The 243,793-nt window shown below is 44.7% G+C and overlaps 1 protein-coding gene across 5 annotated transcripts; it reads left to right on the forward strand.

The window, feature by feature from the left end:
• The first annotated feature begins 89,680 nt into the window (after nucleotides 1-89,680).
• Nucleotides 89,681-240,631, forward strand: znf516 (zinc finger protein 516). Of its 5 annotated transcripts, none has more exons than XM_080193913.1 (6): nucleotides 89,681-89,931; nucleotides 156,555-156,641; nucleotides 160,167-162,229; nucleotides 185,043-186,596; nucleotides 226,207-226,242; nucleotides 240,325-240,631. In XM_080193913.1, exons 3-6 carry the CDS (start codon nucleotides 160,303-160,305, stop codon nucleotides 240,384-240,386), a joined length of 3,579 nt encoding a protein of 1,192 aa, XP_080050039.1. In that variant the 5' UTR covers nucleotides 89,681-89,931; nucleotides 156,555-156,641; nucleotides 160,167-160,302; the 3' UTR covers nucleotides 240,387-240,631. The 5 variants fall into 5 exon arrangements, with proteins under 5 accessions (XP_080050039.1, XP_080050035.1, XP_080050038.1 ...); XM_080193909.1 differs by lacking the exon at nucleotides 240,325-240,631 and adding an exon at nucleotides 234,585-235,520; XM_080193910.1 differs by lacking the exons at nucleotides 89,681-89,931; nucleotides 240,325-240,631 and adding exons at nucleotides 90,220-90,295; nucleotides 234,585-235,520.
• The last annotated feature ends 3,162 nt before the right edge of the window (nucleotides 240,632-243,793 follow it).

The raw sequence follows: 243,793 nt of genomic DNA on the forward strand, positions 1-243,793 counted from the left end.
GAACTACTGTTGGAGAGATCAATAAGGTTTAGGCAACCACTTCAAATTATTGAAACATCATTATCAATTCATGTATACTTAATTGCCAGTAGACATCCTGACTCACCTGTGCCTTTGCTGAATTGATGATTCATGGTTCTGGGTCTTTGAGTTGGGGGGGGTGGTAGCAGGACATGTCAACAAGCATTATGCTGACTTGCACATTTGCCCATCTTTAGTCAAGAGATGAAACAAAAAGGGATAGGCTATGTGGGGATATGTAAAAGTTGAGGTTTGTCACAAGAGGATGAGTAACTTAGAAGCAATTGGAGTAATGATAAGAACTGGAGAGTCAGGTTATCTCTGACCTGCTTGCTCTTAGACAAGACTGTATTCCCAGTTTGTTTAATGTAATTAATAACTGAAGTAAGATCAGCTACTACTACTAGAGTCCGAATCAGATGATTATTTTAAGATACTAAGACAATATACAAAACATGCGTGTGATTTTCTGACATGGAGATTTTGCTTCCCACCGGTACCAGGCATTTGTGAAATCAGTAAACCTATAACTTGCTCCATGTGTTTGAAAACCTTGCATTTGTGTTTTTTTTAATATAGTGCAATAGCATTCTAATTGTATAACATTTATAAACTGAGACATAGCTGATGAACCATTGTTATTTAGTAGACAACTGCTATATTAGCTTGCATTCTTTCTCTCCTAATAACTTCCAAGCATCTAGCCATTACCACTTAGAAGAACATGGGAGGCAGATGCATGGGAACAACAGAGCCTCCAAGTCATACACCATCTTGACTTGGAAATATATTGCCATTTTGTCATAATTGCTGTATCAAAACCCTGGCACTGCCTTCCCAATAGCACTGAATGTACCTACACCATGTGGACAGCAGTTTGAAAAAGTGGCACACCACCACTTTCTCAGGGGAAACTCAGGATGGGCAATAAATGCTGGCCTTGCCAGCAGTACTCACACATGATGAACAAAAAAGAGGGAATGTCCACACTATGGTACACAACTAATTTTCTCTAGTGATTACCAATAGAGATGCCAGTTTTCTATGCACTGTTATCATTCTTAGCCAATTGTTAATTAAGAGATACCAATCTTGATTTTAACCTGATAGCTAGTCTGTTTCTTACATTAGACATAGTCTACAGAATGACACCTTAAAAAAGAATGATGATTGGCATCAAACAAGCAGTATTTTTAAGTATTGAAAGCTGAATTTGTCAACTTAAATCTTAATAAAGGTTACTAGCAAGCATTCCAATTGTGGAGAAAAATAGTTGCCAATAGTATCAATCTATCCATGTCTAAAAAGAAAAGTCTTTTTATTCTAATTTGCATTAGTTGTTTCACAAACATATCCTCAATCCCAGACAAATTGGTAGTAAGGATGTTAACAGTGTGCCTACACGCATGCCCCATCCCAGAGCAATTGTGAGTAAGAGCAATATATTTTTTAAAAATGACCTGATTTAGTTCTCAGATTCTGTCAGGCTTGGTTGTATTAACATTCTAGCTAAGAATACTGGGTTTTAAGGATGCTAACGGAAAATAATTTCTCCTCCATTTCTGTTTGTTTCCTTTGCTCTGTTAGGTCTCTGAGTGTTTCTTTATCCTTTGCTCTCAGTCTTTCACTTTTATCTTTCTCCTAAGTTTTGTCCAATCTTACCCTGCAGCTTTCCTTTTTTATTTTGCCTTTTTTCCTTGAAATGTGAGTGGCAATAATAAGGCCAAGAAAAATAGAGAACAACATAACCACGTTGGTTGATGATGCAAAGATTAGTGGTTTTGTGGTACAAATAGGAGCATAATATTACAAAGAAACATTGGTAGATTAGGTGAGTGCATGAAATTGGATGATACATTTTAGCACAAGTATTTAAGCTCAAAACAATAGAAGTCTGAAGAGGTTTAGACACCAATGTACATCAGTGACTAAAATGTTGTAGATACAAATAATCATCCAAAAAAAGGGTAAATTAAATTTATAACTGGAGGGATACAGTATAAAGGAGAATACATTTTGCTACAGCTACAGAAAGCCCTATCAGACTATATCTGGAGTACCATTCTGGGTACCTCACCCTTGTCATATTTAGCTTTGTAAGGATTGCAATGCAGATTCACCAGCAATGTTATTGAGACTCCCCGGATTACATCATGAGAACTTTCATTAACTAGATCTGTATTTCTGTGGAATGTAGAGGTTAAGGAATCTGGATTGAAGCTTTCAGGATCTTGAACAGAATTGATGGGGTAAATAGAACTTGCGCTGGGGGAATCCAGGATGAGGGATATCATCTTAAAATCAGAGCTAGGCCTTTAGCCTGGAGAGAAGTCAGGAAAACCTTCATGCAAAAGGTAATGGAATTGTGGAATGCTCCCACAAAAAGCAATTGATGCTAACTCAATTTAAATTTGAGATATAGATTTTTGCTGGACAATAGTACGGCAGGACATGGGAGCCAATACATATGGACTGAGTTCATAGAAGCCCTACAGTGCAGAAGCAGGCCATTTGGCTCATCGAGTCTGCACCAATTACAATCCCACCCAGGCCCTGTTCCTGTAATTCTACATATTTATCCTGCTAATCCCTTGACATTAGGGTCAAATTAGCATAGCCAATCAACATAACCTGCTTATCTTTGGACTGTGAGAGGAAAGCTGGAATCGGACCCGGGTTCCTGGCGCTGTGATGCAGCAGTGCTAACCACTGTGCCACCGTGCACCCAATTATAGTTCAGCCATAAGCTCACTGAATGGCAGAGGAGGATTGAAGGACTATTCCTGCCTCAGTCTTCTGATTTTTGGACCACCTACAATTTGGATGCAAGTTCCGCAATAGCATTCAGTGGGAGAGGAGTTGTGAATGGAATTGAGCACAGGAATCATCTGCAAACCCCAACTCTTGATTATGATGATCAGGTCACTGAAGTTGGCTAAGCTGAAATGTGGATCTGTTTATTATTACCACAAGTAGTCCCATTAACATACAATGAGGTTACTGCGAGGTACTCCAGTTGTGGTATTCTCAAGCTGTGATGATTGGCTTTCGTTAACGACCACTTTAAAAATTTATATTTTTTAGGCTCTTGTATTGAACATAAGAAATAGGAGGAGGAGTAGGCCATCTAGCCCCTCAAGCCTGCCCCGCCATTCAGTAAGATCATGGCTGATCTGAAGTGGCTCAGTTCCACTTGCCCGCTTTCTCCCCATAAGCCTTAATCCCCTTGCCTACCAAAAACCTATCTACCCGCGTCTTAAATATATTTAGCGAGGTAGCCTCCACCACTTCAACGGGCAGAGAATTCCAGAGATTCACCACCCTTTCAGTGAAGAAGTTCCTCCTCAACTCCATTCTAAACTGGCCCCCCCCCCCACCTTGAGGCTGTGCCCTCTAGTCCGGCTGTCCTTTCTGAGCGGGAAGAACCTCTCAACCTCTACCCTACCCATCCCCTTCATCATCTTATACGTCTCAATAAGATCCCCCCTCATCCTTCTAAACTCCAACGAGTACAAGCCCAGTCTATTCAGCCTCTCTCCATAGTTCAACCCCCTCAACTCCGGTATCAGCCTAGTAAACCTCCTCTGCACTCCCTCCAAGGCCAAAATATTCTTGCGCAAGTGCGGCGACCAAAACTGCACACAGTACTTCAGCTGCGGCCTCAGTGCCCTGTACAGTTGCAGCAAGACCTCCCTACTTTTATATTCAATCCCCCTCGCTATGAAGGCCAGCATCCCATTTGCCTTCTTGATCACCTGCTGCACCTGCAGACTGGGTTTTTGCGACTCATGCACAAGGACCCCCAGGTCCCTCTGCACTGTAGCATGCTGCAGCTTTTTGCCCTTTAAATAATAGTCCCTCCTACTATTATTCTGCCAAAGTGAATAACCTCACACTTGTCAACATTGTATTCCATCTGCCAGGTCCTCGCCCACTCGCTTAGCCTATCTAGATCCCTCTGCAGACTTTCTACACCCTCCGCACAATTTGTCACGTGACAAAGTAACAGTTCGCCAGTTCAATAAGAAAAATGTCGAGCCTTGTTGATCTAAAAGTGAAATGCAACACTCTACAGTAACAACACTGAAAAATTATGGAGGTTAATTGAAAATTGAAATCCATCAAATAAAATGAAACCATCTTTTGTTAAAAGTCAAATAGCTATGCTCCATATTAAGTGCATAAATGATATATATAAACTATATTAAGTCAGGTCCTCGACATCCCACATTTTAATTTTAGAACCAAAGTAATACCATCTCATGATTAGTAATGCAGGAAAAATGATTTAAAAGTTCTCATTTTTATTAGTGACAGGTCCAGGAGTTCAGCAATGCAGAGCAAATGCATATCCCAAAGCAGTAGATCTATCAAACTACCCCTCACCCACTCTTTCAACTGATGTTAAACTGAGTCAGTGAAGGTTAGACACAGTTGTGACTCAGCTGAGCAGTGGGGAAGAAGTGCAAGATGTCGCATACTTGATGATAGATTTTCTTTTAGACATGACTTATACAATACTGTGACAGTGAACCAAACGGACATTGGCCAGAAATTATTTGATACATGCACAAAATGGAACTCACTATGCAGGGTGAAGATTGGGCTGTAACACCAGCAGTCGTCCTTACGTAATGAAGTGAATAAAGGGAAGAAGAGGTGGCTGGAGTGAACATGTGGGGAAGTTAGCTAATGGCATTAGGAGTAGCTCTTGACCTTTGAACATGAAATCAGGAGGCCTCCCTGCTACACATTCAGCTAAATATATTTTAATAACTTACTATGTAGGTTATGGCTTTTAAGAACATCCTGCTAAGCCTCTTGTGCAATTGAGGACTTCAAAAGAAAGCCCTTCATTTGTATTTTCAAATGCCCATTTCAAGCTTAGGCACTGCACACCGATTCTGTTTTGGCATTTACTAATTGCAGTTGGTAAATTTTCAGGTTGTAAATGCATGGTCTACTTCCTGCCTGCCATTTTGAAGGCCAGTTAGCAGTTGCAAAAATGAGTGCTCTGCTTCCAAATTTCTGATCCCTTGTCCATGGAATTACAGTGAGCTTATGGCTGAACTGTAATTGGATGCATGGTGGCACAGTGGTTAGTACTGCCGCATCACAGCACCTGGGTTCTGGGACCTGGGTTTGATTCCAGCCTCGGGTTACTGTCTGTATGGAGTTTGCATGTTCTCCCTGTGTCTGCGTGGGTTTCCTCAGGATGCTCTGGGTTTCCAGGGACAAGGAATCAGAAATTTGGATGCAGTATATGGATGTACTCCCACCATAACTTTTGAGAAGATCATACCAGCATTGCTAGAAGCCAGACTGAGGGCCGGATAAGTTGGGTTCTGGACAACCATGGAATGGTTAAGGATGCTTAAAGCCTGCATCATGGTCATTGACATAATCAGCAGAGACTCCAAAGTGGGATGGAAACAACAAATGGAGAAAGCAGAAACAGATAAGAGAGAGAAAATATTCTCTAACCTTTTTTATTCATTCGTTGGACATGGGTGTCGCTGGCTGGCCAGCATTTATTGCCCATCCCTACTTGCCTGAGGACAGTTAAGAGTCAACCACATTGCTGTGGCTCTGGAGTCACATGTAGGCCAGACCAGGTAAGAATGGCAGATTGCCTTCCCTAAAGGGCGTTAGTAAACCAGATGGATTTTCCTGTCGATCAGCAATTGTTTGTATATCAGTAGATGCTTCATTCCACATATTTTTTTCTTAAATTCACATTCCACCTGCAGGATTCAAACCTTGGTCCTCAGAACTTTAGCTGAGTTTCCAGATTAATAGTCTAGTGATAACACCACTAGGCCATTGCCTCCCTATATGCATTAGTACAGGAAATACAGTAGTTATGTAAAAAATCTGCAATGGCAACCACTATTAATATCACATTAGTGTTGCATTTATTATATCAATTAAACGTTGACAATCATATCTAATGATTAAATAGTTTGCTATCATGGCTTGTATATGAAATCAAAATTATTTCTGAACAATTGACACTTTTTCTTTCGGGAACTGAAATTTTTAATGTCCAGAATAAGGATCTAAAGGAAGTTAATTTTCACAAAATGTACTCACTGAATTATCTTTTGTGATTTGTAATATGTTGACTAATCTTTTTAAGTCAAGGCTTTTGTCTGTCTCAAGAGCCTTGGTTCAACTGCAGCCTTGGAGTGGCACACCAACAGGCCAACTTTTTAATGACTGGTCAGAAAATGTGCAGTCTCTTGCATAGTGCAGTCTTCCCACATGATTTTTACACCCATACTGTACCAAGAAGAAAATTTACACTGCATCTCTCCCCACCCCTTCCCATTTTGTCATGATAAATTCACACTCACCCTTCATTAAAATTCAAAACATGTTAAGAACAGCCTCTGTGTAAGTCACGATTCCTCATTTGAATGTCAAATCAGGATCCCAAGACCCTACTAAATGTTACAGTACCAAATGAAGACTTTATATGAAGTCTTACCAAGCTCCATTTGGCACTCATTAGCAGAGATGACATCCCTGGCTCAAGCACATTCACAGCTTGGAAGACTGAGGCATGCTTAACAATTTTTCTGTATGGCAAAGTTGCCGAAGCTGGACAATTAGTATGACGCTCAAAGCTCCACTCTGGGAAGTTTGAAAGATTGACATGAAGGCCCCAGGACAGCACGGTTGCACAGTGGCCTCACAGCACCAGGGACCCAGGTTTGATTCCAGGCTTGGGTGACTGTCTGGGTCACGTTTCCTCATTTCTGCATATGATTAAAGTTTGTTTATTATTAGTCACAAGTTGGCTTACATTAACACTGCAATGACATTACTGTGAAAATCCCTTAGTCGCCACACCTTGGCGCCTGTTCAGATACACTGAGGGAGAATTTAGCATGGCCAATGCACCTAACCTACAAGTCTATGGGCTGTGGGAGGAAACCAGAGCACACAAAGGAAACCCATGCAGACACAGGGAGAACATGCAAACTCCACACAAACAGTCTCACAAGCCGGGAATGGTGCTGTGAGGCAGCAGTGCTAACTGTGTCACCATGCTTTCTGTGGGTACTCTGGTTTCCTCCCACACTCCGAAGATGTGCAGGTTGGGGGACTATCCATATAAATTCCAACTTAGTGCCCCAAAATGTGTAGGTTAGGGGGATCAGTGGGGTAAATGTGTGGGGGTCACGGGGATAGGGCAGAGGGTGAGCCTTTTTTGGCGAAGCGGTGCAGATCTGATCGGCCAAATGGCCGCCTCCTGCAGTGCAGGGATTTTATAGATTACATGAAACCTTGATTCTTGCACTTGGGAGACACCAAAGTGACAACACAGGGAAGTGGTGACATCGCCTGTGGGCCAGCGGGCGACATCATGATGATCGGTGGCTTTGCAACAACCACCAACACCAAAAACAGCCCACAACGATACCTAACTTCACATGCTGCTCTTGTGGCAGAACCTGCTTCTTACAGATTGATAGCTTCGGTCATTAGCACAAGTGAAGTGCTCTCATTCCCAACAGATCGGATTTGCTGCATGTCCATCTCAAACACAAATGGAAGGTGCTGACAATCAAGCTCTGATTTGTTTAAAATCCATTTATGGAATGTGACTAACATTGATTTGATTTATTATTGTCACATGTATTAACATACAGTGAAAAGTGTTGTTTCTAGAGTGCAGATTGTAGTGTTACAGTCATAACCAGGGAGCAGAGAAAGATCAACTTAACGCAAGGTTAGTCCATTCAAAAGTCTGACAGCAGCAGTGAAGAAGCTGTTCTTGAGTTGGTTGGTACGTGACCTCAACTTTTGTTCCTTTTCCCGAAGGAAGAAGGTGAAAGAGAGAATGTCCACGGTGTGTAGGTCCTTAATTATGTTGGTTGCTTTGCTGAAGCAGCAGGAAGTATAGACAGAGTCAATGGATGGGAGGCTGGTTCGCGTGATGGATTAAGCTACACTCATGACCTTTTGTAGTTCCTTGCAGTCTTGGGTATAGCAGGAGCCATACCAAGCTTTGATACAACCAGAAAAAATGCTCTCCATGGTGCATCTGTAAAAGTTGGTGAGAGTCATAGCTGACATGCCAAATTTCCTTAGTCTTCTGAGAAAGTAGACAACTAACGTCGTCTAGTGCAGCATTTATTCCCCATCCCTAACTACGTTTGAGATTATATCTGATGAAAGTCTTTAAAATTATGACTGGATTGCACAGGATAGTTATGGAGAGATTGTTAGATGCAGAGAAACTGTTTCCATTTGTGGGAAGTTCCAAATTTAGGGGCTATAAGTACAGGATAATTATTAATGAAGCCAATAAATGAGGTGAAATCTCTCTAGTTAGAGTATGTAACTTGCAACCACAGAAAATGCTTGAGGCAAATAGCTTTTATGCTTTTGAAAGGAAACAAGACTAATATATGCAGTGGGGAATTGAAAGCTGTGCTGAAAGCTGAGATGAAGCAAATGGATTGGGAGGAGGTGCGAACTGTGAACATCAACACAGACATGATGTGGAGATGCCAGCATTGGGCTGGGCACAGTAAGAAGTCCAACAGGTTTATTTAGAATCACGAGCTTTCAGATCATTTCCCCTTCATCGCTCACCTGATGAAAGAGCAGTGCTCCGAAAGCTCATGATCCCAAATAAACCAGTTGGGCTTTAACCTGATGCTACAATAAAGACTAGTTAGGTTGAATCACCTATTTTTATTCTTTATATTCTATGTAAAGGTGGCAAAAAGTGGCACAGTAGTTAGCACAGGGACAGCGCCAGGGACCTGGGTTCGATTCCAGGCTTGGGTGACTGTGTGGAGTTTGCACATTCTTCCCGAGTCTGCGTAAACTTCCTTTGAGTGCTCCGGTTTCCTCCCACTGTCCAAAGATGTGCAGGTTAGGTGGATTGGCCATATTAAATTGCCCCTTAGTGTTGGGAACTAGCTAGCGTAAATACATGGGGTTATGGGGATAGGGCCTGGGTGGGATTTTGGTCAGTGCAGAGTTGATGGGCTGAATAGCCTTCTTCTTCGCTGTAGCATTATGTGGATTCTATGGAACATAAAATGCAGGAAGAAATTATTTAACAGTGATTAACGCAATATATTGATTGGTCGACCCATGTTGGACGAGGTGGGCTCGAGGAGGAGTTCTTGGAATGCTGCCGGGATAGTTTCCTGGAACAGTGTGTGTTGGAGCCGACGAGGGAGCGAGCTATCTTGGATCTGGTGCTATGTAATGAGGCGGGTAGAATTAGGGACCTTGAGGTGAAGGATCCTCTTGGAGAGAGTGATCATTGTATGGTGGAGTTTCTGTTGCAGATGGAGGAGGAGAAAGTGGGTTCCCGGACACGTGTCCTTTGTTTGAATAGAGGGGAGTATGGTAGGATGAGAGAAGAATTGGCGAATGTGGACTGGGGGAGCGCGTTGGAAGGTAGGTCTGCTGAGGAGCAGTGGAGGATCTTTAAGGAGATCTTTCTTGGTGCTCAGCAGAAATTTATTCCGATGGTTAAAAAGGACAGTAGGAAGAGAGGTAATAAGCCGTGGATAACGAAGGAGGTGAAGGAAAGTGTTAAATTAAAAGCAGAGGAATTTAGAGTAGCTAAGAGCAGTGGGCGAGAAGAGGATTGGGAAAGGTTTAAATGTCAACAAAGATTGACAAAAAAGTTGATAAAGGAGGGTAGAAGAAGCTATGAAGCTGGGCTAGCGCTTAATATAAAAAAGGATAGCAAGAGTTTTTATAAATATATAAAAAGGAAGAGGCTGGCTAGGGTGAACGTTGGTCCCTTAGCGGATGAGAAAGGGGACCTAGTGGTAGGGGATGGGGATATGGCTAAGGTCTTGAATAACTTTTTTGTTTCTGTCTTCACGGAGGAGGACGTGAATAATTTGCCGGGTGTTAGCGATGGAAAGGTGGTAGGACTGGAGGGTCTTAATGACATTACTGTTACTAGAGAGGTGGTGCGCGACAGACTGGAGGGGCTGATTGTGGACAAGTCCCCAGGACCGGATGGAATGCATCCGAGGGTTCTGAAAGAAATGGCGGAGGTGATAGTGGATGCCTTGGTGGTTATTTTCCAGACGTCGCTGGATTCCGGGGAAGTGCCGGAGGATTGGAAAACGGCTAATGTTACGCCGTTGTTTAAGAAGGGTGCCAGGCAAAAGGCGGGGAATTACAGGCCGGTTAGTTTAACGTCTGTGGTAGGTAAAATGTTAGAATCCGTCATTAAGGAGGAAATTGCGAGGCATCTTGAAGGGAATTGCTTGATAGGGCAGACGCAACACGGTTTCATTAAAGGGAAGTCGTGTCTGACAAATTTACTGGAGTTCTATGAGGATGTGTCTAGGGCGGTGGATAGAGGAGAGCCGGTGGATGTGGTCTTTCTGGATTTTCAGAAGGCGTTTGATAAGGTACCTCACAAGAGGTTACTGCAGAAGGTCAGAGGACATGGAGTTGGGGGTAGGGTGTTAGCGTGGATAGAGGATTGGTTGTCAAATAGGAGGCAGAGAGTGGGGGTCAATGGGTGCTATTCGGATTGGCGGATGGTGACTAGTGGGGTGCCCCAGGGGTCGGTGCTGGGGCCTCAGCTATTTACCATTTATATAGATGATCTGGAGGAGGGAACCGAGTGTAGGGTGTCGAAATTTGCTGATGACACCAAGATTGGGGGAAAGGCAAATTGTGCGGAGGGTGTGGAGAGTCTGCAGAAGGATCTAGATAGGCTGGGCGAATGGGCCAGGAAATGGCAAATGGAATTTAATGTTGGCAAGTGTGAGGTGGTCCACTTTGGTAGGAAGAATGGTAGGAAGGACTATTACTTACGTGGCGAAAAACTGCAGCAGGCGACGGTGCAGAGGGACCTCGGGGTCCTTGTGCATGAGTCGCAAAAACCCAGCCTGCAGGTGCAGCAGGTGGTCAGGAAGGCGAATGGGATGCTGGCCTTCATAGCGAGGGGGATTGAATATAAAAGTAGGGAGGTCTTGCTGCAGCTGTATAGGGCATTGGTGAGGCCGCAGCTGGAGTACTGTGTGCAGTTTTGGGCGCCGCACCTGCGCAAGGATATTTTGGCCTTGGAGGGAGTGCAGAGGAGGTTTACTAGGCTGATACCGGAGTTGAGGGGGTTGAGCTATGAGGAGAGGCTGAATAAACTAGGCTTGTACTCGTTAGAGTTTAGAAGAATGAGGGGAGATCTCATTGAGACGTATAAGATGATGAATGGGATGGATAGGATAGAGGTGGAAAGACTCTTCCCGCTCAAAAAAGACAGTAGGACTAGGGGGCACAGCCTCAAGATAAAGGGGGGGCGGTTCAGAACGGAGTTGAGGAGGAACTTCTTCACTCAAAGGGTGGTGAATCTCTGGAATTCTCTGCCCGTTGAAGTGGTGGAGGCTGCCTCGCTAAATATTTTTAAGAAGCGGGTTGATGGGTTTTTGATAAGAGAGGGGATTAAGGGTTATGGGGAGAGGGCGGGAAAGTGGAACTGAGCCACGACAGATCAGCCATGATCTTATTGAATGGCGGGGCAGGCTCGAGGGGCCGGATGGCCTACTCCTGCTCCTATTTCTTATGTTCTTATGTTCTTATATGCTCAAAACGCAATGATTTTGTGACAAAAGGAAAGTAAAACTCTACATCCCTCTGAAGAGACACCAAGGGCTGAAAGCAGCCTAAATATATATTTCACCAACTCAAAAATGTAAGAAGAATAAACTAACTCCATGTGACAAGAAGATAAAATGTTCACATCAGCACAGAAAAACATGCCATCAACTCAGTGCATTGCTTCTATTGTCTTGTAACATTTAATTAACTTGAACCTTCACTGTAAAAATGGATGTAATGCAAAATCCACCAGCCGTGACATTCTTTGTAGTCAATGAAACTATGTCAAGTTGTAAGAAATCTCAGGATTGCTCCAGTGATTATCTTTCAAAAGAAGTATTCTGTACAACGTGTATCAAATAGGGCAGACAGCTGGAGTATCTGATGATGCAGTGAAGTTTGTTATCTGTAGTAATTAGATGTTTTTAATGAACAAAGCATGATTAACATTGTGAGACACGAAAAAGTGGACAGCTAGTGTAAGAAAACATGCAAGACCCTGAATTACCTGTAATTCCTCGAACAATGCTAGTTGATGGAGGGCTGGAAAAACCATTTAAGCATTCAGCTTTGGAGATTCTGACAGCGTTACATATTTTCAGAGTAATTGTTAACTGTTTAAACATTTATCCAGCCCATTAATATCCTCACACTGCATGATATATCATTGGAGTTCTGTTTGCATGATGAAAAGTATGAGTATTTGACTTGAGCTGCTAATATTTTTTGTCTGGGAATTTTATCTTAATTTTTGCAGACCAGTAAAATATAAGATGAGATTGGTAGTAAGAACATAAGAAATAGGAGCAGGAGTAGGCCATCTAGCTCTTCGAGCCTGCCCAGCCATTCAATAAGATCGTCGCTGATCTGCAGTGGATCAGTTCCACTTTCCTGCTCTCTCCCCATAACCCTTAATTCCCTTGTCTGTCAAAAACCTATCTACCCGTGACTTAAATATATTTAGCGAGGTAGCCTCCACCACTTCAACAGGCAGAGAATTCCAGAGATTCACCACCCTTTGAGTGAAGAAGTTCCTCCTCAACTCCGATCTAAACTGCTTCCCACCTCCTGCCCTTATCTTGAGGCTGTGCCCTCTAGTCCTGCTGTCCTTTCTCAGCAGGAAGAATCTCTCTACCTCTACCTTATCCATCCCTTTCATTATCTTATACGTCTCTATAAGATCCCCCCTCATCCTTCTAAACTCCAACGAGTACAGACCTAGTCTATTTAGTCTCTCTTCATAGTCCAACCCCCTCATCTCTCGTATCAGCCTAGTGAACAGTTGGACTCTCTGCCAGTTTCTTTATGTTTAATGTGAGTTGATTTATTATTCATAAGAACATAAGAAATAGGAGCAGGAGTAGGCCATCTAGCCCTTCGAGCCTGCCCCGCCGTTCAATAAGATCATGGCTGATCTGACGTGGCTCAGTTCCACTTGCACGCCTTCTCCCCATAACCCTTAATCCCCTTGCCTATCAAAAACCTATCTACCCGCGTCTTAAATATATTTAGCGAGGCAGCCTCCACCACTTCAACGGGCAGAGAATTCCAGAGATTCACCACCCTTTCAGTGAAGAAGTTCCTCCTCAACTCTGCTCTAAACTGCCCCCCCTTATCTTGAGGCTGTGCCCTCTAGTCCTACTGTACTTTCTGAGCGGGAAGAGCCTCTCCACCTTTATCCTACCCATCCCATTCATCATCTTATACGTCTCAATGAGTTCTCCCCTCATTCTTCTAAACTCTAACAAGTACACGCCTAGTGTATTCAACCTCTCCTCATAGCTCAACCCCCTCAACTCCGGTATCAGCCTAGTGAACCTCCTCTGCACTCCCTCCAAGGCCAAAATATCCTTGCGTAAATGCAGCAACCAAAACTGCACACAGTATTCATATGCAATAGTATACAGTGAAAAGAATTGTTTCTTGCATGCTATAAAAAGCATACCATTCCTAAAAAGGGAAAGGAGTTAATTAGTTTATTTATTTGTCATAAGTAGGCTTACATTAATACTGCAGTGAAGTCACTGTGAAAATCCCCTAGTCACCACACTCCGGCGCCTACTTGGGTACACTGAGCGAGAATTTAGCTTGGCCAATGCACTTAATCAGCACGTCTTTCAGACTGTGGGAGGAAACTGGAGCACCCCAAGGGAACCCATGCAGACACAGGAAGAACATGCAGACTCCGTACAGACAGTGCCCAAACCAGGAATTGAACCTGGGTCCCTGGTGCTGTGAGGTGTTGTCAGACTTTTTACTCAGCTAGGATATACAGAAAGATCAACTTAATGTGAGGTACGTCCATTCAGAAGGGAATTAAGGGTTATGGGGAGAAAGCGGGAAAGTGGAACTGAGCCACTTCAGATCAGCTATGATCTTATTGAATGGCAGGGCAGGCTCAAAGGGCTTGATGGCCTACTCCTCCTAGTTCTTATGTTCTTAGAAGTCCGATGGCAACAGGGAAGAAGCTGTCCTTGAGTCGGTTGGTACGTGACCTCAGACTTTTGTATCTACTGCCTGTAAAGGGATTTTCAGTCCTCAATCCTAAGGAGACTTTTACTTCCAAACTTCGTTGCAATTGGAAAGGACATTAGGTTTAAATGTTGCAGCAGCATCATTCATGTCCTCTCCATCTGAAGGGTAAAAAACTAATATGCATTAGCGTTCCCTCTTCAAACGGTCATGAATACATAATTAGAGCTACTTCAGGCAGAATAAAAACACCTGGCACGAGAATGAACCTTAGAATATAATTGTGGCAAATTGTGGTAATAATCATTAAAGTATAGGGTCAAAAAGCTCATTACATAGAACATAGAACAGTACAGGCCCTTCGGCCCTCAATATTGTGCTGAGCTATGACCAAATCCAAGATTAAGCTATCCCACTCCCTATCATTCTGTTGTGCTCCATGTGCCTATCTAATAGCCGCTTGAAAGATCCTAAAGTGTCTGACTCCACTATCACAGCAGGCAGTGCATTCCACACCCCAACCACTTTCTGAGTAAAGAATCTACCTCGGACATCCTTCCTATATCTCCCACCATGAACCTTATAGTTATGCCCCCTAGTAACAGTTATATCCACCCGAGGAAATATTCTCCGCACATCCATTCTATCTATCCCCCTCATCATCTTATAAACCTCTATTAAGTCACCTCTCATCCTCCTCTGCTCTAAAGAGAAAAGCCCCTGCTCCCTCAACCTTTCCTCATAAGAGGAAACCAGGCAGCATCCTGGTAAATCTTCTCTGTGCTCTCTCCAGTGCTTCCACATCCTTCTTATAGTGAGGTGATCAGAACTGCACACAATATTCCAAATGTGGTCTCACCAAGATCTGGTATAGTTGCGGCATAACCCCACAGCTCTTAAACTCAAACCCCCTGTTAATAAACGCTAACATGGCATAAGCCCTCTTCACGGTTCTATCCACTTGAGTGGCAACCTTCAGAGATCTGTGGATATGGACCCCAAGATCTCTCTGTTCCTCCACATTCCTCAGAACCCTGCCGTTGACCCTGCAATCCGCATTCAAGTTTCTCCTACCAAAGTGAATCACCTCGCACTTATCAGGGTTAAACTCCATCTGCCACTTTTGAGCCCAGCTCTGCATCCTATCAATGTCTCTTTGCAGCCTACAAGAGCTCTCCACCTCATCCACTATTCCACAAATCTTGGTGTCATCAGCAAATTTACTAGTCCATCCTTCACCCCCTTCTCCCAAGTCATTGATAAAAATCACAAATAGCAGAGGACCCAGCACTGATCCCTGTGGTACACTGCTGGTAGCTGGCCTCCAGTCTGAAAATTTTTCCTCCACCACATCCTCTGTCTTCTATGAGACAGCCAGTTACTTACTCAATCCTCAAATTTCCTTCTATTCTACACCTCCTTACTTTCTTCATGTGCCTACCATGGGGAACCTTATCAAATGCCTTACTAAAATCTATGTACAACATCAACTGCTGTACCTTTGTCTACACACTTAGTTACCTCCTCAGTGAATTCAATCAAATTTGTGAGGCAGGACCTACCCCTCATGAGTCTGTGCTGACTATCCCGGATTAAACTGCATCTTTCCAAATGGCCATAAATCCTATCCCTCAGGACCCTTTCCATTAACTTACTGACCACCGAAGTAAGACTAACTTGCCTATAATTACCATGGGGATAGTAAGTAAGCAGATTAGAGAAGCCAAGAAAACAAGAGCAGGAGTAGGCCATTCAGCCCTTTGAGCATGCCCCACCATTCATTATGATCATGGCTGATGATCAAATTCAATGTCCTGATCTCCCCTCCCCTCCGTTCCCCCCCCCTCCATATCCCATATCCCCAAGAGCTATGTATTTTTTTCTTGAAATCAGACATTTTGGCCTCAACTACTTTCTACACATTCACCTCTCTCTGGTTGAAGAAATTTCTCCATACCTCAGTTCCAAAAGGTTTGCCCCTGATCCACAAAATGTGACCCCCTAGTTCTGGAATACCCCATTGCTATGATTCAAACAAAAGATTCCTGGATTAAAGAGGAAAACTGAGTGAAGGAGTTTGTCTTGTGCTTCATGGCATATTTTCCTCTGGGCTGTCACAGAGAAGATTGGGAAAAGCAAACTAGCTTCAGACTTGCAGTATAATTGGCAAGTATTTTCCATTTTCATAGTAACAGAAGGTATGTTTAACTGTAAGCTAATTCATGCTCCATTTTATCACACACTAACATGTAAGGTTGAATTCCGTTTATTTACCTCATTTGGCACAGAGAGTATCGTTTTTTACTGTCACAAGTAGGCTTAAATTAACACTGCAATGAAGTTACTGTGAAAATCCCCTAGTCGCCACACTCCGGCATCTGTTCGGCTACACTGAGGGAAAATTTAGCATGGCCAGTGCATCTAACCAGCACGTCTTTCCAATTAAAGATTTGAGAGATTGTACTTTGCACGTGTCGGAGTAAAATCTTACTATGAAAACAAATGATGGTGCATTTAGAGCTTTTGGTATGCCAATGGCTAGCACTGCTGCCCCACAGTGCCAGGGACCTCAGTTCGATCCCTGGCCTAGGTCATGTCTGTGCCGAGTCTGCACATTCTCCCCGTTACTGCGTGGGTTTTCTCCAAGTGCTGTGATTTCTTTCCACAGTCCGAAAGACGTGCTGGTTTGGTGCGTTGGTCATGCTAAATTCTCCCTCAGTGTAGCCAAACAGGCGCCGGAGTGTGGTGACTAGGGGATTTTCACAGTAACTTCATCGCAGTCTTAATGTAAGCATACTTGTGACACTAGCTCTTCTGGATTTTGTATCATATCCCAGTCAGTAATGTTTGACATTTTGGTAGAAAAAATGACTAAGTACTCTGGATGGATTCTTCCAGTCCCGCCAGCAGCAGGAAGCTTGGATAGTGGAGGAACTTGAGGCTAAAAATCAATTTCATGTATAATCATAGAGTGCAGAAGGAGGCCATTTGGCCTATCGAGTCTGCACCGACCACAATCCCACTCAGGCCTATTCCCCGTTATCCCATGCATTTACCCTAACTAGTCCCTCTGACACTAGCATGGCCAATCCACCTAACCCACACACATTTGAACTGGGGGGGGGAAACCAGAGCACTCGGAGGAAACCCACACAGATACAAGGAGAACGTGCAGACTCCACACAGACAGTGACCTGAGCTGGGATTCAAATCTAGGTCCCTGACACTGTGAGGCAGCAGTGCTAACCATTGGGCCACCGTGCTGCATTGACATCAGGATGAGTTGTTGGATTTCTGTTCCTGGGACTTTACTGAGTTTCGAGCTTCCCAGTCAGCAATGTGGTGAAGTTCTTTTGCATGCATTAGATGGGTGGTATTGTGATAGGACTGACTAATGCAACAAATTGTTTATTTTTTATTTTTATTTATTCATTCGTGGGACGTGTGCATCACTGGCTGGGCCATCATTTGTTGCCCATCCCTAGTTGCCTGAGGGCAGTTGAGAGTCAACCACATTGCTGTGGCTCTGGAGTCACATGTAGGCCAGACTGGATAAGGATGTCAGATTTCAGCAGAATCTTTTTGATGCATGATGTGGAGATGCCGGTGTTGGACTGGGGTGGGCACAGTAAGAAGTCTAACAACACCAGGTTAAAGTCCAAAAGGTTTATTTGGTACCATGAGCTTTCAGAGCGCTGCTCCTTCATCAGGTAAGTGGGAGTTGGATTCACAAACAGGGCATATATAGATACGGACTCAATTACAAGATAATACGAGTCTTTATGGGTAATCAAGTCTTTATAGGTACAGACAACGTGGAGAGAGGATTAAGCACAAGTTAAAGTGGTGTGAATTGTTTTCAGCCAGGATAGTTAGTGAGATTTTGCAAGCCCAGACAAGTCATGGGGGTTACATATAGTGTGACATGAACCCAAGATCCTGGCTTAGACGTCCTCATGTGTGAGGAACTTGGCTATCAGTTTCTGCTTGGTGATTCTGCGTTATTGTGTCTTTTTATGCAAACTCTGCCCTCAAACAGAACTCACAACCCAAATTACAGTAATGCTTCCCAATAATAACAGGATTATTCCTCCAGTAGAATGCAGTGAGTGGAGGATAGTAATGCAAAGTAAATCCATCCCAATCATCAACTGTGGTACAATTTCTCCAGGCATGACTGACAGGATAATTACCCAACCACCTCCATTCTGATGAAGATGTGGAGATGTCGACATTGGACTGGGGTGGGCACGATAAGAAGTCTCACAACACCAGGTTAAAGTCCAACAGGTTTATTTATAATCATGAGCTTTCGGAGTGTTATTCCTTCATCAGGTGAGTGGAGAGGTAGGTTTCACAGACACGGCATATATAGACAAAAACAATTGCAAGATAATAGTTGGAATGCGAGTCTTTTCACATAATTAAGTCATTACAGGTACAGACAGTGCAAGTGGAGAGAGGGACAATCACAGGTTAAAGAGGCGTGAATTGTCTCAAGTCAGGACAGTTAGTCAGATTTTGCAAGCCCAGGCCAAGTGGTGGGCATTACACATAGTGTGACATGAACCCAAGATCCTGGTTGAGGCCATTTTCATGTGTGCAGAACTTGGCTATCGGTTTCTGCTCGACAATTCTGCATTATCGTGTGTCTTGAAGGTCGTCTTGGAGAATGCTTACCCAAAGATCGGAGGCTGAATGCCTGTGACTGCTGAAGTGTTCCCTGACTGGAAGGAAACACACCTCCCTGATGAAGGAGCAGCTCTCTGAAAGCTCATGATTCTGAATAAACCTGTTGGACTTTACCCAGTGTGGTGAGACTTCTTACTGTATAAATGCAAGTTGCAATTGGATACATAGGAAAGTGAAAGTTAAAATGTATTTATTAGTCACAAGTTGATTTAGATTAACACTGCAATGAAGTTGCCGTATAAAATCCTCTAGTTGCCACACTCTGGTGCCTGTTTAGGTACATTGAGGGCGAATTTAGCATAGCCAATATACCCAACCTGCACATCTTTTGGAGTGTGAGGGAAACTGGAGCACCTGGAGGAAACCCATGCAGACATGGGGAGAACATGCAAACTTTGCACAGACAGTCACTGGGAATCTAACCCAAGGCCCTGGTGCTATCAGTTTGAATACAGGAAGTTTCACCCACCACCTGTCAGTACAGATGTCAATATGATTCTCAAAATTGGACTCTAACACAGTCAAAACATTTTGAAACACAGACCAGAAACTGTAACAAGCTGAAGTTCCACTACCAAACAGGCAGAAAAAAAAGCAAAAACTTATTCAATCATTGTAATAACAAGGCAAGTCAATCTCAAAGTGCCACAAGCACAAAAAAGGTATTCATTCGATATGCATTTTAATCTTTGCTTTCAAAAGTGTGTGGTGTCATTCCTGCACACTTGATAATTTAATCCAAGTGATTGATGGGACTACAGGAAAACCTTTTGGTGAAGTGTAACAAGGAACACCTCATGAGATGGTATTGCGATGTAGTATTTTCTCAGCCTGAAGGTCTGATTTTTAGCCCTGCTCATCAAGTGGGGGAATGGAGCCAAATCGGTAGTTAAATTGCCAGATGTGCTCATGGTCACATGCACACCTGCCAACCTGCATATTACTTGTGCTGCTCTGGGTTCATAGAAGAATCATAGAAACCCTATAGTGACGAAAGAGTCTGCACCGACCACAATGCCACTCAAGTCCTACCCACATATTTACCCGCTAATCTCCCTAACCAATGCATTTCAGGACACTGAGGAGCAATGTTTTAGCATAGCCAATCAACCTAACCCGCACATCTTTGGAGGAAACTGGAACACCTGGAGGAAACCCAAGTGTGGGACAGGCTGGCATTAACATCAGGACAGGCTGTGAGGGACCAGTGAATTGCTGGATAGTTTCTCAGACCTGCTTATTCCTCGGTCCTGCAAATGTTCACAGTCCCGCACACCAGTAAAACTCAAGAGAAAGACACTTGCATATATCATAGACTCATATGGTCAGAATTTTATTGGCCCACCCACTGCAGGAATGGAGGAAGGTGAGGGGCGGACTATGGGAAGGCCCGTTGACCTCAGACAGGATTTTATGGTTTTGGGATGAGCGAGGCCATGAAATCCCACCCAAAGAATCCCTACAGTGCAGAAGGAGGCCATTTGGCCCATCGAACCTGAACCAACAACAACCCCATCCAGGCCCTCTCCCTTAGCCCCACGTATTTACTCTGTTAGTCCCTCTGACACTAAGGAGCATTTTAGCATGGCCAATCAAACTAACTCGCAAATCTTTGGAGCGTTGGAGAAAACCGGAGCTCCTGGAGGAAACCCACGCAGACATGGGGAGAATGTGCAAACTCCACAAAGATAGTCACCAGAGGCCAGAATTGAACCTAGGTTCCTATCACTGAGGCAGCAGTGCCAACCACTGCACCGCCGTGCCTCCGAAACTATCGCTTATACTTTTCTCACCTGAACACAGAGACCGATCGTTTGTAACAGTTAGCTCCCTCTTCCAAACTGTAACATCATGTTTTCTAACACTGTTGAACTTATTTGTGTTGTTTTTTGCAGTTCCCCTGAGTGTTATTATTAAGAGTTTGCAATGGCTACCAGTAATTCAAAATCTTTACCCAAATCCATATTGTAATTGTCCTTTCATTGGGCTGTGGTCATCTTTTTCTTTACGGCATAATGTGTACTTTGCCCAGCCATAAATGTACACGGGCATAACTGAGTCATCCTAGATTTCCCTTGAAACCAATGGAAGAAGGCTTGTTAATTCTAATGTGTTGTGCACACAATGATTTCGGTCTAGTATAACGTGGTGCAGGGTCAGATAAATGTATTGACATTGAGGTCATAGAGGTTTACAGCATGGAAACAAGCCCTTCGGCCCAACTTGTCCATGATACCCACTTTTTACACTAAGCTAGTCCCAGTAGCCTGCATTTGGCCCATGTTCTTCTGTACCCATGCAACTGTTTAAATGCTTTTCAAAAGACAAAATTGTACCTGCCTCTACTACTGCACCTGGCAGCTCATTCCAGACGCTCGCCACCTTCTGAGTAAAAGAATTGTCCCTCTGGACCCTTTTGTATCCCTCCACTGTCACCTTAAACCTATTCCCTAGCTTTGGGAAAAGATGTTGATCATCTACTTTATTTATGCCCTTTATTATTTTATAGACTTCTACAAGATCAACCCTAAGCCTCTGGCTCGCCAAGGAGAAATGTCTATCCTGCATCTCCTTATGACTCATACCAGCAAGTCCCAGTAGCATCCTAGTAAATCTTCTCTGCACTCTTTCTAGTTTAATAATACCCTTTCTATAACAGGGTGACCGGACCTCTACACAGTATTCCAAGTGTGGCCTTACTAATGTCTTGTACAACTACAACAAAAAGTCCTAACTCTTGTATACAATGTTTTGACCAATGAAACCAAGCATACCGGATATCTTCTTCACTACCCTGTCCGTCCGTGATTCCACTTTCAAGGAGCTAAGAACCTGTACCCCTAAATCTCTTTATAACTCTCCCCAACACCCTACCCGTTAATTGAGTAGGTCCTGCCCTGATTCGATCTACCAAACTGCATCACCTCACATTTATCGAAATTAAACTCCATCTGCTGTTCATTGGCCCACTGACCCAATTGATCAAGGAATCTAAAGGTGGCATTACATATTCCTGATCTGAATGACCAAGACCAATTGGAGGCGAATTGCATCATTCCTACCTAGTAGGAGTTGTTTGTTTAAATCATAAAGGTTACTGACCCACACTGGGGTTTCTAGGACATCACTGTTCCCAATTTAACCAGCTCCATATGAACAGGAAGTGACACTGACACACACTACATGTGTGCATGCTACAAGACCATTGGGACCCAATGTGCACATTGACCTGAGTAGAGAAGGCTAGGATAGCATCCCCTGCAAACGAAGAAGAGGGGTTGGGGATGAGGGAGGTGGGGCTAGGAGAGGCCCCTGCAGGCGATCAACTTTACTTGTGTTTTTGGAGCCGATTAATTGGCCCCAGTAAATGAATGTTAAATTCACCCTTATCATCGGCTTTTCTGTCATATTGCACATTAAAACTTGTTGAATCATAGAATTCCTCATAGTGCTGAAGAGGCCATTTGGCCTATCGAGTCTGCACTGATTCTCTGACAAAGTATCTTAACCAGATGCTCTCCCTTGCCCTATCTATGTAATCCCACACATTACCCCACATTCCATCTAACCTACACATCTTCGGACAATAAGGGACAATTTAGCATGGTCAATCCACCTAACCTGCACACCTTTGGACACTAAAGAGCAATTTACCAAGGCCAATCCACCTTACCTGCACATCTTTAGCCACCAAGGGGAAATTTACCATGGCCAATCCATCTAACCTGCATATCTTTGGACACTAAGGGACAACTACCATGGCGAATCCACCTAAACCACACATCTTTGGACACTACGGGGCAATTTAGCATGGCCAATTCACCTAACCCACACATCTTTGGACAGGATGTGGGCAATGCAGTTCTGCCTACTCTCAAACCTGCAACGGAAACTCCTAAGTACATCACATGAGCTCAATATTGGGTTTACAACCTTAAAACAGGCAGGAGTCTCAAATCTGCACAAGTAAGCCACTATGAAGATGGCAGCCAATATAAAAACAACCCCAAATGGTTCTTATATTGATAGTTAATCCATAATTATAAGTTATACATTCAGTGTGCAATCAGCCTTTCCCCCCCATTAAATATCTCAGGTCTCAACCAGTCGAAAGCAACCATGCCAATCAGTGGAAATCATATTACGGTTATAATTTAGAGAAACAGTTTTCTCCCCAACAGGATTGGATCATAAAGACTTTTCCCGTGACTGAGCAAACATTAAGACAGGAGTAATTAATTGTTCAATGGCTTCTCTTATTAGAACAGACTCACAGCCCTGACTATCCACATTATAACCAATCTCTTTCATTTGATTCTGTCACCAGTCACTGTATCAACTATCCTAGTTATAAACCTGACAGTTAAATTGACTCAACATCACTTAATTCACTTATCTTTGCATAAGACTCGCAAATAGATCCCTCCCCCCAAGGAGATGTCAGTGCGATAAAGATGTTATATTATAGTTCTACTTTCAGGGTGACACCAGATCTCAGATTTGTGATACCACATTTTAATTTTATCTTTCTATTGCCGTGGCTTTTGAAGAAAAGTTGGGCAGCAGGGTGGCACAGTGATTAGCACTGCTGCCTTACGGCACCATGGAGCCAGGTTCGATTCCAGCCTTGTGTGACTATCTGTGTGGAGTTTGCTCATTCTCCTCGTGTCTGCATGGGTTTCCTGCAGGTGCTCCGGTTTCCTCCCACACTCCAAAGATGTGCAGGTTAGGTTGGACTGGTCATGGTAAATTGCCCCTTAGTGTGGGTTAGGGGGATTAGCGCAGTAAATACGTGGGGTTACAGGCATAGGGCTCTGTTAGAGGATTGCTGTAGACTCAATGAGCTAAATGGCCTCCTTCTGCAGAAGGAGGCCATACAGCTCATTAAGTCTCCAGCAATAGAGATTCTATGAGGAAAGCAACATTTCTTTTCCTGAAGAGTTTCCGTAATCTGGAAGTGACTTGATGGATTTTTTAATCAAATCAGTTTTAAACAAAATTATTACTGAAGGATTCGAAAAATTAAATATCAATACCAACATCAACTTGAAATTCTATAGTCACAAAACATCCCAAAGGGCTTCACAGGAGTATTATCAATCAAAATTTAAAGGCATGGTATTATGATTCCCATAGGAAGTGATAACATTTAAAAGGAGGTACAAATTTCCCAACAACCGATGGAAAACATTGCACCTCAAACTTTCAAGTTTTCAGACTTTTATTGTGACAAACCAAAGTCAACATTAACTAAACATTTTTTAGTAGGAAGCTAATGCCATTAAATTTTTAATATAACTGAAAACTCACACCAAGATTATACATTATGCCGCCACAGAATAATAGACTGGAATTTTCTGGCCATCATGCCCTGCTGCTGCTACCAGAGAGGACAGAGAATTTGGCGCTCAGCCAAATCTCTATTCACTGTGGGACAGGGAGAATCCGTGAGTGTTAGGGGCTGGAGAATCCCGCCCTTAATCTTGTGTATAATGTCCCAAGCTCCTCCTGGCTTTCACAAAATTCATTTTCACCAGAAAAATCTTCCAGTGACCTTTTAAACAAAGTCCCATTCACTCAATTTTCTCAGCATATACAAATTTACTTCTAGTCGCAAGATACCTCTGGTGACGATTTGATTTATTATTGTCATGTGTATTAGCATGCAGTGAAAAGAATTGTTTCTTGCACGCTATACAGACAAAGCATATCGTTCACAGAGAAAGAAGCAAGAGGGTACAGAATGTAGTGTTACAGTCACGGTTAGACTTGCCACCAATACCTACGTCCTGCCAATGAATTAAAAAAACGCTTGCTTATGTGCTATGTTTGGCAAATGACCCACTGATAATTACATTTGAACACGCGAATAAGGAGCATGAGAAGGCCATTCATCCCATCGAGCCTATCCCACAACTTAATAAGATCATGTCTGATCTGAAAGTAACCTCAAATCTGCATCCCGCCTACCCCAATAACCTTTCATCCCCTTAATGAACCTGCACATCTTTGTGACACTAAGGACAATTTAGCCTTTTACAGCACATTTACAGGAGAGATGATGGTCTAGTGATATTATTGTTAGATTATTAAATTAATCCAGAAACTCAGCTAATGTTCTAGGATGCAGCTTCAAATCCCACCACGACAGTTGGTGGAATTTGAATTCAATAAAAAAATCTGGAATTAAGAAACTACTGATGGCAATGAAACTTTTGTTGATTGTCAGAAAAATCCATTTGGTTCACCATTGTCCTTTAAGGAAGGAAATCTGCCAACCTTACTCGGTCTGGCCTACATGTGACTCCAGAGCCACAGCAATATGGTTGATTTTCAATTGCCTCTGACAAAGGGCAACTAGGGATGGGCAATAAATGTTGACCAACCAGCGACGCCCATGTCCCACAAATGAATAAAAAAAACTTACCAAGAATCCATTCAACTCTGCCTGAAACATATTCAAATGCTCTGCTTCCACCATCCTCTCAAGAAGAGGATTCCAGAGACCCACCATCCTCAGTGAAAAAAATTAGCCTAATCTCGGCTTTAAATGGATTCCCAGTGACCTCCCCTAGTTCTGGATTCTTTCACAAGAGGCAACATCCTCTCTATATCCACCCTGTCAATACCCCCTCGGAATGTCATGTGTTTCAATGAATTTCAAGGCACAAAACATGAATAATGTCCAAACGGATGCAAAATTGCCATATGTGGTACTCAAAACCAGCGAGGAATCAATGTCTTTGGGGGCAGAGCACAAGAAAATTGGTAAGAGTACAAATAAATTGAAATTAGGAGGTGACAATGGTTAGTACTGACAGCACCTAGGTTCAATTCTGACCTTGGCTGACTGCATGTGTTTCCTCCGGGTGCCCCGGTTTCCTCCCACAGTCTGGAGACGTGCTAGTTAGGTGGATTAGCCAGGCTGAATTGCCCTTAGAGTCACAAAGATGCGCAGGTGAAGTGGATATTGAAGTTGATGATCAGATTCGATAGGCCTGATGGGCCTTCTTCTGAACTGTAGGGATTCTATAATTCTCAAACAAACAAACCCACTTTAAAGCACATGTTGTTTGCTAAAATAATACTGCAAAAAGATTTGTATTTCTATCGCACTTTAGCAGTGGTATATCCTCAAGCATGTTGTACAAATATAGTTACGGAGAAGAGCTGCTGTTTAATTATCAGGAGTTTAGAAACTTGAAGGGAATATGCATTGTTGCCACAGTGGGGCAGCATTGAACCTCTGTATAATCTGATGTGTAAACCAATGGAACACCATTCTTCAATAATAACATTAGCATAATGTAGGTATTGTTGAGTCAACTAAGGTACAGCTGCTTTTGGTCTCCTTTCAGTATTGATGAAATGACTCAGGTCTCTTACCAACAGTGGGGGTAGTCCAGAACTCAGGGTCATAGTTTGAGGATAAGAGGTAAATCTTTTAGGACTGAGGTGAGGAGAAATTTCTTCACCCAGAGGGTGGTGAATTTGAGGAATTCGCTATCACAGAAAGTAGTTGAGATCAAAACATTGTATGATTTCAAGAAGATATTAGATATCGCTTTTGGGGATAATGAGATCAAGGGATAGGAAGGGAAGGGGGCATCAGGATATTGAATTTGATGATCAGCCATGATCAAAATGAAAGACACAGCAGGCTTGAAGGGCTGAATGGCCTACTCCTGCTTCTAGTTTCTATGTTTCCATGTCTAACAGAAGAACTAACACACCTGCGCCTGAACGATTTCAGATTCTGGGCATTTGAAATGTGAACACTGCCTCTTTAACTTACATTTGGAAGATTTGCAACACTGATAACATAATTTTTTTTACAGCTGTGTTCAAAGAAATCAAATAATTCTACGTAATTTGGGTGAATAACTGATTGTAGCGGTCCAGGTATCTGATTTTAAAAATATATACAGATGACAGAAGAACTGGTACCAACACCATGGTGATGGAAGCAAAGGTGATGAATGATTTCAAAAGGATTGTCCCTGCTTCCAGCAGCCTCCTTGACATCAGTTTCCAGGTTACCGTTCGCTGTGAAAGAATGTTATTCCTCACAACCTCCCTCCATCACTTGCCCAAATCTGTATTTCCCCTCGTTCTTCTACTGTGAGCTAATAGAATCATAGAATTCCCACAGTGCAGAAAGAGGCCATTCAGCCATTGAGTCTGCATTGACTCTCCAAAACAGCATCCTCCCCCACCCTTGTGCATTTACCCTGGCTAATCCACCTAACCTCCACATCTTTGCGACACTAAGGAGGAATTTAGCACGTTAATCCATCTAACCTACACATCTTTGTGCACGACCTTCTTGGCAATTCTGTCTATTTTGAGCCGGTGGTTTGCAGTGTCGATGGTAGCCATGATGTGGAGATGCCTGCATTAGACTGGGATGGGCACAGTAAGAAGTCTCACAACGGGGTTAACATCCAACAGTTTTATTTGGAACCATGAGCTTTCGGAGCACTGCTCCTTCATCAGGTGCTGGTGTTGTGAGACATCTTGTTGTGCACATTTTTGGACTGAGAGAGGAGACTAGAGCACCTGGAGGAAACCCACGCAGATATGGGGAGAAAGTACAGGCTCCTCACAGACAGTAAACCAAGCTGGGAATTGAGCACAAATCCCTGGCACTGTGAGGCCCATGGGAACACCCTTTCCTTGTCTACCTTATCTAAAACCTGTCATAATCCTATACACCTCCATCAAATCTCTCTTCTGTCTCCACTGCTCTGAGGAGAACCTCAAGTTCATCTCTGAAATCATTCTGGTCAGTGTCCCTCTCAGGGACCATCACATCCTCCCTACAGTGTGGTGACCAGAACCAAGTGCAGTTCCCTGCAAACATTTTCAGAAGGCACATGGGGCTTTTTGAGACTCCTACCCAGCCTAAGACTGGAAATCTCTGCCCGAGCTCAGTGCACCTTTCAAATGTTCTGCCAAATTGTCCATCCCGGCCATGAGAACTCCCATGGTGGATGGGACCAGAAGATTCACCCTGTTGTGTACTTTGGATGATTTCTCTCCTGGCTTTTTGCTCAGAGCAGTCTCCTGGATGTTGATCTTTCATTCCTGGAGATCTGGGGCGATCCCAAAAGGTTGGCAATTCCAGAGATAACCAAGGCAGGAAATCCAATATGTCTACTGAAACATAGTCATTAATATGGCAAAGAGGGCATTAGCTATGAGGGGAGGTTGGAGAAACTTGGTTTGTTCTCACTGGAATAAGGGAGGTTGAGGGGCAACCTGATGGAAATCTACAAGATTATGAGGGACATGCACAGAATGGGTAGTCAAAAGCTTTTTCCCAGGGAGCAAAAGTCAATTACTAGGGAGCACAGGTTTAAGGTGTGAGGGACAAGGTTTAAAGGAGATGTATGAGACAAGTTTTTTTTTACACAGAAGGTGGTGGGTGTCTGGAACTCGCTGCTGGGGGAGGTAGTGGAAGCAGCTACAATAGTGACTTTTAAGGGGCATCTTGACAAATACATGAATAGGATGAGAATAGAGGGATACGGTCCCCAGAAGGGTAGGGCGATTTAAATTCACACAGGCAGTATGGTCAGTGCAGGCTTGGAAGACCGAGATGCTTGTTCCTGTGCTGTAATTTTCTTTGTTCTTTGTAATACATGATAAAGCTAACTTTCGTAGCATTGCCATGGGATCATTGTATGCAGCCAGCTGCAATGCCTAAATTTCATCTTCGTAAACAGGACTTTCAAGGTGGCGAATATTCAGTTTAAAATCTAAAATAATCTATAGTTGATAGCACAAACATTTCCACAACCCTGAACCCAACTCTGATTCTCAAACTGCCATGTTGCAGGCAAAGCTAGCTGAAAAATTCCTACATTCCTTTTCAGATTGAGTTGTGTACTTTTGGAATTGCAGATAAATAAAAAGGATCCGATGGGACCTCACTGAAATAAGAAGTGAAACGCTGGGATAATACACTCTGGGTAAAGGTTGGCTGTGAGGGAGATTGGAGCAGTATAAATTAACCTACACAGGATGATGTCATATATTATGTAGAGTATTAACACAACAGTGCAACATGAAGTATATTATTCCCAGACACATGACGTTCTATCTACTTAAGCCTGGGGAAAAATAAATCAGAATTTATAATATTGTTGAAAATATATGTTTTACCACATGGAGCGGTTGAGGCAAATAGCATACATGCCTTAAGGAGAAGCCAAGTTTACTTATATACATGGGTGGGGAGGGGAATAAAAACACGGGCTGAAATTTTACCATTCCGCCTGCCACAGGAATCAGAGTCGGTGAGGGACAGAACATAGGAAGGTCTGTTGCCCTCATTTAGGATTTTATGGTTTCAGGGCGACTGAGGCCATAAAATGGGCTGCATAGTGGCACAGTGGTTAGCACTGCTGCCTTACAGTGCCAACGATTCCAGTTTGATTCCCGGCTTGGGTCACTATCTGTGCAGAGTTTGCACATTCTCCCTGTGTCTGTGTGGGTTTCCTCGGGTGCTCTGGATTTCTCCCACAGTCCAAAGATGTTAGGTGGGTTGGCCATGCTAAATTGCCCCTTAGTGTCAGGGGGACTAGCCAGGCTAAATGCATTGAGTTTAGCGGGATAGGGCCTGTGTGGGATTGTGGTCGGTGCAGACTCGATGGGTTGAATGGCCTCCTTCTGCACGGTAGGATTCAATGATTCTATGAAATTCGGCCCATGCTATTAGATGAAGACGAGTAAATAGATGCATGTAGAAATATCGACACAAACTGGCTGGGGCAAAGTGTGGAATTTTACCGTCTCCCCCGCCATGGAAATCATAGCAGGCTTGACAGGACCATGAAAAGATCCATTGACCGTGGACATGACTTTCTGGTCTTGGGGCGAACACGACTGAAAATCCCGCTCAAAGGGTTTGTCTCTTTACTGTAAATTCCATGTAATTCTATGTAAGAAAGATTGATATTTATTTTTGTTTGTTTGTTCAAGGGATGTGTGCATCACTGTCAAGACCAACAGTGGTTCCCCATCTCTAACTACCCTTGAGAGGTGGGCAGTGAGCTGCCTTCTTGAATCGCTGTTGTCTGTCTGGCATGGGTACGCCCACAATACAATGAGGGAGAGAGTTACAGGATTTTGACCCAGCAACAGTAAAGGAACAATTGATACATTTGCAAGTCAGAATGGTGTGGGGCTTGAAGGAGAAGTTGCAGGTATATATATTCCCATGCATCTGCTGCCCTTTGTCTTCTGGGTGGTATTTGTTGCATGTTTGGAGACATGACAATTGAATGTGCTGGGTTAAAAAGACATGGAGTAGAATTTTACCATCCTGCCTTCCACTGAAATTGGAGTGCGTGAGGGATGGATCATGGAAAGGTCTGTTGACCTCAGGCAGGAGTTTTCAGTTTCGGACTGAGCTGTTAAAGAAACTAACCGAGGAAACGCAATGGGCAACTTCTTCAATAACTGCAGGGGCGTTTAAAGATAAGTGACAACTGCTGGCCTTGCCTCCACCTACATCCCACAAAGAGAACAAACTAATATAGCTCCCCAAATCATCCAACAGATGGCACTCAGAGGAGATGCTATTGCAAGTTAAATTTACAGATGGCGAATTCAAAAATGGCCGCCCTTGTTGTTAGTGTGCCATGATTACCCAGATACCACCTTAGCAGCAACAGCTGGGACTGTTTTGTCTCCAGGTAGCATGAACTGGAACCATTGAAAGAGGAACCTTTATGTTGCTTACATGTACTAAAATAAGATTTCCTCACTAACAGTTAACAAAACAGACTTTGCTCACAAACAAAGCAAAAAGATAGCCAGTGTTATTTAACTCAATAATTACAGAGCTGTAAGCAATGAGGCTTCTGTTGGAGACCACAGGTTAACATATTTTTTAATATAAATGCACTGTACTGTATGAGTAACAGTCTGAACACTAGCTCATTTTATTATGCTGATTATAGATTCTGCAATCCAGATTGAAGACATTAAACATTATATTCAGATCACATGATTGTCTTATGGTGAAATGCTAGTAAATTAACTTCAATACAATCAAATTACTGGAATCTGAAACCAAAAGAGAAAATGCTGGAAAATCTCAGCAGGTCTGGCAGCATCTGTAAGGAGAGAAAAGTCCAGATGACTTCCAGCTAGGCAAGTTACAGCCTTCTGGTCTCAACATCAGATTCAACAACTTCAGATGATTAGCTGTACCCCATCTCGACCCCTTTGTTTTCATTTTATTTAATTTTAACAGTTCTCTACCTTTTTACTTTATTGTCTTTCTTTATTTTTCTTTTCCACCGCATTCTTTCTCCTTATTTTATCCCCCATTTTCTTACCTTTTCTCCCCCTTTGCTCCCCTTTTCCTCCTTTTTCTCAATTTTACCTGTCTCCCACCCATCTTCCCTCCCCCTCAATCCCCCACTCCCCCGCTCCCCACATCTTCATCTGTCACAGTTTACCCTCTGATTTCAGTTTCTTTGCCATTTGGCCATTCACACCCTTTATTCTCTCTGTGAACTGCCATTAGCAGCCTTTCCCCTGGTTTCTATGGCTATGACTCATCTTTCATTCCCTCACTCTACAGTATAAGTATCTTCCACTTTCAATGCCTTTTAGCTTTGACAAAGGGTCACTTGGACTCTCAACGTCAACGCTCTTCTAAATTAACTTCAATATTGCCCAACAACATAGGGTGGCATGGTGGCACAGGAGTTAGCACTGTTGCCTTACAGGGACCTGGGTTCAATTTCAGCCTTGGGTGACTGTCTGTGTGGAGTTTGTGCTTTATCTTCACATCTGCCTGTGTTTCCTTCGGGTGCTCTGGTTTCTTCCCACAGTCCAAAGATGTGCAGGTTAGATGGAGTGACCATGCTACATTGCCCCTTATTGTCCAAAGATGTGTAAGGGGTAAGGTGGGGGAGAGGGCCTGGGTAAGATTCTCTGTCAGAGAGTTGGTGCAGACTTGATGGGCCAAATGGCCTCATTCTGCACTATAGTAATTCAATGACACATCTGAATGAGCATAGCGATCTGGTCATAGGATCTTCAGCACTTCATCAAGCTAAGTGCTATTAGAATTCAAGAAACATTAGTCTTACAGAAACGACAGGTTAAAAGTCCACACCTGCAATGCTATGATATTAAAACACAGATCAGCATTTGTAATAGTCAGTTAAGAGGATAGTAAAACTCTGCACTCACAGGACTATCTGATTTCTAACACTTTGTAACCTGGCGTAAATCCAATGTGAATATATTGCCTCTATTCATCAGCAATGTGTTTGTATTATGAACAGTGACAGCACATTGCCAAGTCTTCTTCGACAGCACTTCCCAAAAATCTGACCTCTTCCACCTCAAAAGACAAGGGCAGTAGACACAGGGGAACACTGCCACCTCTATGTTTCCTTCCAAGTGACACACTTGGGCAGCATGATGGCACGTTGGTTAGAACTGCTGCCTCACAGTGCCAGGGATCCGGCTTCGATTCTCGACTCAAGTCACTGTCAGTGAGAAGTTTGCACGTTCTCTGTGGGTTTCCTCTGGGTGCTCCTGTTTTCTCCTACAGCCTGAAAGATGTGCTAGTTAGGTGCATTAGCCATCCTAAATTCTCCCTCAGTGTCCCCGAACAAGGTGCCAGAGTGTGGCGTCTAGGGGATTTTCTAAATTCCAAAGAGTATCGGTCTAAATTGTTCAATCTCTCTTCATACGACAAACATTTTATCTCTGGAACCAATCTAGTAAACTTCCTCTGAACTGCCTCCAATACCACTCCAATTCCTCAAAAAAAGGGACCAAAACTGTGCACAATACTCCAGATGTGGCCTCACCAATGCTTTGTATACTTGCAACAATACTTCCTTACCTTTATTTCTATTTCGTTAGCTATAAAAGCTAACATTGACATAATAAGGTTTCTGTCCAGGAAGGTTGGGAATCTCATTTAAATACATTAATATCAGGGTGACACAGTGGCGCAGTGGCTTCAATCCACGCATTCAAGAGGAAATTGGATCATTACCTTCCAAGGAATGATACATTGGGTCACAGGGAGAAGATGGGAGCAGCAGCAGGCATATTGCTCATTCGGAGAGACATAATGGGCCAAATGGTCTCCCCGTGCTGTCACGCATTTGTGATTCTATTAAGCTGCACACTTTAAAGGAAACACAGCATTGTTGGGCTGATTTTACAGAGACCGATACTCTCTGGAATTTAGAAAATCCCCTAGTTGTCACACTCTGGCACCCTGTTCGGGTACAATGAGGGAGAATTTAGCATGGCTAAATTGAAGATCCAGGCTTGTAAGAGACATGGATCAGATAAAGGGTCAGCTACCACAACACAGTCCCCAATTCTCTCATTCCTACCCACTCTTTGATGAGCAAGGGCTGCAGGATCATGGACTTGACAAGGTATTGTCAAACATAAAGAAGGTTCTAAGTCTCTCATAAGATGTTTTTAACACTATTAGACAAACAGGAAACTAAATTGCCACCTGTTCCAAACCACATTGCATTTGGTATGTGGAAAGACAGAAATGAAGTATTGATATGAACCTTCCTGCCGAGACAGTGAAAACATTTCTGGATTATTTGTGTTAAGTATGACGTTCCAGAATCCTACCCAATACACAGTTCATCTTGTAAAATAGCTACATATCAGTCACTCAGACAGAATGAAAAACAAATTCCTTCTAACCAGATGTGCAGACAACAAGAACAGTTGCGAGGAACAAATTGACTATTAACAGAATTGAGTTTAATCAGTATTAGGAATGTGCCTATTCTCTCATTACTGCCCACAGTGAGATGTCTCACAACTCCAGGTTAAAGTCCAACAGGTTTATTTGAAATCATGAACTTTCGGAGCACTGCTCCTTTGATCCCCACATCATTACTGCTCACAGGTTCATGTCAAAACTGCCTCTGATTTGATGATAATCCACAGGAAAGAAGGATTGATCTACTCTTTGAGAATGATGTTATAGAACATAGAACAGTACAGCACAGTACAGGCCCTTCGGGTCTCGATGTTGTGCTGAGCTTTGTCCAAACCCACGATCAAGCTATCCCACTCCCTATCATTCTGGTGTGCTCCATGTGCATATCCAATAACCGCTTGAAAGTTCCAAAAGTGTCCAACTCCACTATCACAGCAGGCAGTCCATTCCACACCCCAACCACTCTCTGAGTAAAGAACCTACCTCAGATATCCCTCCTATATCTCCCACGATGAACCTTATAGTTATGCCCCCTAGTAACAGCTACATCCATCTGAGGGAATAGTCTCTGAATGTCCACTCTATCTCTCCCTCTCATCATCTTACAAACCTCTATTAAGTCACCTCTCATCATCCTCCTCCACTCTAAAGAGAAAAGCCCTAACTCCCTCAACCTTTCCTCATAACACATTGGCCATTCAACCTAACTTGACATCATTGGACACTAAGGGGCGATTTAGCATTGCCAATCCACCCAACCTGCACAACATTGGACACCAAGGGGCAACCTAGAATAGCCAATCCACCCAACCTGTTGTTTCAATAGAAAGGTTTCCTAGTTACACGAGCATGCAAAATAGGAGCTGAAGTAGGCCATTCAGCCCCTCGAGCCTGCTTCGTCATTCAGTAAGATCATGACCTATCTGTTTGTGCTCCAAATTCCACATTCCCATCCACTCCCGATATCCTTTGATTCCCTTGTCAAACAAGAATCTATCTACCTCCACCTTAAATATATTTGATGGCACTGCCTCCACCACCTTCTGAGGCAGAGAGTTCCAAAGTCACACAACCCTCAGGGGGAGAAAATTTCTCCCCATCTCTGCCCTAAAAGGACAACTCCTAATTTTAAATTGTGGAATCACCCACAAAAGGGTACATCATTTTCTTATCCACCCAGTGGATGATATTTCAAAAAAGCAACATGGCAGCAAAGTGTCATAGTGGTTAGCCTCACAGGCACCCGGGTTCAATTCCCAGCTTGTCACTGTCTGTGTGGAGTTTACACATTCTCCCCATGTCTGCGAGTGTTTCCTCCAAGTGCTCCGGTTTCCTGTAGTCCAAAGATGTGTGGGTTAGGTGGATTGGCAATGGTAAATTGCCCCTTAGTTTCCAGAGGATTAGCTTGGGTAAATGTATGGGGATAGGGCATGTTTGGGATTGTAGTCGGTGCAGACTCAATGGGCTGAATGGTCTCTTTTTGCATTGTAGGATTCTATGATTCTAGTCAAGTCTGTTCAGGATCAATCAAGTCACTTGGTAGTACAGAATCTGAATATTCTTGAAAATATTGGAGACATGTTACCAAAGATTATCATCTTGCATTCAACATAAAAACAAAATAAACAAAACGAAAATAAAATTTAAAATAATTTAAAATACAAGTGAGGTATAACATATCCTTTGATAGCATGTTCTAAACCTGCAACCTCTACTACCTAAACTCACAGGGTCTCCACCGCCTGCAAGTTCCTTCCCGAGCCACTCACCATCCTGACTTGGAAATATATCAGCCGTTCCTTCACCGTTGCTGGATCAAAATCGTGGAACACCCTCCCTAACAACACTATGGGTACACTTACATCACATGGACAGCAGCGGTTCAAGAAGGCAGCTTGCCACCGCCTTCTCAAGGGCAATTAGGGATGGATAATAAATGCTGTTGTGATTGTCTGAAATTTGACACATTTGCATTTGTCCTGATGGGTGCAAGCTGAAAAGCTTCAGCAACATCTCTCTTCAGCAAGATTCAAGCAGCCCACCTCACACCTGAAAGAGCAAATTCAATACCAAGATGTGATGGGAAGCTAGTTACCTCTCCCCAGTGAACGTCTGGCCTCTTATTCCCATATTCTTACACCTGAATATGTTCTCCAGTACTTGAGGGGAACTGTGAAACACCCAGAGAGAAAGAGAGAGAGAGCAATGGCATTAAGTAACACTGGAGTTGGTTGTTGACTTCCTTTCAGCTGATAACAGAGCAATGCTCAAGATGAAATCACATGCCTGGGATGATCTTGGCACAGTGGTTAGCGCTGCTGCCTCACAGTGGCAGGAACTGGGGTTCGATTCCTGGTTTGGGCCACTGTCTGTGCAGTCTGCACATTCTCCCAAAACAGCTTTAAAAAGGGTCATCTGGTCTTGAAAGTCAGCTATTTTCTCTCCTTACAGAGGCTGCCAGACCTGTTGAGATTTCCCAGCATTTTCTCTTTTGGTTTCAGATTCCAGCATCTGCAGTAATTTGCTTTTATTCTGCACAATCTCCCCATGTCTGTGTGAGTTTCTGCTGGATGCCCTGGGTTTCCTCCCTTTATCTATTCAATCAATAATTTCAGAAATAACTCGCAAATGTTGTCAGCATTCCCAAAATAAATCTACTCTGGCTGACCTCGATTAACCCCACACTATCCTAAATACTCCATAATCAAATATGTCATATGCCTCTCTTTGTTTATCCCAATCTTTCAGGACATTTTGCCTCTGTGTTCATTCTTGTGTTACTTCCCTTGAAAAATGTGAGAGCAGGCATTTAAATGCTAAATGAAAGAGTTAAAGCTGCCAGGGTCTCCTGTGCTTGACAATGTTTAAATAATTGTGCACTTTAACATGTATATCAACATTTTTCACACAGCTCAGCAATGTCACTGGTCTAAATTTATGACTCTACAATTGAACATAAATAATGCATTAAAGCCACATCAATAGCTGACAGTGTGGTTCTGATGACTTTGCTATGGAACTCAGTAATTTTTTTTTAAGCATGCATTTCCTTTCTTTCTGCAAATGTTAGATCGAAAGGCAGCTCCCAGCCTCTTTGCGCATTTTGTTTATAGACTTTCATTTACTCAGTACAGGCAGCCACAGATTTTGTTCATGATAAAGCTGCAGCAATTCTCAATCTTTAATACAAATCACTCGCAGGATTGGAGATTGTTTCACAAGTACTGCTTGGCTCACGGTAGCTATTTGTCAGAAGCCAGGTTGATGTTTAAATAGCAACCACTGAACAGTGATCAAGATAGATTTGCTGCCTAACTTTGCTTTGGTAAGTGACCCATTTACCGTAGGCATATGGAGTTAGGCCACAGGTCGACCAACATCTAATTTTTTATTTTATTTATTCATTCATAGGATGTGGATGTTGCTGACTAGACCAGCATTTGTTGTCCGTCCCTAATTGATTTGAATTGATTTGATTTATTATTGATTTATTATTATTGTATTAGTATACAGTGAAAAGTATTGTTTATTGTGCGCTATACAGACAAAACATACCATACATAGAGAAGGAAAGGAGAGAGTGCAGAATATAGTGTTGCAATTTTAGCTAGGGTGTAGAGAAAGGTAGGTCCATTCAAAAATCTGACAGCAGCAGGGAAGGAGCTGTTCTTGACTGTTTGGTACATGACCTCAGATTTTTGTATCTTTTTCTCGATGGAAGAAGGTGGAAGAGAATGTGCAACATGCATGGGGTCCTTGATTATGCTGGCAGCTTTGCCGAGGCAGCGGGAAGTGTAGACAGAGTCAATGGATGGGAGGCTGGTTTGCGTGATGGATTGGGCTACATTCATGACCTATAGTTTCTTGTGGTCATTGCCCTTGAGAAAGTGGTGATGAACCGCCACCTTGAACGACTGCTGTCCATGAGATGCACACACAGCGCTGTTTGGAAGGGAGTTCCAAGATTTTGACCCAGCCACAGTGAAGGAACAGTAATATAGCTTCAAGTCAGGATATTGTGTGTTTTGGAACGGAACATAAAGCTGGTATTTTTCCCTGATGTCTGCAGCCCTTGTTCTTCTAGGTGGTAGAGATTGTGGGTTTGGAAGGTGCTGATTAAGGAGCCTTGGTGAGTTCCTGCAGTGCATTTTGTAGATGGTGTACACATGGTAGCCACTGTGCATCAGTGGTGGAGGGAGTGAATGTTGATATTTGTCGATTGGGTACTAATCAAGTGGAATGCTTTGCCCAGAATGGTGTTGCGTTTCTTGAATGTTGTTGGAATGCACACATCCAGGCAATTAGAGAATACTCTAATAACCTCCTGACACATTCCTTGTAGATGGTAGACAGACTTTAGGGGGTCAGAAGGTGAGTTACTCACTGCAGAAACCCCTGCCTCTGACCTGCTCTTGTAGCTGTAGTACTTATATGGCTAACCCAGTTCAATTTCTGGTCAATGATAAGCCCCCAAGATGCCGATAGCAGGGGATTCAATAATGGTAATGTCATTGAATGTCAAGGTGCAATAATTAGATTCTCTTTCTTTGGAGATGGTCATTGCCTGGGACTTGTGTGACATGAATGTTCCTTCCATGTATCAGCCTCAGCCTGGATATTGTCCAGAGTTTGCTGCATTTGGACATGGACTGCTTTAGTATCTGAGGAGTCATAAGTAATGCTGAACATTGTGCAGTCATCAGTGAACATTCCTACTTCTGACCTTATGACAAAGGGATGGTCATTGATGAAGCAGCTGAAGATGAATGTGCCTAGGACACTACCCTGAGGAACTGCTGCAATGATATCCCAGCGCTGAGATGATTGACCTCTAACAACCTCAACCATTTTTCTTTGTGCTAGGTATGATTCCTACCAGTGAAGTTCTTTCCCTCAGATACCCATTGGCCAGTTTTTTTAGGACTCCTTGATGCCACACTCAATCAATTGTGGCCTTGGTGTCAGTGGCACAGTGGTTAGTGGAAGAGAGAATGTCCAGGGTACATGGGGCCCTTAATTATGCTGGCTGCTTTGCCGAGACAGTGGGAAGTATAGACAAGTCAATGGATAGGAGGCTGGTTTGCGTGATGGACTAGGCTACATTCACGACCTTTTGTAATTCCTTGTGGTCTTGGGCAGCGCAGGAGCCATACCAAGCTGTGTTAAGGGCAGTCACTCTGACCTATCTGTTTAGCTCAGTTCTTTTGTCCATGTTTGGACTGAGACTGAAATGAGAAATTTGAAAGACAAAAGAGACTTGAAGTGTTAGGTCACCTGCTCCTGTTCTTCTTTTCTTATGTATGTTCCAGTGATTTGATTTTTGATTTGATTTGATTTATTACCGTCAGATGTATTAACATACAGTGAAAAGTATTGTTTCTTGCGCACTTTACAGACAAAGCATACCGTTCATAGAGAATGAAACAAGAGAGTGCAGAATGTAGTGTTACAATTATTGCTAGGGAGTAGAGAAAGATCAACTTAATGCTTGGTAAGTCCATTCAAAAGTCTGACAGCAACAGGGAAGAAGCTGTTCTTGAGTCTGTCAGTACATGACCTCAGACTTTTGTATCTTTCTCACGATGAAAGAGGATGGAAGAGAAAATGTCCAGGGTGCATGGGGTCCTTAATTATGCTGGCTGTTTTGCCGAGGTAGCAGGAAGTGTAGACCAGTCAATGGATAGGAGACTGGTTTGCGTGATGGATTGAGCTACATTCATGACCTTTAGTAGTTCCTTGCGGTCTTGGACAGCAGGAGTCATACCAAGCTGTAATACAACCAGAAAGAATGCTTTCTGTGGTGCATCTGTAAAAGTTGGTGAGAGTCGTAGCTGATATGCCAAATTTCCTTAGTCTTCTGAGAAAGTGGAGGCATTGATGGGCTTTCTTAACTAAAGTGTTGGCATGATGGGACCAGGACAGACTGTTGGTGATCTGGGCACCTAAAAGCTTGAAGCTCTCGGCCCTTTCTACTTTGTCCCGGGGACATGTTCTCCTTTAGGCTTCCTGAAGTTGATGACAATCTCCCTCCCTCTATGTGGAATTACAGTCAAGAATATATATCCTACCAGCCCATGGAGAGTAGATGTTCAATATGAATGGAAGGATGGAAAGTACCCTAGAGCGTGAGTAAAGGGAAGGACAGAACCATAAATTCCCAATGTTTATCATGAATGAGTCAAACACATTGGGTTGGATAAGCCTTAATCAAGTTCTTGTCTTGGCCATTTTGAATCTTATTTCCCAAGCTATTTTGCACAGTCTTTCAAGTATTATGTTTAAGTTTTAAGTTGAAGTTAAGTTTATTTATTCGTGTCACAAATAATCTTACGTTAACACTGCAATGATGTTACTGTGAAAATCCTCTAGTTGCCACATTCTGGCACCTGTTCAGGTACACTGAGGGAGAATTTAGGATGGGCAATGCACCTAACTGGGAGGAAATTGGAGCACCTGGAGGAAATCCATGCAGACATGGGAAGAATGTGCAGACTCCACACAGACAGTGACCCAAGCCGGGAATCGAACCCAGAGCCCTGGCGCTGTGAGGCAGCATGCTAGCCACTGTGACACCATGCTGGCAAATTATTCAGGATATTACATCACCAATGACAAGACTTAACTCTTGTGCCACATTTACCTTCACAAATGTTGTCTGCAGCTGAATTGAGAACACTTATCTCTGGATTGGAAAGTTGTGGGTTAGTGATGTAGCTGTTTCAAGAACTGTCATGGGCATGATGGGCTGAATAGCCTCCTTCTATGTTGTATGGTTTGATGATTCTGATTCCAGTGAAGTACAGAAAGAATGTTCTATTTCCAGAGATGCTGATGTTTTAGGGTCAGATGATAAATTAAGCTCTAACATATTATAAGGGTTCAAAGCAGATCTTCAAGATAATGGGAAGATTTCAAAAGAGGGTGTGCTAATGTCCCTGATTGACTGTCATCTCTCTTGAGTTTCTATGGCTGGAATTCACCGAACTCAGCTCCAGCTGGGCAGCTGGGATTCTCCGGTCCCGCTGCAGTGAACTGGCTTTTGGCTGAGCGCCAAATTCTCCATTCTCCCTGCAGAGGCGGCAGGGCAAACGAGGCTGGAGAATTCTGGCCTCAATGTCTCACTAAAAAGCGCAGCGGAAGATCAGGGCAACCCTCAAGGAAATTATAAATGCTCCTGTTGAATTTAAAGAAATGTTGAGGGCACTTCTACTGTTACAGGAAGCATAGGCCAAAATTCTCTGGCCCTTCGTGCTCCGCTGCCGCTGCAAGCAAGGATGGAGAATTTGGCGCTCAGCCAAATCTCCATTCACCACAGCAGGATCTGAGAATCCCGCTGAAATGAACAGCTGGAGTATTCTGGCCATACATCATTCAAACAATATCACCGGAATGAAATAACCCTCCCCTTCTGGCGCCTTGTGGGCTTATGCTAGCATAGAATGATGGGCCACATAACACCCCACTGTGTTTAAGCTAATTCATTGTGCATGGTGCAAGGCAAGCATATAAATGCAATCATTGTGTTTTTATATTAGCAAACATTTTAGGAAAAAAAACACAACCAGTGCAAATGGTTTAGTTTAGATATTGAATTTGCCACAACCTTAATGGGCAAATTTGTCAAGGAAAGTACTTTTTGAGACATGGAATTGATTGAGAAATAGTTTTCTAAGTGACTGCAGCTGTTGTTTTGTGGATGGAAGTCTCGTAAGGCTTGAATCATTTGTTGTTTTTGCTTTGTTCTCAAAGACTGCATTGTGCACGTGTTAGCGGCATAAGGAAATACCTTTATTGTTTTCCATGATTTCCCTCAGGCACCATTCTGTTATTGCAACACATTGAAATAAATTGTTTTCAAAAGACTTTACGTAGGCAATGCTAGATTCATGTTTATTCTGACAGCAGATCTTTGCTTTGTGGAGCTGCAGCCTTGGCTCTGTGGAAATAGTATCTTATAGATTAAACGTACAAGATAAAGACCTGCAGTTTTCTCACAGAGACCTTGAGCAGAGTTTCTGTTTTGTTTGTGATGGTTCTTATTGCTGTAATCTGCCCATAAATTGACATAACCCACGCAACAAATCGTGAAATTATTCAGTCCAACAAAACTGAATCTGCCCAAGCTTTTACAGTAAAGTCACTAGCTCCACCTCCACCTCCACCTCCCATTCCCAAAAAAGTGACCACCATTGAATTAATCACCATTGGGAGTACCCGTTAATTATGTTCACTGATGGGTCTTCCAAAATATTTGAGTTCTTCTGGGGGCCAAGTAGTCATGTGCTGGATACTCACAAGCTTCATTCTTTTTTTTAAATTTACTAAGAAACAGAGTTCTGTACCACATTATAATCAGCAAATAGTTCTGTATATTTTATAGAGGTAAGTTGTAATAATTTAAATCGGGCTGCACACAGCTGGTGGATTGACACTGTGATTCAAAACACCCTCTTTTTGTGATAAAGTCATTTTCAGATATATTAATGAACTTGGACCAAATTTCTAGCCTTAAATATAGCCAACACTATTTTGATTTTTTGATTTGATTTGATTCGAATTGATTTTTTATTGTCACATGTATTAGTATACAGTGTAAAGAATTTTTTCTTTGGCAACATACAGACAAAGCATACCGTTTATAGAGAGGGAAAGGAGAGAGTGCAGAGTGTAGCGTTACAGTCGTAGCTAGGGTGTAGAGAAAGATCAACTTAATTTGAGGTAGGTCCATTCAAAAATCTAATGGCAGCAGGGAAGAAGCTATTCTTGATCCCATTAGTCAAACTTTTGTATCTTTTTCTTAACGAAAGAACATGGAAGAGAGAATGTCCGGGATGCGCGGGGTCCTTCATTATGCTGGCTGCTTTTCCAAGGCAGCAGTAAGTGTAGACGGAGTCAACGGATAGGATGCTGGTTTGCGTGATGGATTGGGCTACATTCACAATCTTTTGTAGTTCCTTGCGGTCTTGGGCAGAGTAGGAGTCATACCAAGCTGTGATACAACCAGAAAGAATGCTTTCTGTGCTGCATCTGGAAAAGTTGGTGAGTCATACTGACATGCTAAATTTCCTTAGTTTTCAGAGAAAGTAGAGACATTAGTGGGCTTTCTTAACTAAAGTGTCAGCATGGGGGGACCCAGGTGGGTTATTGGTGATCTGGACATCTAAAAACTTGAAGCTCTCGACCATTTCTACTTCATCCCCATTGATGTAGATAGGGGCATCTTCTCCACTACACTTCCTGAAGTCAATGACTTCATGTTTAAGGAGTGACTATTGTCAGCACACCAGTTCGCCAGATTCTCTATCTCATTCCTGTACTCCATCTCGTCGTTGTTTGAGATCCGACCCACTACAGTGGTGTCATCAGCAAACTTGAAAATTATGTGGGAGAGGAATTTGGCCATGAAGTCATAGGTATATAAAGAGCATTTTGTAAATCATTTAAAAATAAATTACTTATTAAAACACAGCCTGATTCATTACACATTTAGCGGCAGGCAAATGAGTTTGAGTGGAAACTCAGGAAAAAGAACATTGGGTGAAATTTAGGTGCAAAATGTAATTTAAGTAATTATGCTATCCCTTGTGTGATTATAAGGAAATTTGCGTGCCTGTGCCTTAGACTAGTTTTGCGCTAGATTTTTAAAAAAATTATTCAATCATGGGGCATGGGCTTCACAGGCTGATCAACATTTTATTGTCCATCCTTAGTTGCCCTTGCGAAGGTGCTTGCTACACAGAAGTTTCCTCAATCATTCACAGAAGGCCAACTTGTAAGAACAACAGCCTCACTTAACTCATTGACATAGGACCACCCACAGAAACTGAGAGGTTTTCTTACTCCACGATTGCAGGGACATAAATTTAAGCCCAAAATTTTCAGAAGCCAGTGTTTGAATTTCTGGTGTTTTACAGAGGATTTTTTCCGTAACATTTTGAAATTATTTCTCCTCACTGAGATCTGTGTTGTATTTATACCTTCAGTTCCTTTGTCTTGACAAATTTCAAAACACATTCAAAAGAGAAAATAGACTACCAGAATGTTCTTAAACATGCTTATGTGCACGAGCGATGGTTTGAAACTTTACCTTCCATGAGATGAATAAGATTAAAAAAATGGCCAATGCTCCACAATTTCATTGAGTCCCAGTTGTTTTGGTAAGGTTCCAATATATTCCAGTGCCCTTCAGGGGGAATTTCAGTGAAAGTTGTTCTTGCCAATCTCAACATAAGTTTCAGTGTGATTTAGAATCATAGAAAGATTACAAGGGCATTTTCCCATCCTGCTCGCATAGGGAATTGTAGCAGAGGGGCAAGGGGGTGGGGAGGAACCATGCAAGGGTCCATTGACCTTGGGCTGGATTTTCTGCTTTTGGGGTGAGCGCGGTACAGAGAGGGGGCATTCAACCCATTGTGCCTGCGTGGTTAAGTAGGAAATTCCAGTTGAAGACAGTTCCCTGTCCTAACAGCAGAGGGATCATTTGGTTCCTTTTTTCTACTTCAGCAGAATTTTGAAACCCTTGCAAATAAAATTCTGTTGCAAAATCCTATCTGTTAAAAAAAGATGGAATCACAGAACCGGTTAAGCCAGTTTGGGGTGTAACTTGTGTCACCAGGAGCTGATTGGTATAAATTCATCTTCTTTTAAAAGTAGCTTAGTAACAGGTAAAACACTAGGCTAAACAGGAACTATTCTCGGCCTTGTCTCAGTCAACTGCTGCTGAAGTAATCAATAGCAAAGTGCTGGACTTCTATCTGGGTGGGATCAACAACACGAGTGCAATTCAAAACAGCTTAGAATAGAATAGAATCCTACAGTGCAGAATGAGGCCATTCGGCCCATCAAGTCTGCACCGGCCAAAATCCCAGCCAGCACCTATCCCCATAACCCCATGCATTTAGTCTAGCTGATCCCCCTGACACTAAGGATCAATTTAGTATGGCAAATCAACCTAACCTGCACATCTTTGGACTGTGGGAGGGAACCGGAGCACCTGAAGGAAACCCACACAGACACGGGAGAACGTCCACACAGTGACCCAAGATGGGAATCAAACCCAGGTCCCTAGCGCTGTGAGGCAGCAGTGCTAACCAGTGCTTCTTCCCTGCTGCCATCAGACCTTTGAATGGCTCTGTCATATATTAAGCTGATCACCCTACCTGTAACTGCAACACTACATTCTGCACCCTCCCCTTTTTCGTCACCTTATGTATTTTATGAACGTTGCATGCAAGAAGCAATGCTTTTCACTGCATATCAATACATGTGACAATGATTAACCAAATCAAATCAAATTAAATCAAATCAAGTTAAGGCTGGAACGCTCCAGTCTCACCCGCGGCTGGGATTCTCCAGCCCCTCTATAGTGAATCGAGTTTTGGCTGAGTGCCACATTCTCCGTTCTCACTGGCAGCAGTGGCGGGGTAAACAGCTTTGGAGAATTCCAGCCTAGGTAGGTGACCGAGTGAGAAATCAGGCTACAAGAGTTTCTGAGAAGATTTTGGTTTATGTCACCATCAGCAATCTTGGTGTAAATTTCATCATCATTTCGGCATTGGCTGGATGAAGGAAATTGCAGCCTCATATGGGTTCCTTGGGCAGCACAGTGGTTAGTACTGCTGCCTCACAGCGCCGGGAATCTGGTTCAATTCTGGCCTTGGGTCACTGTCTGTGTGGAGTTTGCACGTTCTCCCCATGTGTGCATGGGTTTCCTCCAGATGGTCCGGTTTTGTCCCAGTCCAAAGATGTGCAGGTTAGGTTGATTGGCCGTGCTAAATTGTCCCTTAGTGTCAGAGGACTAAGTTTTATTTTTATTTTTATTGGTGTCTCAAGTAGGTTTGCATTAACACTGCAATGAAATTATTCTAAAATCCCCTAGTCACCACACTCCGGCGCTTGTACAGGTACACTGAGGGAGAATTTAGCGTGGTCAATCCACCTAACCAGCACATCTTTGAACAATGGGAGGAAACCGGGACACCCAGAGGAAAACCACTCTGACACTGGGAGAGCATGCAAACTCCACACAGACGGTGAGTCATACTGGGAATCGAACCCGGGTTCTAGGTGCTGTGAGGCAGCAGGGCTAACCACTGTGCCACAATGCTAACCCCACTAGTGGGGTTATGGGTCAGTGTAGGCTTGATGGGCCGAGTGGCCTCCTTCTGCACTGTAGGAATTCTATGATTCTAAACTGTACCTTGGACCCAGCAGCAAACATACCTCAGGGCACATTTTCTTCTAGTGTATGTCTTCATCATTCACTCCTACTCATTCCCTATGGAATGCTTGCGTCAACCACACTGCACTTCAGTCTTCAATAAGCTCATTCCTATTTGCAGGGCTATGTGGAAATTCCTTGCATTATAAATAGCTATTAAAAGAAAGCTTTTCAACATTTCAATTGAAAAGAAACACAAAGGAAATCACGATTTTTGCAGCTAGTTTTTAAGAGCGTGACTCTATATATTCCTTTCCCAGTTTATGTTGGGCATGTAACTCGACCATTTATTTTTTTCAGTTAATGTTTAAGGTACCAATCTATGTTTCTCTCCCCCACCTCCAGCCAATGTAAATGTCTTTCCTACGGATCAGAACTTGGATGGAATGTTGGTAAGACAAGAAAAGAAACAAAAATAAATTGCTGGGAAAGGTGAAGGATTGCAATGAAGAGAAATCTTGCCTTATGGCCCAAAGTAGAAAGTTTTGCACTCGTTCTGAAAGAAACGCATCCTAAAAACATGCCAGCAAGCACGGCTTCATGGAGATTGGGCACCAATTTTAAAGGGTGCCCCGAACTCAAAGACCGTCTCTCCCTTCCCCCAAGGATATGGGGACTGCCCTTCATTGATGGCATATTTCCGCACACCCTACCCAAGAAAGATCACCTAGGGGCATTGGATCCCCCCCAATGGGTTCTCTTCATGACCCCCTTCATGGCCGCCTTGATATTCCGCACCCCCCCCATGACCCATCTTCATGACACCCTACCCACATCTGGTCACCCTGCGAACAGGAGAGCGGGACTCATTGGAAAGCTCTTTCAAAGAGCTGCCACGAGAACAATGGGCCGAATGGCCACATTCTATTGTTTTGATGCCCCAAGGATACTTTATTTCTGATAGACAAGGGAATTAAGGGTTATGGGGAGAAAGTGGGAAAGTGGAACTGATCCACTTCAGATCAGCCATGATCTTGTTGAATGGAGGGCAGGCTTGAAGGGCTAGATGGCCTACTCCTGCTCCTATTTCTTATGTTTATTTGTCAGTATTTAGCAACAAAAGGAAAATGAATGATATCTTGTTGTGACTCAAACCACACTGGATCACTTAATAAAAGCTTGGTTTCTGCTCAGTTATCATGTTAAGAATGTGAAGTTTTATAACATTATTGTATTTAAGGCAGTCTCTGTAATTTAGCATAAAATTAAGAGATCATACGACCTGCTCTGAAGTTGCCTGACAACAGGCCTGGGTGGCATGCCTGTTAAAAATTAAATAGAGACCTGTGTTGTTTTGCTGGGAAGAAGGTGCCAGGTGTTCACAGTGGCAGCATCATCTATGTTTACAGTGGTTAGGCTGCCAGCCCCACGAAGATGTTGAGAGTGTCGGATTTTAAAAAGTTATACATTAAATAGTTGATTTACGTGCAAGATATAGTCAGAGACTAAAGAATAACTAATCAGCATTTCTGCCTGGATATGAGGCCCATGTGATTCATGTTCCTAAGGAGATGAATATTGAAGGGGGAAGAATCCTTAGGAATCCACTTACAGGATTGGGTTATGAGCTTTCTGACAATATCACTGAATCTCACAGAGCGCCAGGGACCAAGTTCAATTCCAGTCTTGAGTGACTTTCAGTGTGGATTTTGCATGTTCTCCCTGTGTCTGCATGATGCTCTGGTTTCATCCCATAGTCCAAAGGTGTGCAGGTTAAGTAGATTGGCTGTGCTCAATTGCCCCTTTGTGCCCCAAGATGTGCAGGTTAGGGGGATTAGTGGGGCAAATGCATGGGGTTACAGGTTTAGGGTGTGGGACAGGCCTGGATAAGATTTTTTCTGGAGAGTTGGTGCAGAATCGATGGGCCAAATGGTCTCCTTCTGCACTATCGGGATACTATGATTCTACGATGATAAGTTAGTCTGTCAGGGTCTTGAGAGAAAGGGAACAGCCTGAGGCCAAAAGTCTCTATGGCTCACCAGGCAGGAATGCAACTTGGAGCTTGAGCTTAAACTGAAAAGACAAAATTGGGAAGGATTTGAAATAAGACTGGAAGATTTGCCTAGCTTAAGGTGGTAAAAGTACCTCTAGGAAAAACCCTCGCTTGAGAGATAATTTTAGGTCTTAAAATTACCAGCATGGCGAAGGAAGAGAATAGAATTAAACCCTCAGGAGCTTAGAATCACTTAGAACTATTTTCAGATGCATTAAATGTTTACCTAAGAGACACTGTGAAGTAAAATTATGGGAATTTTGATTGCCTTAGAAGTAAATGGGAAAAATTCTCTTTCTGTAATTTATGTGGATACAGAGAGTATTTAGTCAATGTTGCTCCTCCTCTACTTGTTATAGTAAAAATCTTAAAACAGGAAATCTTATCAAGTCTTCCTTTCAGCTCTTAACTGGAATTCTGAATTTTTTTCTTGAAAGTTAATGGTCTCCACGGTGATAATGATTGTAATATATCAGAGTAACAGGACTTTGACAGTCTAAAGTTCTGAGGATTCATAACAACAGATTCATTCACCGCAACAAGCATTTGGTGTCATCTAAATAACTTATCAATCCAATTTGTCAACATATTACCAAGAATTTGTTATTCTGTCTCTTTCATATTGCCACTTCCCTATTGTCAATTACCAAAAGGAAGCAAGGAATTGGGTTCCATTTCATGCACATAGCTGTGAGTGTTGAGTATAGCTCAGTTGGTAGCATGTTCATCTCTAACCAGGATAGGTTGTGCGTTCAAGTCCCACTCCAGCGCGTGAGCACAAAAGTCAGTGCAGTAGAGGAGTGCTGCACAGCTGAAGGTGTAGCAGGCCTTGGATGAGATTTCCAGCTGTACCTTTCGGGGTGATGTGAAAGATTCCAATGGCGCGCTCTCAATAAAGAGGAGAGTTACCCCTGGTGCCCTGGTCAGTCTTTACCACTCAGTGAACATTATGTTGCTGTTTGTGAGTTCTTGCTGTGTGCTTATTGGATGCATTTAGGATCCATTTAGTGCAAAAGGGGGCCATTCAGCCCATCAAGTCTGCACTGAATCTCTGAAAGAGCATCTTAACCAGATCCACTCCCTCCTGCCCTATCTCCATAACCATGGCTAATCGACCTACCTTCCACATCTTGGCCACCAAGGGACAACTTAACATGGTCGATCTACTTAACCCACACATTTTTTGGACACAAGGGGCAATGTAGCATGGTCAATTCACCTAACCTGCACATCTTTGGACTGTAGGGGGAAACCAGAGCACCTGGAGGAAACCCAGGAAGATATGGGAAGAACATGCAGACTCTGCATAGTCACTCAAGGCCAGAATTGAACCCAGGTCCCTGGTGCTATGAGGAAGCATACTAACCATTGTGCCACCCTTATATTATAACAGTGGCTATGCTTCAAAAACTACTTAATTGGCTATAAAGTGCTTTGAACACGTTGTGGTCATAAAAGACACAGTAAAAGTGCAAGTCTTTCTGTTCTTCCTTTATAATCAGTAATTGTCCAGTTTGAAATGTCCCAGATACATAAAACTAACTGAAACTTAGTGTAAAAACATCCCCAAACCCTCTTACATAGACACCAGCCATGAATTGGCTAACATCATATCTATAGTTATACACTCAGGAGGTAGAAATCAAACACACAGAAAAAATACAGATTTCCAGAACTAATCAGAATGAATATAGAAATGTAAATTGTAATTCAGATGTGCATTTCCACTGTATGCAACTGTTAAATTAATCTCTTGATCTCCTCATCTGCTTTACAAGATTTCTGTCACCACCTTCTTGCCTTATCATTTTATTTTATTGTGGTACATCTGTCACTTAGTTTCAGTTTTAGATCATGTAGGCATATTACTGAGTGACTGATCAACCAGAACAGTCATAGCAAAACATGTAGGTTAGCAAGAAAAATGCCTAAGTGCTCTGCACACAAGGGCTAGAAAACTTGCAACTTGGGAGAATGAAAGTGAGGCATTTAAGGCACTTTGATTTTTGTGTATTCCTGTCAAGTTGTAAGACCTTCTTTTGTTTCTGGAAATTAACTTTATACTTGTGTTGAAATGTAACCAATTGTGAGTTTTTTTTTGTCACATTCATGGTACACATTCTCTGTGCCTCTGTGGCAATTCAGGGCACCTCTGGATGATTTGATCTCGGTCTATCCCAGAGTCCATCTCTAATCACTTTTTTATCAATGTTTTTGAACGCATTGCCAACTTCCGGATCTGTGCCCGTCTCTCTTGCAATTTCCCTGTTTGAATTTTCAAATAAGATCCCACTGTATCGAAAGGCCTAAACCAAAAATCGCAAATGATCTTTTCTCTGCAGCATTTCTGCGTAGGCCTTTAACAAGGTCAACCACACACCATCCTTCCCCAAATCCTTCCTTCGTTGACTAGTTTAATGGGCTATTTTGATTCATTCTCAGGATTTGGGCATCACGGTTAAGTCTGCCATTTATCACCCATTCCTAGTTTCCCTTGGAAGAGCATAGTGACAAAGTTAAAACAAGTTAAGAGCCAAGTTCATTGTCGTGGGCCTGGAGTTACATAATTATGTAGAGGAGGTAAGGACAACGGGTTTTCTATCCTAGAGAGCATTAATGAACAAGTTGGTTTTTGAAGACAACTTCATGGATGCTCTTACTGATCCCTGTAAATTTTATTTCCAGTGATTTCAAATACTTAAATTGGGATTTGAACTCATGTCATCTGGATTCTTAGTCAAGGCCTCCAGGGTATTAGTCCAGTAGCAAAACAGTTAAGCTACTGCATCCATGTGAATTGCCTTCACTCGATTCCACTCTAATCCTTTTATCGTAGTCAGTGCTCAGAATATCTCTAACATTCTCTTCCCACCTGCTCATCTTCACCTGAGGAAGTTCACTCTTAATTTTCTCCCTCTTCCTTAGCCACCTGCTGTCTCTTGGTGAACTCATTCACAAACCTGGGATAAGCTTCAACATGCACAGTGACAAAGTTCACCTCTACCTCACGGCCATTCCTCTGGATCCTTCCACTGCTTCTCCACTATCAAACTCCTCATCTGATGTCTGGTTGTTGATGGGTTGCATTTCTTCCATTGTGAGAGTGAAACCATTGTCCTCAGCCACAGACTACCTACCCCCATCGAATCCCATCCTGCTTCTCAACACTAATCTCAGCTCTACCTTGAGTGAAACTTTCAAATCTCTTATCCTCTGGGTCACAAAGGCCAGCTACTTCCACTTTCATTGTCCACCTATCGTACACCTCATTCTACCTGTGACTGAAACCTTCAGTTGTAAATCTTTTTTACGCCAATGCTTCTTGCCCCATGTTTCATCTTCTGCTCTTCAGAAATATTTCAGATCACCCAGTACTCTCCTGCTCCTATGCTACCCAAGATGGATAGTGAGGAACTTATGGACGTGGTATATCCAGCATTTGACAGAGTGCTGAATAAAAGACTGATCCAGAAGGTGCAATCAGGGGATTGTGGGCAGAGTACTAGATTGGATTGAGCTTTGGCTGACTGACAGAAAGTAGAAGGGCTGAATAAGTGGTTCCTTCTTTGGCTGGCGAAATGTAACTAGTGGAGTGCCGCAGGTGTCAGTCCCTGGACCTCAACTGTTTACAATCTATATAAATGATCTGCAAATAGGGACAGAGTGTAACATTGCAAAATTTGCAGATGATACTAAAATAGGTGGGAAAGCAGGCAGTGAAGAGGATATAAAGATTTTACAGATGGATATAGATGTTAAAGAATATAAGAACATAAGAACATAAGAAATAGGAGCAGGAGTAGGCCATCTAGCCCTTCGAGCCTGCCCCGCCATTCAATAAGATCATGGCTGATCTGAAGTGGCTCAGTTCCACTTTCCCGCTCTCTCCCCATAACCCTTAATCCCCTTGCCTACCAAAAACTTATCTACCCGTGACTTAAATATATTTAGTGAGGTAGCCTCCACCACTTCAACAGGCAGAGAATTCCAGAGATTCACCACCCTTTGAGTGAAGAAGTTCCTCCTCAACTCCGTTCTAAACTGCACCCCCCCGTTATCTTGAGGCTGTGCCCTCTAGTCCTGCTGTCCTTTCTGAGCGGGAAGAATCTCTCTACCTCTACCCTATCCATCCCCTTCATTATCTTATACGTCTCTATAAGATCCCCCCCTCATCCTTCTAAACTCCAATGAGTACAGACCCAGTCTATTTAGTCTCTCTTCATAGTCCAACCCCCTCATCTCCGGTATCAGCCTAGTGAACCTCCTGTGCACTCCCTCCAAGGCCAAAATATCCTTGTGCAAGTGCGGTAACCAAAACTGCACACAGTACTCCAGCTGTGGCCTCACCAGTACCCTGTACAGTTGCAGCAAGACCTCCCTGCTTTTATATCAATTATATGCATTATATCAATGCAAATTATTGTTGACGTTCAGTCTACTTTAACTCACATGTGCTGACAACAGACAAGGGTCTAAAATAAGTTGTTGCTTTAATAGTTCTTGTCTTGCCCCTGCTTCCAACCTTCTTTTCCCTACTTTTTATATGTTTATTTAATGTCTTGAATGCAACTGGCTCTGAGTATCTTACATCGGGGGCAATTAGGGCCTCCCATTTATAAACATTAGGAAATGGTTTACCTAATGTCAATGAATTGGTTTGGCTGATTACCTGGTTATGTGCTCTGAGTGTATAATCACTTTATCATCTTGTAATAAGCCCTCACAGGCAGAAATCCCTTCATCAGAATTCCTTTATTCACAAGATCCAAAAGCACTCTACAGAGTGCTCTCAGTGAGCAGTCCACATCCGGAGTTCCAGAGGAACTGACACTCCTGTTACAGGTACAGAGTACAGGTATAGAGTACATCTACAAGTACGAATACAGAGCTCATTTACGAGTACAGAGCACAGGGCTCCCTAATTGGCCTTAATTTGGGCCTTAATCAAGGAGTTCATATTCCAACAGGCCCACCTCTATTGCTTAATTAAACTCATTACACATTCAGTTTCTCAATTTTGGTAATAAATTGATATTGTTTGTCGCAGAGGAAGTAACACGCCACCATCTATCCAAATGACTCACTTGTTTAAAAAAAACTGTTTTTTAACATTGTTTGAGTGAAAAATGTCCAACTCTATACCTAAATTCCAAAAATGAGACATCTACATTGCTCAAAATGGCTAGGGTCTCTTAAAGGTCAGGTTTCAAAGATGTTTTATTATGTGAAAGCAACACATGGTGTGATTGCCACTATATGATGGTGAGGGAGATGACCTTTAGACTGTTTGAACTCATTTGTTCACAGATATTTTTAGATTATTAATTGACCTTAAGTGAATATAAATTTTGTGTGGCAGAATTGCTGGTGCCTGTTAAAGCCAACTAGGCTGAATTATGGAAAGTTGTGTAACTGGTGCATCAATGTAACATCTTAGTGTTCATGCATATTGTAACATGATGTGGTGGAACATAGTCTCGTACGTATCCACCAGGTTCATTAATGTGCTTCAGGAATGGAAATCTGCCGTCCTTGCCTGGTCTGTTCTACGTGTGACTCCAGATCCACAGCAATGTGGCTGACTCTTAATTGCCTGTCTGAAATAGCCCAGCAAACCACTACAGGAAAGAGAAAAGCATTATGGCTGTACCCTATGCCAGGTGGACTGCAGAAGTTCAAGAAGATGGTTCACCATCACCTTCTCAATGGCAATTAGGGATAGGCAACAAATAATGGTCTTACCTACATCATTCACATCTCTAGGTCAATTTGTAAAGAATGACTTTGGAAAATTCTCTGTCAATTAAGAAAAGAATTGCATTTATATAATTCCTTGGAACCTTTGGGAATTACATTAAGGGTTTGAATTTCTTCTCTCAGACAGTTGTGAACCTTTGGAACTCCTTGCCACAGAGAGCTGTGGGGGACAAAGTCCTCAGGTGGGATTTTACGACCTTACTTGGGCGAGATCGTAAAATCCAGCCCAAAGCCAACGGAGATTTCCGTTCTGCGAGCCGCACCTGCCCTGATTCCAGGGCAGCCAAGGGGGTAAAATTCAGGCCCTTGTGTATGTTTGAGGCTGAGATAGATAAATTTTTGATCAGTAATGAAATCAAGGGTTACGGGAAAGGGCAGGAAAGTGGACGTGAGGACTGTTGGATTAGCCATGATCCAATGGAATGGCGGACGTATTCAAGACGACCAACGGCCTACTCCTGTACCTATTTCTTATTGTCTTTAACGTATATGCAAATACGCAAAAGTGTACGTTGCCACAGCAACTCACACTCCTTGCTGAGGAGGGGACCAACAGCACGAGGTTTGATCCCCATTCCAAGTGGGGTGGATTTGAGACCTGCCTCCTCACCCCACTTGTGATGATGGTCGTGGTTTGGGCAGGGAACTGAAAAAGGAGAATGGGAGCCAGAAGAAAAAGAATCTGGTGAAAGGAATGAGGAAAAAACACTCAAGAGTGTCAAGTCTATTGCTCCCACACATTATACAGCATCATCCCAATGGCAAACTTTTGCCAATATGCTTACCATCAAGTGAAGATTCTATAAACTTCCATCCACAAGATAAATATGTGAAACTCCAAATTTATAATTGAAAGGAACGAAGGCTTTGGCATATGAGGAGCAGTTGAGAAGTCTCGATGGAGTTTAGAAGGATGAGGGGGGATCTTATTGAAACTTACAGGATGTCATGAGACCTGGATAGAGTGGGCATGGAGAGGATGTTTCCATTAGTGGGAGAGATTAGAACTTGAGGGCACAACCTCAAAGTGAAGGAGGGCTCCTTTTAAACTGAGATGAGGAGAAATTTCTTCAGCCAAAGGGTGGTGAATCTGTGGAACTCTTTGCCACAGAGGGCTGTGGCGACCAGGTCATTTGAGTGTCTTGAAGTAAGAGATAAGTAGGTTTTTGATTAAAAAGGGGGGGGGGTGTCAAAGATTATAGGAAGAAGCAGGAGAATGGGATTGAGAAACTTATCAGCCATGATGGAATGGCAGAGCTGACCCGATGGGCTGAACGGCCTAGTTCTGCTCCTATATCATATGGTCTTATGGAAAGCATTCATTGTTTACTTGGGTTCCTTCGTCAGGCGCAATATTCCCATTTCTCCCAGTAGCCTTATTTAGCCAGTGTGCCTTATTTGATCATTTCTCTCAGTGCTTGGTGAGATTAGTTATATTTCTTGGTAGAGTTGAAACAGTTCAAACATCAACAATTTATTCTGATTCTTAGCATAGTATTCCTTCCAAGATGCCGTGACCTTCATTTGCGATAAATGTCAAATGAAAAGCTTGCTTTACCCACCTTCAAGTAAGATATAATGTTGTGAAGTATATTTGAAAAAGGCATGTGTCTACACTTAGACGGACCACTAAAATAATTAAATCATCAAACACACCAATTAAGAACTTACAAGAAATCCATTCATGTAACCCATACGTCCCCTGTTACTTTGCCTCCTCCAACTTATCATCTGATTAGGATAATATGTGCACAGTAGTACAGTAGATTTGTACTGGTGTGACTTTAATGAGTTCTTAGTGATCTAGAGATATGAGTTCAAACCTCATTGTGGCAGCTACGGAATTTAAATTCTGTTAATTAACTAAAAATCTGGATTTTTTTATTATTCAGTCTCAGGATTTGGGCATCACTGACCCGCCCCTAATTTCCCTTGAGAAAATGGGCATGAGCCGCCATCTTGAACCACTGTAATTAGTATTTGTAAACCTCATCTCAATCATAGGGACCTTTAAACCACTCAGTTGCTGCAAAAACCCATCTGTGGTTAACCACTGTGAGAAACCATTGGGCCCCTGGCACAGTGGTTAGCATTGCGGCCTCACAGCGCCAGGGACCCAGGTTCGATTCCGGCCTCGAGTCACTGTCTGTGTGGAGTTTGCACATTCTCCCTCTGTCTGCATTGGTTCCCTCCTAGTGTTCTGGTTTCTTCCCACAGTCCGAAAGATGTGCACATTAGGTTGATTGGACGTGCTAAATTGACCCTAGTGTCAGGGAGATTAGTAGAGTAAATGTGAGGGGTTATAGACATAGGCCATGGGTGGGATTGTGACCGATACAGACTCAATGGGTCAAATGGTCTCCTTCTGCAGTGTAGAGATTCTATGATTCTATGATCTAGTTTCACAAATGTCTTTTAGGGAAGGAAATCTGCCGTCATTACCCGGTGTGGCCTACATGTAACTCTAGAGCCACAGCAATTTTTTTTTGCTCTTACCTGACCTCTGAAATAGCCTGATGAGCCACTCAACTATATTTAAAAAAGAGGCTGATCATTCTAAACTTCTCAAAGGACATGAGGGATGGGCAATAAATGCCTTGCCAGCGACATGCATGACCTGAACCATGGCCAGGTGCGTCTCTCCTCCTTCTGACTTGCTACCCTGCAATCCCCTCCCCAAGCACCACACCTGCCCCCATCCTGCCCCACCTCACACCACACCTCTCCCCCATGCCATCAGCTAAGCCTCTGACAATCGATTTAACCCACTCGATGCTGATAACCAACATGTGAACTGACAAATCACAAAAGCTGTCCGTCCTGGCCTGACCTTCCAAGGCTTCTGATTTCTCACCATTCGACACTGAACAGTTTGTAAACTTTCCGAGGATTGTGTCTGACCCAGTGGTGGCTTTGTCTTTGTTACTCTGTCACCTCTGACTTCCAGGACCTCCGAGATGTGTTTTATTTCACTGTTCCCACATGGCTAGTTGCCTGTTTCTGCTTTGACCATTTAGCCCCTTCTACACTTCTCGGGTCAATAAAACGTTTGCTTAGTGAAGACCCAGAGCGCAATTTCCCAGCATGACCAGTGTGTAATCACAAAAAGACTAGAAACCGGATACATGAAACAATACAATTAAAAACAAATGCACAGCCAATTATAGCATTTAGTTGAGTGTTTGTTAATTAGCAAGAAAACTTAAAGTAGAGCTGGCTTCCCCCAGGGCGGCACAGTGACACAGTGGTTAGCTCTGCTGCCTCACAGCACCAGAGAACCAGGTCCAATTCAGGCCTTGGGTCACTGTCTGTGTGGAGTTTGCACATTCTCCCCATGTCTGTGTGCGTTTCCTCTGGATGCTCCAGTTTCCTCCCACAGTCCAAAGATGAGCAGGTTCAATGGATTGGCCATGCCAAATTGCCCCTTTGCATCATGGGGACTAGCAGGCTAACTATGTGGGGTTGCAGATAATGATTTGATTTGATTTATTATTGTAACATGTATTAGTATGCAGTAAAAAGTATTGTTTCTGATGCACTATACAAAGCATACTATTCATAAAGAAGGAAATGAGAGAGTGCAGAGTCCAAATATGTGTGGGATAGGTTGATTGGCCATGGTAAATTGCCCCTTAATGTCAGAGGGATTGTATGTGGGGTTGTAGGGATAGGGCCTGGGTGGGATTGCGGTTGGTACAGGCTCGATGGGCCAAATGGCCTCCTTCTGCACTGCAGGGATTCCCAGATTCTGTAAATACTAGCCATTTTATTAACTTGAGAAATTATCCAACAGATAATGATGAGTTTATTTGTGATCCAATTGGTGGTGGGGAGGCACCAAGGGATTGATTGTGGGAGGAGCAGATCATTTGGAGGCAGGACGTGACAGATGAAACGTCCAGGAATGTAGCCAATCAGAAAGGGTAACCCTAATGGCATGGGAAGAGTTACATATAGTCAGGTTCAGAACTGTAAATACTGAGCATAAATGTTGCTGGCAAGGTCAAAGGTAAAAGTTTAGTCTAGGTAAAAGGTCCTTTTGATTGACCAGCTAAAACCCAGCATCGACTCAGGTAAGTGTGTTACGCATCTGAAATCAATTTCTCACCATTGAGTCACAGTACGATGTTTGCCTCTCATCACAGTGGTGGGAAAAGCTCCATAGAATAGCAGAGTGCATCACAAGGGTTAAATAAAGTGTAATCACTTGGAAAAGCAAAGGAAAGGAAATGTTCTCCTGAACCGTGGTTTGAACTTGTGCTGAATGAAATTCCACTGTAAGTGGTGGCACAGTTTCTCAGGGTCCCAGTGGTTCACAAGGTAATTGCTGATTAGAAAGACCACTGGGGCCCATCTTAATTTAACCATCTGCAAAGACCCAACATTTTTTTCTTCCATTGTGGTATCCGGTGTTTCTTCAAAGACTGCAGATGGTCTTTATTACTGACTGTGAGTCTCTTTTAAATATTTTTTTTTGTGTGTGAGGTAAATCTCCTCAAAAGCCGACTTAAATTTACCCATCAGTTTGAACCACTCAGAATCATAGAGTATCTGCAGTGCAGAAGGGGGCCATTCAGTCCATTGAGTCTGCACTGAGTCTCTGACAGAATATCTTACCCAGGCTCACCCCCATCGTATCCTATAACCTCATGTATTTACCTCACTCTTATCCCACTTTTGTAACTTATAGAATCTACAATGCAGAAGGAGACTATATAGTCCATCAAGTCTGCACTAGTTCTTCAGCAGAAGAGCTTACCAAGGCCCTAACCCTGCAACCCCACATATTTACCCCACTAACCCCTCATCCCGCATATCCTGGGACAGTAAGGGACAATTTAGCATGGCCAATCCACCTGACCTGCACATCTTCGGACACTAAAGGGAAATTTAGCATGGTCAATCCACCTAACGCACACATCTTTGGACTGTGGGAGGAAACTCAAAGGAAACCCACGCAGACACAGGGAGAACAAGCAAACTCCACACTAACACTCACCCAAGGCTGGAATTGAATCCAGGTCCTTGGTGCTGTGAGGCAGCAGTGCTAACCACAGTGCCATTATGTCACCCTAAGGTGTCTGCTGTGGATCAATTGGAAGCACTCTTCTTGCTAAATCGGAAATTTGTGAGTTCCAGTCCCATTCTAGGTTATGAGGACAACAATCAAGGCTGATACTGCTTTCCTTCTTCTCTATGTACTCTATGAACGGCATGCTTTGTCTGTATAGTGCGCAAGGAACAATACTTTTCACTGTATCCCAATGCATGTGACAATAATAAATCAAATCAGACCCCATCACTCTCACAGTGGACACAGAGGAATTCATCAGGTGAAAGAGGCTCTGAGAGCTTTCCCATAAAAACCCCAAGAGGCTAACAGTGAACCTGATGAGACAGTCAATGAACTGGAACAGCTGACAGAGAGATCCACGGTGCAGCGACCGAAAAGGAAGGAGTTGATGCTGCCCTTGACTTGACATGTATGCCCAACCCTTCAGGAGATGCCTCAGTGCCAGATTCATCAGCCGCACTCACAAGACAGTGCCAAATGTCATCCAAGCACAACACAACGCCATCCGCGCTCTCAAGACCAACCGCAACATTGTTATCAAACCAGCAGACAAAGGAGGAGCCACTGTCATACTGAACAAAATGGATTACTGCAAAGAAGTGTACCAACAACTGAACAACAAGGAACACTACAGAGAGTTACCTGCAGATCCGACTAAAGAACACACCCGTCAACTCAACAGACTGATCAAGACCTTTGACCCAGATCTTCAGAGCACCCTCCATGCTCTCATCCCACGTACTCCTTGTCTTGGAGATCTCTACTGCCTCCCGAAGATACGCAAGGCCAACACACCCAGCCATCCCATCATATCAGGAAATGGGACCCTGCGTGAGAACCTCTCCGGTTATGTTGAGGGCATCCTGAAACCCATTGTACAAAGAACTCCCAGCTTCTGTCACAACATTATGGACTTATAGAAACTCAGCACCCATGGAGCAGTTGAACCAGGAACATTCCTTGTCACAATGGATGTCTCGGCACTCTACACGAGCATCCCCCACAACAATGGCATTGCTGAAGTTGCCTCAGTACTCAACACTGACAACTGCCAATCTCCAGACACAATTCTACAACTCATTCGCTTCATCCTGGATGACAATGTCTTCACCTTCAACAACGAGTTCTTCATCCAGACACGTGGAACAGCCATGGGGACCAAATTCGCATCTCAATATGCCAACATTTTCATGCACAGATTCGAACAAGACTTCTTCACTGCACAGGACCTTCAACTGATGCTATACACTAGATACAGTGATGACATTTGCTTCCTTTGGACTCATGGTGAACAATCACTGAAACAACTACATGATGACATCAACAAGTTCCATCCCACCATCATACTCACTATGGACTACTCTCCGGAATTGGTTGCATTCTTGGACACACGCATCTCCATCACAGATGGCCACTTCAGCACTTCACTGTACCTCAAGCCCATGGATAACCTCATGGTGCTCCACTTCTTCAGCTTCCACCTTAAACACATTAAAGAAGCTATCCCCTATGGACAAGTCCTCCGTATACGCAGAGATATGCTCAGATGGGGAGAATCACAACAGACGCTGAAAGATGCCCTCATAAGAACAGGATATGGCGCTCAACTCATTGATCGACAGTTCCGACGCACCGCAGCAAAAAAACTGCACAGACTTCCTCAGAAGACAAACTCGGGACGCAGCTGACAGTGTACACTTCGTCATCCAGTACTTTCCCAGAGAGGAGAAGCTGCGACATCTTCTCCAGAGCCTTCAACATATCATTGATGAAGACAAACATCTTGCCAAGGCCATCCCCACAACCACCCCCCCCCCATTACTTGCCTTCAAACAACTGCACAACCTCAAACAGACCATTATATGCAGCAAACTACCCAGCCTTCAGGAGAGGAGTGACCACAACACCACACAATCCTGCAAGACATGCCGGATCATCGTCACGGATGCCATCATCTCACGTGAGAACACCATCCACCAGATACGTGGTACATACTCGTGTGACTCAGCCAACATTGTCTACCTGATAAGCTGCAGGAAAGGATGTCCTGAGGCATGGTACATTGGCGCGACCAAGCAGACGCTACCTCAACAGATGAACGGACACCACTTGACAATCACCAGGCAGGAGTATTCCCTTCCTGTTGGAGAACACTTCAGCAGTCAAGGGCATTTAGCCTCTGATCTTCGTGTAAACATTCTCCAAGGCGACCTTCACGACACACAACAGCGTAGAATCGCCGAGCAGAAACTCATAGCCAAATTTCACACACGTGAGGACAGCCTCAACTGGGATCTTGGGTTCATTTCACACTAACTGTAAACCCCATGAATTGCCTGGGCTTGCAAAATCTCACCAATTGTCCTAGCTGGTGACAATGCACACTCTTTAACCTGTGCTTAACCCTCTCTCCATTCACATTATCTGCACCTGTAAGCCTTGATTACCTGTTCAGACTTGCATTCCAACCATTATCTTGTAAATTGAGTTTGTGTCTATATATGCCCTGTTTGTGAAAAAATCCTGCACTTACCTGATGAAGGAGCAGCACTCCAAAAGCTCGTGCTACCAAATAAACCTGCTGGACTTTAACCTGGTGTTGTGAGACTACTTATTGTGCTTACCCCAGTCCAACGCCAGCAACTCCACATCAAATCAAATCAAATAATAATTATGATATACAGAGCAAAAACATTCTGATATAGAAGAACTAAACAGCTATAAGAGAATAAACAATAATCATATGCCTTCCAATGATAAGTATAACTTGAAGATATCCAAATAACTATCTCTAACTGCTTATACCGTAGAGCATAGAGTTAAAATGACATTGTTTAAACATCACTTTTTTCTTGGTTAACGTGTGTAAGTATTGTTCTACTTCATGGTTAATGTCAATCAGATATGGCAAGTCTGACAGTTACAGAGGTGCTTTGCAACTGTATGTTGCATTAATATGTGAAGTGGGCGAAGGAAGTTCACATCCTCGAGATGCTGAGTTCCCAATCTCGGCTGAGATCAGGTCAAATATCTTCAAAGGGTAGGAGTGTGAAGATCAGAATGACTAATCGTCGGCGTGTTGCAAGAATATGTCTCAGTGAGGGTAAGGGAAACAGTGGTGGAAAGATGCATAGCTCAGTTGCCTCCTTGCCCGGTTAGTCATTGGCAGGTGTAGGCAGGGGTGGAGGTGGGCTTTAAGCTGGTTTAAGAAAACTCTAATAAGATTGATGCTCCAGAGGGTAGAAGGAAACTTCGAGCCAAAATCCATTTCATGCTATGATTAAGTTTAAAAATGAGGTTAAATAAAGCTTTGTGGGTGTTGGGTCCATTCGTTTGACTAGATGAGGGGATAGCACTGATACGATTTTTAAAATGGTTTTCTTTTATTGAACGGAATTTAAAATATCAACATGACAGAAGTGAAAAGAAAAAGTGAACTTAGATATTGGTTTCTACTGCCAGCCCCTGTAATGATCTTGAACGAAATTAATCTTGAAACCTGAATACAAAAACTGAACACGCCGTTCCAAAATATATTTCATTCCTTATCTCGCTTTTGGAAATGTTTTCTGCAGGCTGTCTCCAACTTGGAAAACCAATCCTTGCAACTGCCGTTATGAAAAACCTGTTTGCCTGCGTTTAGAAAGGCAGTCAATCTTTAACTAACCTTTAGTCTTCTGATTCTACATGGAAAAGTAAACTTTATTTATTAGTCACAAGCCTATTTATTAGGCTTACATTAACACTGAAATGAAGTTACAGTGAAAATCATCTAGTAGCCAAATTGTGGCAGTTATTTGGGTACACTGAGGGAGAATTTAGCTTGGCCAATGCACTGAACCAGCACATCTTTTGGACTGTGGCAGGAAACTGGAGCATTCGAAGAAAACCCATGCAGCCACAGGGAGAGGGTGTAGACTCCACACAGACAGTGACCCAAGCCGGGAATCAAACCTGGGTCTCTGGTGCTATGAGGCAGCAGTGCCACACCTGTTCAAGTTAGTCAAGTTAGCAGAGTTAGTTGCATAGACAGAAATGTCTTAAAATGAAGATATCTTTGTATAGACTGAAGCAAATGGGACTAAACATCCATAGGATCTCTCAATGGGCTTCAAATCAACAATATTTCCTTTAGTTATGCTTTGTTGAGTTGGGAAAGGCAGGCATTACTTTGGAATTGGAATCTCACATGAACAGGTAATGCTGAATGCCTCCTCATTATTCCTGTTACAGAACATACTGTCTCACCAATCTGAAAGGAACAACAAAAAACCACATTGGAAAGAAAAAGATTTCTTCTGACCAGCTATCCTTGAATGTTGGCTGAACTGACAGATGCTTGGCATTCCTATCTCATTCCTGCTTAGTATAACTAACACTTCCCAAATGGACATGCTCTCCTGATACTGCATTATCGACTGTTGTTGAGTGTCCCCCTGCAGTAATAGGCAGTGCGTACAGCTATGTAACTAGCTTAATTACAGCATTGGTCAGGTTCTGTACATGGTGACAACTTCCACAGCATGGTGGCACAGTGGTTAGCATTGCTGCCTCACAGCTCCAGAGACCCGGATTGGGTCTCTGTCTGTGTGGATAGTGCATGTTCTCCCCATGTCTGTGTGGGTTTCCTCCGGGTGCTTAGGTTTCCTTCCACAGTCCAAAAGATTAGGTTGATTGGCCATGCTAAATTACCCTTTAGTGTCCCAGGATTTGTAGGTTAGAGGGATTAGCAAGGTGAATATGTGGGATTACAGGGATAGGGTCTTGGTGGGATTGTTGTTAGTCAGGTTTGATGGGTTGAATGGCTTCCTTCTGCACTGTAGGGATTCTATGATTCCAACAACAGTTCTTTGCACTTAAGAGTTACAGCTGCGTGCATGAACAGACAATCTGAGCTCTGTGAATAGATCGTTATCTAAAAATTGTTCCCTGCACCTGTTTTGATTGCAAATGTATGCCTTTTTCTCATGTTGAAAATTGGGAGGTTTATTCAATATTTTTCTCTTTCATTCCACTAAAGTTGCTTCTAAGGGTCCTCTATAACTATCATATACTGGACACACGAGAAGGTGAATTTACAGACTCCATACATATACCACTTGGAGCTTGGATTGGAGACTACTTATAACACTGATCCTCACTCCTGTCAATTGCAGCTCCTCATGCGGATTGGCTGCTTCAGTCTAATGGCACCCATCCCGGAGAATCTGTCGTAGGAATGCCAGGATTAGCTGGCAGCCTCCAGGAATTGGGAAGATTTTTATCCTGGACATCGCTGTGGGCAACTCTCAGAGTAAGGTCAAAGGGAATAGTCAATGTGTGCATAGGAACAGATAGTGACCAGGCCATTCAGCTCTTTGAGCCAGTTCTACCCATCATTCAATGAGATCATGGCTGATCCAAGGCCAGTTAATTAAGAAGGGTTTTTGTTAAAGACTTTCACAATGCTTTTAATAATTAATTATGAAAAATATTAGCGATGGAGTAACAAGGTTATTTGATTGGATGGGGTAGTGGAGAGGGAGGTCACGTGAAGATCTTCAATAAATACCTCCAGCCAAAGTTGGCGACCTTAATTTCTTCAGTTGGCAAAATTCAGAAGCAGACAAAAAACTAACCAGGAAGAGCTTCATAGGATCTCTACAGCACATAAGGAGGCCATTCGGTCCATCGGGTCTTACTGACTCTCCAACAGAGCATCATATCCAGACCTTACTCCTGTAATCCCATGTATTTAACCTGAAGGGGTGGAACATAAAGGGGGTGCAGGAAGGAGGGCAGGAAGGGGTGGGCATATAGGGGAACCCATCTGGTGATCTATGTTGGGGAATGATTGGTGGGGAAACATGCCTTCAATCGAGGTTTGGGGGGATGGAGAGGGGGTCCTGATGTCTGTGGTGGAAGGAGGGGGTTTACAATTTCACTTTGAGTTCAGGGCACCTTTTAAAAATGGCACCCTATCTCTGTGAAGCAGGAATTGCCAATGTGTTTTGTCCTCGACCCTCTCAGAACAGTGCAAAACTCACCTCTCTCCCAAAATAATTTCTAAGTGCTGGAAGATCACAATCTTCTTGGAAGACAACATCAGACATCAAGGATCAGCTCCAGACCAAGCTTTGATACAGCTGTGCCCAAATCACTTCATTACTGAACAACACTGGACGGGATATTACAGCCTCGCTTGTCTCGAAATCATAAAATCCCACCCGAGGTCAACGGACTTTCCCATTGTCTGCTCCTTGCCCGCTACGATTCCCGTGGTGGATGGGGCAGTAAAATTCTGGCCATTGTCCCTGTTGCAACCATGTTCTGTTTTTGAAATAAGAAAGAAAATGTTGTATCGCATCTTTCATGATCTTATTTGATTTGACTTGATTTATTATTGTCGCAGGTATTGGGATACTGTGTTTCTTGCGCTCTATATGGGCAAAGCATACTGTTCGTAGAGTACACATGAGAGAAGGAAAAGAGAGGGTGCAGAGTTATAGTCATAGCTAGGGAGTAGAGAAAGATTGAGTTAATATGAAGGAGGTCCATTCGAAAGCCTGATGGCAACAGGGAAGAAGCTGTTCTTTAGACGGTCGGTACGTGATTCAGACTTTTGTATCTGTTTTTTGATGGAAGAGGCAGAAGAGAATATGCCTGGGATGTGTGGGATCCTTGATTATGCTGGCTGCTTTTCCAAAGTGTAGACAGAGTCAAGGGATAGGAGGCTGGTTTGCGTGAGGGACTTGGGCTACATTCACAAACCTTTGTCTGCATCCCACGTGGCCAGCTGGTCTGGGTCAGCTCAGGTCTGACGTCTTTAAGGTGCTGAGGATTGTCAAATCTGTAAAAGATTGAATTAGTTCATTGTTAGAGCATTTGTAAGAGTTAGGGTTTTAAGAGCATAGAACGAGAGTAAAAGATAGAATTAGAGGGTAGGCTGGGGACAGCTCACTAGAAATTGCCATGTTCTGGCACCATTAGGATGTCTCAATGTGTTTTGGAGTTCTTTAGATGTGGAGCCACTGCTGTAATACAATAAGGCTTGGCAGCTGATTAGCACACAAGCAAGCTCACGAACCCTAAATTATGGTAATGTTCCCTCATTACTGTTTTGGTTTTTTCATGCTGTATAAATACTTAGCAGGGGGATGAGCCATTGTCTACAGTTTTGATGTTCTATTGTATGCACCACGGACATTCCCTCTTCCACCTTCTTCTGTTGGGAAAAAGATACAAAAATCTGAGGTCATGTACCAGCTGACTCAAGAACAGCTTCTTCCCTGCTGCTGTCAGACTTTTGAATGGGCCTACCTTGCATTAAGTTGATCTTCCTCTGCACTCTAGCTATGACTGTAACCTTACATTCTGCACACTGTCATTCCCTTCTCTATGAATGATATGCTTTGTCTGTATAGCACGCAAGAAACAATACTTTTTATTGTATACTAATACATGTGACAATACTAAATTAAATCAAATGAAAGATGCCTTACAAACACAAAATTTTCTTTCTTATTTCAAAAATAGATCATGGTTGCAACAGAGACAATGGCTGAAATTTTACAATCTCGTTGGGCGAGTTTCATAAAATCTAAGCCAAGGCGAAGGGAGAATTCCATTTTTGACATTCTACTGCAAGGTATAAAAGAGGGAACACAAAGAAACAAATACAAAATATACCGGCGCTGAGCTCTGTAGAAAATGGAAAATCCTGAAAATATGCCAACTGCAAAATAAATATTGATGCCAAGAACAAATGGTTTGGAGCCAGATTCACTCATAGCTAGTCTCTGGATTTCAACACCAAAGGGATATTCAGAATAAATGCTATTTCTGTAGTGTAGCTTAATTAATTAATCCTGGATGGAGCAATAATTAGAGCTAAAATGCCCCACAATTACTTCAGTTAAAATACTATTAGACAATGGGGGTTTAAAAAAAAGCTGTTATTAGCCGAAAGCACCATTTAAACATGCGGTTGTTAAAAAAAAAGCATGGTTTATAATAATAGAATGTAACCGGTGGTAACATTGGATCTGTTGTAGTGTGACTATGATAACAAGCTCTAAGGGTCAGCTGACCCAGTAAACCAATGACAGAATGATGAGATGATCAGCTGACCAGGTGTAAATTAGAACCCATTGGGCATTGTGGAGAGCTTGGAGTGGCCCAGGGCGAGGCGTCAAGTTTGGAGTAATAAAGTGTCTTTATTAAACCTTTTCTTTGATCTATAAGTTGGAGTAAGTTTTGTTATATTTTTATTGCCTACCCTGGAAGAATTCCTTCTGGATCAACCTATAAGTTAAATCCAGTCGGGAAATCAAGAGAAACTTCTTTACCCAGAGTAGTTAGAGCAGCGATGGGCAATCTAGGCTGGTGAGTGGGTCTCGTGAGTGGCCCTCCTTCATCTCAACAGGTGCCAAGATTGAGATCGGGCTTGCTCACTAACCGTGACCCATGAATAAGATTAAATACATTTAATACAGGCCGAATGTTTCATAACACGTTATAGAAAATGCTTCATCATTCATATATTAATAGAACTGTCATCAACTCCAAATGATAAAATGAAAAAAAAATTTATGCTTTGATTGGACACAAAGGGGGCACATGGTTCTCGCAGTCAATGTTGTGAGCAATCAGCATGTACCTCACTTCACTTGCCCTTGCTTTACTTTAGTCACACCAGGAGATAAAAAACACACAGCAGACAGCAGCAGAATGTGGCAACTCTACACATGGACAACGAGTCACCAAAATGTCTCGTGGGCCAAACTCAGAAGCCTGATGGGCCTCATATGGCCCCCAGACTGCAGGTTATCCACCAGTGGGTTAGATTGTGGAGCTCACCTCCACAAGGAAAGATTGAGGTGAATAGCCTTGAAGGGAAAGCAAGATACTTATAAATACGTGGTCCAAATCAGAGGCGGGCAGCTGTGTAATCTTGTGCCAGCTGTCCCTATGCGAGCTCCCCACCATGGTCCTGACCCCAAGCCATGTTCAATGAGGGCAGCTCGGGGTTGGAACTTTTGACCGCTGCCTCTCGATGGGCAACTGATTCAGGCCAATTATTGAGAATGATGGAGTCCATTAAGACCCACGTCAGCTTGGATCATTTCCAGTTCAATGTGGTGGGCTCAGGGCTGGGAAGTGAGGTGGGGAGGCAATGTCCACTCCCACCACCACCCTCTCCACCGCCCCCCCCCCCCGCCCCCCCCAACCCTTAGTGGCCACCACACCACAGCTTTGGACATCTGTTGCCTGAAGGAGAGATTTTCCTAGCAACGTCTACTCTGCTTATCCCTATCTCTATTTAGTCCTTTTAAGTGTGTTTATTTATTTAACGCTCCTATGCAGGCCCCTCCTCCTCCCCCATCACATCTCCACAATTTCTTATATGATGAGTTCCCACTTACAGCTGAAATTATGTAGGGGTAATGGTGTGGGCAGCACGGTGGCACAGTGGTTAGCACTGCTGCCTCACAGCACCAGGGACCCGGGTTCAATTCCAACCTTACCTGACTGTCTGCACTGACAAAAATCCCATCCCGACCCAATTCCTGTTACCCCAAGTATTTACCCTGCTAATCTCCCTGTCATTAAGAGGCAACCTACCATGGCCAAACAACCTAACTGTGGGAGGAGACTGGAGCACCCGGAGGAAACCCATGCAGAGACGGTGTGAACATGCAAATTCCACACTGACATTGACCCAAGACCAGAATCGAAGCTGGGTCCCTGGCACTATGAGGCAGTGGTGCCATCCACAAACAGCCCCTTGTTCATCCAAAAATTATCTCATCCTGATTGCGTTGCTCTTTGTGTGACCTTGCTGTCAAATTGGCCACCAGATATTTTGAACTCATTTATCGAAATAGAGCTTCGTTGGCTAGGCCAGCACTTATTGCCCATCCCTAGTTGCCCTTGAGAAGGTGGTAGGTGAGCTGCCTTCTTGAATCGCTGCAGCCCATGTTCTGTGGGATGACCTACAAAGCCATTAGGGAGGGAATTCCAGAATTTTGACCAAATGATAATGAAGGGACAGTGAAATGTTTCCAAGCCAAAATGGTTTGTGTGGCTTGTGTATGTGCGAGTGTGTGTGTTTGTGTGTGTGTGTGTGTGAGTATGGGGTGGGGGTAGGGGGGTGGATCTTGAAGATTGTGGTGTTCACATGTATCTACTGTCTTTATCCTTTCAAATGTTAGTGCTTGTGAGTTTGAAAGGTGCTGCCTAAGGAAGCTTGGTGAGTTCCTTAGTGAGTTCTTATAGATGGTGCACACGGCTGCTATTGTGCATCGAGATGGTGGGAGTGGACGTTTGTGGTGCTAGATGAGGTTTCAATCAAGCGGGGCTGCTTTGTCCTGATGGCGGCGAGCTTCTTGAGTGTTGTTAGAGCTGCACTCATCCAGGCAAGCGGACAATCACAGTGTTGATATGACTGGTCCAGTTCAGCTTCTGGGCAATGATAAACCCCAAGATGCTGTTTGGGGTGATGCATTTGGTAACAACAGTGCAGTGGCTAACTCCATTAGGGCAAGCCCACGTCACTGTCATCAAGTTCAATCCTCGTATTCTGGAAGTCCTTGGATGAATTATTATTGTCAGGATGTTAACCCCAGGAGAATCTGTCAATTGGGAAACTCTATGAATGGAATTTTTGTGCACACGAGGTAATGTTTCTAATGACCTATGTCATCATTTGTAACAGGACCTTGCCTGTGTAGAAACAGATCAAGTGATATTTGAGCAGAGGCAATTTATTCATTTCACTTTTTGTCCTTTTGGAAAGAATATTAAATGAGAACCTATTCGTATTTATATATCAATTGGTGTAGACATTGTAATGACTTGAGGGAGCTGTGTGTTTGAATGTCTGACTAAGCAAAATTTTATTCCTAACAGAATTAGAATAATAAAAAACAAGTAATATTTCTAGGGAACAAGTGGGCATTTTATAAGTTTAGACTGCAATAGTTAGAGAACAATTTCAAACCTCTTTGGGGTCTATGAATGTCACATTCAATAAATACAGATTATAATGTAAAATATTCATAATTCTGCTTTCTGCTTTTTTTCCACAAACAGCACAGTGGCACAGGAGTGACATGGTAGCACAGTGGTTAGCACTGCTGTTTCACAACTCCAGGGACCTGGATTCGATTCCGGCCTCAGGTCATTGTCTGTGCATGTTCTCCCCGTGTCAGCATGGGTTTCCTCCCACAGTCCAAAAATGTGCGGATTAGGTGGATTGGCCATGCTAAATTGCCTCTTAGTGTCCTGGGATGCGTAGGTTAGTGGGATTAATGGAGTAAATATGTAGGGTTCTGGGGATAGGGCTTAGATGGGATTGTTGTTGGTGCAGATTCGATGGGCCGAATGGCACTGTAGGGATTCTAATGTTCTATGAAATACCAAAAATTTTGAAAGTATGTTTTTAATTAGTAAAAATTAATAATGGGCAAGAATACTAGGAGGTCTTGTGGTGCAGTGGGGTTAACTTCTCTGCCCCTGAGCCAGAAGCTCCGAGTTTGAGTCTCGAGTTTGAGGAAGATGCGTTCATAACGCAGCCCAACTGGTTGAATGTCAACCTGCAAAATCCTTCCAAACACGCCAATGGCTGGCGGTAAGAGCGGGAGAGACTCCTGGTTGGCCACACTTGATGTGGGGTGACCTCCTCAAGCTATAAAAGCCCCTGGCAATAGATGAGTGACATGTTCCAGGAGGGGGGTACTCCAGCTATGGAAATAGATGGAAGTCTGTCTTGTGCCCCATCAGGTGCAGGAAGCGAAACAACAATAAGTGCCCAACCAATAATGCCCACACCCTGTGGACAAATAATCAAGAAAAACCTTCCAAATTATTTGTTAGCTGTGGCACTCCTGATTTAGAGGCAGAATGCTGTCCCACTCTTTGTCTAAAAAGCTAAGCTTAAATCTCAAGTGCTGTAATGATGGGGTGCTGCACTGTCAGAGGGGCTATCATTTGCCCTCTTGACTGGAATGAACACAATTTTGCAACACTGAATCATAGAATCCCCACAGTGCAGAAAGAGGCTATTCAGCCCATTTTGTCTGCACCAACCACAATCCTACCCAGCCCCTTTGCTTGTAACTTTACATACTTACCCTGCTGATTCCCTGACACTGTGATCAATGTAGCATGGCCAATCAACCTAGCCCACACACCTTTGCACTGTGGCAGGAAACTGGAGCAAATGCACACAGACACAGGGAGAACGTGCAAACTCCACACAGACAGTGACCCGAGGCTGGAATTGAACCCGGGACCCTGGTGCTGTGAGGCAGCAGTGCTAAACACTGTGCCACTGTAGTTTGATGAAGAGCAGGGGAACGCTCCCTGATGTCCTGGTTGGTGAATATCTTTTAGCCAACATCGTTAAAGGAGATGATTCTTTATCACATGGCTTTTTCTGGGAGCTTGCTGTGTGCAGATTGGCTGCTACATGTCTTACATTACTACAGTGATTACACTTTTAAACTCGGCAAAGGTACAGTTGTCATAGTCCTAGATGATCATGTGGTGACGATTTTAACCTGAAGATCACCACACTTCAGGGTGAAAGACAAGGTTCGGAAGGCAGATTCTTCATGAATAAGCTCAGTCGGTACAGGAATTGAACCCGCATGTGGCCGTTGCTCTGCATCACGAACTGGCCACCCAGCCAACTGAGCTAAACTGACTTTCAACCTACTAACTTGGTTGTCAGGATCTTTGGGACTTCCTGAAAGGCGCTATAGAAATACAAGTCTTCCTTTCTTTAGACACTTAACCACACACTACGGGGAATACTTTTATGCATTAAAATGTGAAGAGCTATAACTTACTCAAGCTCAGATATACACTAGCTTTCTGTTCGAGCTGTACTTCTGGATATAAACAAAACACAATGTTCAGCCTGAAACTACACTATGGCATGCCAAGAATTATTTCATTTTGAATTCCACGATTGTGGAAGACTTTAGGATTTCTGTCCCTCTTATTTCAGGGACAATCGCCCAAGGATGCAGCTCCGGACATCGTAATGGAGGCAGACTTTTCAACCAATTGTTACCCAAACATTGCGAGTGTCTTCACTTTGAACCACACAGTGACAACTCCACATTTCTAGTTCAGGCAACTTTGATGTGTGCACAACAAAACCAAGATTGTGATAATTAATTATTTCAAATGAATGATTTAATCTTATGATAAAACCCCATGTTTTGACAGTTATGAGACTGTCAAAAGGTGTTAAGTGGTGGCTGGGGAATAACGTATGACAGATAATTAAGTCAAATAAGCCTTAATTTATATCTAAATTATTTTGATCTTGATTTTGATTTGATTTATTATTGTCACATGTATTAACATACAGTAAAAAGTATTGTTTCTGGCACGCTATACAGATAAAACTTATCATTTATCGAGAAGGAAACGAGAGATTGCAGAATGTAATGTTGCAGTCATAGCTAGGGTACGGAGAAAGATCAGCTTAATGCAAGGTAGGTCCATTCAAAAGTCTGACAGCAGCAGGGAAGAAACTGTTTTTGAGTTGGTTGGTAAGTGACCTCAGACTTTTGTATCTTTTATCTGGCAGAAGAAGGTGGAAGAGAGAATGTCCGAGGTGCGTGGGGTCCTTAATTATGCTGGCTGCTTTGCCGAGGCAGAGACAAGTGTTGACAGAGTCAATGGATGGAGGCTAGTTTGCATGATTGATTGGTCTTCATTCATGACCCTTTATAGTTCCTTGCAGTCTTGGGCAGAGCAGGATACCAACTAATAGACACCTTGGCCGGAATTTTACTGTGTCGCCTGCTCTAAAATCGGGGCAGGCAAAGTTCGCAGAATGGCACTCTCCAATGGCCTCAGGGCAGATCTTACGAGCCCCAGGCAGGCGAGGCAGTAAAATTCCGGTACGTGTATTGTAGAATGGTTATTTGTTAAAATGCTTTGTACAGCATTTTTTCCATTTAAACTGAGGGGCATTCCTTTGGGCCCTGGAAGCAAAAGATGAGGAATATTTTCATTTTCTTTGCATTTATTTTCAAATGTCTTCCAGCTGCATAGCCTCGGGGGCAATGACAAATATTAGACATAAAGATTTCACATGCCTTTGTTCCAGCTGTGATTGAAGTGAGATTACTTCAGCTGTGGCACTGCCAAAGATATTAATAAGAATATAAGAAATTAAAAGTTTATTTATTAGCGTCACAAGTATGGTTTATATTAACACTGCAATGAAGTTACTGTGAAATTCCCCTAGTCGCCACAGTATAGTGCCTGTTTGGGTCAATGCACCTAACCAGCACATACTTTCAGAATGTGGGAGGAAACCAAGCACCCAGAGGAAACACACGCAGATATGGGAAGAACATGCTAACTCCACACAGATTGTGACCCAAGCTGGGAATCGAACCCATCCCTAGCGCTGTGAAGCAGCAGTGCCAACCACTGTGCCATTGTGCCAGGGCAGGAGTAGATCGTTGAGACTGCTCCATCATTCAATATGATCATGGCTGATCTTGGGTTTCAACTCCACTTTCCCACCCACTCCCCATATCCCTTAATCCCCTGAGAGAACCAGATTCCATCTGGTTCACTAAGGGAAGAGAATTTGCTGTCCTTACCTGCTTTGGCCTACATGTGACTCCAGAGGTGATGGCCTAGTGCTATTTTCGTTAGTTTGTTAATTCAGAAACTCAGCTGATGTTCTGGGAACCCGGGTTCGAATCCTGCCAATGCAGATGGCGGAATTCGAATTCAATTAAAAAAACCCTGGAATTAAGAATCTACTGATGACCGTCATAAATCTGTCTGTCCTAGCTTTAAATGTATTCAACAATGAAGAACGTACAAACGCCCAGGGTAGTGAATTCCAAAGATTCACAACCCTTTGAGTGAAGTAATTTCTCCTGATCTCAGCCTTTCAGCGCTGTTGGGTTCAATTAGATTAGGTTGGCTTGTGGTGGAGATTACAGAGATAGGGAGGGGAGTGACTATGGAGGGATCTGCAAGAGAGGATGAGGGACTTTGAAATTGAGGCACTGCTTAACTGGAGGCCAGTGTATGTCAGGGAGCACAGAGATGATGAATGAATAACTTAATGTGGGTGAGGATGAAAAGGATAATGATGACTTAGTAATTGCCTTCAATTTAATCTTACTTTTAAAAGCAATTTATAAAGCCTTGGAAAAAAAATCTTGAAATTACTTATGTTAGTGCTATGTTATATTCAATTCTTACCAAAGATTGCATGATTATTGCATGGTTCCTGCTCAAAATTGTGAAAGGTTTTGATAAAGCAGTTACAGTGAAACTGTTTCCACTGGTAGGAGGGTCAATGACCAAAGGACACAGACTTAGACATTTGGCAAAATAATCCATGGCAAACTGAGGAGAAATTTATTTACACAGCGAGTTGTTATGATCTGGAAGGCACTGCGTGAAAGGAAGCAGATCCAATAGTAGCACTCAAAAGGGAATTGGATAAATATTTGAAGGGGAAAAAATGTAGGGCTATGGGGAAAGAATCAGAGATTTGGATGAATGGAGTAGCTCATTCAAATAGCTTTTTACAAATTACTTCTTGGGATGTGGGTATCGCTGGCAAGGCCAACAGTTGTTGCCCAGCGCTAATTATGCCTTGAGTGGAAGGCCTGCTAAACCGTATCAAAAGGCAGATAAATGTGGCTCTTTTATTTACTCATTCATGGGACATGGGCGTCGCTGGCTGGCCAGCATTTATTGCCCATCCCTAGTTTCCTGAGCGCAGTTGAGAGTCAACCACATTGCTGTGGCTCTGGAGTCATATGTAGGCCAGACCAGATAAGGATGGCAGATTTCCTTCCCTTGGTGAAGCAGATGGATTTTTACAACAAAAAATTGTTGAGGCTAGCTTTATATTCCAGATGTTATTAATGGATTTCCAATTCTAGCAGCTGCCGCAGTGGGATGTGAAGCCATATTGCCAGAACATTAGCCTGGACATGTTTGTCTCGTCCAGTGATATCATCACTACTCTACCATCTTTCTGTTCTGCTGCAGGCATGATGGGCTGAATGGCGCCCTTCTGTGTTGTCTGATTCTCTGACCTGCTGTGAGTTGTGACTTGAGGCCATGGCCTCATAGAGGGCAAAATTGACTCGGTCACTCCATGCCATCTGTGAATAGTATCTCCCATGAGGTGCCTGATTCCGCCCCTTAGCTTAACCTTGTCGCAGGATAAGGTCATGCCAGGAATAACCCATCTGCAAATTCCGCTCCACTGGGCTGCTGGCTGGGGTGAGAGGCAATAAGTTTGCTATAATAAGAGTAGAAAATGCTGGATAAACCGAGTAGGTCTCGCAGCATCTGTGAGTAAAGGAACACAGTCAACATTTCAAGTCCATATGACCCTTCTACAGAACTGAGAAATTTCCTAGCCTGCTCTTCCCTGCTACAACCCTCTCCCCATCCCCATGTTTGATGGAGGAGGTGATGGACTCGTGGTACTTTCACTAGACTTTTAATCCAGAAACTCAGCTAATGTTCTGGGGACTCGGGTTCGAATCCCACCATGGCAGCTCATGGAATTTGAATTCAATAAAAAATGCCTGGAATTAAGGATTTACTGATGACAGTGAAACCATTGTCAATTGTTGGAAAAACCCATCTAGTTCACTAATGTTCTTTAGGGGAGGAAGTCTGCCATCCTTACCTGCTCTGGCCTACATGTGACTCTAGAGCCACAACAATGTGGTTGACTTTGAACTGCCTTCGGGCAACTGGGGACAGGCAATAAATGCTGGTCAGCCAGCAATGCCCATGTGTCACGAATGAATAATAAAAAAAGTCAACATTTATCAGAGTGAACAGGGCAAATTGTACCTTCCCACCCACCATGAGAATGAGAGCAGGTGAGGGGTGGACCATGGAAAGGTGTATTGACCTCGAGCAGGATTTTCCAGTTTCGGGGCGAGCAAGGCTGTAAAGTCCCACCCATAATATACTATATTAATGTAATATAATAATAAAATATAAAATAATACAATATAATTTAGGTGATATGATCATGGTTTTGTATCGCAAACCCCACACTTGTACAATCCTTTATCTGCAGATTTTTAGAAGTAGAATCTTACAAGATATTCTGGAAAGAGAACAAATCCCCTTTGAATTTTTGATATGCTTTGCTGACAATCCGCAGTCACTTTTTTATATATAAATATATATGAAGAAAAATATATACAAACACCCGTCAAACTTCACCTACCATCAGGCATAAAAAAAGCACTTCAAGAAGATTGCCTATGGCTGCAGGAGTATCGGAAAGAAGGACAATCGATGATTGTTTTTCCAGAATCGGTCCTCTCTCTCTCTCCCCTTTACATTACTCCAGTGTATTTTAATTTTATAGTAACAGGAAACCCACTGAGTTATTCAACTGAGAGGAATTCTACTTATTAGAAGCTGGTAAACAGCTTTGATTTAACTGCTGCCTTTGTCTTGAGTGTTTTGATTCCAACAACCTTTGTGTTCATGAGGAGGATGTGTACAGCTAGCAAGTCAGTGCTCTGTTTCCCAAATGGTCTGATATATTTAATTAGATTATAGTTGGGAGGCTGTAAATGGTCGGTAATGCATAATGCTTGCCTCCGGGCCTTGAAGTGAATGTCATGTATTTATTTATACTTCAAGAATAGATTGAATACTCCTGTCTGCCTCTGACTGACTCAGCTTGGTTCGAACATAGCCCGGAGATTACTTGGTCTAACTTGTGGCATATGCAAGGCAGAGTGCTAGATTGAGAAAAATGGAGTGGGGTATAAGTACCCCACTTTATGTCTCCTGCTCTGCCCAATAAACTACAAAAAGTCATGACTGTAGCCCAATCAATTATGCAAACCAGCCTCCCATCCATTGACCCTGTCTACACTTCCCACTGCCTCGGCAAAGCAGCCACTATAATCAAGAACCCGAAGCACCTCAGACATTCTCTCTTCCATTTTCTTGCATCGGTAAAAAGATACAAAAGTCTGAGGTCACGTACCAACCGACACAAGAACAGCTTCTTCCCTGCTGCTGTCAGACTTTTGAATGGACTTACCTTGCATTAAGGTGATCTTTCTCTACACCCTAGCTATGACTGTAACACTACATTCTGCACTCCTTTCCTTCTCTATGAATGATATGCTTTGTCTATATAACGTGCAAGAAACAATACTTTTCACTGCATGTTAATACATAGGACAATAATAAATTAATTCAAATCAAATAATGTCATTGTAATCAACCAGAACTCCCAAAATTTAAATGTGTCGTGAGTGGTATTGGATATTTTTAAATGATTTAAAATGCCAGTATTAAACTGCTTGCAGGAAAACAGATTACAAGATAAGCATCTGTTAACTGGAGTATTTATTTCACGGTGAAAATAGGTCACTCCTTGGGAAACGCAATGTGTAATTCTGTATTAACTAATAGATTTAAAATTTAATGAGCTCCAGTGTTGTCCAGAGCCACTCGCAATGTTTGATTTTAAGTATTTGTTTTTTTGTTAATGCCTGTGTGTACTTAAACAAGCCTTTGGGGGATTTATTAAATGCCAAGTGCTTGCCTGCTAATGAGTCACTCAAGCAGTGAAGTTCCTGGTTTTGTAAGCGGTGTTTATACGTCGTCTTATTGAAAATAGGGGTTTTTTTTGTTTTTAATTAACAAACTATTCTCTGAGAGTGGATTAGAACGCGGCAGGAGGCTGAGGTCATCTGCTAATACATTAATTTTGTTTTCTGCTTTCTTGCTGAGGTTTGCAAGATGATGGCCCTCACTTAACAGTACAAAACCCCAGCACAAAGGGATTATACACTCAAATGCACTTAGTACAATTTCATAGTGAGAGAGGCCAGAGCCTGCACATGGGCAAAGTTAGCTGAACGTATTCTTGAATATAAACCGGCAGCCGATAATATTTTAGCACTGCTGCAACAGCCCACAATAGGAGAATGCCATTACCAGTTGTGCACTTTCCCCCACTTCCCCCTCCCCAGCTACTCTTCCTTGGGGCGGCACAGTGGTTAGTACTGCTGCCTTACAGCACCAGGAACTTGGGTTTGATTCCGGCCTTGGATCACTGTTTAAAGTTTATTTATTATCGTCACAAGTAGGCTTACATTAACATTGCAATGAAGTTACTGTGAAAATCCCTAGTTGCCACACTCCTGTTTGGGTACACTGAGGGAGAATTTAGCATGACCAATCCACCTAACCAGCACGCCTTTCAGATGGTGGGAGGAAACTGGAGCACCCGGTGGAAACCCATGGGGAGAACGTGCAGACTCTGCACAGATAAACCCTAACCCAAGACGGGAATCGAATCTGGGTCCCTGGCACTGTGAGGCAGCAGTGCTAACCACTGTGCCACCGTGCCGCTCTGTCTGTGCAGAGTCTGTACATCTTCCCCGTGTCTATGTGGGTTCCCTCTAGGTGCTCCGGTTTCCATCCACAGTCGGAAAGACATGCTGGTTAGTTGCACTGGCCATTGTAAATCCTCCCTCAGTGTTCCCGAACAGACGCCAGAGTGTGGCAACTAGGGAATTTTCACAGTAACTTCACTGTAGTGTTAATGTAAGCCTACTTGCGACACTAATAAATAAACTTTAAACTCTTTAAAACTTTAGAGGAAGTGGTGGAATGCATAAAGCATTCTTCAAATTTTTTTTAAAAATTAATGATAACATTGAACAGGGCAAACCAGGACTTCATGAGGTGACCTTTAGTTAATCCCATGCTTTCATGTGAAGAGTTTTTCATGTATTTGTGTTGTGGCTGAATTAATGAGAATATTGCAGTCAGGGTTGGAGTAAATATTCCCTAAAAGCAATTGGGTTTATATTTAGGAATGTGCCCACAAGCTAACCATACATATTTAGATAACTTATAATGAAGCAGTGACTAATCTACTCCAGTATAAAACTGTATTTTTAAAATATGCACAAGTGAAAACTTTATCCCAGTCCTTTGGAAAATGTGTTCAAATCCATTTGCAGCTGATTAAAATTAGGTAATAAAAGACTGGAAACAAAGGATTTATAACAATTGCAAAAGAGCCAGAACAGGAAAAATCATAAATTAATCAGTTTCAGTAATAGGAATTGTAATATAATTTTAAATAATGATAAGTTCCACTTTAGTCATTCTATTTCCCCCCCACCATCAAACAAGTTTGGACTCTGAAGGGAAGGTACCGTGAAAACAGGCCTGCACTCAGTCACTGTTCACCACCTTCATATTGATTTAAATCAGTAGCTATTTTATTGTTCATTCGCATCAGTAACATCTAAAGTCTGAGTCACACTTCCATGAATGTTCTTACGTTGAGTATGAGATACACCATAAAAAGCATTCTTTCTGGTTGGATCACAGCTTGGCAATGGCTCCTGCCCTGCCCAAGACCACAAGGAACTACAAAAGGTTGTGAATGTAGCCCAATCCATCATGCAAACCAACCTCCCATCCATTGACTCTGTCTATACTTCCCATTGCCTCAGCAAAGGGAAGTATACTAAATATTACTAAATTTTAATCAGCTGCAAATGAATTTGAACACATTTCCCAAAGAACTGGAAAAAAGTTTTCACTTGTGCATATTTTAAAAACGCAGTTATATACTAGAGTGGATTAGTCATTGCTTTATTATGAGTTGTCTAAATATGTACGGACCCAGCATTTCCAGCATAATTAAGGACCCCACGCAGCTCGGACATTCTCTCTTCCATCTTCTTCTGTCAGGAAAAAGATACAAAAGTCTGAGGTCATGTACCGACTGATTCAAGAACAGCTTCTCTCTGCTGCTGTCGGACTTTTGAATGGACTTACCTCGCATTAAGTTGATCTTTCTCTATACCCTAGCTATGACTGTAACACTACATTCTGCACTCTCGCCTTTCCTTATCTAGGAATGGTATGCTTTGCCTATATCACACGCACGAAACAATACTTTTTACTGTAGGTTAATACATGTTACAATAATAAATCAAATCAAATTAAATCAAAGAATATGACTCATTGCCTAGCTCATTTAATGGGTTCCTTTGGGTGACATGGCAACAGCCAAGTTAAGATATTGCTTATGCCTAGGGATGTCAACTCTCTGGGATTATCCCAAAAGCTTAATTCATCGAATCAGTACAGTGCAGAAGGGGGCCATTTGGCCCATTGAGTCTGCACTGAACACAATCCCACTCAGGTCCTATTCCCTCAACCCCACATATTTACCCTGCTAATTCCCCTTACACTAAGAGTCAATTTACCATGGCCAATCAACTTAACCTGCACATCTTTGGACTGTGGGAGAAAACCGGAGCACCCAGTGGAAACCCATGCAGGTACAGGGAGAATGTGCAAAATTTGCACAGATAGTGACCTGAGACTGAATCAAACTGGCTCCCTGGTGCTGTGAGACAACAATGCTAACCACTGTGCCACCCTTACTTCCACCACATTGTTGTAAGCCACTGCTCAGAGAGAACATAATTCTGGGTGGGGGAAGGATGGGTGGAGTAGATTGAAGGGAGGTGTTGTGGTCCCACAATTTAAAAGAAAAGTGCTCTTTAAGATAATTCTGTGTAAGCACTTCTTTATCTGTTTGTGGAATGTGATTAAGGCCCGCATTCATGCAGGTGGCGGTGAGCTGCCTTTTTGAAGCACTGCAGTCCATGTGATGTAGGTACACCAACAATGCTGTCAGAGAGGCAGCCACACCGAAGGAATGGCAATATTGTTCAAGGACACCCAGATCCCTCCCTACCTCTCAGAGTTCTGCAATCTCTCTCCTTTTAAAAAGTACTCAACTTGGAAACAACAGTCGAAGAAACCTTAGTGAGTCACGTTAGTACATCCAGTAGATGGTGTACACTGTGGTCACTGTGCTTCAGAGGTGGAGGGAGTGATGGATGGGGTGCCAATAAAGTGAGCTGCTTTCTCCTGGATGGTTTTGCAATTCTCCCGCATTTTTGGAGTTGTCTTCATCCAGGCAAGTGGAGAGTATTTCATCACATTCCTGACTTGTGTCCTGTAGATGGTGAGTAGGCTTTGGTGGGGGTGGGAGATGATGAGGAGGAGTTGGGGAGTTAGGAAGTGAGTGGGTTACTCTCCTAACCCTCCCGACCTAGAATCATAGAGTCATAGAATCCTACAGTGCAGAATGAGGCCATTTGGCCCATTAACTCTGCATGACCACAACCCCACTTAGGCCCTATCCTCATAACCCCATGCATTTACCCTCGCTAGACCCCTGACACTAAGGGGCAATTTAGCATGACTAATCCACCTCACCTGCACATCTTTGAATTGTGAAAGGAAACCGGAGCACCCTGAGGAAATCCACGCAGACACGGAGAGAATGTGCAGATTCCATACAGACAGTGATCCCATCTGGGAATTGAACCCAAGTCCCTGGCGCTGTGAGGCAGCAGTTCTAACCACTGTGCCACCGTATTTTTATAGCTACAGTATTCAATCGTTAGTTATAAAAATATCGGTGATGGAGGAATGGATCTGATTCACACACAGTTCAGATTAATCCACTGGGTCAAGAATTAAGCTGTTCCCAGTCCAGTTGGTGAGGGTAGGCATTGCTTCTGGAGAATGGAGAAATGGCAGTATGTGGGGGTGATAATGGTAGTTTCAGGTCATACACCCAACCAGGGTCGGTACCTCTGCTTTTACCCCAGCACGGTGGCACAGTGCCTCACATACCAGGGACTCGGGTTTGATTCCTGGCTTGGGTCACTGTGAGGAGTTTGCACGTTCTCCCTGGGTCTGCATGGGTTTCCTCCGGGTGCTCCGGTTTCCTCCCACAGTCTGAAAGATGTATAAGTTAGATGGATTGACCGTGCTAAATTGCCCCTTAGTGTCCCAAGATGTGTAGGTTAATAGGTGGGGTTACAGGGATAGGGCACGAGGTGGACTTGGGTATGATGCACTGTTGGAGAATCACTGCAGACTCAATGGGCCAAATGGCCTCCTGTAGAGATCCTATGATTCCGTGGAGTATTTTTGATCTGTCCTTTGGGGCCGCATGGTGGCACGGTGGTTAGTGCTGCTGCCTCAGTGCCTGGGTTCAATTCCGGCCTCGGGTCACTGTCTATGTGGAGTTTGCACGTTCTCCCTATGCCTGCATGGCTTTCCCCTGGGTGCTCTGGTTTCCTCCCACACTCCAAAGATATGCAGGTTAAGTGGATTGGCCATGCTAAATTGACCCTTGGTGTCCGGGTAAATATGTGGGGTTACGGGGATAGGGCTAGTATGGGATTGTTGTTGGTGCAGGCTCAATAGGGCAAATGGCCTCCTTCTGCACCATAGGGATTCTATGTTGTATGGACTATTTGCCTGTAGGACTGATGATGGTTCAGAATGAAGAACTTAGAGATCCTTGCTCCTTCATTTTGCATTGATAGTTCATTGGGCAAAGTGCCCTCCGTGTTAATGACTTACAGTTTGTTCCGTGTCAGGAAGGTAGCTGATTTGCTCCTGCATTAGTTTGCTTAATTTGACCATCTTTGTCAAGGTGCAAATTAGTGTTTCAAAAGAATGCATGAGCATCTCATGACTGGAGAGGGAATCGACCAGACTTGATTCACACAACTACTCATTACATGGTCATTCCTGCTAGAATTACACACTGAGGGACTTCTGGTAGTACAAGGCTACAATCAAACTGTGCTCATTTCAATTACCAAGCATTAATGTCTACGTGAGAAGTCATTAATTAACCCTAAGCTGCTAAATGCAGCCCAAAAACAAGTCACTGGTTGGTGTTCTATTTCAGACGATGGATATAACTGGAAACTAATCTTTACACATTTATAAACTTTTATTTACAGGGATACGCAAATTCAACACTACAGTTTCTCTTCCAATACCATGCCATTTTGAGGTGAAGCAATTAAATTAAATTAAACAACAACTTATTCCTATATATAGGAGCACAATGAATCCCCAGTTACAACTGAATGGAATTAAACACTCAGTTAATACACAATTAACAATTAAGGCCATAGTGCATGACAAAAAAGTTTTGCAAAGAATTTCTCTTTTGTTCAGAATCCACCTCAACATGCGTAACCGCAGCAACAAAACCTTAATTTTGCCAAGCTAAATCAAGATTATTTAAAACGATAAATCCACTTTAATGAAAAGGCGAACTTTGTTTTGAGACAAAATTATAAGACTATAAACTACAGCTAAATTAAAAAGCAGAACCTCAGAGGTAATAATCTGGGCATTATTACCCCGAGGCACACTGACTTGGGGTAAGTAAGATCAGAGACGTGAATGCACAACTCAAAGACTGGCATGGGGGAAGGTGGGGGAATGGGTTTCGATTCAAGGGGCAGAATGTTGGAGCTGTACCCGTTGGGACAGTTTTCATCAAACCCTGCTAGTACCAGTGTTCTGGCAAATCGCATCACAAGGAAGAAGAGATTTTTAAAACGTTTTTTACTCCATTCTTAAAGTTACAAAGCCAACGCTCAGAATGGACCGGGCAAACCCAACTCAAGGGTGGGTTTCCTCCAATTATCACTGCAATGAAGTTATTGTGAAAATCCCCTAGTTGCCACACTCATCCACCATTCTGGGTACACTAAGGGAAAATTTAGCTGGCCAATCCATCTAACAAACATATTTTTCAGACTGTGGGAGGAAATTGGAGCATGCGGAGGAAATTCATGTAGACGTGAGGAGAATGTGCAGACTCGAGACAGACAGTGACCCAAGCCGGGAATCGAACTGTGTCCCTGTCTCCGTCAGGCAGCTGTGTTAATCATTCTGTCACTGTGCTGCCTGAAGGGTCAAGTAGCCCCTGTCCTTTCTCCCCATGCTCCAATATACAGCACAATTACAGGTAGCAAAGTGATTGATATGACCCAATGTCTTTTTGGAGAGCAGCTGAATTGAAGATAGATACTGGGACAAATAGCAAGAGTAATTCTGAACAGTTATTAACATTTTTAATAGTGGCTAGGTTTTGCAAACAAATCACGGCACAGTGGCGCAGTGGTTAACATTGCTGCATCACAGCACCAGGGACTCGGGTTCAATTCCAGCCTTGGCTCACTTTCTTTGTGGAGTTTGCCCATTCTCCCCATATCTGCATGGGTTTCCTCCGGGTGCTCCGATTTCCTCTCACAGTCCGAAAGACATGCTGGTTAATTGCATTGGCCATGCTAAATTTACCCTCAGTGTACCCGAACAGGTGCCGGAGTGTAGCGAATAAGGGATTTTCACAGTAACTTCATTGCAGTATTAATGCAAGCCTTACTTGTGACAATCATAAATAAACTACATACTTCTCTTTGTAAGTATGTTGGGTTTTAGTATAAATGTGCGTTGCACATTTATTTAAATCTTGAGAAAGGAAGTCTCTCATACTTTATTATCCTATCCAGTCGTTCCAGGTCAAATTCACTTTCACAATTGTGTCATTTGTGTTAGCCAAATGCAGCCATTTTGCACAATTAAATCAACCAGTAAGGACAGTTCAGATATAAATGGACCCTTTAAAACAAAGTACACAACTGAATGATTAAAGCTTGTGGCTGTTCACGTAATGCTCAGTTCCACAATTACCTTTATTTAATCTTAAAGTACTGCCCAAAATAAACTTATCTTGGGGGAAAAAATTGTTTTTTAGTCATAACATCATAACAACTCAATGTGTAAAAAAAACTGCCACCTGCTACTTGTATCAATTATTTTCAACATGTTATTTTCTTTGCCAGCCTTTGTAATGTGCAGAGTCACAGAATCCCTACAGTGCAGAAGGAGGCTGTTCTGTCCATCGAACTTGCATCAACAACAATCCCACCCGGACCCTACCCCCGTAACCCCAAGCATTTACCCTGCTAACCCACCTGACACTAAGGGGAAATTTGGCATGGCCAATACACGTAACCCGCACATCTTTGGAGTGCGGGGGAAACCGGAGCACCCAGAGGAAACCCACACAGACACAGGGAGAACATGCAGACTCTGCACAGACAGTGACCTGAGGTTGGAAATGAACTGGGGTCTCTCGCTCTCTGAGGTAGCAGTGCTAACCACTGTGCTACTATGCCGCCCCAAGTGTATTAGAGTTATTATGTCATATATTATGAAGCAGTTCAAACATCAGAATTGCTTCTTTAACATACATGGTCAATTATAAGCACATTGTAAGCATGCCCTTATTTGGCATAGGCAACGATCTACTCTTGTATCCTGTTGGCTCTCTCTCCCGAATAATTGGGAGGCGTTTGATTGTGGCAAGAATTGTTCATCACGCCTAGTCCCTGGAAAACACACATTAACTTGCATAATTCTCTAACATCAAAGCTATCTTGGTGTTTATAAAGCAGTATCCCTTTCTGTGAATGAAAGTAATTATACTGCCCTTGCATGCACAAGTGGTGCTTTGATGGTGCCTTGTAATTAATTAAAATGACACAGATCTCATAAATCTGGGTCTGCTGATGCTAAGCTTTATGTCTGCAACCAGACGCATGTCAAAAGAAAACATTTATTATAGTAGTGCTCAGGGTTAAACTGCCTGCTGGCTAACTCCAATCAAAGACCTGCGTGGCATGGTATCTTAATTCAGTTATTTTGGCAGTCAATGGTGACACCATCCATCTATTGCTCCAAATAGATGATCTCACCTAGTGAGGAATAGCCTCTCTGCACATTGTTCCTCTCCAAGCTCCAGGAAGCTGATAGCTTTAGAGTAAGCAACACTCACTCGACACTTTCCTCCTCACTAACCCTCACTGATGGAGTGCCTGAATCGGACTTTTACAGAGCATGTCTATTCCAGGCTGATTCTGGATTGACAAACGCGGTGGTAAAGGGGGATGTGCTAGTAAGTTGGGGAGTGCAGTTCGTTAATTGTATTAAAAACCATGCAACTACATTTAAATGGCCACCATGCCCATTTTTGGTGCGTTCCCGATCACGGCCATTTTCGTGGTTTTGGTAAAGTGGGCACCAGCACAGAAGCAGGCGCAGATCGCGTTACTCGCCTCACACCCGACTTTACCAGTTCTTGCACCCAGAAACAGACGCAACACGATGGCAAAGTCATCCCCATGCAGTGCATTACAAAACACAGTAGTTCGGGTGTCTCCAGCGTATATCTTCTTCAGCATTCTAGTTGTCACATGTGGGATTGCTAACTTCAACCAGAGCATTAACTCTGGGTGTTGATCCACATCAGAGGAATGCAAACCCTCTGGTCCTGGCGGTGTGTGCCAGTTCATTCAGGGAACCTATGATGTTATGGCAACATACATTTTTACAAGCATGTTTTGCGTGGAGCTAGTAGTAGTGATAGAATCATAAAATCATAGAATCACTACAGTGCATAAGGAGGCCATTCGGCCCATTGATTCTGTACCGCCCGCAATCCCATACAATCCCTATCCCCATAACCCCACGCATTTGCCCTAGCTAGTCCCGCTAACATTAAGGAACAATTTAGCATGGCCAATCCACCTAACCCATACATCTTTGGACTGTGGGTGGAAACCAGAGCACCCAGAAGGAACCCACGCAGACACGGGAAGAATGTGCCGACTCCACACAGACAGTGACCCAAGCCAGGAATCGAACTTGACGCTGTAAGGCAGCAGTGCTAACTACTGTGCCACCGTGTACTGTGCCCGAAGCTCCATTATTCCTTCTATCACATGGCAGACCAGGAATCTCTTACGCTCTTCCAGCCAGCCATTGGCGTGGGGAAGGATTTGCAGGTTGATACTCAATCCATTTGGCCGTGTCATGAACTCACCTTCCTTGGCCATTAACATCAAATCTGAAGGCCTAGGCAGAAAGCGGCATGGTTGCACAGTGGTTAGCACTGCTGTCTCACAGCACCAGGAACCCAGGTTCAATTCTTGGCTTTGGGTGACTGTCTGTGTGGAGTTTGTACGTTCTCCCCGTGTCTGCATGGGTTTCCTCCGGGTACTCCGGTTCCCTCCCACAGTCCAAAGATGTGTGGGTTAGGTTGATTGCCCATGCTAAATTGACTTATCAATGGGATTAGCAGGGAAATATGAGGGGTTACGGGAATAGGGCCTAGGTGAGACTGTGGTCAGTGCAGACTGAATGGGCCTAATGGTCTCCTGTACTGTACGGATTCTATGATTAGTAAATCACATTCAGAATGATGTCCAATAATTGACATTAGATAAGCTTTGCATTCAATCAGATAACATCAAAAACTCAGAGGATGTGTATTTAATTGAATGGTATAGAGGAAAACCTGCTTGTGAGTTTCTACTAGTCCATCAACGTGACTTTTGGATGTTCTCCATAACTTAGCACCAGCGCAGCAACAGATCTAAATGTACTTTCCTGCAAAAGTTGTTATATCAAACGGAAGAAATGTAAAATTCAATTGATAATAAATGGACAGGAGGCTCCATGTAATGGTACAGTGTCAAACCTCAATGCACGGAATTCAATCAGGATATTATAATTCTCCAATGCTATCATTGTTATACAAACATCAATTCTTACACTTATCATACCACTTCGTCAGGTTGCTAATCAAACACAATTTTAATTCACTGTGCCCACGACAAAATTTAATGCAAGCTTCTGCATTAAGTCTAGTCTACCAATAACAGAAATTCTGGGGATCTGTTGCTGTAATGCACAACAGGAACAAGGCCAGGGAGAATTGCAATTTTCAGACAGAGAATCACAGACTCAAACTGTACAGATGTAACCCATGTTAAAGTTATATAGAAACATACAGCACCCAAGGGCACCAGTAGGCCCATTATGCTTGTCCCTGATTCTTTGCATTATCCAATTAGTCTCCCTCCTTCATTCTTTCCCAACAGGCCTGTCATTTATTTTCTTTCTTTTCAGTTGGGGTGTCATGGTGGTACAGTGGTTAGCACTGCTGCCTCACGGTGCCAGGTGCTCAGATTCATTTCCAGCCTCGGGTGACTGTGTGGAGTTTGCACATTCTCCTCATGTTTGCACGGGTTTCTTCTGGTTTTTTTTCTCCCACATTCCAAAGCTGTTGATTGGCCATGGCACATTTAAAACAGGGTTGCGGAGAAACTACTTCTCCCAAAGGGTTGTGAATCCATGGAATACATTACCCCAAAGTGCAGTGGATGCTGTGACAGTGAATATGTTTAAGAAGGAGTTAGAGAGATTTTTAATTGGTAATGGCTTGAAGGGTTATGGGTAGAAGGCAGGAAAATGGGGATGAGGAGCATATCAACCATGATTGAATGGCGGAGCTGACTCAATGGGCCAAATGGCCTAATTCTGCTTCTATATCTTATGAACTTCTGAATTTATGTAAGTTGTCCCATAGTATCAGGGGAATTAGTGGGGTAAATATGTGGGATTGTGGAGATATATAGGGCCTGGGTGGGACTATTGTTGGTGCAGGCCTGATGGGCCGAATGGCCTCCTTCTGTAACCATGGTGATTCTATAATCATATACCCAATTGCCTTTTGAAAGTTGCTATTGAATCAGCTTCCACCATTCTTTCAGGTACTGCTTACTTATAGTGGAAGCTGCCTATGTAAACATGTCACACTGCAGTTACACTCCTGTCATTGGCAGCACTGTAGCCATTATAAATGATGGCATGGGGATTGATGATGAGGAGAAAATGATAGGAATTAGAGGCAGAGTCAAATTTTCAATACATTCTGCATAATCTTTAGTGGACTTTTAAATTGTACTTCACCTTTGCCAACCCATGATATTTTAGTAGGTGAACCTTAAGAAAAAATACAGCATGCTGGCTTTTTTATAGAAGTAAGCAAAAAGTGTAACCCCCCACAACGTTATTAAATCAAAGGATTTAAGTCAAAATGGACTTTAAGCATTGGTTACATAGGCACCAAGGGCTGACAAATAGATAGTGCCATCTCACTAATTTAGGAGGCATGATTAGTAAGTTTGCAGATGGCATCAAGATTGGTGGCATAGTGGATAGTGAAGGAGGTTATCTAGGATTACAACGGGATCTTGATCAATTGGGTCAGTGGGCTGATGAGTGGCAGATGGAGTTTAATTTAGATAAATGCAAGGTGATGCATTTTGGTAGATTGAACCAGGGCAGAACTTACTCAGTTAATGGTAGGGCATTGGGAAGTGGTGCAGAACAAAGAGATCTAGGGGTACAGGTTCATAGCTCCTTGAAAGTGGAGTCACAAGTGAACAGGGTGGTGAAGAAGGCATTTGGCATACTTGGTTTCATTGGTCATAACATTGAATACAGGAGTTGGAATGTCTTGTTGAAGTTTTACAGTACATTGGTAAGGCCGCACTTAGAATACTGTGTGCAGTTCTAGCCACCCTATCATAGAGAGGATATTATTAAACTACAAAAAGTGCAGAAAAGATTTACTAGGATGCTACTGGGATTTGATGGTTTGAGTTATAAGGAGGGACTGGATAGACTGGGACTTTTTTCCCTGGAACGTAAGAGATCTAGGGGTGATCTTATAGAGATCTATAAAATAATGAGGGGCACAGATCAGCTAGAATGGTCAACATCTTTTCTCAAAGGCAGGGGAGTCTAAAACTAGAGGGCATATGTTTAAGGTGAAAGATACAAAAGAGTCCAGAGGTGTAATATTTTCACTCCGAGGGTAGTGAATATTTGGAACAGGTTGCCAGAGGCAGTAGTAGAGGTAGATACAATTTTATTTTTTAGAAAGCGTTTAGACAGCAGGATGGGTTTACAGGGATATGGGCCAAGCGCGGGTAGCTGGGACTAGCTTGGAGTTTAAAAAAAGGGCGGCATGGACAAGTTGGGCTGAAGGGTCTGTTTCCATGCTGTAAACTGCTATGACTTTATAATAGCTAAAAAGATAAAGGCAAAATACTGCAGGTACTGAAATCTGAAACAAAAACAGAAAATGCTGGAAAATCTCAGCAGGTCTGACAGCATCTGTGGGGAGAGGATGGAGCCAACGTTTCGAGTCTGGATGAATTTTCGTCATTAAAAGCTGCCTTCTCTAAATTGCTCCTGTTGACAGCGGATCAAGTACAGTGGAAGGCGGGGTGGGACTTTACTGAACAATTTGGGCTGGGCTCATAGCCATCCCCCTGCCACTCTGCTGGCTGGCTGCAGTGTACGTCAGTAATGCAATACGAGGAATGTAGCAACAGGAGAAAATATTGTACAGCAATCCTCAACTTGCAACCTTCTCCCCACTGGGCACACGCTGTGCAGTCGCTCTTTCATTGAAAAGACCTCTCGCCAACCGAACTGCACACAAACAAGCTACAAAGTTAATTCAAGTCAGCGGAATCCAAGTCGTGTTTTTTTTTATTTCTACCTCTCTACATTTGGTCATGTTTGCTCCTGTAAGTGGCGCTTCGGTAAGTTGGTGGTTTTTGCAAGACAGCGACGTTTAGTTCACGTATGAGAAATCTTTATAAATGCGAGATGGATATATAAAAAGTGTCACGTAAACTGCTTACGTCTTTGCAAATGATGCACACACACACATACGCAGAGGCAGAAAAATACGCACAAGTTGCATTTTTAAATATATATATAATACAATACACGGAGGTGGGCGATTGGTTGGCCAGGATTTTATGTACACTTAATCGTCAAAAAGACATTTCGTTTCTCTGGAGATTGCTGAATATTTAGTGGAGTGCATTTTGTGCTGTTCTTGTTGCCAAAGGGGAATAAATTTGTACCAATTCAAGCGGTTGGGAGGACATCAGCTATGCTGTAAGTATGTTGGGTGGGATACATTGATAGAGTGCTTTATGTTTATGTGTGTGAAAGAGAGAAGGGGGGGGGGGAAGAACTGGATAAAGGTCCCCTACTGGGTGGGGAGCAGTACTTATTTTTAATTCGCTCTGTGATTTCTGCTGTAGCTGTGTGTATGTGTGTGGATACATCCTTGAAAACTGCGCTTATTCCTGTTTGTAAATGATCACAGAAGATGCAGAGTGCTGTTGGTTCCGAGATGGATCTGAGCTGCTTTGCCACACACACACACGTACATACCAAACACGTTAAGTGTGGACAAGGTATCAACATCTGGATACACTTGGAGGTCGCTAAATAACAAAAAAACAAACAATGTTTCTAAACTTTACAATTAGACAAAAAAAATCCATTGCATTTAGAAGGTGGAGGAAGGGAGAAAATAATCTGATTTTCTCACTGTTATTTGTCTTGTGGACAATAACGTGTGGAATTAACTAAGGTCGCATATATTTCTTTTGGGCAGAGGGGGGTTTACTCTTTCTAAGATTTGCATGCAAATTCCCAACCCCACCCCAGTATCAAGTACACAGCTACGAGTACATTAAATTGTCTTCGAAGGGTAAAAGATATACTTGGGGTAGTAACCTATGCTACTGTTCGAGTTCATTTCGCTTCAAGTTGTGTAGCCCTCTGACTTCCTTCAGATGGCCCGTTTTAAACCCTGGTTTATTTATGCTGAGGTATTCCAGTAACTGCTTCGAAACTGGGTTCCCCGGCTCTGCATGTGTGGGAGAAAAGAGGCTCAAGCGAATATAATCTAGTCTCCAAGAAGTGAATGGAGTTCAGTAGGCGTTACTGAACCTTTGGTGTATTCATCGTGTGGGGAGAGGTGGAGGAAGTTTGCATATTGAATTCCTCTGTCCTGTCTAAACAGCAATTTACACTGATCTTAACAATTGCCCTTGAGTGCTGTGTGGGTCGCAAGGACTTTTAAAAAGAACCTTGTACATGTAGATTTTACTGCTTTGGATTATGTCGAGGAATGATGCTGTGTACTTTTAACTTTGGGTCAGTGTTGGGAGCTTAAATAATGTTTGTTTATCCGGCTGGTTTTGAGTTTAAGTGCTTTGAATGCCGTTGTGCTTTGAATCTTTAGAACAATATTTTTTACATCTCTAACAACTGGAACAGATGTGCTAAAGAGCATATGGTTCTTATTCACAGTATACTGGAAGTTAAACAGCACAATCTGTGCTAATGTGCTACTGAAACCATTGTGAATCAGACAGCATGTGGAGTAAAATTCAGGTTTGGGCAGCAGGGTAGCACAGTGGTTAGCACTACTGCTTCACAGCTCCAGAGATCTGGATTCGATTCCCAGCTTGGGTCACTCTCTGTGTGGAGTTTGCACATCCTCCTTGTGTCTGCGTGGGTTTCCTCCAGTTTCCTCCCACAGTCCAAAGATGTGTGGGTTAGGTTGATTGGCCATGCTAAAATTGACCATAGTGTCCCAAGATGCATAGATTAGAGGGATTAGTGGGTAAATATTTAGGGATATGGGGGTAGGGCCTAGGTGGGATTGTGGTCAGTGCAGACTCGACGGGCCGAATGACCTATTTCTGTATTGTAGGGATACTAAGTTACCAAAATGACTTAGAATCATATAGTGCAGGAGGAAGCCATTTAGCCCATTGAGCCTGCACAGACCACAATCCCACTCAGGCTCTATCTCCCTAACCTCAGACATTTTACCTAGCTAATCCACTGACACTAAAGGACAATTTGGCCTGGCCAATCCACCTAACCCACACACCTTTAGACTGTGAGAGGAAACTAGAGCACCCAGAGGAAACCCACACAGACACGGGGAGAGCGTGCAGACTCCATGCAGACAGTGACCAAGAACCAAGGCGGGAATTGAACCCAGGCCCTTTCACTGTGAAGCAGCAGTGCTAACCACTGTGCCACCATGCTGCCCCTGACTTCATGCCAATGTAATGGAGATCTGAATTAAACTAACACAATCTCAGACCCAGAGCTTCATTTATAATCCTCCAGAAATAATTATCCTTTTCATTCACCAGCTGTACTGGGAATAAAAAGTCACACCAGATATAACCCTGTGCTAATGATCCAACACTCTATCCTTACTGAGCTTTTTGCTGATTTACATTGGTGCAAGATGACCAATGTTGTCTGCCACTCATTGATGCAAATCAGAGTTAACACTTGTTAAAGTATATGCAACATTCACCATCTCCACTTCTCTTGTACCTAAGGGCACTGCAGAGGATAGTATTCAATATTAAAGAACCTCACGATATTACAGCACCGAGGGAGCCAATCGCCCATTCAGTTTGTGCTGACTCTTTTAAAGTGCAATTGCATCCGTTCCAATCCTCCCCAGCCTTCCCTGCAATTACTTATCTTTCAATAATTTTCCAAAGCATATCTGTTTTGCCCTTTTATTGGATACTGTATTAGCCAGCAAAGTGATTCTAGTTACAAATTGCAACTACATAAAATGGGAATTATAATCTACACTTCATGTCTTTGTCAATAAATAACTGGCAGATAATCCAAGAGTTTCCTCATGATGCTGAACACCTCAATCAAATCTCATCTCAACACAATCTCAGCTTCTCCAGTCTGTCCACATAACTGGAATCCCTCATCCCAAGAACCATGTTTGTGAAACCTTTTTGCACCCTCTCTTAGGAGCTCACAGCCTCATTAAAGTGCAGTGCTCAGAACTCAAAGCAAAAATTGGGATTGAAACAGAGTTCCTAGAATCATAGAAGGAGGCCTTTCAGTCCATCAAGTCTTCACCGACAATAATCCCACCCAGGTCCTATCTTCGTAACCTCATGTATTTATCCTGCTAGTCCCCCTGACACTAAGGGGCAATTTAGCATGGCTGATCAACCTAAGCTGCACATCTTTGGACACTAAGGACCATTTTACCATGGCTAATTAACCTAAACTGCACATCCTTGGACACTAAGGGCCATTTTACCATGGCTAGTCAACCTAAACTGCACATCTTTGGAGTGTGAGAGGAAACCGGAGCACCTGGAGGAAACCCATGCAGATGTGGGAAGTACATGCAAACTCCACACAGACAGTAGCCCAAGGCTGCAAACAAACCTTGGTTACCATTTCATCATAACTTCCTTGTGTTTGTACTGTGTGGGATGCCCTCCCCCCCCCCCGCCCCAAACATGGCATGTTTTGGAAGGGGCTCAGCGTTGGCTGGTGGCAGGATCTTCTGGTCCAGTTGCTATTAACGGGGCTTCCAATTGTCCGCACCTCCCTCCACCGGGGGTTTGCCATTGTCAGGACTGGAAGATCCCACTGGCAGGAATGGCTGGATAATCCCACCCGTGGCTCTGTTTGTATAGTTTAGGATCCTTTATGCCTTTTTAATTACTTTCTCAAGCTGCCCTGCCACTGTCAAAATTCTGTACCCTAATGTCCCTAGATCTGTCTGTCCCTGTCCCATCATAGAACCATAGACAATTATAGCTCATTAGAATTGTACCCTTTATATTTTGTCTCCATGTTCTTATCACCAAAAGATGTCACCTGGAAATCTCTGGCCATTCACACTGGCGGGATTCTCCGGTCCTGCAGACAGTGCACCCCTGCCCGTAGGTTTCCCACCGTCATGGGGTGACGTCAATGGAAATTCCCATTGACACCGGTGGAATCAGAGAATCCCATTGCTAGCAAACAGTATGGTACTTCTCACCAGCAGGAAACACATAGCTGGGAGGCCAGAAAATCTCACTCATCATTTCATACTTCTATACAATAAATTTGATCTGCCGATTGTTTGCCCAGTCCACCAGCCTGTCTATGCCCTCTTGAAGTCACACTATCCTCCTCACAGTTCACAGTATTCCACATTTTGTGTCATCTGCATATTTTTAAACAATTTACCTTGTGCAGCTCTGTATGGATACTTAATATAGCCCAAGGAATACAGTGGTCCTAGTAAAGGTTCCCTGGGCAGAATGGCCTACTTGATGGCCTATTTCTTATAATCTTGTAAGCGACTGTTAGTTTTGTCTAGAATTATCATTTTGAAAAGATTTCCCACCATTGAGTTTAAACTAACTGACCCGTAGTTTATTTTTCTAAGATTGGCATAGATAGTAATGAACAAGTGAGTTTTAATGCCAATTAACGTATTTATGTGATGCATTTTGGAGCACACTGTAGTGCTATGCACCCAGGGTAATATTTTCAAACTGTGTCCCTGTCATAATGTATGGAATAGAGTAACCAATCTTTGCAAAGCAAGATCCCCAAAACAGTATTGATTTTGCATTAGTTTTGGCTGAGGGTTAAATCTTGGCCAAAGCACCAGAAGGATTCTTCTCCTCTTCAGATAGTGATGTCCACCTTGGCCCTGGCTTAGTCAGTAGCTCATTTGCTTCAAGTGTCGGAACTAAACAGATATTTGGACACATCGTTCACGAGTAATGTATCCTTTGTTGCCTTCTTATTGATAAGGAGAGGAGCACTGAAGAATTCCTAAGGCTTCTTCAGTCTGCTGTGCCCAATTGTGTACAGTCAGCCTTTTTTATAGGGCACAACCTCTAGTAAAGTTAATTGTTTCTGGTCATACACACTTTTAAATTATTTACATGTGACACAATGGGGTAGGCCTGAGACAATAGTAGTTTAATCGCACCCAGTCAGTAATGTCATATTCTTTAGTGATGGATGGACTGTCCATTCAGACAATGGTCACTTAATCACGTCTTTATTACAGTTTTGGTGCTGTTAGCAAGGGCATTCAGCTGTGTCCTGTTGATTGATATAATAAAACATTCCCTTTGTCTCCGCTGACTATTTCATGTACATGCAGAGACAGCCAGTCTACAGTGAGGGTGCTGCTAATTTTCCTGGCCCCCTGCTGAGCTCAGTTCTCCTCTCCCACACAAGGTCTCAAGGTTCTGGGTTTAACTTGCACCTCAGGGGCTGGGTTTTCCAACCACATGTGCCGTGAGGCTGGAAATTTCCATCTGAGCTCAACAGACCTTTAAAAGTTACATTAACTTTCCGTCTCTCCCGCCATGATTCCAGGGGTGGGCGAGATGGGATTTTTGGCTCAGGGCATGAGCACAAAAGTGAAGGCTGGCACTGCAGTGCTGCATTGCTGGAGGTGCTACTTTTGGATGAGACATTGAAGCCCCTCTGTGCGCTTAGGTAGATGAGAAAGTTCTGTGATGCTATTTTGAAGAAACAAAGGCGAGTACTCCCCGGTGTTGCAGACAGTATCACCAGAAACTATTGTCTCATCACTATTGTCTTGCTCTTTGTGGAGAGGGGAGGGTGGCTGAGTGCAATTAGCTGTGGCGTTTCCTACACTAAACAACAGTAACTACACTTTAAAAAAGTATTTCATTTATGTCTTTATTACAGTTTCATTGCTGTTAGCAAAGGCACTCAGCTGTGTCCTGTTGATAGATATAGTGAAACATTCATTTTGTCTGCGCTGACTGTTTCATGTACATGCAGAGACAGCCATATAGTCTATAGTGAGGGTATTTCATTCATTTTTTAAAAAATATGGGGTCACTCATTTAGTACAGACATGATGTGGACTCACCTGCTGAAGAAGCAGCGCTCTGAAAACTCGTGATTTCAAATAAACCTGTTGGATTTTAACCTGGTGTTATGAGATTTCTGACTGATTTAGGACAGAGACAAGGAAAACAAAAATCTCCTAGAGAATCATGCATCTTTGGAATTCTCTTCCTCAAAAGACTGTGGAAGCAGGGAGTTATTGAATACCTTTTAAAGCAGAGTTAGATAGACTCTTGATGAGCAATGAGGTGAAAGGTTGTCAGAAGTAGCAGGAATGTGGGGTTGAGGTTACAGCCTGACTTTATTGAATGGCAGTGCAGGCTCAAGGGGCTGAGTGGTCTACTGAATTTGTACGCCTGTGAGGCATTTTGAGATGTCCGGTGGTGGAGAAAAGTGCAAGTCTTTTTTTAGAGGGCAATTTAATATCCCATCTCAGAGATAGCATTTCTGACACTCAATGCTACAATGACAAGATCACATTTACAAATCTCTGGTGAAACTTCCTGCTTGAACTTCTCTGGCAGAGACAAGAGCGGGGACAAAACATATTCCCTCTGTCTTGACAACATCATGCTACTTTGCACCTAACTTGATGTTTTCAGGAGCGGAGGTGATGGCCCAGTGATATTATCACTGGACTATTAATACGGAAACTCAGTGAAGGTTCTGGGGACCCGGGTTCGAATCCCGCCACGGCAGCTGGTGGAATTTGAATTCCATTAAACAGATCTGGAATTAGGAACCTACTGATAACCCTGCAACCATTGGCGATTATTGTTCACTAATGTCCTTGAGGGAAGGAAATCTGCTGTTCTTATCTGGTCTGGCCTACATGTGGCTCCAGAGCCACAGCAATGTGGTTGATTCTCAACTCCTTCCAAGGGCAATTAGGGATGAGCAATAAATGCTGGCCCAGCCAGTGATGTGCCATGAATGAATAAAAAAAATGAGTGTCTGATGCTTCTGATGTGTGAATAATGATAATGTGGTATAACAACAACTTGTAATTCTGTACCTCATGTTATGTGGTAAAAGGACCCAAGGAGTTTCACGGGAATATTATGAAACAAAATTTGACATAAAGCCACCTAAAAGAAAGCTTGATCACAGGGATACATTTGAACAAGTGCCTGAAAGGAGGAAAGAGGGGGTCAGGATGGAAAGCCCAGAATTAGGGTTCAGACAATTAAAGGTCGGATTACCAATGGCAGAGTGGATAAAATCTGGGAAGTTTGAGAGGTCAGAATTGACTCTGCTCACTGCTTTGGAAGAGCAGCCAGCATAATCAAGGACCCAACGCACCCTGGACATTCTTTCTTCCACCTTCTTCCGTCGGGAAAAAGATACAAAAGTCTGAGATCACGTACCAGTCGATTCAAGAACAGCTTCTTCCCTGCTGCCATCAGACTTTTGAATGGACCTACCTCACACGAAGTTGATCTTTCTCTACACCCTAGCTATGATGCTAACACTACATTCTGCACTCTCTCATTTCCTTCGCTATGAATGGTATGCTTTGTGTAGCACGCAATAAACAATACTTTTCACTGTATTCTTTCTAATACATGTGAAAATATTAAATCAAATCAAATCAAATTAGATGCACACAGTTATGTCAGGAGGTTGTAGGAATGGAGAAAACTAAAGAAATAGCTACACAGGGTGGCACAGTGGCACAGTGATTAGCACTACTGCCTCACAGCACCAGGAACCCGGGTTCAATTCCCAGTTTGGATCACTGTTTGTGTGCAATTTGCACATTCTCCCCATGTCTGTGTGGGTTTCATCCAGGTGCTCCGGTTTCCTTCCACACTCCAAAGATGTGTGGGTTAGGTTGATTGGCCAGGCTAAATTGTCCCACTGTGGCACCCTACCTGACAGCCCCAAAGGAGTAAAAACTGTGCCTTTAAAAAAAAATTAATAAGGTCTTTAATAAGGACTTCAAAAGGAAAAAAAAACTTGAAATGATGGCAGAAAGAGACAAAAAGCCATGGCACATTATTGAAAAACATATTCAAAGGCAGCACAGTGGCACAGTGAATAGCACTGATGCCTCACAGCACCAGGGACCTAGATTCAATTCCTGGTTTGGTTGTTGCCTCTGTGGAGTTTGCACATTCTCCCTGTGTCTGCATGGGTTTCCTCCAGGTGCTCTGGCTTTCTCCCATACTCTGAAGATGTGCAGGTAAGGTGGATTGGCCATGGTAAATTGCCTCCAGACAGGTGCTGAAGTGTGTCGACGAGGGGATTTTCACGGTAACTTCATTGCGGTATTAATATAAATCTACTTATGACTAATAAATAAACTTATAACTTTAAAGAAGGAGGAAGAATTGATTATTATGCAGAACCTAAAGATATTTAGAAACAGAGGTATTTTTATTTCCTGAACATTTGCCCTGTAAATGCGTTGTGCGTGTTTTATATATTACAGTGCTTTATTGGTACTTCTGGTCCGTTCCTTCAATTGTTTTAAAAATAATCAGAATGAACAACTTCAGTGTGTTCCATTTCAGCATTGGAAAGAAAACACACATGAAACTGGATGACGCATCATTCCAGATGTCAGCCAAAAGTTCACTTCCGCAGTGCCAGAGCACACCTCTGTAATGGAAGTTATTGCTTGGTGAGATTGCACTTACTCTCCCGGCGCTACTAACTGAAGGCAGGCGTTGCAGAAAACTCATAAAGCGGTGCCATCAGATTCACAGACCTCAGTGAACCCTCCTATTTCACTTGCGCATTTTGGAGAAAGCAATTGTGTTAAAATGGAACAGCTGACTTGCATTAAAATGGGTTGCATGGAGGTTATACTTCATGACAATAGAAAGCGTGAGCATTGATTCAGGTTTCCTGAGAGAAATGTTCATTTAATATTTCTGACAAAATGATTCTGAACTTTACACAATTTTATAAACACTCAAATCAATTGGTTTAGTTGTCCTAAAGGGCAAAGTAATTTGGGGCGGAGCTAGAGGGGCACAAATAGAACATCTTTTAGTGGGGAGAATTTATGCTTGAATGGGAGCCCTAGTCAATCCATCTGAAAGCATGTTTCTTACATAAGGTATGGTGATACCTCAGTAAGGGAAAACAGGTTGTTTTCCAAGCTGCTTAGTGCAGTGATTTAAAGATTCAATTTTGCTTTGTTCAAATGTTCTTTTGCAATCAATCAACAACATTTCCTTGCATTTTGGATGACAAAAAGAAATGAATAAGGTATTCCTTCCTTTGAGATTAGCCAACTTCCAACATAATTATAGAGAAGCTCCATTTTAAGGACTGGAGTGATCGGGCAGTTAAAAAAAATTATATCGACTCAGATGGTTGCAATACAGGGTAAGATGAAGGTGCCTCGGCCCCTCAAACCTGTTCTTCCATTCACTGAGATCGTGGCTGATCTGATCTCAATTCCATCCACCTACCTTAGAGTCGTAGAGTCATACAGTGCAGAAAAAGCCCTTTGGCCCATCGAGCCTACCCCGACAATAACTACTACAAAAGGCACACTAATCCCATGGTCCAGCTCTTGTCCCATATCCCTGAAGGTTATGATATTTCAAGTGCTCACCCAAATACTTTATAAAGGTTGCAAATGTTCTGGCCTCCACTACCTTCCCAGACAGTGCATTCCAGATTCTCACCACCCTCTGAATGAAATCCCCTCTGATTTAGGTTCCATATTCCTTACTCCTTTATGTATCAAAAGAAACTGCTGAACCCCAGGCGAAAAATGAATAATTGAATTAGCATCTACTGTCTTTTCTGAGGGAGTGGGTACCACACTCAGACCCTTTGAAGAAGTGTTTCTTAACTTCTCTCCTGAATTTTTGGCCTCTGAATTTAAGCTTATGTCTCCTCATTCTAGCCTTTCCCACCAATGGGAAAAAAGTTTCCCACTATCTACCTATTCAACAATGTTCAAAACACTAAATAAAAGAATCAAATTACCCTCAATCTATATCCCATCAAATATCAACCTTGTTTAGGAAAACTGAGCTCATAATCTAATTCTTAAGGTGCCTAATAACATTCTGGCCAATGTGCCCTGCGTTCTTTCTAAAACATTCTTTCTACCATCCCAGCTCTTTCTGATAGTTAGTGTAGACTGCTGCTGAGAACCTCATGAGCGGGATTATCCACCCTCGCTCACCCCGAAACCGGAAAATCCCGCCTGAGGTCAACGGACCTTCCCATGGCCCACCCTTTGTCAGCTCCTTATCCTCTCAAATTCCCGTGGCGGGTGGGACGGTAAAATTCGCCCTTATGTATTCATACTGATTGAGGCCCATTCAACTCAACAGGTCTCAGCTTAATCTCATGAACACAGGCTCTCCCAATACTGTGAGCACATGTAGCATGTAGACTAACAGCCTCGTTGTATATCACAAGCAATGACTCTGAACTAGTTGCACGGGACATCAATGACCTCCCCAAACTCATCAAGCTTGCAACTCTAGCCCTATCACTCACAACTTCCTGCTCCCCCACTGCCCTGTAGCACTTATACTGTTAGTGCTCTGCACACTATTCCACCTCCACCATCACAATCCCCTCTTTCCCCTCTGTGGATAGTGTTGTCTTGGGAGAGTCATGGAGGTGTTGAGTAACAGTGCAGGAAAAGATGTCTTGCAGGGTCCTATATATCTATATCCACTCTTTTCTTAGAACCATAGAAAAGTTACAGCACATAAAGAGACCATTCAGCCCATCTTGTCGGTGCCAGCCCGAGGACCACCCAGGCACTGTTTCTAATCCCATCTTCCTGTACCCTGCCCATACCCTGTAACTTACAACACTTAAGGTACAGATTCAGGTACTTTTTAAAAGAGTTTAGTGTCTCTGTCTCCACCACCAACTCGGGCAGCGAATTCCAAATACCCATCACCCTCTGTGTAAAAATGTTCTTCCTCATGTCCCCTCTACACCTACTGCTACTTATCTTGAATCCATGTCCCCTGGTTCTATAATTCTCCACCAAGGGAAACAATTCTATCCTGTCCACTCTATCTCTCTCCCTCATAATTTTGTACCCCTTTATCACGTCATCTCTCAGCTTTTGTTCCAAGGAAAATAACCCTAGCTATCCAATCTCTCCTTATAGCTACTATCTTCTGTGCTTTTCTTCCTTTGTGGGCCAGCTGTGGCTCAGTTGGTAGCTCTCCCCTCTCCGCTGCAGAAGGGTATGGGGGTCACATTCCACTCTGGGGACGGAATTCTCCCATGCCCTCACCGGCAGATTCAATGGCAGATGATGAGGAAGAATTCAAAGGGTGGTCTCACAACTGGTTTTAATCCAGCATGAATTTCCTACTGGATCTTCCACTGGTGCTGCTGTGGCGGATTGGGAATCCCGCTGGAGGCTGGTGTGAACCTTATTTGTATCCTGTTAATGGGACTCAGGTGAAGGCCCAATCATTCTTGCCTGATTCTCTGTGGTGCCATCAGGAAAAGACACTAGTGCGGATGTTGGGACTCACCTGAACAATGCCTGGGGCTGCTTCCGGAGTTCAGGATGGAGTCTGCCCGCAACCATGGACCCTGGAACACAATGCGTGGGAGGGCATTCTGCAGATGGACCTTCCAAATTTGCTGTCATTGAGGGGGTGTCCATCTTCCAACCTCAGAATGTTCCTGGAGATCCAGGTTTGTTTTTTGGGGGTCCATCGTCCAGTCTAAGAGTACTCTTGCAGATTCATCTTCATTTTCCGAAGATCCACCTTCTTTCTTCAGTAGTGGGTCAGTGATGTTGGGTGCCTTTTCAGTATGGCACAAGGATAGGACAATGGATCACACATCACCAGCCTTCCCTGTCACTGAATACAGAGTAACCCCGCCCCCACTGAGTGTACAATCAATGAGATCGGGGTCGGAGGATTTGGCATACTTCCCGGCCAACTGCCATAGTGGGAAACACGCCACTTCCCACCCCGCCATGGGACTTAGTCCCAGATGGAAGGTGTCCACCCAAGGCCTTGAACATCAACATCAATGCTGATGTCCATGCATTACTGAGTAAGTGCTGTCCTGTCAGTGATGCCGTCCTTTGGGTGAGACGTTAAGCCAAGGCCTCAGTTGCCCTTTGCTCATTTGGAGGGCAAACACAGACATGATGGGCTGAATGGCCTCATGTGCTGTAACAATTCTGTGAACCCCCGTCCTATCGCCGAGATGACTGGCGACTGCAATGATCAGAAAAGGTCGGTATTGGTTCCCCGGCCTGCGTTGAGTTAGTAAGATTTCACCAATGAAATTTTACTGTTCTGACTGCGTTCTGGAATTGGAGGAGTTGGGAAACGGAACAACTTTGTTTGGAATTCTGCGCATGTGTGCACAATGAATGCTCCTTCTCTGTGATATTTGGGAGAAATTATCGTAGAATCCCTGCAGGACAGGAGAAGGCCATTCAGCCCATCGATCCTGCACCGACCACGACCCTATCCTATCCAAATAACCCCATACATTTACCCTGCTATTCCCACTGAAACTAGGATCAGTTTAGCATGGTTGATTAACCTAACCTACACATCTTTGGAGTGTAGGAGGGAAACACAGTATCCAGAGGAAACCTACGCAGGCACTGGGAGAACATGCAGACTCTGCACAGACAGTCGGGAATCGAACTCGGGTCCCTGGTGCTGTGAGGCAGCAGGGCTAACCACTGTGCCATTGTGCTGCCCTTTTAGTTCATGGGTTGTTCTTTGTTCTTTGTTCTATAAAGAGTCCCTTTATAATTCTGGCCCACATGGACAGATTTTACACTGGCATTGAACGAGACTCCCTTTAAAGTTTTAAAAGTTTACGGTTTATTTATTAATGTCACAAGTAGGCTGACATTAACACTGCAATTAAGTTACTGTGGTGGATGTAAGAGATCCCAATAGACTACTTTGAAGAAGACCAGGGGCGTTAACGTCAGTGACATGGCCAATATTTATCCCTCAACAATATCACTCAAAAAATAATGTCTGGTTATTTCCACATTGCTGTGTGCAAATTGGCGTCCTATATTCCAACAGTTTCAACACCTCAAAAAAAACACTTCATTTGCTGTGAGGTGCTTTGTGATATCCTGATTTAGTGAAAGGCGCTATATAAATGCAGGTTCTTCTTATCTGCACCCTTCCCCCCCCCCGACACTTGCCTGGAAGACTGCTTCCTACTAATTAGAGAGAGAGACAGTGGCCAGAATTTCCCGGTCTCGCGCTCCCTGCCTCCGCAAGAATGGAAAACCCAGCACTCCGCCAGATCTCCGTTGACAGCAGCAGGACCAGAGAATCCCAGTCGCGGCGAGGTCGGAGAATTCCAGCCATGGGTTTAGAGTCTGCAGAACGAGTGTGTTCCTGGTTGACTTGAGACTTTACTCATTCCGCCCGAGCAATAACAATTCTAACGCAGTTTCTGGAAATCAGTGCTCCACTACGAGAATATTTTGTGGATTCTGAAAATTCCTGCTGCAATTTCATTCCCTCGGGGTTTCCATGGGAATGATGTAAAGAAATAGACAAAGCGAGCGCATTCTGTTAAAAAGATTCATCAAAATTTAATACAGTTGATGTCCCAACAGCTTCCTGACGAACGTGCATCGGGGGATAGAAATGATTGTGAAATACTTTGGAAGCATTGAGAGTAGAATGAAATGTGTTCTTCAAATTTAGTCTTTTATTTCTGGCTGGTTATTTTTCAGTGTAGCAAGATGCATGAAGTGAAAAAGAATTGATTATATATGATGTACAGTACAAAAACAGGCCATTCGGCTTATCTGGTCCATGTGGCATCTGTGCTCAACACAAATGTCCTTCCTCATCTCTTCACCTCACCCCAGCCTTCTATTCTTGGATCCCTCATTTAGTTATCTATCTTCTCCTTAAATGCCTCAATCGCTCACTGTGGTAGCAAGTTCCACCATTCTCTGAGCAAAGATGTATCTCCTAAACTCCCTATTGGATTGACTGGTGATTATCTTATAAGTTTATTTATTAGTGTCGCAAGTAGGCTTACGTTAACACTGCAATGAAGTTACTGCAAAAATCCCCTAGTTGCCACACTCCAGTGGCTGCTCAGGTGGGAGGATTTAGCACGGCCAATGCACCTAACCAGCACATCTTTCAGGAGGAAACCGGAGCACTCGCAGGAAACCCACGCAGAGACAGAGAGAATGTGCAGACTCCATACAGACAGTGACCCAAGCCATGAATCGAACCTGGGTCTCTGGCACTGTGAGGCAGCAGTGCTAATCACTGTGCCACTATGCCACCTATATATCCATCCCTAAGAGCGTTTCAGGTATAAAGTCAGAATCTGGAATGTCAGTAGCCCTGACAGTGCTCATTAGCGGCACGGTGAAATAATGGTTTAGCACTGTTGCTTCATAGTGCCAGGGACCTAGGTTTGATTCCCAGTTTGGGTCACTCTGTGTGGAGTTTGCATGTCCTCCCCGCTTCTGCATGGGTTTCCTCTGGGTGCTCCAGTTTGTTCTCACAGTCCAGAGATGTACGGGTTCAGTTGATTGGTGATATTAAATTAACTCTTAGTGTCAGGGGATTAGCAGGGTAAATAAGTGGGGATGTGGGGATAAGGCCTGGGTGGAATTGTTGTTGGTGCAGGCTCAGTGAACCGAATGGCCTCCTTCTGCATTGTAGGGATTCTATGATACACACAGGTGAGACTCCCTGATTGGGCAGGCCGTCATTACCTCAATCAGGGAGCTCATACTCCAAGGAGCCCACCTCGCTGAGGTCACTGCAGTCAGGTTACCCTCCACTCCTGGCTCCTTTCCAGAGGGAGAAAGCTATGGCCTGTTCAGTCTTTTCTAATAGTTATAACCTCTCAGTTTGGATCTGAAAACGAAAACGCTGTTAACAATATGTATTGTTTTGAAACTGTGGTTACTGACATACCACAAGGATGGAATACTCAACCTGCACGCACTCAGCCAGCCAATAGGATGTGAATACTATTATTGTAGGTTAATTGAAAGCACTGACGTATTTACTGATGGGAGTGCCGGTGTTTATGAAATGTCTGTGTTCACTTGCGTAGACAGACCTTAAGTAAAATCTTATTTTATTCCTGTGCACCATACCGCATTTTCTTGATTGCAACCAGGCTATCTTTCAGAGGAATGTACTGAAACCACCCCCACCCCCCCACCCCTCCCCGGCTCCCAACTATGGTCCGATCATGTGGATTTTCTTTTTGAGTCATAGGTTTTATTTCCTCACATTTGGAATCTCTCTAGGATTGTTAAATACACATAATAAATTCTGCAAGGTAGATACTTAAAATAACCTCATATTGCAGCATTTTACTTGCCTGATATAAATAGAACCAAGCTGAAGTCCAGTTCATTTATGTTTATTCCCCTGTTCAGCTCACAATCAGGAACAGTTTCAGGTCGAGTGTCTTTTTTTAATAATTGACCTAACGAGTGTCATATAGGTTGGCAATCTGAGTCTTGTTTACGGCTGGAGATGACTCAAAGTGATGATTTGAATGAGTTCAGACTGAAAAAAAAGGCCTCAGACTACAGGCCTACAAACGATATGGAGTTGGCGTCCAATTCTGGGCTTTTGGGCATTCCATATTCCCTCCACACCAATGTTCATCTGCAGTTAACTGTCCTAGGCCCTGTGCTCTGCAATTTCCCGCTTAAACCTCTCCATCTCTTTATCCTCCTGTTAGATGCTCTTTCAAAACCCAACTCTTTGACCAAGCTTTTGACCCAGTGCCCTAGATATCTCCACGAGAGGCTCGGTCCCGGTTATTTTCCTGATCGTTGCTCCTGTGAAGCACCGTAGGGATTTTTACTGTTTTTGAGTTGCCATGTAAATGTAGGTTGTTGTTAGGCTCAGCTGACCAGGCAGCAGCTGTGGAGAGAGAAACAGAGTTGATGTTCTAGATCCATTCCTTTTCGCAAGAATTGCAAAAGGATTAGATCAGCACTGTGACATAAACAATCCCGTCGTGCTATTTTTAAACAAGAGCAGGGATAGTTCTTCCCAGTGTCCTGGGGCTAATATTTATCCCTGAACCAGCATCAGGTAAAACAGATTACCTGGTCACTATCACATCGCTGTTTGTGGGAGCTTGCTATGCACAAAGCCACTGCCGCTGCTTTCCACATGCAGCCAATCCAAAGGGGTCTTCACCAATTTTGGTTCTGTTCCTGCCTCCGAACCTGTCCCAATAGAAGAGGTAAAAAATCCAGCTCCTTAACTCTGTTACAGGTGGCACGGTGGTTAGCACTGTTACCTCATGGCTCCAGGGACCAGAATTCCATCCCCAGCTTGGGTCACTGTGTGTGTGAAGTTTGCATGTTCTCCCTGTGCCTGCGTGGGTTTCTTCCGGCTGCTCCGGTTTCCTCCCACACTTCAAAGGACTAGGTTTATTGGCCATGCTGAATTGCCCTTTAGTGTCAGGGGAATTAGCAGGGTGAAGAAGAAGGGTAAATGTGTGGAATTATGGTGATAGGGCCTGGACAGGATTGTTGTTGGTGCAGACTGGATGGGCTGAATGGCCTCCTTCTGTAATGTAGGGATTCTATGATTCTATCTATCTGTATTTCCCCTCTCACCTTGCCCCCGCCTTGTACTCAGCCTCTCGGGGAAGGGGGGGAGTGCTTCAATGGCTTCCGGTTCCACCAGCAAGGCCAACACAACTGCTTCCTGTTCATGGAGAGCAGGTGCTTTCCTCCTCAGAGAGACCCTCTCCCAGCGAGGCCGTAAAGACAAGCGAGCGCAGATGATTGAACACTGGCTCGCTAAACACATGTAGATAACTATTTGCATAAATTTGAATAAATTATTCAGCCTCTTGCCCATTTCCGGTAAGAAGCTGACTGCAGGCAATGTGGGCGCTATAAAATTGTGGCATTTGCAAAAACCGCACCATTCACACTAGCCGCTTTTATGGCATTTTCCCACCGCAAAATGGGCATAAAGAGGGTATGTGGTTAGAAATGTACCATTATTTAGTGCAATCGCTTGTGTCAATCCAAGATGTAGAAGTTGAAGAAGTTGAAGAAGTCAAAGATGTGCAGGTTAGGTGGATTGGCCACGCTAAAGTGCCTCTTAGTGACCCAAGATGTGTAGGTTTGGGGGGGTTACTAAATCAGGTAAATACATGCAGTTACAAGAAAAGAGCAGGTGTGGACCTGGATGGAATGCTGAGGAGGATGGGGGAGAGGGCCTGGTTCTGATGCTCTGTCAGAAAAGTCAGTGTATACTCAATGGGCTGAATGGCCTCTAATTCTAAAAGAAATGATGGCAGTCATGACTGTTGGAACCTTTGGAATGAGATTTCTGTTACCATGTCTGTTCTGTCATCCTTGTTTTCAAATCTCTCCAAGACCTGGCCCATCTGTACCTCCCCCTTCTCCTCCCCCCACTCCCTCCTCACCTACCCACCCACCTTCCCTCCCCTTGACTTTTCTAACTCTCCAGCTCTGCAACTCTCTGAGATTCCAGCGTTCCTCCAATTCCGGTTTCTTGCGCATGAAGAAACTCTCATCAGTTTTGTTTAATGGGACATACATGTCATCAAAAGTAAAATAAAGTTTTTCTTTGCTCATTCCTAATGGACCAAATGGCCAACTCCTGCCTCTAGTTTCCATGGCTGGAATTCTACCGGCATGCCCGCTCTGGGGGCGGGCGAGGCTTGGAGAACGGCATTCTCTGTTGGCCTCGGGTGGGATTGTACGAACCTCGGGTGGATGTGCTGGTAAAATTCCACCCTATGTTTCTAAAGCAGTGATCATACAAAACCGTCACGTAAAAAACTGAATGTTGGTACAACTCACTCCCATGGCAGATGCAAGGTCAATCTGTATTTTTCCAAGAAAGATTTAATCACAAGTTTCACTGATTTAATAATGCATTCCACTGACATGTTTTATTTTCTGTATCTTGCTTGCTACGTTGAAGGGAATTTTCTTTATGCAATGCAGTTGCCAATAATAACATCGCCCTTGTTTCATTCTTCCATCTTCATGGTGGAAATTACTTTAGAAACCTTTTCATATTTTCAGCTTTCAGGGATGGGTTTACTGCCTACATGAAGCACGTGTATGCCTGTGAGGTTGAGCATTTTATTGACAGTTTAATCCAGGGCAGATGTTGGAATGACTTTATGGCATTAGTATTGGGTTTTGGGAAGGAGTCAGAAAGGGTTAGCAGAGGAGTATATCGTAAATACAGATGAGTAACGGAAATGTACACGTAACACAGAAAACATAATGCAAAGAATAGAGGTGGCAGATGCAATGAATCAACATTGCAAGCTGACTGCCTGGTGTGTGCCTCTCTTTTTATGATCATTCTTGCTGAAGTTTTCAACTTTCTGGTGTTCTTTTTTCGCGATGTGACAGATTGACTAGAAATTAAGCAAAACCACTTCCTTTTTTATTTATTGCAGAAGTGGTGCAGGGTAACAGAAAATTCGAACGATGAATCATCGTTCCTTTCAGAATGGGAAGTTTCAAAAAAAAAATTGGTTATTTTGATTCAGCCCTTGATCTGCGAAGAACGAGCAAGCAATATTTTCCGGTCAGCGCTTCAGGAAGCAAGGTTGACATTACCCTCTTTGTAATTCAGCATTTTAATCCTTCTCGGACAGGGAGAGACCACAGGAAATTTAATTCAATTCCGCATTTCAACATTAAACATGTCAAGGTAAGCCCATGGTGTGTATGTGTGTGTGGCACATGCAATATCGGGGACAGTGAAATGCCAAGGATGATCTTCTATTGATAATTGCAATTTGGCATTTTTATATTTACTCTCAAACACTAAAAATATAATGGAATAGTGCTGCTATGTTAAGAAATGTGCTGTGAAACTTACTGTAAAAGAGGTTTCAATTACTTAAAGGAAAATGATTTTGTTTCAGGGATTAGATGGTTACTGATTCATTTCCTTGCAGCCCCCTGGGCATAGTTATCCTTCTAGATTTGCATTTTTTAGCTCACTTGGTTAGGCCTAGTAATGCATCTTGTATTATATCATTTTCCAAAATAAATCTTGGGAATTTGAATCTTAAATCCCATACACCGCCGTAGGTGTGCTGCCTGAGAAAGAGTGGAAACTCGGGTGAGTTTGTGCGGTTACATTAACCGATTAGATAATTGTGATAACAAGGAGATGAGCAATGATTAGTCTGCTATGCTAACTGTCAAATTCCCCTTTGTTTAACCCACTTGGCTTTGCTCCTTGCAATGTGATTTAATCGACAGCATCAGAGACAGTTGGCCGCTCACAGACCAATTTATTAGCCTTCGTTTTGAGGCAAAATTGCAGCTTTATAGATGTGATATTGGGGAATGCAAAGCTAAGCAATTCTGGGGATTTACAGCGACACGTGCAAACTGTTGTGCCAAAAAAGCTGACAGACTTTGTCTGAAAGCAAATCGCTTTTATCACCAGGGCTGCTTTGTGTAGGGTGCTGTTAGATTAGTATTAGTTAGGGGATTACAGGATGCCTGTCCAACAGCAACTGATTTCCTGTTGGGATAATAGCCACATGCAGTTTTATTTTTATTCATTTATGGAACATGGACATCACTGATTGGCCAGCACTTACTGCCCACCCCTAGTTGCCCTTGAACTGAGTGGCTTGCTAGGCCATTTCAGTGGGCAGTTGAGAGTCAACCACATTGCTGTGGCTCAGGAATCATAAGTAGGCCAGATCAGGTAAGGATGGCAGATTTCCTTCCCTAAAGGATATTAGCAAACCAGATGGGTTTTTCCAACAATCAACAATAGCTTCATGGTCATCGGTAGATTGTTCATTCCAGATTTAAAAAAAAATTGATTTCAAATTCCGCCATCTGCCGTGGCAGCATTCAATTCGGGACATTAGCTGAATTTCTGAATTAATAGTCTAGTGATAATACCACTACGCCATCACTTCCCCACACTAATAAGCACCAAGATGTGGCTGAATTTTGAGAAAAGGGAACCTTTTCTCTTTCCTTGCAACTGCTTTAAGTTTGAAGCAAGATTATTATATGGATAAGTTGACCAGGAAGGAAGGACAGGAAAGACCACACAGTTAATTCTGTTGCCAAATCCACTGTTCTAAAGTGCGTGGAAATGATTCTATAATTGAAAAGGAAGGATATCTTTATGGTTGGCCTATTAAAGATGTTGGATTCCCATTATAGATGGCATTAGCCTGAAATAAGAGTCATATATTTAATCTGTTTACTGGTACAGTGCACAGTTTTATATATTTTTCTCTTTTGACATGTGCTTGAGATATTTTTAGTTGAGCAATATGAGATCAGCACCAAGCAAACTGGGTAAGAAGGCGTGATAATTATTTTACGACATTATTAAAAGCTGCAGTGTTTCGAGGACTCCACTGCCACAGTATTATTGGATTCCATGAAACTTTCCAGACAGACTGGTCTATAAACAGGAGTATATGGTCAGCGGGTAACCAAGTACAAAATATATTTAATGCTGATGTCAGCTGTTAGTGACTGAAGCACTGCGCATGGTGGCACAGTGGTTAGCAGTGCTGCCTCACAGCGCCAGGGCAGGTTCAATCCCAGCCTTGGGTCGCTGTCTGTGTGGAGTTTGCACATTCTCCTTGCTTCTGTGTGGATTTCTTCTGGGTGCTCTGGTTTCCTCCCACAGTCCAAAGATGTGCAGGTTAGGTTGATTGGCCACGCTAAATTAACCCTAGTGTCAGGGGGATTAGCAGGGTAGATATGTGGGTTTGTTGGAATAGGTCTGGTCAGAGGTAGCTTTTAAGGATTGTTTGGGGGGGGGGGGAGGGGCGGGGGTAGTTGTCTGGGGAGAGGGAGGTGGAGAGCTTTAGGGCAGGAATTCCAGAGCTCCGGGCTTAGGTAGCTAAGGGCACGGTTGCCAGCTAGAAACCAGGAATAATGTAAGAGGCCGGAATTGGAGGAGCGCAGAGGTCGCAGAGGGTGTAAGGTAGAAGGAGTTGACAGAGAGGGGGAGGGACAAAGATTTAAGAACAAGGATGTGAGAATATAGAAATCAAGGTGTTACTGAAATGGGAACCAACGAAGGTTAGCCAACACGGATCACAGACGAAGAGGACATTGAGTATTTAATGGGTTCTACAGGTAACATACACTGCAACCACAGTGAGATGGTAGGGATGCCATTGCGATGGATCTCCCCGTCTTTCATTAGTGTTCTTGCAGCCGCATCCGTTCACTGTGCGAACATTCAGCTGGGAGCTTTGTAAACATTAAAGAGGTGCTGCGGAATCAGGAAGTTACAGTGGATCCTACAGTGCAGAAAGGGGCATTTTGGCCCATTGAGTCTACACCGACCACGATCCCACCTGACCCTAACCCTTTAACCCCATGCATTTACCCTAGCTAGTCCTCCTGACACTGAGCATGGTCAATCCATCTAACCCGCACATCTTTCGGATTGTGGGAGGAAACTGGAGCATCTGGACGAAACCCATGCAGACATGGGAAGAATGTGCAAACTCCACACAGACAGTGACCTGAGCCAGGGATGGAATCCGGGTTCCTGGAGCTGCGAGGCAGCAGTGCTAACCACTGTGCCACCCTGCCAACTGCCAAACAAACCTAGTCGCTGTAGACTTTTCCCTTTGACTGCACTGATCTTTGCCCTGGTGATCTCCTTAGTACTGAAGTCGAGGGCAATGATCATCCTCTCTCGATGCTCAATTCCCATGAATATATCTGGATAAGCTCAGTAAGAAGTTTCACAACACCAGGTTAAAATCCAATAGGTTTATTTGGTAGCAAAAGCCACTCGCTTTCGGAGCGCTGCCCCTTCGTCACTCATCTGACGGAGGGGCAGTACTCTGAAAGCTAGTGGCTTTTGCTACTAAATAATCCTGTTGGACTTTAATCTGGTGTTGTGAGACTACTTATTGTGTTTACCCCAGATCAACGCCGGCATCTCCACATCATACCTGGATAAAGCAGGTGAGTATTGAAGCAGTAACTCCAAGCGTGGTCACCCTAGGAACTTGTATAGCTGAAGTGTGACTTCTCCCCTCCTGTATTCTACCCCCATAGATAGAAAGGCTAGCACTCCAAGAGGCTTTTTGGTTATTTTTTTGACCTGTTCATGAGGATTTTAATGATCTGTCTCCCTCGGCTTCTCATCTCTTCGGCCTCCACTGTTTCTAGCATTTCACCATTTAGAAAGTCCCCTGTTTATTCTCTCTGGATCCAAGGTAGTTAACCTCAAACCTGCCGTAATGAAATCCACAGATTCGCCCGTTCATCTCAGCCATCAAATAATCTGCCAGTATTTCTCTTTGCGAGTTGTTAAGAGTGAAATTGGAGATAAGTGAGACGCAGAGTAGAACTTAAGATAAAAGGAAGAGGTTATTGGCAAAATAGGGGAGATGAGGAGAAAGCCTTTTGAGTCCCGGTTGTTGTGATCTGGAACGAGTTTCAGTAGGAACTTTCATAAAGGAATTGGGTAAGTACTCAAGAATGAGGAGTTAACAGGGCTATGGGGAAAGAGCAGAGAAATGGCACACGGTTGCAATGGGCCGAATAGCTTCCTGTTTTGTAAGATTCTACAATTATATCAGCTCCAACTCTGCTTGGGTTCAGTTTAGTCCTTTTAATTAAGGGGCAGCACAGTGGCACAGTCGTTAGCACTGCTACTTCACAGCGCCAGGGACTCGGGTTCGATTCCCAGCTTAGGTCACTGTCTGTGCGGAGTTTGCACATTCTCCTCGTGTCTGCGTGGGTTTCCTCCGGGTTCTCTGGTTTCCTGCCACAATCCAAAGACGTGCTGGTTAAGTGCATTGGCCATGCTAAATTCTCCCTCAGCGTACCTGAGCAGACGCCGGAGTGTGGCAACTAAGAGATTTTCACAGTAACTTCATTGCAGTGTTAATGGAAGCCTACGTGTAACAAATAAATAAACTTTAACTTTTAACTTAATTAAATTGTTTGAAATTTATTTATTAGTCACAAGTATGCTTACATTAACACTGCAATGAAGTTACTGTGAAAATCCCCTAGTTGCCACACTCCTAGCCTGTTCGGGTACACTGAGGGAGAATTTAGCACGTCCAATGCACTGAACCAGCATGTCTTTCGGACTGTGGGAGAAAACCGGAGCATCCGGAGGAAACCCATGCAGACACGGGGAGAATGTGCAGACTTTGCACTTGCAATGACCCAAGCCAGGATCGAACCCAAGTCCCTGGTGCTGTGACGCAGCAGTGCTAACCACTGTGCCGCCGTGCTGCCCCATAAGTAAGTGAAATGTGCATTCAGAGTTAAAGTTCTGGGTATGAGAGTACCTTTTGAATTGACATTGCAAGTGGCTGAGGAGGATGGCAGCTTTCCTTCTCCATTTACAAAGCCACATTTTGGATGCGTTGTTGTGATTTCTCCAGCTTTGGGGCAAGTCACCTTACTAGACCTAGTGGCCTCCTCCTGTCGCTGATGGGCAATGGTCAGCTGTTTGGTGTTTCTATTGAAATGTTTTTCAGTGTTGAGTTTCTCCACTGCAGTGTAGCAAATGGAGAGAGCTGGTGTTTGATGGCTGTTGCCTTGAGTTTAATATGGAAGTACTGGCACAGTCAGAACAACATCCTGTTTAAATTGCAACTTTTTGTTCCTGAAAACCCACAGATTTGGGAATTCCAGTAAAACAGAAAGCAAGTGTTTCGCGTTGACCTTGAAACTTGTTTTTGCTTCTGTTGGCACAACTGAAAGAGTAAAGCTGACATTATGTCGGTGCTAGTAATTGTAGGTTTTTACAATGCTGGGTGATAACTATTTACACTTGTAAAGGGCCAATGTTACATCACAGATAAATAAGTGGACCTACCATTTCTGTATATTTTGTGGGACAGGTTGTTAAGTCATTTAAACAGCGGGTAATTAAGCTGGTATTGCAAGCAACATGCCGCGTAGTTTATGCACCGAATACTTTTAGCGATATGGAATCAGTCACCATGATATGATTTTGATTCTGATTTCATAGAACCCTGCAGTGCAGAAGGAGACCATTTGGCCCATCGAGTCTGCATCCACCACAATCCCACCCAGGCCCTATCCCTATAACCCCATGCATTTACTCGAGCTATTCCCCTGACACTAAGGGGCAATTTAACATGGCCAGTCCACTGAAACCACACATCTTTGAAGCGTGGGAGGAAGCCGCCGCACCCGGAGGAAACCCATGCAGACACGGGTGAATATGCAAACTCCAGACAGGCAGAGACCCAAACCCGGGAATCGAACCCAGGTCCCTGGAGTTGTGAGACGGCAGTGCCAACCACTGTGCCACCTTGCTGCCCCAATTATTATTGTCACATTTATTTGTATACAGTGAAATATTGTTTCTGGTGCATTATACAGACAAAGCATACCATCACACAGAAGGAAAGGAAAGGGTGCAGAATATAATGTTACAGTCAAAGCTAGAAAAAGATCAAATTAATGCGAGGCAAGTCCATTCAAAAGTCTGATGGCAGCAGGAAAGAAGCTGTTCTTGAGTCAGTTGGTACGTGCTCTCAGACTTTTGTATCTTTTTCCTGATGGAGAAAGGTGGAATCGAGTATGTCGGGGGTGCGTGGAGCCCTTGATTATGCTGGCTGCTTGAAACATCTCCACCCTCATCTGCGAAGCTCATTCCTATTATTTTTTACCTTCAAATGTGCCCTCTGGGTCCCAAATATTATTGCAAAGAATTTACAGTGCAGAAACAGGCTGCGCTCAGCCCAACTGAACCATGCCAGTGTTCATACTCCACAAAACTCATTGCATATTACGCAGCTAACATCAACACAGTCAGCACTTGTCACATGAACTCTGTCGCCAATCATTTTTTCAATCCAACTTCTGAAGTTATGAGAATGTTAGACCTGTCAGCTGCCCTAAGCTCTGGAATTCTGTCCTTAAACTTCTCTGCCTCTCCAAGCCTCTCTTTCTTTAAGACACCATGAAGATGCACTCCCAGAGGCCAAGATAACTAACTGTATTTACACGGTTTTGTGATTAGCTGCATGCTTTGAGCCACTCCACTTTCTACCTAGGGAAACTGCTCCCCTTAGGGAGATTCCCCACACCAGAGGTGGGATTTTGTGGCCACATTTGGCCCAAAACCAGAAAATCCCGCCTGAGGTCCTATGCCCCGTTCCTCCACCCACCCGACCCCGCTACGATTCCTGTGGCAGGCAGGGCGAGAAAATTCCCCCCTAGGTGTCAAAAACAACATACTCCGGATGCTGGAATCTGAATCCAAAAGAGAAAATGCTGGAAAATCTCAGCAGATCTGGCAGCATCTGTAAGGAGAGAAAAGAGCTGACGTTTCGAGTCCAGATGAAAGTTAAAGTATTAGTCGCAAGTAAGGCTTACATTAACACTGCAATGAAGTTACTGTGAAATGCCCCTTGTCGCCACAGTCCGGCATCATGCACCTAACCAGCACATCTTTCAGACTGTGGAAGGAAGCCGGATCACCTGGAGGAAACCTACACAGACATGGGGAAAATGTGCAAACTCCACACAGACAGTGACCCAAGCTGAGAATCGAATCCAGGTCCTTGGCACTGGGCAGCAGCAGTGCTAACCACTGTGCCATCATGCCACCCTTTGTCAAAGCTCCTAGGTATTGATTGGTTGTTCACACCTCATGGCCCTTACTCAGTAAGGCTGGCCTTAAAGGGACAATCACCCCAGACTCTTTAAGAGCTGGAGTAACCTGATCTACAAAGCACTCCCTTTGACTGAGCACTGCCCATATCTCCTTACAAGGCTCACTGTCAAATCATGTTCCGTTTTGATGTTGTGGAACACATTGAGATTTTCTATTACAGCAAAGCCACTAAATATATGTTCTTGCTTATTGAACGAATTAAAAGGCAGTTGCTAGGTCCAGCACTGGGCCTTATCGAACAAAGACGTTCTTGTAATGCCAAAAATCTCCATTAGTTCTCAGTTTAATAAATGGCAGCATTCTGTATGAATTTTGCTTTTCAACATCTGAAACCATTTACTTCTGAAATTATCTGCTTGGAATAAGTTAAATCCAGGATAAATGAGACGATGGGTTCTATGTTCAGGAGCACCATCACAATATCACACAGTAACATTTGTTTTCACAGTTTATTCCTATGTCATTACAAATGATGCATGATAAATGCAGATACACACATTGTATCTCAGGCTTGAGAAACTGCTTCTGACCAGGAAAATTGTGGGTTGCTTAACAATAATGCTCGCTGTTTTATTAAATAAGTCTGCTGGAGGAATGAATGGGATTAACATTTACATTATGTGGGATATGGCTGATTAGTTGTCATGGAGTTGGGATTTCTGTTTCCATGTGGAACTCTCAAACTGTAATATGAGACAAACAACTAGTTCAGCAGCCCAGGCTTTGTTATCTGTCTACAGAATGGCTGCTTTTATACTTAACCCATTTCATACTTCCAGTATTTGTGATACAGCAGCACGGAGATAGGCCATTCAGTCCAACAGGTCGATGCTAGTGCTTTTTTTTATTCAGGGGATGTAGGCATCGCAGGCTGGGCCAGCATTTATGACCAATCTGTAATTGCCCTTGAACTGAGTGCTTTGCGAGGCCATTCAAAGGACATTTAAGCGTCAGCCACATTGCTGTAGGTGTGGAGTCACATGTAGGCCAGATCCAGGTAAGGATGGTAGATTTCCTTCCCTACAGGGCATTTCATGAACCAGATGGGATTTTTCTTAATGACAATCGAGAAAGGTCATCATTGGATTTTTAATTCCAGATTTTTTATTAAATTAAAATTTCATCATCTGCCGTGGTGGGATTTGAACCCTGGTCCCCAGAGCATTATCCTGAGTCTCTGGGCTCTCATTTTTTATCTTAGCTCCCTCTTAAATGCATCAAAGCGATTCATCTCAGCCAGTAAATATAGTAGTGAGAATCATAGAATCCTTACAGTACAGAAGGAGACCATTCAGCCCACCAAGTCTGTACCGACCACAATCCCACCCAGGCCCTATTCCCATAACCCCACACATTTACCCTGTTAATTCCTCTGACACTAAGGCCAATTTAACATGGCCAGTCAAACTAACCAGCACAGCTTTGGAGTGTGGGAGGAAACAGGAGCATCCGGGGAAAACCACACAGACATAGGGGAAATGTGCAAACTCCGCACTGACAGTAGCCCCAGGGTGGAACCGAACTCAGGTCCCTGGCGCGGTGAGGCAGCAGTGCTAAGCACTATGCTGCCGTGCCACCCACCCTCTCACCTCTCTCGCCACCAACGACACATTAAAATAATTAGAAATTTAGGGGTTTTGTGTGACCCCCCCCCCTCCACTTCGTGTATGTTCTTAATTTCAGAGCACAGCAATGTTGGGGACTGCGAGGTCAAGAGAATTCTGTTTTGTTTGAAAGTGGATGTATAAAGATGTGCAGAAAAATACGTCAGTGTTAATAATGCTGCAGTTTGTAATGTGGCAAAAGCATTTCTGCTCCAGAACACTGTGCTACTGAAAGGAAAAGAATTTAAGAGTAAAAGGTCTCCCTTTTCAGATGGAGATGAGGAAAAATTTCTGCTCTGTGGAATCCTCTTCCCCAGAGAAGGCAGTGGAGGCTGTGTCATTGAACTTATTCAAGGCTGAGTTAGGCAAATTTTTAATAGAAAATGGGAGGGGTGATCAAGAGTTATGTGGCGCAGGTAAGAAAGTGGAGTTGAGACCAGAACCAAGTGAGCCATGACCTATCGGTTGGCCGACTTCTGCTCCTAAGTCCATTGTCCCTATAAGGCAATGGGTCCTTATCTTTGTGTCTACCCATGCAGATTGGAACATGGGCAAGGGAATGAATGATGTGAGGGCGAGATCTCTCCATCTACTTGTTTGTCTGTGTTTGATTTGCAGTTATTTCCTGGTAGTATCATACCTGCAGGTGAGACAGCGGTCCAATCTGGCGTTTAACAGCTAGTTAATAGGAATGAATGCCAGTTAGAGGCTTGGAATTCGCTGACATTATGATCAATTCAGGCTAGTTTCCCAGGAGTAATGCTCATTCTGGTGCCAAGTCTTGTCTTAAATTGGCCATTGGGCCTCCACTAACCTCGCCAATCTTCCAGGATTTTCCTGGAGTCTCCAAAAACTTCTGATTAATCTCCGAGGACACTACCATGAACAGCAGCCTGGAGAAAAATCGCTGAGGCGTTAAAACAAACTGTGTGTTTTTTACTTCAATAATTTTGTTTCTTAGTTTCAAAAATATTGGAGATAAGGGGATGGGGGAATGGGAGAATGACACATTGTTTAGTTGGTGTCAAGCATCTTTGATTTGATTTGAAACAGAAAACATTGGAAAATCTCAGCAGGTCAGACAGCATCTGTGGGGAGAGAACAGGGACAACGCTTTGAGTCTAGATGACCCTTTATCAGCTCTGGCAAAGGACCATCTAGACTCAAAACGCTAGCTCTTTTCTCTCCCAACAGATGCTATCAGACCTGCTGAGATTTTCCAGCATTTTCTGTTTTTGTTTCGGATTCCAGCATTTGCAGTATTTTGCTTTTATCTTTGATTTGATTTATTATTGTCACATGTATTGGGATACAGTATTGTTTCTCATGTGCTATACAATCAAAACATACTGTTCATAGAGTACATAGGGGAGAAAGAAAGAGGGTGCAGAATGTAGTGTTTCAGTCATAGCTAGGGTGTAGGGAAAGATCAACTTAATGCAAGGTAGGTCCATTAAGAAGTCTGACAGCAGCAAGGAAGAAGCTGCTCTTAAGTCGGTTGGTACATGACCTCAGACTTTTGTATTTTTTTCCTGATGGAAGAAGGTGGAAGAAAGAATATCCGGGGTGTGTGAGGTCATTGATTATGCTGGCTGCTTTGCTGAGGCAGTGGGAAGTGTAGACAGAGTCAATGGATGGGAGGCTGGTTTGCGTGATGGGACTTTGTTGCGTTCACCACCCTTTGAAATTTCTTGTGGTCTTCGTCATCATCCAATCAATTAATGATAAGGCTGTTTGCTTTCTGATTTGCTGTGTTAAGGGAGAGATGGTGGCTTTGTAGTGGTGTCACTGCACTACTAACCCAGAGGCCCAGGCTGATGCCCTAGAGACAAATCCCTCCATGGCAGCTGGTAGAATTTAAAGTCAATCAATGAATCTGGAATTGGAAGCTCATCTTGGTAATGGTGACCATGACAGCAATCATCGATTGTTGGAAAAGTCCATCTGGTTCATTAATGCCCTTTAGGGAAGGAAATCTGATGTCTTTACTTGGTCTGGCCAATATGTGACTCCAGATCCACAGCAATGTGGTTGACTCTTAGCAGGTCACTCCAGTCCAAGGGCAGTTAAAGACGAGCAACAAATGCTGACCTTGCCAGCAATGCCAACATCACATGAAAGAATAAAGAATAAAAGATTGGCCTATTGGGTGACCAATGGCAGGAGTTGGTTGTTTTCAAGCCTTGTGATCACACCTCCAGGGAGGCAACCTTAGTCTTGGCAATGTAATTTTGGAGAGGTTTAAAATTTATTTTATTAGTGTCACAAGTAGGCTTACATTAACGCTGCAATGAAGTTACTGTGAAAATCCCCGAGTCACCACACTCCAGCGCCTGTTTGGGTACACTGAGGGAGAATTTAGCATAGCCAATGCACCTAACCAGCACGTCTTTCGGACTGTGGGAGGAAGGCAGAGCATCCGGAGGAAACCCACACAGACACAGGGAGAATGTGCAGACTCCACATAGACAATCACCGAAGCTGGGAATTGAACCTGGGTCACTGCTGTGAGGCAGCAGTGCTAACCACTGTGCCACCTTGCCGCTCTGAGTTCTAATCAGGCAGGTCATCTGAGGAAACTGCTAGAAAGGAAACAGGAGGGGCCTGAGCATGGGTTGAAGGTGGTGACCTCCATGTAGAAGGAGCACTTTTAAACTCTCTGATTGTCATACCAAGGTAAGTGAAAATTGGTCTTTGATGACCAAGTTCTATATCTGTCTGAAAAAGTCCCAACTCTCTCAATCTATTGTTGTCATTCACAATTTTTGAAGTGCCTCTCAACTATTGCATTGTCTTACTGTGCAGTGAATAAGCCATTCAGGTCCATTGGACATTTCATCATCTGTACATGTCATTGTCTTTCTAGTCTTCAGTTCTATTTTTAAGTAGCGATCTACTTGAATTTCCTTTTTTAGAAACGATGCTTGACAAGACATTTCTCTGTGGAGCCAACTTACATTTCAGCACTGATCTTGGGAGGGATGTAATTATTTATGCTTCTGTAAACTCTGCAGAGGCATGGTGGCACAGTGGTCAGCACTGCAGCCTCACAGTGTCAGCGACCCAGGCTCAATTCCAGCCTCAGGTCACTTTCCATGTGGAGTTTGTATATTCTCCCCGTGTCTGCGTGGGTTTCCTCCGGGTACTCCAGTTTCTTCCCACAGTCCAAAGATGTGTGGGTTAGGTTGATTGGCTATGTGAATTAACCCTTGTGTCGGGGGATTAGCAGGGTAAATATGTGGTATTATGGGAATAGGGCCTGGGTGGGATTATGGTTGGTACAGGCTCAATGGGCTGAATGGCATCCTTCTGCAGTGCAGGGATCCTATTATGATTCAATGAAGGATTTCTTTTCTATTCTGACGCTCTCTTGACTGGCCTCCACACCTCAGTAGCTTTGAGTTTACCCAAAATTCTGCTCCCCATATCCTAACTCGTATCACATCGCCCACTACCCCTTGCGCTCATTGACCTTTACTGGCTCCCAGTCTGACAATGCCCTCAGTTTAAAACTTCTAATCGCCATTTTCAAATCGCTGTATATCCTTGTCCTGTTGTAACCTCCATCAGCCCTATGATCTTCTGAGATCTCTCTGTTTCTCCAGTTGTCTCTCGCACCTCTCCGATTCTCAGCGCTCCACCATTAGTGGCCATGCCTCCAGCAGCCTAGGCACAAAGAAAAGTAATCCACCCCTCAATGTTTCCACCTGTCCTCCCTTTAACACACTCTGAAATTGACTTTTTTGATCAAACTTGTTCAAATATCACCTCACGTGGCTCAATATCAAATTTTTCCTTCATAATGCTCGTGTGAAGTGCCTTACAACTTTATTCCATGTTAAAGACATTGCATAAATACCAATTGTTGGCAGTGATTTACTGCTGAAGAGCATCGAAAGCCTTAGAATGAAGGCGTAAATGGTTAAAACCAGGTTTCTGCCAAAGTTATGCTGGGCAATGGCGAGAATGCTGACGAAATTCCTCCGCTTATCGGAAGCTCAGTTAGGCGTGTTTTGTATTCCATTGGGCAGATAGTTGAATAATTTGCTGAGGCACAGTGACGCTGTGGTGACCACTGCTGTCTCACAGCGCCAGGGACCTGGGTTCGATTCTGGCATCGGGTCGCTGTCTGTGTAGAGTTTGCACATTTTCCCCATGTCTACGTGAGTTTCCTCTGGGTGCTCCGGTTTTCTCCCACAGTCCAAAATATGTGCAGGTTAGGTTGATTGGCCATGCTAAATTGACCCTGGTCTTCGGGGGATTAGCAGGGTAAATATGTGCGGCTATGGGATTAGGGCCCTGGGTGGGATTGTTGTTGGTGCAGACTCGATGAGCTAAACAGCCTCCTTCTACACTATAGGGATTCTGTAATGGGGTTGCACTGCTGACGCCCCACTATCGCTGCCAGCGAGAACAGAGAATTCGGCACTCAGCCAAGTCTTCCTTCACTGCACTGGGATCGGAGAATCCCAGCTGCACGCAAAATCGGAGAATGTGATCATCTGGGAATTCTTAAAATTAATTTATGGGACATGGCTGTCACTAGCTGGCCAGCATTTATTGCCTATCCTAATTGTTCAGAGCGCAGATGAGAGTCAACCACATTGCTGTGGCTCTGGAATTGCATGTAGGCCAGACCAGGTAAGGACGGCAGATTTCCTTCCCTAAATTACATTAGTGAACCAAATGGGCTTTTCCTGACAATTGACGATGGTTTCATGGTCATCAGCAGATTCTTAATTCCAGATATTTTTTATTGAATTCAAATTCCACTATCTGCCGTGGTGAGATTTGAACTTGGGTTCCCAGAACATTAGCCTTGTAGCTGGATTAATAGTCTAGCGATAATACCAGAAGGCCATTGTCTCCCCTAACATGGCAACCTTATTTCAGAAAAGATGCCTGAAAGGAGGTCTTTAAGGTATGATAGATTAGATTTAAAGGTGGCTTTTTTACTAGTGGGTGAGAGTATTAACTAGGGGCCATAAATATAAGATAGTTACTAATAAATCTAATGGGGAATTTAGGAATAAAGCTGAGAATGGTGAGAATATGCTTTCACACGCAGTTGTTGAGGCCTTTCAGATAAAGCCAAGTAAGTACATGAGGCAGAAGGATAAACTGAGAGGGTCCAATGAAATATAGTGAGTGGAGGCTTATGTGGAGCAGAAACACCAGCATAGTATTGTTGGGCAGAGTGGCTTGATTCTGTACTGCGGATTATGTGTGGCATTCTGTAGACAACTGTAATTTAATTTTTAATTAATTGGCTGCAATTAGAAATGCTAATTATCTCAGTTTTCCAGTGGGTGAATTTCTATTAGACTTTGTTGCATTTCCTGTCAGAAAGCTGACCGTGGACATTAATCCAGACTGTGGAACATTGTAAGAAATTAAACGCTGGAGTGAATTTATATACACAGAGTTCATTTCTTGTGTTAGAAAGATGGGTGGTGACTCCACCATTTCTAACCCTTGCAGTTACGTGTGGAATCAACCTGTGAGTTTTAATTTGATTTGATTTGTTATTGTCATATGTATTAACATACAGTGAAAAATATTGGTTCTTACCCGCTATACAAACAAAACATGCTGTTCATAGAGAAGGAAAGGAGAGAGTGTAGAATGTAGTATTACAGTCATAGCTAGGGTGTAGAGAAAGATCAACTTAATGCAAAGTCAGTCCACTCAAAAATCTCGTGACGGCAGTGGAAAAGAAACTGTTCTTGAGTCAGTTGGCACGTGACTTGAGACCTTTGTAGCTTTTTCCCAACAGAAGAAGGTGGAAGAAAGAATGTTCAGGGTGTGTGGGGTCCTTAATTATGCTGGCTGCTTTGCGAGGCAGTGGGAAGTGTAGATAGGGTCAAAGGACTGGGAGGCTGGTTTGCGTGATGGATTGGGCTACATTCACGATCTTTTTTAGTTCCTTGCGGTCTTGGGCAGAGCAGGAGCCATTCCAAGCTGTGATAAAACCAGAAAGAATACTTTCTATGGTGCATCTGTAAAAGTTGGTGAGAGTTGTAACTGACATGCCAAATTTCCTTAGTCTTCTGAGAAAGTAGAGGCATTGATGGGCTTTCTTAACTATCGTGTTGGCATGGGGGAACCATGACAGGTTGTTGATGCTCTGGACACCTAAAAATCTGAAGCTCTCGACCCTTTCTACTTCATCTTCATTGATGTAGACAGAGGCATGATTTCCTTAACGCTTCATTTGTGCTTTGAAGTTGGAAGCAACGAGGATCAGTTATGATTCGGGTTTTTTGCGTTGTCCTTTGCATTTACTTCATATTGAAAATCACATTTACCCAATTTCCTGATTAGTTCTGCTGTTTTGATTAATGCTTGTCATGTCCTTGAGGTGGCACAGTGCATAGTGGTTCGCACTGCTGCCTCATAGTGCCAGGGTCCCAGGTTCAATTCCAGCTTCAGCTCACTGTCTGTGTAGATTCTGCATGCTCTCCCTGCATCTGCATGGGCTTTCTCTGGGCACTCCGATTTCCTCCCACAGTTCAAAGATTTGAGGGTTAGGTGAATTGGCCATGCAAAATTGTCCCTTGGTGTCAGGGGGACTAGCTAGGGTAAATGCATGGGGTCATGGGGATCGGGCCTGGGTGGGATTGCGGTCGGTACAGACTTGATCGGCTGAATAACCTCCTTCTGCACTGTAGGATTTTATGTTTCTGCAGCTCAATGGACAACATGCTTCGGAGTCAGAATGTTTGGATTTAGATCCCATTTCCAAGATTTGAGCTCATGTCCCAGGTTGACAGTCCTGGTGCAGTACAGGGAGAGTGCAGCACTGTTGGAGATGCTGTCTCTTGGATTAGATATCAAGTCCTTTGTTTCTACCGTCAACAGGATGTGGGCACATTAGCCCACATTTATTGTGCATCCCTAATTGCCCTTGAGAAGGTGGTGGCTGGCTTGAAACGCCACAATCTGTGTGGTGTCAGTACACCCACAGTGCTGATAGGGAGTGAGTTCCAGGATTTTGAACAGTGAAGCAACAGTGATATATTTCCAAGTCAGGATGGTGAGTGGCTTTCAGGGGAACTTGAAGATACATGGGTGGTGTTCCCATGTATCTTCCACCCCTCTCCTTCTAAGGGTTATGGGGAGAGGGCGGGAATGTGGAACTGAGCCACGACAGATCAGCCATGATCTTATTGAATGGCGGGGCAGGCTCGAAGGGCTAGATGGCGTACTCCTGCTCCTATTTCTTATGTTCTTATGTTCTTAGATGATAGAGCTCGTGGGTTTGGAATATGCTGCCTAAGGAGCCTTGGTGAATTCCTACAACTCACCTTAGAAAACATAGAAACCAGTGCAAAAGGAGGCCATTTGGCCCATCGAGTCTGCATTATCAACAATCCCACCCAGGCCTTATCTCCATAACCCACATATTTGCCCCGCTAATCCCTCTTACCTACGCATCCCAGGACACTAAGGGGTAATTTAGCATGGCCAATGCACCTAACCCGCACATCTTTGGACAGTAGGAGGAAACTGGAGCACCCAGAGGAAACCCATGTAGGAAAGTGTGCAAACTCCTCGCAGACAGTGACCTAAGCTGGGAATGGAGCCCACCCTGGCGCTGTGAGGCAGCAGTGCTAACCATTGTGCCATCATGCCACCCCTCCCCTAAATAGATAGTGTTGCCTTTGATACCAACAGTCTCAGGCTTTTTTGTCTAAATAGGCTGAGTGTTAAGCTGCATAGTCTTCTTGAACTGCTGCTGTCCATGTGGATGTAAGTAGTGGGTGTGAGAACTGTTGGTGTACCTTCAAGACAGTGACAACAATGCTTCAGAAAGACAACTCACCACCAGATTCTCAAGAGCAATTTGGGATGGGAAATAAATGCCAGTCTAGCCAGCGACATCCACATCCCACGAGCGAACTTTTAAAAAGTGCTGTCAGGGAGGGAGTTCCAGGATTTTGACCCAGCGACAGTGAAGGAATGACCGATATATTTACAAGTCAAGGATGGTGTGGGACTTACAGGTGGTGGTGTTCCATTTGAGTGCTGCCGTTGTTTTTCCAGATGGTAGAGGTCATGGAAGTCGAAGGCAGCTTGACAAGTTGCTGCGGTGTATCTTGTAGGTATGGCCATTATGCGACGGTTATGGAGGGATTGAATGTTTAAGGTCGGTGAATGGGCTATGGGCTGCTCTGTTCTGGATTATGTCGAGCTTCATCGCAATGATTCTATTATTGTCATTCACACCTCTTCTGGGTCCCTTTGTGTCTTTTTATTGACCTCATTACCATCTCCTCTTGCCTTGTGCCATTATCGAATCCCTACGGTGCAGAAGGAGGCCATTCAGCCCATCGAGTCGGCATCGACTCTCCAAAAGACCATGTTGTGCATGCCCACCCCCGCCCCCGTCCCCATAACCATGCACATTTACCATGGCCGTTCCACCTAACCTGCACAACTTTGGACTGTGGGAGGAAACCGGAGCACCTGGAGGAAACCCACGCAGACACAGGGAGAATGTGCAGACTCCACACAGACAGCCCTTTAATCGTTTCATCTCTCTTGTCTTCTCGTATCACGGACCTTTCATTTTATCCTTTTGTCCTTTCGCCTCTTTCCCTGTTTCTGGATTTGCTTGAAACCTGTTACATCCCCAACATTTTGCCAGTTCTGATGTAAGATCCTCAATCTGAAACGGTTTCCCTGTGTGAGCTGCTGAATGCTTCTAACATTTTCCTCTTTTTCTGATTTACAGCAGTTGTAGTATTTTCTTTTCTCATATGTACTAATGTGTGCTCAGATGCTGTAGGGTTATTTTGTTCTCTGAATGCTTGATAACCACATGATGGGAAAAGGTATTGAAGAACATTGTTGACAGGGTTGTTTTAATAGTATCACATATAGGCTTACATTAACACTGCAATGAAGTTACTGTGAAAATCTCCTAGTTGTCACACTCCGGTGCCTGTTCAGGTACACTAAGGGAGAATTTAACACGGCCAATGCACCCTAACCAGCACATCTTTCAGACTGTTGGGGGAAACAGGAGCACCCGGAGGAAATCCACACAGACACGGGGAGATTGTGCAGACTCCATACAGGCAGTGACCTAAGCTGGGAATTAAACCCGGGTCTCTGGCGCTGTGAGACAGCAGTGCTAACCACTGTGCCACTGCAGTAGAGTGATGAGACTGAGGTTGTATGAAGCTTAACATGAGCATCAGCTTGTTGGGCCAAATAGTCTGTTTCTGTGATAGAAGTAACATGATGTACAATGAAATGGGTTAAGTATAAAAGCAGCCATTCTGTAGACAGATAACAAAGCCTGGGCTGCTGAACTAGTTGTTTGTCTCATATTACAGTTTGAGAGTTCCACATGGAAACAGAAATCCCAACTCCATGACAACTAATCAGCCATATCCCACATAATGTAAATGTTAATCCCATTCATTCCTCCAGCAGACTTATTTAATAAAACAGTAAGCATTATTGTTAAGCAAAACACAATTTTCCTGGTCAGAAGCAGTTTCTCAGGCCTGAGATATAATGTGTGTATCTGTATTTATCATGCATCATTTGTAATGACATAGGAATAAACTGTGAAAACAAATGTTATTGTGTGATATTGTGATGGTGCTCCTGAATATAGAACTCGTCCTCTCATTTATCTTGGATTTAACTTATTCCAAGCAGATAATTTCAGAAGTAAATGGTTTTGGATCATAAAAAGCAAAATTCAGACAGAATGCTGTTGTATGTTAAGATGTGAGGTAATGAGATACTGAAGGTGTTTTAGGTACACCACAAAAATAGTTGATTCTGAAAAAGGTTCCTAGCTAGGCAGTTGCTCTATAGTTTGGTCAATAGGCAACAATAACTTGCATTCATATAGCAACAGGAGCACCATCAAACTTTATTTGATACAGCTAAGCCTAAAGAGTGTAAGTACAGAAAGAGGTAAGCCTTAAAGTGAGTCTTAAGGGAAGAGAGAGAGCTGGAGAGGTTTAGAGAAGGAATTCCAGAGCTTCAGGTCATGTGGCGCAATGGGTTAGCATAGAATCGAAGCATAGAATCCCAACAGTGCAGAAAGAGGCCATTCGACCCATCGAGTATGCACCTATCACAATCCCACCCAGACTCTATCCCCATAACCTCATGCATTTACCCTGCTAGTCCCCCTAACACTAAGGGACAATTTAGCATGGCAAATCAACCTAACCTGCACATTCTTGGACTGTGAGAGGAAACCGGAGCACTCAGAGGAAACACACGCAGACACGTAGAGGATGTGCAAACTCCACACGGTCATCCAAGCCAGGAATTGAACCCAGGTCCCTGGTGCTGCTAGGCAGCCATGCTAACCACTGTGCCACCATGCTGCCCCAAAGCAGTTAGCGTCCCTGCTTCTGAGCCAGAAGCCCTGGGTTCGAGTCCCACCCCAGGATTAGATGGCCGAGGAAGGTGCATTCATAATGTGGTCAAACAGGTTCCATGTCAAACTGCAAACCCTTCCAAATATGCCAGTGGCTAGCAGTAAGAGCGGGAGAGACTCCTGGTCAGCCATACTTGATGTGGAGTGACCCCCCCCCCACCCCGCCCTCAAGCTATAAGCCCCTTTGCGACAGACTAGCAACTTGTTCCAGGAATTCTGAGCTATGGAAAGAGATGAAAGTCTCCCTTAGTGCATCACTCGGTGTGGGAAGAGAATTGGAACTGGAATACCTGAGCTTTGGCTCAATCCAACTGAGATGTCTAACACTTGGTTGTGGTTTCAAAGTGAAAACAAGATGGCAACAGAAGGTTAGTTGACTTCGTGGGGCAAGTGCTGATCTTATTAATGTTCATCTTTTACATGTTGAGGTGAGAGGAAATCAAACTGGTGTCTGAACAGGACAGACAACTCTGGTTTGGAGCAATTTTGTTCCATCCCATAATATTTCCCATCCCTCCCACCATTAATTTGTATGGTGTTTAACTAAACTCATTGAAGCGTAGTCTTTAGTGGAAGAAGGAACTTGGGAATTTGATGGCTAATGCCCGTTTAGGAGGCAAGCTGTAAAGTCGGCCTAGTCCATACTCGGTTGAGGAGTAGGCCGCAACCTGCTTGGCTGCTTGACAGCTGTGACAGGACTTTTGACCGCCTTGTGTTGCCGTCTCTGCAGTCCAGCATGGTTGGCTGTGGTACAGTGGCACTCCCGAGGCACAAGGCCGTGGTCTCAAATCAGGCTCACGGGGCTTGAGCACAAAATCCATACTGACAAGCCCAGTGCAGTGTCAAGGGAGTGCAGCACTGTCAGCGGTGCTGAAGGTCAGATGAGACATTAAACCAAAATCTGGTCGGCCCTCGCTAGTAGATGTAAAAGAGCTCGTGGTAGTTTTCCAAAGAGAAGTAACGGAGTGGATCCTAGTCCCAACATGGCAGTTCAAAATGGCTGACATAGGCAGCATGGTGGCACAGTGGTTAGCACTGCTGCCTCACAGCGCCAGGGACCTGGGTTCAATTCCCGGCTTGGGTCACTGTCTGTGTGGAGTTTGCATGTTCTCCCCATCACTGCATGAGTTTCCTCTGGGTGCTCCGGTTTCCTCCCACAGTCTGAAAGACGTGTTGGTTAGGTGCATTGGCCATGCTAAATTCTCCCTCAGTGTACTCGAACAGGCACCGTAGTGTGGCAACTAGGGGATTTTCACAGTAACTTCATTGCGGTGTTAATGTAAGCCTACTTGTGACACTAATAAATGAACTTAAACTTAGAGAAAAAGAATGGCCTGTTCTGCACTGTAGAGTCTATGATTCAACGATTGACAACCCTGCCAACCCAAAATGCACTCTAGCCATTGTCACTGTTCAGTATAAATGTTTCCTGGAATCAGCGCAGGAAACTCCAGCAGGAATGAACCGGGTGCAGCTGCCAGAGTCTCTGGCCCATGGGTTTTTTAGAACAATCTCATTTGTTTAAACAGCCCTTGACTGTACAAGGCTCACTCATCACAATCAGAGCATGGACTGTTTGATGTGTATCAGAGAAGTTTGAAGACTGTTTATTAACCCCGGTCGATTATGAGAGAAAATTATTGGATGGCGGTAGATTAGTTGACAGTAAAATTGGCCCGCAAAGTGATGCTTCTGCAGTATAATCAATCCAAAATTTTGACGAAGAACACTGAAGTTATGAGGTTATTATTCCAATATGGAAAGAGTACAAATTGTAAAAAACCCACTCTCTTTTGCAATTTGAAAAACAAAACTAAAATCAATAGTTATATGACCTGTTCTAATCAGGGATTAACAACATTATGACATGTTATTCTACTGTGCAAGTAGTCAATATACTCCAGTCATTGTCAATACTAATTTTGTTTAAAATGCACAAATATCAAATGGCTCTGAATTCTACTCAACAAGAATTTGGTTTCAGTGCAGACTTGTGATTAGATTTTATATTTGTGTAAATTTTTGGTCTGGACCGACACCAAGTTCCCTGTGTGTTGTTACGATTTGATTTATCCAAATTCCCAGCCAGTGGAACGCAATTCTTACCCTCCCCTTGGAACTGTGGTGGATATTCAGCTTCGGTTAGTACAGGGACAGGAATGGATACCTGGGAGTGATTACAGAGCAGTAATCTAATCGTGGAGGTGGCATAAGCTGCAAGACCGAGGCTTGAGTGGCTCATAACTGCCAAAGAAAGATTGGGATAATATTACTGCCTCATAACACTGCATGGTATTGATTATTTTTATATCCTCTAATAATATATAAAGCAATTTAACTTGATGTGGAGGCTTTTGCTGAGCATTGAGTCTGTTATTGTCCTACTGGGGACTGGTAACTCGCTGTGAGCACTTCACCATTGATACTCAGTGACCTTTACCCTGCCGGGGGGTGGAGGGGGTGGTTTGGGAGGTGCGCGGGGGGCAGAGGGGGGTGGTTTAGCCTTTGAGACATCAAGTTATGTAGAATTTACAGCACTATTTGGCCCCACTGGTCCATTTTGTTCTTATTCATTCGTGGGACATGGGCACCACTGGCTGGCCAGCACTTATTACCCATTGCTCAGAGGGCAGTTTGAGAGTCAACCACATTGCTGTGGCCCTGGAGTCACATGTAGGCCAGACCAGGTAAGGACAGCAGATTTCCTTCCCTAAAGGACATTAGCGTATCAGATGAGCTTTCCCGACAATCGGAAATCGTTTCATGGTCATTAGTAGATTCTATATTCCAGATTTTTTTTATTGAGTTCAAATCCCACTATCTGCCAAGGTGGGATTCGAACCTGGGTCCCAGAATGAAGGGTCATCCAGACTCAAAACATAGGCTCTATTCTCTCCCTACAAATGCTGTCAGACCTGCCGAGATTTTCCAGCATTTTCTGTTTTTGTTTCAGATTTCAGCATCCGCAATATTTTGTCTTTACCCCCCGAAAATCAGCTGAGTTCCTGGATTAGTAAGTGGTCTAGCTATAATACCACCAGGCTGTCCCACCAATCTCCTTGGAGTGGGGTTGAGTTTTAGTTATTGCCTGGGGTGAGGGTTGGAGAGCAGTATCGCTGAGTGCTCGGAGCATTGGCAAAGGGGCACGGGTCTCCACATTAAAAGAAAGGAACAGCTGCCTTTTTGCAGGGTTTATTAGCAGCAGTAGTCGAGCCTTGGAGGTCAGTCCATTCAGTCACGCCCACTGATACAAAGGAACTTAAGCGTTTAAAGGGACCTCTCAGGGGTGAGCATGCAGCATGAGCTCCAGAGCTGGCATATTGCTGCCTCAGAGCTTGCGTGCCTTAAGGCGGGGGGTTCTCATTTTGAAATGCCCAATTCTAACTCTCTCTGGGTAAAGAGGTTTCTCTTGAATTTCCTGCTTTTTTTTTATTAGTGGCATCCTAATACTTGTGGTCCTTGGGCATGCTGTCCAACATTTCTAGGTGTCGTCCCTAACAGGAAAACCGGTGAGATTCCCACTGGGTGCTTTGGGACGATTCAAGTCACAATTCAGTCACAGTTTGGATTTTCTTTTCAGAGCCTTGGGAAGATTCTCACTGAATTTTCCCACAGTTGGAACTAATTTTGGAGTGGGGACCTGATGCCACTTGTCCACCATTGACAAGGCACAAGTCAGGAGTGTGATGGAACACTCCCCACTTGCCTGGATGAGTGCGGCTCCAACAACACTCAAGAAGCTCGACACCACCCAGGATAAAGCAGCCCCGCTTGATTGGCACCATATCCACAAACATTCATTCCCTTCACCACCAACGCTCAGTAGCAGCCGTGCGTACTATTTACAAAATACACTGCAGAAATTCACCAAAGACCCTTGGACAACACCTTCCAACTGCACAACCACTTCCATCTCGAAGGACAAGAGCAGCAGATACATGGGAACACCTGCAAATTCCAAGCCTCTCACCATCCTGACTTGGAAATATATCGCCGTTCCTTCGCAGTCGCTGGGTCAAAATCCTGGGTTCTCTCCCTAACGGCATTGTGGGACAACCCACAGCATATGGACTGCAGCGATTCAAAAAGGCAGCTCACCACCACCTTCTCAAGGACTACTAGGGATGGGCATTAAATGCCAGCCAGCCAGCGGAACACATGTCCCATGAATGAATAAAAATAAAAAACAAAGGCTCCTCGGAGATAGGGGTTTGTAAAGGGCTTCCCAATCTCAAAATTAAGTTGAAGGTGTCCCCCTTGCCCCACTCCATGGATATTGTGACCCCTCAGCCCTGTGCAAACTCTCCTTCCATTACCAAATTTGCAGGTCACTCCCTCCCCCCCCCCCCCCCAATCTCCACTACACTACGCAGACATTAGAATGATCTGCCCCCACCACCCCCCACCACATCCCTCCTCACTGGCATTAGGTCCCACTTCCCCCAAAATGAGCGATACCCCACTATGGGGTTGCTTAAGGCCACGCCCTCTTCAGGCACCTCCTTCAGGCCCTGCCTCTTACCAGTGCCTTCAGGACATCCTGACAGGATCAGCCTGGCAGGGGGGCAGTGCCAGGGCACGACCCAGTCATTTCCGTGACCACCTGGCAGGTTTCAGTGGCCTCCGAGCGCCCCTTCCGCCCACACCTGCAGCATGGCCCTCACAACAGGATTCCATTTGTGGAAACCAGTAGTGATTCGCACCAGGCTCCCGCGGGAACCTGGAGCAGGGAGAATCCCAGGAGCAGGGAGAATCTGGTTTAACACCGACAAAGGATATTGAAATGAGGATTACAAAATGCTAATCTGGGTTCATGTCCTCACTGGGCGTGAACGAGATTACATCGGGGTGCGGTGATGGGGAGAATCTCAAAGGGGCTTCTCCTTTGCTGCTAAATGTGCTATGAACCTGCTCTGGCCCCTCACAGGCTCAGCGCAATTTGCACCTGAACAAGCGAGAGAAGTACCCTCTGCCAATTGGATCAAACCCTTTCATAATCTTAAGGACCAATCAGTGATTGATGGATTAATGTAGATTTACCTGGAAATAACCTACCAGCTGATTCTTGGGAACGTTGACATCCAGAGCATAGTTTTTTGAGAACGTAAAGATAATACTGGTCCCTGTCATGGGAGATTGGTGAGTTGTATGTTTTTTTATGATGAGAGTAATTTATTTTGAATGTACTTTAGCTGCAGGTATGCACAATTCAGTTTTTCTTTTAAGATAACAGTGTTGGGTTTATTTGGAGGTGTTTCTTAGTGATGTGGGAAAATATGTAGCAATAACAATAACTTTTATTTATCTAGCTCCTTCAACCTAATGAAAGGCCCCAAGGCACTTTGCAGAAGCATAGTAAAATATAGCATGATACCTGAGCCATAGAAGGAGATTCAGTATGGGGTGGAGTTTGATGCAGGTGATGGAGGACTCTCCTGTTAGCTGGAGAGCCAGCAAGAGGCCCAGGTCGCCTCCTCTGTGGAAGGCCCATCCAAATTAAGCATCACTCAGGCACTGAACTGGCCAGCCCTAGAATTAAGGACCCCAAGGTCCTTAGAGATGCTGATCGATCAGAGGTTGGCGGTTCAATCATTATCACAGTGGCACGGGGGGAACATGGCCCCCCCCTCATGAGAGGGTCAGAACCAACAAGGACCCAGTCCACAGGTGAGGGAAATGGGGGGGTTTGCAGAAGACAGAGGGAATGGGGAGGCGGTATTGTTGGAGGTGAGGGGCACGGATTGACTCTCAGCAGGGGGGGGCCCACCTACCCGATGGCAGGTCCCTCGATCAGACAATGTGGGACCCCCAACCTGCTGGGATCCCCCATTTTGCTTCTTGGGCTTCCTGTGTGGAGACCGTCCTGCCCACTGCTGCCTGAACAACAGCAGTGGTGAAATGAGGCACTTAATTGGGAATTAGTTACCACTTAAAGGGGCCCAATTAGCAGGACAGGGGAAGACTGTCAATGAGCCTTCCTTGTCCAAAAGGGCTGAGATGGGAAGATGGTGGGGTCCATAGCCACACCTCTAAACTCATCTGCGGGGGAGGCCATTAAATTCTGCCCAGAAGTCAGGTGATCAAAAGGCTTGGTCATAGAGGTAGTCTTAAAGGAGGAAAGTGAGGTAGAGAGAAAGGCAAGAGGTGTAGAGAGGGAATTATAGAGCTTAGAACCATGGCAGCTAAAAGTATGGTCACCAATGATAGGGCAATTAAAATCAGGAGTGGCCAGGAGGCCAGAAGAGGTAGGGTGCTGGCATATCCTGGTGGGCTGGATGAGTAGAAGAGATTACAGAGATTGGGAAGAGGGAGGGGAGGGGAGGAGGGTGCCAATTTGAAAATAGAAATAAGAATTTTAAAAGTGAGATGCTGACAGACCAGTAAAGATTAGCAAACGCAGGGCAGATAGACAAACCACGACTGGGAAAAATATTTGCACGGCAAAAACTTGAAGAGGTGAAGTCTATAGAAGTTAGAATGTGGGAGGCTCACTCGGGAATCATTGGAGTCGATAAGTCTAGCTATAACAAAAGCATTGGCTGAGTTATTCAGCAGCAAATGAGCTGGAATCCAACAATCAGAGAATAGAGAATAGTGTAGAAAGGAGCCATTCGGCCCATTGAGTCCATACCAACAACAATCTCACCGGGCCCTAGCCCCGTCACCCCACATACTTACTCCGCTAATCACTGTAACCTATGCATCCTGAGATACTAAGGGGCACATCTTTGGGATATGGGAGGAAACCGGAGCACCCAGAGGAAACCCACACAGACACGGGGAGAATGTGCAAACTCATACAGACAGTGACCCAAGCCGGGAATCGAACCCAAGTCCCTGGTGCTGTGAGGCAGCAGTAAACCAATGTGCCACCGTGCTGCCCAAATGTTCCACGCATTTTTTTTGTTCTTTAATGGGATGTGGACATCACTGGCTGGGCCAGTATTTATTGCCCATTCCTAATTGCCCTTAAGCTCAGTGGCTTGCTCGACCACTTAGAGGCTGCTTAAGAGTTAACCACATTGCTGTGGCTCTGGGAGTCACATGTTGGCCAGACAGGTAAGGATGGCAGATTTCCTTCCCTAAAGGGCGTCAGTAAACCAGATGGGTTTCTCCGACAATCGACAATGGTTTCATGGTCATTGTTTAGACTGCTAATTCCAGATTTTTATTGAATTCAAATTTCACCATTTGCCGGGTCCCCAGCCTGGGCTTCTGGATTACTAGTCCATGAAAATACCACTTAATCACTACCTCCCCAAATGGGAATAGATTATCATTTACTTTTATTTGCCCATAGGATGTGGCTGGCACCAGTTAGGTCAACATCTTTGCCCGTCCCTAATTGCCCTCGAGAAGATGATGGCGAGCCACCTTCTTAGACTGTTGCAGTCCATGTGGCAGTCCGGGTGGTGTAGGTACATCCACAGTAAGCTTAGGAAGGAAATGGAATAGAGTTAGCAGTTCCCCTCAGGGTCAGATATAACAGAAAAGTTGGGAATATTTTGATTCAGCCAAGTCAAAGATGAGCTTGATTGTTAAGGTAATTCTCAGACAGTGATTCTGTTCTTTACAGTAGAGTAATGGGGATTGAGGTTTATAATGAGCCTTTGGCTTGGACAAACTGGAATTGATTGCTTTGTTTAACATAGAAACATAGGAGATAGGAGCAGGAGGAGACCATTCGGCTCTTCAAGCCTGCTCTGCCGTTCATTACAATCATGGCTGATCGTCCAACTCAATAGCCTAACCCTGCTTTTTCCCCATAACCTTTGACCCATTCGCCCCAAGTGGGATATTCAGCCATCTCTTGAATACATTCAATGTTTTGGCATCAAATGGTAATGAATTCCATAGGCTCACCACTCTTTGGTGAAGAAATATCTCCTCACCTACGAACTAAATGGTCTACCCCGAATCCTCAGACTATGACCCTGGTTCTGGACTCCCCCACCCTGGGAACATCCTCCCTGCAGCTCCCCACCTAGCCCTGTTAGAATTTTATAAGTTTCTGTGAGATGCCCCTTGTTCGTCTGAACTCCAGCAAAAACAATCCTAACCTAGTCAATCTTTCCTCATATGTCAGTCCCGCCATCCCTGGAATCAGTCTGGTAAACCTTCGCTGCACTCCCTCGAGAGCAGGGACATCCTTCCTCAGAAAAGGAGACCAAAACTGCACACAATACTCTTTGTGTGGCCTCACCAAGGCCTTGTATGAATGCAACAACACATCCCTGCTCCTGTACTCGAAACCTCTCACAATGAAGGTCAGTATGCCATTTGCCTTCTCTACCGCCTGCTCCACCTGCATGCGTACCTTCAGTGACTGATGCACAAGGACAGCCAGGTCCCACTGCACACTCCCCTCTCCCAATTTACAGCCATTCAGGTAATAATCTGCCTTCTTGTTTTTGCTTCCAAAGTGAATAACCTCATATTTATACGTTTATTTTCTTCTCGCTTAATGAGCCGCAACAGAGGTTGATGGCTTTATCTGTGTTTAACTTTTATTCAAAAGCCGTGGCTTCAACAACAACTTGCATTTACAGAGCACCTTGAAGGTAGAAAAAATATCCCAAGGTGCTTCACTGGCGTGACAGCAAAGTAAGTTTGACAGTGAGTCACGACGTATCTCTGAAAGGAGGAGACAGAGGCAGAAACCTGAGGGAGAGAATTCCAGAGCTTAGTCCCAGAGGTAGCTGAAGGCACTGACGCCATTGACCATAAAACATAGGAGGTGTAGAAGTAGGCCATTCGGTCCATCGAGTCTGTTCTGCTTTTCACTGAGATTGTGACTGATCTAATATGGTAGAATGATGGGGAGATGCGTGAGGGACCAGAATTGGAAGAGCGCAGGGATCTCGGAGGGTTGCAGGGATGGAGGTGTCTCCGGAATACGGAAGGGTGGGGCCATGAAAAGATCTTAAAATTGAGAGGTTGCTGGATCCGGAGAAAGTGTAGTGTTCCTTGAGTTGCACAGACCGCCCATGCTTCATCCTGTCTTAGCACTAACCACTCTGTCTATCGTTCGAAAGTTATTGTGTGTTAGAAACATGGGAAATCCCTATCAGCCAAGACAGAATGTGAGCTAAACCAATAATAATGCTGAGCTGTGGAGTCCTTAAAGCAAAGTAACAGGAAATAGAAAGGAACCAAGATAGTAACTTGCTACTTTCAGTTGTAAATATAAACTCAGAACTCATCCTGATGTTTCTCTTCTGGCTTTGGATACTACCGAGGACAGTAAATTCCTGTGAATTGTCAGGCCATAAGACCATAAGATATAGGAGCAGAATTAGGCCATTTGGCCCATCGAGTCTGCTCCGTCATTCAATCATAGCTGATATGATTCTCGTCCCCATTCTCCTGCCTTCTCCCCGTAACCCTTGATTCCTTATTGATCAAGAACCTATCCATCTCTGTCTCAAAAACACTCAATGATCTGGCCTCCACAGCCCTTGTGGCAATGTGTTCCACAGATTCACCACCCTCTGACTGAAGAAATTCCTTCTCACCTCAGTTTTAAAGGAGCGTCCCTTCACTCTGAGGTTGTGCCCTAGTGTTCTAGCCTTTCCAACCACTGGAAACATCCTCTCCACATCCACTGAAGGACTTATAATATTTCCATTAAAACCACTGAGACATTGGATCAGATTTTGCTTCCTTCATGGTGATAAAACTCAGCCTCAAGCTCATCAAAATAACACCTTCGGAAGGTGTCCAACCTGCCATGGGAATCGTAGTGGGTGGGGGTGCTGATCGTACAAAGATCCTTTGATCTCAGGCAGGTTTTTCTAGTCTTGGGGCGGGCATAATCAAGGACCCCACGCACTCCGGACATTCTCTCTTCTACCTTCTTCAATCGGGAAAAAGATAGAAAAGACTGAAGTCACGTACCAACCATCTCAAGAACAGCTTCTTCCCTGCTGCTGTCAGACTTTTGAATGGACTTACCTTGCATTAAGCTGATCTTTCTCTACACCCTAGCTATGACTGTAACACTACATTTTGCACTCTCTCCTCTCCTTCTCTATGAATGGTATGCTTTGTCTGTATAGCACGCAAGAAACAATACTTTTCACTGCATATCACTACATGTGACAATAATAAATCAAATCAAATCAAATCATGGCCAGAAAATCTTGCCCATTAAATCTGTCAGTGTTAGAGCGATTTACTGGTTAACGGAAAGAGGGAGGGAGCGGGGGAAGCGGAGGCAGGGAGGTCGGGGGAATGAAGTGATACTCTTCACAGCAACGTAATGCGTTTGCTTATGTCACATTTCAGTTGCACATTTGCTGTTTCCCCTGAACTGGGGGAGGGAGGAGATGGGTTGACATTTATGTAGTATTAAAAAAAGTCTGATGCAAACCATGGGAGGAAGACATGTGCCGTGATACTTTGAGCTGTGAAGGAGGGTTTGGATTTAACCCCGAGGTTAAAGCTTCCCGGACACAAACCTCTTAATGTAGTTACACACGAGGACTGTTCAGTACATTATCTGCAATTTGATGGAAGCATGGCGAGAGATTTTTCATGTTCCTCAGTGCCATAAGATTCACAGCACTTACTGAGTAATCTCTATGACAACCAATAAAATTACATTATTGCAATGGATTACAATCTTGCAACATCCATTTTTAAGAGGCTGCAGTTTGTGCTTATGATTTAAAGTAGTGAATGTTAGGCTGCTGCACCTCTGCATAAAAGATATTTTACATGCTTTTTGTTTGTTCTCGAGAGATGGGCATCGCTGGTAAGACCAACTTTTATTCCATCTCTAATTGCCCTTGAGAAGGTGATGGTGAGTCATTTCCTTGAACCACTGCAGTCCACAGATATGCCCACAGCGCTGTTAGAGAGGGAGTTCCAGGATTTTGACTCAGTGACGGTGAAGGAACAGTGGTATATATTTCCAAGTTAGGATGGCGAGTGACTTGGAGGGGAACTTCTAGGTGGTAGTGTTCCCATGTGTCTGTTGCCCTTGTTCTTCTAAGTGGTAGAGGTTGTGGGTTTGCTGTCTAAGGAATTTTGTTGCGTTCATAGAACTCTTAATCATAGAATCCCTACAGTACAAATGGAGACCATTCAGCCCGTTGACTCTGTACTGACCAAAATCCCACCCAGGCCCTATTCCCACAACCCCACGCATTTACCCTGCTAATCCCTCACACTGGATTCAATTTAGCATGGCCAATCAAACCTAACCCGCATTTCTTTGGACTGTGGGGGGGAAATTGGAGCACTTGGAGGAAACCCACACAGACATGGGAAGAATGTGCAAACAGACAGTGACCTGAGACCGGAGTTGAACCTGGGACCCTCGTGCCATGGGCAGCAATGCTAACCATTGTGCCACCATTGTTGCAGTGCATCTTGTATATGGTGCACACAGCTGCCACTGTGTGTTGATGGTAGAGAGAGTGAATGTGGATGCCCTGAATATAGTGTTCCAAGGTATTAAAGATGCTATATGAATGCAGTAGGTTGCTGTTGTCAAATCCATGATGCATTCTGATATAACAATGACAATTAGTTCAGAAATTCAAACAATGCAACTGCTAAATTGAGTGCTTAATCTGATATTAATTACTTATTGGCAGAGAGGTTGCTCCCACTAACGTGATAATGATCAGATAATCTATTTTTTAGTGTAAACCAAAAGACAAAATGCTGGAAAATCTCAGCCAGTCTGGCAGCATCTGTAAGGAGAGTAAAGAGTTGACGTTTCCAATCCAGATGACCCTTTGTCAAAGCTAAAAGGCATTGAAAGTGGGAGATACTTATACTGCAGGGTGAGGGAATAAAAGATGAGTTAAAGCCACAGAAATCAGAGGGTAAACTGTGACAGATGAAGATGTGGTGCTTGGCCATTCACACCTTTTGTTTTCTCTATGGACTGCCTGTCCACAAATTGGCTGCCATGCTTCCCACGTTGCAACAGTGACGACACTTCAAGAAATACCTCATTGGATATAAAGCCCATTGAGACAAAAGACCATGAGATATAGGAGCAGAATTAGGCCATTCGGCCCATCGAGTCTGCTCCGTCATTCAATTATGGCTGTACGATTCTCAATCCCATTCTCCCACCTTTTCCCCATAACATTTGATCCCCTTACGAATCAAGAACTGATGTATCTCTGTCTCAAGTACACTCAATGACCTGGCCTCCACTGCACTCTGTGGTAATTAATTCCACAAATTCACCAGCCTCCGGCTGAAGAAATTCCTCCTCATCCTGCAAACGTAGAAGTTGCGGGAAAAGTGAAAGGCTTTCTCACGAGATGCTACGATAAAAGATAAAGGGAATACAGCATCAAGTTTAGTTGGTACACAGTTAATGTAAACTTTTGCGGTTGCAAGCGTTATGCGTCCAATTCCTGTAGCTCCATGGCAGGTTATAAGAAAACTCTTTAGTGTAACATGTTACAGCAGTCCATCAGTCCACAGTGTCAGCTGATGTTGTGCTTTGAATCAGAATGATTGCCCATCATCCAGATATTCTATTTTAATTCTGCCTTGCGAGTGTGGTGAAGCTATACAGCTATGAAACTATATATACACATCAAAGACACACACACACACACACACACACACACACACACACACACACACACACACACACACATGAAATATCCCAACTGACATTCTGCTAATAGAATTATTCCACACTGCATTTTGTTCGTTATTGAGACTGCAGAATCAGCTGTCAGAACATTTATTTTATTAATCACTCCAAAAAGCCACCCTTGAAAACTGGAAGGCAAATACAGAATGAGGAGAGGGCAAGATTCAATTCTCTTACTTTACAACACATGAGCGTGTTAACAAATCAAGGTTTTCATAGTTTAATATAACAACCTTTGGTTGCATCTTAAGAAATTCTACTCCGACCGCTCTCCCCCCCACCTCCCCCTCTATGCCCAGCATTATAGGACTAAGCGGTGGACAGAATTCTGGTTAACTATTACCCTTCAACCAAAAATGTTTGGGAAGTATCAATGAAATGTCAGTAAAACAAAAAAGTCCCATTTTCTCAGGATGATAAGGTAATTTGGCATGTCCACAATGACTCTCACCAACATTTACAGATGCATCCTTTCTGCTTGTATCACTGCTTGGTATGTCTCCTGCTATGGCCAAGACTACAAGAAAGTACAAAGGGTCATGAACAAAGCCCAGTCCATCACACAAACCAGCTTCTCATCTGTCTATACTTCCCGCTGCCTTGCTTAGCACTGCTGCCTCACAGTGCCAGGGACTCGGTTCAATAGTGGCCTTGGGGCACTGTCTAAGTGGAGTCTGCACGTTCTCCCCGTGTCTGCGTGGGTTTCCTGTAGGTGCTCCAGTTTCCTCCCACAGTCCAAAAGGCGTGCTGGTTAGGTGCATTGGCCATGCTAAATTCCTCCTCAGTGTATCTGAACAGGCACCGGAGTGTGGTGACTTGGGGATTTTCGCAGTAACTTCATTGCAGTGTTAATGTTAGTCTACTCATGACACGAATAAAAAAACTTCAAAAAAAAGGAAGTACAGTTGGGTTCCAATAATGCCATCAGAATGCAACATGCCTATGTGAAGAAGGACCTCTCCAGCTTCGAGCAGGTTCCCTTAGCCGCCTGCTCAATTAACAGCATGTGAATATTCAGAAGGGTGATTATGTGGCACCAATATTAACTGTCACACTGTCTTGATTACTATCCCAACACATCTTCACAACTACTCAATAAAGGACAAGACTGGGATTGAATGTGAAGGCCCTGATGCTAGGGTTACAGAGGATACACAGCACAGAAATAGACAGTTTGGCTAAACCAGTCGATACAGTGTTTATGCTCCACTTGGACCACCTCCCATCCACCATCTTCTATTATCATTTTGCTCTAAATGAGCTAATTGATCTACCTGTTCTGGTATGACCGCCTCCAGCGCAATCTTTACTCTAGTTTTTTTCTGAAGTATTCCTGCTAACTATTGTTTTGCCTAGCCAGGGGTAGTTATTAAAGCAGCACAGTAGCACAATGGTTAGCACTGCTGCCTCACACTGGGTATTTCTGTGAATCGTATCACTGTCAACATCCTTATAGAAACTTTGAACATTCGGCTGTCGGTTTTGATTCACGAGAATACTTTCTGGGGAAACCCTACTCTTCCTGAGAAGCTTGACTGAAAACAGGTTTCAATTTCAGGGACCTGGGGTTCGATTCCTGGCTTGGGTCACTGTCTGTGTGGAGTTTGCACATTCTCCCCATGTCTGCATGAGTTTCCTCTGGGTGCTTCGGTTTCCTCCCACATTCCAAAGATGTACAGGTTAGGTAGATCGGCCATGCTAAATTGTCCCTTAATGCCCCGAGATGTGTAGGTTTGGTTGATGGGTCATGATAAAGGCATGGGATTAGGGCAGGGAATGGGCCTGGATAAGATACTCTGCCAGAGATTCGGTGTGGGTTAGCTTGACTAGCCATGTTAAATTGCCCCTTAGTGTCCTGGGATGTGTAGGGTAGAGAGATTAGCAGGGTAAATATGTGGAATAATGGGTTTAGGGTGAGATTGTTGTCGATGCAGACTCGATGGGCTGAATGACCGTCTTCTGCACTGTAGGAATTCTATGACCCCACCCGCCCCACTGACTAAACTAACAGAGGTGCCCAAACCTTCTTCATGCGAACATATTGTCATCACCATGCGCTGACACAGGCCTAGAAAGTAAATCAGAAAACGGCTGAGGTGCAAACTGCCTTGTAGTGGTGACCAAGACTGTATGATTGCAGGAATATTGGCTGGAGAATAGGGTAGGGGAACCTCTGCTAATTCCAACGCCCGCAGGGGTGTTTTTAGAAACAATTATTTTGCAAGACAGAGGCGTGGCTGGCCAGGCCAATATTTTTATTGTCCGTTCCTAATTGTCCTTGAGGAGGTGGTGGTGTTTGCTAAGTGTGTTTGCTTTAACTCTCTGTTCAAAGGCTCCTCTTCAGCCTGCGCTGAAATTGAAACCTGTTTTCAGTCAAGCTTCGCAGGAAGAGTAGGGTTTCCCCAGAAAGTATTCTCGTGAATCAAAACCGACAGCCAAATGTTCAAAGTTTCTATAAGGATGTTGACAGCGATAAGATTCACAGAAATACCCAGTGTATAATTACAAACCTTCTTACGAACTCAAATAAGTCACTGGCAAGAATGCAGAGTGGAATTAAAAATTCACAGGTTGAAGATAGGTTGCTTGGGAGACAATGGTGAATTTGCAAATCGCCTTTTGAATTTCAATCTTTATTATAAGGTTAATTGCTGTTCTACCAGCCTTGCTTTTTAACTAGATGTTAGGTAATATTTACACCAGTTGTACTGGCCATTCCAGCCAATATAAGCATGTCTGTGTTTATGTTCCCCCCAACTCTCCGTCCATCTTCATTGAACTTTACCTCCATCACCTTCGATTCTTTTCACCCTCTCCAGCTGGCCTCCTCTGAAAGACTTCTCTGCCATTCCTGTGGCAGACACGGCAAGCCATTGGCCACCAGCGGGATCTTCCAGTTCTGATGAAGTCCACTGGCTTTTGCATGGCTCGCCCATTCTGCCACCGAGGAACAAGATTTTGATTTGATTTGATTTATTATTGTCACATGTATTAACATAGAGTGAAAAGTATTGTTTGTTCTGCGTTATAGAGACAAAGCATATCGTTCATAGAGAAGGAAAGGAGAGAGTGCAGAATGTAGTGTTACAGTCATAGTTAGGGTGTGAGTGAGTGTGTGTGTGTGTATGGTGCGTGAGTGAGTGAGTGAGTGAGTGTCAGGGGAGGGGGTGGGGTACACCAGGATGACCGATGAAGTTGAAGAGGTACTAAAGAAGCAATTCAGCTGTAAAGAAACCAAAATATGTTAAATTAACCAAAAGTGAAAGAAGAGTTGGGAAGACGAAATGTTAAGGGCGGGGGTAAGACCATAAAGCCATAAGATATAGGAGCACAATTAGGCCATTCAGCCTGTTGAGTCTGCTCCATCATTCAATCATGGCTGATATGTTTCTCAACCCCATTCTCCCTCCTTTTCCCCATATCCTTTGATCCCGTTACCAATTAAGAACCTATCTATCCCTGTCTTAAATACACTCAGAGACCTGGCCGTCATAGGTTTCTGCGGCGATGAATTCCACAGAATAACGAATACTCTGAAGTTATGTTTCAGGTACATGGTTTAACATTTTAGGATAATGTTTGGAAGAGGAAATGTCTTGCTGACAGCTATATTACTGTAATGCATGTCTGAACATCGCAGCGTTTCAGAGTGAACTGGAAACACTCGATTGCCTCACCCATGGGGAACTCTTGTTTTCCTCACTCAGCCTGTAACCAGCTCAGGAAGAGAAACGTTGTGAGGTGGATTGTGCCTTCTCGGTATTTATTTGTTGGGACATTAGTTGATATATTTTCCAGCTTCTTGCAGAGCAGCCACAGATATGAGGAGAATTTTCCTTCATGACTCTGTGAACCCATTGGGTGAAAACAGGTTTGATGGTAACTTTGTAAATGAGATCAAATACACACTTGTGAAGAAAAGATTTGCAGGACGGTGGGGTGGAATGTTTCCATTCCTGTTCCAATTCTCTTCCCACACCTAGTGGCTCACTCCACATCAAGGGTGGCTGACCAGGAGTCTATCCTGCTCATACCTCATCCCATTGGAAGGATTTGCAGGTTGACAAGGTCAAGAATGCACCTTCCTTGGGATCGAGTCTTGGTGTGGGAGTCGATCCAGAGCTCTACCCACTGTGCCTACTACGCCATGGGAATATTTAGGTAGCCCTTTCAAAGAGCTGGCACAGGCACGATGGGCTGAATGACCTCCTACGCTGTATGAAACTATAAATAGAAAAAATTCACACATTGTTTCATTTAAGTTTATTTATTCGTGTCACCAGTAGGCTTACATTAACACTACAATGAAGTTGCTGTGAAAATCCCTGAGTTGCCACACGCCTGTTCAGGTACACTGAGGGAGAATTTAGCATGGCCAATGCACCTAATCAGCATGTCTTTCACACTGTGGGAGGAAATTGGAGCACCCAGAGGAAACCCACACAGATATGGGGAGAACGTACAGACTCCGCAAAGACAGTTGCTGGAATTTTACCACCTTGCCTGCCCGAGGCTAGAAAGATCCCACCCAAAGCCAATGGAAAATGATGTTCTGTGAGCCTGCAACGGGCGAAGCGGTATAACTACGGCCAGTGACCCAAGCTGGACATCAATTCTGGGTTGCTGGCGCTGTGAGGCAGCAGTGGCAACCACTGCCATCATGCCACCCATTGGTTGATTATTGGTAATAAAAATATAGAAAAGTAGATTGAATTATTGTTGAGTTACTAAAGACAGAAAGTATTCCAAGAAATCTGTTTATGATAAACGATTGCTTAGCTCAATATTACATAGACAGTTACATAAATCCAGTTTACAATAGGCTGGAACGCTACAACTTCAACTCCTTTCAAGGAGATCTGCTCAGCTATTTCCCTGAGGGCACCAACACAGAGCAGACCGATACTGAAATGATTTCCCCCTCAGGGATCTGCGTGTTCAGTGGGTTGTACCCCTGCCAGCGTCCAAAGGTTGTGGCTTCAGCCTCCACTCCAGAGGCTAGAGTACAAAATTTAAGCTGAAATTCCTAGTGCTGCACTGCTGGCGAACGTGTTTTGAGACAAAGTGTTGTTTTCCCTTGTGGCTGGATGTAGGAGATCCCATGGCAATAATGCAAAGAAGTGTAGGGGAGTTCTCCTCCTCCCACCCTCCCCACCCACCCCATTCCCAATCCCTGTGCTAATATTCAGTAAAATGAATCATTGATGTTGGTGGAAAGCGGCTGCGAGCAAAATGTTGGTGTTGCTTCCCACATTTAACCTGTGACTGTCTTCACACTGGATGCAGCATAGCCCTGGAGCTAAATATTGTCAATCAAGATCAGTTAACAATAAACCTGTACCGGGTGCTTTTTCCTGATTCAGATTAGTAGATAGTTGAGGAGAAACTTCTTCTCCCAAGGGGTTGTGAATCTGTGGAATTCCCTACCCATGAAGCAGTTGAGGCTACCTCATTGAGTGTTTTTAAGACAAGGATAGATACATTTTTGAACAGTAAAGGAATTAAGAGTTATGGTGAGCGGATGGGTAAGTGGGGCTGAGTCCACGAAAAGATCAGCCGCCATCTTACTGAATGGCAGAGCAGGCTCAAGGGCCAGATGGCCTACTCCTGCTCCTAGTTCTTAAATTTGTAGGATCATAGAACCAATAACAATCCCACCCAGCCCTATTCCCTCAACACCACATATCTACTCTATTGATCTCATTGACACTAAGGGGCAATTTATCATGGCCAATCCACCTAACCTGCATATCTTTAGACTGCGGGAGGAAACCAGAGCACCCGGAGGAAACCCATGCAGACGCAGGGAGAATATGCAAACTCCACACAGACAGTGACGCAAGGCTGGAATCGAACCCGTGTCCTTGGAGTTGTGAGGCAGCAGTGCTAACTCACTATGCCATCGTGTCTGTAATTGTAATGCAATTCTTTGTGTTATTTCAGAACTAGTGTGTGGAAAGTCTGCAAAAAGAAAGATTAAAAAGACCAGCATGATTCATTTTGTTTTAGGAATATATGTTTATGCACATATAGAAATTTCCATTTGTTTGGTTTTTGAACATCATAGAATAGAATCCCTCCAGTGCAAAAGGAGGCCATTCAAACATCGAATCAGCACTAACCACAATCCCACCCAGACCCTATTCCCATAACCCCACACATCTACCCTTTTAATCGCCCTGACACTAAGGGTCAATTTAGCCTGGCCAATCAATCTAACCCACACATCTTTGGACTGTGGATGGAAACCGGAGCACCCAGAGGAAGCCCATGCAGACACGGGGGACAACATGCAAACTCCACACAGACAGTGACCCAAAGCTGGAATTGAACCCAGGTCCCTGGAGCTATGAGGCAGCAGCGCTAGCTACCATGCCGCCCCATGTAAATTACATGCAAATTAAAAAACCAAGACTTCCTGCACTATCTGTCAAATGACTAAAATTTCCAATCACTTGGAATTATTTTTGACAGAGATCATTCTTTTTGCCTAATTGCAACATTCTACAAGGCACACTGGTGGTTGACCCATTCCACCTTTAACTTTTAAAATATGTTTAGCAGCTGAATTAGACTGAGGTAAAAATAAGACTTTGTTTAGTTGTGGCATATTTTTGATTAATTTCACTTTTTGATTTTTCTTTCAAATTGTCTTTTGTTGACTAACATTGTTAAGACTGATTGGATCAGTCGTCATGGGGAAATATTCCTGTCTGTTCACTTTCTTAGTTCCATGTACACGGTGACACAATGGTTAGCACTGCTGCCTCAAAGCGCCAGGGACCTGGGTTTATTCCAGCCTCGGATCAATCTCTGTGTGGAGTTTGCACATTCTCCTTGTGCCTGCGTGGGTTTCCTCTGGGTGCTCTGATTTCCTCCCACAGTCTGAAAGATGTGCTGGTTAGGTTGATTGGCCATGCTAAATTGCCCCTTAGGTTAGGGGGAATTGGTGAGGTAAATATGTGGGGTTACAGGGATAGGGATTGGGTGGGTAGACTCAATGGGCTGAATGGCCTCCTTCTGCACTGTAGGGATTCTATGGTTCTATGAAGGTCAAATCTTGTAGCTTTTTTTTTCCTTCTTTTCCTGTGATCCTCATAATTAGCAATTGCGAAGATAGCACTTACCCTAGCGAGCATCACTTGGAGAGGTAAACCTTGATAGCACGTTTAGATTTATCTCCTTGATAAATTCAGAATATTTTGCAGAGCAAAGTTTTAAAAGTAGAAGATCAAAACTCTTGGCAGAAGTGCCGTGTGCAATTCTAGTTGAAGGATGTGATTGCACTGGAGAGGGTGCAGAGGAGATACACCAGGACACTGGGCTGGAGCGTTTCAGCTACGAAGAGAGGCTGGTTAGGCTGGGGTTGTTTTCCTCAGAGTAGAGAAGGCTGAGGGGGGACATGATTTGAGGTGTACAAAATTATGAGGGACATAGATAGGCTTGATAAGAAGAAACGTCTCCCCTTAGTAGAGGTGTCAATAACTAGGGGCAGAGATTGGGATATGGGGCAGAAGATTTATAGGGGATTCAAAAAAAACTTTCACCAGAAGGCGGTGGGAATCTGAAACTCGCTGCCTGAAAGGGTGGTAGAGGTGAGAACCTTCACAACATTTTGTTAAATTCATTCATGGGACATGAGCATTGCTGGCTTGGCCAGCATTTATTGCCCATCCCTAGTCGCCCAAGGGCAGTTGAAAGTCAACCACATTGCTGTGACTCTGGAGTCACGTTTATGCCATACCAGGTGAGAAATCAGATTTCCTTCCCTAAAGGACATTGGTGAACCAGATGGGTTTTCCGAAAATGGTGTCATTGTCATCAGTAGATTCTTAATTCCAGATATTTCCACGGTGCGATTCGAACCCAGGTCCCCAGAACATCAGCTGAGTTTCTGGATTATTAGTCTAGCAATAATACCACGAGGCCATCGACTCCTCAGGGTGATTTAAGAAGCATTTAGATGAGCACTTGAAATACCATAGCGTACAGAGCTACAGATTAAGTGCCAGAAAATGGGATTAGACTAACTAGATGGGCCATCATGATTGTTGGACTAACACGATGGGCCAAAGGGCATTTTGCCATCTTGTAAATGACTCTATGAATATTTACTAAAAATATATAACGTGTTTCAAAGCTTCTGGAATTATTTCACCAAATTGAGTGCAAATGATCTTTAAGTCATTGATCCCCTGTTTCTTGTGTTTGGTTGTTAAGGTCCTGATTGGTAGCAGTTCCTTTTGTGTATTTTTTGATATGGGCTCAGGGGCGGGTGGGATTGGGGAGGAGAGGGTGGGGTTGAGGAAATAACGTTGTTTGTTCATAATAGTTTATTGATTTTTTCACTGAGTGGCAAAGCCCTCAGGTTTCATCGTCAGTTGTATTCTACGCCTTGATATAGTGACTGCATTTCAGACCATCAATCAGACATTAGCCCTTCTGAAAATGAGCTTTCGGTCAGGATGATGGCAGATTTTTGGCTGTGGGATTTGATTGTCTCATTAGTTTGTAACATTTGGAAGAGCAAAACCATAGAATCCCAACAGCACAGAAGGGGGCCATTCATCCCATTGAGGCTGTACCGGCAACAATCCCACCTTATTCCCATAACCCCATATATTTATCTTGCTAATCTCCCCACCCCGAAACTAGAGTCAATTTAGCATGGCCAATCAATCTAACCCACAAATCTTTGGACTGTGAGAGGAAACCAGAGCACTTGGAGGAAACCCACACAGACACGGGGAGAATGTGCAAACTCCACACAGACAGCAACCCAAGTCAGGAATTGAACCTGGGTCCCTGGCCCTGTGAGGCAGTTGTGCCAACCACTGTGCTGCCCTATTGTAGGGCTCAATTCAAATTGCATTTGTTGGCGGTGAAATAGATTTTAATTGGAGTTTATAATTTGAGTGCTGAGGCAGCCATAAAATTCAACTTAAAAAAAGTTTTAGTGTCACAAGTGGGCTTACATTAACACTACAATGAAGTTACTCGTGATATCAAATAAACCTGTTGGACTTTAACCTTGTGTTGGGAGACTTCTTACTGTGTCCATAGATGCTGTCAGACCTGTTGAGATTTTCCAGCATTTTCTAGTTGTGTTTCAGATTCCAGCATTCGCAGTAATCTTCTTTTGTCTCCGGCCTTTATAATGTCCATATTTACAAAGGGATTCTTGATAAAAGACAGTCCATTGTTCTCACTCTGGCTGCAGTTTTGACATGATGAATGTCTCACCCTCAGAGAAGTCGCACCTTTGGAAAGAAGTCTGTTTTAAGTCAGAAAAAGACCTAACTTTATCACTCCAACTCTAGAGAATGCCAGGATTTCCCGAGTTTATAGTTTTATCTGCTGTTTAAAGTACGGTATATTGTTTCTACATTCAGGGAAAACATATTAGGTTTGGATTATCCTGACTTGGGAATAATGATTCACCTCACATATAGCAGTGTTTTATCTTTACTTTTTCTTGCACAAACAAATTCTTGGACACCGCAGACTCACGCAATATCTATTGTTTAAATGTTTATATGTTCTGAATAGTATATTGAATGGTGATTTTCCCATGTTTATCTGAAATCCTTGAGATAGAGACGGCACGGTGGCACAGTGGTCAGCACTGCTGCCTCACAGCGCCAGGGATCCGGGTTTGATTCCTGGCTTGGGTCACTGTCTGTGCGGAGTCTGCACATTCTCCCTGTGTCTGTGTGAGTTTCCTCTGGGCGCTCTGGTTTCCTCCGCACTCCAAAGACATGTGGCTGGGTGGATTGGCCATGTTAAATTGCAGCTTAGTGTCAGGGGGACTAGATAGGGTAAATACATGGGGTTATAGGGATAGGGTCTGGGTGGGATTGTGGTCAGTGTAGACTCAATGGGCCGAATGGTCTCCTTCTGCACTTTCGGGATCTACAATAGAGACACGTGACTAGTTTGTGGTTGAGACTAAGGGTTGTTATGCTAGCAATAGGCAGAAATCTTCCTCAAAGCTATGGTTATGTTGTTAATCCAGCAACCCTGCGCTGGCTGACCTACATTGGTTTCTCCTGGTCTATAACCTCAGTTGCCTCCATGCCAAAACTGAATTAACCACCATAGATATACACCATCCATGTTTTGGGGATGACCACAGTGCCGTTGCCTGTTTTGCAAATGGCTTACAAGCTGCCCTTGAACTCTGATTCTACATACCAAAAAGCCCTGCCCGTCCTTGAATGTTGAATATCATTTGCTCAGCTAAACATTCCACCTCTTGTATTTGTTGAAGTAGATTCTCTGGAATGTGTTGGGCATTTCCCGTACATAGAAACATCGAAAATAGATGCAGAAGGTAGCCATTTGGCCCTTCAAACCTGCACCACCGTTCAATATGAACATGGCTGATCAGTATCCCACTCCCACTTTCTCCCCATACCCCTTGACCCCTTTAGCCACAAGGGCCATGTCCAGCTCCCTCTTGGACACATCTAACAAACTGGCCCCAACAGCTTTCTGTGGTAGAGAATTCCAAAAGTTCCCAATTCTGAGTGAAAAACCTCTTCTTCATCTGAATCCTGAGTGGCTTCCTCGTTATTCTTCGACCATGTCCCCTAGTTTTGGACTTGCCCAACATTGGGAATATTCTTCCCATATCTAGCCTGTCCAGTCCCATCAGGATTTCTATATTTCTAGGAGATCCCCTCTCATTCTTCTAAATTTTTTATTCATTTGTGACACATGGGTATCACTGGCTGTCCAATATTTATTGCTCATCACTGGTTGCCCTAGGAGGGTAATAGTTGAGAGTCAACCTCATTGCCGTGGCTCCAGAGCCACATATATGCCGGACCGGGAAAGAGCAGCAGATTTTCTTCCCCAAATCAGATGGGTTTTTCGAACAATCAACAGTGGTTTCATGGTTGTCAGTCAATTCTTAATTCCAGATTTTTTTATTATTGAATTCAAATTCCACCGTGGCTGGATTAGAACCCGGGCCTCCAGAACATTCGCTGAGTTTCTGGATTAATAGTCTAATGATAATACCATAAGGCCACTGCCTCCTCAGTGAGTACAAGTCCAGTCAATCCAGTCTTTCTTCATATGTCAGTCCTACCATTTGGGAATCAGACTTGGTAGCCCTCCGAGATCCCCACGATCCTCCAATTCTGGCGTCTTGCACATCCACGATTTTTTTGCTGAATTATTAATGGCCATACCTTGAGCTGCCTGCAGTTCCCAAGTTTTCTCCTGTATTTTATTTCTTTCCTCCTTAAAATACATCACCTTGACCGAGTTTTGGGTCACCAGTCTCAATTCCTGCTAAAATGGCTCAACATCAAATCTATGTGAAATATATAGAAGTCCTCAAAACCCTACAGCGCAGAAGGAGGCCATTCAGCCCATCAAGACTGCATCGACCACAATCCCACCAGGTCCTATCCCTGTAATCCCATGTATTTATCCCACTAATCCCTCTAATCTACACATCACAGGATACAAAGGGACAATTTTATCATTGCCAATGCACCTAACCCACACATCTTTGGAGTGTGGGAGGAAACCGGAGCACCTGGAGGAAACCCATGCAGGCATGGGGAGAACGTGCAGACTCCACTCAGATAGTGACCCAAGCCAGGAATTGAACCCAGGTCCCTGTGAGGCAGCAGTGCTAACCACTGTGTCACCGTGCCATCCAGTACACTTGTAAAGTGTCCTGGGATGTTTTATTATGTTCAGTGTGCTATATAAATGCATGTTGTTGCTGTTGCTCAGGATGTTTCGGATGAACTAAGCTTTTATTTTGGGAATAGTGAACAAGCTTGCACATGGTCCTATTTTAAAAAGTGGTGAGTTTTCTGATTATGCAGCAAATATTTATCCCTCTGTTAACATCACTATGTACAGCTACTCTTGTTGTTATCCTATTGTGGGAGCTTGCCATGCGTAAATTGGTATCAATGTTTCTACAGTACAGCGATGACTACTCTTCAAAAATTCTTTGTTGGCTGTAAAATGCTTTGCAACACTTGATGTTATAAATATTCCACCATAGGTGGCTGTGCCTTCAGCTGAGGCCCCATGCTCTGGAATTCCCTCCCCCACAACTCAGTAGCTACATGGATGTCTTGAGTTCCCAGCCAAGAATGCCTAATGAGGAGGCCCTGTCTTCTCAACCTAGCCCCTTGCCCTGAGGTGTGGTGATCCTCAGGTTAAATCACCACCAGTCAACTTTCCCCACTCATAGGGGAGCTCTTTCTCCCTTAGACTAACAGCATGCTAGAAATATTTTAATGCACTGGATTTCTTGGATAGGGTGAGGGAGATGGAGTGGAAACCGAGGGGGTCCACTCGCTTCATCTATGGTCATCTAGAACTTTGGCCACTTTACCTGTACTTACACCTCATGGACTGAAGTTGATGAATCCGGAAAATTAGGGGTGGGCCACAGATGCTGGCACAGCCAACAACACCCACTCCCCGTGAAAGAATAAGTTAAATAATACCAGGGCTGAGAGATCATACATATTCGACAGAAAGAAAGAACAAAGAAAAGTATAGCACAGGAACAGGCCCTTTGGCCCTTCAAGCCTACGCCAATCATGATGCTTACCTAAACTAAAACACTTACGGAGTCTGTATCCTTCCATTCCCATTCTATTCATGTATTCATCTCGTTGCTCCTTAAGTGCCATTTTCGTACCTGCTCTCACCACCTCTTTAAAGAGTTTACATTTCTCTTGCTGCATTTACTTCCATCCAGCCAAGTCAACATGCTTTACAACCAATTAAATGCTTTTCAAGTATTGTCACAGTTGAAATTTAGAAAACATGGTAGCCAATTTGTGCACAGCAAGATCCCACAAGCAGCAGTGAGGTAACAGCCAGATAATCTGTTGTCAATTATGATGTCAATTGATGGATAAATATTGGCTAGGCCACGGGGTGAGGGGCGGGGGGGTGGGGAGGATGTGGTGGGGTAAGGGAAGGATGTGGTGGGATGGGGGGAGGATGTGGTTGGACATCCCTTGGCCTTCTTGAAAATAGTTTTGTGGGATCTTTTGTTTCCGCTTGAAAGAGCACACGGAACCTCATTTAATGCACTGTCTAACTAACGGCCACTGCTGAGAGTGCAGCATTCCCCCAGCACTGCACAGGAATATACCTCCACACGTTGTGTCAAAGTTAAAGGCAAAATACTGTGGATACTGGAATCCGAAATAAAAACAGACAATGCTGGAGAAACTCAGCAAGTCTGACAGCATGTGACCAAAGGTCATCCAATCTCGAAACGTTCGCTGTATTCTCCCTGTACAGATGCTGACAGATCTGCTGAGAGTTTTCAGCATGTTCTGTTTCTGTTGCGCTGAAGAGTTGGGAGTGAGACATGAACCTGTGATCTTCAGGCCCAGAGACAAGCCTACTGAACTATTTTGCATGGACAAAATGTTAAATACAACATTTCAGAGTGTGACTCTTTTCACTCTTGAGCCTCCCTGAGTTATTTTGCGGATCTGTTATGTTGAGGTCTGAAATTAAACCTACATGCTTAAGCCTGTGTTGATTTTCAAATGAATGGTTTGTTACATCCTTTAGGAAGTTATTTGCTGATGATTTTAAGGCCAAGGATCTATCATGAAATCTCGATTATTGCTGACCAGGAAGTGGGTCTTGGGGCACTTAATCCACCAAAGAAGATATAGGGCTGGAATTTTCAAGCCACAAGTGAGAATGGAGGTGAATTGGCCATGCTAAGCTGCCCTTTAGTGTCCCAGGTTAAGGATATTAGTGGGGTGAAAGCATAGAATTGTAGGGAGAGAGTCTGGGTGGGATGCCCTGTCAGAGGATTGGTGTAGACTTGATGGGCCAAATGGCTTCCTTCTGCACTACAAGTGTTTTATGAAATCTATGAATTTGACACTCAGCCAAATCTCCGTTGTAAGAGGAATTTTCTGAGGTGTCCCACTGGAGTGTCTTGCACTTGATTGATCTCACACATCCTATACATAGACTATGAAAGGCAGCATGTAGTTAAAAAATGAAAATAAGTTTTATTTGCTAATGCATGCATAGGAGAGAGACAAGCTAATGGCTACCATCTATCATTTATTTCTGCCTTAACATTACAAAAATAGAATTGATATACAGTCCTGAGTGCTTCAATATCCTGCCCAGCCTGTCAGCCAAACTGGAAGGTCCAAATACAATATTACACATTATTATTTTAGCCAATAACATTCCACCTGTCAATAGGATTAGGAGATCATTAGCTCATTGCACCTAAAGATTCCTACTACATTCCCTAGGAAACCTAACCCACATACATCTGGTATATCCAAGGCCACAGCTAACATCTGCAAATTTTAATTGGCAAAAGGAGTCATTCTTTTGCCTGAACCCGGTCTCTCTTATCAGCTGGAGAGACTGCACCAGCCTTGCTACCCAGGAGTGAATAGACTCCCATACATTCCAAACCTCTAAACTTGCTGCTGCGCATCCTAAGCTGAAAAGAAAAGCTGCCTTTCTATACTCCAGTGTATTGTTGTAGGCTGCAAAGGGATACTGATTGAATGCAGAGCTGGGCCGAAAAGTGGCAGATGGACTTTAACACTGGTAAGTGCAAGGTGATTCATTTTGGTAGGACAAATTTGAATGCAGATTGCAGGATCAATGGCAGGGTTCTGAGGAATATGGAGGAACAGAGAGATCTCAGGATTCATATCCACAGATCTCTGAAGGTTGCCGCTCAAGTGGATAGAGCTGTGAAGAAGGCCTATAGTATGTTAGCGTTTATTAACAGGTGGTTTGAGTTTAAGAGCTGTGGGGTTATGCTGCAACTGTACAGGACCATGGTGAGACCACATTTGGAATGTTGTGTGCAGTTCTGGTCACTTCACTATAAGAAGGATGTAGAAACATTGGAGAGAGTGCAGAGGAGATTTACCAGGATGCTGCATGGTTTGGAGGGTAGGGTTAATGAGGAAAGGTTGAGGGTGCTAGGGCTTTTCTCTTTAGCGTGGAGGAGGATGAGAAGTGACTTAGAGGTTTATAAGATGATGGAGGGGGATAGATAGAGTGGATGGTTAGAGATTGTTTCCACAGGTGAATATAGCTGTTACTAGGGGCATAACTATAAGGTTCATGGTGGGAGATATAGGAGGGATGTCCGAGGTAGGTTCTTTACTCGGAGAGTGGTTGGGGTGTGGAATGCACTGCCTGCTGTGATAGCGGAGTCGGACACTTTAGGAACTTTCAAGCGGTTATTGGATGGACACATGGAGCACACCAGAATGATTGGGAGTGAGATAGCTTGATTCTTGGTTTTGAACAAAGCTCGGCACAACATCGAGGGCCGAAGGGCCTGTACTGTGCAATGTTCTATGTTCTATTAAAAGAATTTGGTCTGTCTACCAATATTTGTATTTGCCATCATGCTGAGCAGCTAGATCACCCATTGGCCAAGGTTTACAAAACACATTAAGAATACAGTTTAATTTCATAATACTTGGTTAAATTGTGGTTATACAATTTATAATACCTTTGTATATTTAGTTCCAGGCACATAGTGAATTCCCATTATCTATAAGGCACTTTTTAATTACCTTAACCTACTCTACTTATTATAGTAAATCTAAAATGAAGGCCTTTATACTAGGAATTCTGTGCCACCCTCCATCATCTGTTCACTGTAGGGGGATCAGAAAATCCCACTGGTGTAAGTGGCCAGAAAATTCCAGCCATATTGTTTTCTGGATACAAGAAAGTACTTCAGCCCAAGTAATTTTCAGCTAGAAAGGCTTTACCTTACCTGTCAAAGTTGGAGAACGTAATCAAACAGGTTGGTGTTTCTGGGAGCAAAGCTGATCCAGTCAAAAGGAACAAGTTGAGCTCCACTGGTCGATTATTTCATGAAATTGAAGCTATGACCCCTTTGCCATCCAACTCAACATTAGTCTTGAGAATTTGTTCCAGCGTCTCTTGCAGTTAAGTTTAAGTATTAGTGTCACAAGAAGGCTTACAATAACACTGCAATGAAGTTACTGTGAAAATCCCCTAGTTGCCACACTCTGGCACTCATCAGGATCATGTTGCATATTTCAGTGACATAAATAAACAGGACTAACCACTGTGCCATCGTACTGCCCGGTTTTGAGGTGGGTGGGAGGCAAGGAAAAGTCAAAAGGGGACACTATAAAGAACTTATTGAACAATTTCAAGCCGTGACGAGGAAAGGTTGACATATATTTTCTCAGTTGCTATTTATTTCCGTGTGGATGGTATTGAGTTGAGTACAAGACGGTACATGAGAACAGGTTATGTAAACTGCACTAACGCTGCCAGCTTTGTTTTATGCTTTTCTGTTTGTCTGAACTCATCAGGATCATGTTGTATATTTCAGTGACGTAAATAAAAAGGACTGCATTTCCATGTGGAATCAATTAGCAGTGACATGATTGGCTTCTATTTTACTCTGGAAGATCTCCAGGTTAGTTATTTATGTCGTAATCTTGTGATCATGTAGTTTTCGCTTATCATACCAGTTTTCAACTGGAATTGTTTTAGGTAAACATGACCTGTGCAGATGATGCAATATTCCAGTGTTCCATCTAGGAATTTGTAATTTAAAAAAAATAAATTAACTTCAACTGTTCTAAAGAGAAAATAATGACCTGATGCTAAACCGCTTGCAAGGTACTGCTCTGGTATCATGGGAAGGGTTTTATATTATTATTGATCACAAGGAGAAAAAAAGCAAGCTCTGCATTTGTAATATGCTTATTGAAGCAGCACTTCCATATGTACTGCAGTTCCTGAGAGGGGGTTGTATAGATGTTGTGAGGTGGACTGGCCATGCCAAATTGCTCTCTTAATGTTCCACAATGTGTGGGTTAAGAGGATTGGCCATGCTAAATTGCCTCCTAGTGTCCCACAGTGTGTAGGTTAGGCAGATTGACCATGCTAAATTCACAGAATTGCCCCTTAATGTCCAAAGATGTGCAGCTTAGGTGGATTGGCCTGCTAAATTGTCCCTTAGTGTCCCATGTTATGTAGGCTAAGTGGATTGGCCATGCTAAGTTGTCCCTTAGTGTCCAAAGATGCACAGTCAAGTGGATTGACCATGCTAAGTTGTCCTTTAGTATCCAAAGACGTGCAGGTTTGGTGGATTGGCCATGCTAAGTTGCCCCTTAACGTCCCACAATGTGCCGGTTAAGTGGATTAGCCATGGTAAATGTGCAGGATTACAGATATGGGGTGGAGGGGAGGGACTGGGTGGAATGTTCTTTTGGAGATTCTGCGGACCATTCCTGTGCCACCCCCACAGGCATACACGTCCTGAGCCTAACACTTCCATCTCTGGAGTATAACTGGATGGGCTGTTAAATAGGAATGTGATTCAAACACACCTAGTTAAATGAACTATCAGACAGAGACTCAGAACTTCTCAAACCACCTTACTACCATTGAAATATTTTTTGAAGGGTAATCTGTGTCATTAATGGAAAAATACTCAGCCCATGTCTCAATGTTGTTCATTCAGATGCCCTTTCTTCATAGAATCATAGAATCGTTAAAGCCCTACAGTGCAGAAGGAGCCATTCAATCCATCAAGACTGCACTGAGAATAACCCCACTCAGGCCCTATATATCCCTGTAGGCCCTGTATTTACCCTGCTGGTCTCTCTGACACTAAGAGGCAATTTATCATAGCCAATCAACCTAACCAACACATAGTTGGACTGTGAGAGGAAACCAGAGCACATGGAAGGAACCCATGTAGACACAGGGAGAACGTGCAAACTCTGCACAGACAGCCATCGGAGGCTGAAATTGAACCGTGTACCTGGCACTGTGAGGAACAGTGATAACCACTGGGCCACCGTGCCACCTTTCTCTTCTGTTTTTACCCTCAGTTTCTCCTTCAGACATTGCCAGGACAAAACTGTCAGGATTTTGTTTCCAATGTCTGCAACTGGCTATGTTTCTCTCCCTAACTCCTTGAACAGCCCTTTTAGTTCTGTAACCTCTTGGTCTCACCCTGCACTTACTTGTCTGTCTATCTGTAGAACAGTGGGTGGATATGTTAAAAAAAAGCCATGTCCCCAATTCAGGTTTCCTCAGCTGGTCAGATATTGAACAATATTCTCTACCCGTAGAAACCACCATCCATGGATTGTAGCTCAACTTGAATAATGTAGGTGGTGACCCCAGATAGATATTGTCAAATTTTGCTGGAGTAACTTTGGAGGTCAAAGAGGTTTCATTAAGATTTATCTTCTTACCTTTTCACATATTACAATCAATTTCTCAGAGACAGCTCAGGAAGTTGGAGGGAATCCAGTGATGATGCAAGTTGTGTTGAGTTGCTGAATAAGGCTGTCAGTTGAGTTTTTTCCTGGAGGCAGCACTGAGTGACTCCCATCTCCAATCGACCAGCCCCCATATTCCCATCTGGAATAACTCCTCAGAGGCTGGTGTCCCTTCACCAGATTCCCTTTATTTATAAACCTATCTGCACTCTTAAGAATGCTTCAGGTACAAAGTCAGGATCCGCAGTGTCAGTCACCCGACACACCTCATTATATATACACAGGTGAGACTCCCTGATTGGACAGACAATCATTACCAAACTTTTTAGTCAAACAAGTGAACTAAATCAAATTAACAAAGGGACAGATGAAAAGGGGCAGCTGCCAAAAGGAGGGGAACCCATCTGAAACAAAATACAAACTGGAAAGGAAACTTAAAACATCAAATTAAAATGCAATTAACGGGATCAGTAATGCACCCCAGTCTCTGCGGCGTCCAGGGGTCATGGAAGGCATTAACGGTGCCTTTGGACACCGCATGCTCTCCAGCGATACCTAGCCATGAATATAGCAGCGGTAGACGGGCAGTTAGGTTGGACGACTTCCTCGATCGCCCGCTGCCTGGACCTGTAGATGGAATGACTTGCCAAGCCCAGGAGCAGAGAGCCCATACTTCAAGAGGCCCACCCACCTCATGGGCCTCGTTGAGATCATTACACCACGACTGGTTCCCTCCTATACCCATCTCTACGGTATCAATAGGAAATTGAACAGGATCTTTATTATCTGATTGATGCTCAGTAGCAGCAGTGTGTACCATCTACATATGCATTGCAGCAATTCACCAAAAATCCTTAAACAGCACCAATTAATGTAAGGTGTGGTGCGCTTGACCAGAATTTGCCTCATTTACCTCACGTTAATTCTGAATATTAGAGCATATGACAGGTATTGTAGATTGTTTTGCTTTTCTGACTTTGTATATTAAGGACTGTTCTGTTTGTTTAAAACCATGGAATCCAGTAGCTTTATTCTCTCAGGTACATATCTGGGATTTCAAACCTTGTCAACTGAGCGGTTAGAGGTCCCAAGCTGGATTGTAATAGCTTGGAACATAATGTTGAGGCCTACACATTATTGAAGTAATTCATTTGCCAGAATTCTCCAGTACGTGCGCCCTTCTACTGTTGCAGTGAGAATGGAGAATGTGGCGCTCAGCCAAATCTCCATTCACAGCAGCGGGACTGGCTAATCCCAGCTGCGGGTGAGGCTGGAGAATTCTGGCCATTATGTGTACAAAACTCTGGGAGTCACAGTGGCACGGTGGTTAGCACTGCTGCCTCACAGCGCCAGGGACCCGGGTTCAATTCCTGGCTTGGGTCACTGCTTGAGTGGAGTCTGCATGTTCTCCCCGTGGCTTTCTTCCGGGTGCTCCGGTTTCCTCCCACAGTCCAAAGATGTGCAGATTAGGTTGATTGGCTGTGCTAAATTGACTTTAGTGTCAGGAGGATTAGCAGGTTAAATATGTGGGTTTACGGGGATAGGGCCTGGATGGGATTGTGGTCGGTACAGACTCGATGGGCTGAATGGCCTCCTTCTGCACTGTAGGGATTCTATGATTCTAAGAATTTTGGGGAAATGGCACCTCATTATGTCGAGAGATGCTGACTTAATTCTGTTTGTTTTGTTCTCTTCCATTACAGGCTCTGGCTGCTCCTCTAACCGGCAGGTACAACGAGTGAATCCAGCCGCCAAAAGACTCTTTGGCCAACTTTGACAGCTGAGCACCTGTATGAAGATGGCGTTTGAAGGGGTTAAGCGGCGTTGGTGATAGAGCCCATGGGTTCACAGAAACAGACAGTGGAGGAAGAGCCCCGCCTGGTCGCTATGACTATGCCACCTAGCAAGCGTTTGAGGAACAAGCCAGTGGTGAAAGATCGAAAAGACACAGCGTTGCTGGAAGATAAGAAGTCGGAAACTCCGAACACGCCACCACACGCTGCCCATTGTGGTGGAGATGACGGAGACGAGAAGAAGGCTGAAAAATTCACCTGCCACATTTGCGAGAAGAGCTTCACCTTTTTCAGCGTGCTGTCGGTGCACATGCGGACGCACACCGGCGAAAAGCCCTATAAATGCCCCTACTGCGACCACAGGGCCTCTCAGAAGGGGAATCTCAAAATACACATCCGGACCCACAAAATGGGGGACCTGAGCGAGGGGCACGACAGGCAGCTGGGGGAGCGGCAACTCAAAGAGCCCAACGCCGCGGAGAGTAAGTCTACCAGCTCTGCCGTGCGGACCTCGCCCTGGGGTACGGCACAGGATGGATCGACAAAGGCGGAGGACGGGAAGATCGTCCTCAGGAGGCTTAAGAAAGAGAAGGAGGTCCTGCTGAATGCCAGTGATAATGCCTTGACCTTCCAATGCACGTGCTGTAAAGGAAGGTTCAAAAAGCAGAACCAATTGGATCAGCACATCCAACTCCAGCACAAGTCGTACAAGTGCAGGCTGTGCGAGTACGTCACGCTTAGGGATGACAAATTGCTGAGCCACATAGAAAAAATTCATATCACTGTGGAGGTGCCAAGGAACAAGGGCCAGAGTCACAAGGTTGAAGAGCCCGCCAGCGAGTTCACATGCGGGACGTGCCATCAGACCTTCCACCAGTCCTGGTTCCTGAAGGCCCACATGAAGAAGCATAACGGCTCCTTCCAGTATGGCTGCCATGTCTGCGGGCGCCGCTTCAAGGAACGCTGGTTCCTCAAGAACCACATGAAGGTGCACGGCACGAGGAACCGGAACAGGAGCAAAGTCAGCAAGAGTGACTCCGAGGGCCTAGCAACCATTAATGACGTGGTGCAGGAGGATGCAATGGGCCTTGCCTTTTCGGAGTACAGGATTTGCATGAAATGTGGCTACCTCTTCCCGAGCAGAGACAGCTTACAGGAGCATGAGAAACTGCACCTCAGAACATCTGAGGAGAACTCTGAAGAACAAGCAAGGATTGTGAGGAAGGTGATGGTTAGTGATGCCTCTGAAAGCTTCACAAAGGACAGTTTCCTCAGGTGCCTGAATTTGAGGCCTTCTGTGACGCTGGACACTTTGACAAGTCGCTTGTTTGCCAAGGGCATTGCTGAACTAGACCCTGTGAGCAGCTACCAGGCTTGGCATTTAGCCACCAAGGGAAAGGTGGCAGAACTCACTGAATATGCCAGGAACAGTGGGTTAGACATAGACCTTCCTGACACTGATATCACACATGAGAAGGATAAAGGACAATGCATTCTCTTAGATGCTGAGAAACGCAAACGAGAACAAGACACCCACAACAGCAATTGTCCAAAGAGACGCAACAGGACGAGCAGTGCACCAGAGAAAGACAGTCAGTTGGCCAACTCTGGAGACAGCGGCACCGACTTCAGTCCTGCAGCGCACCACAGCAAGAGATCATCACGGAGTAAAAGCACGGAGTGTTTGGAATGTGGGAAGGCATTCCGGACCTATCATCAGGTGGTGCTGCATTCCCGGGTTCACAGGAAGAAGCGAGGGAGTGGACGTGAGGCCGCACGGGCGTGTCAGGAGGCGAGGCCTGGTTCCACAAGTGAAGTGGACTCTACTTCGACTAGTAGGCCCAGCACCCCGAGCTCAGCTTCAGCCCCAGAGGATGCACTGGCCCCAGGGCTGGTGGAGGCAGACACTAACGGCTGGGAAGAGGGAACACAGGTGCCGTTGGTTAATGATGCACTGACAGAATCAGAAAGAGGTAAGCAGGTATCGTTGGGGAAGTATGTATGGGTGACATTGAAGCATATGTGCAGGTTCCTTTGAAAGGGTTTGCACAGGTATCATTGTGAGAAGGCACACTAACACTACAGCCATGTTCTGGCCAGACTTCTTGTCTGAAATCCAAGAACATTCTGAAACAAAGGTTTTTCTGGTTTGTGGATGATTGGTTCATGTTTTGCACCAGAGCTGTCATCAGGATCTCTTCCCCACAACTCAACTCAACATCTCTCCTTGTCTATCCTATCTATCTCCTAATGCAAATTTTCAAACTTAACTTAGTTTCTTTTAAAGCTGCTTCGTCATGGCTTTGTTGCAAATATATGTATTTATCACCTTTACCCCTTTCATCCCTCAACCCTCCCAGACGAGTTGGCTCTATTAACCTTTCTCCGACTCAATTAAATCCAGTACATACACAGCCTTCTTTACAACGGAACACAATAATCCCCAAAAATATTTTTAAAAATAACATCCATTCCCATGACAGAAAGTGTTTCAGCTTGTGGAGAAGAGCTGAACTATAGGCTATCAAGATGTGATAGTCACCAAAAAAGTCCAGTAGGGAGTTCGGCAAACATCTTTACCCAGAGGGTGGGGAGAATTTGAAACTCACCACAAAAAGGGAGTGGTTGAGGTGAATAGTATAGATATATTTACAGGGAAGCTGGATAAACTCATGAGGAGAAAGGAGTGCAGGGTTTTTTTATTCATTCACAGAACACGGGCATCACTGGCTGGCCAGAATTTATTGCCCATCCTTAGTTGTCCTTGAAGAGCAGTTGAGAGTCAACCACATTGCTGTGGTTCTGGAGTCACATGTAGGCCAGACTAGGGTCAGGATAGCAGATTTCCTTCCCTAAAGGACATTAGTGAACCAGATCGGTTTTTTCGCCGATGGTTTCACTGTCATCAGTAGATTCTTAATTCCAGATATTTTTTATTGAATTCAAATTCCACCATCTGCCGTGGCAGGATTCGAACTTGGGTCCCCGAAACATTAGCTGAGTTTTTGGATTGTTAGCTTAGCGATAATGCCACTAAGCTATCGCCTTCCCTATGTTTATGCTGATGGCGTGAGAGGAGGAAGAATGAAAGAAGCATAAACCACAACTTGAATGACCTGGTTCTAGCCTATACATTCTATGTATCTCTTTCTCTACACCTTAGTTACGACTGTAACACCACATTCTGCACTCTCTCCTTTCCTTCCTCCTAATGACTCTATGAATGGTATGCTTTGTCTGTATGGCCTGCAAGAAACAATACTTTTCACTGTATCCCAATACATGTACAATAATAAATCAAATCGAATGTAAAAAATACAGAAGAACAGAACATGCTGGAAAATCTCAGCAGGCCTGACAGCGTCTGTGGGGAAAGAATAGAGCGAATGTTTCGAGTCCAGATGATCCTTCTTCAGAGCTAAGGGCAAAGAGAATCAGCAGAGATTCATACTATTGGGGTGGGGAGGGTATGGAATGGGACAAAGGGAATGTGAATGAGGATATAGAAGGCTGAGAAGGTGCTAAGAGTGTTTGTTTAGTGATCAGAAAGCGAGAATGGCAGAACAGAGGTACAGATTGTCACAGGATTGCCTGAGGAACATGGCAATTGCACTGAAGGGGGTGTGGGGGAGGATGCTGGGGGGATGCAGAGAGTGTGGAAAGAAAGAGAGCTGGAGAAGTGGAAAACTAGAAGTGAAAAAGAAGGGTGATCAAATGGATGAATGAAATGGAATAAAATAAATGGAAATGGGGTGAAGAAGGAGGGAAGAGTTCATCCTCTGAAGTTGTTGAACTCAATGCAAGGCTGTAAAGTGGAAGATGAGGTGTTGTTTCTCCAGTTTGCGTTGGGGTTCACTAGAACATTGCAGAAGGTCAAGGACTGACGTGTGACAGGAGATTAGGGTGGCGTGTTGAAATGCAAGCAACAGGAGGGACTGGGTCCTACTTGCGGATGGGCTGTCACTGTCAAAACACCTTGTTCCCCCTCTCATTCTTCTGTCAATGATCTTCAGTCCATGCCTACTGCTTACCCATCTTCCTGCCTCCCTATCGAAACCCTTCATTCTCAAACACATTCATGGCCACAGCAATTTACAGCAGTTGAACAGCGCTTTGCCATGGCAATGGTGACAAGTTGGGCATCATTTGGAAAATATTATCACTTCTTTTTCTAATTTTCTTCACTGTGACATGACACATGGTGACAGATTCCAGCGTGTCGATATATGAGAAGCAAACACATCGTATTTTGTTAATTAGAGGATTGGTGGAAGTTGCAGGCACTAATGTGTGATTAACAACCCAAATTACGAAAGCAAGTGTTAAAATCCAGTCGCCTGCAACACATCTTCCATCAGTTATCACTTGCTGTTAATTAACTTTTGGGGCTAGTCCATGTTTTCTATGGCAATGCAATCGAACCTTTAAATTGAAACCTGTTTTTAACATAAATTATTGCCTTAATTACATTCACTCACTACAATAATCAACCTGGTTTAATGCAGGCCAAAGCATTCTGCAGAAGGAGACACAGTGTAATATGTCAGTCTGTTCTCTGTCCCCAATCACACCAGGGTAAAAGATTGCAGGATATCAATGACCACAAAGTTAACTCCATTGCTAAACCTCAGTACCAGCCTAATAATGTGTATTAATCCAGCTTCAATATTAATCCAGCATAACTAAATATATAAAATGCTGTGAGTTATTGAACGCGGAAAGGGGGTGGTTCCCACTACAGCAATTGGAGGGTGGCACGATAGCACAGTGGTTAGCACTGCTACCTCACAGTGCGAGGGACTCAGGTTCAATTCCTGGTTTGGGTCATTGTCTGTGCGGAGTCTGCATGTTCTCCCCATGTTTGCCTGCGTTTCCTCCAGGTGCTCTGGTTTCCTCCCACAGTCCGAAAGATGTGCTGGTTAGGTGCATTATCCATGCTAAATTCTCCCTCAGTGTACCCGAACAGGTGCCGGAGTGTGGTGACTAGGGGATTTTCACACTAACTTCATTGCAGTCTTAATTGTGGTACTGATAAATTAAAACTTTGGTATCGAGTTCCCCACTCAGATCACTCTCGAAGCTGTGTTCTAAATTCTCCACCAGATTTATTGGTGACCATCATATAGTTGGGGCCCCAAGTTCTATTCACTGTTGAAATATCACATGTATATCAAGAGAAAGGATACAAGAGAAAGGAGCACCTGCAGGTTCAAACATTCATGATTACTAAAATCTCATAGTTCAGGTGTCATTCCAACAAATGTCTTTTGCATCCTCTGTGTCTTCCTCTGGAACTGTGCTTAACAATGAGTATCCTTCAGGCTACATCTTGACAGATAATCTGATCTTTAATACCAATCAAGGAGATAACATTTGACTAAGCAAATTATCTGGGATAACTGTCGGTTAAGGCAACTTTTTTGATATGTAACACCATAACTGTGATGCTTTAGGCTATTCTGATAACTTAATCAGAAGATCTTCAATGCATAGTATTCTACACAACTGTTATGCATGTAGAATGCTTCTAATATTTCCTTATCTACTATAGTATATTCAGTGTAGATTACTATCATATCCATTGGGCCTATCACTCTATTTCCCTTTGTTCTCCAAGAGGATGTCTTTTTATTTAGCAATACTCAAACATGCATTGCATTAAACATAGCACTAAATATTTTTAGTTAGAAATAGAACAATTGATGATTTGATTATTTAAACTTGAAGTGCATTTGTTAGATTTTCCTGTGCTCCTTGTACAATGTGTATGTATTTTTTCTGTCTCAATTATGTACAAAAGCAGTTTACTATCCTGCTTTATTCACCAACTTTTTGTCTGAAGTAATTGGGTCCAGGGTCTTTTTGCACTGTACTCGATTTTAACATTCTCATCCATATTTTCCAAATCCTCCACAGTCCTCACCCTCCCATATCTGTCATCTCCTCCAGCCCCACAACCCTGTCTGCGCTACCAATTCCAACATGTTAAGCATAGGGCAGCACAGTGGTTAGCATTGCTGCCTCACAGCACCAGGGACCGGGGTTCGATTCCAGGCTTGGGTCACTGTGCAGAGTCTTCGCATTCTCTCCATGTCTATGTGGGTTTCCTCCAGGTGCTCTGGTTTCCTCCCACAGTCCGAAGATGTGCTGGTTAGGTGCATTGGCTATGCTAAATTCTCCCTCAGTGTACCCGAACAGGTGCCAGAATGTGGCAACTCGTGGATTTTCATGGTAACTTCATTGCAGTGTTAATGTAAGTCTGCTTTTGACGCTAACTTTAAACTTTATAGAAAGAAACCATAGAATCCTACAGTGCAGAAGGAGGCCATTCAGCCCATCGAGTCTGCAGCAACAACAAACCAACAAGGCCCTATCCCCGTAACCCCACATATTTGCCCCGCTAATCCCTCTAACCTGCGCATCCTGGGATGCTAAGGCAAAATTTAGCATGGCCAATCAACCTAACCAGCACATTTTTGGACTGTGGGAGGAAACCAGAGCATTGGGAGGAAACCCACACCGACACGGGGAGAACGTGCAAACTCCACACAGACAGTGACTGAAGCTGAGAATCGAACCCGGGTACTTGGCACTGTGAGGCAGCAGTGCTAACCACTGTGCCAGCTGCCATCCTTTTAACAATAATCCCACCCAGTCCCTTTCCCCATAACCCTATTAATCCTCTGAACACTAAATGGCAATTTAGTATGGCCAGTGCACCTAACCTGCACACCTTTGGACTGTGGGAGGAAACCAGAGCACCTGGAGGAAACCCTCACAGACATGAGAAGAATGTGCAAACTCCAGACAGACAGTGGCCCAAGGCTGGAATTGAACCTGGGTCACTATCCGGGGCACTTGATTGGGTTCTACTGGGCATTCGGGTGACTGCTAAGGCTGATATGTTCTGCTACGATTTGGCGGGATATCACAGAGGATTGAGTTTTGGATAACAATGATAGGCCAACTATAGTCCTGGCAACTACAATTAGCCTACCATTTGGGGTGCACGGTGGCACAGTGGTTAGCACTGCTACCTCACTTCACCAGGGATCTGGGTTTGATTCCCGGCTTGGGCCACTGTCTGTGTAGTGTTTGCATGTTCTCCCTGTGTCTGCGTGGGTTTCCTCCGGGTACTCCAGTTTCCTCCACAATCTGAAAGACTTGTGGGTTACGTTGATTGGCCATGCTAAATTGCCCCTTAGTGCCAGAGCGACTAGCGAGGGTAAATGCATGCGGTTATGGGAATAGGGCCTGGGTGGGATTGCGGATGGTGCAAACTCATTGAATCTTAGAATTCCTACAATCCCACCCAGGCCCTATCCCCATAACACCATGCATTTACCCTAGCTAGCTCCCCTGGCACTAAGGAACAATTTAGCATGGCTAATGCACCTAACCCATACATCTTTGGGAAGAAACCGGAGCATCTGGAGGAAATGCAGACACCAGGGAGAACGTGCAAACTCAGCACAGACAGTGAGCTGAAGCCGGAATCAAACTCAGGTCCCTAGTGCTGTGAGACAGCAGTGCTAACCAGTGTGCCATCGTGCTGCCCTCAAAGGGCTGAATGACCTCTCTGCATTGTAGGATTCTGTAAATCTGTGATTTGGAAACCATGCCATTATCCTGGACCCTAGACACTGGAATTGTCTCTAACTCTCTCAATTCTTTAAGAAGCTCCTTGAAACATAACTGTCGAATTACACATCTCCTGATGTGGCTTGGTGTCAGTTTTTGTGGGATAATACTCCTGTGAAGTGCCTTGGAACATATTGGAGCAGAATGCTGTTTAAAAATGTTAGTTGTTCTGTTCTTGGAAACGGATTAATGATTTCTTCATGTCACTTACTGCAGCAATGTCTGCTGCTTCGAGGATGCAAATCAAGTCCAGCAGGAAACAATACTCAAATCTTTCTGTTCACAACCGCAGCTTTGTGTCCGGTTAAGACGCTGATAGGCCCCCAGAATAATATGTGACTAAAGAGAAAATGAGGCATCATACTGATCCTTACTGTCAGTGATGGCCATATTGAAGGAGGTTTAAGGGGAGGATGTGAGGGATATATTTTTACCCAGAGGTTGGCGAAATGTGGGGGGGTGCAGGATGGGGGAGCTCATCCCCACCATCCGCTGGGGACACATCACCCGCATCAACATCAGCAGGCCTGATGCCATTCACACTCAGATGAATGTCCATTGGCAGACAGTGGGACTTAAGGCCTGTCACAGTTTGATCGGTGGGCAGCTTACCAGTGCTTCTGTTTGCCTCCCATTCATGTGTCTACCAAGATGCACCTTGAACATTGCTAACGTGCCTGTTTCCACCAACTCCACTGGCAGTGTGTTCCAGGCGTCCACCACCCTCCATATTATATAACACCCAACTTGAGGGTATCCTAAAGTGCTTCACAGTCAATGAAGTACTTCTGATTTGATGTTCACGATACTCTAAACCACACACCAGCCATCTTGTCAACTGAGCTAACCAACTCCCCATTACAACTGTATCTGCACTTCAAACATCTTCATTGGCTCTAAAGCACTTTGGGGCGTGAAAGGACTTGTTCAGTTGGAAGATGATCCCACTTGGAGTCGAGTTCAGAATTTGAGGGGAAGCTGGATAAAAGGAATAGAAGATTATTCTGACAAAGAGTTAGATGTTGAAATTGGAAAGATTCTTCCACAATTGCCTGGTGGTAGCTGTGCTGGAGTTGAACCTGACTAGTAGGGAATGTAACTGCGGTCCCTGTGCTTCCCGATGTCCAGAGCTCAATTGGAGAAAGTGAAGGAGGAAGGAGAAACAGATAGCCCCATAGAACATAGAACATTACAGCGCAGAACAGGCCCTTTGGCCCACGATGTTGCGCCGACCAGTTAAAAAGCAATGACCCTCTAACCTAAACCAATCCCTTTCCATCCATAAACCTATCCACGGATCTCTTAAACGCCCCCAAACTAGGCGCATTTACAACTGCAGCAGGCAGGGCATTCCAATCCCTCACCACCCTCTGGGTAAAGAACCTACCCCTGACATCCGTCCTATAACTACCACCCCTTAGTTTAAAGCTATGCCCCCTTGTGCTAGCTTTCTCCATCCGAGGAAAAAGGCTATCACTGTCCACCCTATCTAAACCTCTAATCATCTTATATGTTTCAATAAGGTCCCCTCTTAGCCGCCTTCTTTCTAACGAAAACAACCTCAAATCCCTCAGTCTCTCCTCATAGGACCTCCCCTCCATACCAGGCAACATCCTGGTAAACCTCCTCTGCACCCTCTCCAAAGCCTCCACATCCTTCCTATAATGTGGGGACCAGAACTGCACACAATACTCCAAGTGCAGCCGCACCAGAGTTTTGTACAGTTGCAACATGACGCTGCGGCTCCTAAATTCAATCCCCCTACCAATAAACGCCAAGACACCGTATGCCTTCCTCACAACCCTATCTACTTGATTCCCAACTTTCAGGGATCTATGTACACATACACCCAGATCCCTCTGTTCGTCCACACTATTCAGAGTCCTACCGTTAGCCCTATACTCTACACATCTGTTATTCCTGCCAAAGTGAATTACCTCTCACTTTTCCGCATTAAACTCCATCCTCCACCTCTCGGCCCAGCTCTGCAACTTGTCCAAGTCTCCCTGTAAACTATGACACCCTTCCTCACAACCTACCACACCTCCGACTTTGGTGTCATATCCTCTGATTCCCCTCACATCCAGTTTGTGACATTTGTGGGGATCTAGGGATTGTCCATTGGCTAAACATGGTGACATCTATGAAGGAGGAATGGATAAAGACAGGAAATTCATTGGTCTAGAATCTGTCAAGAAATGTCTTGCTCTTAATTCTATTGCTATGAGAAGAGATAACACTTTTTTACTCATGTTACCCAAGGTGACATGTGCGTAATAAGCAACACTTTGCATCAGTTGCTCTTCCATTCCATATTTATGTCTATAAGTGTTACAGATGGAAATTTACACATTTTCTAATAATAGTCCGTCATACTTTATGTGTTAGTGTCTGATAATCTGACTACAGTTTTTTCACATGAAATTCCAAATTTACAAAGAATCACAGAGAAGCTTCAGCAAGGAAACAGGCCAGTTGGCCCAATTGGTCTAGGCTGGTGTTTGTGTTCAGCACGGACCTCTTCCTCCCCAACTCCATCACATAACCTTCACTTCCTCATGTGTTCATCCAGCTCCCGTGTAAATGCATCATGAACACTGCCCTATTCAACTTTTTCAGAATCTTAAAGACCTCTGTCAGATCCCTTTCCACTTTCCCCTAAAGAAAAGAGCCCACCCCCAGGATTTTCCAATCATTCCTCAGCTGGTCTGTGCAATTCCCCCTCCCCTTCCCGCCCCTCCCTGTGATGATTCTGGCAGTGGGCAAGGCCAAGAAAATCCCACCCATGATGGTGGCACAGTGGCTTCCCAGCATCAGAGACCCGGGTTCAATTCCCAGCCTTGGGTCACTGTCTGTGTGGAGTTGGCACATTCTCCCCATGTCTGTGTGGGGTTTCCTCCAGGTGCTCCAGTTTCCTCCCACGATTCAAAGATGTGCAGGTTAGTTGGATTGGCCATGCTAAATTGCCCCTTAGTGTCCAAGAATGTGTGGGTTAGATGGATTGGCCATGGGGAATGTTTGGGATTACAGGCTTAGGGCAGAGAGGGGGCCTGAGTAAAATATTCTGTTAGAGATTCGGTGCAGATTCAGTGGACCGAGTGGCCTCGTTCTGCACTGTAGGGATTCTATGGTTCTATTATTCCACGATAATCTCTCACTTTCTCCAGCGCTTGTATAAACCTGCTAAAAATTTTGCTTGGGCATCATTAAGGAATTTAACAACAAGCATTTATGTAGCGTCTTTAATAGAGTTGGAAGCTTTGCAGGAGCATGACCAGACAAATTGTGACGTCACGTCCCAGAAGACAATCTTAGGGCAGGTGACCAAAATCTGCAGCAAAAATGAAGATTTTTAAGGAGAAGCGGAAAGGAGGAAAGAGACAGGGAGACAGACAGAGAGAGAGTGGGAGAGAGAGAGTGAGACAGAGAAAGTGAGAGAAAGAGAGAGAGAGTGGCGGAGAGAGAGAAACAGACAAAGAGAGAAAGACAGAGAGAGACACACACAGAGTCAAAGAGAGAGAAACAGACAGAGACAGAGAGAGAGAGAGAGACAAAGAGACAGACAGAGAAACAGAGACAGAGAGAGACAGAGACAGAGAGAAAGAAAAAGAGAGACAGAGACTTAGGGAGAGAGAGAGGTGGAGAGTTTTAGAGAGGAAGTATCTGAGTTTGGAGCTAACTGAAGGAACGGCCGCCAACAATGGAGCCAGTCAAATTGGAGATACTCAGGAGAACAGAACCGGAGGAATTAAAGGAATGAAGTGTGCAGTGAAAGTGAAGGAGCAAGTATTGGATCTCCACTTCATTGTAATTGGTCAGGATAATACATTTGTATAAAATTACTTGCATGGTATGGGTGGCACGGTGGCACAGTGGTTAGCACTGCTGCTTCACAGCGCCAGGGACCTGGATTCGATCCCGGCTTCGGGTCACTGTCTGTGTGGAGTTTGCTCGTTCTCCCAGTGTCTGTGTAGGTTTCCTCCGGCTGCTCCGGTTTCCTCCTACCATCCAAAGATGTGCTTGTTAAGTTGATTGGCCATGCTAACTAAATTGCCCTTTAGTGTCAGGGGTTAGTAGGGTGAATAAATAGGGTCATGGGAATAGGGCCTGGGAGGGATTGTGGTCAGTACAGACTCAATGGGCCAAATGGCCTCCTTCTGTACTGTTAGGATTCTATATCATGATGAACAGGAAAGCTGAGCTCATGGCTTTGTACACATCGAGGGATTTGAAGCAGTGTACAATTGGCGCTGTACTTGTTTTGCCTGCATGTATTTTTAATGGCACTTTAAAATCATCTCCTGCGGTTGTGGTGAGCGTCGATTCTCTGTCGAAGGTTGGTGCAGTCTCTGCTGCACTCTAGTGAAGAAAGAGCTCAAAGGGATGATTTAAATCAAGGGGAACCGCAGTTGAGATCTCCATGCGATTGCAGCTTGGAAATGGAACCACCTAGTGGCAATGCCTCCAACATGCAGCCAGAGTCAGTATAGCTCCTCAAATTTGACCTGGGAAATGTAAGGAAATATATAACCAGCTGTAGTGCATGTGATCGAATGTCAGAAAGTGTAGATTGTCAATACATCATTTAGTTATCAAGAGTGGGAGTGCCCACTCTCATCCGTGGCCACCCCACCACCAGAGAGAACAGAGAATTTGGCCAAAATTCCATTCACTTCCAGCAGAGAATCCCAGCTGCAGACCAGGACAGAGATTTCCAACGCAATTCTTATTTGTGATAATCCTGATGTTATGAGGGTTGTTGCATCAACATTTTGGGAAATGATTGATTCAGAGGTGTTTTAATTTCTAGTTAAAAAGAGGGCATGGGGAACGGGTGAGATGAATTTGAGACCAGGGAGAGATCAGCCATGATCTTGATTTGATTGGATTTATTATTGTCACATGTATTGGTATACAGTGAAAAGTATTGTTCTTTGCGCACTATAGTGACAAAGCATACTGTTCATAGAGAAGGAAAGGAGACAGTGCAGACTATAGTGTTACAGCCATAGCTACGGTGTAGAGAAAGATCAACTTAATGCAAGGTAAGCCCATTCAAAAATCTGATGGCAGCAGGGAAGAAGCTGTACTTGAGTCAGTTGGTACATGACCTCAGACTTTTGTATCTTTTTTCCCAAAGGAAGAAGGTGGAAGACAGAACAGGGGTGCATGGGGTCCTTAATTATGCTGGCACTTTAATGAGGTAGTGGGAAGTGTAGACAGAATCAATGGATGGGAGGCTAGTTTGAGTAGTGGACTGGGCTTCGTTCATGACCCTTTGTAGTTTCTTGCGGTCTTGGGCAGAACAGGAGCCAAAACAAGCAGTGATACAACCAGAAAGAATGCTTTTTATGGTGCTTCTATAAAAGTTGGTGAGAACTGGTGAGACCAAATTTCCTTAGTCTTCTGGGAAAGTAAAGGTGATTGAGTGGCAGACCAGGCTCGAAGGGCTGAATTTGCTTACTTCTGCTCCGAAACCCTATGTTTCTATGTCCAGCTTCAGGAGCCAAACTCCCATACTCGAATAGCTTCAGAAAAAGAAGCCCGCGCCATGTTGGTGTAGGTGTTGCCTTGTAGACGTCTCTGGCATGAGACTCCCCGTATATTTTGCTTTGGTGGAGTCACAACTGGAGTATTGTGTCCAGTTCTGGCCAACGCACTTTAGGAAGGATATGACAGTGCAGAGGAAGACTTACCAGAATGGTTCCAGAATGAGAGATTTTAGCTGCAAGGTAGAACAAGAGATCATAGTCTTGGGATAGGGGATGGCAGATTTAAAACAGAGATGAGGAGAAATTGATTCCGTCAATGAGTCGTGAGTCTGTGGAATTCACTGCCCCACAGTGCGGTGGATACTGGGACACTGAGCACATTTGAGGAGACAGACACATTTTTAATGAATAACGGGTTGAAGGGTTCTGGAGGATGGACAGGAAAGTCAAGCAGAGGCTGAGGCAAGATCAGCCATGATTATATTGAATGGTAGAGCAGACTCAAGGGGCTAAATGACCTACGCCTGCTCCTAGTTCTTATGTTAAGTTGGAGAAGCTGGGGTTCTTCTCCTCGAAGGAGGTTGAGAAAAGATTTGATAGAGGTATATAAGATAATGATAGCTTTGTGGGCCGCACGGTGGCACAGTGATTAGCATTGCTGCCTCTCAGTGCCAGGGACCTGGGTTCAATTCTGGCCTTGGATGGAGTTTGAGTTTGTGTGGAGTTTGCACATTCTCTCCGTGTCTGCGTGGGTTTCCTCCAGGTGCTCCAATTTCCTCCCACACTCCAAAGATGTGCGGCTTAGGTTGATTAGCCATGATAAATTGCCCCATTAGCATCAGGGGGATTAGTAGGTTTAATACCTGGGGTTCCGGGATAGGGACTGGCTGGGATTGTTGTTGGTGCAGGTGCGATGGACTGAATGGCCTCCTTCTGCACTGTAGGGATTCTATGATCTTTGGATAAGATTGGAAAAGAAGAGCTTTTCCCATTTGCTGATAGTATAAAGAAGCGGCGACACAGATTTGGGGTCAAGAGATAGAGTGGGGATACAGAAAAAAACTTTTTAACGCATCAATTGGCAATGGTCTTGAACACTATGTCTTCAAGGCTGTTAAGAGTGGAGATGACCAATGATTTCAAAGGAAAATTAAATGGGCATTTAGGGAAACAAGTTTCTGTGGGGTTTGAGTCGTGGAACTCCCATTCACTTCGCCCTGGCACTAGGTGTGTCCTTTGCCTGTAGATGGTGCTTCCACCCGCTTCTGTGCTGTGTTGACTGTATTAATAAGTAGCCTAATATCCATTTCAGGACTCAGACAAGGTATTGGGGGTGTGCAGACTGTTGCTGTAATTTGTTTTCGATCTCCCAATAAAGTGGACATTCTACATAAGAACATAAGAAATAGGAGCAGGAGTAGGCCATCTAGCCCTTCGAGCCTGCCCCGCCATTCAATAAGATCATGGCTGATCTGTTGTGGCTCAGTTCCACTTTCCCGCCCTCTCCCCATAACCCTTAATCCCCTCTCTTATCAAGAACCCATCAACCCGCTTCTTAAAAATATTTAGCGAGGCAGCCTCCACCACTTCAACGGGCAGAGAATTCCAGAGATTCACCACCCTTTGAGTGAAGAAGTTCCTCCTCAACTCCGTTCTAAACCGCCTCCCCTTTATCTTGAGGCTGTGCCCCCTAGTCCTACTGTCTTTTTTGAGCGGGAAGAGTCTCTCCACCTCTATCCTATCCATCCCATTCATCATCTTATACGTCTCAATGAGATCTCCCCTCATTCTTCTAAACTCTAACGAGTACAAGCCTAGTTTATTCAGCCTCTCCTCATAGCTCAATCCCCTCAACTCCGGTATCAGCCTAGTAAACCTCCTCTGCACTCCCTCCAGGGCCAAAATATCCTTGCGCAGGTGCGGCGCCCAAAACTGCACACAGTACTCCAGCTGCGGCCTCACCAATGCCCTATACAGCTGCAGCAAGACCTCCCTACTTTTATATTCAATCCCCCTCGCTATGAAGGCCAGCATCCCATTTGCCTTCCTGACCACCTGCTGCACCTGCAAGCTGGGTTTTTGCGACTCATGCACAAGGACCCCGAGGTCCCTCTGCACCGTCGCCTGCTGCAGTTTTTCGCCACGTAAGTAATAGTCCTTCCTACCATTCTTCCTACCAAAGTGGACCACCTCACACTTGCCAACATTAAATTCCATTTGCCATTTCCTGGCCCATTCGCCCAGCCTATCTAGATCCTTCTGCAGACTCTCCACACCCTCCGCACAATTTGCCTTTCCCCCAATCTTGGTGTCATCAGCAAATTTCGACACCCTGCACTCGGTTCCCTCCTCCAGATCATCTATATAAATGGTAAATAGCTGAGGCCCCAGCACCGACCCCTGGGGCACCCCACTAGTCACCAACCGCCAATCCGAATAGCACCCATTGACCTCCACTCTCTGCCTCCTATTTGACAACCAATCCTCTATCCACGCTAACACCCTACCCCCAACTCCATGTCCCCTGACCTTCTGCAATAACCTCTTGTGAGGTACCTTGTCAAACGCCTTCTGATAACTCATACTGTAAACCAACACCACAATAATTCAAAATTTTATTGAATCCTTATGGTACAGAAGGAGGCCATTTGGCCCATCGAGTCTGCACTGATTCTCTGATAGAGTACCTTACCCAGGCCCTCTCTCCCGCCCTATACCTGTAAGCCCACACATTTCCCATGGCCAATCCACCTGACCTTCATATCTTTGGACACTAAGGGGCAATTTAGCATGGTCAATCCATCTAACCTACAAATCTTTGGACAGTAAAGGGCAATTCAGCATGGCCATTCCACCTATCCTGCACACCTTTAGACTGTGGGAGGAAACCAGAGCACCCGGAGGAAACCCATGCAGACATGCAAACTCCACATAGACAATCACCCGAGGCTGAAATTGAACCCGGGTCCCTGGCACTGTGAGGCAGCAGGGCTAACCTCTGTGCCAACATGCCATCCATGGCAAGTTCCGACAGGTGGTTCCGGGTGATGAGCTGCCATCCCTTGCCCCACGGGTTATTGGAGAGGTCGCTTGGAGATGACTAAATAGCCATCCTAGCAAAGTCAGAATTTGGAGAAGGGATAGGTTTGTGACAGAGGCGGCAACTATAGGTGGGGGAAGAGCTGTGATAACTCGTCCAGTTAACTACTAATATCCCTGTCCCCAACCTGCCCCTCAACTCACTACACCCAGAGATAATCTGGGCCCTAAGCATGAGTATTCCAACACACTTCTATCTGTCAGCAGCTGTGTCCTTTACCTTTGTGATGATGCTGCAAGCGTTCTAAAAATTGCACGGATGTTGATAGCTTCCAGTCACTCTCCACTTTCCAGCGACCTCACTATACTGAGCTGTGATCTGTGAGGCTGTGCTAATTTGAGAATATGTACTCCCAAGCCTCAAAGAAAAATACCCTGTCATTTTTTTTGCCTGCACATATGCAGGACCTCTTGAAGCTTTGTGAGTGAGAAGCCCTGGTGTACGGTGACCTTATCAGTGAAGGAGGACACTGAGGCAAAACAAGACTCCAGTCAAAGTTAGTATAGAGGTCATCATGTACCAGAGTAATTTTCTGATGGCCACGATTTATAACCCTGAATTAACGATGTCATGAACTGTGTGAATTTTCCTTCTATTTTGGTGAATGACTTGCGTGCAAAATGAAGATCTGGTTGACACTTTTTTGGAGATGATTAGCCATAATTCAATGACATCAGGATCCCAAGGTGATGAGGTCAGAGTTGGAGCTGTGGATAAAATGAAGGATATGGAGTTTAGTGGAGGCTTGATTTGTGTGGCTGACTATAGCCCCTGGACTCAGACTTTCTTCCGGGGTTTTGTGAGTCCGCGCGCTGTAGTTAGGTTGTCACATGCACATAAACAACACTGGGTTCGACTTGTAAAATGGACAGAGTATGAATTATGTGAACTTGTGACATGCATCAGGCTCAAAGTTAGCACAAACCCAAGACACCAGCGTCAATGAGTATAGCAACATAGCAGTGTACAGAGTCCCAGTCACCAAGGCAGATCTTTTCTGCTTCCTTTCCCTGCTCCCTGTTGAGTGGGACTGCTCCTGACTGCTGAAGTGACAGCCTTTTCACAGGCCAATGCCCATTTCAGTGCAGTTCAAAGACAGCCTTGTGTGGTCGTCCTGACATCCAGCCTCTTCACAGGGCCTTCCTGCATCAGCAACAACTTGCATTGGTATAGCACCTTTAGCAACCATGGGAGAGCATCCCAAATTGCTTCGTAGGAGTGACTAGGAAAGAACATTTGACAGGAAGAGAGAGAGTTGACTGAAGACTTGGTCAAAGGTGATCATAAGGAGTGCAGAAGGAGGCCATTTGGCTGGTTGAGCCTGCACTGACTCTCCAACAGAGCATCTTTACCCAGGTCCTATAACTGTAATCCGACACATTTATCCCGCTAACCCATACATCTTTGTACACTAAGGGGTAATTTAGCATGGCCAATCCACCTAATCTACACATCTTTGGATTGTGGGAGGAAACCGGAGTACCTGGAGGAAACCCACACAGACACAGGGAGAACGTGCAGACTCTGCACAGTCACCTGAGGCTGGAATTGAACTCAGGTCCCTGGCGCTGTGAGACAGCAGTGCTAACCGCTGTCCCACCGTGCCGCTGTGATGGTTTAATGTTGAGTCTTAAAGGAGAAAAGAGAAGTGGAGAGGCGATGAGGTTAAGGAGGGAATCCCAGAGCTTAGGGCCCAGGTAACTAAAGGAATGAAGGATTTGAGTTACATAGAGTTATGCAGAGAGGGATTCCACCCACCCTTCCCCCGCTCCTGTCCTGTGACGTGTTTTCTGACAATCCTTATCATTGGCCGCCAGATGGATCTCCCAGTCCTGTTGATGTCTACGGTGTCTTGCGTGGTTTGCCTGTGTTGCTAGGGAACCTGCCATGGTGGGTCAGTTTCGCTGGGACAGGAAGATTCTGGTGGCAGGAAGGACTGGATATACCCCTGTAGAATACACAGCACTGAAATACACCCTTCGACCCAACTAGTCTGATCTCCTCCATACATCACCCTGTTCCATCCATCTGACCATCGCCTTTCAGCAGTGCTTTTTATCCCCTTTCCTCCTACGTCTTTGCCTAATTTCCTTCCAAAAGCAGATAAAGAATTTGACATAAACGCTTTCTGTGGTATATTCCGATAAGGGTTTCGCATTCTATCTGATCTCTGAAGCAAGAGATTTCTCCTTATTCCTCCATTGGTTTTATGATTCGTTATCCTGTATTTACTAAGTTTGGATTCTCACACAAATGGAATCAGTCTCTCCACATCATTGTGGAGGAGTGCTGGCGCAGTGGTTAGCACTGCTGCCTCACAGCGTTAGGACCTGGGTTCCATTCTGGCCTCAGATCACTATCTGTGCGGAGTCTGCACGTGTTTGCAGTGGTTTCCTCCAGGTGCTCCAGTTTCCTCCCACAAATCAAAGATGTGTGGGTTAAGTGGATTGGCCATGGTAAATTGACCCTAGTGTCAGTGGGATTAGTAGGGCAAGTGTGTGGGGTTACAGGAGTGGGGCATGGGTAGGATTGTGGTCGGTGCAGGCTCAATGGGCCAAATGGCTTCCTTCTGCACTGTAGGGATTCTGTAATCTCACAATCTTTCCATTTATATCCCATGCAACCCAGTCATCATTTTAAATACCTTGATCAGATCACCTCCAAGTCTTTTCTAAAGGAAACATCCCAGCCTAGTCAACCTTCCCCAATAATTGTAATTTCTCAGTGCTTTAGTTCAAAGGACAAACTTAAATTATTAATTGAATCTCACCCTGCACGCAATTTACTGATGTTAATTTAAGAAGCTATCCATTGGAATATGTAAACCAGTTGTGAAATTTTAACAAAATGATTACAGGGTAACATGTTTTTAACAGTTCATGACAATTATTATCTGAATCTTTCTTGTTCTCGTACTTGACACCCTTGAAATGTAAAACACGCATTTACTTTGGCTGCAGTCACCTTTGTCACGCTGTAATTAGAGCTACCACTCAACATTCAAGTTGATTTCTGATGCTGTTTGATTTAATTAGCCCTCTTACGAAAAGATTGAGCAGAATAAAAATTGTAAGGGTGTTTGGTAGGTTAGATATCGAGGAGGATGTTTCCACTTGTGGGGGGGTCACCCAGACTAAGGGCCATAACTCACTTTTCAAAGGTTAGGAGAGTCTAAAACTAGAGGGCATAATTTAAGCTGAGAGGGGAGAGATACAGAAGGGTCCAGAGGGACAGTTGTTTCACACAGAGGGTGGTGAGTGTCTGGAACAAGGTAGTAGTAGAATTGGGTAGAATCTTGTCTTTTGAAAAGCATTTAGATAGTTCCAAGGGTAAAATTGGTATAGAGGAATATGGGCCAAATGCGAGCAATTGGGACTAGCTTAGTGGTTTCAAAAAAAGGCGGCATGGACAAGTTGGGTCAAAGGGCATGTTTCCATGCTATAAACAGCTATGACTCTTTGACTTTAAACCTCATGAGGAACTCAGGAGGAAGTCCTGTTCTCAGAGAGCAGTGAGAATGTGGATCTCACTGTTATATGGAGTGACTGAGGTCAGTAAGCATTGAGACATTGAAGGGGAAACTACATAGGTACATGAGGGAGAAAGAAAGAGGATATGCTAATCGGGCAGAATAAAGTAGGGGGTGACAAGAGGCTTGTGTTGGATGTTGAGAGGACAAGAGATTTCTTGCTGAAATTATGCAGGGCCTTGGTGAAGCCACACCTGGAATATTGTATGTAGTTTTGCTCTTCTTGTCTGAGGAAGGATGTCCTTGCTCTCGAGGATGTGCAGAGAAGGCTGATTCCTGGGTTGGCAGGACTAACGTCTGAGTTAGTTAGTTAGAATATTTGCTGGAGTTCTGAAGAATGAGGGGGAATCCCTAGAATCCTGTAAAATTCCAACAAAACTAGACAGGGTAGACACAGGAAAGATGTCCCCAATAGTGAGGGAGTCTAGAACTAGGGGTCATAGTTTGAGAATAGCCTGGGGTGGCACAGTGGTATATTGCTGCCTCACTGAACCAGGGACCCGGGTTCAATTCTGGCTTTGGGTCACTGTCTGTGTGGAGTCTGCACTTCTCCTTGTGTCTACATGGGTTTCCCCAGGTGCTCCCATTTCCTCCCACAGTCCAAAGATGTGCGGTTAGGTTGATTTACCATGCTAAATTAACCCTAATGTTGGGGATTAGCAGGGTAAATATGAGGGGTTATGTGAATACGGCTTGGGTGAGATTGTGTTCAGTGCAGACTCGATAGGCTGAATGGCCTCCTTTTCAACAGTAGGGAGTCTATGATTCTGTGATGTTCCCAATGTTGGGGGAATCCAGAACTAGGGATCATAGTTTGCGGATAAGAGATAAACCTTTCAGGATTGAGAAGAGAAGAGATTTCTTCACCCAGAGTGTGGTGAATCTGAGGAATTCACTATCACAGGAAGTGATTGAGGCCAAAATATTGAATGTTTTCAAGAAGGGGTTAGATGTAGCACTTGGGATGAAGGGATTTAACGAATATGGGGAGAAGGTGGGATTAGGCCATCAAGTTGGATGATCAGCCATGATTATAATGAATGGCACAGCAGGCTTGAAGGGCTGAATGGCCACCTCCTGCTCTTATTTCTTATGTTTCTATGTTTCCCCTTGTGGGACAAACTAGAACCAGGGGGTACATAATAAGAATAAGGTGTCTCTCATTTAAGTCAGAGATGAGAAGAAATCTTTTCTCTTGGAGTGTTGTGAATCCTGTAAGCAGCATCAATGAGTATTTTTAAGATAGTGATTGATAGATTCTTGACTAACAAGGGAGTCAAAGGTTATCAGGGGCTAGGCAGAATGTGGAGATGAGGACACAATCAGATCTTATTGAATGACAAAGCAGACTGGAGGGGCTGAATGGCCTACACCTGTTATTAATTTATATATCTGTATGTAATATAAACTGCAGCATAGAGCAGTTAGATTGATAGGGTTTACAGCATAATAAATGGCAAACGCAAAATGCAAGCATTTAGAAAAAATTGCTACTAAAAAGTTTTGGCACAGAAATTATACTTAATAATGAATAACATCTGAACTTGCTGAGGATTTATAAGTAAATAATTGGCAGAAATGCAGAACTGGACTGGGACTTGGAGCAAGATTTCCAGTGTTCCATTTGGAACTCACAAGAACATGTGGAATGGGAGCTGAAATGCTGATTTTCTCACAATGGGTTGCAATTCGGTGATAAAATCAGCAGCATTAGATTTGAATTGATTTACTATTGTCACATGTATTGAGATACAGTGAAAAGTATTCTATCTTGTGTGCTGTACAGGCAAAATATACCATTTATAGAGTACACAGAAGGGAAAGAAAGGAGAGGGTACAGAATAGAGGCCAGAGTTTTATTACCCAGCCTGCCAGGAGAATTGGAGTGGGTGAGGGACAGACAGTGGGAAGGTCTGTTGACCTCGGGTGGGATTTTACAGTTTTGGGATGTAATAAGTCCTCGGAGGCAGAAGTCCCTTCACCAAAATCCCTTTATTTACAAGTCTGACACCAGCATACAGAGTGCTTTCAGTGAGCACTAGTCTACACCAGGAGTCCCAGAGGAACTGACATGCCTGGCTAAGTACAAAGGAAGAGGCTCCCTGATGGGCCCATCAATTTGGCCCCTCACCAAGGAGTTCATATTCGAACAGAATCACCTCAATTGCCTGATTAATGTCGTTACACAGGACAAATGTAAAATCCAGCCCACAGTCTTACAGTCATAGCTAAGATGTAGAGAAAGATTAACTTAATATAAAATAAGTCCATTCAAGTTTGACAGCAGCAGGGAACAAACTGTTCTTGAATCGGTTGGTATGTGATCTCAGAGTTTTGTATCTTCTCCCAATGGAAGAAGGTGGAAGAGAGTGGCCAGAATTTTACTGCCCTGCTTGCCATGGGAATCAGAGTGGGCAAGGGGCGGGCCACAGAAATGTCTGTTGACCTCAGGTGGGGATTTTACGGATTTGGGTCAAGTGAGGCTGTAAAATCCCACCAAATGTGCCTGGGGTGTGTGGGGTCCTTGATTATGCTGGTTGCTTTCCCGAGGCAGTAGGAAGTGTAAATGGATGGAAGGTTGGTTTGCACGATGGAACTGGGCTACGTTCACAACCCTTTGTAGTTTCTTGCGGCACGATTGCAGTTTCAAGCTGGCCTGTGGCGGGTTCCAATGTGTAACATGTTTCTATGCCACGAATATTCATCGGTGCAAACCTTTTTAAAATTTTGCCCTACCTTCAAGATAAAGTCGGCAGCACAGGCACCTGGTTGATATTTGTTGAAAGGTGGTGTGTGCCGGTCGGTTTTGTGCAGTTGTGTGAAAGGTTTGGGGTGTTTCTGGTTTAACCCTAACGCATGAAAGAGGGGAGCGGGAGAAAGACAGATTGCATTGAGACCCTGGAATGGCCAGGGTGAGTCATTGGTGGAGGGGGGGAGTGAAGGCTGTGGAGTGGCATGGAGGAATGAAGTAAGCAGCAGCCTCAGTAAGGTGAGAGGAGGAGTTGGTAATGGGAAACCTCAGTGATGCTCAGAAAACACAGGACAGTGTCAGTACTATCCAAGTGTGTGTTAGCTGGCAGTCTTTACAAGGCTTCGAGTTCAACAATTCAGTCACCCTTGTTGAGTGATCTGGGAGAACATCCATGCAGACGAGGTGGAGGCAGTTGAACCTACAAATTCAGCCACACTCGACAAAGTGATGTCAACACAGAACACGAAACTGAACATTCATAGAAGAAGCTAGGAGCAAGAGGAGGCCATTTGACCCTTCAAGCCTGCTTCTGCTCAGTAAAGAGTGAAAAAAACACAACATTGTTTCTTCCACAATGAAGGAAGTGTCCCTAGCTCCCCTGTAACCATCACTGCATGAGGTGTGCCAGTACATTTAGCTCTCTGCCAAAGCTAGTCTCAATCAGAATGATGCAAAAAGGTCAAACCAATCTGATGTGAAATATTTATAGATGACATTTAGTTTTGGAAAACACCCATGGCAGTTTTGTGTTCCGATGTCTGTGCAGTTGTGTTGGGCAGAAAGGTTATTGCCATGAGGCGGAACCTCGGTATCTATCCAGCAGGTTCTGATATAATCCGCCCATAGCTGCTCCATCGCTAGGGGTTTCCACTGAAAAGTATCTCCCATCACTGAATCACATGCGTCTCCCGTTCATGTCGACAGTACTTTCAATTTAAATTGCAATCCCACGGAAAGCAGGAGAAAGCTGGAACACGGAGGTGGCACACATTTCCAGTTCCGCAAACGGGAATGGTGCGGCATTGACCAAATTCCAGCCCCTTGTTTTCACGCACTACCATGGCACCCTATAGGTGGCACAGTGGTTATCACTGCTGCCTTACAGCGCCAGGGACCCGGGTTCAATTCCTGGCTTGGGTCATTGTCTGTGTGGAGTCTGCAAATTCTCCCCACGTCTGTGTGGGTTTCCTCCGGGTGCTCTGGTTTCCTCCCACAGTCTGAAAGATGTGTGGATTAGGTGGATTGGCCATACTAAATTGCTTCTTAGTGACAGGGGAACTAGCTAGAGTAAATATATGGGGTTATGGGGTAGGACCTGGGTGGGATTATGGTCGATGCAGACTTGATGGGTCAAATGGCCTCCTTCTACACTGTAGATTCTATGATTCTATGAACTCATCTTTCTTAATCTCCGGACCTTCTCCAGTCTCACAACACTCTGAGATAACTGCACTCCTCTAATTCCTTTTGCGTCCCCCCCCAGTGTTATTTACTCCATCTTTGATGACTGCGCCTTCAGTTGCTCAGGCTGTGAGTGTTGCAATATGCCCTCTCCACCTCGCCACCTCACTTGAATCCTTTAAAATGCTCCTTGAAATCTGCCTATTTGACCATCTATCTGGACCAGACTCGAAAGGTTGGCTCTATTCTGTCTCCACAGATGCTGTCAGATCTGCTGAGATTTTCCAGCATTTTCTGTTTTTGTTTGAAACGACTATCGATTATTGTAAAGACCCATCTGTTTCACTGATGTCCTTTAGGGAAGGAAATCTGCCACCCTGATCCGGTCTGGCCTACATGTGACTCCAGAGCCACGGCAATGTGGTTGTCTCTTAACTCCCCGCTGAAATGGCGAGCCAGACCCTCGGTTCAAGGGCCGTTTGGGGATGGGCAACAAATGCCAGCCTAGCCACTGTGCCCACATCCCAGGAATAAACTTTAAAAAAGATTCCAGAGTTATTATTGGAAGTGGAGCAGGGGGGAATCCCCGGGAAATGCTTATCCTGCAATCGATATCATTTATCTCATTGTTGTTTATGGCAGCTTACTGCACGCTGATTGGGGATTGCATGTGCCACATTACAAGAAGAACACTATTGGCTGTAGAGTGCTTTTGGGATGTCCTCAGGTCATGAAAAGTGCAGTCAAAATGCAACCCTTTTCCATCATAAGATGGGTGCCACCAAGTTCTTGGTGTGTGGGCAGCAGGTGTATTTTGCGTTGAGAATGTAGCTGTTTTGAAAACCTGTTGCGTTTTGTTTTATCTCTGTAGGAGAAAAGCCATACAACCATGTTCCAGGCGTCTCCGCTGCAACTGAGTCACCGCCACTAAAGTGCCACTCACCCTCCCATCTCAGAGATCCTCAGGATGAATCTCAGGAAGACACTCCAGATCCCATCGACAGGACTCATGATCATTTGCCTGAAATGAGTCATTCTCCTGGGGATGAGAGTCACTGTTTGGACGTTGAAGGAGCGGCCACGGTCTCTGGGGAAGACGATGCTGTTTCTGAAACACAAACGCCAAGTGGACAACAGAAAGAGGAGCCTTCTGGATCTTACAGAGTCACAGAGAATATCCTCCCGCCCAGTTCACCGCCTGGCTGTCAGAATGCATCAAACGGTGGAAGGAATTTAGAATCACCGCTGGGGGAGGAGCCAACTCGCAATGTTCTAAGTGTGGAAGGAGCATCGGTTAGTGCGGATAAAGCGCACACCATCAATCCCACCACAAGTACAGCACAGGACGAGTTTCCTTTGGATTTGACCTTAGCGTTTTTCAAAGAGGTCACCTGCAAGGATAATTTCTTCTTGAAGGCTTCGCCTACCTCACCGCCGCAGGATGCCATGGTCACGCACTTTTGTCAGTTTTGTAATCATGCGACACTCTACCCAGAGGTGCTCCTGATGCATCAGCGTGTGCAGCACAAGCTAAACCTCAGCAGGCCCACTCCAAAATGGCTCACCAGGAACGGGTGGAAAGCCACGAATCGCAACTCGGTCGGCGTTCTGAGGAGTCGGCGCACAGGCCCTCCTCCTGTAATGAATGGTAAAGAGAGCTCCCCCATGCTCACCCCTACACATGTACGTGCCCACCCCCAGTGCCAGAGGCAATCACCAACACCTGAAGCGGCTCCCACGTTGTCAGGGATTAATAGCCAATTACTTTACCCATCACAGCCCAGAGATTCCCTCCCTCCGATAGGTACTGGGTTTGGAGGCCCAGATAATTACAGGTACCAGCAACCAACTAGCCATAAGCAGCATGGTTTTATTTCAGAACAAAAAGTGCGGCCAAGTTTAGAGCACAAAACTCTACACGCTGGTAATTTTGAGAACAAGTTGTCTGACAGACAATCTGCGGCTCTGAGATTCAGAATACTAACCGAAAGTATGGTGAAAGATCAATTTTTTCCAGAGGGCAATGTCGGTGGTGCAGTTTCTGGTAATCACTGCCAAGTGTACCCAACAAATATCCAAGCTGATCAAAAGCCAGAATGCCAGAGCTTGCTCAGAGCTGGCCAGCAGACTAAGCCTAAAGCCAATGCCCTGTTTCAAGTGGAGCGGGGGTCAGTAGGTGCAACCAAGCTGGCGTCATCAGGGCATTGTGTACGAGATGGGCAGACCAATCTGTTGATGTCACGTCACTCCAGTCCAGCGGGACTTTCTACATTGCTACGCACTGTCGAGACGGAGTCACCACCAGCACCAGGACATAGGGGAAAGCACGGGGATGCTTTTAACATGCTGACGAGCCACAGTCCACACGATCTGTCTGCCCTGTATCAAAGCTGGGGAGCGAACAGTCCCTTTGTGGATCCAACAGGTGAAAGAAGTTAATGTTTCAGTCACGTTTGAAATTCTGCAATAAGATGATGTGCTTTTTCTGGGTTTTTTTGATGCAGATGGCTCGCACAAACTGATTTCGTCATGAATGTGTAGATTAGTAACCAATACACAATAAAGTTAAGCCTCAATAATGGTATATGTTGCAAAGTTGAGTTTGTAAAGATGTAAAGAGAGTGAAAATGCTAGCGGGAAAAAAATCATGTGGTCCCTTTAAAAGCTGGTGATTTCATTCAGTAATTGGAGGTTTAAAATGCAAAGTACATACTGAATCCAAGCCGAAACATTTGTATCAAAGGCCAAGCAACAGGGATGCCTTGGTCACTGGCTTCAGGCATTTGAATGTTTTTGAATTTTGACCACTTAATTTAAAGCAGACTCTCAGCTACCAAGAACCTATAAGATTTGAATTTGATGCTGTTGACAACAGCAGACCAATCCTATTGTAGGAAAAATGATAGGTCACCAAGGTATAAAAGAGAGTGCAAAGGGAAAAAACAAGAGAAAGCAACTGCCACCTCTCAAGTTTCAAGAGGGAGGGAGCAGCTCTCTATACCCTGCCAGCTTTATATAGCTCTTAAGAGAATACGCCATCTAACCAGCGAAAAGTACAAATCAGAAAAGAACTTACAGACAGAGAGATCAATTAAGAAACTCCAGGAAGCTCCAAAAGACACAGAACCTGGTTGTATATCTTTTTGAGAGTTACTTTTTTTTGGTTAATGAATGGTTATTGTACTTATTTGAACAGCATTCCAGTTGAAACTTCCTCTTTTCAGTATGTTACTTGTTTAGTTAAAGTTAGGTTAGTTAAATAAATAAATGAATTGTTATGTGTTCATCTTAAAGTGAGTGTCAGGTATTTCTGTGAGTTACCCACTAAATATTACTGAAGGACAGTTCACACCTTCCCACATACTTTTAACAGATTATGAGGTGAGGTGTTTGTCTTTGGGGGACCAACCTCTGTGTCATAACATGTACCAGTGATCGTATGGCCACACATAGTGTAAGAGGAATTTTCGGAGGTGTCCCTCTGGGGGGTCTTGTACTCATCTGAACTCAACTAGTACAGAGACCATGAAAGGCAGCATGTAATTAAAGAGTGAAAAGAAGTTTATTGCTAATGCATGCATCAGGAGAAAAGATAGTCAGCAAGCACTGACTACCACTTCTACTGGAATGGTACAAGTGTGAGGTTGATATACTCTTCTGAACACTTTGATCTCCCACCCAGCTTGCCACCCAAACTGGAGGGCCCAATTACAATATTACACATTATTACCTTGGCCAAAACTGCTCTACCTATCAGCAGGATTAGGACCTCATTAGTCCATTGCACTGGAAAGTTCTTCCCTCATTACTAAGAAAGCCAACTATGTAAATCTAGTAGATTCAAGGATGTTGCTAACAACTGCAAATTAAATTGGTCAGGGGAGTCAACTTCATTACTGATGTCCAGTCCCATTATCAGCATGAGAGGCCATCCCAACCTTGTTAACCATGAGCTAATACACTCCTGTACATTCCAAAGCCTGAATTAACTCGCAGCTGCCTGACTCAAGCTGAGAAGGAGAACTGCTCCCTCTATACTCCATTGTCTCAAAAGAATTTGGTTTGTCTACTGCAGTCTATTTCCCATCATGCTGAGCAGTTACATTGGTCAAGGCTCCCAAAATACATTAATAATATGGTTTTACTTCATAATGCTTGGTTAAATTGTGGTTCTACAGATAATACTTTTGTATATTGTGTTAGGCACATGGTAAATCTTTATTCAATATATAAGACACCTTGTAATCTTTACCTTAATCTAGTATATCTATTATAACAAATTTAAAATGAGGGGCTTTTATACTGTAAATTTTATATTAGCCTCCTTCACATAGGTAACAGAAATTTATCTGAAATCAGAGCAGGAAAAGTTGGAAATCCTCAGAAGGGTCTGGCAACATCTGTGAGAAAGGAAGCAGATTTAAAGGCTGAATTTGACAAACAGAAATGCAGAGTTTTTCTTAATTAGTGAGAGATTGAGGAGTGTTGCTGTCCAGAAGGACCTATACACCCTTGGTCACAAGTTGCTGAAAGTTAACATGCACAATTAGCAGTTCAGAAAGCAAGTATTATGTTGGCCTTTATTGCAAGTGGATTTGAGTGCAGGAGTAAGGAGGTCACAGTTGTGTAGAGCCTTGGTGAGACCACACCTGGAGCACTGTGTGCAGTTCTGGTCTCCTTACCAAAAGGATATGTTGGCCATAGAAAGAGTGCAACAAAGGTTCATCAGAGTAATCCCTGGGGTGACAGGATTTTCCTGTGAGGAGATCGGGCCTATATTGTCTGGAGTTGAGAAGAATGAGAGGTAATCTCATTGAAGCGTGCAAAGTTCTTACAGGTCATGAGAGAGGTGGGGGCACAGGGCCAGAATTCTCCGGCCTCACCCGCAGCTGGGATTCTCCAGTCCCGCTGCAGTGAATGGAGATTTCCCCTCCATTCTCCTTGGCAGCAGTGGCATAGCATGAGAATTCCGGCCACACTCTCAAAATAAAAGATAGGTCAGTTAGAACTGAAATGAGGAGGAATCTCTTCACTCAGAGCTTGGTGAATCATTGAAATTCAGAGGGTTGTGGAGGTCTTGTCATTAAGCATTTTCAGGACAGAGTTTAATAGGTTTCTAGATATTTAAGATACCGAGGGATACAGGGACAATGGAGGAAATTTACATTGAGGTAGAAGGTCAGCCATGATCTAGCTGAGTGATGGAGCAGCTGGATGGGCTGAATGGTCTACTCCTGCTCCTATTTCTTATTGTTGTAGCTAATGCTGAAGTCCCACTCCCAGGATGGAAATCTGGAGAATGCTCCACTTCCTTTGGCAGCAGGGTGGCATAATGCCACCACCAGAGGAGGTTAATTGGATAGCTCTTTTAAACAGCTGGCACATGTATGACAGGCTTCCTTCTGTGGTATGTGATTCTGTCATTCTATCTGGGGAAAAAAGAAACTGGAAAATGGGCTGAAACACAACAAAATCCTTTCCTCATCTTCCTGCTCACTGCTAGACCGATGAAAGATCAGTGAAAATATCCTGTCAATTGTTAAATTTGATTTGATTTGGTTTGATTTATTATTGTAACATACAATGAAAAGTATGTTTCATGCACGCTATACAGACAAGACATACCGTTAATAGAGAAGGAAAGGAGAGAGTGCAGAATGTAGTGTTACAGTCAAAGCTAGGGTGTAGACAAAGATCAACTTAAGGCGAGGTAGGTCCATTCAAAAGTCTGACAACAGCAGGGAAGAAGCTGTTCTTGAGTTGATTGGTATGTGACCTCAGACTTTTGTATTTTTTCCTGACAGAAGAAGGTGAAAGAGAGAATGTCTGGGGTGCGTGAAGTCCTTAATTATGCTGGCTGCTTTACCGAGGCACCAGGAAGTGTAGACAGAGTCAGTGGATGGGAGGCTGGTTTGCGCGATGGACTGGGCTTCCATTCATGACCTTTGTAGTTCCTTGTGGTCTTGGGCAGAGCAGGAGCCATACCAAGCTGTGATACAAGTAGGATGCTTTCTATGGTGCTTTCTACAGGAAATCCAATGCACATTTTGCTACTGTGAGATGTAGCATTTGCCTTCTCGACGTATGTTTATATGGGATGGGAAGTAGGAGTGTGACCAAGAGAGCATTGAAATAGTGAAGCCCAGCGTTAACAAAGGCATTGATGATTCCCCAGCAACAGATGAGCTAAGGCAGGGTGGGATTTTGGCTATATTATACTGATAGAAGGAGACAGTCTTAATAATTGTGTGGACAAGTGACAAGAAATCTTGGGTCAATCACAACACAAAGATTTTGTTTTATTTATTCATGAGTTGTAAGAGTCATCGATAAGGCCAACATTTATTCACCATCACTGACTGCCCTTGAGAGGTGGTGGTGAGTTGCCTTCATGAACTGTTGCAGCGCAAGTCATGTTGGTACACGCGCAGTGCTGCTATGAGGGGAGTTCCAGAATTTTAGCCCTGTGGCAGTGAAGGAACAGCAATATAGTTCCAAGTCAGGGTGGTGTATAACTTGGAGGGGGTTTTGAAGATGGTGGTGCCCCCATGTGGATCTTGTTGTCTAGGTGGTGGTGCTTGTGGGTTTGGAAGTTGCTGCCAAAGGGGGTTTGGAGTTGTCACTGTGCCATTTTGTAGATGATATACACTGCTGTTATCGTCACTCAAAGAGGGAGTAGTGGATGTTTAAGATGGCGGATGAGACACCAATCAAGGGTGGTGCTCTGTCCTGATTGGTGTCGAGCTTTTTAAGTGTTGTTGGAGCCACCCCACCCAGGCAATTGGAGAGAATTCCATCACACTCCAAATAAGACAACGGATAGACATAGGGGAGTCAGGAAGTGTGCGACTCACCAAGCCTTTAGCCGACTCTTGTAACTAGATCTCTAAAGGAGTTTGCTCAGTAAATTACTTCTTTTCTTTTGAAATGGAAATGACCAGCCAGGCTGCAGACAGCTGGAGGAGGGTAAAATCTTCCAGCAAGTTCAAACTTCCTCCAATAATATGTGTGACATAAGAGGATCGCCAAGAATCCAGCGCATTGCATTACTTTCTAAGCCCATTATAACACCTGCTGCAGCCATTTAATGTTTCATAAAATCAAAGAATCATACAGTACAGAGCAAGGCCATTCAGCCCATCGAGACTGCACTGAGCATAATCCCACCCTGACCCTAACCCCATAACCCTCTGACACTGGGCAATTTACCATGGCCCATCCATCATATACATCTTTGGGCTGTGGGAAGAAACTGGAAGATAATCAGGACAGACATGGGGAGATCATGCAAACTCCACACAAACAGTGACCCGAGCTAGGAATTGAACCCGGATCCCTGGCGCAGCGAGGCAGCAGTGAGAAGATTGAGATTGAGATTATTTGAAATCAAAATATGCTGCATTGAATGGATGTAGAACACTTTTGCAATTCCATAATTCCGAATGATTCATTTCAGATGAGTAAATTAGATATGTTCTACAACGAGATTTTATCCTTGCTTTAATCGTTTCATCTTTGACGGCAGTGATTCAACTCTAAAATTCTCCCTCTAAACCTCTGCCTATCTCTCTCCTTTTTAATACTGTCCATTCAGCCAACCTCTTAGACCAAACTTTTGGTCACCCCTCCAAATGTCTCCTGATTGAGCTCGGATCAGATTTTGCCCTTGTGGGTACTACCCACCCTCCCACCACCCCCAGATTTTGCCCAGTAATTTCAGTCACCGGACGGAAAATGCCCTCAAGGATCCTGAATTCACATAGAAACACATACACGGAGGAAAAAGTGATCCTCTCCAGTAACTCTTCCACTGTATTGTTGTTTAATTGGCATGTGGAAAGATTGGGAAAATACATATCGCAAGATGTAAACCTTCCCATCAGCATCTGTAGGCAAAGAACAAAAGCAGCAATTTTCTTTCCTCTTGTGTTGCCTTGGTCATTCGTGGATGTCGTCTTAATATCGCTCACTCCTCTGTGACTGTCCAAGCTCGGATAGACAGGTGGGGAGGTTGCAGAGGATAATTTGAGAAGCCTCTGATGTTTCCGCCCTTTCTTGCTTCGCCTCTGAGATACCTGCAGGGGAGAGGGATGGAAGAACGCTGGATGCTGCTCCTGTCCCATCACTCATAGAGTCATAGAATCCCTACAATGCAGAAAGAGGCCATTCAGCCCATCAAGTCTGCACTGTCCACAATCCCTCCCAGCCATTATCCCTGTAATCCCACATATTTACTCTGCTAGTCCCCCTGATACTAAGTGACAATTTAGCATGGCCAATCAACCTAACCAGCACATCTTTCAGAATGTGGGAAGAAATTGGAACACCCAGAGGAAACCCGTGCAGACATGGGGAGAACATGCAGACTCCACACAAACAGTGATCCGAGACCAGAATCAAACTCGGTTCCCTGGCGCTGTGAGGTAGCGGTGCTAACTACTGTGTCACTGTGCCATCTTTGTGCAGCTTCTCTCTCCCGTTTTGACGTGCCCCCTGCACAAGGTTGGCTGTGTGGGCTGAAGCGCAGAGCCATCTACTCCGAAAATGCACACACCTGACATGCCGAGAGTGGGCACCTCACAGGGCTCGATCATTTAATTTGGCGTAATTCATGCAGCCTCTCCGTCCTGTGCGCCTGCCCTGGCAGAGGTTACAGTGATGTAGCCTGACAGTTGTCATATACGGGGCCTGAAGGGTAGCCTCGCATAATGACACATTAGACATACTAATGATGTCTCATCCTGGAATGATGGGTTTTTTTCTCAACTTTCCCTCGATGTCCACAGGGATGCTTGCAACTCGCGCACAGCACTGCGAGTTTAGCTGTGGAGAGTGCGGGAACCAACCCAGGACACGCATGAAGTCCCACACAGGTCGGGGCCCTCTCTGTTAGGTTGCACGGTTTCCTATTCTGTTTTTTGTGTGTTGCCCGCATTTCATTTTCAAAGTTTCTCTCTTCTAGTCTCCACCTATCGTGTGACAACATCCCGCTCTGTCATTGACAGACACGCAAACTCTTCTAGGATCTGTGGTACTAATTAATTTCCGTAGTTAAAAGCTCCATATGTGCCGTAAGCAAATGTCATTGTTTCTTGGGCTGTAAAGTAACCTTTTACATATTTATCAGCTGTCATTGCCACAGTTCGAATTGGACATGTAAATGAATTCATTTGCCAACAGCATTATGGAAATGAAGCATAGATAACATCCATTTGAGTATACTTCAGCATTCCCACAAAGTTCCGCCTCGATTAGCGATACGGTTAGTATAGATCTTCCTGACCCACTAATCGCTGGTCATGCTTTACGTTGTTCAGGATATCTTAAATTTGCAGGAACTATATTTCCTTTTTTAAAATAAGTCTCTGAAAATTAGGCTTGTGGTGGGAATCTCCCATCTTGCCTGCCAGGGGACTTGTAATGGGTGGGGGACAGACCATGCAAATGTCCATTGATCTTGGGTGGGATTCCCCGTTTTCAGGCAAGTGCAGCTGGAGAATCTTGTTATTGGTCTGATCCTCCCTCCTCTACATAACCCTCCTCTCCAAAACTGACGCTGCAGAATATTATTCTCATTCTCGTGGTTAGGACTGCTGCCTCACAGCTCCAGGGACCTGGCTTGTGTCACTGTCTGTGTGGAGTTTGTACATTCTCCCTGTGTCTGTGTGGGTTTCCTCCGGAGGCTCCGATTTCCTCCCACAGTCCAAAGGTGTGCGAGTTAGGTGCATTGCCCGGTGCTAAATTGCTCCATGCTGTCCTGGGATGTGTGGGTTAGAGGGATTAGCGGGGTAGATGTGTGGGGTTGTGGGATTGTTGTCAGTGCAGACTCGATGGGCCAAATGGCCTCCTTCTACACTGTAGGATTTCTATGATTCTATGATGATTCTATAAGGACAAGCTCCTGAAAAAATTAATTTGAATATTTACTGCGGTTCAATTGACTTGTTTTTGCTTTAAAGTCAGTAAAGTTTATTTATTAATGTCACAGGTAAGGCTTACATTAATATTGCAATGAAGTTACTGTGAAATTCCCCGAGTCGCCACAGTCTGGTGCCTGCTCGGGTCAATACACCTAACCAGCACGTCTTTCAGACTGTGGGAGGAAACTGGAGCACCCGGAGGAAACCCACATAGACACGGAGAGAACATGTATATTCCACACAGACAATGACCGAGCCTGGAATCGGGTCCCTGGCTGTGAAGCAACAGTGCTAATCACTATGCGACCCCAAACGAGGATTATGGCTAAGCTGTTTGAAATCCACCGAAGCTTCAATAGGAAGTATCTGTGGGACATTGCCTGCCTGTTTGCCAATTTTGGAGCCCTTGCTGCATGACCCGGCCCCAAAAGTGGTTTGAAAATTGGTTACATGTTGAGGGGGCTCAGTTTACTCAGTTGGCTTGAGTGTGATGCCAAGTGATGGCCTAGTGGTATTATCGCTAGACTATTAATTCTGAAATGTTCTGGGGATCCAGGTTCAAACCCTGCCACGGCAGCTGATGGAATTCAAATTCAATAAAAAAAATCTGAAATTCAGAATCTACTGATGACCATGAAACCATTGTCAGAAAAACCCATCTGGTTCACTAATGTCCTTTAGGGAAGGAAATCTGTCGCTCTCACCTGGTCTGACCTACATGTAATTCCAGAGCAATAGCAATATGGTTGACTTTCAACTGCCCCCTGAAATGGTCGAGCAAGGGAAGCAAGGGATGGTTAATAAATGCTGGCCAGCCAGCGATGCCCATGGCCCATGAATGCATTAAAGAAAGTCACTTAGAAACAAAGAAGATCGGAGCAAGAGGAGGCCATTCGGCCCTTCGAACCTGCTCCACCATTCATCACAATCAGGGCTGATCGTCCAACTCAATAGCCTAATCCTGCTTTCTCCCCATACCATAGAACATAGAAAACCTACAGCACAAACAGGCCCTTCAGCCCACAAGATGTGCCGATCATATCTCTACCTACTAGGCTTACCTATAATCCTCAATCCTACTAAGTCCCATGTACTCATCCAGACCCTTTGACCCCATTTGCCCCAAATGCTATATCTAGTTGCCTTTTGAATACATTCAGTGTTTTGGCATCAACTACTTCCTGTGGTAATGAATTCCACAGGCTCACCACTCTTTGAGTGAAGAAATGTCTCCTCATCTCCGTACTAAATGGTCTACCCTGTGTCCTCAGACTGTGACCCCACCATCAGAAACACCCTTCCTGTCTAGTTCGTAGGAGCCTCCCTCCTTGCTTTGCCCTGTGCTTATGGAGTGGTGACACTCAATTGGCTCACTTAGTAATAGAGCTCCTGTTCTAATTGTGTTGGCATCACAGACTGGTATTCACATTGTGGGATGGTTCTTTGGAAGAAAGATTGTTAACACGCTGAATGGGATTTTCCCTTCAATCCTGCTGGCGGGAACTTCCAGCAACCCCCACCCATTGGAACCACCCCATTCCGTCGGGAAACCCGCAGCACTGGGTGTACCACTGCCGGGGCCAGAGAATCCGGCCAGCATGAATGGCCAGAGAATTCCAGCCAATGTTTTCCAAATGTCAGATTACACAACAGCAACAGATATTTACCCGCATCTTTAACAAAATCCCTTCATACCTTTGCCCCTCCCTCCACCCATACAATCCTCCAATATATCCGCACTCCTCTGATTCTGTCCTCTGTGCATCTTTGATTTTAGTCTGTCTATTGGTGGCTGTGCCTCCAGTTGCTCAGGTCCCAAGCTCTGGGATTCCTTCCCTAAATCTCTTGGTCTCTCCACCTCGCTTTCTTCCTTTCAGACAGCCCTTCAAACCTATGGCAACGGTGGCACAGTGGTTAGCATTGCTGCCTCAAAGCGCCAGGGACCTGGGTTCAATTCCCAGGGCTTGGGTCATCATCGTCTGTGTGGAGTTTGCACATTCTCCCCATTTCTGCGTGGGTTTCCTCTGTGTCCAAAGATGTGCAGGTTAGGTGAATTGGCCATGCTAAATTGCCCCTTTGTGTCCAAAGATGTGTAGGTTAGGGGGATTGGCCATGGTAAATTGCTCCTTAGTATCTGTCCAAGGTTATGCAGGTTAGATGGATTGACCATGCTAAATTGCCCCTTATGGCGGGATTTTCCGGCTGCACTCAGCCCAGGCTGGAAAATCCCAACTGAGGTCAATGGAACCTTGCATGGTCCTGCCACGCTTGCCACGATTCCCATGGCAGGCAAGATGGGAAAATTCTGCCCTTAATGTCCAAAGATGTGTCGATTAGATAGATTGGCCATGGTAAATGTGCAGAGTTACAGGCAGACGGCGAGGGGAGTGGCCTGGGTGAGGTACTCTGTCAGAGAGTTGATGCAGACTCGATTGTCTGAATGGCTTCTCCTGCACTGTAGGGATTCTATGATTGGGTGAATCAATGACTGAATGATCTCCATCAGTTCCTGTATAAAGACCATGTGCCCAACTGCCCTGATAGCCATTATAAACTGTCCATGGCTGCACAGTGTAACAATATTTATGAGTCACAAGAAGGCGTATGTTAACACTGCAATGAAGTTACTGTGAAAATCCCCTACTCTCCACACTCTAGTGCCTGTTAGGATACACTGAGGGAGAATTTAGCATGGCCAACGCACCCTAATCAGCGTGTCTTTCAGACTGTGGGAGGAAACCGGAGCACCCAGAGGAAACCCAATGCAGACATGGGGAGAACACGCAGATTCCACACAGAGAATGCCCCAAGCTGGAAATTGAACCCGTGTCCCTGGTGCTGTGAGGCAGCAGTGCTAACCGTACAATTGTTGGAGTCACAATGTAAGAGTATATCAGATGCTTTAGCATTAACAATTTTGCATCGAATGTCTTAAAATTCAGCAAATGCAGTCTTTAGTTATAGACAGTCATTAAGAATCAAGTCTTCTAGTTAAGCCTGCAGTGGATTTAGCCTGTGAGGAAGACATCCTTATATGATACTAGACAGTCAGATAAGTAAGTGCATCATTATAAGTGTGAATGATGCATGGGTGAGCCAGAGTGATGGAAAGTGACAGAGGCCAAATGGTAAGTAATGCAAGCATTGGGCACTCTTACTCAAATGTTTATAATTAATGTTGTCAGTGATTGCTTTCTTCAGCATAAATGTTCAAATTAAAAAGGGCAGTGGCTCCAGGCAGCTATTAGTACACTCTCCAACTCTAAGTGTTGTATTAAATTGCTATTTTCTGGCCACAAGCTAACTGTCTTGGTAGCTGGTATCTTTTGTGATTGTACTGTTAAATTGCTGTAATAGCTTCAAAAAATGAGACTTTGTCCTCAGATGGCAACATAACCTCCTCGTTGCTGCATTGGAGCATTCCAGAATACAATCACAAAGCCTTCACAGAACAGAAACAGGCCATTCGGCCCTAACTGGTCTATGCCAGTGTTGATGCTCCATTCAAGTCACCTCCAATAAAGCAGCATGGCAGCACAGTGGTTAGCACTGCTGCCTCATAGCGCCAGGGACCTGGGTTCAATTCCCGATTTGGGCCATTGTCTGTGTGGAGTGTGCACAATCTCCCTATGTCTGCATGGGTTTCCGCCAGGTGCTTTGGTTTCTTCCCACAGTTCAAAGATGTCTGGGTTAGGTGGATGGCTATGCTAAATTGTCCCTTAGTGTCAGGGGGACCAGCTAGGTTATAGGGATAAGGCCTGGGTAGGATTGTGGTCGGTGCAGACTAGATGGGCCAAATGGCCTCCTTCTGCACTGAAAGATTCTACGATTCAATTCTCTATCTCAGCGGAACAGCTTATCCTTATCTTCCTCCCTCCCTTAAGCTTCCCCTTAAATCCACCAGTGCCACTCATCTTAACCATTTGGCATGGTAACAAAGTGGTTAGCACTGCTGCTTCACAGCGCCGGGGACCCAGGTTCAATTCCAGCCTTGGGTCACTGTCTGTGTAGAGCCGGCACGTTCTCCCCATGTCTGCGAGGGTTTCCTCTGGGTGCTTCAGTTTCTCCCACACTCCAAAGATGTACACTTTAGGTTGCTTGGCCTTGCTGGGGATTAGCAGGGTAAATAGGGTTATGGGAATAGGGCCTGGATGGGATTGTGACCGGTGCAGACCCAATGGGCTGAGTGGCCTCCTTCTGCACTGTAGGGATTCTATGATTCATTCCTGTGATACTGAGTTCACCAGATTAATCCCTGGAATGAAGAGATTGAGGAAATTGAGGCTGTATTTCCTGGAGTTCTAAGGGTGAGGGGTGACCTCGTTGAAAGATACTAAATTCTTACAGGGCATGAGAAGGTATATGGAGATGAGACAACTCCACCAGCTGGTCAGTCTAAACCCAGGGGACACAATAATAACATAATGGGTGGGCCATTTAAGACTGAGAGGAGGATTTCTTCAGCCAGAGGGTGGTGAGTCTTTGGAATTCTTCGTCCAGCGGACTTGTGTAACATTGAGTATGTTTGTCATAACCCCTCATGGTGCATGGGAATCACTTCATGAGTGCGAATGGAGAAAGGCACATGTATAGGCAATGACCTTGTGGTATTATCGCTCGGCTATTAATTCAGAAACTCAGCTGATGTTCTAGGGACCAGGGTTCAAATCCCACCATGGCAGACAGTGGAATTTGAATTCAATAAAAATATCTAGAATTAAAAATCTACTCATGTCTATGAAACCATTATCGATTATTAGAAAAAAACCATCTGGTTCACTAAAATCCTTTAGGGAAGGAAGTCTGCCGTCCTTACCTTGTGTGACCTACCTGTGACTCCAGAGCCATAGCAATGTGGTTGACTCTCAACTCCGAGGGCAACTAGGGATGGGCAATAAATGCTGGCCAGTCAGCGATGCCCATGACCTGTTTGTTTTTTTGTCTTTTAAAAAGCATTTAGACAGTTATATGGATGAGATGGGTCTAGAGGGATATGGACCAAATGCAGGCAATTGGGAGTAGCTTGGAGGTTAAATTAAAAGATTGGCATTGACAAGTTGGGCTGAAGGGCCTGTTTCCATGCTGTAAACCTTCATGACTCTATACACCTGATTTTACCATTGCATTTTCATGAAAATTTGGCAAACTTGGCCATGAGGCGTGTAGCGTGAACCGCGTTCTCCTCTGTGCCAGTTCCCCTTTTACCAGAGTCCGGAAATGGCTGCAATCGGGACTGCGCCCGAAAGTGCATGCAATTAAATTGACATAATTGGCTGCACGCATGACCTTACCGGTGCTTCCCCCTTTACCACCGAGTTTGCCCATCCAGAATTGGCGTGAAACATACATGCTCCATAAAAGTCCAACTCCAGCTCGTTAGGGTTAGTGAAGAGGTAAGTGCCGAGTGTCCGACAGCTCTCTGTTTGAGATCGATGGGGGGAAAAGGAGGGGTTCTGCTGCCGTTCTGGCTGTGATCAGTAAGAGGGAAGGGGGGGCTGCTGCCACTCTCTCTGTGATCAGTGAGAAGGAAGGGGGGGCTGCTGCCGCTCTCTCTGTGATCAGTGTGGGGGGAGTGGGGGGGCTGCTGCCACTCTCTCTGTGATCAGTGTGGGGGGAGTGGGGGGGCTGCTGCCACTCTCTCTGTGATCAGTGCGGGGGGAGTGGGGGGGCTGCTGCCACTCTCTCTGTGATCAGTGCGGGGGGAGTGGGGGGGGCTGCTGCCACTCTCTCTGTGATCAGTGTGGGGGGAGTGGGGGGGCTGCTGCCACTCTCTCTGTGATCAGTGTGGGGGGAGTGGGGGTGCTGCTGCCACTCTCTCTGTGATCAGTGTGGGGGGAGTGGGGGGGCTGCTGCCACTCTCTGTGATCAGTGTGGGGGGAGTGGGGGGGGCTGCTGCCACTCTCTCTGTGATCAGTGTGGGGGGAGTGGGGGGGCTGCTGCCATTCTCTTTGTGATCAGTGTGGGGGGAGTGGGGGGGGCTGCTGCCACTCTCTCTGTGATCAGTGTGGGGGGAGTGGGGGGGCTGCTGCCACTCTCTCTGTGATCAGTGTGGGGGGAGTGGGGGGGCTGCTGCCACTCTCTCTGTGATCAGTGCGGGGGGAGTGGGGGGGCTGCTGCCACTCTCTCTGTGATCAGTGCGGGGGGAGTGGGGGGGCTGCTGCCACTCTCTCTGTGATCAGTGTGGGGGGAGTGGGGGGGGCTGCTGCCACTCTCTCTGTGATCAGTGTGGGGGGAGTGGGGGGGCTGCTGCCACTCTCTCTGTGATCAGTGCGGGGGGAGTGGGGGGGGCTGCTGCCACTCTCGCTGTGATCAGTGTGGGGGGAGTGGGGGTGCTGCTGCCACTCTCTCTGTGATCAGTGTGGGGGGAGTGGGGGGGGCTGCTGCCACTCTCTCTGTGATCAGTGTGGGGGGAGTGGGGGGGCTGCTGCCGCTCTGCCTGTGATCAGTGCGGGGGGAGTGGGGGGGCTGCTGCCACTCTCTCTGTGATCAGTGTGGGGGGAGTGGGGGGGCTGCTGCCGCTCTCTCTGTGATCAGTGCGGGGGAGTGGGGGGGGCTGCTGCCACTCTCGCTGTGATCAGTGTGGGGGGAGTGGGGGGGCTGCTGCCACTCTCTCTGTGATCAGTGTGGGGGGAGTGGGGGGGCTGCTGCCGCTCTCTCTGTGATCAGTGTGGGGGGAGTGGGGGGGCTGCTGCCACTCTCTCTGTGATCAGTGCGGGGGGAGTGGGGGGGGCTGCTGCCGCTCTGCCTGTGATCAGTGTGGGGGGAGTGGGGGGGCTGCTGCCACTCTCTCTGTGATCAGTGTGGGGGGAGTGGGGGGGCTGCTGCCACTCTCTCTGTGATCAGTGTGGGGGGAGTGGGGGGGGCTGCTGCCACTCTCTCTGTGATCAGTGTGGGGGGAGTGGGGGGGCTGCTGCCGCTCTCTCTGTGATCAGTGTGGGGGGAGTGGGGGGGCTGCTGCCACTCTGCCTGCGATCAGTGCGGGGGGAGTGGGGGGGCTGCTGCCACTCTGCCTGCGATCAGTGTGGGGGGAGTGGGGGGGCTGCTGCCACTCTCTCTGTGATCAGTGCGGGGGGAGTGGGGGGGCTGCTGCCGCTCTCTCTGTGATCAGTGTGGGGGGAGTGGGGGGGCTGCTGCCGCTCTGCCTGTGATCAGTGTGGGGGGAGTGGGGGGGCTGCTGCCACTCTCTCTGCGATCAGTGCGGGGGGAGTGGGGGGCTGCTGCCACTCTCTCTGTGATCAGTGTGGGGGGAGTGGGGGGGCTGCTGCCGCTCTGCCTGTGATCAGTGCGGGGGGAGTGGGGGGGGCTGCTGCCACTCTCTCTGTGATCAGTGCGGGGGGAGTGGGGGGGCTGCTGCCGCTCTGCCTGTGATCAGTGCAGGGGGAGTGGGGGGGGCTGCTGCCACTCTCTCTGCGATCAGTGCGGGGGGAGTGGGGGGGGCTGCTGCCACTCTCTCTGTGATCAGTGCGGGGGGAGTGGGGGGGCTGCTGCCACTCTCTCTGTGATCAGTGTGGGGGGAGTGGGGGGGCTGCTGCCACTCTCTCTATGATCAGTGTGGGGGGAGTGGGGGGGGCTGCTGCCACTCTCTCTGTGATCAGTGTGGGGGGAGTGGGGGTGCTGCTGCCGCTCTGCCTGCGATCAGTGCGGGGGGAGTGGGGGGGCTGCTGCCGCTCTGCCTGTGATCAGTGTGGGGGGAGTGGGGGGGCTGCTGCCACTCTCTCTGTGATCAGTGTGGGGGGAGTGGGGGGGCTGCTGCCACTCTCTCTGTGATCAGTGTGGGGGGAGTGGGGGGGGCTGCTGCCACTCTCTCTGTGATCAGTGTGGGGGGAGTGGGGGGGGGCTGCTGCCACTCTCTCTGTGATCAGTGTGGGGGGAGTGGGGGTCTGCTGCCACTCTCTCTGTGATCAGTGCGGGGGGAGTGGGGGGGCTGCTGCCACTCTCTCTGTGATCAGTGCAGGGGGAGTGGGGGGGCTGCTGCCACTCTCTCTGTGATCAGTGCGGGGGGAGTGGGGGGGCTGCTGCCACTCTCTCTGTGATCAGTGTGGGGGGAATGGGGGGGCTGCTGCCACTCTCTCTGTGATCAGTGTGGGGGGAGTGGGGGTCTGCTGCCACTCTCTCTGTGATCAGTGTGGGGGGAGTGGGGGGGGCTGCTGCCACTCTCTCTGTGATCAGTGTGGGGGGAGTGGGGGGGCTGCTGCCACTCTCTCTGTGATCAGTGTGGGGGGAGTGGGGGGGCGCTGCCACTCTCTCTGTGATCAGTGTGGGGGGAGTGGGGGGGCTGCTGCCGCTCTGCCTGTGATCAGTGTGGGGGGAGTGGGGGGGCTGCTGCCACTCTCTCTGTGATCAGTGTGGGGGGAGTGGGGGGGCTGCTGCCGCTCTGCCTGTGATCAGTGTGGGGGGAGTGGGGGGGCTGCTGCCACTCTCTCTGTGATCAGTGCAAGGGGAGTGGGGGGGCTGCTGCCACTCTCTCTGTGATCAGTGTGGGGGGAGTGGGGGGGCTGCTGCCGCTCTGCCTGTGATCAGTGTGGGGGGAGTGGGGGGGCTGCTGCCGCTCTGCCTGTGATCAGTGTGGGGGGAGTGGGGGGGGCTGCTGCCGCTCTCTCTGTGATCAGTGTGGGGGGAGTGGGGGGGGCTGCTGCCGCTCTCTCTGTGATCAGTGTGGGGGGAGTGGGGGGGCTGCTGCCGCTCTGCCTGTGATCAGTGTGGGGGGAGTGGGGGGGCTGCTGCCGCTCTCTCTGTGATCAGTGTGGGGGGAGTGGGGGGGGCTGCTGCCGCTCTCTCTGTGATCAGTGTGGGGGGAGTGGGGGGGCTGCTGCCGCTCTCTCTGTGATCAGTGTGGGGGGAGTGGGGGGGGCTGCTGCCACTCTCTCTGTGATCAGTGCGGGGGGAGTGGGGGGGGCTGCTGCCACTCTCTCTGTGATCAGTGCGGGGGGAGTGGGGGGGGCTGCTGCCACTCTCTCTGTGATCAGTGTGGGGGGAGTGGGGGGGCTGCTGCCACTCTCTCTGTGATCAGTGTGGGGGGAGTGGGGGGGGCTGCTGCCACTCTCTCTGTGATCAGTGTGGGGGGAGTGGGGGGGCTGCTGCCACTCTCTCTGTGATCAGTGCGGGGGGAGTGGGGGGGGGCTGCTGCCACTCTCTCTGTGATCAGTGTGGGGGGAGTGGGGGGGCTGCTGCCACTCTCTCTGTGATCAGTGTGGGGGGAGTGGGGGGGCTGCTGCCGCTCTCTCTGTGATCAGTTTGGGGGGAGTGGGGGGGCTGCTGCCGCTCTGCCTGTGATCAGTGTGGGGGGAGTGGGGGGGCTGCTGCCACTCTCTCTGTGATCAGTGTGGGGGGAGTGGGGGGGCTGCTGCCACTCTCTCTGTGATCAGTGTGGGGGGAGTGGGGGGGGCTGCTGCCACTCTCTCTGTGATCAGTGTGGGGGGAGTGGGGGGGGCTGCTGCCACTCTCTCTGTGATCAGTGCGGGGGGAGTGGGGGGGCTGCTGCCACTCTCTCTGTGATCAGTGTGGGGGGAGTGGGGGTCTGCTGCCACTCTCTCTGTGATCAGTGCGGGGGGAGTGGGGGGGCTGCTGCCGCTCTCTCTGTGATCAGTGTGGGGGGAGTGGGGGGGCTGCTGCCACTCTGCCTGCGATCAGTGCGGGGGGAGTGGGGGGGGCTGCTGCCACTCTCTCTGCGATCAGTGTGGGGGGAGTGGGGGGGCTGCTGCCACTCTCTCTGTGATCAGTGCGGGGGGAGTGGGGGGGGCTGCTGCCACTCTGCCTGCGATCAGTGCGGGGGGAGTGGGGGGGCTGCTGCCGCTCTCTCTGTGATCAGTGTGGGGGGAGTGGGGGGGCTGCTGCCGCTCTGCCTGTGATCAGTGTGGGGGGAGTGGGGGGGCTGCTGCCACTCTCTCTGTGATCAGTGCGGGGGGAGTGGGGGGGCTGCTGCCGCTCTGCTTGTGGTCAGTGCGGGGGGAGTGGGGGGGGCTGCTGCCACTCTCTCTGCGATCAGTGTGGGGGGAGTGGGGGGGCTGCTGCCGCTCTCTCTGTGATCAGTGCGGGGGGAGTGGGGGGGGCTGCTGCCGCTCTCTCTGTGATCAGTAGGGGAAAGGAGGAAAGGGGCCTGTGATCGGTGTGGGTGTGGGGGAATAAGGGGGTCAGTAATGTTGTGGGGATGGGGCAGTGTCTGTGGGGGCCAGAGGGAGGCATTATCCGGCCCGGGAAGGATATGGCAGGGAAGCCGCATTCTATCTTTTTTTTGCACGTGTGCAGTTGAAGGCGTCATTCGGAGCTGCAGGATTTCGGGTGTGTTAATCCCCACCCACAGACCTGTGAGCGCGATTCAGACTCACTGATATTTTTCAGGCAGAATGCATATGGGGGCGCCTCCAAATGGGTCTAAAAGTCAGATCTGAAACACTCCCAATTTCTGCCTGGCACTTAGAATTAAAATGGTGAAATAGGGCCCTATGACTCTATCTGCAAAGCACCCTACCATCTATCCTCAAACAGCCTGGCTGTTTGGGCAGCCAGATATTTGATAGTGACGTGAAGAAACAAACCACGTTCGCACATTCCCTTTTTAACTATAGGACTGTGCTGCATATGACGATGGGAATAGCCTTGGAGAAGCTATTGGTGGGCTGAAGCATTAGGACAAGGCGTAGTCTGTCGTTCCCATATTTGGCCGGCTGCGTCAAGTTAAAACAAGTAGTCCAGAAAAGGAGACATGATGGTCGCAGGTCAAATTGAGACCTCAAACCGGGAGATACAATCCATGTGTGGAACTTTGGCGATGGCTGTCTGTAGATTCCAGGAGTTATTCTCGAGGCAACAGGACAGGCGTCTTGTAGGGTCAAAACCAGGGAGAGGACCTTAAAGAAGCACCTCTGTAGGTCACCTCCATCACAGGGAAACCTCAGCAGAGGCAACTATTTCTCCGGACACACACCGGCATTGGTGTCCTTCACACTGGCCTGTGGACGGGACACTCTGCCCTCTAAAAAGTCAAGAACCAGTCATCTGAGTGATGAAGATTCTGGCTCGGGCATGGACAAGAGGCGATGGACACTCAGTTAGTGGTCACCACTGAGGACAATACCTCTCTAGTGGATCTTTCACACTCTTCACGAAAGAGGCATTCACCTATCCATTATACGCCTCCCCAACAAGACCCTACAAGCAATGGAGATCTGGCCACCAGCAAAGAGATGGAGAAGGCACCATCTCCATGGCCATGAAGGAAACCCTTGGATTTGGGTTGTGGGGGGGAGGGGGGGGTGCGCGAGGGTAGGTGGTGTGATAACCCTCATGAGGCCGAGATGGAATCACTGATTGGTCTCCCTCTGGGGCTGATTGGGTAGGACTTCCCCTGGTAACATGCAGTGGCCGCCCAGCTGGAACTCATTACCTGAGCCTTTTATAAGGCAGGCCCAGGACTGGGCCTGCTGAACTGTGGTCCCAGGCAGAGACTAGTGTGTGTGCACCACGGTAATGATATTAATTTACATTCTGTAATAAACTATGTTCCTTTCCAGTCAGGCTTCCTGAGTCAGTGCAACATTGAAGGCAGAAATTGATAGATTTCTGGATATTAATAACATCAAAGGAAATGGGGATAGTGAGGGAAAGTGTTGTTGATGTAGATAATCAGCCATGATCTAATTGAATAGCACGTTGGCGCTCAGTGGGCTGGAAGGTGGCAGCCAGTTTGAACAAAGCAAGCTCCCACAAACAGGAATATGATCATGCCCAGATTGATTTTTAGAGATATTGGCTGTGGAATAAATATTGGTCAGAGAACGCGTCTTCAGAATAATGCTGATGTTGTCTTTTACATCCATTTGAGAGGACAGACTAGATCTCTCAGTTTAACATCACATCTGAAAGATGGCACCTCTAAAAATGCAGCACTCCCTCAGTACTGCATTGGAGTTTCAGTCAAGATTTCCCTTTCCAAGATTCTGGAGTGGGATGAGAATCCCCTTAGTCCACTGACTCAAAGGCCACTGAGCCACAGTGAAGTGTCTGACCCCGTCATATTCTCTTCCACTTTCTCCCGTCAGGGAAAAGGTACAGAAGCCTGAGGACACATGTTGTGGGGAATTTGAAAAGATGGCCCATTTATGCCTAAAAACTTAAACTTTATTAAAAAAACTCACAAAAGGCAAAAACTCTGTTCAAAGAACGTAATACAATTTCTTTAAAACATAAAGTCAAACAGGACAAACAAAACATAAATGTACAGCCGTTCTGGAGACCTTCCAAAGGGTTAAACAGCTCAGGTTCAGAGTTGTAAAACTTCTCCGAGAGATCTGGGCATTCAGCCAATTAGCAAATCGGTTATAGGATTCTGTTATCTGTAATTTCATCTTCCATTAGCTTAGGATCCATTTCATTTACCAATTATACATCAACACACACTTTGTCAGATACTCTGGCCATTCACAATGCTTTATTATTGGCCTGTTTAATACAGGTATCGCTCTCTATCCTGGCAAAACTAACTTCCTTGTTGCTAGGCATCATGTGGAGATGCTGGCATTATTGTGCTAGGCATCCACAGACGTTCTCCCAGAGGCAAAGTGAATTTTTTCACCAGCACATTTCCAGATGAATAGACACGTGAACCTTGGCCCTAGGTACGTATCGATTTTGTGTCGGGACAATGAATGCCACTATTCATAAAGTTACAACATTTTGTTCCACATATGCAACATTTCTAATACCACTTTCTGCTACCTAAGAGATATTCACCCTATGGTTCTAACCTTCTGACCTAAAGCATTACATATCATGGCATCTCGTTCTTGGCCAAAGACGACAATATATTAAAATACAGACAATACTTTGATATATATAAATATATATAATTTAAAATCATATTCACTTGTTTTAATGCTGTTGTTGCATTCACATATGTGCAAACTGTCCATATTAACTTGTTATAAAGAATCATTTAATGCCTTCTTGCTATCCTGTCTTCTCAAAGACTGCATAAATCTGTGAATCTTGCCAGCTGACTTGAAATTCCCTGTTACAATGAGAACCCACAGCCTTCTGACTCAGACACCACTGAGCTACAATGAGGTATCTAACCCTGACATTCTCTCTTCCACCTTCTCACATCAGGAAAAAGATGCAAAAGTCTGAGGTCATGCACGAACCAACTCAAGAACAGCTTCTTCCCTGCTTTTGAATGGACCTCCCTATTATTAAGTTGATCTTCCTCTACACCGTGGCTGTGACTGTAACACTACATTCTGCATCTTCTCCTTTCCCAGTCCCCGATGTACTCTATGAATGGTGTGCTTTGTATATTGCACAAGAAACAATACTTTTCACTGTATACTAAGACATGTGACAATAATAAATCAAATCAAATCAAATCAGGACATGATGAAGGGGTAGCCAATTGGGGTTTAAGGAGGGATTGAAAGGAATGAGAGTGAAGTGGGGGAGTCATGGGGATTTGAGGTGAGAATTGTAGAAAGTGGTTGAGGACCTAGCCAGCATTGGTGATGGGAATAGGTGATCTTCAGGATGGGAGCTGGAGGAGCAGAGGTTTGGGAGATAGATGAAGCCTTCAGCAGCAGATGGGTTGAGGCGGACAGTGTTACGGAGGTGGAAGTGGGCACTTTTGGTGATGGAGTAGATAATGGGCTGGGAGCTAACTTTGGGTCGAGTAGGAAGCCACGAATGGAGGCAGTCTGATTCAGCGATTAAAAATAGGGAGAAAACCACACAGTGACAGGCGGTTAAATAGAAAGCTGCCAGGACAAACTTCCACCCACAGACACAGATGCACTGGAAATGGTTTTGTTTAATTCATGCAGCTGAATTGAGCGAACCTGACCATGAACATGTTTATCTCACAGACAGAACAACAGCTGTGATCGGACTCACTTCATTCAATCTGGGAAGCATGTCTTTGGGTAATAATAAGACATAATGAACACACTGTGCTTCCCCTGATCAGTGGGGAGTTTTACTTGACTCAAACCAAAATAACTTTCTAAAAATGTCCCAACTAAAGAGACTGGCAGGAGTTCCTTTCCGGGTGGGAATATCTTCTTTGAAGTGAACAGTGAGTTGGCTGCAACACTTAGATGTCAGAGCAATCTTGGAAAAGAGTCATCAACTCCTGTTTTTAACCATGGTTCCATTAATTAGATTTTGGTTTGATTTGATTTATTATTGTATCTGCAGCTGTACAGAACCTTAGTTAGGCCTCATTTAGAATATTGTGTGCAATTCTGGTCACCACACTACCAGAAGTATGTGGAGGCTTTGGAGAGGGTACAGAAAAGGTTTACCAGGATGTTGCCTGGTCTGGAGGGTATTAGCCATGAGGAGAGGTTGGAGTAACTTAGTTTGTTCTCACTGGGATGACGGAGATTGAGGGGTGACCTGATAGAGGTTTACAAGGTTATGAGTGACATGGACAGAGTGGATAGTCAGATACTCTTTCCTCGGGTAGAATAGTCAAGTACTCGGGTACATAGGTTTAAGGTCCAGTGGGAAAAGTTTAGGAGAGATGTGCAAGGCAGGTTTTTTATACAGAGGGTGGTGAATGTCTGGAACGTGCTGCCCAGGGAGGTGGTGGAAGCAGGTACGATAGCGGCATTTAAGGGGCATCTAGACAAATACATGAATAGGGTGGGAATGGAACGATACGGACTCTGTAAGTGCATACGGTTTTAGTTTAGGTAGGCATCATAATCGGCGCAGGCTTAGAGGGCTGAAGGGCCTGTTCCTGTGCTGTGCTGTTTTTTGATCTTTGCTCTTTGTATTAGTGTACAGGGGGAAGTATTGGTTCTTGCATGCTGTACAGACAATGCATACCAATCATAGAGAAGGAAAGGAGAGAGCGCAGAATGTAGTGTTACAGTCATAGCTAGGGTGTAGAGAAGAATCAGCCTAATACCTGATAGGTCCATTCAAAAGTCTGATGGCAGCTGTCCTTGAGTCAGTTGGTATGTGACCTCAGACTTTTGTATCTTTTTCCTGATGGAAGAAGGTGGTAGAGTGTATGCCCGGAGTACATGGGTTCCTTGATTATGCTGGCTGCTTTCTTGAGGTAATGGGAAGTGTAGGCAGAGTCAATGGATGGGAGGCTGATTTCTGTGATGGACTGGGCTTCATTCATGACCCTTTGTTATTTCTTGTGGTCTAGGGCAGAGCAGGAACCATACCAAGCTGTGATACAACCAGCATGAATGCTTTCTATCTGTAAAAGTTGGTGCGAGTTGTAGCTGACATGCCAAATTTCCTTAGTCTTCTGAGAAAATAGAGGTGTTGGTGGGCATTCTTAACTATAGTGTCAGCATGGGGGGGACTAGGACAAGTTGTTGATGATCTGGACACCTAAAAGCAGAAGCTGTCCACCATTTCTAATTCGTCCCCATTGATGTGGACAAAGACATGTTCTCCACCATGCTTCCTGAAGCCGATGACAATCTCCTTCATTTTGTTGACATTGAGGGAGAGATTATTGTCATTGTACCAGTTCACCAAATTCTCTACCTCATTCCTGTATTCTGTCTCATCATCATATAGCAATTTGTAGATCAAGCAATCTTTCTACGGTTTGTGTCAATCAGTTGGTATGTCTGTGAAGCTGCCACATGTGGGAGTTGGGGAAAGATTGGGCTCTAAAATGTGATTGAAGTACTTTCTTGACATCTCTTGTTGTCTGCTACCCCTGAATGCCAAATAATCCTCACTATTTTTATAGGGGGGGCCCGTATCGCTTTACACAAACAAGTGGTCTCTACATTTAATGAAACATAAAAGAGAGTATTTTAAAACAAGGTTGCTATTGTTGAACTCTTGAATAGATCATGCACAGAAACCACCAGTCTCCTTAAACACTTTATATTGAAATAATTTATTAATATAGTCCCTGATCAATGGCCCTTTCACATATGTTTGCGTTGGACAGGAAAATTACCGACACAGATATCCCACAAGGCCAGTTAACAAAGTTCTCTGACTAAAAACAACTGCTTAACAAAACTAGTGCACAAGAACTTAGAATTGAGGCCAATAAAAATATCATTCTCCATCTACCCCCAACCCAAAGCACACAAAGCAGTAAGCCATGCAGCATTCCCGAGAGGTGGAATTGCTTTGACGTGGATCATTAATAAGGGTTTTCTGCATGGGAATTGTTAAGGGCAGGACTGCTCTAAGAGGCATTGGGTTATGAGTGCGCATCGAGGAGTTAGTTCCTGCACAAAACAGCAGAAAGCCTCTATTGGGCGAGTGTTTGTCTATCTTAGTGTTAAGAGTGTTAACAAGAGGGCAGTCCAGTTGCTTCACTGGGATACAATGAGAGCACTGAGACTCGGGAAGTGGTGCTGAAGGAAACTAATTACTGACACCAGGGCTGGCGGCTGAAGGTGTTGGGAGTGATTTAGCCTTTTTATAGGAAGCACAGAAAGTAAAAGGGAACCTCACAGAAAATAAATAGATATTTTTCAGGAGAAACAGGATGGAAAAGGAAAGAATCCAGTACACCGCTGTCGAACTAAACTGTGGCACCAAGGCAAGGGCCTGAACTTTGTACTCGATGTATGATTGGCTGCGGTAGGGATGGATGCCAGGTCAAATGGTGATCCAAGGCAGGATGGGTGTTAAAACAAGGCCAGAAGGCTGCTTGGAGCTGTGGAAGAGAGGTTTTGCAGAAGGTTCTGCATGCCATGGTGTCTATCTTGCAGGACTCCCTGCAGAGTGTGAACACTGCATTGCTGTGAGCAACGTGTGGAACCTCCTTTCCGAGAGTGGTGATCTCCCGGAGGGGCAGTTCCAGAGACAGAATCCAGGATTCCTGGGATTGTACTCGGACTTACAAGCCCTCAAACAAGCGGTGACCTCAGAAAGTCATTGCCAGTGAGGGAGATGGATGAGGCACCTTGTCTCTCTGTGAGGTACTGAGGAATCCTCTGTATGTTTGATCATGTTGCTTCAGTCTATGCAAAGACACTGATAAATGGGGCAGCATTCCGAAAGCTCTTGCTATCAAATAAATCTGTTGGACCCTAACTGGTGTTGTGAGATTACTTACTGTGCCTATCCCAGTCCAATGCTGGCATCTTCACATCACTTCATTTTAAGATATTTCTGGTTATGCGCAATTACATTGAAGTACCAGACTGTAGGGGTTAACTAACTCTCTGCTAAGCTGACCAATTGCAGCTAACTTCACTACATGTAGAATCAGAAGGCATGAAGGTTAGCTAAAAATTAACTGCATTCCTGAAGGGTACACAATGCAGGCAAACAGCAGTTCCCCATAACAGCAGCTGCGGGAGGATTATTTTTCTGGACAAAGATAGCATGTGAAAAACACTTCCAATAAGGGTTGAAATGTATTTTGATTTTATAGTATGTGTTCTGTTCAGTTCAGTTCAGTTCTTAGATTCCGTTCATTTCAGTACACATTTATTTTGTAGAGGGCCTGGCTGAGAAGCCAATCTCCAAGTTCACTTTTTGCTTCTGTAATGTTAATTCTTTAAGTTCTTCTCAATAAAAGAAAACCATTTTAAAACTTATATCAGTGTGGTCCGCTCATCTCTTTAAATGAATGAATGGACTCAACATCAGTGGTGAGCAGTGAAATACAGACATGCCTCACACTGCCAAATAAGCTGCCAGCTGTCTCTGTGGGCTCCTCTCAGGGTACTCCAGGCAAGGGTGGCAGCTCCTTTTTCCTTCTGCCTGAGACCGTGCCATCTTCCCAGGCACGATGGCTGAGGAGTGCCCTCCCAGGCAGAGCCTCCTCAGACCCCTCCAGCCAGAGGACAACTGCCAAGGCCACCAGGACCAAGTGGGCAGCAGAGTCAACAAACTGCCCTTAATGGCCCTGCCAGTGAGGGGGGAGGTGGGCACCAAGACTTGGCACTTGCAAGCATAGGTCTAAGGCACCGTAAGAACAGGATGGGTTTTTATACATGACCTTTGTTCATTTCATCTAAGTAATGGCTTGTTTCTGTGGAAGTGTGCCAAACATTTTATGTTCTGTCCCTCATTTGTAAGTCTGCTAAAGATATAATAGATATTGTGTTACAGTGACCTTCATGTTTTCCATAGCTGCAGGCCTCATCAGTGCCTCATGATTGACGGCAGGGGCGATAAATATTATTACTGAAGTTGTGAGGTGACATTGGGGTCATGGCATTGCCTTCTCAGCAATGTGTGTGTGTGTGTGTGAAGGAGGCAGCTCGCTCGGACTGAGATGGAAACGAAGCGAGAGCAGCCTGGCTGAAGGAGCATTCAATCGAGGCCTTGCTGATGCCCCTGCCTCCCTGAAGGTTCACCAAGCCTGCCTCCTCATCCTCACCCTCTGCCTGCCTGGGCGCCTCCTTCAATTCATCTGCAGAATCTTCCTCTGAGATGCATGGAGCTGCCTCAATATCCTCCTCCTCAAGTGGGTCTCCTCTTGCCAGTGTTAGGTTGTGCAAAGCACAGCAGCATGTGATGATAAGCAACACTCGCTCTGGAGGATATTGCAGGGTACCCTTGGAACAGTCCAGGCAGCAGCAGAACCACATCTTCAGTGACCCCATTGTCCTCTCAGCCACCACCCTGGTGGGGGGCATGACACTGATTTATCTCTCTTCTGTCTCTGTCCGGGGCTGCTGGGATGGTATTGTGAGCCTTCTTTTCAACAGATACCCTTTGACACCCAGCAACCAACCATCCAACTGAGCTGGAATCATGAATGGGCTAGACACTCAGGGGGTGTCACAGAATGTGTGCATGATGGGAGCTGTCCATGAAACCTTGCAGGGATTGGAAGAATCTGGGTGCTGTGGTCACAGAATATCTGTACCTTCATGGACCTTTTTATTTACAAAGGCACCTGGCTGACCTGTTGATGCCTTGATGGCCACATGGGTGCAGTTTGGCATTCTGGATATAGGTGAACCCAGCAATAGTTGTGAAACGTCTTCCTTGCTCAGCCTGGCTGTTCTTGGTCCATCTGATAATGGATGAATGTGAAGACCGATTTGAAGAAAAGCTTGTCACAGCTTTGGACTCCACATAATTCCTCCACCAACCCTGGAATGATCTGATGCATTAAAATTGAGGATTACTATGACCCTCCGATCCACTAGCATTGGGCATCCACCCACACAGTTAGAGATGATCTCTGGCCTGATCATGTGGCACCATGTTGTCATGGTTTCCCAAGAGAGGCGGCATTGCCTGTGGCACTGTACCTCGGACAGGTTGAGGTAGTTGAATTGCTGCCTGTACCCTGGCAGCAGGATAGTGGCATCTCCTCCAGGCTTGTCCACCTTGCACTCCCTGCAGACACAGAGTACTGAGGGGATGCTGCACTATCAGAAGTTCCACCATTCAGGCAAGATGCTAGACCGAGGCCCCATCTGTTCCCTCAAGTACATGTGATAGATCCTGCAACACTATTTTGAACAAATAGGTACTGGAAGGCCGTGGAAACTTTGGAGAGAAGGTTCACCAGGATGTTGCCTGGTCTTGAAGGTGTTGTCTATGAGGAGTAGTTGAATACACTAGGATTGCTTTCACTGGAAAGGTGGAAGCTGGGGGGAGGCCTGATAGAGATCTACAAAATTATGAGAGGCATAGATAGGGTGGATAGTCAGAGGCTTTTTCCCAGGGTGGAAGTGTCAATTATAAGGGGGCACAGGTTCAAAGTGAGGGGGGGAGATTTAAGAGAGATGTTTGGGGGAAGCTTTTCAAGCAGAGAGTGATGGAGGCCTGAAACGTGCTGCCAGAGGAGGTGGTGGAAGCAGGCACATTAGCAACATTTAAGAGGCATCTGGATAGGTACATGAATAGAGAGGGAATAGAGGGATGTGGACTGAGTAAGGGCAGAAGGGCTTTTTTTTAGTTTAGTTAGGAAATCATGATCAGCGCAGGCTTGGAGGGCCAAAGGGCCATTTCCTGTGCTGTACTTTTCTTTGTTTTTTGTTCTAAAAGCCAGGGAGATTTCCCCCAGTGTCCTGAACAATAATTATCCCTCAACCAACATCACCAGAGCATATTATCCAGCCATTATGGTGTGGCTGTCTGTGGGAGCTTACTGTGCGATAATTGACTGCTGTGTTTTCTACATGAAGATACCTCACAACACCAAGTTAAAGTCCGACAGGTTTATCTGGAATCACGAGCTTTCAGAGCACTGCCCCTTCATCAGGTGAATGGAGAGGTTACACAAACATGGCATATATAGACAAAGGCACCATTACAAGATAATGGTTGGAATCTTTACTGGTCATCAGGTCTTTACAGGTACAGCCAGTGCAAGTGGAGAGAGGGATAAAGAGGGATAAAGGGTTAAAGAGGTGTGAATTGTCTCCAGCCAGGACAGTTAATAGAATTTTGCAAGCCCAGGCCAGATGCTGGGGGTTACCTATAGTGTGACAAGAACCCAAGATCCTGGTTGAGGCTGTCCTTATATTTGCGGAACCTGGCTACCCTTTTCTGCACTTTTTTCTACATTTCTGTAAAACAGTTTGCAGCATCTGTGGTTGTGAATGGTGACAAATGCAAGTCTCCCTCCTCCCCCTCCCTGCCACCGCCATACCAAGTATATTTTCTTTCAGATTTCTAGTGTCTGCAGTATTTTGCTTTTGTTGCTGTCTATGAAGTTTGACCTGAATGGTTTGATTGGGTGATTGACTTCCAGCTCACTGCGGGATATCCAGTATCTCTCTGCAGCAATCTCTTTCTAAAGCACGCACCCTTTCAATTTGGTGGAGGAAAGGTTTATTTTCTTTGACTGCGCAATTGATTTAACTTGATAACTTTCCGAAAGAGGACCCATAAATTACCTCTGAAATCCCACTCTGCCCTACTTTTGCTCCCGGCAGGTGTCAGTTGTCCAGATTTACGACATACGTGGAATCATAACTCATGGTGGCGACAGGTGTGTCACTGTCTAAACAGCAGATCACTCATAAAAGTTGTCAGGTTCTTCCTGTTTGCCAGTCTCTTTGCCAGGAAGTTCTGTCGACAGTTTGCAAATGTGCCTTTGACAAATCCCCAAATATTTAAATTTCAAACTGGCTGAAAGGAAATATTAGATTCCCTTAGTGGAATTGAAAGCAGCTCAAGAAACGATCTTCTACATTTCTGTTTACGAGGTTATGCTTTCGTACTCTTTGCTCTCCACAGTCATGTCAGTAAACTGAGCAATTTTTTAATGGGTACACTGCACATGGGAGTGTGGTAGTTTTAAAGGATAGACTGGTGGATCACAGAACTATAGAATCCCTGCAGTGCAGAAAGAGGCCATCCAGCCCATCAAGTCTGCACTGTCTCACTGAAAGAGCATCCCACCAAGGCCCTCCCCCCCTTTATTCCTGTAACCCAATGCATTTACCACGGCAAATCCACCTAACCTGCACATCTTTGGACACTAAGGGGTGATTTAGCAATGCGTAATCCACCTAACCTGCATATCTTTGGACACTAAGAGGTGATTTAGCATGGCTAATCCACCTAACCTGCATATCTTTGGACACTAAGAGGTGATTTAGCATGGCTAATCCACCTAACCTGCATATCTTTGGATACTTAAGCGGCAATTTAGCATGGCCAATCCATCTAACCTGCACATCTTTGGACTGTGGGAGGAAACCTGCACACCCAGAGGAAATCCACATAGAAATGGGAAGAATGTGCAAACTCCACACAGACAGTGACCCAAGCCAGGAATTGAACTTGGGTCCCTGGCGCTGTGAGGCAGCAGTGCTAACCATTGTGCCACCATGATGCATGATGGGTAGAACTTTAAAAATTTCATTTACGGGATTTGCCATCGCTGGCTAGGCCAGTGTTTATTGGCCATCTCTGACTGATCTCCAGAAGGCGCACCTACACCTCAGGCTGCAATCCCTGAGGTGTAGGTGCACCCACGTGCTGTTAGAATGGCCTCTATCTGTGTCATCATCCTCTCAGCAAGAAAAGTTAAACAATGGGCCAGAATTTACTGTAACCGATGGATGCATGATGTCTACAGCTTGGGGCATCATGGTGGTTAACACTGCTGCCTCACAGCGCCAGGGACCCAGGTTCAATTCCTGGCTTGGGACACTGTCTGTGCAGAGTCTGCATGTTCTCCCCATGTCTGTGTGGGTTTCCTTTGGGTGCTCTGGTTTTCTTCCACTGTCCAAAGGTATACAGGTTAGGTTGGATTAGCCATGCTAAATTGTCCCTTAGTGTCAGGGAGATTAGTAGGGTAAATACATGGGGTTATGGGGATAGGAGCTGGGTGGGATTGTTGTTGGTGCAGACTCAATGGGCTGAATGGCCTCCTTCTGCACTGTAGGGATTCTATGATCCTTTAGATTTGAATATCTCGGGAAAAGAGACCTATTGCGAAATCTTTTCATCTTGCATTCATCAGGACACAAGAATGCCAAATTTCAATTACAACAATTAAAAACATAAGAACATAAGAAACAGGAGCAGGAGTAGGCCATCTAGCCCTTCGAGCCTGCCCCGCCATTCAATAAGATCATGGATGATCTGAAGTGAATCTGTTCCACTTTCCCGCTTTCTCCCCATAACCCTTAATTCCCTTGTCTATCAGAAATCTATCTACCCGTGACTTAAACATATTCAACGAGGTAGCCTCCACCACTTCAATGGACAGAGAATTCCAGAGATTCACCACCCTTTGAGTGAAGAAGTTCCTCCTCAACTCCGATCTAAACTGCCCCTGCCCTTATTTTGAGGCTGTGCCCTCCAGTTCTGCTATCGTTTCTAAGCAGAAAGAATTTATACTACTCGCTGAAATTGGCAAGGCCTGACATTTTGTGGTGAGCTGAGTTTACAGTTAGGACTCAGTACAGAAACTTCACACTGTTCAATGCATTTCAGTGAGTCAGACAGGGAGATGTCATTTTTACATCGTTGATGGAGGGTCAGTACATAGCATTTAGCTTCTTCTGTTATTCCATGTTTAGCTGCGCATCTTCCATAAAACTACTGTGCAATTTGGACATAAATAGCGATGATATTGGTGTCTCAGTGACTCATTCCCACACCAGATTTGACCCCCGAGCCACAAAGGGAGATATTAGGGCAGGTTACCAAAAGCTTGGTCAAAGAGGGAGATTTTAGGATTGTCTTATAACAGGATGGGGAGACAGCGAGAGAATTTCATAACAGCCACCAGAGGTAGATTAATTAAAATCAAAGATGTACAAGCGACCAGAAAAGAAGTGGTGCGGCGATTTTGAGGAGTTTAGGGACTGGAGAGATAGGGAGGGGTGACTCAGAGGAGGGATTTGAGAAGCAGGATGAGAATGTTGAAGTTGAGACCTTCCTGGATCATGAGCCAATGTGGAACAGCGAGCCCAGGGGTGATGGGTAAGTGGTGCAGGTTAGAATACATGATTTACACAGGGAGGCTAGGACAGCACTGGAGCAGTCAAATCTGGAGGTAACTCTGGTAGGGCTAGGGAACCGTGGTGCACAAAAAAAGTTGATTTGTTGGTTAGGAAGAAGAAGGAGGCTTATGTTCGGATGAGGCTTGAGGGCTCGGGTAGTGCAGTAGAAAGCTTTAGATTGGCTAGGAGGGAGTTGAAGAGGGAGTTAAGAAGGGCTAGAAGAGGGCATGAGATGACTTTGGCTGATAGGATTAAGGAGAATCCTAAGGCGTTCTATAGGTATGTCAAGAACAGAAGGTTGGTTAGGGCAAGATTAGGGCCAGTTACAGACAGTAGGGGGAAGTTGTGTGTGGAACTGGAAGAGATTGGAGAGGCATTGAACCATTATTTCTCTTCGGTGTTCACGCAGGACGATATGAATGTAGCTGAGGAGGTCACTGGGGTGAAGGGGTGTAAAATAGAAAGTATTGTAGTTGATACAGAGGATGTGTTGGATATTCTAGATGGGTTGAAAATAGATAAGTCCCCTGGTCCAGACGGGATTTACCCTAGGATTCTATGGGAGGCAAGAGAGGTGATTGCAGAGCCACTGGCTCTGATCTTCAGGTCGTCGTTGGTCTCTGGTATAGTACCGGAAGATTGGAGGACAGCGAATGTTGTCCCATTGTTTAAGAAGGGGAGCAGAGACTTCCCTGGGAATTACAGACCAGTGAGTCTTACTTCTGTAGTGGGCAAGGTTTTAGAAAGAATTATTAGGGATAGGATTTATAGTTATTTGGAGAGTAATGAATTGATTAGAGATAGTCAGCATGGTTTTGTAGCGGGAAGGTCGTGCCTTACTAACCTTATTGAGTTCTTTGAGAAGGTGACCAAAGAGGTGGATAGGGGTAAGGCAGTAGATGTGGTATATATGGATTTTAGTAAGGCGTTTGATAAGGTTCACCATGGTATGCTTCTGCAGAAAATGCAGATGTATGGGATTGGTGGTAATTTAGGTACTTGGATCAGGAATTGGTTAGCAGATAGGAGACAGAGGGTGGTGGTTGATGGTAATTATTCATCATGGAGTTCGGTTACGAGTGGTGTGCCTCAGGGATCTGTTTTGGGGCCACTGCTGTTTGTAATCTTTATTAATGATCTGGATGAGGGTATAGTTGGGTGGATTAGTAAGTTTGCTGATGACACCAAAGTCGGAGGTGTGGTAGATTGTGAGGAAGGGTGTCGAAGTTTGCAGGGTGACTTGGACAGGTTGCAGAGCTGGGCCGCGAGGTGGCGGATGGAGTTTAATGCGGAGAAGTGTGAGGTAATCCATTTCGGTAGGAATAACAGATGTGTTGAGTATAGGGCTAACGGGAGGACTTTGAATAGAGTGGAGGAGCAGAGGGATCTAGGTGTATGTGTACATAGATCCCTGAAAGTTGGGAATCAAGTAGATAAGGTAGTTAAGAAGGCGTACGGTGTCTTGGCGTTTATTGGCAGGGGGATTGAATTTAGGAGTCGCAGCGTCATGTTGCAACTGTACACAACTCTGGTGCGGCCGCACTTGGAGTACTGTGTGCAGTTCTGGTCCCCACATTACAGGAAGGATGTGGAGGCTTTGGAGAGGGTGCAGAGGAGGTTTACCAGGATGTTGCCTGGTATGCAGGGGAGGTCCTATGAGGAGAGACTGAGGGATTTGGGGTTGTTTTCACTGGAAAGAAGGCGGCTAAGAGGGGATCTTATAGAAACATATAAGATGATTAGAGGTTTAGATAGGGTGGATGGTGATAGCCTGTTTCCTCGGATGGAGAAATCTAGCACGAGGGGGCATGGCTTTAAATTAAGGGGGGGTAGTTATAGGACGGATGTCAGGGGCAGGTTCTTTACCCAGAGGGTGGTGAGGGACTGGAATGCCCTGCCTGCTGCAGTTGTAAATGCGCCTAGTTTGGGGGCGTTTAAGAGATTGGTGGATAGGTTTATGGACGAAAAGGGATTGGTTTAGATTAGTGGGTCAATGTTTTTTTTTAAAAATAAGACTGGTCGGCGCAACATTGTGGGCCGAAGGGCCTGTTCCGCGCTGTAATGTTCTATGTTCTATGTAACAAAGTCACAGACGACATTTTCAGCTGCAGGTGAAATTCCATTTGAAGTGTAAAGAAGATGGAGCTAAAATGGATGATTTATTAATCCAGAAGCTCAGCTAATGTTCTGGGGACCTGGGTTCGAATCCTGCCACAGCAGCTGAATTTAATAAAAAGTATCTGGAATTAAGAATCTACTGATGACCATGAAACCATTGTTGATTGTTGGGAAAATCCATCTGGCTCCTTCCTTTAGGGAAGGAAATCTGCCATCCTTACCCGAGCTGGCCTCCATGTGACTCCAGAGCCAGAGCAAAGTGGTTGCCAATATCTATCCCTCCATCATTGGCACAGTGGGTGGCACAATGGTTAGCACTGCGGTCTCAGGGATATGGGTTTGATTCCGGCCCTGGGTGACTGTGTGGAGTTTGCACGTTCTCCCTGTGTCTGCGTGGGTTTCCTCAGGGTGCTCCAGTTTCCTCCCACAGTCTGAAAGATGTGCAGGTTAGGTGAAGTGGCCATGCTAAATTTTCCCTCAGTGTACTTGGGCAACGAGAGATGGATAATAAATGCTGGCTAGCCAGCGACGCCAATGTCCTGCGAATGGAAAAAAAAACTACAATGGTGGAGTGGTGTTGACAATCCACTTTCCTGTCCTCTCCTTTCCTTCTCTATAACCAGTATGTACTCTATAAACAGTGTGTTTTGTCTGTATAGCGCGCAAGAAACAATACTTTTCACTGTATCCCAATACATGTGACAATAAGTCAAACTGAATCCAGAGACCCTGAGTGATGCTCTGGGGACCTAAGTTCAAATCTCATCATGGCACTGAATCTCACCAATTTAATTCACTAAAACTCTGGAATTAAAAGTCTCTTGATGACCACGAAACCATAGTCAATTGTCAAGAAAACCCATCAGATTTACAAATGTCTTTTTAGGAAAGGAAATCTGCCGTCCTTACCCAATCTGGCCTACATTTGACTCCAGAGCCACAGCAATGTGGTTGACTCTGAAATGGCCTAGCAAACCATTCAGTTCAGTGGCAGTTAGGGATGGGCAATAAATGCTAGTCCAGCCAGCAATGCCCACATCCCATGAACATTTTTTTAAAGTAGCTTACTTAGGGGCAATTGACAAACCCCAAAGAATGTTGTCCAGTCCTCGAAGACACAATGAAACACTTCTGGAATCTTATATCTATATTGTGGTGACAAAATATGCAATCACTTACACCTTTATAGTACCGCCTTCACTTTTACATTGAAAATGAGCCAGAAAGATTGACTCATTTAATGACCCTTCTTATGTCACCTTCCTCACTGAGGCATTAACTCAGTGGAGCTACAACTCTCACCAATTTTTACAGATGCACTATAGAAAGCATTCTTTGTATCACAGCTTGGTATGGCTCTTGCTCTGCCCAAGACTGCAGCGAACTACAAAAGGTTGTGAATGTAGCCCAATCCATCACACAAACCAGCTTCCCATCCATTGATTCTGTCTACACTTCCCACTGCCTCGGCATAGCAGCCAGCATAATTAAGGACCTCATGCACCCCCCAACATTCTCTCTTCCACCTTCTTCCATCAGGAAAAAGATACAAAAGTCTGAGATTATGTATCAACCAACTCAAGAACAGCTTCTTCTCTGCTGTTGTCAGAGTTTTGAATGGACTTACCTTGCATTAAGTTGATCTTTACCCACACCCTAGCTATGATTGTAACACTACATTCTGCACTCTCTCATTTCCTTCTCTATGAATGGTATGATTTGCCCATGTAGCACACAAGAAGCAATACTTTTCACTATATACTAATACATGTGTCAATAACAAATCAAGTAAAATCAAAACAAATCAAATGAAATCAGATGCTTTTTACTCAATGTATTTATTCCTCGGTATGTTGCCATTTTCACAGTGGTCGCTGAGGTATTGCTATGTGTAATTGTGAGCAACAAGTTGCAGTTCCCTGTAGTGAAACGAATAGAAGTGAAGAAAGATGAGTTTGGCTGAATGAGGTGGGGCAGGGGGAAGATTTTGTGACATTATCTCCTGGCTCCTGCAGACGCACCTCATCGAGTGGTGCAGGGGAAGTGTAACGGGGGTGAAATTCATCTTTGCAGCCTGCGGGGCGTGACCTCTTTGAAACAGTGTATATGGAAGTATCCCCACCATGCGCTGGAGGCCTGCAAAGCAGTCCTATTGTGACATTCGGAATACTAAATGCTGAGTATTGCTGAATTAAGGGGCATGCTGTCAAAGTTTTGCATCTGGCACTCAGCGGGACAGATGCAGGAATGCCAAATTTCAAAGGGAACAGATTGGTCAATTGTTAATTTAATGGCTACACCAAGAAAAGGAATCCTTTCAAGCCTTACGCAATTGGTGAATTACCCAAGAGATTGGGGAGCCTTTGGTCCCCTGTTGTTTTCTCCATAGTAATGCCTCGACCAATCAGAGTCCACTTCTCAACAAATCAGCTCCCCTTTCTCCTGTGATTATGAGGGGCAAGGTTGAGAAGCTGGACCTTCATGAATAACCTTATTCAGAACAAGGATTGAATTTCTGCTGTTGGCTCTAACCAACCGTCCAGCCAACCGAGCTAATCCGATCCCCTAAGGGCGCATGGTGGCACAGTGGTTAACACAGCCCCAGGACTCAAGATCAATTCCGGCCTCAGGTCACTGTTTGGGTGGAGTTTGCACGTTCGCCGTATATCTGTGTGGGTTTCCTCCGGGTGCTCCAGTTTCCTCCCACACTCCAAAGATGTGCGGGTTAGGTTGTTGGCCATGTTAAGTTGATCCTTAGTGTCAGTGGTAACTAGCAGAGTAAATATGTAGGGTTACAGGGGTATATATAGGGCCTGGGTGGGACTTCTGTTCATGCAGGCTCAATGGGCTAGATGACCTCCTACTAGACTGTAGGTGTTCTATGATTCTATGATTTGAAATTTGGCATGCCTGCATTTGTCCGGATGAGTGACAGGACAAAGAGCTTTGGTAGTACCTCCCTTTTCAGCGATGCGACTGTGGTACCATATTGCTGGTGCCATTGGGTCAACATAAGCAACAGAATCATCCCTGGTTGTTAATTACCAACACTCAATCTGCCCCCATGACAGGATGTCTATCGATAATAAGGAAGTTTTACTCTATCTTTATAAGCAGGATTTTTCGGGCAAGGTCAACGGATCTTTGCATTGTCCATGTCCTACCTATGATTCCCGTGGCAGGGAGAACAGGGAAATTTCACTGATATCTCAGTGGATAGGGCTCAACTGAAGTATTACTTCTAACTTACCCCTGGACAGCTCCTTTAGAAAAATGGAAAGGAGATTTACTGGAATCATAGAATCATAGAATCCCTACAGTGCAGAAGGAGGCCATTCAGCCCATCGAGCCTGCACTGACATAAATTAGACACTATCCCCATAACCCCATGTATTTATCCTGCTAATCCCCCTGACACTAAGGAACAATTTATCATGGCCATTGCCTCTAATCCGTACATCTTTGGACTGTGAGAGGAAACCAGAGCACCCAGAGGAAACCCACGTAGATATCAAGAGAATGTGCAGACTCCACACAGACAGGGACCCAAGGCCGGAATTGAACCCAGGTCCCTGGCACTGTGAGGCAGCAATGGTGTGGGAACTCAGTCATGTAGATGTCTTAGTTAGTTCGCCTTAGAGCAGAGAAGATTAAGGGGAGATTTAGCAGAGGTGTTCAAAATTGTAAGTTTGTGACAGAGTAGATTTAAGAAAATTATTTCCAATGACAGAAAGGTCAGTAACCAAAGGACATAGTCTTGAGATAATTGGCTAAAATGCCAAGAGTAGCAGGGGTGAGGTGAGGAGAATATTTTTACATAGTGAGTTGTGATCCAGAAAGTGCAGCCTGAGAGACTGGGCACGATAGCACAGTGGTTAGCACTACTGCCTCACAGTGCCAGGGACCCAGAGTTTGAGCATTCTCCCTGCATGGGTCTGTGTGGGTTTCCTCTGGGTGCTCCGGTTTCCTCCCACAGTTCAAAGATGTGCAGGTTAAGTGTATTGGCCATGCTAAATTACCCCGTGGTGTCCCAAGATATGTAGATTAGATGGATTAACCATGGTAAAAAGTGTGGCTTTATGGGAATAGGGCAGGGGAGAGTGCCTGGGTAAGGTACTCTGTTAGAGAGTCAGTGCAAACTCAATGGGCTGAACGGCCTCCTGCTACACTGTAGGGATTCCATAAGGATGGTGCAAGCAGCTTCAACAGTAACTCACTGAAAGCCATTGGATAAAGACTTGGGAGAAGGGAAAAACCTTTACTGGGCTGGAGTGGAAGAGCAGGGCGAATGGGACTAATTGAATTGTTTTTCGATCAGAGAGGTGGCACGGACATGGTGGGTCGAATGGCCTCCTCTAGAAGCTGTGATATGTTTTAATCAGTAAAGTGTTCAATCAGGCAATCACACCATGCCTTCAGAGTGAATGAAGTAGTGAAACCACTGCTCAGGAACCAGTCTTCCTTTCGCACAGAGTTAGGCAGATCTGATGGTTCAAGACTGATGTCTCCAGTTAGTATTTCGAATAGAGGGGGTGGTGGGGGGGAAGGAATACTGAATCGCTAATGATTGATTAAAGCCATTTTACTCGTCTTCATTCCTGATGCAGTCATGCACTGTTATTACAAAGATCTTTACCCCCAGCTGATTTAATCAAAAGCTGGAGGCATTTACAACACATTTCAAAGCAGGAGAGGAGTGACATGGAGGACACACAATATAAATTACCAACAAAATTCTCACTACACGATCTGCTTATTACTTTATTAGCTAGTCATCGACCGATTTATAAAGTCTTGCACACTTTCTTATTGAGGCCTGCTGTGTTTGATATTAGCCCAGCTTTCCTCTGGCTTCTCCACTGAAGCTTTTCCGCGTAGTGACACCAGATCATTGCCTCATTCCTCTTCCCTCGAACTCTCTCAAGGCAGCCATAACACTGAGTTGTGATTTTCTTCAGACCCAATTGGCTTTAACACCAACACCCCACCTCACCCCTGAGCACCATCACTTGGCAGGCAATCATGCAAACCAACCTCCCATCCATTGACTCCGTCTAGGGTGGCACGGTGGCACAGTGGTTAGCACTGCTACCTCACAGCTCCAAGGACCTGGGTTCAATTCCCAGCTTGGGTCACTGTGTGTGTGGAGTTTGCACATTCTCCTTGTCACTGTGTGGGTTTCCTCCGGGTGCTCCAGTTTCCTCCCACACTTCAAAGGTGTGAGGGTTAGGTTGATAGGCCATGCTAAATTGACCCTAGTGTCAGGTGGAATAGGGCCTGGATGGGATTGTGGTCAGCACAGACTCGATGGGCCAAATGGTCTCCTTCCGCACTGTAGGGATTTTATAAGAATTTCCCACTACCTCAGGAAAGCAGCCAGCATAAGCAAGGACCCCAACACATCTTGGACATACTCTTTTCCACCTTCTTCCATCGAAAAAAATATACAAAAGTCTAAAGACACGTACCAACCAACTCAAGAACAGCTTCTTCCCTGCTGCCATCAGACTTTTGAGTTGTCCTACCACACATTTTTCTCTACAACCGAGCTATGACATTATATTTGACCCAGATTCAATCCAGGCCTGAGTCACTGTCTGTGTGGAGTCTGCCCATTCTCCCCATGTCTGCGTGGGTTTCCTCTGGGTGCTCTGGTTTCCTCCCACAATTCAAAGATATGCAGATTAGGTTGATTGGCTATGCTAAATTGCTTTCAGCTATTAGTGTAATCTTAAAGCCTTCATAGAATCCATATACAGCGGAAGGACGCCATTTGGCCCATCGAGCCTGCATCGACAGCAATCCCATACTATCCCTGTAACCAGATGTATTTACCCTGCTGATCGCCCTGACATTAAGGGGCAATTTTGCATGGCCAATCCACCTAACTTACACATTTTTGGACACTTTGGCCCCTTAGTGTCCAAAGATGTGTATGTTAGGTGGATTGGCCATGCAAAATTGCCCCTTAGTGTCAAGGGGATCAGCAGGGTAAATACGTGGGGGTTACAGGGATAGGAAGTGATTGCTGTCGGCGCAGGCTCGATGGGCTAAATGGCATCCTTCTGCATTGTATGGATTCAATGAAGGCTTTAAGATTACACTGTAAGATAATAGCTGATACAAGCTAAACTCTTAATGTTTTCCACTGGGATTTCTCCCTCGTGTTTTAGCAAGGGTTTTCATTTTCACTATCTTACAATTTTGGTGACATGCAATAAATGTTCACATCGCAAAATCATTTCAAGTGAAGATATATGGATATATTTTCAATGGCTTTAGCAAAGAATTGCAGGTAAGTTTGAGATTTATTATCTATATAGCCTTTTACTGTGAAACCTCTCAATTTACAAAGATCACCATGCGTAACAGAACGTGTTATTTAACTCATCATCAGCAGTGATGACAGATCACATCCAATTGGGAGATGTGGCCAGTATTCTCCAGCCTCGCCCATTGCTGGGATTCTCCAGTTCCGCTGCTGTGAATGGAGGTTTGGCTGAGCGCCAAATTTTCTATTCTCGCTAGCAGCGGGAGTGGGGTGTGTGAGGCCGGAGAAATCCAGCTCGTGTAAAATTTGCAGCATTGTTCAAATAAATGAAAGCATTCTAACACCTCGTTGTATTTCTTGTTTCAGTGCAAACATCTTTCTACAACGCCCAAGTGGTGCCCGGTAAGTATTGACTCTGACCATTATTTGCACATTTACCTTCTTGAGCTGAGATCACACAGATTTGTTTTCCCCTGTGCGAAAGTCGGTGCCAAAGTGACTGAGTTCCCAATTTTCCAACATCCAAAACAAATTCATATCGGAACTGGTAGTTTTAGCTGGTTGTGAACAAAACCCACTGGGGCTGACTAACAAGTGGACTGGAGAATAGACGCATCTAGAATCATTGAATCCCTACAGTGCACAGGGAGGTCATTTGGCCCATTGGGTCTGCACCAACTTTCCAATAGAGCATCCCACTCATGACCTCCCCTGCCCTATACCCATAACCTCATGTAATATCGCTAATCTACACCAGGTATTCCAGTTTCCTTCCACAGTCTGAAAGACATGTTGGTTAAATGCCTTGGCCATGCTAAATTCCCCCTCAGTGTACCCAAACAGGTACCGGAGGGTGGCGATTTGCGGACTTTCACAGTAACTTCATTGCAGTGTTAATGTAAGCCTACTTGTGACACTAATAAATACGCTAACTTTAAATATCATGAGACACTAAGGGAGAATTTAGCATGGCTAATACACCAAACCAGCATGTCTTTCGGACTGTGGGAGGAAATGGAGCATCCGGAAGAAACCTGCACAGACACGGGGAGAATGTGCAAACTCTGCACAGTCACCCAAAGCTGGAATTGAACCCGGGTCCCTGATGCTGCGAGGCAGCAGTGCTAATCGCTGTGCCACTGTGCCACTTGTATTTAAGACTATTGTATGAGAAAGGGCATTTCAGAGGCAGCAAGACACATTTTGCGTCTTACCTCTGAATTCCACAAAATCTCAAACAATGACACAATGGAGTAGAGGAAAGACATTGTTAAACTGGTGTGGCAACAATAATCTCTCCCTCAACGTCAACAAAACAAAGGCTTCATGATGTGTAGTGAAGAATATGCCCCTGTCCACATCAACGGAGATGAAGTAGAAATGGTCGGAAACTTCAAGTTTTTAGGTGGTCTGATCACCAACAAACTGTCCTCGTACCTCCATGCAGATGCAGGAAGCCCACCAATGCCTCTACTTTCTCAGAAGACTAAGGAAATTGGGTATGTTAGCTATGACTTTCACCAACTTTTACAGACACACCATAGAAAGCATTCTTTCTGGGTGTATCACAGTTTGGTATGGCTCCTGCTTTGCCCAAGACCGCAAGAAACTACAAAAGGTCATGAAAGTATCCTAATCCAACACGCAAACCTGTCTCCCATCCATTGACTCTGTCTACACTTCCCACTGCCTCAGCAAAACAGCCAGCTTAATTAAGGACCCCATGCATCACGGACATTCTCTCTTCCACCTTCTTCCATTGGGAAAAAGGCACAAAAGTCTGAGCTCACGTACCAGCCGATTCAAGAACAGCTTCTTCCCTGCTGCCATCAGATTTTTGAATGGACTTACCTTGCGTTAAGTTGATCTTTCTCTATATCCTAGCTCTGACTGTAACACTACATTCTACACTCTCTCCTTTCCTTCTCTATGAACGATATGCTTTGTCTGCAGAGCGCGCAAGAAACAATACTTCTCACTGTATACTAATACATGTGACACAATAAATCAGATCAAATCAAATCAAATCGTTCTGAAATTGGGACAGCAATGATTATAGAAGAAGGCTATTAGCGTCCTGGAAACCGAGGCTGCCTTAGTCGCATAATAATTACCTGATTGATGTAGTTTTATTTTGAATAGATGTCATTCCTCGGCGATGGACTGTTCTTTTATTTTACACTTTTATAATCGCTCACACATCCTGTGGTGTCAGTTCCAATCAGTCGGGCAGATGACAGGTCCCTGCTGCTCATTACCTGATACATGATGTTGTCCATTTATCGCTGCATTATTTATCCTCGGTGTTGCAGACCTTGAACTTTAAGATCTGGGAATTTCTCAAAGGACACAGAACTAGTGACCTTTCATAGATTTCCGTAGGCACAAGCCTCAGTTGTAGCTTGATAGTTAGCACTTGAGTCTCTGAACCTGAAGGTCGTGGTTCAAATCCTACTCTGTGCATTACCTGATTCAGTTGTGGCCCTTGCAAGCATCTTTTGGGGGGTTGCTTTGCCTCAATTAGCTGGACTTTGATTTGATTTATTGTTGTCACATGTACCTGGATACAGTGAAAAGTATTGTTTCTTGTGCCCTATACAGACAATGCATACCATTCATAGGGGAGAAGGAAAGGAGAGAGTGCAGAATATATTGTCGAGAGTTTAAGAGTTAGAATGCAGTTTAAAAAGCATAGAATGAGAGTAAAAAATAGAATTCAAGGGGACAGCTCGCAGGAAGCCACCATGTTCCAGTGCCATCTTGAATCATCTGGTTCCTGATGCGGGGTGATAACAACAGCGTGGGTTCAATTCCCGTACTGGCTGAGGTTATTCATGAAGGCTGCGCCTTCTCAGCCTTGCCCCTCGCTTGAGTTATGGTGATCCTCAGGTTAAATCACTATCAGTCAGCTCTGCACCAACCCCCCCCCGCCTCCCCAACCCCAACAATGGGCAGAACAGTTGATGGTCATATGGGACTGTGGCAACTTTACCTTTTTACCTGATCCAATCCACTGTTGGCCACTATCTGTCCTCTCAGTGAGACGTGAAAAATCCCATTACTTGGAAGAAGCGAAGAATGAGTTCTCTCCGGTGTCCTGGCGAACCTTTAACCTCAACCCGGATCCCCCCCACCTAAGAAAGGATATTCTTGCCACAGAGGGAGAGCAGCGAAGGGTCATGAGCTGATACTGGGGTTGGCGAGACTATCTTATGAGGAGAGATTGGACTGAGCCTGTATTCACTCGGGTCCAGAAGGATGACAGGGGATGTGATTGAAGTGCATAAAATTCTAACAGAGCTGGACAGTCCAGATGCAGGAGGCATGATTTCCTTTTTGGGGAATGTAGAACCAGGAGGCACAGTTTCAGGATACGGGGTAGACCATTTAGGACTGACCTGAGGAAAATTCTGTCACTTAAAGTGAATTTAGAATCATAGAATCCCTACAGTGCAGAAGGAAACTATTGAGTCTGCGCAAGCTCTCCGACAGAGTATCTTTACCTGGCCTATCCTATAACCCTATAGATTTACCCCACTAATCCTCCTAACCTACAATGTTTGGGACTAAAGGGCAATTTAGCATGGCTAATCCGCCTAACCTGCACATCATTGGAGCGTGGGAGGAAACCAGGGCACCCGGAGGAAACACACAGACACAGGGAGAACGTGCAGACTCCAATGGGGAGGCAATGGCCAAGTGGTATTATCGCTAGACTATTAATACAGAAACTCAGCTAATGTTCTGGGAATGCAGGTTCGAATCCCGCTACGGCAGATGATGGAATTTGGATTCAATAAACAAAAAATTATTTGGAATTAAGAATTTACTGATGACCGTGAAACCATTGTCGATTGTTAGAAAAACCTATCTGATTCACTAAAGGTCCTTTAGGGAAGGGAATCTGTTGTCCTTACCTGGTCTGGCCTACATGTGACTCCAGAACCACAGCAATGTGGTTGACTCTTAACTGCCCTCAGGCAATTAGGGATGGGCAATAAATGCTGGCCAGCCAGCGACACCCAGGTCTCACGAATGAATTAAAAAAAAACTCTGCACAATGACCCAAGCCAGGAATCAAATGCAGGTCCCTGGTATTGACAGGCAGCAGTGCTAACCATGTGCCACTATGCCATTTCTCTGCTACGAAAGTTGTGGAGACCAAGTCACTGAATGTATTCAAGAAAGAGATAATTTTTATTAGATTTTACTGGCATCAAGGGGTATGGGGAAAAAGCGGGAATACGGCATTGCGATTGAGGACCAGCCATGATCATATTAAATGGAGGAGCAAGCTCAAAGGGCCGAATGGCCTACTCCTGCCCCTAGTTTCTATTGCTGGAATTTTACCACCATGCCCATCACAGGAATTGACCGGATGAGGGGCCGGAAGATGAAAAGATCCATTGTCCTTGGGCGGGATTTTACAGTTTCGGGATGAGCGAGGACATAAAAAATTGATTCGAAGAACAGATAATTTGGTCATTCTGACATTGCTGTTTGTGGGAACTTACTGTGAATACATCATCTGCCGGGTTTTCCTATGTTGCCAGAGTGCCTGCACTTCGAAAGTACTTCATTGGCAGTAAAGCGCCTTGAGACATCCTGGGTTTATGAAAGACACTGTATAAGTGCCCGTTTCTCCCTCTTTCAATGCAGTTATAGGCTTGCAGCACGGTGGCATCGTGATTAGTGCTGCGTGCCTCACAGCGCCAAGTTCCCAGATTCAGTTCCTGGCTTGGGTCACTGTCTATGCGGAGTCTGCAAGTTGTCTTCCGTATCTGTGTGGGTAATTATAGGCCGGTTAGTTTAACGTCTGTGGTAGGTAAAATGTTAGAATCTGTCATTAAGGAGGAAATTGCGAGGCATCTTGAAGGGAATTGCTTGATAGAGCAGACGCAGCACGGTTTCATTAGAGGGAAGTCGTGTCTGACAAATTTACTGGAGTTCTATGAGGATGTGTCTAGGGCGGTGGATAGAGGAGAGCCGGTGGATGTGGTCTTTCTAGATTTTCAGAAGGCGTTTGACAAAGTACCTCACAAGAGGTTATTGCAGAAGGTCGAGGGACATGGAGTTGGGGGTAGGGTGTTAGCGTGGATAGAGGATTGGTTGACAAATAGGAGGCAGAGAGTGGGGGTCAACGGGTGCTATTCGGATTGGCGGTTGGTGACTAGTGGAGTGCCCCAGGGGTCGGTGCTGGGGCCTCAGCTTTTTACCATTTATATAGATGATCTGGAGGAGGGAACCGAGTGTAGAGTGTCGAAATTTGCTGATGACACCAAGATTGGGGGAACGGCAAATTGTGCGGAGGGTGTGGAGAGTCTGCAGAAGGATCTAGATAGGCTGGGCGAATGGGCCAGGAAATGGCAAATGGAATTTAATGTTGGCAAGTGTGAGGTGGTCCACTTTGGTAGGAAGAATGGTAGGAAGGACTATTACTTACGGGGCGAAAAACTGCAGCAAGCGACGGTGCAGAGGGACCTCGGGGTCCTTGTGCATGAGTCGCAAAAACCCAGCTTGCAGGTGCAGCAGGTGGTCAGGAAGGCGAATGGGATGCTGGCCTTCATAGCGAGGGGGATTGAATATAAAAGTAGGGAGGTCTTGCTGCAGCTGTATAGGGCATTGGTGAGGCCACAGCTGCAGTACTGTGTGCAGTTTTGGGCGCCGCACCTGCGCAAAGATATTTTGGCCTTGGAGGGAGTGCAGAGGAGGTTTACTAGGCTGATACTGGAGTTGAGGGGGTTGAGCTATGAGGAGAGGCTGAATAAACTGGGCTTGTACTCGTTAGAGTTTAGAAGAATGAGGGGAGATCTCATTGAGACTTATAAGATGATGAATGGCATGGATAGGATAGAGGTGGAGAGACTCTTCCCGCTCAAAAAAGACAGTAGGACTAGGGGGCACAGCCTCAAGATAAAAGGGGGGCGGTTTAGAACGGAGTTGAGGAGGAACTTCTTCACTCAAAGGGTGGTGAATCTCTGGAATTCTCTGCCCGTTGAAGTGGTGGAGGCTACCTCGCTAAATATTTTTAAGACGCGGGTTGATGGGTTTTTGATAAGAGAGGGGATTAAGGGTTATGGGGAAAGGGCGGGAAAGTGGAACTGAGCAGCGACAGATCAGCCATGATCTTATTGAATGGCGGGGCAGGCTCGAAGGGCTAGATGGCCTACTCCTGCTCCTATTTCTTATGTTCTTATGTTCTTTCCTCCGGGTGCTCTGGTTTCTTCCCACAGTCCGAGCGACATGCTGGTTAGATTCATTGACCATGCTAAATTCTCCCTCGGTGTACTCGAACAGGTGCCAGAGTGTGGCGACTAGGAGATTTCCATTGTAACTTCAATGCGGTGTTAATGTAAGCCTACTTGTAACACTAATAAATATGCTCAGACTCTAAACACTACTTTTAGCAGTGGACTTGTAGAAGTTTCTAGCAATGTGTTCAAGCTGCGGTCAGGTTTTCAGTTTAGCTGTGACCACTCCAACTACAATTCAACATTTCCAAACAGCAGACATGCAATGGTAGTAATTTAATTATTTACTATTTGCAAAACACTGGGGCAAGTCTCCCTTATTGTATATTATATGTGGAATGCTGGTGGTCCCAGACCTTTGGTTAAGTTGTATCTTGTGATGAATTGGTCCCTCTGGAATTGTATATCAGCCTGCAGTGAATGATTTAGCTTTGCAGAGAAAACACATTTACTGATTTACTGCAGGAAATTCATATTTTAACAAAGAAAGAATTTTCAATTTTCTCCACTTAAAAATAATCGCCATGTTGAATCTACAACTTAGCCAACCGGAGTGTGACCTTTTGTTACAGAAGGTTAAGAGTCAAAGAACTTCCCTGTGCTGTTTGATATTAATGATTTTAATATCTTTTGTTCATTCTTTTCCTTTCAATTCAGAGCAATTTTATTGCTCCAAAAGTGTCCTGTTTTTACTGTGGTGTGCACTACTCGTTTTGATCTGGATGTGATTTGAGAATTTTAGATGCAGGAAGTAACTGCAAAGATGGATAGGTTTTTTTGTGTGTGTGTTGTCCACAAGGCTCCAATTAGAAACAGCCAGTTTCAATTCTGAATTTACTGCCTGTTACTCTCCGGGCTAATAGAAAATCTATTTTAATTTTGTTGCAAATATGATTGCCCACCTATACCATCTATTTTTAGTGACTGCCCTGGCAGGAATGTTTCCATTTTGAGAAAAAGGCCATGAAACATCAAGAGTGGTTTCTGTTGCATTCTGCTGGTTTCTTTAGTGCAGGAAGGGTGATTGCCAGTGACAAACAGAAGAGCAGAGAGAGGTCTTTAGGGTGAAGATAAGAGTAGTTGATTTTTGTTGTCTTTCATTCCATTCTTTTTGCAGAGAAGCATAAGCCTGCACCATATATAGTGAAAAACTTTCACCTCTTGGCTTTTCACGTTTGCTTCTACTCTTTGTGGGTGGCATGGTGGCACAGCAGTTAGCACTGCTGCCTCAAAGTGCCAGGAACCCAGGTTCAATTCTGGCCTTGGGTCACTGTCTGCGTGGATTCTGCACATTCTCCCTGTGTCTACATGGGTTTCCACTGGGTGCTCTGATTTCCTCTCACAGTGCAAAGCTGTGCGGGTTAGGTGGATTGGCTGTACTAAATTGTCCTTTAGTGTCTTTATTTATTTGTGTCACATGTAAGCTTACAACAACACTGCAATGAAATTACCGTGAAAATTCTTTAGTCACCACATTCCAGCATGCGTTCAGGTACAATGAGGGAAAATGTAGCATGGCCAATGCACCAAACTAGCACATCTTTTGGACTGTGGGAGGGAACCGGGAGCACCCAGAAGAAATCCATGCAGACTCGGGAGAACATGCAAGTTCGGCACAGACAGTGACCCAAACCAGGGATCGAGCTCCGATCCCTGGCACTGTGAGACTGCAGTGCTAACCACTGTGCCACCGTGCCGCCCAGGGGATTAGCAGGGTAAGCATGTGTTGTTACGGGGATAGAGCCTGGGTGGGGTTGTAGTTGGTGCAGGCTTCATGAGCCGAATGTCTTCCTTTTGCACTGTGAGATTCTATGATTCTACATTGCAGACATCCAGAATGCATCACAGTTCCTACCTGTCAAACATTTAGTCAGGCCATACATTTCAGAACATACTCTCAATAACAATGGCAACTCACATTGACAAAGGGGGTGGGATTCTTTGGCCTTATCCATGGTGTACCCACTGCGAGTGAGAATGGAGGATCTGGTGTTCCAGCCAAAACTCCATTCATTCCCAACGGCATTGGAGAATCCCAGCCGCAAAGGTGGACAGGAGATTTCGGCCAGTGTGGTTGATATCCCAAAACATTCCAAAGCACTTCGTGGGTACGTTATCAAAATAGATTTGACACCGAGCTACATAAGAAGATGTTGGGACAGTTGACCAAAGTCTTGGTCAAAGAGATGGGATTTGAAGTAGCATCTTAGTGGTTTCTTAGCTGGGGAGAATAGAGGGAGGTGTTAAGGCAGAAAGGTTCATGGAGAATGCTCCAGAGCTTTGGTAGCTGCAGGCACACCATCACCCCCCGTCACCCCCACTCCACCAGCAGTGATGGCCTGATGAAAATTAGGTTTGGGGTAGGTGCCAGAATTGGAGACATATCTCAGGAAGACCACTGGCTTATTCTAGGTAAGACAGAAAGCAGACAAAAGTCTATTCAATATCTGAAAACTGGATGACCCTTAAATCTCTTCTTCTTCTGTCTCCCAGCAGAGAGACCTTTCCAATGCAGATACTGTCCCTACAGTTCATCGCAAAAGGGAAACCTGAAAACGCACGTGCAGTGTGTCCATCGCCTGCCGTTCGACAACACCCAGTATCCGGATCGTCGCTTCCGACTCTCACGGAGTGACATCGACTTCTACAAAGCAATGGAGAAACAGTTTGGTCACTTTTCAATGACGGGTTGCCAGTCTTCAGGGACAACGGTACAGGAATGAGATTGTGTCCGAACCTATTTCTGGCCTGCAAATTTCAGGATATTCCCATTCACACTGAGTGAGATATAGTGGGACCATTCCACAAAGGATTGGGACTGTGAGGTAGGGCAGGGTGGGGGAGTTTGACCGCAGCGATATAATCTGTTGAGGACTCATGGATTCAGGGAACAGCCATTTATTCGGCAGTGCGACCCGAATGTTGGTTTCTTCTTCTTTTCTTGATGAATGCGGGCTCACAGATAATTGCAAGCGGAACACTGATTGTCCACTCAGAGTACATTTATTTTTATTGGGTATCTATGTCGAGAATGCAAAATGCTCAAATCCTCACTGTTTTAGTCACACAGCCTTGCTTTTTGGCCTTTCCTTAGATGTTGGTGGACTTTGGAAAATACAGCCATGGTTTTGAGATGGGCAGATGCGAGACAATCCAACATTTATTGGTGTTATACGTTACGCTGAACATGCAACTTAACCCTTACCACATCTTCGAAACTCATTGTTAGACAAGGAAGATGCAAAATTTATCAACGGTGCATTTGTATGTTTTTTAAGAAAAATTACAATTGAACTCTCATTAGGCAAACATAATTCATGTTAAAAGCATAAAGCCAGGGGGCAGTCCATGTCAGCAAGAAGCATTCTTATTATCTGTTGATGGGAAGGTACTAAATGTTAACATGAACTCACTATCCTGTGTTTTTTTTTTAAATACAAACTGAGTTTGGATAACTCTTTATTCATCTACCTTTCAGGATATTTTAGACAAACCATTAACTTTTACTGCAAAAACAGAGAAGCCACAAAAGGTGGTTTCTTAGTCAGAAGAAATGCCTTGGGTTTATCTTGTTGAACGAAAAAGACCCAACGTCCATGTCCATCGCTGCAGACTAAAAGATGTTGCTTCAACGCTCAGGACTATATGTAACACAAATTCCTGAAGAGTTCTTGTTATTATACTGCTATCCTCTTCAACGTAAAAAACTCTCTTTACCTCTTCTGTTTTGGCAATTTTGGATTTTCGTTTCCTCTTTTGAGGTTTTCCCTGAATTAGGATTATGGGATGCAAGGAGAAGCCATCAGTGCACAACATAAATTCAATACAAGTAACTCTGAGGGTCTGGAATACCACTTCGGAGGATAAACTCGAGGGAGACAGAGAGTGGGGCGGGGGGGGCTCTTTACCCTCTGATCACCAATTAGCATGAATGCAGGAACAACCTGTATGATAGCAAGTGTGCAATAGCAGCCTAGATACTACATATGGATGGGTACAGATGAAAAACACCAGCCAGTTGACGATCGTAAGGATCTCAAGCAGTGTGTCATTGGCTCCGCAGGTACCATTTTTGCGGAGAGAGAGAGAGAGACGAGGGACAGAATGGCCAAACACCAGTAGAGAGAGCAACAGTGGACCTCCGCAATGCACTCTAATGGATGCTGTATGTTGCGATGGCCATTGCCTTCGGTTATGGAGATTCAATAAATTCAATTCTGTTATCGCTTTGGATTCTGAGAATTTTACTGACTCCTTTTTTCTGAGGATTCTGTTCTCCCCCATTTGTGTGGTAATTCATGCATCACACGGTCAAGGCTCACCCACACACTAGGCTAAACACACACATTTATTTGTCACTGTCCTCTCTGCATGGAGTAGTGGTTCATTTTAATCAAAGCCACCTATTGGGAAACTGACAGGATCGAGTGCAACACTGATTTTGTGGCCTGTCCTTATTATGTCTAAGTTTATTTATTAGTGTCACAAGTAGGCATATGTTAACACTGAAATGAAGCGACTGTGAAAATCACCTAGTCACCACACTCCAGCACTTATTCGGGTACACTGAGGGAGAATTTAGCACGGCCGATGCACCTAACCAGCACGTCTCTGAACTTTGGAGGAAACCGGAGCACCCGGAGGAAAACTCACCCAGACACGGGGAGAATGTGCAGACTCCGCACAGACAGTGACCCAAGCCAGGAATCGAACTCGGGTCCCTGGCACTGTGAGGCAGCACTGCTAACCAGTGTCCCATCATGCCACCCATTTATCCCAGTAAATTGATTTCTGGAGGAGTTTAATATCCATGGGGCCCAGATTTTCAGAGTCACGGAGACTCAGCAGAACTTTGAATCAGTGGGATATAGATGCACTTCTTTTTATGCCAGCCAAATAAACCAAATGCCTCACAGCACTAGGTTCGATTCTCAGCTTGGGCCACTGTCTGTGCGGAGTCTGCATGTTCTCCCCATGTTTGCATGGGTTTCCCCCAGATGCTCTGGTTTCCTCCCACAGTCTGAAAGATGTGTGGTTAGGTGCATTGGCCATGCAAACTTCTCCCTCAGTGTACCCGAACAGGTGCCGGAGTGTGGCGACTAGGGGATTTTCACCGTAACTTCATTGCGGCATTAATGTAAGCCTACTTGTGACTAATAAACTAAAAGAAAAATTGAACAGACTCAGAAACAAAGCAAGAAAGGCAGCCCCCAAAAGGAAGGGAACTGTCCAAGCCAAAAAAAAGGCAGAAAGGTAATTTAAAACATTAAGGGTGGAATTCTCCAGCCATGCTGGTCTAAAAGCTGGAAATTCTCACTCTACTATCAATGGGGTTTTCCATTGTCCGCAATCCACCAGCTAAAATTCCAGTGATGAGCGGGATGGGAGAATTCTGACCTAAATCTGGGATCCAATGCAAAAATCCCCGGAACACACCTCTCTTTCCAACAGATCCTGTTTTTGTTGGTAGGGGAATTGGGGGCGGGGATGGTTGGGGGTGGGATGTGTGCTTCACACAGGAAGAAAACCCATGTCAACACATGACTGGTTAGGTGAATTGACCCAAACAGGGGCCAGGGTGTGACGAATAGAGGGTTTTCACAGTAACTTCATTACAGTGTCGATGTAAGCTTGTTTGCAACTCATAAATAAGCTTTAACCAAACTCATTTGGACGCTTGTTTAAAAAAATGTACATTTAGAGTAGTCCTTTCAAAAAAAAATCTAAGCACTGTATATTTCCCAAAGCTGTGGCCTGAAGAGAAAATGAAGATTCATTAATACAAAGCTAAACTTTTCTGTGAGCTGTGTGACATGTTTTCATTTGCTTCCCTGGTATAGATGGAAATAATTGGAACAAAACCTGCTGTTTGCTTTTGATTCTCAACAGGTTCTAAATGTATGCTGAAAATTGTTCAATTCCATTGGGGGTAACAGGGTAATGGAAGATTACTGCTCCAACACAACTGTATTGTTCAATCACATGTAAATTTATCTGTTAAGTTAACGTGAAAATCCAACTCACCGATGATTTAGGAAGCTATCTTAATGAAGCCTACCACTACCATTCACAGGTTTTAAGTCGGTCCGTATCGTGTCCAACGAGGGGCATACACGCGATGGGTCGTACTGGGGCTGCTCTTGGTTGTTCGAGATTGGCCTAGTGCTTCATGTCATTAGTGTGTGCTTAAACCGGACCAGATACTGGGCAAGACGACAGCTCAGTGACTATCGCTGATTGCTGTGCAGAGACATGGATTTGGGCCGGTGTCTGTGGGAGTTTGCACATTCTCCCCGTGCTTGCGTGGGTTTTCTCCGGGTGCTCCGGTTTCCTCCCACACCCCAAAGGTGTGCTGTTAGGCTGATTGGCAGGAATAAATTGTCCCTAAATCAGATTCCCTCAATCTGGATGGCCATAAAACATTAGGCAAGGGTCGTGGGTGGAGAGGGGGACTGGTGGTGTTGAGATGGCGGCGCGGGCTCGTTGGGCCGAAGGGCCTGTTTCCCGGGCTGATTTTGTTCTTTGTTCTCTGTTTTTTGCTGAGGTTGTGTTACTTCATTCTGTGCAAGGTCACTTTGACAGCAAGTTTGTGGTTGTGGTTACAACCATCATTGGAAGTTGTAAGATAATCTAAAACTTTTAAGATGATTTGCCTTCTTCTAGGGGGGCAAGGTGGCACAGTGGTTAGCACTGCTGCCTCACAGCATCAGGGTTCAATCCTGGCCTTGGGTGACTGCCTGTATGGAGTTCGTACGTTCTCCCCCTGTCTGTGTGGGTCACCTCTGGGTGCTCTGGTTTCCTCCCACACTCCAGCAGGCTAGCTGGAATGGCCATGCTAAATTGCCCCTTAGTATCCCAAAATGTGTCGATTGGGGTGTTAGTGGGGTAAATATATGGTATTACAGGAATAGGGTTGAGAATAGGATACTCTGTCGGAGGGTCAGTGCAGACTTGATGGGCCAAATGGCCTCCTTCTGCATTTGGCTGTGTCCAAAATTGTATAGGTTAGGTGGGGATTAGTGGGTAAATACATGGGGTTATGGGGATAAGGCCGGGGGAGGCCCTGAGTGGGAGGGATGCTCCGTCATAGAGTCAGTAAAGACTCCATGGACTGAATGTCTCCTTCTGAAGTGTGGGGATTCTATGATTGAGAACCAGAGGATGCAGATTAAATGTGATTGGCAAAAAAAGCAACAGCAACATAACAGAAAAGAAAACCTTTTTTATGCAGCAAGTCATTAAGGTTTGGAATGTACTGTCTGAGAGTGTGATGGAGGCAAATTCAGTTGAGGTGTTCAGAAGAGAATTGGACAATAATCTGAAGAAAAATATTCGCAGGGCCATGTGGAGAAAGGCAGGGAAAGTGAAACTAGATGAGTTGCTCTTACTGTGTGCTAACATGGGCACAATGGGTCGAATGGTTCTCTCTCCTGTTGCCGTTCTATGTTTCTACAAACTGAAGGACATAGAAACAAGAGGAGGCTATTCAGCGCCTCAAGCCTGCTCAGCAATTCAGTTAGATCATGACTGATTCGTGTCTTAACACCCTTCCATTATGGGTGGCATGGTGGCACAGTTGTCAGTATCACTGCCTCACTATGTCGGGGTCCTGAGTTCGATTTCTGGCTTGGGTACACTGGAAGTTTAATGTCTTTCCTTTCAGAACTATACTCAAAATAGCAGTGATATCTTTTCACCCATGATCATCTGTTCACAGGCATCCTCTCACTAACAATCCCACGGCAAGTTAAAAAAAGTTTAACGTTTATTTATTAGTGTCACAAGTCAGACTACATTAACACTGCAATGAAGTTACTGTGAAAATCCCCTAGTCGCCACACTGCAGCGCCTGTTTGGGTACACTGAGGGAAAATTTAGCATGGCCAATGCACCTAACCAGCATGTCTTTCGGGCTCTGGGAGGAAACGAGCTCCCGGAGGAAACCCACGCAGACATGGGGAGACATGCAAACTCCACACAGACAGTGGCCCAAGCCGGGGGTTGAACCCAGGTCCCTGGCGCTGTGAGGCAGCAGTGCTAACCACTGTGACACCATGCTGCCCATGATGCGTGATTATTATGCATGATTAAATTGTGTGATTAAAATCAGGGCTGGCCAGGAACCAGCAAAAACTTCATCAATAATACCTCAACCTGCTTTCTAAGATATGCATTAATCTCATTAAATTTACCACACTTTGTATACTTTCACCTGTGTTTTTCCTGTTTTTAGTGTGGCTGTTAGTGTGGACCACAAAACAAAATGCTGCAACATTCCATTTCAATTCAAGGTAGAAATATTTGGTGACAGAAAAGAAGACGTTTTATCCACATTTAGGATAAGAATCGAGCTTAGAGCATCGATTATTTTTCTCCCTCCTTTTACTTTGCTGAATTGAAAGCAATCCAAGTGAAGAACATTTGTTAATCTTAATGGTTTTAATAAATTATGTAAATTAATACCAATTGTAGTTTATGGCATAACAAAGGTTACTTTCCCCTCCTAGCAGAATGTTATTTTACTGTCAGTTTATTGGATTGTTAAATAAATATATTTAACACTGTTTATGTTTGCTATTTATTCTTTTGTTATCATTTTTTTAAAAAAATACATTCTTTAAGTTCATGCATTTTTGACTTAGTGTCATTTTTGGATTTTACATTTTTTCAAAGTAGTAGTGAGTAAAGATATTTTTGTCCTTTCCGTATTAAAGTTTCTATAATCAACTTCTCGTACACATCTGTGGTTCCTTTAGTGATCTATCATCCCAGCAGTGACTTTGATATGATTTGATTTGATTTATTATTGTCGCGGGTATTGGTATACGTGAAAAGTATTGTTTCTTGTGCACTGTAGAGACAAAGCATACCATTCGTACAGAAGGAAAGGAGAGGGTGCAGAATGTAGAGTTTACAGTCATACTAGGGTTGAGAAAGATCAACTTCATGAAGAGATTGAATTAAAGCATTGTTAGAGACAGTTAAAATGAAGTTTAACTGGAGATGAGGGGGTTGGACTATGAAGAGAGACTAAATACTCTGTACTCGTTGGAGTTTAGAAGGATGAGGGGGGATCTTATAGAGACATGTAAGAACATAAGAACATAAGAAATAGGAGCAGGAGTAGGCCAACTAGCCCTTCGAGCCTGCCCCGCCATTCAATAAGATCATGGCTGAAGATAATGAAGGGGATGGATAGGGTAGAGGTAGAGAGATTCTTCCCACTTAGAAAGGACAGCAGGACTAGAGGGCACAGCCTCAAGATAAGGGGGGGGCAATTTAGATCAGAGTCGAGGAGGAACTTCTTCTCTCAAAGGGTGGTGAATCTCTGGAATTCTTTGCCCGTTGAAGTGGTGGAGGCTACCTCGCTAAATATATTTAAGTCACGGGTAGGTAGGTTTTTGATAGACAGGGGAATTAAGGGTTATGGGGAGAAAGTGGGAAAGTGGAACTGATCCACTTCAGATCAGCCATGATCTTATTGAATGGCGGGGCAGGCACAAGGGGCTAGATGGCCTACTCCTGCTCCTATTTCTTATGTTCTTTCTTATTTTCTTAAGTTTTAGAAGCATAGAATGAGAGTAAAAGATCGAATTTGGAGATATGCTGGGCACAGCTTTCAAGAAGTCGCCTCACTCCGGCGCCATTTTGGGTTCACCCAAGTGGGTTGACATGGTGAGGTGCCATCTTTCTCATGGAGCATAGGAGGCTGAGGGGTGACCTTATAGAGGTCTATAAAATAATGAGGGGCATAGATCAGCTAGATAATTGCCATCTTTTCCCAAAGGTAGGGGAGTCCAAATTTAAAGAGATAGGTTTAAGGTGAGGGGGGAGAGATACAAAAGGGTCCAGATGGGGCAATTATTTCACAGAGAGGGTGGTGAGTGTCTGGAATGAGTTGCCAGAGATAGTAGTAGAGGGGGGTACAATTTTAAAAAATGTTTAGATGGTTACATGGGTACAATGGGTATAGAGGGATATGGGCCAAACACTGGCAATTGGGACTAGCTTGGTGTTAAAAAAGGGGTGGCATGGACAAGTTGTGCCAGAGGGCTTGTTTCCATGCTGTACTCCTCTGTGATTCAATGACTAAAGAGATGTTAAACCAAGGGCCCAGGTGGGTGTGAAAGATCTTTCAAAGAAGAGCAGGGGAGCTCCCCCAGCGTCCTGGCCGCTATTGACTTCATAACCAACATCACCAAGATACTAGTCAAGAGATGGTTCACTAGGACAATGAAGGTATGGAGGGATTTTCTTACGAGTTGAGGTTAAGTAGGTTGAGCCTAAACTCGTTGGAGTTTAGAAGAGTGAGAGGCGACTTCATGGCAGGATTTTCCATGCAATCTGCTGTATGTTTCACAGTGGCGGAGGTGACCGCCATTGGCTGGCGGTGGGATCTTCTGGTCCCACCAGAATTTCCCGTTAAACAAACTCCTCATTGCTAGGAAACCTGTGGCGGGGGTGTGCAAGCGGTGGGACCAGAACAACTGGGAAGTTGTGGCCATAGAATTCCTGGGGGGGACTTGACAGGTTAGATGCTGAGAGGTTGTTTCCCCTTGTGGGAGAGTCTAGGACCAGAGGGCAAAATCTCAGAGTAAGGGGACTGTCCCATTTAAGACAGAGATGAGGAGGAATTTCTTCTCTCTGAGGGTAGTGAATCTGTGGAACTCTTTACCGCAGAGGACTGTAGAGGCTGGATCATTGAGTATGTTCAAGACTGAGATAGACAGATTTTTAATTAGTGAGGGAATCAAGGATTATGGGGATAAGGCGGGAAAGTGGAGTTGACAATTATCAAATTGGACCAGTCATGATGTCGTTGAATGATAGGGTGGAATGGATGGGCTGAATGGCCTTATTCTGCTCCAGCATAGATTAGATAGGGATGGGGGGAACAAAAACTATGTGGATCATGCCTCAGATTGGTAGCCCCTATTCCCTCCCCTCAAGTTGCTGTATAACTGTTTGTTCTTCACTGCTTCTAAATTACGTTACTTCAAAAGCAGGCATGTCATACAAAGATACTCTGACTAGGACCAGAGCAAGGAGCAGGCCATTTGGTAAGAATGCCAGACAATTGAATCATGAAGAAGATCTTTTATGGTTTGTTGACAACAGAGAATTGATCTGATTAAGAAATATACGAAAGCGACTCTGAAACAGTGTGGACTGGATGTCCTTAGTGCGGACAACTTACTTCTAAAGCTGCCAGCAACAGTTTCTACAAGCCTGGAAATCCTGGACAGAATTTTACCGTTCCCCCCTCCCACCCACCTCAGCAGATGTGGTGGTGTAGCCTCTTAAGGGGCATTTCCCTGAAAGTGTCATGTGATCAACTGGTCCAATTGGGAATCAAGTTGGATATTCACTCAGACTTGCTTGGATTTGGTCCTGCAGCCAGAATTTTGGACCTTTCTCTTTGCTCCATAGTGTGTATAGTTATTCTGTTAATAAACCTTTGTAAGTCCACTGAGTAGAGTTTGAGCCTTATCTTGTTCAACAACAGGGTGAGGGGAGGGGGATTAAGGGATTAAATTTTGAGGATGGTCCTTCTGCTGCGCTCTCACCTGCCCAGATCTCTCCACTGTTTCATACTGAGCCTGGGTTTTGCCCTTTTTTGAGGCTCTTAAGTGGCCATTAAAGGACAATATTGCCAAGCAACCTCTGTTTTTTGTCTGCAGGGAGGAAGTGTCTCATCTGGG

Source organism: Carcharhinus amblyrhynchos, chromosome 8 (assembly GCF_965287045.1).
Source record: "Carcharhinus amblyrhynchos chromosome 8, sCarAmb.v2.hapA, whole genome shotgun sequence".
NCBI classification, from domain to species: Eukaryota; Metazoa; Chordata; class Chondrichthyes; order Carcharhiniformes; family Carcharhinidae; genus Carcharhinus; species Carcharhinus amblyrhynchos.

Bases quoted from the DNA above. Each gene is read 5' to 3' on its own strand.
- znf516 (XM_080193909.1), top strand. From the start codon at position 160,303: ATGGGTTCACAGAAACAGACAGTGGAGGAAGAGCCCCGCCTGGTCGCT. The intron at 186,597-226,206 runs GTGAAAGAAGTT...TTCTTGTTTCAG, and splicing joins TCCCTTTGTGGATCCAACAG to TGCAAACATCTTTCTACAAC. The intron at 226,243-234,584 runs GTAAGTATTGAC...TCTGTCTCCCAG, and splicing joins CAACGCCCAAGTGGTGCCCG to CAGAGAGACCTTTCCAATGC.